Source organism: Conger conger, chromosome 8 (assembly GCF_963514075.1).
Source record: "Conger conger chromosome 8, fConCon1.1, whole genome shotgun sequence".
In the NCBI taxonomy this organism is placed as follows: domain Eukaryota; kingdom Metazoa; phylum Chordata; class Actinopteri; order Anguilliformes; family Congridae; genus Conger; species Conger conger.
Window position 1 is genome coordinate 50,319,247 of NC_083767.1, and position 288,358 is coordinate 50,607,604.

The 288,358-nt window shown below is 42.1% G+C and overlaps 9 protein-coding genes across 16 annotated transcripts; 6 read left to right on the forward strand and 3 right to left on the reverse strand.

Moving 5' to 3' along the window:
• Positions 1–3,216: 3,216 nt before the first annotated feature.
• On the forward strand, positions 3,217–43,395 carry kif21a (kinesin family member 21A). Of its 6 annotated transcripts, XM_061251072.1 has the most exons (36): positions 3,217–3,584; positions 19,519–19,741; positions 21,130–21,312; positions 22,247–22,396; positions 23,694–23,825; positions 23,992–24,159; positions 24,674–24,789; positions 24,887–25,082; positions 25,491–25,680; positions 25,838–25,901; positions 26,205–26,411; positions 27,633–27,680; positions 28,777–28,861; positions 29,129–29,252; positions 29,363–29,551; positions 30,243–30,442; positions 30,946–31,053; positions 31,200–31,268; positions 31,885–32,027; positions 32,147–32,288; positions 32,598–32,792; positions 33,044–33,145; positions 33,228–33,393; positions 34,095–34,115; positions 34,872–34,929; positions 35,097–35,151; positions 35,604–35,815; positions 36,731–36,856; positions 37,745–37,873; positions 39,668–39,804; positions 40,073–40,247; positions 40,473–40,637; positions 40,780–40,897; positions 41,137–41,307; positions 41,530–41,729; positions 42,065–43,395. In XM_061251072.1, exons 1-36 carry the CDS (start codon positions 3,541–3,543, stop codon positions 42,153–42,155), a joined length of 4,902 nt encoding a protein of 1,633 aa, XP_061107056.1. In that variant the 5' UTR covers positions 3,217–3,540; the 3' UTR covers positions 42,156–43,395. The 6 variants fall into 6 exon arrangements, with proteins under 6 accessions (XP_061107056.1, XP_061107058.1, XP_061107057.1 ...); XM_061251074.1 differs by lacking the exon at positions 37,745–37,873; XM_061251073.1 differs by lacking the exon at positions 27,633–27,680.
• A 7,649-nt stretch (positions 43,396–51,044) lies between these two features.
• Positions 51,045–138,993, forward strand: LOC133135469 (copine-8). The gene is made up of 20 exons (XM_061252495.1): positions 51,045–51,177; positions 74,032–74,072; positions 80,255–80,301; positions 80,599–80,702; positions 83,760–83,799; positions 89,222–89,298; positions 98,803–98,866; positions 100,770–100,873; positions 103,320–103,424; positions 107,216–107,257; positions 108,255–108,330; positions 110,381–110,434; positions 111,371–111,432; positions 118,159–118,205; positions 118,548–118,729; positions 120,297–120,424; positions 123,669–123,771; positions 125,291–125,348; positions 132,656–132,729; positions 134,663–138,993. The coding sequence occupies exons 1-20, from the start codon at positions 51,083–51,085 to the stop codon at positions 134,849–134,851; spliced, it is 1,692 nt and encodes a 563-aa protein (XP_061108479.1). The 5' UTR covers positions 51,045–51,082; the 3' UTR covers positions 134,852–138,993.
• A 16,965-nt stretch (positions 138,994–155,958) lies between these two features.
• alg10 (ALG10 alpha-1,2-mannosyltransferase) lies at positions 155,959–159,259 on the reverse strand. The gene is made up of 3 exons (XM_061252408.1): positions 158,947–159,259; positions 158,352–158,549; positions 155,959–158,011 (listed from the first exon to the last, which is right to left on the reverse strand). The coding sequence occupies exons 1-3, from the start codon at positions 159,109–159,111 to the stop codon at positions 156,953–156,955; spliced, it is 1,422 nt and encodes a 473-aa protein (XP_061108392.1). The 5' UTR covers positions 159,112–159,259; the 3' UTR covers positions 155,959–156,952.
• A 206-nt stretch (positions 159,260–159,465) lies between these two features.
• tprkb (Tp53rk binding protein) lies at positions 159,466–161,352 on the forward strand. Of its 2 annotated transcripts, none has more exons than XM_061252995.1 (4): positions 159,466–159,800; positions 160,001–160,123; positions 160,312–160,434; positions 161,146–161,352. In XM_061252995.1, the coding sequence occupies exons 1-4, from the start codon at positions 159,660–159,662 to the stop codon at positions 161,230–161,232; spliced, it is 474 nt and encodes a 157-aa protein (XP_061108979.1). In that variant the 5' UTR covers positions 159,466–159,659; the 3' UTR covers positions 161,233–161,352. The 2 variants fall into 2 exon arrangements, with proteins under 2 accessions (XP_061108979.1, XP_061108978.1); XM_061252994.1 differs by having other exon boundaries at positions 159,470–159,800; positions 160,258–160,434.
• A 1,303-nt stretch (positions 161,353–162,655) lies between these two features.
• On the reverse strand, positions 162,656–175,004 carry slc6a15 (solute carrier family 6 member 15). The gene is made up of 12 exons (XM_061251356.1): positions 174,877–175,004; positions 172,159–172,630; positions 170,281–170,438; positions 169,482–169,608; positions 168,807–168,988; positions 166,909–167,019; positions 166,061–166,302; positions 165,247–165,436; positions 164,849–165,041; positions 164,247–164,406; positions 163,863–164,025; positions 162,656–163,685 (listed from the first exon to the last, which is right to left on the reverse strand). Exons 2-12 carry the CDS (start codon positions 172,448–172,450, stop codon positions 163,314–163,316), a joined length of 2,190 nt encoding a protein of 729 aa, XP_061107340.1. The 5' UTR covers positions 172,451–172,630; positions 174,877–175,004; the 3' UTR covers positions 162,656–163,313.
• An 8,814-nt stretch (positions 175,005–183,818) lies between these two features.
• On the forward strand, positions 183,819–214,596 carry lrriq1 (leucine-rich repeats and IQ motif containing 1). Of its 2 annotated transcripts, none has more exons than XM_061252537.1 (27): positions 183,819–183,953; positions 184,283–184,385; positions 184,509–184,615; positions 184,743–184,836; positions 185,165–185,376; positions 185,518–185,595; positions 185,701–186,996; positions 187,380–188,270; positions 188,815–188,967; positions 189,262–189,412; positions 189,793–189,986; positions 191,227–191,354; positions 191,433–191,506; positions 191,910–192,003; positions 196,323–196,499; positions 199,526–199,927; positions 200,210–200,390; positions 201,063–201,182; positions 202,000–202,065; positions 202,731–202,876; positions 203,355–203,423; positions 203,787–203,875; positions 204,533–204,634; positions 208,743–208,869; positions 209,750–209,810; positions 210,464–210,614; positions 213,682–214,596. In XM_061252537.1, the coding sequence occupies exons 1-27, from the start codon at positions 183,849–183,851 to the stop codon at positions 213,813–213,815; spliced, it is 5,505 nt and encodes a 1,834-aa protein (XP_061108521.1). In that variant the 5' UTR covers positions 183,819–183,848; the 3' UTR covers positions 213,816–214,596. The 2 variants fall into 2 exon arrangements, with proteins under 2 accessions (XP_061108521.1, XP_061108523.1); XM_061252539.1 differs by having other exon boundaries at positions 210,494–210,614.
• A 4,764-nt stretch (positions 214,597–219,360) lies between these two features.
• Positions 219,361–225,744, forward strand: alx1 (ALX homeobox 1). The gene is made up of 4 exons (XM_061253002.1): positions 219,361–219,694; positions 220,330–220,634; positions 221,545–221,673; positions 224,582–225,744. The coding sequence occupies exons 1-4, from the start codon at positions 219,469–219,471 to the stop codon at positions 224,900–224,902; spliced, it is 981 nt and encodes a 326-aa protein (XP_061108986.1). The 5' UTR covers positions 219,361–219,468; the 3' UTR covers positions 224,903–225,744.
• A 41,785-nt stretch (positions 225,745–267,529) lies between these two features.
• On the reverse strand, positions 267,530–277,786 carry rassf9 (Ras association domain family member 9). Its single transcript, XM_061252680.1, has 2 exons — positions 277,611–277,786; positions 267,530–270,998 (listed from the first exon to the last, which is right to left on the reverse strand). The coding sequence occupies exons 1-2, from the start codon at positions 277,655–277,657 to the stop codon at positions 269,792–269,794; spliced, it is 1,254 nt and encodes a 417-aa protein (XP_061108664.1). The 5' UTR covers positions 277,658–277,786; the 3' UTR covers positions 267,530–269,791.
• A 1,535-nt stretch (positions 277,787–279,321) lies between these two features.
• nts (neurotensin) lies at positions 279,322–286,463 on the forward strand. Its single transcript, XM_061250603.1, has 4 exons — positions 279,322–279,473; positions 281,661–281,722; positions 285,080–285,268; positions 286,096–286,463. Exons 1-4 carry the CDS (start codon positions 279,386–279,388, stop codon positions 286,237–286,239), a joined length of 483 nt encoding a protein of 160 aa, XP_061106587.1. The 5' UTR covers positions 279,322–279,385; the 3' UTR covers positions 286,240–286,463.
• The last annotated feature ends 1,895 nt before the right edge of the window (positions 286,464–288,358 follow it).

Consider the following 288,358-nt stretch of genomic DNA (forward strand, 5'->3'; position numbering starts at 1 on the left):
AATTTGATTGTGCCATGTATTGAAATCACATTTATAGAAATCACGCTTTAATACACTTTGCGTATATCTGTCTGTATTGCTTGTCTCTTTCGTACAGGAAATACAGAAGGTTTAACAACAGGATAATGTAATGATTTCAGATGTGAACCTGGCGCAGGAACGGACTGGAGTGCTTGGCCACTTTTATTCTCAAACTCAAACTCAATTCAAACATTTGAATGTTAAAGGTAGAATAATGGCAGTGAAATGAAGTATAAGTTGAGTTGTTGTAAATGTAATTTGACAGTGTTTGTTGACTTGGGGGTAATATTAGGTTAGCCCGATTGTGTAGAATTTCACAGTATGACCTAATGGTTGTAGGTACGGTACCTTAAATACTGCCCTACAAAGTTCTCACTTGTGTGCTACAATCTTTGAGTGACCCTAACAAGTCAGCTGTATGGAGGATTTGCTGTACTCTCCAAGCCATATTCACAGGCCAGAAACTGATTGGGAAGAATATTGTGTTAGTTACATTGGACTCTGGGCCTGGGGTCATGGGATGTCTTCCAGAATGAGACTGGACCAGCAACAATTTACTGGGTTACGATGGAAAATCTTGATGATGAAAGCTGGATGAAAGCATCTGAAAAATGAACAACTGTAATAACAGCAGCAATAACTTAGAAACATCATCAGCAAGCTGAAATCACTTTAAATGTGCTCGGTTGTCAAATTAAGTTAAGTTAAAGAACTTATCTCTTGGAAAAAATAATCCATATACACCATAAAATGGCAGACAGCAGAGGAAAAACATGGATGCATAATTCACAGTGTTCTGCTTTTGTGTCAGCAATTGTTGCTTGTGCAATCAAAATAAAAAGGGATATTTAAGCTGACATCCACTGTTTCTTATGGAAGGACTGCTATATAGTTAAATAGCCTGCCACTTAGCAAACACATGGGTAAACTACCACAAATTGTTTTTGAGCTACACATTTGCATAATTTCAAAATGTTCAACCCCTAAAGCCTTTTTTGTAAGCCAGTGTTCCTAGGTGTTTGCAGTGTGTTAATAATAATAATGCTTACTGTTAAGCTATATGTGGTGATATGGATTAATCCATAAGTGTTGTCCAGTTCTCATCTTTTGCTTTAATCAGGCTTGCTAAAATGTATGTGGAAATCCTCATACATATCTTTTTAGACTAAGTCAAAACAAGGGGCAAGAAAGAAGAGATTTTATGTGCTGTTAACTCTCCAGTTAATTGTTTAACACTTAAACTGAAGGAGGTAGCAAATTTGCCATGTAGGCTACTGCATCAAAGCAAGTGAGCCTTGATTAGCTGATGGTTGGCTATTGTTCTTGTGCTAGTTTACTCTACTGTGGGGCCTATGTCTAGAGAAACTGAAGTAAGGATCTGGTATATCTGAACACATTTTAACAGAAAAATTAGCTAGTGCTGAGCAGAATTAATTTGAATGTGCTTTGCAAGCACAGGGCTGTGTTCACATATGACCACAAGGTGGAGATGGTTCTCTTTCTTCACACTTTGTCATATTTGGGGAAGATCTCACCCACTCGTTTTTCCCATTTTATGTTAATTTATTAAATTGTCCCACTAAGACTAAGGCTATGGTGAAATTATGGGTGCAGTGGGGTTTCTCATTTTATGGGTGTACTGACTGATTAAGTTGTGGCAAGTGCCGTACATCATGTGTTCATGTCCGAGAAAGGGAGATAGCATGTACCTGCATACAGGGTTTGACTACTATCCTTTTCTTATTCCCAGACTCTTTTCGGATTTATAACATTCACCGTTCATCCATCATAGTTGTTCTCCTTTAACTGGTATTTACAATGAACTGGCAATCAATCAAGTACCTTTTATGCCACATTTCCCTATGGACGAAGTACAAAAACCAGCAGTCCAGTAAAGAAAGTCTGCACAGTGCTTCAGGAAATGCTATCAGATGAGATTAAAAATGGGGACCTGATTTATTATGGCTACTATCCATCCCACAATTATATTGTTCCATTTTCGGTACTGTAATATGCCTAGCTCTGATTTAGGATCATAAATGCTTTTGAAAAAAGCATGTATGTTAAATCCAAGTAGAAAATGACACAAACCCGAGCAGTGACGCCTTGTTTCAAAGAGCATTGAATCAGACTATTATTCTTTAATATTAATATTCTATTGCACGCGAATCCTCTTGTGCCGGAAGAGGTAAGTGTCGTTTTTTTGTTGTTCTTTTTAAATATAATAGACTACAGGTGAATGTTTGAATAGTATAATTGAAGAAAGTTGTCACTAGTGGAACAAAACCATATAATCCATGTTTTCTATGTTATTTTAGCAATATCAATTTTAAAATAGCGTGCAGACGTTAAAGTAGCTCAGCTCACGTTCAGCTAGCTAGATATGGCTAGCTAGCTAATAATGTTACTCCACCTATTTCGCCAAGGGTTCTCTTGTGATGCCGTGGACCAACGGTCAAATAACTTACAGTACGAATATTATGCTTATTCCCTCCTTTACAAGAGAACGAACTGGGTAATTTACGTTAGGCTAAGTGGCATCCAGCAAACGCAAATTGGCATCGTATATTTTATTTACCCATGTATTTTACCCATGTTTATCTCACTTCAGTGTTGCTTATGCTAAATTAAGTTCCCCGATTTAACGGTACATTTACACATTATTTTCAGAACTTAAGTGTCCTGCCAGTGCTGCACGACCTATGATTAGCATACTCGCTATAAGATGGGCAACTGGTTACTGTCATATGTAGCTTTTTGGTGGTGAAAGGCAGTTGTATGTCAAGCCGACTACAAACTAGCTACAGATATTGTAACTTAATTTAATAGCAAACTGTTAGTTAATTCTAATACTGCAACGTCACTCTACCTGGCTAGCTACCTGGTCAGCTGGATTGTAAAAGCAGAGGGTGGGAGTTAAGTATTGAACTCAGCTTTCCTTATTTACAGTTAATATTTCATTTGCAGTTAATATTTACAGTTAATATTTCATGTTTGAAATGGGTTGGGCCTTTCCACGTCCTTATTTCCATATGTATAACACTACAACACGATTTGCAACTTAGTTCTATGTAGCTAACGTTGCGTGAAACTCGCCACTTTCAGTGCGTTCAGCTTAGAGGGCGTGGTTTGGTGACGCATTGCGGCTCGGGAACCGAGGCGCAGGAGCGCGCGTGTCCCTGCTGTCCCCGGTTGCTGTACAGACAAGCAAGACTCGGCAGCTACGGCGGATCGGAGCGTTCATTGAAAGAACGCTGTTGAATTCGGCCTTAACGAAGATGTCGTTTATGCAACAGGAAAATAGCTGAACCAATAAACTTTTTGTTATATCATAGTCCATTTTGTATTATGCTTAATATGACTGAGAGACGGACCTGAGCCAGTGCTATCGCTCTTGCAGTCTGGAGCTGCGTACTCGCTCTCGCCGGCCCATAAAAATAGAAAAACAACCCCACAGATAGATCTGATCCTACTTCTCGTTTGTCTTTCTACAATCAATAAATCTCTGACTGCAGAATCATGTCGGGCGGACAGGATGAAAGCTCGGTCCGCGTGGCTTTGAGGTAAGTCACTGACATTTTATTCCTTTTGCACAGTGATGCTGTGCTTTCTGATTGCTCATTCAGATGTACCTGCTAGCTTCTTGCAAGCATGCATCTCAGTCGGAGGCAAATGGCTGGTTTTCAGTGTCAGGGCCCGGTGCTTTTAAGTGATTGAGCCAGATGTACAGTTACAGTGTTCATCAGAGGACTTTTGATTAAATTCAGAGTAACGTTAACGCATTTGTGTATTGATGTATTGTCTTATATTAGCAAACGTATGCACTCAGTTGGTCTGCGTATTATTTTTTGATGACTAGCAATACCAGTCAGTTCGATAGCTGTCTGAAAATAAGTACAGCAGTTTTGGTAGCTTTGTAGCAAGCCAGCTAGTTGGCTAGCTGTTATGCCAGTATGCAGTATTATTCAACGCCAATAATACGTGAAATATCAAGATATTCAGGTTACTGAATACAATATGGGAAATGTACGATGAGATTCAGCTTCGCATCCATGAACTGGACAGCAAGGTGAACATATGGGCGGTGCTTTCGCTGGTTGTCTCTCAAGAGGGTGCCAAATGAGTGACGACATTACTGTTTAGTTACGGGTGAATCGTTGGAAAATCACGACCATGGTGATCACGACATTCCGCTTTGTTCATTTCTGGTCTTGTGCCCACGATGCCAAGCTCAAAATCGTAGGCCATAGTCCAAACAGGACGGTTGAACGACCCTTAATCGATGAATGAGCAGCTTTACTGACACTCCTACTGACAGGAATCGCCCACCCTGCATGCTTAATGTTGAAATTGTTGCTGAAAACAGGATTCTTTGTTTGCCGCTCCCTGACCGCCCAGGAATTAAATGCTTCATCATGACAATAAAAAGCTTTAGTGCTGCCACTAGCTTATTGCAGGGGTCCTCTTTTTTTTGGGCCTTCAGCCATTTTGACTGCACCTAGGCTATTTCAATGAAGAGCCACCGATAGAGTTCCATCATTTCACGAATAATCAACAGCTCAAAAGTCTTATTTCGCAATTAGCTAAACGTGTTGACATTGTGTTAAAACTGTCATAGGAAGATGATGAATGTAAGTGCCAACCTTGTTTTTACAGGCGAGCTGCCCCCTGCATTCTCAGTCCAGTACAGAGCTGTCAGGGTTAAAATGAAGGCGCATATGCCCCCTGCAGACCTGACACCCTGACTGACATGTGGCAGAGGGCAGGGGGCAAGGGGAATCCCTGCCAGCACACACTACTAAATCATAACGTCAATGTGACAGGACATGTACACTGTAACACTAAGAGGGAGCTTTAGTACACTGCAGGACGCTAATGCTGCTGCCCACTCTCCCCAAAAAATCAGTGTAACACGTCTGCTTCTTTGAATCCCCTCTCAGCTGAGGAGATCTGAGCAGGAGGTTGTGAATGTCAGCACCACTGATGTGGGCTGTCATGTCTTCTCAGCAGTTGACAATCTACCTGCGATAAATGGCAGCAGTCCTATTGCCCACGGAAGGGTTTACTTGGTATCCTGTTGCTTTGCGCCCTGTTGATATGCTCTGTTGGACTAAAATGTCACTGTTTCACTGTCAGTGCAATTATGACAAGCCCTTTGATATGGGAGAATTGTTGCAGATCATGTTTGACCTGTTGTTGGAGGAAAACATGACAGCAGCTCATGTAAGTAATTACGCATTGCAAATGCTTACCGTCTTTATAAAACAGCCATGCAGTAGGAAGTATTGTTTTCCTTGTGGCAGATCCTGTTTGATAGGTTTTTTGCTTTTGTTTTTAAAATGAAAAACTATAGCCTATTTATGCTTGGCATAGATTATACTGTGTGGTTGAAGGACTGTTGACATGCTTCTTGACTCCCATACAACAAGCATTGTTTTATCTCCAGTAATGACCTCTTGGCTAATCCTTGCAAAGCAGTTGTGGGGGTTGTTCACATCAGTGTCAGTGGAGCTGTGGGTGGGGCTCATCAGTCTCCCCTTGTGAAGGCCCATCACTCAGCCTGACCGGGGATCACAGAGGCAGTAATACTCTCATTATGTGTGTGTGTGGGCAAACCTGCTCTCTTTGTAGTGAGTCTGACCCTTCTGTCCACTCCAGTCCTGCAGTGCATCCCCATAACAAGCTGCTGCTACCATACTGTATACTCACACAGTCTGTGTTCTCACTACGGTTCGACCTGGAGGCTCTGTATTGGGTCACTTGGTCCATGATTTTATTGCTGGATTCTGCTGTTGCATTACTGGGACTGTGGGCTTATGTGGTTGTGATATTAGCTGTGTAGCTACCACAAGGCCATGCCCTGACATTGGCTTTCCCTTGTTTTCTCTCATACTGTAGCATTGCTTCAGATAGAGTGCTACCCATGACTGGAGTTTAGACTGTGCACATTTGTTTAGCAGACATACAAGTACATGCATAAAACTGACTCTACTGCATTTTGTTTTGTTTCTCAGTAAATAATGTGGCTTCTGCAAAAGGCTCTGCCAGACATTGCCACTGGATGCTAATGCTAACACCGATGACTGGGATGAGGCTGTGGGGAGTGGGATTGTTAGCATGAATGTACAACAGGCAGTGATGTCACCCCCTTCTAATATTCCACCAGGTGGACCACATGAACCTTTTGTTTGGCAAAGCAATTGTTTCATTTTGGATAGCTGCTAAGGCTCCCTGGCAAGCTAAGTGAATTCCATTTTGGTTAGCTGCAAATGTTGCTCTACAGGCTAATTGTGTTTTGTGCCAAGGTTGCTGGCCACACTAGTTTTATACAATGTGGCTTAGCAGTGAAGGTGGCATGTTCCATCCCTCATTGGATGGCACATCACACCTGTTATGTGTGTATTATTTCAGCAGCAACAGAGTGGAATAAGTGTGCAGATCGTAAAGGAAAGAGTTATAAGCCAGCCAGGCTCAGGCTGTGTGGGGTGAGGGTGGAGGCGAGGACTGAAATGACCTCTTCTTCCTCCCTTTCTCCTGCATCAGCTTCACGCCAATATCTTACACTGATTGTAGGTCCTGCTGCTGCACTCTGTTCAATTTATGATGCTGTAATAAGGCCCAGTTAATTTTGGAATGGTATCGCAAAAACCAGGAAGCATTGATCAGGACAGGTTTGATCTGATTTAGTGCACTTGGAATGTCACAGACCGCACAATATGAGTTATACTGTCTGTAACCTGAAAGGAACTAATGATGCTATGGCAACAAAAAGTAATTGCGTCAATGTGATCACGATGTGCTTGATTTACTGTAAGACAGGGAGGGTGGCCAATAAGAGAGACATTTATGGTGATGTATTTTACGGGACATATTCTTAATTCATAATTTAGAGTTAGCTCTTACTTACATTCATGTCAGAATTGAGAGTTATAATACCTATCCTCCCCCAAACTCACAGGCAGGTAATCCAGAAGGAAGGGTTATTTATATCTCTGGTGATAATTGATAACCATTCTGACTGTATGCGGTGTTGCTGTGCGCTAATCATACTGGGATGGTTTACATTGGTAAGAAAGCAGAGGTTTACAGAAACCTACACTTGATGCAAAAAGCAACTGGTCATTTCTTTCAAACAAAGATTTTCTTTCAGTTGTAAAAAGATATTAGACTTTGCATCATTTCCATTGATAATGGAATTATATAATGGATCATTTCTGCCTGACAATGCTGAACCAAAGGTTAATCTACTGGACCTTTTTGAAAGATTACCTCTTGTACATAGTGCAGTGGTGTGCCATACCGTCTCTATCAAATACTGACTGTGTTCAAGTGTTCAAGCCAATGATGGCCGGTGATGTAGCTACTACACATTTAGTGCATGTCATGTGGCCCAATGAGACCAGTTGATTGGGTGCTGCGATCTCGTGCACTACTGATTGATTGTAGTGGGAAAAGAATAGGTGTCTGACTGTACTCTTCAGAGACATGCTAGAGCTAGCTCAACACAAAATGTCGCAGCAACAGTATGGGCATTGAATCAAGATTTGGCATTAAAAATTCAGAGTAAACTGGAAAACTAGTAAATGGCAAGTTGCTAAGAAAACAACATAGGCTGGTTTGCAACAGGGACTCCTCAGGTAAAGCAAGAAGATATACAGGAAACTTGGTCCCCTTGATAACAAACAGTCTCTGCATTGGAACGACAGCTGGAGCTCTGTGATCTAATAGGCAGAACAAATCCACTGACACCTGTAAGTCTCCAGTATACAGCGATATCGATTGCTTCGTTAGCATTCGGTTTGCTTGAGATGCCATCTGAACAGGAGCTGAGAAGACTGGTGAAGCCACAGCATTGAAAAATGTCCATAAGGCATTAACAAAACTATAATAGATAATAGTTACCTGCAGCAAGAAGAGCAGCTCCTCTTCCCCTTCTGTCTTGTCTTTGTTGTGCAGTACAGGTAATAGGGCAATTAATTATGGCCCTGTCATTGTGTGTGACTCATTACTCATGGGAGCATTGTAATATTTGGCTACGGTATGATTTAACCGCTTATACAATTCAATATACAGCACCTAAAGCATCTGAGCGTAGAAGTGTGCAATGTATGGAGCCATTGTGTGAGCTTTCATTGTTCACTTTGACAATGCGGTGGGTGGGTTTGAGGGGGGCATGTAGCTCTCAGGCCATCGTTGTCATGTGAGACACACCTGTTGAAAACAATGACCCGTCCAGAACAAAGGCTCTCCTGCTCACATTGTTCCTGTCCTCAGGGCTTTCTGAAGGCAGGCTCTGCCCCAGGTGAGTGGTACCGGGTGGTACCCCCCCCCCCCCCCCTCCCCCCCCTTCCACCTACCAGACGAGAAGTGTATCTCTTTACAGTACAGATTCTTTCAAGAGTCCTGTGGTACTGTAATTTATTTCCAGTGTCCATTTGACTGTATTTACGATACCTCTTATGATGTCTTGTTCTTTATAGTGCAGTACCATAGCATAACGGAGCGTTTTCACACCTGTCCATTTAAAAAACTATTTGGTATTAAGTAAACTAAATGATTAAACGAGTGTTCTTCTCAGCATGTATTTCTCAGTGAAATCAAACCCCGATGTCTCGGAGCCACAAGCTACAGTAAATCCTGGCAGCCGTACAGGGCACAGATTATTTTTGTACAAGACATCCCTCAGTATAGCCTACACTTAAATCTCACACGCACGGAAATAACCTCTGACCGCAGAGTGCTCGGTGCACGCGCGAGGTCCAGAGGAGACCGGGCTTTCTCCAGGAACCCCCCGGACCTGGGTTCTGTCGGCCTGCACCATCTGCTCCTGTGTAAAACTGCACCGCTGGGCCGTCTAGCGCACTGCCACATGTGTGCTTGCTTACGAGCTTAAGGCACAGAACGCCAGCAAACACTCCATGAAAAACAAATTGTGGGTAATTATATAGTAAGTTGCCTGTGTTCTCCCCGCCCATATACACTGTACTTCTCTTGTCTCTCACTTGAGTTTTTTTAAATTTTTTTTACTCTTCCTTTGAAACACTGGAAGTGGAAGTGTAATCCTGCAAATCTCTCTGACTGGTGAAAGTAATCAGCGCGTTGACTTTCTTCACCTGGCTTTTCACGTGCATTGTGCTTGTCTCTTGAACTGGAGTGACTGGCTCAAATGTGAAATCCCATTTTTTTTTCTATCACTATTGTGTCTTTGTGTATCACGTTTTAGACTAGCAAAGAGAAACTCACAAAAACATCAGCACGCTGCATTACACACCACACATACTGTAAAACTACACCGCAGTGTCCTGCACAGTAAAACGTGAGCACACAGCTACAGGGCATTGCACTGCACTTGGCCACAGAGTTGCTCATCTGAGCGAGCTGCAGTCAGAACCTCTTTCTGTAGTCCCAAAGACACCCACAACGGCTCGGCCCAAAGGTCAGACAAACGGCCGATCGCTCCCAGGGCTCAAAAAACAGATAGTGCTGTGTGTTTCCTAGGCTTGTTTTCTCTCCGTCAAGACCTTTCGTGTTGAAGGCCTTTTATTTTCAGATCGGTGAGTCAGCAGAATTTTCTCTTCGTGTCTGAGACTTGTTTCTTTGCGGACTCCTGTGATGTTTCCTAGAAAACATAAAGGCAGCTATTAGTGAATAATTTGAAAGAATTGCATCCTTGAGTGTATTCAGACACACACACCTACTTTGCACATTTGTTAATACAAGTCCCTTTTTATTGTTGATAACCTTTTATTGTTTGAAAATACAGAGAGCCACGGCAGCGTTTTAAATGATTCGCTTTTTAAAGTTGTACCAACATACCGTGGAAGTCTGTGAAAGAGAACGATGTATTGATGTATATCTGGCTTTGTGCTGACTTAAAAGGGAAAGGTTTAAAAGTGCATCGCTGCATGGTGCTTGTCTGAACCTGTGCTTCTAATACTGTCTGTTCATGGTAGTCTGTACTCTATTTCTTGATAAAAAGGAGCGGGCTTCCTATAGTACACCGTGATAGTAATAGGGGTGCTGGAGCAGGCAAATCATACGTTTATATGCAAATTCAGTCTCATTAGCATGTGTGTGGGTGAGTTAAACCTGTAATTACTGCAAACCACTGCAAAGCTCAAATGTGTGTGTGTGTATGTGTGTGTGCTAGTTCGTGTGGCAGATTATTTCTGAATATGCTTGGTAGAGACGAAAAGTGAAGAGGAAGAGGTAATTTCAGTACCTTTCCCCCGGTATTGTTTGGGCAATACCGGGGGAAAGGTAGACAAAACATTTGCTACCATACTGCCCAAACCTAGTTGCAGAAAGATGAACCCATTTGTAACAAGCACAGGCATAGCGAATCTTAAATAGGCCCAGATTGTCTCACTTGGGAACATTCCAATCAATCATTTAGTTCCTTGCAAGACATCCCACGTGCACTAACAGTCAGTCCATGCAAATACTGCTTCATACAGATTTTTTGAATGAAATTAATGTTTTAAAGTTCTGTTTTTCTGCAAACTTTTCTGCAAAGCCTCATAGTCTGATGTATCTTTGTTCTATGCCGTTTCACTGTGGAAAGAAACCATTGACACTCTCTCAACCTCCAGGCTAAACTCCCTACCACGAATTTAGGTGTATATGGTTTAAAAGAAAAGCATTTATGTAGTTTCAGAAAATGGCCAGCTAAGCGGTCTCACTTATTATGAGGAAAAATGTGTCCTGTGTTCAGTGTTGACCAGCTGTGCCTTTGTCCAGATGTCTGTGAGATGTTGAGCAGATTTCTGTATTTCGGATATAGGTCTCTGGCTTTAGTCATTGCGTAAATGGGACAGAATATCTCCCACAGATGAGGTCTGTTCCCTCGTTAATAGCTCACTCTGAAGAAGGGAGAAATCACAGACATGATGGAGGCATGCGTACTATTTGTAATTTTGTGGGAAACTAAAGCTAAGGCTGGGGTGGCAGGCTGTGTGGTCCCTGCACATCTCAACTCCCCGTTGTCTGTCTCCAGTAAATTGCTGCGGCAGCAATACATCTGATAAGCAAAATAATTCCTGTGGTGTGATTGCCAGACTAAAAAAAAGGCAGAGAAAATGTTTGTTGTCTCTGCTGAGTTCAGATAAATACATGTACTTCAGTCCCTGGGGTGAGTCCAATAGGTAAGATGGATGGATGCGTGGTGTCTGATGTATAAGGGGAAATGGGGTGGGGAAATTGGCAGCGTTTTCAGGCAGGGTTTTGTAAATGGGTGTGGGATTGCTTGCGCTCGTCACCCTCCTCAGACTGTTCATTGGTTTACTCAGGCTGTCTGGGGGTGAGGGGCGTTAACATCATTCTGGAGCCCTGCCCTCAAGCTGGGCCCTGTCTCCCCCTCCTCTGCTGCTGACCAGACCCCTAATCCCTTAAATCACCCTGATAGCAAAATTCATTGTAAAATCAACTCTGCTAAAGTACATTTAACTGTAATGGAATACGTTTAGTTCCAGTTAGACCCCACTGCTCTGTTGGATTTTACACTGAGAATCTTTCTGATTCTGTTATTCCGCCAGCCTCTGGGGCCCCATTGCCAGCCCACCCCACTATACATCATACCCCCCCCCCCCCAACAGACCACCAGGATGGGGGTGGATTATGCTAAAGAGCCGTGTCCACCTGCTGCTTCCATGGGCAACGATATGCAAATGCTGCTAATCTGCTCATACATATTCATAAGGATGGTACAAAAACCCTGGAGAGAACCAAAACCGTGAAACTGTAAGCAACTCAGATGACACTTCAACTGCCCCATGAAAGGCTGCATTTCCGAGTCACAAGATCCTTAACTTGTTCCTAAATTATTAGGCCTAGGCCTGGATTCAATCAGCATTTGTCCTTAACTTTGGCTCCCACTTGAATGCAATTGTTTGTGTTTTTCTTCGATCACTCACCAAACTTTGCAATGAACAAATTTGAAAGGTTGATTTATATCTAACTGAGAGTCAAAAGTTCAGGACCCATGTTGATTGAATCCCTGCTGTAGTGTTTTTTGAGGCACACACGCCCTCAGGCTCATCTCATCTCTGCCTTTCATGTTTCCCCACCGACCCCAGACAGCGGCCGTCTTGCCCCCAGTCCCATGTTTTGTCATTGTCTGCTGTGGCCTTTGTGGAGGTATCCTAGCCACCGGCCCTCTGTTTGCACAGAGCTGTCAGTCTTCTGTCAACATGTCACGCCTGAGCAACAGTGAATCCTGAGTTTTACAGGGGGGGAGGGGGTGGGCAGGCAGGCGGGCATGGCAGGTGCTGGATTTGGGCCTGAACTCTCTTTCCCAAACCCTGCTGCATTCTGTGGCTGTAGCAGTGGGCCTGTTCATATCACAGCGGGCCTGTGGGCACACCACCGCTGGAGGACTGTCCCTGGGGCTTAGAAATATCCTTCTTTGTTGGACCCTGGTGAATTTAGAAGTGTTTTAAAAGTGGCTGTAGAAGTTTCTGGCTTGTCTGTGGGTAAAAGACATTTCCGGTTGCCAAGGCCTCTTTTGTTGAATTCCCCTTTGTGCTCTAGGGACACTCTTCTTTTTTCCCCTCATCTGAAGTGATGAGTGACTGAAGTACTGTCTTTTCCTGTTAGCCGAATGCAGGGAACTCTGCACAATGCCCTCTTATCTGGGAAGCAGCAGTACGCACACCAGGTAGAGCAGACCTGTATGGACACTCATATGTCCTGCAGGGCACAGAACATAGCAAAGTTAACGGGTTGTTTTTGAAAGGGTGGAGCAAAGTTAACGGGTTGTTTTTGAAAGGGTGGAGCAAAGTTAACGGGTTGTTTCTGAAAGGGTGGAGTATAGAAAATCGTGGACTGCACTGTGTACACAATCTGTTTGGACTGGACACATCAGGCACATACTTTTTCCATAGTCACTGCAATTGTTGGCATAGATGAAGCTCCCAACGCCCAGCAGTACTTCTGCAGCTGAAGTTGGAGTTTTTCTTTCATTTGGGAATTCTTTCACTTGCCCCCCGGCAGAGCCTGTTTTGACCTGTAGTATTGGCTGGCATAATTATGATGCGAATAGTGCATTTCTAAATCGTCAGGTTTAATCTTTACATTACATTTAATGAGTAGGGCCTGGGGGCTAGGAGTGATTTAGCAATCAGAGGACATTTTTTATTTCCCAGAAAAATCATCACCAACTATCCGTCAGCCTCACATGTTGTTTCTTGTTTCATTTTCTTTAGTGCATGTCAATCAGCTTAAAAATCTGAGAACTACATTCTGGGCCACTAGCATCTTTGTTAAAAAAAGATCACATTTATTATCATTAATAAGATTTCAACATTACAATTAGTTTTGTTTTTGTAGACTGGCATTGAAATAAATCCTTCAGTAAGATTTCAGCACATTAGAGACTTTAGCTTGGTATCAACGTTACCCTGGGCAGTGCTGCAGAGAGGTCAGTTTGTTTAAGGGTGCTTAAAGCCAGTGGGGTTACAGTACTCTATTTTTAACATTGCGGTGGTGATGTCATTTCTCTCCTCTGCGGGCTGTGAGGGATTTGGGTGAGCGATTTGATTTGACATTGTGACATGAAGTGGCCGTGCAGTGTTTGTCTTCCAGGGCAAACGTCCCTCTCCCCCTGCATACGTCCATCCGGTAACCCGGCAGAGCTGCAGGGGCCCAGGATAGAGGAACAGGTTGTTCGGTGTTGTATGTCACCTGACGCCTGTTATGTAAAGCAGGTAATTATCCTCAGACTGTCAAGGGTAGCGAGACAGCAGTCGAGTAGTCTCCAGTGGTGGAGAGAGAAAGCCTTCTTGCTTTCTTGCTGTGGGCGTTTTAATGCTGAGATGCACGGAGGCTTGACTGTCATTGAGGCTGGCACAGGGTGTTAATTTATATTGACCGGCACAGTCTGGTACCATGGTCACAGTCACCGTATTTAGTGGCACAGCCCGGTACTGTGGTCACAGTCACTGTATTGGGTGGCACAGCCCGGTACCGTGGCACTGCCTCTGTTAGCTGTGTTTCCTGCCCGTGTCTCTTTTACCAGGCGGGATCAGCTGGTGATGATGTAGGGTGCAGGATAAAGACCCTCTCCTCTGCTTCTCCACACAGCATGAGTGGCTCTGAAAGGCACACCAGGGCATCCGCCCAGCTAAAATACTCACGGAACCCTCCAGAATCTGCAATGTAGTGCCACTGTAGAGCTCTCAGAATCCAATAACAATACCAAAAGAAGCAATCACACATCATTTGATCCATAATGATTCTGAATGCCCTGTCATTGTGTGTAATCTATGTCCTATAATGATTAAAGCTTTGTCTCCAGGCCCTCGGTGGCTTAATGATGGCACTGACATTTCTCTGTCCTGTATGACGTCAGACAGAGAAAGCAGAGACAACGTCTTGTGTCCTGGTTGATGAGCTAAAATCGAATCAACCTCCAGTCTCCGGAAAAGGCTTGACGATAAATTGCTGGTGTTTATGGTAGACCGTAAGGAAATGACTGGCGTATGGTAAACACTGTAATACTGTAATACACTGTAATAACAAAAAAAAATGGCCTGTTTTAAGTTGTTTAAATGTGTGCTGCATAGGGAGAGATATGGAGGCGTTTGTTAGTGAGGTGTGGAAGGAGACAGCCCAGCTTCCCGCTGACTGTAATTGGAGTAATGAGGCTGACAGCTGGGGGTTTGCTGCAGGAGTCACATGGTGCAGCTTGCTGTACATTACTACACACACCACAGAGCTGTAGTACAACTCTGCACACACACTGGGGTCATAATAGAGCTACTATAACTCTGCACACTCTATGACTATGGCTGGGCATTTGTCACGGAAGTCAGGGGTGCCACGGATTCCCCAAATGCTGTATTCTGGAATGCCGTGGGATCCAGATTCCCATCCCTGTCAGTTGTTGTAATCAGAGGTTTGACGGCCCATCAACAGCACTCCTTGCCGATTACAGTAACGTCGTCAGTGACAACAGGTGCTCCACCAGAGACTCAAACCTTGTAATGTACAGTGACCCTGTTTTTATTATTTTAATGATGCAATTTGAGCATACATGTTTCTCACAATATCCTGGTCAATGAAAGACACAGTAACTCTTGCACCAAGGAAATAATGCACCAGCCTAGCGACCCATTATACTCAGATTTGTTCCTCGTGGCAATGTGAGATGTATTAATTTAGCACATCAATGTTTAAAACACTCTGGTACCGCTTTTCTCAGTTTTACTGTGATTTTCAAGAACTTTTCTCAGACTTCTTTGTGACTTTAGCCAATATTGTCCATGACAAATACTGAGCCTTAGTTATGACAGAACTGTACTGTAAGCCCACACACATAGTGAATTTAACACTGTGTACTGTAACTCCACACACTGCAGGCATATCTCTCCATACAGGAGCTAGACTGCACTGTAGGCACTGGCCCATCAGGTTGTCTTTCCTTTCTGTTCTGATATGGACTGCCGGTTAGCTTGCTGTGCTTGTGAAGGCTCAGTTTTCAGAGTGACTGGTTACCTCTGTGGAAGATTGAGCAGGACGCCAGGGGAATAGGTGGGGCCCAGGGCTGGTGGGGCCCAGAGCTGAAGGGGGGGGGGAGGTGTGTGGGAGAGATTAGAGAGGCCAGGGGCGGTGTAGAGAGGGAACACACTCCCAGCACTGTCTCTGAACTGCTCACCCTCGGCTACTTAACACTCATTACTCCACACACCCAATGATTTATTTAGGGCCGCATTATAACAATGTTATGGGTCTGGCCTGCAGGTCTGGGCGCGCTCATAAGCGTGCGAGTATCCTTTCACGCCCGCAGGACACCGCAAGCATTCTGGCTGTGGCAGGCAGGCAGGACCGAACAGCACGCGCGGCACAGAGAAAGCACATTACGAGCCCATTAGACCAGGCCTTGCCCATCTGAATGCAGCTCGGCCTACTGCTCGTGTCTGTGTTTCTATGAGACAACGTGATTCTCTGCCTTTGTTCCTGCCGCTGCTCCGATTTCCTGTAATCAAAGCTGGAGAAACCCGGAAACTAACCGGGCCGAAGATTGGAGCGTGTTCCCTGCCACGGCCCCGTGCGTCTTACCTGTATGCGGCAGAACAGAGTGAGCTCTGGCTCAGAACCCATCCAGAACAGAGTGAGCTCTGGCTCAGAACCCATCCAGAACAGAGTGAGCTCTGGCTCAGAACCCATCCAGAACAGAGTGAGCTCTGGCTCAGAACCCATCCAGAACAGAGTGAGCTCTGGCTCAGAACCCATCCAGAACAGAGTCAGCTCTGCCACGCCTCTGCTCAGAGAAGAGCTTTAATTTACACTAGTCTTTGGGAAAATAACAGACGTGCTGGCGCTAGCTCACAATATCCACTCACTTACCTCATTCACTTTTGTGGGACATTGGAAAAAACCTCTGTTGTCTGTTACCATTCAGTGTGAGAATTTTGTATTGGCTTTCATGCCTTTTAGGACTGTGTAATTGACTTGGATTAGGCTTGCATGTTTTGCAGTACGTAGCCTGTAGCCATCATAACGTTCCCCACACGCTGCGTAGTCGCACTGCTTTTTGTCCTCCCTAGGGAAGTCAAGGTGCTGCTTGTGGTGTGCTGTTACCATTCAGTGTGAGAATTTTGTATTGGCTTTCATGCCTTTTAGGACTGTGTAATTGACTTGGATTAGGCTTGTATGTTTTGCAGTACGTAGCCTGTAGCCATCATAACGTTCCCCACACGCTGCGTAGTCGCACTGCTTTTTGTCCTCCCTAGAGAAGTCAAGGTGCTGCTTGCGGTGTGCAGTTGTTCTGGTGCTGTTCCAGCTGGCACTGTCCGACTGCCGCAGTCTGGAAGAGTAGCTAACCTCCTTAGTGCGGGTATCGTCTCAGAAGAGATCCTATCTGCGTTTATTTCACCGTAACTCCAGTTCTCTTCTGTATGAATGCGCAGTATGCACTAGAGAGCTCAGGCAATGCCGTTTCAGAGGTATGGAAGGCCAGTATTTATCTAGCTTGCTGTAGCTCACATATTTGTCTGGGGGCACACAATCTAATCTGCTAATACAGCAGAGTGCCTGCTGAAACGTCAGCACAGTATCAGTGTGCACAGTATCCAAACCTGCCACCTTTGTGTCTATTCTCAAAACCATTATTGCACCCCCCCCCCCCCCCCTTACAATATTATAAATACACACAATAATGAACGTGTTTGCAGGCACATACACCCACACTCCTCCAGGTCTCATTCCCCACACTGTGTCAGTCTCTCAGCCATCTGGTCCCCCAGAAGTCCTGACCTCAGCGCTTTCCCCACTGCCTTCACTGGCCTGCCTCCACAAATAGAGCCCCCAGCCCCCAGCTCCCAGCCCCCAGCGCTCAGCCCCCTGTGCTCAGCCCCCAGTCCCCAGTCCCCAGCCCCCAGCCCCCAGTGCTCAGTCCCCAGCCCCCAGCCCCTAGTGCTCAGCCCCCAGCCCCCAGCCCCCAGCCTCCAGCCCCCAGCGCTCAGCCCCCAGTGCTCAGTCCCCAGCCCCCGGCCTCCAGCCCCCAGCGCTCAGCCCCCAGCAGCCCCCGCGACTCCCCAGGCCAGCACTGCTATCTGCTCAGGGTGGGGGGAGAGGGAGGGGGGCACGGTCGCTTAGTTTCTATTCCCATTTCCCTCTCTTTATCCCATGCTCTTTGTGTGTCATCTGACATTCAAGCCTATTGAATAAACCCTTTCAAACATGCAGTTCCTGCACTTGAAGCAAGCTGAAACACCCTTTAGTCCAACACAATATAGCGCAATATTGCACGCTTTTTAATGAATATACTGGTGGTGGTATTGAATTTATAATCAACCCTTTCTTGGACACAACCTTTCTACTTTTTGTCTTTTTTGTACAAAATTAGTATCAAGCGTGTTGTTGCTTGTGCACTTTTTGAGAAGCGTCAGTGTAGTAATGTAGGAAAAATAAATAAATAAACCACACGTGCAGATTAAACTTGGATCGGATGTAAATTTTTGGCTGTTTTACGGGGCGCTGGCCTGTGAGATTAATGTGGATTCTCTCCTCAAATCCTGGCCTAATGTAATGGTGCAGCTGAGAATGCACATCCTGCATAAGAGCAGCCCCTGAACTGGACATGGTTTTCATTTTTCTTTTTTTAGATAAATACATGTAATGTCATATGAAATGAAGAGTACTGAATTCAGCACTATTCTAAAAATACTGCCCACTGACTTTGCTCCAAAATTAGATGGGCCTATTGAAATTTGGAGCTAGCTACTTTGGTGTATGCCGGGTGTGTTTGTCCATAGAGAGCGCACACGCATGCGTGCATGCTTTTGCAAACTTGTGCTCACACAAAAACATACATGCACACACACCCTCACTCTCTTTCTCTCTCTCACCCCCACCCTCCTCCCTGCCCACCCTTGCTCCATCCTTCCTTCTTTACTGGTCTCGTTGCCTCCCTCTCTTCATCTCCCTCTCTCTCCCTCCCTCTCTCCCTCTCTCCCTCTCCCTCCCTCTCCCTCTCCCTCTCTCTCTTTCCCTCTCCCTCTCCCTCTCCCTCTCCCTCTCCCTCTCCCTCCCTCTCCCTCTCCCTCTCTCTCTCTCTCTCTCTCTCTCTCTTCCCTGGGCAGGGGTGTTAGGTACAGTAGCAGAGATTTGGTGTCACGCAGACACAATATCAGCTCTGTCGTTCGAGCGGAGATTCGTGTTCTTTGTCCATGTCCACAATGCAGGCCTTATGCGGTGAGTCATGGTCAGGTGACTCCTGGCCGTTTAGTCCGTTAGCCCAGATTTCCCCGGCCGACGGCCTGGACCTGAGCACAGAGGGCAGATTGTAGGGCGCGTGCGGAGAGGGCGTTCGCCTGCTCGTGAGGAAATTGCCCCTGTTTATACCCCATAAAGAAAAATAACTGAGAAAAACACGGAGTGTCAGTGTGTATCTAGCCTTTTTCCAGTGTTTTTTCCCCTGTAGCGCTGAGACAGAGAGTGTTCTGTTTGTATGTGCTGGAGTCGACAGGGAACATTCACACTCACACAAACTCTCCGTCCCTGTCTCTCTAACACGCATTTGCTGTACACTCGTACACCCTCTTGCTTTCTCGCTGTATCACACACACGCATGCAAACGCATAGACACAAGCACACACGTAATGTGTATGCACACATGCAGTATGCCGTCCACACACACATCCTGATGTGACAGTGTGAATCCTGTGGTCCTGAGAACTGTAAGAGCATGAACCCAGAGGAAAGATTAAAACAGAAAAAACCTGCAGGACTTTCACGCATGTGGAATGTCTTCCTTCGCCCTTAATGAAGACCAGCTTGAGCTTTGAGAATAGACTGTAAAAGCCTTCTTTAAGCCTGTTTGCATATTATTTCCTGTTATTTTGGACTCACGTGCCATAATGTCATATGGGATTTAAAGTGAAGTTATGGTGAAGGACTGATCTTTACTGCGTTAATGTGTACATTTCAACCTCATGGCATGTTCCCATAAACCCTCTCCCCCTTGGTTACGTGTTTTCGTGTGGTCCCCGCCTCCAGGATCCGCCCCCAGCTTGCGCGGGAAAAGATCGAGGGATGTCACATCTGCACGTTTGTGACGCCCTGCGAGCCCCAGGTGATTCTGGGAAAGGACAAGGCCTTCACCTACGACTATGTGTTCGACATGGACTCCCAGCAGGACGCCATCTACGCCAACTGCACAGAGAAGCTGATTGAGGGCTGTTTCGAGGGCTACAACGCCACCGTCTTCGCCTATGGCCAGGTGAGCTGCCCCGAGATCTCCGCTGGACTAGGTTAGGTTCCCCCAAAGTCACCTTTAATGGGAAGTGCTTCAATGAAGAATACACAAAATGTCACATAATGTTGTTTAGCTAATTCAACATTCATATCTTTTTATAACAGTGTCAAGATAAATTGGGTTTATTTATTTAAAATGGTTTATTTTATTTTTACTGCTGCGCCTCAGCAATCCTTCTGCTTTAGTGTTAGTTGGGGCACACGGTAGTCATCATCCTCATGACCCTAGCCAGGAATAAGCAGGTTATTGTGCTATATTTTAGATTAATATCATTTAATGCAATTGTGTCAGAAGTGCTGCAGAGATACAGTTTCAGCCTTGCCTTTACAAAGCTGATTTACCCTTACACATGTGCATGCCTCAAATAATCTGTTAATACAGTATCAGATGTGCTTTCTTATGGCGATACTAAGTTCAGTATTCATTTTCTTACTGCTATATTCATGAACATTAAGGCATTCCTCTCTATCCATTATGTTAGCCTTAGCAGTTCTCTTTTTCACAGTGCAGTGCTCTGCCTTTCTCTTAATCCCAGAGCTCGTCCTTTTCTCCCTTGTTCACACATTTTTTCCTCATTTTTCTGCCTGTTGCCATGATAGCAGAGCGGCTCCATTAGCGGTATCGCTGACGTCCAATGGGAATGCTCTGAAAGTCTAGATTTAAATGTGCCTCCTCTCATTGGATCATCTGTTAAACTTGGCCTCTGACCTTCCCTCCCATGGCGGCACACCTGACCTACATCCTGAAAGCGATTCCGTTGGGCCTCCCACTGCTCCCAGCTCCCCACTTCATTTGGCTTGCCTGCGTATTTTTTCCCTGTGTCTCCTCGAGGATAAATACCTGCTTTATTCCAGTCCTGCAGTCTCAACTGCCCTCTGTTTGTGCGCCTCATCCACTCACACCATGAGAACAGTGCCATCGTTGTACAGGTCCTACAGTACACCATCGACACGTAACACCACGGCCCCCAGCCTGCCCTCTTAAAATATATTACTCTGAGTGAGCCTGATGTTCAGTGGGGAGTGAACCTGTGGGATGAGAGTGGAGAGAGAGCTCAGTGAGGTTCTGCACTGGAAAAACCCAAACATAAATAAATACAATTTTAGTCTTGTGTTCAGACTTAAAATCTTATTTTTAAATAAGCTAAATAAGATGAAAAAACTGACTCATTTCAAGATTTGCCAGTGGAATACATTTTTTTTTACTTTTGAAACAAACATTAACTTAAATATTTTCTACTTGATAGAAAAAAAGACAAAAAATTCATATCACAAGACTAAAATGCTAAGACAGTCACCGTTTTGCAGCGGGTGTGGCTGAATGTGTTTAAAACGGGGGTGTGTGTTCTGCAGACGGGCTCAGGGAAGACGTACACCATGGGCACGGGGTTCGATGTGAGCATCACGGATGAGGAGCTGGGCATCATCCCGCGCGCGGTCGGCCACCTCTTCAAGGGCATCGAGGAGCGGCAGCAGGCCGCCGCAGAGCAGGGGCGCCCCGTCCCCGAGTTCAAAATCAACGCCCAGTTCCTGGAGGTAGGCTTCCGGGCCCGGCCCGGAGGGAGGCCTCGCAGCTGAGGCCCAGCTATTTCTGGCCCGGTTTAAACAGAGGAGTCGTGATTTATCCAACCCTCCTAACCCCCACCTTCTTTACCCCACATTTATAAATGTTACGGTAGGCCAGAGCAGCCCACAGCTGTTGACTGCAGAAGCAGGTTGGGGGTTGGGGGTGGGGGGTAGATGGGTGGTGACAAGTCTGTCAGTTTGTGAACATTCTAGTTGTAAGTGGTCTTTTGAGAGGCGACAGATGTGATTGGTGTTGTGCAACACCGTCAATTATTAACGTGCTGGAGTGTGTGTAGGGTACAAACAAACTTCTAAATTGGTCATCTTACAGTCCGTTTTAGAGTTATTTAAGTACTGCAATGCAATGAAAATATTTGCCCCCTTCCTGATTTCCTCTATTATTGCATATCAAATTTAACCATAGGCAAGTGTGGCCCACAGCTGTTGCCTGGAGAAGCGGGTTGGGGTGGGGGATTGGTGGTTGTGGGCAGTTGGCTGTGTGTGCAGCTTGTTCCCATATGCAAGGATCAGCCACTAACTCCACTCAGGAAGTGCAGGAAAGCTGGATTATCACTACAGAATAACAGCTACATAACTTTCTCTCTTCACACCCTGCATTCGATGTCCTCCCTGATCATGATAATATCATGAAGGCACTTTTCCAGTTCTGGTGTACACTGTGCTTTAAACACACATGTCCTGTTTGCTTGCTACTGTGGAAGTGCCAACAAAGTGAATCGTGTTGAAGAACAACTTCACTCTAAAATCATTTTTTCATGGGAAAGGATTTTGTACAGCAGTAAAATTCTTAATAAAACAATTACAATGTGTACCTGATTCTTGAGGATTGTTTAGGATAAAAGGTGAGAATTTTGGAAATTGCTGTGTGTGTTCCCTGTCCTAGCTGTATAATGAGGAGGTCCTGGACCTGTTTGACTCCACGCGGGACATCGAGGTCCGGAAGCAGAAATCTCACATTCGGATCCACGAGGACGCAACTGGGGGAATCTACACTGTGGGAGTGACCACACGCACCGTCACCTCCGAGGAAGAGGTCAGTGCGTGTGTTTGTGCATTCACGTGTGTGTAATGTGTGCAGGTTTAATGTTTATTTCTATGTGTATGAATACAATTTAGGAAAATTAGAAATTTAATTGAATTAAATTTTAATGTTAATGTGTTGATTTGTTGGGCTCTTTTAAAAAATGTATTTTATATGCATCAATATCAACATCCGCCAATCATGCGCATAGCTGCTGATATCAGGGGCATAGTGTTTGTTAGGTAGCAAGCATGCTTAGCATGCTGGTAGCTTGTTTGCAAAATGGATAGTTCGCAAAATGGCTCCAAAAAGAATAGGACTTTCTTCTGTATACTAATTCTAATAAAAAGATTGAGTACCGCTATACATAGTGACACTCGTCAAAAACAACAACAGAAATCATGACATCTGAAACACTCCAGCTCCAGCAGTAAAGAGCAGAGCTTGCAATAGCCTGGTAAACCACGGACCTGACAATGAGAGGAACCAGCCGGCCGGCACCTCGTCTGCAGCGAAGTTACAGCCACCGCTGCCGTTTTCAGCGGCCCTTTGAACATAATTACGAGGTTCCCCGAGAGAAAATTTGGAACTGAGAATGTTAGCCGATCCTTATAATGACAGTCGGCCAGTGTGTGAACCTTTTAGTTGTAAGCGGTCTGTTGAGAGGCAACAGATGTGATTGGTGTTGTACACCATTAAATTCATGTGTAGCAGAGTGTGTAGTGTACAAACAAATGTATTGTGGCAGGATAATTTAAACCGTCTAAATTGGTCTTACAATTTGTTTTAGTTTACTTTGTAAGCACTAGCTATACAGAGCTGACTGGGAGCATACTTTGAAAGCTATCTTTATTGTTCTTTTGTGTCAAGGTATCTATTCAGTTATTCTTTTCTTGCTGTCTGTATATAGCACATTTCTGTATCTTTCAGCCTGTGGTATATGCAAAGGCCTAAATAGTAGAACTTGTTGTTTTAGTGTTGTGAATTCATATGTAAACAAAACATGCTGCGATTCTGTTTTGTTCATTGCTGTGATCCACTCTCTTAACTTGTTTTTGTTCTGCATGATCAGTGCTGAGTTAAATATGCTAAATATGTGTGGGCTTTTATTTTGTATGGTGGAGCTGTGTATATTGTGTATAATGTTGTACAATCAGTGTAAGTATGTGTTGTGTGTAGAGTGTTTGTGTGAATGCTGTTCGTGTGGAGTGTTTGTGTGAATGCTGTTCGTGTGTAGTGTTTGTGTGAATGCTGTTTGTGTGTAATGCTGTTGGCTCAGTATGTATAAGAATGTATGTCTCTCTCTCAGATGCTGCAGTGTCTGAAGCTGGGTGCTCTCTCTCGCACCACGGCCAGCACACAGATGAACGTGCAGAGCTCTCGGTCCCACGCCATTTTCACCATCCACCTGTGCCAAGTGCGCGTCTGTGCCCCCGACAACGTACGTGGCCCCTCCCTCCAGCACTCTGCACGCTGCCTTCACACGCTTTTACACTGTCACAAACGCAGACCCGGCTCTGCTGTTCATTTCCCGCCACGTCCAATGCCGTTGCTCCAACGTTGAGTCTGATCTCCTGCCTTCTCCCCCCGGTTACGCTGTCGAGCAGGAGGGCGAGATGGACAACCGCTTGGCCAACGGCTCCGAGGAGATGAACGAGTTTGAGACCCTGACCGCCAAATTTCATTTTGTGGACCTGGCCGGTTCTGAGAGGCTGAAGAGGACGGGGGCGACTGGGAACCGCGCCAAAGAGGGCATCTCCATCAACTGTGGGCTGGTGAGAGAGACAGGCCCGGGTCGTAAAACTCACAGACACAAACACGCTTCTGTTTTAGCTCTCTGACATGGTCGCCCATTACCACAGCTCTGCTGCGTACAGTCACAATAACAGGCGGCACAGCGGGGTGGCTGTGAGGAAAAACCTTGGCCACTCAAATTGAGAGAAGTATGTTCCCACAATGTTACTGGAATGTTTTGTCAATGTTATAACATTGTCAGTACACGACAGCAACATTGTGAGTATGTTTTGCTTTAATTGGGTAAACACCTGCATGCAGAACCTGAGGAGAACTATCGCCTCATAGGCAGTTTTAGTGGGTTGTTAACACTGCAGAGGACACCAGCAGTAAATAATCCACCTGTCTTCTCAATTGGGGAGATGTGCTAACCAGTGCCACCTAGTGGTTGTGGTGGACAATGCAACTTTCAATATCATCTTTAACTGCATTTAAAGAGCATGTTGACTTTAATGACAAAGCACTGGAAAGTCAGATGTCTTTTCTTGTTCTTAGTTGGCTCTGGGAAACGTCATCAGTGCTCTGGGGGACCGGAGCAAGCGGGCGACGCATGTGCCTTACCGTGACTCCAAACTCACGCGCCTGCTGCAGGACTCGCTAGGTGGAAACAGGTCCGACGTCACCGTCTTTATGCTGCTGAAACCATGAAAACTGCATGTTTTTGCCGTCCACACTTTGTGTGAACGTCGTTCTGTTGACTTTTTTCAGCCAAACGGTGATGATCGCCTGCAGCAGCCCGTCCGATCGGGACTTCATGGAGACCCTGAACACGCTCAAGTACGCCAACCGTGCTCGCAACATAAAGAACCGGGTCATGGTGAACCAGGACAAGGCCAGCCAGCAGATCAGCGCCCTGCGCACAGAGATCGCCCGGCTGCAGATCGAGCTCATGGAGTACAAGACGGTGAGTCAGGCAGACAGACAGACAGGCTGACAGACAGACAGACAGACAGACAGACAGACAGGCTGACAGGCAGGCAGACAGACCGACGGGCGGGCAGACAGACAGACAGATGGACGGGCAGGCAGACAGGCAGGCAGACAGACAGACAGGCTGACAGACAGGCTGACAGACAGGCAGACAGACAGGCTGACAGACAGACAGGCTGACAGACAGGCAGGCAGGCAGGCAGACAGACAGACGGACGGACGGGCAGACAGACAGGCAGACAGACAGACAGACAGACGGACAGAAAACAGGTGGAAAGAGAAATCGGATGTAACAGATGTTACACATCCCCCATTCTTCTTGTCTCATTTCCTCTCTCTTTCATTCCCCCTCTCTGCTGTTCTCTGGCCTCTCTCTGTAAAGGGCAAACGGATGGTTGGAGAGGATGGCATGGAGGGTATCAGTGACATGTTTCATGAGAACTCCATGCTGCAGACGGAGAATAATAACCTGCGTGTGCGTGTGAAAGCCATGCAGGAGACCATCGATGCACAGAGAGCACGGCTCACACAACTGCTCAGCGACCAGGCCAACCAAGTGCTCGCCAGAGCAGGTGAAGTGCGTGTGTGTGTGTGTGTGTGTGTGTGCGTGCATGTGCGTGCATGTGCGTGCGTGTGCGTGCGTGTGTGTGTGTGCGTGTGTGTGTGATGAAGTGTGTGTGAGAGATAAAGTGTGTGTCTCTATTGTATTAATCACCCTCTGTCCTCCAGGCGATGGAAATGAGGAGATTGGGAAAATGATCGAGAACTACATCAAAGAGATTGAAGACCTCAGGTATGGAACCTGTGCCCACTTGCTGTGTGTGTGTGTGTGTGTGTGTGTGTTTGCACGTGTGTGTTATGGTATAGAGCTCATGCCCACTCTGTGTGTATGTGTGTATGTGTGTGTGTGTGTGTGTGTTATGGTACAGAGCCCATGCCCACTCGCTGTGTGTGTGTGTCATGCTATGGAGTTGATGCACACTCACTGTGTGTGTGTTATGGTACGGAGCCCATATCCACTTGCTGCATGCGTGTTGCGGTGTTCCGTAACCATGGAGCTTGTGAGCCGGTCTGATTGGCCGTTGGCTGTCTCCAGGGCGAAGCTGCTGGAGAGCGAGGCGGTGAATGAGAACCTGCGGAAGAGCCTATCCCGTGCCTCCTGCCACTCCTCCTACTACGGAGGCCCCACCCCCTACTCCTCCTCCTCCTTCATCGCCCCCGAGTCCGAGACCTCCGACATCATCGAGATCGCCAAGAGAGACATAGAGAAACTCAAGAAGAAAGAGCGCAAGAAGAAGAAGAGGTAGCCATGCCCCAGTGTGTGTGAGACCATGAGCAAGAGTGTGTGTTTGTTTAGCACGGGTGTGTGCAATGGTTTAAAGTATTGCCGTCCGCAGTAAGCCTGTGTGTTAGTGTCGGTATTTCTGATATCCTGAGTATAAGATAAGCTGTGGGTTCTTGTTTGTGTGATGCTGCAGTAGCGCTGTGTGTGTGACCTATGAGTAATCGTGTGTGCAGATGTATGCCTATGGTCTGTGTGTGTGTGCATGTGCATCTACTGAACATGAATGCGGTGACAGTTCATGTTCTCGATTTGAGGCCGTGGCTACAGGAAGAGCAGATCTGAAGAGATTGCCACAGAAGAATGGGAAAACACAGGCCTGTTTTACATCATCTGTTATAAACAGATACCATCTGTACAGTATTGAAAAACGCACTATGAACACACATGTGCTGTTGGAGCTCTATAGTTCTCTCAACTGAAGTACAGCCTTTGAACAGCTCCATTTTTTTTGTCACTATTAAATCCAGAATTGTGCTGCTCCTCAAAACTGGTCATTCAAAAAGGTTCTACAATCTTATAGGCTGATTTCACAATTTGTGCCTCATCACATACAAAACCCTTTCCATATTCTTTCTGGTCAGTTGAGTTAATAATAACAAAATAATCTAGTGTTTTTGATTATTCTGGAAAGCAATGTTTTCTGTGCTATCAGTTACACTGACCTGTAGCTGTCTGTGTGTCATTTAGGCAGTTCAGAGGCACACACTTTTCCCATTTGGGGGGTTTTGTGGAGAGGACCTGGAATGTGGATGAACCGCAAGTGAAATTGCCTCTGAAATAGGATTTCAGACATTTAAGGAATTTTCAGTTCAAAGTCAAGGCTACGTTTCTTGTCTGTGATTAATGGGAGGACCATTTTATTGTTCTCAGGGACACTGTGCCAGTATTGTGTCAGGGAGGTGGTAATCACGCAGACTTACTGTATGCTTATCTTGTTGTGCTGTCGTTGGAAGATATAGGGCTGTAATATGCAGCTAGGCGAATTGCATTGACGCCTTCGCAGGGTTTTTGGCAGCAAAGTATTTTCAAGTACACAGCTACTCTGTGTCAGCATAATGGGTATGGAGCCACTGCAGGGTACCTTGTTGATAAAGCTTCCAGCCTTGCGGCACTGCGGTTGGGTCTCTGACCTCTCTCCCTCGCTGCTCTCTCTGCTCTCTGGTTTGCCCCCTCTCCAAGGCTCCAGATGCTGGCGGAGAGTCGGCAGGAGGAGGTTGAGGACGACAGGTTTGCTCAGTCGCTCTCGCTCGCTTTTCTAATCCCGCTTTGGTTTCGACAGGTAGTTGCCACACCCAGAGGAAAGCCCACTGTCAGCTGCTCTAAACCCCCTCCAGTTCCCCTCTGACCCTACCCCCAGCTCTACCCCCCTACTCCCAGCCCTACCCTCCTGCCCCCAGTCCTTCCCCCCTACCCCCAACCCAACCCTCCTGCCCCCAGCCCTACCCCCCTGTCCCCACCCCAACCCTCCTGCCTGTCTGTTGAGGGATGCCCACACCTCCGTGCCTTTAAGCCCCTCCTAATGGGGTGTGGGTAAACCAGGCATAAACTTTGACAAAGTGACAAACAAGACTACTAAACAGCCTTTAGACCACAGAAAAACTTTGTTTGGTTATTAAAGTAAGGTTATTTTTACATACATTTTTACACGGAAAAAGCAACCACTAATAAAATACAGAATACTGAATTTTATCGCCCGCAGGAATTTGGATGCATAAAACATAATAATATATACAAAATAATTAGTTTATCTTGCTCTGTGGCCTGCATCTCTGTGTGTGGAGATTTTGACTAGAGCGTGTGGGTTTAAGGAATGTGGTCTGGTAACTACCCCTTCCTTGCTTTTTGCTGTCCTGCTTTTTTCAGTTTGATCACCGGATGATTTGAACTGTTTCCCCTTCATTCACTTTGCAATGTCACCTCAATCGTTCCCTAACATCTCAGATGGATTTTAACAGTCATCTCATCAGATTGTGTTATTTTTGATGATTTATCGGCTGGAATGTACAGAATATGCTTTGCTTCCCTTGTTTTTTTGCTTTTTTAATCAAGGTTGTGTGTGACGTTGTTCTGTTTATAAGCACAGCTATCGCCAGCAAACAGCATGATAAATCACAGTGTGCTTTTGGCATTCAGTTCAATGTCTGAATAAATGTGCTTCATGTATCATTGAGGATGTAGTTTATATCTAGCACCTCTTATAACCAATAAATAATGAACAAATAGTAACTCTAGATGCGTCCCTTCATATTAACATGAGTGAAAGGCAAATTTTAAGTCTGCCAGTTGGGAATGGTTATCTCATCTTGCTTTCTGTCTCTCTCAGTGTGGTCAAGGAAGACGCTGGCAATGAGCTGGAGAAAGCATCGGAGAAAGAGCTGTCTGAACAAATCAATGAAGAAGCTGAGATGGTATAGTGTGCTAATCAGTCTCTTAATCACTGGTTGAGTTACTGGGCTGGGTTGCCAATTATTAATGTTAACTTAAAATGGCTCATGAACAGTCATTTATTCAATAGAGAGATTCATGAAATCATTGGCTGATGATTTTGCTTATATTGCGTTTGTATGCACAATTTTCATGGGTAGTGTCACAAACCTCTGCAAGACTCTGCATTGACTCAATAGGTTTTCTTAATTTCCCATTAGACTAATCTTGTGAGCCTGTGGTTCCTTCAGGATATGCAGGAAGGAAGTGACCACGACGAGGGAGATGATGAAGATGACGAAGAGGACGATGAAGAGATTGAGGCAGAGGCAGAAGACAGCTCAGACGATTCGGACTCTGAGCTGGATGAGAAAGGTACCGTACACCCTCCCGGTACGGTCAGTCCAGACAGAGACAGCAGGGTGGCTAATTCTCCCAGGGGAACACGGGCCCTCATGGAGCTGTGCTGTGTGTCTGTGCTGCAGAGAACTTCCAGGCGGACCTGGCCAACATCACGTGTGAGATCGCAATCAAGCAGAAGCTGATCGACGAGCTGGAGAACAGCCAGCGGCGTCTGCACACGCTCAAGCTGCAGTACGAGCAGAAGCTCATGATGCTGCAGAGCAAGATCCGAGACACGCAGCTGGAGAGGGACCGCGTGCTGCACAGCATGGGTATGACTGCTCCGCATGACCCCTACAGGGCCCTCTCTGACCCCTACAGGGCCCTCTCTGACCTGTACAGGGCCCTCTCTGACCTGTACAGGGCCCTCTCTGACCTGTACAGTCCAGAACCGTCATGCTGAAAGAGCCCATTAAGAACCATAATGACCATTACCAGTGCGTGGGTACGACTGCTCCGCACGAACCGCTCTGACCCCTACAGGGCCCTCTCTGACCTGTATAGTCCAGAACCGTCATTCTGTAGAGCCCATTAAGAACCATAATGACCATTACCAGTGCATGGGTACGACTGCTCCGCATGAATCGCTCTGACCTCTATAGGGCCCTCTTTGACCTGTACAGTCCAAAACAGTCATTCTGTAGAGCCCATTAAGAAGCATAATCCATGTGTTCTCCATGAAAGCTGCATGACAGGGTTCACAAATTGAAGTAGCTTTTCTTTCGTTGTTGTCATATCTACTATCTGAACTAGGCATTGTTATCGATACACCTGGGTTGCTGGCAAGTGCCAGTCCAATATAAGCTTCCACCATAAACATGTAGCTCTCTTTCTGCAACATTGAAGATATTATATTAATCTGTACCATCGTTGTTAAACAGTCTTGTCTAGGACAGCACCTCCAGCTAGCACTTCAGGGGTCTTATAAGCAAACACTCACCCCCCCCCCCCGTTTATCCACAGGCTCGGTGGAGACGTACAGCGAGGACAAAGCCAAGAAGATCAAGGCGGAGTACGAGAAGAAGCTGAGCGTGATGAACAAGGAGATGCACAAGCTGCAGGCGGCACAGAAGGAGCACGCTCGGCTGCTGAAGAACCAGTCCCAGTACGAGAAGCAGCTGAAGAAACTGCAGCTCGATGTGTCCGAGATGAAGAAAACCAAGGTACGGTCCAGGCCTGTACACTGACGTGTCTCTTACAGGGCCCCACCCCGTCCTGTACATCGCCCTGACGCTCACAGGGCCCCACCCCGTCCTGTACATCGCCCTGACGCTCACAGTGCCCAACCGTTTCCACTACATTTCCCTGGCCTGTCTGGTACAGCCTACTTAGTGCAATATACTAGACAGGACTAAGCTCCACCTGCCGGTGAGCTGCAGAATAGACGTCTGGTACACGAGCTTGGTAGAGCACTAGGCATTCGTCAGCCATCTGCTTTGTGAATCATTTTCCCCTGGGAACAGCAGATAATTACAGTAAGGCCAGATACTTATTAGCTTTCAGGAAAAACAATGCTCTTTATAATAATACAACATGTGGATGGTTTGGAGCTGGTGTTCAGAACTAAACAGCAGTTGGTATTTTAGGCATGGTTAGCCTTGACAGTCTAAAAATATCAGTGGTATAATTAGCGATTCCTGTGTTGTCATGGTGATTCTTCTTTCAGGTTCGTCTGATGAAGCAGATGAAAGAGCAGCAGGAGAAGAACCGCATGGCGGAGTCGCGGAGGAACCGTGAGATCGCCACGCTGAAGAAGGACCAGCGCAAGCAGGAGGTGTGCAGGGGGCGCTGTTGAGCTGAGCACGGATGTTCCGTTACACAACCCACAGAAAAACACTGATTCTCTGCTCATTGTGGTGTGACTGTTGATTGCGTATTTGGTTTTGGTTAAATCTGTGCCCTCTGTGGGTCCTGTTATAGCACCAGCTGAAACTGCTGGAGGCCCAGAAGAGACAGCAGGAGCTGATCCTTCGCCGCAAGACCGAGGAGGTGAGATGAGCCGGCCTCAAGCAGGCCTCAGCTGGCTAGCCTCTTTGAGCGGTTCTGACCCAGCTCAGGGCCCAGTTAAAGCAGTGGTGGTGCTTCTCGTGGTCTGACATAAAACCCTGACTATGTTGGTTGGTAGCCCCATATGATGCATAGTGCAGAGTTCCTGCATTGTGGTTGAGGGACAGCTGTCTTCATTTAGTTGGATTATCTCCATCTCAATGCGCCTGCTTCTCCGGCTGTCTGCATCTACTCTGCTTGACGTTTAATCAATGACTGCAGTGAAGGGAAGACGTTTGAGTGAAGGAGCTTTAGTGCTGCACTCTACTCAGCTGACAAGACATTGGTGTAATGGCGTACGAACAGTTGAGAACTCCAAATTTGGGTTAAAGCCTTTCAAACTGACCCAGCTCACTGTAAAAGAGCTTACGCACTGTACCTGGCCTCTGCTGAACTGTAAGAGGGCCCTTTTAGAACTGTACTGACCCAAACCATTCTTCTTCAATACAGCCCTGTTTTAATACTTGTTCAGAGTTCAAACCTCATTTGACTAATTGAAAATGCAGAGAGGAGAATGCTGGAATTGCTGTATCCCCTAAGTGGCGTCTCTCTTGGTCAGGTGACGGCCCTGCGACGGCAGGTGAGGCCTGTTTCAGGGAAGGTGAACCGTAAGGTGAGCCTGCCTGAGCCGATCCAGGACTCATACCGGTCCTCCTCTGGCCGGACATACACCGGACTCAGCGGGCTGTCCAACGGAAAAAGGTGCCATTCATCAGTTCCTCTGCACTCTTCCTGCCATGTGTGTGTATGGTAATACAGCTGACATGAACCTGTGTTTCTGTGTGTTTGCCTGTGTGTGTGGTTGTGTGCGTGTGTCTCAGGTACCAGAGGAGGTTGACGGGCATGTACTCCACCAGAGGGGCCCGGTCCAAGTGGCAGTCTCTGGAGCGGAGGATAAGTGACATCATCATGCAGAAGATGACCCTCTCCAACATGGAGTCTGACATGAACCGCCTGCTTAAGGTACCGTACTGTACGCCCTGGGTGAGGGCAGCAAGACTAGCATTAAGTCCCCTGAAAAACCATGTACAGGTTTACACTCGAAATGTAGTAAATTAGTGTTGGATTAGACGTAGTTACCAATAGTTACCAAATAGGAATTTGGAATGGGCCAAACTAACCATTTACCTATATTTATATGAGCTCAGTTTCTATACAGAGCTTTGCTGAGACATTTCTTTTCTTAATCTCAAATGGAGATATATAGGTGTGTGAAAATATGTCTGCTTCTTCCTTAATTACTTTTTTTGGATTATCTCCGCTGGCTCACAGCAACGTGAAGAGTTGACCAAGCGCAGGGAGAAGTTCTCCAGGAAGAGGGAGAAAATGGCCGCCAAGGGGCCTGACGCTGAAAAGACGATCCTGACCATCAGCGAGGAGATGGAGTCTCTGACGGCCAACATCGACTACATCAACGACAGCATCGCCGAGTGCCAGGCCAACATCATGCAGATGGAGGAGACCAAGGTGAGCATGCTCAGTCTGATTCAGCTCCACCCACTTCCCACTGCTGACCTCATCTTGGTCTCTTCCATCAGATAACCTGCACCCTTAGGCTCCACTATACATGACACAGATTCCCCTCTCTGTTTAATGAGTCAGTGATCCACAGCCCTTTACCACAGGGAACAGTGAGATGGACTGTGTGATAGGGCTCTTATATAATGTGTCGCCAGTGTCTGGTGGCCCCTCAGTGCCTGTGTGTTTGTGCCCCTCAGGAGGAAGGCGACACGGTGGATGCTCTGGCTGTCATCAGCTCCTGCACCTTAACCGAGGCCCGCTTCCTGCTGGATCACTTCATGTCCATGGCCGTCAACAAGGTACCCGTCCCTCTCCTGCGCCCGCCTGTGTGCTCCTCAGCCTGTTCAGCGGCTGTACTCACCCCCCCCGCTCCCACCCCAGGGCCTGCAGGCCGCCCAGAAGGAGTCCCAGATAAAGGTGATGGAGGGCCGCCTGAAGCAGACAGAGATCAACAGCGCCACCCAGAACCAGCTGCTCTTCCACATGCTGAAGGAGAAGGCTGAGTTTAACCCCGAGCTGGACGCTCTGCTGGGCAATGCGCTGCAAGGTACTGACCCGGTCTGGTCCGGTCCGGTCCACTGGGCCTAGAGCATGTGTGTGTGTGTGTGTGTGTGTGTGTGTGTGCTCACACACGGTACCCTGTACTGAACAGATGCTGGATGGAAGGTCACATGACTTCTAAAAGGGACAAAGCAAGCCTCCAAGTCTGGTTGTCACATTGCCTCTGTGTCAGTTATTTTTATACTGGGTCAGTGTCACTCCTTTTCTCGCTGGCTCACTGTGCCGTCTTTTTCTTGGGATTAAATTCTGGTGGAAAAAAGTCTGCAAATGAAGCAGCTTTTGTGAATCCCTGCAGAGCTGAAAAGGTACATTAATGTCGCAGGCCTCCTCAACCAAGGAGAGATCACTCCTCCATCTCAAAATGAATGAACATCAGCTATTCATGAAATTCAGTAGCTCCCTGATATTTTCCCCTCCTGCTGACACACTGCCAATGACAGCCTGTAGGCAGGTTCCCGCCTCCCGTTTTGGATGTGGGCCTGACCTCGTCACCATGTGCCTCCAGCTGCATCTATTCAGCACACGTTTGAAATGACCAGGGTGCCTAAATTAAACAGTTGGCGTACTGTTCTGTTGTGTTCTTTTTGATTTGATTAGATTTTTGTTTTTGAGTTCCTTTGAGTAGGGGAATGTATTTTTGATTTGTGTGTCGCCATTTTTGTTTCCCTGTTGCCTGAATTGAAACAGAGCTAGGTAACATGCCTCTGGGTAAGTAATGGACACAAGAGTCTCCTTTACTGGAATGAGTGCATGAGTCCTCCAGACTAACCAGTGAGCGTAACAGCGTGAGGGCGTGCATGTGATATTGCGCCGCTAAGCTTCCCACCCATCTGTCCCCCTTCCATGCAGACCCCCCTCCGACTGCAGCCACACATTAGGACCCGCTAACTGTCATTAGCAGAAGCCCCCCTGACCCCGCCCCCCCCCACACACACACACATACTTACCAACACACATGCTACCACAGTAGAACTGGACAGCTGGTACTCATTGGTGGATACCCCGCGGGTGTTTCCGTACTAATGTTCTACCTCCCTATCACATAAATCGGCTTCCCGGCCAAACATACTGAACCTGACACATGACATCTGAACTCCTTCCTTTCTAGTTCTGTTTAATTCAGAAAAACATGTGAACTAGTGTTTTGCTGCAACTTCAAATGGCATGACCTTGTCTTCATTTGCTTTCTTTTTTAATGCCAGACTGTAAATAGACATAGGCATTTTATTACCAGCGTGTTACAACTCTAATGAAAGGTGGCTTCAAGTCTGATCCATCTGCGAGACTAGGATAGGATTAATGGACAAATACACTGTAATATACTGTGACCATGACAACCTGGCATTGGAAAGATCAGTATATATGTTTCATCATTATTGAACCATTAAACATGCGACACAGAGAAAGGCCTCTTGGTGTGTGGCTGTGAGATGTGAAGGGGTGTGTTTTCTTGTGATTGCGCAGACAACGGAGACTCCAGCAGCAGCGACGAATCAGCACAGAGCCCTGCCGTGGATGGGAGGTAAACATCACCGCTTCCCGCCTCTGTCGCTCCGGGCAATGTCCATCACAGGCCCAGTCCTGCAGGGTCAATTCTTCTTCCTGCCAATCACAGCGCTGAAGCTGGGCTGTTTTGTGTAAATATATCGCTATGAATCTCATCACAGCGTGTATGTTTTTCTCTTCCAGCTCTTTGGCCTCTGACCTCATGAAACTCTGTGGAGAGACCAGGCAGAGGAGTAAGGTATGATGACCGATAGTGCCACGGTGTTGTGACTGAGTGCCGAGTTCTGTTGAAGGCAGACTGGGAGGTCACCTTTAAACTCTTCAGATGCATGAAAAGATTAGTTGTAAAGAAATTGAAAATAATAATCAGAAAAGTAAAAAAATAATAAAAAAAAGATAACAATGTTTCAACACAAAAATCTTACCTATTGTACCTTTAAATAGGATTTCGTTTTTTTTCACAAGTAATACTGCCTGGATCATGACCTGAATGAGGGTCCAATTTCAGGCAGTCAATGAAAATCACCACATTTTTTCAGTGTTATTTTTTGAAATGGAGAATGCCCATGTAGGCACTTGATACCCATAGTAAAATATAGATTTTGTAAACATTCTTGAAACTCCTTTTTAGTATTCTTGGGAAGTTTACATCAAGGTTGTAGGACCTGACTGTCTCTCTTCCTCACGCAGGCCCGTCGAAGGACCACCACACAAATGGAGCTTCTGTACGCCCACAGCAACGACCCCAGCCCTAGCACATCCACCGGGGAATTCTCCGCCCCTCTCCTCTCATTGGTGGAAGCTCAAGAAGGGAACGGGGAGCTGGAGCATTTTGGGTCCTCATTCAGGGACAGAGATGTCTTGACCTCTCCCTCAGGCTTGCCCTCTAAGCTGGGCAGCATGTAAGTTTGTGCCAGAGAATGCTATCGTGCTATCGTGCTAATGTCGCCTGCGCCCCTGCATGATATGGCTGCTGCTTCTTATTTTTAATTGATTTAGTTTTTGTGTTTGGAAAGTTGCCCCAACCCCCCTCATCCCCACTTACCGCCCATGTATTCTCCCCAAAACAAAATTCTTGTACCTCTTATGCCTAAGAATGTGGCATGTGATTTTTTTTTTTCTGTCAAGTTTTTATTTGAATCTTGATTCCTTCACAAGGTTCTTGAGAATTAATAATGGTCTTTATTTTATAGTAACTCTTGACACTTGACATGGATCTCTTAAGCTCTGCCCCTTTGGATATATTAAGCTGGTTGCCTATGCAGAGAATTGTAGCTGTGTTCAAAGGGTTTGTTGCTCTTGGCTGAGTCCTGCCAATGTTGAATATGCCTCATGTATGGCTTGCCTTATCGTTTGACCAGGTGCCATTTTGCACTCCAGCTTGACTCTTGTGCTTTACCTGGGCAAACTCCTACTTGGCTGTTTAGTGTTCACTAATGCTACAGGGCTTGTACAGTCCATTAGCAGCTCCCAAAGTGATTTGTTAAATTCCAGTGCACTGGCTGAGCTTAGTGTCCTCTTGCTGCTTGGGTCAAAGACAGCACTGGGGACAGGTTTCAGTGTGACACACAGTGTATCCTTGAGTCTGTAACGAGCCACCAGAATCTCCAGTCTGGTGAAGAAGGACCCTGAGTTGGATCAAGGTATCAGGTAACGTTGATGGTTTGTGCTCACAACCCCCATTCTGCATGTTTACCACCTCTGAAAATTGATGTGTGTTTATTGTTTTTGTTACTTTGAGTTCTACCTCCCCACCTCCCCCCCAGCCCGACTGTTATCACGATTTTTAATCAAACAAAAAAACTCCCAACTGTCAGCTCCGGGTCCAGGCCTTCCCTAGCGGTTGAGAAGAAACCGTCAGAGGGCTCGCCCGTCACCCGGAGGAAGATATATGAGAAAACACAATTGACAGTCGACAAGGTCAAGGGAAAGGAGATCAAACAGTAAGAGCTAGCGCCGCCCTGCAGGCTGGAGGCTGAAATGATCGCTTCTACTGATCGCTTCTAATGAGCACTAATGAGTTAGCTTTCTGAAAGAATTACCCACGTGCTATAGGGAAAGCATGTCTCTTACCAACCTCGCAAGCAACTATCTTCTTTGCCTGGTTGGATTACGTCTCCCCAGTCACACACTGAACGTGTTTATTACCAGACAAAAACATTTCTGCTGTGTACTGTGTATACCTAGATTTGTGTACACAGGGTATATATGTGCAAGAGTGTAACTCTTGCCAGATATACTCTTGAGTTGAAAAATCTGGAAAATAATTATTGCTGGTATAGCAGAGCATTCAGTGTTTGGCTTGCTTCATCTTTTTAGCCTTTTGATCTGATTACATTGCAATAACATTGCAAGTAATATATTCCTATTTTGCTGACGTATTAACCCACTGATTCTCTTGTAAAGCCCATCCAACACATTCCTGTAAAGAGAATGGCGGGGGTAAGGGAAACATGGGTGAGAAAATGCAGCTGTATGCTTGCAATAAGCTCTCTTTCTAATGACTCGCTATGGCCCTGCGTGATACAGGGGAAAGAAGGATCCAGTGCCATACAGGTTAGGCACATACTGTACTTCCAGTACCATAGATTTCCGTCACATTCAGTCGTACCACAGAGTTAAGTCAGTTTGCAGAGTAGGATAGGATGAATATCCCGATTCCATGCATAGCTATACTGCTCTCTGAACGCTGTGGGTATCCTCTACTGTGTGAGGAGATGACTGGTGAACAGTTTGAAGTGTGTCTGTGTGTGCAAATGGCTACGGTTAAGTGTGTGTGAGTGTGAGTGAGAGAGAATCCATCCAGAAACTCTACATGTCTGCTGTTTCAGCTCCGATTCAGGGACCCCCAAGGCCAGTTCATCACCCCCTTCCTCCCCCATCATCCGGTCCCGTAGTCATCAGAACGTTTTTAACCGTCTCTCAATTTCTCTCGAGAGCGTGGCTGGTCAACAGGATAAGTAAGAGAAGAGACTTGCTTTCACACATCACACAGATATGCAGCAATAAATGGACAGTAAAGCAGTAACTTACTTCTTTTTTTTTTTTTTGACACATGACACATGTACAGACATCTGTAATGCAGGTGTTATTGCCTTTAATGCAAAATGTAGTGAAACAGGGACTACTGTAATGTAACCACATCTCATGAAGTGCTACACTGTGCTTTAAGTGAAAATGGACAGTGCTGTACACCACATTATCATTGTTTAGTAGTATAGCATAACCAGTGATGTTAATGACCTCATAAGCTGTTGACGGGAGAATATAAAACGTTCTGATCTGTGTTCCCTTTCCTATTTCCTGTGTGAGTCTCCTCTTCTAATTGTTCAGTGTTAGGGAGGTTAACCCCTTTCATCAGTTTAGACGTGTACACAGTAAGGACTTCATCAATGTTTTCTCCCAAACCACTCGAAATTAGAATGACGATTTAAATTATAACCTGCAAATCGCACAGAATCACACAGTGTACGCCCATATTTTTGCAGTCATTTCTAGGGAGCTGTTCAGCTCCAAAACAAAGCCAGCCAAGTATCTTATTTTACATGAATGAAAATTATTTTGTAATTTTTATAATTAGTAACTTTTTTAGCTAAACAAAATATTGAGCTTTTTTCGCGCTGTGAAATATCGAGATGAATGGAGTGTGTTTTACTCAGGTGTGGCATAAAATTCATAAATTGGCAAGGAAAGCTAAATGAAAAATTCTGAATTAAGTTTTGCTCGTTCAATTGGGCTTATATTATACTAAAATGACTGTGTACATGTCTAAATGGTTTAGAAAATCACCATTACGATTTTTAACATCCCTACATTTACTAAGCCACTACCCTCCCGCACTCTCTCTCTCTCCCTGTGGATGACTCCTCTTGTGATAGCAGCTGTCTGTCTCGCGTTGTGTCATCAGACATGACATCATGTCCCTGTCTCTGTCCCGTGCCTGTGCCAGGGTTTGGGACAGAGCACTCATCGCTCCCCTGTGCCAGTCATGTGGCGTATTCTAGTGCTCTGAACAAGACTTTTAATCTCTCCTTCCGCTTGTTTGGTTCTGTCCACAATAGAGCTTTTCAGTACAGGGTGTCATGTGATGCTTGAAAAGATCAAATTGTCCTCTGTGGGTCTCAATGGCACCTGTAGCTGGAAAGACTATTGTTACTTGTTGTTACTTAAGCTATTCAGGATAAGTATCTTGGCCAAGGGTACTTCAGCAGTGCCTCACTAAGGGTTTTAATCTTTGAATTTAATCAGTCTTCTGATCATGAGTTCAGTGTGCTAGCAGGGTTGAACCACGGTCGAACCACGGTCACCATGGCTGGCACGCTGCTGGCTCTGTGAGTCTGTCACTCTCCCTGTCTCTCAGTGGCTGTACTGCTGTTGTCACTGTAGGTGGGATGAGAGTGAGTCTTCTGTACTGCAGGCACACAGGTAGCCTCTCCTGTTGGGGCTTCTTCACTTCCTTTTCTCCTCTCTTCTGCTGTGAGCTCACTGATTGGTCTGTGATTCTCAGTGGGGAGGGCTGGGCGTTTGTTTAATTTGCTGCATGCGGCGGTGAGCGTGTGGGTTTGTGTGTCCGTGCATGTTGGCGTTTATGCCTGAACGCGTTCCGTCCGCTGTTTGTTTGGTGCTCAGCTGTGTGTGACTTGCATGTTAGTCAGCCTGTTTCGTGTTTAGTCAAGTTTTTAGTCAAGTGACACCGTGATGAAACATTTGATGACATTCTGCCTTTGTGACGTTTGGTGTGTCGCCTCCCTCAGAGGCGTGATAAACCCCGTCCCGTCCTCGAAGAGCACCAGGGGGGCTACTCTGCAGTGTGTCCATGTGGCCGAGGGCCACTCCAAGGCCGTGCTGTGTGTGGACTCCACTGACGACCTGCTGTTCACTGGCTCCAAGGGTACTGGTCACTCACATTAACTACCATTTACCACCATTCATCACCATTCACCATCATTCGCTACCATTTACCACCATTCACCACCAAGAATACTTTTTACTTCAAATACAAATTCATTAAGTATGTAGCAAGAATAAGAAATCCCACTCTACTGTTACCATACCTTTGGAGGCCACTGTAGGTGGCTCTTAATACATTACTCATGATTCTGGTATTGAAGTTGAATGTTATGGAATGTATGAATCTATGTCTGACCTCTGTTCCTCAGACCGTACCTGTAAGGTGTGGAACTTGGTGACAGGGCAAGAGATCATGTCCCTGGGGGGGCACCCCAATAACGTGGTGTCAGTGAGATACTGCTCCAGCCTGGTCTTCACCGTCTCCACCTCCTACATCAAGGTGTGGGACATCCGAGACTCGGCCAAGTGCATCCACACCCTAACGTGAGTGTCCCAGCCACTCCCAGTGCTCTCCCCCTGCTTTCCACATTACCTACTGTACCTCTGAGTGTCCCAGATATTCCAGAATGTTCATTTTCCATAAAGAAAGGTCTTAATAATGACTTTGATGACTCTGGTGTGTTTGTGTTACTCCTGTTTGACCGTGTGTGTGTGTGTGTGTGTGTGTGTGGGTGCGCGTGTGTGTGTGTGTGCCCTCACGTGTTGCAGATCCTCTGGGCTGGTGACTACAGGTGACGCCTGTGCTGCCAGCACCAACCGGACCGTCACCATACCGGCCGGAGAGAACCAGATCAACCAGATCGCCCTGAATCCCCCGGGGACCTTCCTGTATGCAGCTGCTGGGAACTGTGTCCGCATGTGGGACCTGAAGAGGTGCAGCATAGAGACCTTGCTTTGGTGTTTCTGAGATGACTCAAAGCTCTCAGTCATATTCCCTCACTCTCTGTCACTCCCTCTCCTACCCTCTCACACCTACTTTCACCTTGTTCTCTCTGTCTCTCTCTCTCTCTCTCAGGTTTTGCTCTACAGGGAAGCTGATAGGACACTTGAGTCCAGTCATGTGCCTGACGGTGGATCAGACAGGAAATGGTCAAGATCTCGTCATCACTGGATCCAAAGATCATTACATTAAGGTTAGCACATGTGTGTGTGTGCGTGTATTTTTGTGTATGTATATGTGTGTGCGTGTGTGTGTGAGGGAGAGAGAAACCTCTTGCTGTCACAGAGCGCTGATCTGTATCTCATTGCTTTCATATACTGCTCGCTGCAGACATCGTCTGTTATGTGTGTGTGTTTGTCTTAATGCGCTGGCTTCCCCCGTGTTTGGTTAGGTATCATTGAATCGTTATTTGACATTTGGATGCCGTTCCAGATGTTCGATGTGACGGAAGGGGTCCAGGGGAGCTTCAGCCCCACGCACAACTTCGAGCCCCCGCACTATGACGGCATCGAATCCCTAACGGTGCAGGGAGACGCGTTCTTCAGCGGCTCCAGGGACAACGGCATCAAGAAGTGGGACCTGTCCCGCAAAGATATGCTGCAGGTGAGAGAGACGCGGGGGGACCATACCATCGCGCACTCTGTTTCTGCCAAATGGCTGAAGCTAAGCAGATGTGGGCTTGGTTGGTATGGAAGATGGGGGCGCATTGCAAAGCACTTTGAGTATGAGAAAAGCGCTATGTAAATATTATTATTATTATTATTGTTATTATCTGAGACTGTTAGGTGGGGTGTTGAGGGCTCGTGATTGGCTTCTCTCCCCCAGCAAGTGCCGAACGCGCACCGTGACTGGGTGTGTGCGCTGGGCGTGGTGCCCGGCCTCCCGGCCCTGCTGAGCGGGTGTAGGGGGGGCATGCTGAAGCTGTGGAACACCGACACCCTGGCCCCCCTGGGGGAGCTGCGCGGCCACGACAGCCCCATCAACGGCATCGCCACCAACAACAGCAACGTCTTCACTGCGTCCGAGTGAGCGCGCGCTAACATATATACACACGTGCATATTCTCCCCACTCACACATGTAAATACCCTCATATTAAAGGTGATAGTCTACACTTTAGCCTCATATTCATCATTTCATAAAGTACTGAGCCAAAACAGAAATTGTGTTACTGTCCATGTACTTATGGACTGCACTGTACAGGCATGCTCTTTTTCCCACACTTGCATTCTCTACACACACGCACATATACACACACTATGACAAAGACAAAATGTCTGGTGACACATCTTATAACTATTCTGTTTTTCTGGAAAGATTTTTTGTGGTGAGATGATGGTTTCATGCCCTTTTCATTGACAGCGACCGGACGGTGAAGATATGGCGGGCGAAGGGGGCGCCGGACGGCATGTTTGACGCGGCAGACAACATGGACGACAGCAGCTGTAACTGAACGGAGCGTGCAGGCTGCTGGCATCCTGACCCCTGACCCGGGGCTGTGGGTGGGGTTCCAGTGGTGTGGTCCTGTGGCACTGTGCACTTTCAAAGGGGGAGGGAGGGGGGAAGCAGGGGTGGAGTCCCAGAGAGGAAGGGGAGGAGTCTTAGCTGAAGCCAATCATAGCCCGAAGGTGAGGGTGTCCTCCCGGTCTCACTGCGATCTATATATCAACTAAAACAACAAGCGCATTTAAACCGAGGGCTCCTGCTACTCTCATTCAAAGGCTGCATCTCCAAACGCGCAGTGTGTGACTCCTAAACCTGCATTCCCGCGACGCCCCCGCTTATAAGGCTTGAGTCTGTTTCTGCCACGGCGGCCAATGGCGGCCCTGCTGGAGAAACCCCCACAGACGCTTAGCCACTCAGCCGTCTGCCTACAGAACCACTCGTGACGCCCCTGAGGACGGCGTGGGTGGGACCTCGGAGCTGGTCTCCAGGTTCGGGCCACGCCCATCCCAGTGCGCCACTTCCCAGCTAAATGGAGTGGTCCGCTTTGTCGAGGGTAACCATGGCGATCTGCCTAACATCTGTGTGAGTGGCTGCCCCTCAACTTAAACCACAAAATGCTCTTAAGCTGTTCCATGTTTGCTTTAATGTCCGTAAGTAACTGGAAGTAATAGGTGACCAAAAGTGTGGAACTTTTTCCTAGTTTTAAGTCAAGACCTCACTTACAATAGCAGTATTCTAGTTGGCACTAATTGTCGACCATTTATCTCACTATGTGTGTATCCCTATAAAGAGCCGTCATTTTCCCCTGTTATGGTCAATCTTTTCTCTGTTCAGTTCTAGACATGATGCTGTTAAACCTTTCCTAGAGGCTCTGAACTAATGTATCTGCTGCTATGTATTCTGCACACCTTTAATCTGTAGAGCTTGATCCCAGAGCCCAGGCAAGCTGTGGCTGACATAGGCACACGCTGTAGATAGGCATATTTGTAAAGAGAGGAGTTTTTCCCTGTGCCTGTAACCCTAATACGGTAGACTGTATGGTAATGGTATGTACTGATGTTGGTTGAACACTACTTCCCTGTGTAGGTTTAAGTTTCGTTGTCCGATTTGTATTATGCTCAAAGCTTTATGTATATAAAATACCTTTTTTGTTTTGTTTCTCATGATTTTTAGTTGCGGAAAAATGGCTGACCCTAGTGATTCTAATGTCAGATGCAGAGTGAAATAAATGCCATCTGTCAAAAGCAGTGGGGTCACTGGTGTCATTCACTTGTTGGGAAAAGGCAACAGAACATTGACATTTAGAATAAAGCAGCAATGCACGAGCGAACATATCAGGGGCTAACTGGAGTGTGCTCTTTCTTTCATCCTGAAACCTGACTCGTTTAATAATGAGGCACAAAAAGCATTGGGAGACTAGATTCAAGACAAAAACATTTATTTTCTAACAAAACACAAAAAAACACTAACCCCTTAGCGCAAGCCCCCTAGTGGCCGGCACCATGAGACATTCACTCAGCTAGGACATTCAGTGCTCCTGCAAACAAACTATGAGAGGAATCGAAGTATTTTGCCCACATCCATTACTAAGCGGAAAGTAAATCAAACACGGTTTCTAAGTGCCACCGCTGTCCCCTACTTTGGCCAGCAAGTGGACTGTGGTGGCACTTAGAAACAAGCACCCCCTGCCCAGTCTCATCTGCAACTAGTGTAACAGTGGACAATAGCATTTATCTGGGATGAACTCAAGGATACGAACATTTCACCAACAAAAAAATGATATTCCGTCAACAAGATAAAGCCAAAAGTAGCCCTTAAGTATTCCAATACAGCGCTGCTCACTGAAGAGCAAGCCGCAATTGTTTTCTCCGGCTGCGGGAAGATACTACCATTATTCTGCCATTGCATCCGAATGGCGAAAGCAGATTCGACCCATGCTGACATGGGTTTGGGGGTCTGAAGAAGATGAAGTATGAAGTCTTGGATATGAACATGGAGTAGATGATTTCTGCTTCATTGCATCATATTTTTGAGAATGTTTTATTTGCATACGACGATTTGTTTGTAAAAAATAGTTTGTATCGGGGACTATGTAGCTGTTGGTAGCCTGCAGGAGCAGTGCGTTAGCATACCCAGGGCAGCTAGAGAGCGTCCTGGCTCAGAGTAGCATGCTTTGTTGGAATTCATTCCAAATTGAGTGTTGAAATCCCCTCGCAACAAAATATTACAGGCTATACTTTAGAGCAAGAGACAGAAAAAGCAAGAGCAAAAAAAGAAGTAATAACGTGCATTCTAAATGTTAGAGCTAGTGGGTAATTGAAGAGACTGCTGCGTGAAATCGCTTATGCCTAGAGCCAAACTATACCCTCTGTTGGATAGACTGCACACTTGTTTATGGCAGTCCTGTCTGACAGACACCTAACTGAAGAAGTTATTTGTTGCACATTCAGTTAAGTGGAACAGACTCCATGGAAGAACGTCACCATGAACATGTGTTCTTCGTCCATAGTGTAGGGTTAGAGTGATCATAGAGTGGCTGGCTGTTCACACTTTCTGTAACATAAATGTAAACATAAATCAGTTAGCCGCAGTTCAAATGCAGCATGTTTACAGTTACGGCCAAGACTCGTTATCTGACCGCAACACAAAAGGTTTGGCGACAAGTGGAGTTCAAACGGGTGAACGTTTTCATTTCTAGGTGCACAGTGTTATTTTTTATTTTATTTTATTTTTTGCTAGATGTTAAAACGGAGAGCTATCGGGAGTGAGAATTCCGTTAATTGGGTCCGACCAGTTGCCGCTCATCACCGCAATCAGCACCGGAGAAGACAATCAAGAGAGCAGGGAGAGATTGGCCATTTGGGCCCATTAACGCAATACGCCATACCCGCAGAAACTGAGCTGTGTAACATTTACTGTACAAATATTATAGCATACCAATGCTCAGTCATATCAATGATGCACTGGCAATCTCTTTCTTTGCGCACACTTGCACAATCCGTGGATTTATTTTTAGAAGAATGGGCTGCCCAGCCCTGTTCCTGGAGATAAACAGTCCTGAGAGCTTTGAGCTGCTAATTACTCGATGTGCCAAATTAGACTTTATAGCCTATGTGACCAGCTCTATTACGGTGTTGAACATTTTTTCCCGTATATTTGAGCATAAAATAGCTTATCACTTAAGCTATTCATTCATGCGATCATTCATACGGCCTATTCCTACTTCAGTGGTGCCAGTAATTCGCGACCTGCATGTTTTTGTGTACTGGGTAATGTCTTGTGTGCAGGAGAACTACCATTCTGATCATACAAAATCAAATATCCATTGTTTCATGTCAAATCCATTGTGCTGGAGTACAGCACAAAACAAAAATGGTGTCACTGTCCAAATGCAAACTACACTGGATTGGCCCTGAATACTTATTACCACTAGATGGCAGCATTCAGTCATACTTATCAGGGCAATACCTCTGGCTTCAATGCTCTCGCACACAGGAATTTCTAGACTCATGTTGAGATTCATAATGAAATATAAGTTAGCACATGTTAGTATATCATTTGTAAACTGCTTGGAAAATCTATATACTATACTATTTGTATATTGATGCATTACTGTGTATGCAGTACATTTCCTTGTATTTGTGTATCCAGGGTGCCATTGCAGTAGCAGACACATGAATACACATGCAATCTGTATTGTCCCTTTAAATCATTGAAAGGACCGTCATCTTCTATGAGGTAATGAATGTCTCCATAGTGATGTGTTAATGAAAATGGAAGTGTGTGCTGTAAAACGTTTTAACCTTTCAATAAAAATCAGTCAACACGTTGGTCAGAATCACAGTGGTGGATAAACACTAGCCAGTGGGTTTTGACCTTATGCAATACTTCCACAAAACATACAAATCAATATTTGATAATGTAGCATGTTTTAAGATGTGTTTAGTGCTAATGGACTTTCTGAGCCATGCTCAAACCCTCTTGGGTGTTTTGCTGGGGAGTGAGGACACTGCTCGTCACTTAGAGCCTGAGCAGTTTGTGGTTGAAAAAAGGCAGATGTTAAAGTACACAACACTAATTGACAGATAGGCAAGCTGAATTCACTAGGGATGCCGATCCTAACAGCTGTGAAATAAGTGCCGTAGAACTTTCAGAATATCACAAGAAATGAAACCTTTGTGTTTGTGCTGGTAGGCTCTGTTTTCCACACAATGCTGGCAGCGCATACCAGTGTTTTTTTTCTCTTAAATGTATGAATATGAACCATTTTTGCAACAGTTCTGCAGTACAGTTTAGTCCATATTGGTAAAAACCTGTGGTAAGTCAGAAGTTCCCTCAAACCATAAGGACCCATTAAAGACCAATGGGGTCATCAGTTCTAGTTTCACAAAGAATCAGATCGAAGTCTAGCCGTTTCAGCTGACTGGTTCGTTGACTGTAATCTTTAACCTTATCTGTGAACAAAGCACATCTCCTCACATGAAGAATAATCCTATTGATTTGATTATAACAACATTAATTACTAATTAGACCTCAGTCCCATAGTAATGACTCCTATGGAGTAGACACAGCATGTGCTACTTTTCTTGGTTTTGTTTTCTGACGTTCACACAATGTGAGTTTTTAAAGCATCTATGAGAACAGTGAAATTGCATTAATTAATTAAATAATTAGCGAGTTAGCATCAGAAACTTGGCTGTGGAGAAATGTGTAGAGACGCGGATAATGTGCAAATGTCCTTTTGAATCGGCGGAAACGGTCTGCTCTGTGAAGTGCAATCTTTTTACTTGTTTGCCTCATCTTCCTGCCTTTCTTCATGCTGACCTTGTTTTTCATAAGAGGCACACGGAGGAGGAAAAGAAAGCACAGGAGATAATTACACAGAGGATCGCTTGGCATCACCTTGAAAAGGTTGTCATTGTACACCAGAAAGAAAGACCGAGAAAATGGTGAATTCTAAATTTAGGGGAATTATTGGGCAGGTCTACTGGAGCTGAATGCTGAAAGCTGTGCTGAGAAGGAGAATCAGGGCTGTATTGTGCACGCGTCTGTATTTCTGTCAAGCTCAGACAGGAGAGAGGGGGGATCAGAACTTGAAGGGACATGACTAAAGGTGGTTATGTGAGAGTTAGGGCTAGGGCGGGGACATTACATTACATTACATTAATGGCATTTGGCAGACGCTCTTATCCAGAGCGATGTACAGTTGATTAGACTAAGCAGGAGACAATCCTCCCCTGGAGCAATGCCGGGTTAAGGGCCTTGCTCAAGGGCCCAAGGCTGTGCGGATTTTATTGTGGCTACACCGGGGATCGAACCGCCAACCTTGCGGGTCCCAGTCATTTACTTAACGACTACGCTACAGGCCGGGGGACAAGTTCCTCAGAGTTGTAGCCCTTAAACCATTTGAAGATGATGCCAGTCTTCTCTGAAATTACTTGGTTGTAGTTGGTTACAAAGCTTCCGTGCTAGGAACCGTTATTACTTCATATGACTTTATATCTGAAAGCCCTCCGCCAGCTGATTGAGATACTGATTGAGCTAGCTGAGGTACAATGATGTGCACTTTACACAGCTTTTAATTTTGAAGCAATACCCATCTCAGTCCCCAAAACACCCAACACGCATGTGTAATTTTTACAGTTGAATTTCCGTTTAATGCCATGAAGTGGCATTTAAAGCTGATGTTATTGGTTAAAACCTGTGAATTACAATGATACAATTTGCTCGAATTGTTACACCTACAGACAACATTCCAGGAAGTCCTGCAGGGCTCCAGTTTGATCTCTGCCTTTCCGATTGGATGAGACTGCATGCTGGGGTGCCATATGTTTGCATCTGGCTTCTACAATGGCAACGGAACATTGAAATGGAGCTATATTTGGAAGGCACTCCAGGGGACACACGCACAGAATATAAAAGCTGGATCAGGTGTGAAGCATTCCAATGGCCTGTTAACAGACAGATCTTCAGCGCTAAATGAAAAATGTACTTCAGTTTACATTTATAAAGATGTAAATGAAAAATGTACTTCAGTTGCAACACAGCAGGTACTTTACATCCAAGAAATCTTCTCCAAAGTAGAGACAGAGCTTCCCTCAATCCACAAAACTGTAGGCATACAAATTATAATAGAATTAAAAAAAAAATTAATACTCAATATACTTTATATATATAGTATTGTTTTTTTGGAAATTGCTACATATCAGTTAAATATATCAGATATAATTCTAATAATAAAACTCCAGTTCAAAGATGGATCTTTATAACGGAAAGACTCCTTCATTCCTGTAGAGTTCTCTTTCCCAGCCTCTTTGTCTGGAGCAGACAATTAAGACCATTTATATTGCTATTATCAGAAGTAGGTGGAAATGTTCTTGTTCAGATGCTATTCAATTTTTATAAATGCACAAAATTATAAAATCATAAAATGATTAGTTAATCCAGGTCATTTCCATTCTCTTAAGCAAAAAAGAATAAACTAAGCAATTTGCATTAGCTTTAAAAAAAAAAAATCTACAATCTACAAATCAATGTATTTTTTGGTTTCCAATGATCAAGTCAAATTACTGATAATTAAATGTATTTCATTAAATTACCACATGATTTTTATTTTAGTTAATTATAAGTTATAAGTTGAACATACCCCATGTACATTCACAAAGCTACAATGGCCGCAAATTATCACTCCTTAAAAAAGGAAATTTTCTGCTTCATCTTCTTCTGCTACAGTACATTTTCAGTTTTTCATTAATTTCCTTGAAAAGTGCAGATTCTTAGCTTGACTCAGCAATGACTGCTTCAAATCTGTGACCCATAGACATCACCAGGTGCTGAATATCCTCTCTGCTGATGATCTGCCTGGCCCATACTGCAGTCATCTTCAGCTCCTGCTTGTTTTGGGGGCTAGTTGCCTCTTCAGTGTATGAAACATATGTTCAATTGGATTCAGGCGAATGACTTGGTAAGTCACATACAACACTTTCTAGTTTTTAACTATGAAAAACTTCTGTGTTTCTTTAGGAGTATGTTTGGTGTAGGATGAAGCACCATCCAATGAGTTTAGAAGCACTTAGTTTGAGTTTAGAGAGAAGTTTGAGTTTAGATAGAAGATAAGATGCTTCTGTACACATCAGAATTCATCTGCTGCTGCTATCAGAAGTTACATCATCGATAAAGATAAGCAAGCCCGTGCCTGCCACCATGTTGCACAGATTGGGGGGGTGCTTTGGCCACTCACACACCTGAGCTAATTTCGCCCCCAATCTTGGGCAGTTCCTTTTGGCCTCCACGCTTTGCTCTTGCCATTGCTCTGATACCAGGGAATCTTGGTCTTACCTGTCCAACTGTCCCTTTCCAGAACTCTGCAGGCTGTTTTAGGTATTCTTAGTAAGCTGTTATCTGGCCATCCTGTTTTTGCATCAAAGTACTGGTTTGCAGCTCACAGTGCAGCCTCTGTAGTTCCTTGTGAAGTCTTCTCCAGCCCGTGGGCTCTGATACGTCCATGCCTTCATGAAGGGTGTTTCTGATCTGTCTGACAAACGTTTGGGGAGTTTTCTTCTGATCTGTCTGACAAACGTTTGGGGAGTTTTCTTCTTCATGGTGATAATTCTTCTGTCATCAACTGTAGGAGTTTTCAGTAGCCTACCAGGCCCATTGCAATTACTGAGCTCACCAGTGCTCTCTTTCTTCCTAATGATGTTCCAAACAGTCATATTTCCTTTGGCATTTCTTTGGTCTCTGACTGTTTTTCTTTTCTTACTCATAATGGCTTCCTTGAATGGCTTTCTTTGGCACAACTCTGGTCCTCATGTTGACAAACGCCAGTAACAGACTCCAATGGCAAATCAAGCCTCAACTCAAAACCAGATACTGAAAGCTGTCTCATACCTGTGCAAAAGAACGGCGGTGAAACCAAAGTCTATAATAATACCCTTAAATAAAAGATGAGAATTTGCTCTTTAACTACATGTGAATTGTTTGATAACAAATGGAGCCAAATCAACAAAATACACACATTTTATGGAGTCTGCTGTATTTTATGTGCTATATGAAAACATAAGGTTCAAATAGCCAAATATATTGTTATGACAAGGGCCAATGTAGATGTAGTGTTAACAGGAAAAAGCAAATAGGCAAAACATCATATCACATCAACATGCATATGCTTCACAGATTGTTCTAATTTTCAGGCATACAATAAGAAAATAATACAAATGATTTGCACTTAGATTCAGGGATTATTATTATTCTTATAGTGCGGCATGGATGGTGCAGTGGTTAGCACAGCAAGGAGGTCCTGGGTTTGAATCCCCGTCGGCTGGGGCCTCTCTGTGTGGAGTTTGCAGGTTCTCCCCGTGTTTGCGTGGGTTTCCTCCGGGTACTCCGCTTTCCTCCCACAGTCCAAAGACATGCAAGTTAGGCTGATTGGAGAGTCTAAATTGCCCATAGGTATGAATGTGTGAGTGAATGGTGTGTGTGCCCTGCGATGGGCTGGCAACCTGTCCAGGGTGTATTCCTGCCTGCCCTGTTCAGGATAAGCAGGTTAGGATAATTAATTAATTCATGTATTATTCTTATTATTATAGTAGTTGCCTTAATAAAACATATTATTTTAATAATAATAATAATAATAATAATAATAATAATACATATTCGGCACACTTAGTGTTAAACATCTTAGCAGTCCCCTTGGCTTCTATCTCCTGCTCCGAAATCTCCAATGAATGTCTCTAAAAGAATTTTCCCTGTCTTGCCATTCCTTCGTCCAAGCAGCGCGCCACGGTGACGCGAGGTTTTGTTATGATGTGACATCATTCTACTGTTCCATCCAGCCCGGGAGCTTATCCTCGCTCGCTCACATGCATCAGTACTTCAACGCCGTGTAGTTTCTAAAATCTTCGTCTTAGGGGATTGGACAAAAATATTTCAGCAATGAACAGCTTCATGAATATGGCCACCATAGGAGATTTCGACCCGCTGAACGCGAATATCCCTGCCACCAAAGTTGAAATCACAGTGTCGTGCAGGTAAGGGAAATGACTTTATTCGTCCTATTTTGGGCTTCCGCTATCAGAAAATTCCTCCGTGCGAGCGCGTTCCAGCAGCATTTCTGTTGTATGTATATTCACTATTCAGCAGTGGCAAGTTATCCAGAAACTGTTCGAAAACTTGCTAGTAGCCTACATGTTTGGAAAATTTAATGACATAGGCAAAGTGAAAGTATAAATAAATACACAAAAGGTCGAACAAATTCTATTCTTGGTGCTCATTTCTCCGAATTGTGTTCGGGCTTAATTTGAGACCGTTATTACGAGCGCTTTTTGTCTGTATTATTCTTAAGTTGACCGACCATTTCTAAACTTTTAAGCAGTGTTATTGGTGATGCAGACGAACATTTTTGTATATGGTTCATATCTGTCTTTAAATTCGCTACATTGCCCAGTCATTTAAAATGACAGAACATTTAAAGCGAGATCATTACTGTTTTGCAGTGTGGACACATGCATGCTATTTTTTCGGCTAAATGAATGCAGTTATGAATTATTATGCGCGACTACAAGGCAGTTACTAGGCTACTATAAAGGTAATTTTCACATGCAAATTCAATTGAGCTCCTGAGCTCCTTCAATTGAGCAACCAATATTATACTTGACAGTGGAAAATAATTATAATTAATTTATTAAATGCAGGTTGCTGTTCTCCAAGTGCTTATTCTTCTATCTATCTGTTTACTTTGGGGGTTTTGAATAGCGACGTTTCAAATGTGTGTGGATTGGCTTCATGAGGACTGACTCTCTTAATTTGAATGCGTTTCCCCTCAGTGACAGAGCCATGGAGCACACGTAATTGGTTGCTTTATGTGTTCTGACAGTAAACTGGAAGAAATGCGAAGGTTGGAATGATTCATGCGTGTTTTAACCCCATCTCCCTGAGGAGATGTGGCTCCCGGTCCGAGGCGGCTCGCGAGCAGGCAGCTGTCTTCGGGTTGCATAACCGCCTATCCCCCCTCCCCAAAGCCCCGTCTCCGATACTCTCGGACCTCCTTATGACCAGTGCGGGGTGATGGCCCACTGGTTGGCTCTTGACGCAAAAGTTATTTACAATGTTCATAATGAAAACAATTTGAAAAAGGAGTTCCATTATTCGAGTTCTACTCATGCATAAAGGTAAATACAGATACATTACATTTGATAATGTAAAACATTTGAAAAATCCAAAATCTAGGCTGTAATGCTGTGGGAATTTGGTGCAAGGATAAGGTGCCTTTTGATACTTATCCTACTCCTTGGTGAAGCAATGTACTAATTGTAGCCTATGGAGTTTAGATGAAGCCAAATAGTTGGATTTTAAGACCCTCTGTGAAGACTGTGAGACTGTCAGCTTGCACATTCTTCGACAGTGGTTTAGGGCAGCACACAGGAGAGGTACAGATGAGCAGAGTACCTGTGGCAGTATTCATGGGTTTACCTGTGGCAAAGAAAAATGATCATCATAGTTACCAAGAGTTTTGTCCCACAGAGGGTTAAGGTACCCATGGTAACAGTCAGTGGACTCCAAGAGACAGAAGGGTATGTGGTCACCATGGTTACAGTCAGGCGTGTCTTACCAATGAGTACAGTCTGATTGTGGCTTACGTATTTGCTGAGAAAGTATTTGCGATTGTTACGAATTATGTTGATAGTCGTTGTCGTTTCTCCTTTGGGCTTCCCAATTTGGAATGCTCTAAAGCATGTCGTCCATTGCCTCTTATCACACTGCTCTTCACAAGCCCGGCTCCCACAGAAACGAGTCAGAGTAAATCCACCTGTGCAGCTTCACACCAACAACCCCTACGCCAGGACAAGTTCCCCCTCAACAAACATATCTGCAACTGAACTGTCCTTCTGATGTCCCTACGAACTACAGCTTGGCTATTTGAGGAGTTGGTGGTGAGGTCACTGCATTACTTTTGGCTCAAAGAGATGACGCATTATGATAAAACTATGTGTACAATAACTTTCAATGTGGCGGTCTGTACACCCAGTAACCATGCTCATTCTGTATCTGTGTCATATTCGTTTCCTGTATTGCTCAATTGGTATACCCGTGTGATTATTGTGCTGCTGTATGGCCATTGTGCTGTTGCGTCTTGTCTTGTGGCCAATTGCTGTGTCTGGAAATTGCTCCTTTCATAAGGAAATTGCCCAAAAAGGAACAATTTCTGAATCAGGATGTGGAAAAAGTGGAGAGCAGATCATGTGACCTCTTAGGTGCTAATTTGTGCAGCTGCAGGAGGCTTGTTATGCCTTGCTTTCCCCTATTCCCAGCCAAGGTATCCTGTATCTCCTCCTTAATGGTGAAATCTCAAAGGCTGCCTGTTCAGAAGGCTGGTGGGTCAGTCTCAATATTTTGTGCTCCCACTGACTTTTCCTAGATGCTTTCATAGCAAGTGTTGATAATCGGCAGGCCAAAGGTGTTGAATGTTTTATCCAGACTGCTTTATAGGGTTTACCGCCGATGATAAAAACATCTTAAAGACTCATGGGCTTCTGTGAGGGCTGCGTTATTGAAGACACTTTGACATGATTGATTTGGCACCATGGCTGTCATCCCCAATCAATAAACCAGGCACCATGGCAACAGCGGGATGCCAACACTGAGAGGAGAATAAGGTACTGGAGAATGTCAGCTGCATATAATCACATAATCCCTGACACATTCACAATCGTTCTGTCTTCAAATTTCCATACTCATTTCTCAGGCCATGAATTCCAGTTAAAGATTATTGTGCTCTTACTGTAAATGTGTTTTGTAAAGGAAGAGTGAAATAAAACTGTGATCACAGAAATAGCTGAAATGGATACGGGCGGTAAGTGTATTGGCTGCTGAGGAATGCAGCAGAATGTAGCCGATAGCTGTTCACAGCTCACTGAGTCACATTTGGCTAAAATGCATTGACCGGACTACCCTGACATAAATAATTCACAGGCAGTTTTGAAAGGGAAAGTATTAAACATGTATTTATTTGTTTTCTCACTTTGTGGTTTTTAGACAGTAGATTAAAAATTAATCAGGTCGTGTTAGCACATTGCTCTCACTTGCCCCTGTGAATAACATTTATGGCCGTATAGGAGGACATGTTTGCCAGAACACAATTTGAGAAACCATTCAGCTTCCTCCTGTAAAAAAGCCATCACTATCCGTCTGGCAGTTTGCCCTTTCAGAAAACCCTGTAGCCCAGAGAAGGGGGAAGAACTGCCATTACTGATAATGTAATTGTCTTATTCACTCACTGTTTTCACTTCAACACACTGGAAAGAACCCTCTTATTGGCTGTTGTCAGTGGTGGAAAGCACCCAGTCCAGATTTTTAATCATTATAGACAGGCTGCCAAGTCTCGCAGGAAGTGAGGCACTGTTTTTCTCCAGCCTACAGAAGAGCGTGCTATGCCTCAGTGATGTCATTTTTAGGATTCCGAAGGTTCTCGTCAGTGCGTTGAAAAGATGGGTAAATTTAGTCCAGCTCGGAGGCATGGGTGGGCACATTACTGTCTGCTACAGAAGCCAACGTCATCCCCAGTGCCTAGGGAAAGAGTTATGCTCCTTCCTGTCTTTGTTCTTTGGGAGGTGGTAGTATCTCCACGGGCTCTGTAACAGTTCAACACCTGCAGCAGACCTCACCCCGTTATATGCACGGGAGACACCAGTCCCCTTTTTTAGGAAAAATGTGATCAGGTAACTTCTGGTATCCTGCTTTCAAGGGGCTTCAACAACACAAAAATGTCCACTACTTGCACACATTGAAACACAGTTGTAGCCTTAATTATTTAACATTTCCTCTCCCATGGAAAATGACAATAAAGGTTTTAATTTATTAATGTTATTTCAGAGTTAATTCAGGGTTGACAAAAAAAAAATTGGAAGTCCCCCTTCTATGTTCCAATTTTGAATTCTTATTTTAGGGCTGTGAGCGAGGTTTGGTTTAAAATAGGAATAGAATGGAAATTGTGGGTGGGGGTTAAGGATATTGGGCGGGTGGTGTGATAAGCACTGTGGTTTTGTAAAGGGCCTGGGGTTCATTTCGCACTGTAATAGACAGCTCCATTAACCAGTGCCCTCCAACGCTGACACCCCACTCCAAGGGGCCGGAAAGAGGGGTATTTACAGCTGCACAGCTCGGAAAGGAAAGGCAGAAGAACTGCGATAACACTGATAATCATCTTAACACTGAGGATTGTGGGCATACAGCGGAACGTAGTCTCTTTTCAGGATAGCTCAATTCTATTATCTTTGAAAATAAACAAAGTGGATTGCCCTTAATGACAGAAACGATAGAGTTTATCTTTGCTTGCCATTAGGGGAGGGAGGGAAGAGTTTCTGCCTTTTTCTTCCTAGCGTATGAGGTTTGTTGTCCTTTCCAGAGCAATTCTCTTAAATGGCACTTTGCAAAACTATATATAACATTAGGCGGCTCCATTAAGATGCCTTTATGTCTCACATAAAGCAGCTTGTTCGCATTCCCCCGTCACTTCCATCAGTATAGGCTTTTGTTTTGCTGTTGCCAGAATGACACTGCTCCTCTATTAAAATGACAGAATAACCTGCCATAAATCACTCCATTTATATGAAGGGAAATTTGTGAAATGCCCTGTGTCTTATCCTTTGTAAACAGCATATCGGGTTCATGCTTTATTGGTTGATTAATTGATTGGTTGATTGGTGATGTGGGAGGTGTGCCCTTGATGTTGTACAGTACCTTATTGGGACAGTGTTCCAAGACTGATGTGGAAGGATTGGGTGTGAGGCTGTTTCACAGTCCCTGCCCTGCCCCAATGCAGAGAGCTTGCAGTACCAGTATTATACAGCACCAATCAAACCTGACCTCCTGCTTCCTGTCACAGTTGTTTATAAGGGATGATTGAATAAGTCATCAGCCAGGTGCCTGTGTGCGACAGGTCTCATTTATTCAGCGATGGAGACCCAGGGGGTGTGGAGCTGGGGGGGCTACATGGCTGGTCTTACCCCAGCTGGGTCCCACGGTCTCCTGGGGCAACACTGAACCCTGCACACGACTCAAATAGAGCGCTTTACAGAGGAATTTATTCAGGGAAGCACGAAGGACAGAGTCTGCATAGCATTAGCTTTGCCCTCAGATGAGTGCTTCAGTTCTGGTTTGACTGCGCCAGCCTTAATGTGTGCTTTGGGAGAGCTCTGCGTTGACTAAAGTCTGGTTTGGTGGTTTCACAACGACCGCTTTGTCCTTAAGGGAATGAACTGCTCTCCAGAATAAGGAACACTTGTCTTTTCAAAAATCTAGGAAAGTGTTTATTTTTATGTCAATATTTTTTATGTCTATTTTCATAGATTCAACACTTTGGCTGACTTGATATTTTTAATTTTTTTTTGCCTTTTACTTTTCCAAGCTGTTCACCCTCAAGGCTACAGGAAAGATGTTCCTTTCCTTGACAACGCAATAAATTAGACTTTAAAAGAAGAAGAAAAAATAACCTTTCTACATGCCATATGATTATAGGTAATTGATGTTACAATTTAGTACTTGCTTTTTATGATTTTGCATGGCATGATTCTCTGCTTCTGGAAGGTTCCTGTGAAATGGAAAGCAGCTCCTCTCAGGATGAGCTTTTTAAAGAACACAATCATTTTCTAAATGTATTATTTAATTTAATTGTTCCATTATTTAAAATGGAAGACTTGAATAGTGATTTACTATGAGTAGGACAAGTTGTTTCTTTGTGCCAATCCTGTGAGATTGAAGTAATGGTTACCTATATAGTTGACCTTAAGGCCCACAAAAATATGAAATAGTTGTCTGGACATATTGAACCCCAACACATACCTGCTGAGTACCAGGTCAATACACTTGAACAGAAATCACAAAGAACACCCACAGCAGAAAGGAGAGAATAAAAGATGACAAACGTCAATCTGCGCAAAAATCATTTGTATGAGATGCACATGCAGAGAGATTTGAAAGGCAAGGTGTGACATCACAGCAGTTGCCTGCTGGTTTATTGGTGCCAAAGGTTGGGTAACCCATGACAACGCTCTGCGTTTTGTGCTGCGTTGAGGCTTTTTCAGAAAGGGGGGTGAAGTGTGAGTCGTCGTCAGTAACAAGCTTCTATCCGCTGTCAAAATCGTAACTGGAGGATTCTGTTCTTGTACTGTGGTTTTGTATCTGTATATGTCAGGGTATTGTGTTTGCCACCGTCCAATACAACATTAAAATGGACATAATAAATTACATTTTGGGATGAAAATTTATTTTCAGAGAATGATTATGGTTTTGTATATCAGTGAATTTCAGGTAGCTAGCTTGCTACATTTCCTTTCCATAGTCAGACACTGATCTGATTGGTAGCTAGCTTCTGAACACCTGTGCACTTCACAATCAGCTTGACAGATGTATTCATAACTAACTAGAATTCTGGTTTGTTGCTGTATATACATGTAGGTAATCGTGTGGACAGCCCATTAAGCTTAGCTACTGCTTCAAATTGATTTATAAAGTGACATGATGTTGCCATGGCTTCATGCTTTCTTCTCAGATATGCTCGTTTACGCAGGAAACTGCTTTATACATTGCTTTGCTGATACCTCCAGCATTTACTTAGTTTGTTGACATCTTTTAAAGAGAAGAAACAAATATGTCTACAAGTAGGCTACATCAATATGCAGAATGATGTGAATACAAGGGTGAATACAAAACATGTTTTATTTCATTAATTAGTCATTGGCTTTATGTTCGTTGGTCAGTAAGATACTAGTTGATACAATCCATAAGGTAGCCTGTGTTCCTAATTATTGAAGTCACAGTCCCGCATTTATTCTGGGTTCTCCGTTATTTTTATTTTACCTGTTGGGAACGCAACATAATAGGAGTTTTTCAGGCAAGTGGTCTGACAGAAGACGATGAAAATAAGTCAGTTTTTCTGACTGTTACGTGGGGGTAAACCCACAAAGTTCTCCTGGACTTGTGCAGTTGATGAGCCCAGTGGAAAAACGTATAAAGAAATAAGGGATGTGCAAAAGCTTGTTTTATATTCCGAAAAACTATTTCATTATCGCGGAACAATGCAAATTTCACACTGGACACCAAGTTCATCAGTGCTACCACCGCCTAGGCCCGAGGAATGCTGCTTCAAGGAGCTGCAGTGCCAGGGATGAAGTGCCAAGGAGCTGCAGTGCCAGGGATGTGCAAAAAGAGAACACAAAAAGAGGAGCCAGCCACACCAGTGTCGGGGGATCAACAAGGAAGAAGCCTAGACTGGTCATGCTGGTTTAAGCTGTGTTTTTAAAGCTTTTAGCAGGTAGACCAGCTGCTCACCAGCTGACTATACTATGTGGTCAGCTAGTCTAGGCCAGTTTGGCCTCCAGCTTACTTTACCATCCTAACCATCCATCCATCCATTATCTGAACCCGCTTATCCTGAACAGGGTCGCAGGGGGGCTGGAGCCTATCCCAGCATACATTGGGCGAAAGGCAGGAATACACCCTGGACAGGTCGCCAGTCCATCGCAGGGCACACACACCATTCACTCACACACTCATACCTACGGGCAATTTAGACTCTCCAATCAGCCTAACCTGCATGTCTTTGGACTGTGGGAGGAAACCGGAGTACCCGGAGGAAACCCACGCAGACACGGGGAGAACATGCAAACTCCGCACAGAGAGGCCCCGGCCGACGGGGATTCGAACCCAGGACCTCCTTGCTGTGAGGCGGCAGTGCTACCCACTGCACCATCCGTGCCGCCACCATCCTAACCAGTTTTGGTAAATTTTGTCCAGCTAGAGACCAGCTTTGATCAGCCACAGACCAGCTATTACCAGAAATAACATACCTTAAACCATCTTAAACCAGCTTAGATTCCCAGCTTGTCTGGACTGGAATGTGACACAGTTCCGAATTTCTGGAAGCCGTGGTCGTACCTTATGCTTTTAGTGAAGCCATTGAAAAGTAATTGGGGAAGCTGCAGCTTGATACCATTACCTCTCTAGTGCCATACAGTGAATGGGCAGTGCCTGTAGTAGCCTCTGTGTCATCCGGCGTCAAATGCACTGGCTGAGAGGTCAGTCTTGACTTAAAAACATATTGGTCACAAACAAGAGCTGAGGTGGCAAGACTTCCCAACACTGTATTGTGAAATTCTTGTCTAGAAGACAGGTGGTGCATGAAGTATGAACTGGCTTCTTGTGCCGTTAAACAGCTCCCGTAGGAATCCTTGGATTGGAGTTCTCATACATATGTCTCAAGGTATCCCTCTGTCTGTGTCCCTCATCCCTGTCTAAATAAAGTTAAAAAATACAAAAAGAGGTGATGACAAGGCTACTTTCTGGGCATGACACATTTACTTAATTTACAGCATCAGCAGTTCATCAAATGTGCTACTTCTCTGGATCATCTATTTTTGGTCATGTCAGCCCATCATTTCACCCATAATCATGCCATCTGTCCGAGGCTGATAAGTGAGCCGTCAGCTATTATCGGTGGACACCAAGATGACACTGATATTACTGCATCCATACAAAGTGGTTATTTTAAGGTTATATGATGCCTTTGTTAGGCCGTGAGCAGATTGACCTGTTCTCGTCAGTATGTACGTACAGTACTGTTATATTTTTTACATTAATTACATTAATATAATGTACACATATAAAGGGACACATACTATGCTATTCAAAATGCAGTGAAATAACATATTTTTGGCATACATATTCTTCTGAGCAGTTTTAAAATGGATGTCATGTGGTTGCAGTGATTAGCCTGTATGAATTGTCGTAATAATAATGTCTTTATGATTGTGTACTAGCTATGCACTAGTGTCTAGGATTTTCTGTTTGCACATGGGTATTATTAGGTTTTACCCAGGATTTCTTTACAGGATATTACTGTATGGATACGATACTGGATACGATTTTGTATAGTATGTTACTATTACATTGTAATGACATTTTGTTCTCTCGTAGGGAATCAGTCCTGTAGCCTTATAGCTACTTCACCACTGTCCTGTATGATCCGAGTCATTGTTTCTGAAGCCTCTCTCCAAATCCAGTTTCCCTGATTCTCTTCAAAGTCCATTGTGGCCTTTACTTGACAAAGACATATAGTTGTTTAATGGCATAGTTCAGGACCATGCAAGCGGGTACTGCAGAATCAAACGGTGGCTCGTTAAGGATAATGGTGAATGTATTCTCCTCTTATTTATGGATGAATGTGTAGCTTTATTGCAGTCACATATAGAGGGCAGACCTTTTTTAATGAAACCTCTGGCAGTTAACAGAGGATAGCCCGTGAATGTATCAGTAATGTCGACGAGCACATTGATGCCCCTGTATCTGCAGCACTGTCAGAGGTGAGCATTGACCCACAGACTGACTGACTGACTGCATCTGCCTCTGTGCCTGCCTCAGGCATTGATCTCTGTCCTTTAACTGTAACAGTTGGATGCTATGACTAATCCTCAAATTTACATTTTCATCTCCTGTCAATATCGTTCATATCTTCCATCAATATTTTCTTACTGCATTCTTTTTATGGAAGCCAAAATAATTCAAGTGCCGTGACATTTAATTCTTGCTTTTATTTAGCTTGCTTATTTGGTATTCATTTGGAAGACGCTGCTATTTTTGCATGGTTCAGTGTGTAGTTTAATGTGCTTTCTGCTCGGTGGTCATGTTCCAGTGGATGTTTACAAACAGACGAGTAATGGAATGGACAGGTATGGTTGTGACTGATAGGAAAACGTGATGATTAGGCTAATCCTCGGTCAGTGTAATGAGTGCAGTTTATATATAGGATGTGAGGAGAATTAGGTCGTGTTTGATGTGGAGATTCTGACAGACTGCTGCAGAAGCAAATATCCACGTCTGTTTATCTCCCACGAACACCCGCTGCTAATGCGTGTGCGTGTTGGAGTGTGCGCTTGTGCGATCTTGTGCATGTGTGTGCATTTATACATATTTGCATATATATATCTGTGAGCTTTCATGGATGTTCCCAGTCCTTACTGAGTGTATGTTAATATTAACAGCAGTCAATATTCAGGTGGGTAGGCCAGCAGAAATGGACTTCCCCGTGTTCCTTTTTCTTAAGCCTCTGGGGCGTCTTGGATAAGCACACATGCTGTTTTACGGGCAATTTAATGACTGGCAGATAGTGTTCTGCTGTGCAGTTTATAAGAACAGTTGAAAGTATATGAAGTTTTATCTTACTTTGATATCACTAAGATTTCAAATCTCCGAGTGAGACCTAGTCAATACAGAGTGAGTGCAGTAGAACGGAGGAGTGAGAATCTCATGATCAAACATAATCGCATACAGTTCATAAAACCTCAGGAGGCCTCATTACCATAATGGGACAGCTTGGGGACCCTCCTATTATTGTTATTGCAAGCTTTGTTCATAATTAGAAGCAGGTGACATGCTTCAATGCGAAACAATATCACCAGAAGATTTTTGTTTTTGTGCGAGTGCGTAAGTATGATATGTCTGTGTGAATGTGTGTTTGTGTGTGTGTGCATGTGTGTTTGTGGATATGTTTTCGTGTGTGTGTTTGTTTATGTGTGTGTACGTCATGCGTGCTTGTATGGGTATGTGTGTGTGTTGTGTTTGCGTGCATTTCTGTGTGTGTGTGTATAATAGTGTATGCCTGCGTGCTAGTGTATGTGTGCATACGCTATTGAGTGTATGTGTGTGTGTGTGTGTGTGTGTATCCATGCATGTATGAAGGACTATGCTGCCATTTATGAGCCTGTCTGCCTGGATTACACTTCATTTGTCGTTAGATTGATGTGAGCATTTTATCAGCATACATAATGGCAACACGGTGTATGTGTGATATTGTGTTAGTGCTGCAGTAATCCTCTCCATGTTTGAAAAGCCAGGAGTGAGCGCAGGCTTGTTCTGATGAAGTGTAGAGGAAGGCCTTCATGCAGTTTTGTGATTAATACGATTAAAAATTCAGACGGCCATCAGAAGGAAATGTGATTTAATTAATAGCATGTTTAGATATTGTGAGAGGAATGAGACTTCATACCCTGACCCAGTGGCTTTATGCCTAGTTTGTCTGGAAGGAGGTGGGTTTAACCTTCAGTGGAATCACACCAACGGATTTAGAAACAGTGGTGTCCCTGTTTGGTACAAAGCTCCCAGTGTGTGTGCTACTGTTATGAAACCCGGTCATGTTACTCAGAAAGGTGGAAAGGATTCTTTCTTGTAGCAAGTTTTTTACATTGAACTTACTAAATAAATAAATGAACTAATATATGCTCTGTATGAACCATTTAGAATCAGATGTTTTCAAAGCCGTGCCTAGCCCTACTTGTGACATTCATCCATTTAGTGCAGTAGAGTGGTTGCCCAGGGAAAATGATGAAATACCTTGAGTCCTGGATGATAGTTTTTGTTATATCTGAAGGGACACTTTTCAAGGTTCACAAGAAATCGTGTTGAACAGTGACTTTCATCTGTCATTCCATGTGCAGTGCTCACCCTTCAGTCTTCCCCACAACGTTTAGTGTGCCCAGAAAAAAATTATCATTCAGTCTGTTCCAAAACCATATTTCCCAAACAAACGTGATGGTCTGTTTACCACTGATGTGATTGTGTCATTGTGACATATGTAAATGGACACCCACATACATACACACTTACACACAGAACTGCCTTGAGGGCTACTATTGTATCGATTGGCTGGAGACAGACCAGGAGGATGTGCAATGGTAGTCATGCAGAAACAGAGACTTTGTACAGTGGAGACAGCTATCTGACCCCGGACAAGCTTTACAAACGAGGGGTTGACCAAGAGCACTCTACATATACAACTCCATTAACGGTTAGGATCTTGGGTAAATGCAAAGCATCATGGGCAACAATGCACAACCAAAAATATGGAGCTGCCCAGAACGTTAGCAAGTGAGTGGCTAATTAGCTAGCTACAATTGCTCTATTGATTCACCTCAGACCCCTCTCCGTCCTTGAGACTGCCGTGCGCACACACATACATACACACACACATAAATGCACATGCATACACATGTGCACACATGCATGCATACACGCTAACAGGAAATCAGTTTTCAGTGTGGAACTCTAGTCCCTTCCTGTGGGCCCTCTGTCCCCCCAGATGGTCCTCCATCTAGGCCCCTGTGCCGCGTGTGCAGCTGACATGCCCAGGACGCCAGCGGAGTCCTGCGGAGGGCCCCGGGGCCACGGCACAGAGTGTGCAAGCTTCTGCTGGCTTTCACACCACACCAGATCACAGAAACAGCAGGCCGCTGGGCTTTTGTGACAGGGGCTTGTACCACTATGCCTGGCTGCTAACAGGCAGGGATGTGTGTACATCACTCCTGGGACAGCTTGTGAGAAAGCGGTGGGCTGTTCCCTGCGTATTCTCTGTATATACAGTACAGTGTACTGTATACAGTTCCCTCCATAAGTATTGGAACAGCAAGACCAATTCCTTTGTTTTTGCTATAAACTGATGTCATTCTGATGTCATTTCTTTGCTGATGTCAATGGTCTTAGGCTTGATGCAGTTATTGCAAGCAAGGGATATGCTACCAAATATTAAGTGTTATTTATTTTCATTTACTTAAATGCTCTCTGTTCCGATACTTTTGTTCACCTAAAATAGGGTGGTCTAACAGCAAAGATGCTATGTTCTAAGTAATTTAACACATCTAGGTGTAAATACCAGGAAATAAAAGCTGAAATTCTGAACTCTTGTCTCTTGTCTTTTTATCTCAAACCCAATTGTATTCAGTTTATAGCAAAAACAAAGGGATTGGCCTTGTTGTTCCAATACTTTTGGAGGAGACTGTAAGTGTGTATGTGTGTGTGCATGTGCGCACATGCATTTTATAAAACGTGTGCATGTGTGGGTGTTTGATAGTGCGAGTATTTGTACACGCATATATAGAGGAAATGCATGTGTGTTTGCATTTGCATGCTGCAGCAAATGCATCACTGCCCTGTTGTCAGGAAAAATTAGGACAGTCTTCAGTGTGGAACTACCAGGGCAGCTGATTCTCCACCGGGGATTGTGTCTATGAGAGTGTGTGTGTGTGTGTATGTGCATGTGTGTGGTAGGGATTGGCATGCATTTACACATTTAAATGACAGTTTTAGGAAGGGGGGCCTGGGGGTGAACCACTTGAACCACTGCACTACCCAGGCTCTAGCTTTTAAATACAAGTTCAAAATCAGTCACAGAGTGGACTTCAAAAGCATAATTCAGAATTCATGTGTGCCTTTTCTAATTTCATGAATGTACATTTGAAATACACCATCAAGGTATCAGCACAGATCTTTGACAACATGCTATAGCCCTGTATGTCCAGTTTGTGCAGAACAAGACTCTAATTTATACCCAATTATATGTATCGAATTCACATGGCAGCATATTATTATTTTGATAAATTCAACAGATTTTATTGGAATTGCACCATCGAGGTATCAGCACAGTTCTTTTACTACATGCTATAGCCCTGTAGCTTATATTCAGTGCAGAACAAGACTCTAATTTATATCCAATTATATGCATCGAATTAACATGGCAGCATATTATTATTTTGATAAATGTAACTGATTTAATTGTATATATTACATACAACATTCTAACTTATTCCTACTGTGAGGATCAAAGTTGTTTGTGGGTGAGACATTGAGTGACTGTGATTGCACATGACTGTTTAATTGGTTAATTACTTTTGGACAGATATTAATAATTATGTTTAGGCCCTTATACGTACGTACTCTAGGCTGTACATCTGCTTCTACGCTTTTATCCAGAATTACATACTGTTGGCATGAATGAGATCATAACAATATACACTATAATATACACTTTAATGCTGGATCTATCAATGAATCATGCTAGTTTAAAAATTGTATGCTACATACTAACACAGTCTTGTGTCCCTCCTCTGGAGGATAAAAGCTGTGTGTCTGCTGCCGCCCGCTCTCTCTCATTCAGCCCTCCCAACTTTGAGTGTGTGTGTGTGTGTATAGAGACCCAGAAACCAGTACATAATCATTCTCCTACTTGTGTGTGGTTGTCTGTTTGTAGTCCAGGCCCTGGGGCAGGTATGACAGAGGCCTCTATACACCAGTGCTATACATCGGGGGAACTTAGTGTATAGACACATTAGGTAAGGGGTGGCTGCCAACTGTGTATTTTCAGTCATAGTCTGATAGGCAGTCTTTTGTTCGGTTGAATATTTAGTCAGTTAGTCAGCCTATCTTTTGTTCTAGCTCTGTTTGGTTTTGTTTATTTAATTTCTTCAACATCTGTGTCCCTTGGCCTTGTGACCTCGTTGTGTCTTTGTTTTTGTGTAAATACTTGCAGCTAAATATGTAAATGGAACTTAATTGCACCTTTTTGAATAATATAACACCTTGATTACACCTTCAATCTTGTCTGGTCTTCATTATTCACACCCAATGGGCTCCACACCTTTTCACCCGCTCACTTTATTTAACTATATTTATGTTACGTCCTCCCTCCTGCTCCTAGACGCCTGAGGGTCATAACAGGCAAGCTCTGTTGAAAGAGTGATACAAGATACTATGTGGGCATAAATAGGACACAGGGACATGTTGGAAATCAGGCATGTTTTAGAGAAGGCATATTGCAAAATCTCTCTATTGTTTAATATGCAAAATTGCCACTACACTTGCGCTACTACAGTGCATGACGTACAGTAGACATTATACTTGGCTGTAGCTGTTGTCAGAGATCTGTGCTGATACCTTGATGGAGAGCAGGCTGATGTTAGCGTTAATGCTGATCAATTTAATTTCCTGTCTTTTGAGACTTTCAGCAATTGCAAATATTTCACTTCAAACATAGTTGTTTTGTGATTAACATATATACACCAACAACCTCTTTATTAGGTAGACCTGTACACCAGCTTAAATATCTAATTAGCCCGTCATGTGCCAGCAATCCAATCCATAAAAGCATGCAGTCATGGTAAAGAGGTTCAGTAGTATGTGCACAGCCCAACGACAATGTTATCACTAAAGCTGATCAAGGAACATTTTTCCCATGTCATTATTGTAGCCTTACTCAATTGCCAACATGACATGACATCAGCGTTAATACCTTTAAACATTACAGTCACAGTGAGAATAGGAGACTGTAAAAGGAAATGTTTTTTAATGGTTACACATTATTTTAATAATGTTGGCACTTGAAAAATGTGTTTAATTGTTTAGTTGTTAACTTTTAGTAGTTAATTGTTTAGAAGTCACACCTGACATGCGTGTGTGTATTTGTGTGTATGTATTTGACAAAGCTTAATAGGTGGTAAAGTTTAATTTATGAGTTCCAAAAATACATTGTTGTAATAGACCTTCTGTGCTGGGCTTTCCCACAAAGTCTTGCACACTGTGTGTAAGGTGTCTGTGGAGTGCAGTCTGTACAGTTGTACTGTAGCCTACATATTTCAGTCCTATATTTTATATTAGGGAGGCCAATTTCTGTGCCACCCTCACTGTGCACTTAGAGATGGAGTGCAGGCATCCTGCTTCTGCAGGCCCAGAATGTGGTTCAGTGAGGTAGCCGTGTCTCTGAGGGGACATTATCCAGGTCATGCTACAGGAAAAACCACATACTGAAAGGACCTTCTGGGATCTCACAGAATCTGGCAACAGCCTAACCCCCCCCCCCCCCCCCCCCCGTGTGGGGAGAGTGGTGGATGGGAAGGTCTGCGCGTCCCCTTCCCTACCTGCACCCTCCCCCCTCCTCTCTGGACCCTCCCACCCGAACCCCACCCCGCCCTGTCCACACTCATCCTCACTCTGCACCTCGCTCCCTCCTCCCTCTGTCCCTAACCCCTCCTCTCTCTCTGCAGCCTTCCCCGACTCTCAGGTCCGCAACTCCGGGACATAAATAACCAAGGATAATTCTGCTGCATAGCTTTGAATACCTAATTAGTGAATGCCTTCTCCCTGTCTGTGGTGCTCCAGTCTGTGCCCCCCTCAGACAAAAACTCATTTATTCCACGCTGCGATGAAGGACGGCTAGTTTAGCCACTCCCTGAGGACCGTGGCGCAGTGAAGTATGTCTAGATAACCTGCTCCGTAAGCTCTGTTACTTATTGTTATCTTATTTACCTGGAACCATGGATGGAGCGACGTTTAAACGACCACTTCAGCAAGAATAATAAAATAGGCCTGGCTAGTTGACGCGAAATGCTAATGAGGGGGTACCGTGGACTTGTGAATGAGGTTTCATTTTAATGGCATTCCAGTGTATTCGGTCAGGTGAAAGACCAAGCGTCCGTCAAGTCGCCTGCTTCCACCTAGCCCCATTGGCTGGTGGTTGTCACGGCAACTGTTGCTGTAATGGTTGGGCCCTGCTGGGGCCGATGACTGGAGGCACTTTGAGTGGCAGGCACGTCGCTGCCCCCGGAGGCACATTGCAACGTTGCACATGAATTAAGTTTTATAAGCCATTAACACTAATTAGATACTGCCAGTTCGTAACAGTACTAGGAGAGCTGGAGATCAAGGTACTTCTCAACCATCTGTCTTTTCTCGTCCCTCCACCCTAGCTTTTATGTTTCGAAGATTCCTCTTCAGGTGGACATCATCTTAAGCTTTTTATTCTGCTCCTCTTGTTCTGTCTCATTGTCTATAGTCCCTCATGTCTGTGTAATTCTGTGAATGGACTGTCCTACCTTGGCTTTGATCTGTCAATTAGCTGTGGGTTGTTATTCATCCTCTTCCATGGCAAGCACGTCCCTTTGAGAGATTAAGAGATTTCCACAGGAATATTTCCACCAGGTATTTTTGCCTGCCAGCAACACATATTGCACTGTGAATGTTATCGGGGTTCCATTTGTAGCTGGTAAACATGCGTCCAGCAGATGGATAAATATCATGCTCCTTACTGAATTGCTGTTCTGTCCTTCAGCAAACTGTCTGGACCTTTTCTGCGTTATTTGTTGTGGGGAAAGGTCACATCAGGCATGCTGCCCCGCATGTCTCTGTCAGTGTGATTGGCATGTGTCTTGCAGGCGGGCCACTAAAAGCACAGTGTAATTAAAAGCCTCCGCTTCTTCATTTTCCTGATCTCCAGCAGTGTTTCCTGCGTTTGTGCCCTGCAGCGAGCCCGACGAATCAATCCCCCTCCCGGGCCATGGGATCGACCCACAGCGTTAAAGGCACAATACCCTTCCCCATTGACTGCGCCATAATGCTGTGACATTGTGTTAACAGCGCGCGACGTGTGAGCATGACGTCTCCACCGGCGACCGCTCGCTGAGTCCGGGGCCAGAGCACAGCTTTCCTCCCCATTCTCCTCCACCTTTTTAATTCCCCATTCAGGTTGTGTCTATGGAGCGGGATGAATGCGTAATCATAATTTGCAATCCGGTATGGCCGAAAGAAGCAACAGAATGAAAGGAAGGGACATCAGACGCATTGAAAGGGAGGGAAAACGGTAGAAAACCGTGAGGCTTTCTGCAATGTCGAGAGAGCCGCATCAGATATCACACATTGAGATTGAGATGAGTATTATACAGTTTATACTCTACCTTTCAAATATTTGGAAGCATTGAGACATTTTTATGTACTTGAAAGAAATACACTTTTATTCATCATGGTGGCATTAAATTGATCAACAATACTGGCAAGACATTAATGTTAGATAATGTTACAAATTGCTATTACTGTGATGCTAGCGTGTAATAAAATACTGTAACTACTATTACTTGGTATAACTGTTTTTAATTTTTAATTGAATCTGATTGTATGATTGCACATGATTGTGAAGCCCCATTTTCAATGGCCATTACTCCAGTGTACTAACACGCTGTGTTATCTCATCCTTAAGTAATCATGCTACTGTGCTAATTTGGTACTAGACAAACAACTCCCATTATAGTAAGTGCAGCTGAAAACAATTGTGCCATTTAATGGAGCTATAAATATCTTTCAGTTGCTGTACTATCTAGTACACTGGCATTTCTAAAGCTCAATTTTGGCTGTTTGGTTTCTATAGAAACTTGTTAGTCAATTCTTATTTTTCGAGATGAAGACTCTTCCATGCATGAGATTGCCAAGAATATTTCATTCAATGGTGTGGACTACTGTCTTGAAAGAGGAGAGCACACTGGATCTAACCAGTAAAGGAAAATAAGTAGAAGGAAGTGGAAGAGGAACTGCACAAGAGGACAGGATCAGTCTGTAGTTTGAGAAACAGACATTTCACAGGTCTGGCAGCTTCATTGAAAAGTAACCACCAAACATCAGTTTTATATGACTCCAGGATGTTGGCCTTATCGGCCTTATTGGTCCTACACCTACAGTGTTCGTTTTCCCCATCTTAACCTTTTCTTCTTGTTTGCCATTTTCAGAAGTGTCTTTTCTTTGAAATTCTGCCGATAAGGCTAGCATCCTGGAGGCGTCACGCCAGAGACTGTTGTGGGGGAAAAACATTTTTGCCGTCTGTTTTTGTGCCCTACTCCTCCACACTTCTCCTCTGGTGGAAGACCTCCACATTCAGGCTGACCACCTTCAGAGTGTACATTTAACATTTACATTTACATTTACATTTTATTCATTTGGCAGACGCTTTTAATCCAAAGCGACTTACAAGTGCATAGGTTCTACCACAAGTCAAAGCATCACATCCAGAACTAGAAAAATACACCTGGACTGCTGTTCTAAACATATAGTCGTCATATAAGTGCAATATTATTATTATTATTATTTTTTTTTTTTTTTTGGGGGGGGGGGGGGGGTTAGACAGGGATAGGGGTATCAGAAGGGGGGGGCGGGGTAAATCAGGAGGGGGGACTAAGGTAACATAATGTTTTCTCATGAGGGACTCTGTGCCTTCCCTAGCCTGAAGTCCCTGCTTTTCCTTTAAACTGCGGATGAGAAAAGTTTTGAGCAGAGTAGTTTGTTACAACATGCTCACAGCGGCACACTAACAAAACCATAAAATGGCTGTTGGTGAAAGCCAGGGCAATCCCTGGGATTTGGGTGATAAGAGCGATATCTATGAACCTGTTCCTGTAGACACTGCAACTTATGAAATATTGGATTGGTGGGATCGGTGTTCTCAAAGCCCGGAGATTTAAACAGCTGCTCACAGTTGGCAGGTCAGGAAAGTCATTGGCCAAAAGAATCATAATGTCAGCCCCATAAGAGCTTTAACAGACCACACTAGGGGATGGGGCCTTACCGTGCAGTCTGCAGAGAGAGTGAATGGGCACCGGAGCTGAGTAGCACTGAATGATCTGTGAGTGTGGGGTTTGGTTTACTGGTTGAAAGGCCAGTCTTGTATCAATACAAGTTACATTCAGAAGTTAGCCTGAATGTCTTCAGTAAACCATAGCCACTGCTATGATTGTATAATAAGAAACATGTAAGCCCGAACAAAAAAATGAAATGACCGGCCGTCGTGAGTAAATACTACCGCGTATCTTAAAGCGACGTTAAAGAACTTGTCATGCGAAACAGCAGACTTCGCATTCCTCGTTCATGCATTGCATTCCATTTCACTCGGTTCGTAAAATAATTCTGTTCTTGTGTCTTCTGAATAAATCATGTGTCACGGCACGTATTTTTGGGAAGGAACATTGCCAACTGCTCAAAAAAGGATCATAAATGGTTTATTAGGTAAATGTAAAATCATGATTTTGGCAAGGTGAAGGAGAAGAGTTTGCCAATTGTATATCTGTCTTTCTTTTTATCCATCTGTTTGCTGGCTATACATCTTAGAAGCACAATCTTGCACTTTGGACTCTCAGGATGAGAGATTAGCCTTAGCAGGATAGGGAATTGCTTTCGGCACAGTGCTTGGTTCTCTACCAATGGCTGATACAATTATAGTGTCAGATTATTTTTTCTAAATCACTAGAAAGGGTTTGAGATGATGTATTGTGATTTTTATTATCTTTTATTATAATCCCAAAAATATATTGTATATAGTCTGTGGTATATCATCCCAGATTTGGACTGCAGTTATGTTTAAAAACGGTATGGGCTGTATTTGAAAATAGAATGGGGCTATAGGTAGAATGGGTACTTCACGCACAATATTCCAGTGAAACCTGTTCATACCAAGCTAACAGATATGTTCTCTGATATCTGATGTGACCTCGGTGGACAGTAAACTGGATTTTGGATTTGCTGTTTAAAAAAAAAAACATTATCGCCCTGGCTGCGCCAGTCTGTGCTTTGCAATCACTTCAGTAGATTCCCATGGACTTTTTGTTGAGCCTTGCTGCTTGAGCTACTTTACTACACACAATTTAAAAGGCTCTGAGCAGCACAGCGAGGGGCCTCTTTGTGACTGAGATTCACCTCTTAGCTCAAAGGTAAATTAACTTGCTCAAGCTTTTGCCCCTTCGGTATTTTCTACACGGTAAATTCGCAGCAGGGTTGTTTTTGAGGAAGTTCCCACAGAGGGCCCTTCTCTTCTTGGTTGGGTGGGGCATCTTTCCACTGGCTGCAGAAGCATGGGTGTGTTAGGCACAAAGTAGACCTGACGTCAACTCTCAAAGCAACCGGCCTACAATGCTCCCATTGAAAACGCTGTGTAACACCCACACCTCCCCGCCCATGGTCTGCTCTAAACAGTTTGACGCTTTTCACGGAATTTGCTTCCTTGTGTTGGGGATGATTTATATGATATAATGTTGGAGAATTAAGCTCTATTGGCCTCATTTGCATACATCTCATTTTGTCATTTGTCCCTGTATTAGCCTGTGAGAAGTTCTAATGGCAAACTGTTTACTTGCTCTCGAGTTTTTTAGCAGTTCAGCCATTACTCAGTGCTACTGTTCCCAGCTGTGATTTGTAGCACCAGTATCTTGTCTGCTGTGTATGGTATTACATTGAGGATTTCCTCATTCATATATAGGTATCCTATATGCAGATGTGATACATAATGCAGCTCATTACCAACTTATGCATCAGTTTTTGGCCATCTTTATCAATAGGGTCAGGAATAATTTGTGGAGGACAGGTACTTACTGGCAGCTTGACAGACCACACCTGGATGCTTACTGTCTGCCAGGCTCACCACACAGGGTGGGCTGCTTTCAATCCCGCGAACATTCATGACCATAATGTCTCATTCACTCCTCTCCTAGAGCTGAATAATTTACATTCAGACTGAATGTTTCATGGAATTGCACTGAGTGCTTTAAGAGCAGAAGAAAGCTAAAATTCCCTCCTGCTCTGTATGAGATAACACTTATGTCAGATGTCAGGGCTGGGAATTCCTACTGAAGAAGCAGGAACTCTGCCTCTCTCCTCTCCTCAGTTGTGCTCTAGGATGAGGGGGTCACAGACCTCGCCCAAATCCCTCATACTTTCCCAGGGCTCCTCCTCTCTCAGACAGGGACTTCTTTGAGCAGCCATGTCATGTTCTTTGAAAAGAAAAGCCTCATTTGCAGAGAATTTCATGCTCCAGTGGACGGTTGTTGTGTTAATGAATTAATGAAGCTCGCAGATCTGGATGATGGACTGGAGAAAATTGCCTGACGAAACTGCCATGTTTTAGGTGTGTGTGTGTGTGTGTGTGTGTGTGTGCGTGAGTGTGTGTGCGCACGTGTGCGTGCGTGCGTGTGCGTGTGTGTGTGCCACGCACGTCTCGCTGTCAGATGGAATTACATGCTCTCTAAACAAGACGTGTCTCTGACCGCCAGGAAAGGGAGTGCGCTAACAGATTGGTTGTAAAAACGTACTTCCAGTCTTCCTCATTTGCAAACGCATTTGTCACACAGTCACGGTGTAAAACAGATGTTCATTTTCTGATGTTAAATATGTTTCTCACCTGTATTTCTGTGGCGGTGTACTATCAGTGACATTGCAAAACAGATCACACTTCAACAGACCTTTATAATGCCTTCATTAGCATAGCGTTGTCGTTTAATAGAACAACTAAAATAAAATGGTACATTTCACGACAGCTGGCCTATAGAGTAATATACATCTTGTTGTCATAGCTGTTGCATTTCTTCTGGGACCTTCACCATATCACAATAATACAAGACGAGTGATGATGGATCAGTTTACCCAAGGACCACATACACCAACCTGGGCTGCTCAAGAGATCTCAGAACATATCACCATGTAACTTAAGATAGTTTTATAAGAAATGGTCAGTTGATGCTGCTCTGCAAGCCAGCTATATTTCACTTAATGTCACAGATTGGTCAATAACTCAAAACAATTTGCAAAAGAGCACTTACGGTATGTGCTCCAGTCATGGCTTTTGTATGAATGACAAAGATTTTTGAACATTCAAATGAGCTAGGTATCATTTGCTTACGCACTGTAGCTGCTTTGCTAAGTTTTTGATAATCTTTCTCTCTTTGCCAAACATATTAAAATTCCAGTGCGTGACGCGAGCCATTAAGATTAGCTTGACGGTACAGCTGGTGCTGCTGTAGTTCCATCACTTTTATCACGGTCAGAATTATGGAGTTGACAAAACATTGATTAGTTGTCCTGATTGGATATTCCTCAGTAATCAGCACATATTTCCTGACAAAATGATTAATGGTATATAAATGGTAATGAAGGTAATGTGCATTGAATTCTGTAATTTGAACATTGTTGAATAATCAGCACACATTTTACATTCATGAATTCTAGAGTACGCCGGTAGTATCTGTGTGCGTTTGTCACAATAATATTGCAGTCTTTTGATAGTGAGCTCAGTATCACAATCAGTACCATGTCATGATTTGATATCTCGTGTCATCTCTAATAGCGCAATATAATGTGGTTGTCAATTTCTGAATGCTTCTTGTCATGCTTATGAAGATGGATTATTTACAAAGACTGTGTGACTGTGGTATGAATATAAGGACAAACGTGTATTTAACATGTTCTTTCTTTTTGTTTTACAGAAATCTGCTGGACAGGGATACCTTTTCTAAATCTGATCCAAGTAAGACATTTCATCTTTAATTAAAATGTGCTAACGTATATATGTTTTTTGGTATGTTTTGGGTGAATTTTTGAATCAGACGACACATTGGCTTTCCCCATTTATAAGGTTTCTCTCTCTGAATTCATTGGTTTCATTCTGCTACTGTCATTGGCCCCTCCCCCAAACAACCTATCATCTCTCTCCTTCTACCCTCTGCACGTCCACCTATCCTGTTCTCACCTGCTAGCGTTCCCTTTAGCCCTCCTTGGTTCAGATCTTTGGAGAAGCCACCGATCTGGCCACTAACTGTGCTCCAATCAGGTATCGGTGCCTCGGGGGAGGAAAGGAAATGAGCACGAAAGGTTATGGATGACATTTCCATTTTGGGAATCCTATCACAAGACACGTGGTCTCAACAGCATCTTCATAGATTCACACGTTTATTTTTCTCAGTGACATTCGCACACATAGGCAGCCATAAAAATGATTAAGGTATTTCCAAAAATAGACAGCCGAAGGCAGCAGAGGAGTAAAAAAGCTGAAACAGCGCCTGATGCTTCTTCTGTACAGTATATCCCTCTTTTCATCTGGGTTACAATGTTATCATTACCCACAGTGCAGTTCTGCGAAGAAGAGTGGGGTAATATTCTCTAATTATACAAAGTGTTTGGCTGAAGTTATTGCTGCTAAAGGTGGTGCAAACTGTTATTAGGTTCAAGGGGGCAGTTACTTTTTCACAGGGGTGATGTTTGATAACTTTTTTCATTAAATAAATTAAATAATAATTATGTTTCACTCAGGTTCCCTTTGTCTAATTTTGTCTGAAGATCTGAAACCATTCAGTGTGATAATATGCAATAATATAGGAAATCAGGAAGGGGCAAATACTTTTTCACAGAACTGTATTCTACAAGTACAATACTGTGTAAATGTATCTCTCACTCAAGTCTCTCATTTTAGGAGTGTTTGCTGTAAAGCCTGCTCGCTTGTAGCTTGTAGACCTGTAGCTTTCCTCCCCCAGGGAGTATGTGCCTGCAGAAGTGGGGACTGGGTTCATTATTGGTGAATTAATTATGTCAGACTGCATCCAGGTGCAGGTCTCTCGAGATAAAACTTCAGAGGTACAGGGCTTTTCTCAGTTATGAAATTAGCATTGAAAAACTGGGGGGAATGCCCGCTAAAACGCCATACCTCCCCGCTGCTCAGATTTACAGGGTCAGACCTCACCTGTATTTTATACTGTATATACTTGGCCTGCATATGCTTGGCCTGTGTACCAACTTAACCTTCAGTCATAAAATGAACTTTTCAGGCATTCATTATATTCTTAGCAGGGGTCTACAAACAAGGTCTATGATGTCCTCGCCTGAACTACTCCTGAACACCATAATTAAGGCAGGAATTGACACCTGCACATATTTACATTGCATACTGCATTGCATATCAGTCGTGGTAACTGTTCCCTGTGTCTATTTTTACTCAGGGCTATTTTGAAGTTATTTTGCAACAGAATATGACTAATAGTCATTTATGTGCGGCCAGGATTCAGGTATAGAAAGATGCAGTAGGTGGTGTTTTTTTTAATGACCAACTGGAAGATTGAGAAATGAAAGTTAAATGCCGGTTCTGCAGTGTGTTTCTGTGATCAAATGATATAATAAGTATCCCCAATTTTAACACCCCCCCTCACAGTGCTTATAATGTCAAGTGATGGTGGAAAAAGGGGATGTTGTAGGGAGTGACCTCACTACTCGTTTTCCGGTTATGAACTTGGTCCTACCTAAAGAAGAAACAAGGAAATCATATATTTGATTTTAACTCACGCTACATTTAAGAAACATCTTTCTTTCGTCTTCAATTCCTTTATTTTCTGTGGCAGTACTGCCACCTTTCCCTCTCCCTGATGCGGGGGAAGAGGGAGAGTGTGGGGCTTTTCTGGGTTTTCTGTGGGGTGCTGTGCCCTTCCTCCACTGGGGTCTGTTAATAGCACATCTCATTTCTCGCTTGTTGACACCCGTCTGCAGCCATGTGACATACTGTATGAGGGTTGGCCGCTTCACTGAATGACAGCAGGATCTGGAAACCAGAACTGGCAGGGGCCTGAGCCTTTGATGCTAATCGCCTCGTGCTCCCAACCACTGGGAGTAACCCCCCCCCCCCCCCTCGCACCGCTGTGCTACTCCTCCACAGACCGTGCACGTGTGTGCGCTTGTGTGCTTGCGTGTTAGCGTGCATGTGTGCACCTGTATAAGTCTGTGTGCATGTATGCCCATATCTGTGTGTGTGTGGTTGTGTAGGTCTGTGTCTTCGCCCATAAGGAAAATAAATACACTTCAAATTCATTTTAATATGTATTTCTGATGCATATCAAAATATGTTAAAATTGGCTGTTTCATATATTCAGAAATGTATTTTCAATGCATTTTATCAAACACATTTCTCAATAGTATTCCAAATGTATTTCAACATGCAATGCAAATGCATCTACAATGTTTTGGGAAATACACTTGGAATACGATTTCAAAATGTGTTTCATAAATTCATTGAAAATACATTGATCATACATGCATAATAAAATGTTTTTATTTCCTGTATAGGTGTGCCTGTGTGTGTATGTATGTATGTATGTATGTGTGTGTGTAGTTATTTGTGAGTCTGCGTATGTGTCTGCATGCTTATATGAGCGAAGGAGTGAAAGAGATGGAGAAAGAGTAAGAGATAGAGTGTTGAGGAATGAGAGCGAGGTAGAGAGCAAGTGAAAGAGAGAGAAAGCCTGGATTATGTGACAGGAGTAAATAGCCTGTCTTGGCCTGGGTTTGAGAGCCGGAACCCTGCCCTGTCACCTGGGTCAGCTGACAGTCAGTTTCATTAAAACCATGGAGGAGGTTGCTTCTCCCCTCTGACTGACATTGGCTCACCTCTTACACTGGTATTTCCCCATGAGGAATGTGTAAACCCTATTTTGGTCCTACTCTTTCTCTTTCGTGTGTGATTCCCATTTTCACCCATCCCTCACTTGTTACAGCTCAATGTTCTTACCCTGCATGTATTTAAGCCGACTAGATTCACTTTCCTTACCACCAAATTCCAAGGAGATATTCGGTATAGTCTCACAGCGTGATCAGTATTCAGTTGCTGATTAATCACTTGTCATTGTGAAATCAGTAACTGCACATTTGCTTTGTTGGTCTTTTATGAAGGGTTCGGTCGTGTTTTTCTGCCAGTGGAATGCCTGTTTCATTTCTTTTTTTCTTCTTTCAGGCCTGATTTTGTCTGCTTGTCTGCATCTCGTGCTATTCTCGTCTTCCAGTAGGCTTGCATGACTATCTGTAAGTGTTCTGTTTCATTTATGTCTTTTTTTATTTCGCATACGTACTCTTCACTGTCGTGCACTCTTTCCCACTTTCGATGTATGTGCCCTATGTCGTGTGTTGTCAGTGGTAGCCTGTGTGCTGGGATGGGAATGGACCAGCGACCAGCGACACACGCCCCTCTATCGGGTCATTAGCCCACCGTTTGACTTCAGTCGTATGTCAGGGATCAGTATCTCAAGGCCGATTCCTGCGTCGCCATGACCCCCATCTCTGCAGCTGATTGGCATTAACATGAAGAAAATGGAGATGTCTCTCCCTGATTAAAGCTGCTGTGGTTATGATAGCCTTCCGTGATTAAGTACTGAGAGGGAATTGTGGGTAATGAGACTACTTTCACACCCCGGAGAAAGTAATGGAGAGAGAGAGAGAAAGAGAGAGAGACAGAGAGAGAGAGAGAGAGAGAGAGAGAGAGAGAGAGAGAGAATAAACACTTGATGTAATAGGAATGCTATTTTGAGCCTTTTCATTTCTTTCATTGTATTTTCAGCTCTTATTTTTTTCAATTTTCTTTTTTCATTTTCTTTTCTAAAAAAGGGCGTATTTCTGAGAGCTGCTCTGAGATTCTGCGCTTCTGTAAGCCCCTCTGGATAAGCTCTGGGTGATTGTAATGTAATGTTGTAATGGGCTTTGGCTAGTTTGAAGCCTTAAATTCTTGCATCTTTTAAACCTTGAAAAGGAAAAGGAGAGTGAGCAAGAAATTGAGAGAGAAAGTGAAAGAAAGGGACAGAGAGTTCAAAGAAAAGACTGCTTATTACCCACCTGAGTGAAGAGCGAGAGAGAAGGCCATAGCTGATTTATATCTCCTTGTATAAACCTGGACCCCTGGCACAGTGGTATTTAAGAGACCTCAGCACTTTGTAGAATGATTACTGGGGGCAAGAGGCACTTATGCTGAGTCCAGGCCTTGATAATGCTGACGCTACCTCTCAAGTCTCTTGACATTGACTTGCTTCAATAGGCACTGAGACACGCTCCATAATAGCATATCACTGCCATTAACCTGCTGCAGTTCATTTTAGAAGTTACCGTTTTTCTGTGATGATGGTAATGACGCTCAAGTGCTTTGACCAATGATATCAAAGCCCATGGAGTCCGAAAATACACATTATGTATTGTCTGTGTGTGTGCACACGCTGTATGTGTGTGAGGGTTTGTTTATGTTCATTTGGGTTGTTTCTGCATTTGCCTGGTTATGTGTGTGTGCAAGCGTGTGCATGCACATGCGCACCACTCCATCACAGTCACACACCTCACTATCACATGTATCTTGCATATTTCATCATCACTTATGTAACATGTAACACACATCAAACAATTACTTCTATTACACTCATCGCCATTTCACCATCACCATTTCGGTCACACATCACACCATGACGTCTATCACACAAACTTCACACCATGACGTCTATCACACACACAAATCACACCGTGATGTCTATCACACAACCACACCATGACGTCTATCACACACACCACACCATGACGTCTATCACACACACACCACACCATGACGTCTATCACACACACCACATCATGACGTCTGTCACACACATCACACCATGATGTCTATCACCCACATCACACCATGCTGTCTATCACACACACTTCACACCGTGACGTCTATCACACACACAAATCACACCATGATGTCTATCACCCACAAATCATACCATGACGTTTATCACACACAAATCACACCGTGATGTCTATCACACAACCACATCATGATGTCTATCACACACATCACACCATGACGTCTATCACCCACATCACACCATGCTGTCTATCACACACACTTCACACCATGACGTCTATCACACACACAAATCACACCATGACGTTTATCACACACAAATCACACCGTGATGTCTATCACACAACCACATCATGATGTCTATCACACACATCACATCATGACGTCTATCACCCACATCACACCATGCTGTCTATCACACACACTTCACACCATGACGTCTATCACACACACAAATCACACCATGACGTTTATCACACACAAATCACACCGTGATGTCTATCACACAACCACATCATGATGTCTATCACACACATCACACCATGACGTCTATCACCCACATCACACCATGCTGTCTATCACACACACTTCACACCATGACGTCTATCACACATCACACCAGACATTACACCACACCATGACATCTATCACACTTCACATCATTACAGTTGCACATCACTATATCAATACCTCTCACACAGACCATCACTCCAGTCACACAATCATTTGTGCCACACATGAGCGCACTATAATTTCATCACATTTGTCATGCATAATCATATCAATATAATTTCTGCCGCAGCATCACTATTGTCAGGCATACACAAGTTATCGCTCTTGTTTACAGGTCGGCTCGGATACGAAATTCGCCTAAAGTGTCCTTAATGCGTCTTACATTCTGCTCCTCTGATTTTTGGTGATTAATATTCATGTGGAATGTGATGACAGGGGCTTTAATGCAGTGCAAATGTTTGCTCTGACATGTTCCTGCTCATCCCTGAGGCTGTGCTTTCAGCAGTAATGGAGCATTGATGATCAGCCTTATTTTATCTTATGTGTGGAATAATTGCTTCTGAAGGTGTGCCTGTGGATTACTGTGAAGAAAATCAAATTCAGGGGTCTGTCTGTCTCACCACAAAGTGAGGAGGAGGAGATTATTTTTTATAATAACTGGGAAGTAGTTTGATTGAAATTCAAACTTCAGAGTTCTGTGCTAGTCTTCATGAATGCAATGTTTATTTGATGAATGAGCTTAGAGATGCGACTTGTGTGTCTTGTGTTTTCCACAGTATGCGTGCTGTACACACAGGGCATCGGAAACAAAGAATGGAGAGAGGTAAGTGCAATGTATAGTTGAGTTATTCAAAAATAGTACAATTAACTTCCTAACATGTCCAACAAACATCTATTACATCTTTTTATACAATACCCCAGTCAAATATTGTGAACCTTCTGCTATCCCCATTTTACTGAATTTCCTTCCCTGGTAAATAGAAAAAATATGAGCTATTTCTTTGCATACATCCTTGCATTTTGTCCCACTACATTTCGAAAAATTGTAACCATCTATCTGACATTTAATGTTTTTTTGGGGGGTATATATTTAGTCTATCTCCATCCTCCTTTCTCTTAGTTTGGGAGAACAGAAGTCATTGACAACACCCTAAACCCAGAATTTGTGCGCAAATTCATCCTGGACTATTTCTTTGAAGAAAGACAAAACCTTCGTTTTGATCTGTAAGTATGTGTGTGCGTGTGTATGTGTGTGTGTGTGCGTGTATGTGCATGTGTGTGATTATGTACACTATAGAGTATGAGGTATGCAAGTGAGTGTATGGTTGCATTGTAGTTCTGCATGCATGCGTGCTTGTATGCGTGTGCTTGAGTGTGTGCATGTCTAACGGTCTGTGTATATGTCCGTGGTTTTCTAGGCCAGTGGGACACTGTCAGATATGAGAAGGGTCACAAGGTGAAATGTCTACAACTCTCCAAGTCCCATCTCTTGAGAGGCATGGAGTCAATGGACAAATCTCTGAATTTAAAAATGTTTAGAAGAAATATGTTTTCCTGTTAATTAGACTTGAGATCTCAGGCCACTTCACTCGACCAAGTGCCACTGGGACTTGCTTCTGATTCAATATAGCCTTCTGAAATAGGGTTCCAAAATCTTTTAGAATTTGAAAAATGGAATATTGAGTAAGCATGTGAGCTATGATAATTTATTGTTTTGTTTTTTTTGTTTATTTGCACCCTATTTTTTCTCTGGCCCTTTTATTTTGTTTGTCATCAATGCACTATACTTTTTCATAGAAATATAAGCACACATTTAAAACATTGTTTAAAGGCTCTTTAAACCTTTCATTGTCCCTTCATTGTTCTCTAACGTTTTTGGTATACGTGTTGTGCTTTATGAATTATGAATCAATTCTTGGGCATGACATTCTGTGTGGCTCTGAGAAGCAATGTTCATTATACTTTCAAAAACACCTGTAACACCCTTTGCGTTAATTAACTTGTCAGCATTTATTACATTAAATCATTAATTAACTATACAAACTAAAAAACCTCATTCTTCAAAGTGTATGCTTTTCACAAATATGGAAAGCTTGTTATTATTATTTCTTAATTTCATAGACCTCATATTTAGAGCAATAGCAGAGGATTGTTACCACTTGTATAGAAGCGAGTAAAGTCGACTGCATATTAAATATTGAAAAAATAATAAACAAAATGTTAAAATGTAAATCCATTTTCAAGTCTGCAGCTTTAGAAGAGGCTGCTGAATCACATTACTACATTTCAAAAGGTTTTTTTAATGACTGAAACAGTCAATTTAATGCCTGCATTGAAGAAAAATGTGATACTGTAGGTTCAAAAAACATGAGTTATGATTAGATTAAAAGATGATTCCATTTCCATTTCAAAGGGACACATTTTTTCTATGCTTTCTTACTGTGGATTTTTTAGGCAAAACCACCATTAGATTTTTTCCTTTGTATTCATGCGAGGTAACGGCATGATCGAGCCAAGTGTTTTTCATGGTTGAATAGAAATAATACAGTATATTTATCTCAGAAAAGCATGGCATGTGCTCTTTCTGCAGACACGCTGTCCTTTATTTATCTTTCATATTTTTATTGCCGGCAAAGGATGACAGCTACTCCATTATGAGCTATAAATAGTGGCGGAGGCCTTAATGTCGGCTACTGAGTACAGTAGGTGTGAGTGGCTTTGGCTGGCTAACTGACATCTGACTGACCAGGTCTGTGCGTGGGCAAGCATCATGGCCTAAGATGTCAAAGCTCTACTCTCAACACTGGCTGAGATTACCCCCCCCCCCCTAGAATATATGGAGGAGTTGCCAAAATTTCACACGCAGATATGTAGGCCAGGGGTAGGCGGTCCTGATCCAGAAGTACTGTTCCTAGTATCAGAGATTCCTGTATTGAGAGTCTGAAGTGAAATGGTTCTGCACAGGGGCACCTTCATTAATTGAACCTAATAATTCTTATGATTAAGTAGTTATAAGATTTGATGGAGCAGAAACCACAAACATCTCTGGCACTCCAGGAATTACCCCTGATGTAGTGATAAACAGATAGGGAAACAATAGGTACTTGCTACCTGTGTTAATGAAGCATTTGAGAAATGTATAAGATACGTAAATAGGTTACTTTTTTTCTGAGCTAACTCCATTTTACAGAACGATGTGGAGAGTGGGTGTGATTTGATTTTGTGCGTTTTACTGTTTGTGAGTGTGTGAGTCCCTGTGCGGTTTCCATTTGTGCCTTTGCTGCTGGTATAAAGAGCCATTTGATTTTATTCCGGCCTGTTTGCAAAGGGAGACATTATTAGACATCAACTGGAATATCCCATAAGCATCATTCTCCTGACTGTAATGGAGTAAAAAACATGATATATGTGTGAGTGTGTGTGCACATGTGTGAGCATGCATTTGAGTATGTGTGGATTTTAACGTTTGCAAAGTATTTTTTTCTTGGTTGGACTTGTCCAATGTGGTATCATCATTCACGGGTGGCCTGTAGCGTAGTGGTTACGGTACATGACTGGGACCCGCAAGGTCGGTGGTTCGGTAACCAGTGTAGCCATAATAAAATCTGCACAGCCGTTTGGCCCTTGAGTAAGGCCCTTGCATTGCTCCAGGGAAGGATTGTCTCCTGCTTAGTCTAATCAACTGTAAGTCGCTCTGGATAAGAGTGTTTGCCAAATGCCATTAATGTAATTAATGTAAAATATACATTCACTGAGAGCTTTATTAGCTAGACCTGTACACTAGGTTGTTAATGAAAATATTTAATCAGGCAGCAACTAAATGCATAAAAGCTTGCTGACATGGTCAAGAGGTTCAGGTTTTCAGATCTATGTGATCTAAGTGACCGTGGAAATATTGTTGGTGCCAGAGAGGGTGGTTTGAATATCTCAGAAACTGCTGATCTCCTGGGATTTTCACACACAACAGTCTCTAGTTTGCAGGGAATTAAATAAAATTAGCAGTTGTCTGTTAGTTGCAGTGTTGCATGCATTTGCTGGTAATGTTCTGTGGTCTTATTGCTTCATGTGTCAATGCATCCCTGATTTTGGGCTGGTGTCGAGCCACAGAATCAGTCTGTTGCAATTTGCAGGAGTGAGTGCAGGTTCTTTCCAGTCAATCAAAATGTCCGCAAGGTGACAGGGTTATAAACACGCAGTATGTATGTTGTAAGCTTTTCTGTGAGCATGTAGCCCAGTGCTCTGGATTTCAGTCCAGCTGACTGCTTTTTCTTTCTTCTCCAGATATGACGTTGACTCAAAGAGTGCCAACCTATCAAAACATGTAAGTTCCTTCTCAACGCAAGAAAATGATAACAGACACTTCTGGAACAAATCTCAAACCTGCTTCATAATAAATGTGCACCACGCAGGGTCATAGACAGCTATTCTTATTTTAGATGACATTTCAATGCCTATTACAACTTCTATTATTCCAGAAAATATGTTTAGTTTGTGAAGAAAATAGCCTATTTATGACAATGTTAGAAAAAATCCCATTGATTCCCATTCAGTCCAGAATACTACTTCCTCTGCATAATGTTGTGGTATGCACAGACAGGAAATCTACTGTCTTGCCTCTCTCAATTGCCTCTTTAGCTCTGTCACTACCAATTTCCAATTCCTTTCCTGCCATAATTAGCTAGATAATGGAAAGCCTACAAATGACTGTGATTGAAAGTGCATTATGTTTTAAGTCAATGCTGTGAGCACGCTCCTCCTCAAAGGTCATCTTTGGCTTTCCTTTCTGCTTAATCACCACCTGTCTGAATGCCTCAGATGTTTCCAGATCAGAAAAGATTCGTTCAGAAGACGTAGATGCATATCGAGCAGGGAGCACTGGAATGGTATCTCCAACTCAGCACTGAGTCTGAAAGCAGGAAAGGGAGGGAAAAAACTGTCAAGTACCACACATGATCTGCTCATTTTGGTGCTCAATGGCATTGTGCGTATTCCACAATTACAGGGCTTTTCCACGTCAGCTTCTGTTTTGCATTTGAATCCTGAAATATGGACTGAATGTGATGTGTATGTGGCAGAGTTCCACAGCATCAGAATCAATGGCGGTTAGTGAGTGCTTCACACGCGAGACATCCAGGGTGGCTTATCGCTGCTCTATTTATACCCCATTAGTTAGAGGCTTGAGCATTTCATGCTGTGTCCCGTGGCTATTGTGCTTGTTCTGAGGTACCCCTGTCACAGCAAATTGTCCTTAAGTGGGTAAACCAAGTCTGTCAACATAGAGTCCAAATCATTTGTTTTGTCTGGCTTCGTCTGATGTGTGATAATTGCTTGTTGCGTTGAGCTTTGAGGTACTATGGCTTATTGAAAATTAAAAATGAACAAAGGCTGATGACGTTTCTGTTCTTTTGTGGCTAACAGATGTGTGGCTTTTAATCTACTTTCATTCACTATGTTTTCCATGTAGTCATTCTGTAGAGCAATGTGTGCAAAACCCCCTTTTATTTTTTATGTGATGGGAATTTTTCTTAAGCCCTACACACAGACTGTAGGATTTTAGCCATCGTATGCCTGAAATTTGCTGTCCCTGACAAAAGTATTTTTGTGAAGGATTTTCGGATGTCTTGCCATTGCTAGCGTAACAGTTGATGCGTCATAGGCTCTAACAAAGTTCTGGCAGAAAGCAAGCAATTCATACAACAGTGGAGTTTGCTGTAAAAGAATATCAGCTTCTCAGTTTAAATTACTTTGTGGTATTTTAATTCGAACACCACAAGTACTATACAATGCTTCTCTTGATGGAAAGTTGAAGGTTTTTTCCAGTAGCACACAAGTACCTTGGTTCCCGAGTTCCCGAGTTTCTGAGGCACATTTGAAAGCAAAGTGAAGGTACTGGAAAGATTACCTCAAGCTCTCTTTAAAGGATAGACAGCCCATAATGTCCTCTCCTTTCCAGCCTGAACAGGTTCATATTTTTTTCTTCTCCTTTTCTTTGTGTTCTCCAGACAAAACACCGCCAATCTGACAGCCACAGCTTGTTGTACTTTCAACCCCATGCTTGATACACCCATCGACTAACATAGCCTCACAGGTGTCCAGAGAACTGATGCAAATCACACAATCTGGCCAAGTTGACATCAATATTTTAATTTGGTAAATTTGCACAGTGTGACATGTAATTATCGTAAAAGACTGAATCTGTCATACAGTGTGGGAACGCCTTTATTCAGTGAATTTATCAGGTTGGTTGGGTGGTTTAGTTGTGTTATTTGTTCTCTGACATGGCTGCCATCGATGCAGAAATGCAGGCTATTAAACGGTATTCTTACTGTATGCCAGCACAACCCTCTTCGTTATAGAATATACACATACACACACTATTTGCATGTTTGATGTGCGATTGAAGTTACATTTGTGCTGGCTATATTCATGCATCTTTTCTTTGTAAAATAATATACATGTTATTTTGCTTGTGTGTGAGGAGTTGATATCTCTTTGTTGTATGTACAAAGCAGATAATCATTCAGTCTTTATTAAGAAGAGATATTGTTTCATTTCTGCTCAAAAGAGAGTGCCTTTGCAATGGAAATGTGCATCTGGTATGCTTTGCTTGCCTCTTAAAAGGAGAGCATATTGTAGGCCTATCTTTGTCTGTTAAAAGGAGATCTCGTCATTTTGTTAATTTTCCCTCAGAGTATGACAGAAGGGACATAGTGACAGTATAAAAACAGCACAGATTCTCTGAGCAGCTTTCTTCCCTCACCAATACTGTAGCTGTGCTGCCAACCATGTCATCAACCCAACAGGCTTGATACAGTAATGTGCTCAGAACACATTAATGTGAAAACTTATCTGGCAAAATGCTGCTTTGAAAGCACACATTACATTAATGCTGCTGTTATTATATATAGCATGATAAAATGCGAGTTGCACATTCACCTAGTCACACAGGACCACCCTCCCTGGGCTGGTTCCCCTAGACCGTGTGTTTCAAAATAATGTACGGGCAAGTAGGAGACGCATTAGCTGTGTTCCTCCTTTTGAGCTAAAAAAAGAAAGTCTGGGACTGAATCCATATTCCGCTTTACTGAGTGTGACACTATCCGGCCGTGGCAGAGGTCTTTTACAGTATGTAATTCCAGGAGAAAACAGGATGGGAGCTCTGTTTGTGTGAATGTGTGAATGTGGATAATGGAATTGGCCATCGAGCGGACATGAACAGGCTATGCCTGAAGCTGTTTTTACCTCTGCCATTTGCATCATATTGTGGTTCCGTTCCTTTGCAATCACGGTGCGCACATGCGTCTTTTGTTTTCCCAACTCGGGTTTGCAACATTAATGTTTTCGCGGTCTAGACACTAATAATAATCACAAGCCTTTGTCACCCTCCTACTCATGAAATTGGATTAATGTCACTGTCATGTAGGCGTACACAAACAGCGCTTCGCTCTCTGCAGCAGGGCCGTAGGAGGTGTGTGTCCAGCGTGTGTCCCTCTGTCTGTCTGTTGGTCTGCTGCTGAAGTACCAGAGGGTCATAGAGAAACGCGGTGGATAGCACCCAGTACCACACGACCCTCCGCTAGCATTCACATTCAAATGCATCTGATTGTTAAGTATTAAATTGTTCCCAAGATGAAATATGCAAAAGCCCAGTCGTGACTGTCTTTCTTTTACCAGCTCTGTATGAAAGTGCAGCTCCTTCTGAGCAGATTAGTGACTCATTGAACAGATATGTTCATCCACTCAGGCAGGAAAATGATATTAGCGAATTATCTGTCATTTGCTGCATGGTTCTCGAAGGTGGCACACCTCTGAATACCGATGAATAGAATGAAACTCAGTATCACTAACCGTTTAAGAACTGTAAATTGATAAAGTATTGAATAAGTGATCTCAGATATGCCTACGGCATGCCGTGCCCAGTGCTAGCTCTTTGTGCAGTGAAGCACCCCACAGTTCAGTATTTAACACTGAGGCATAGTTAGCTACAGTGTGGTCCAGGGAGGGAGGGTACACTTAATTCTGATTATCACCATGACACAATAGTGCCTCCTCTGGTCAGTCAGCACCTGCGCTTGCCTGTGCCAGCTGCGTTTGCAGTGTTGGCCTCCAACATAATGGCTGTGACTGCACAGCTTAACTGGGGGACTGCTAGTCTCCTCATTCTGGTGGATGCTCCTGTACCTGTGTTGGGCTTGTTGCTTGTTTCTTGTGGGGGACAATTTTTCATGATAGCTCCAGTGCTGCCACATTGAGTAAACCCAAGATTTCTGAAATGAGAAAAACAGCTTGACTTGCAACAATTGGGGGGAAATATCTAGCTATGCTAATATAAAGAGAATGCAAAATCACTGTCCAGGCACTCAAATATTTTATTAGATCAATTTGACTACAGAATACTTACTAAGAAGAGAGATGCAGCTTTGACTTTTCACCTACAGTGCTTCTACGTCACGATGAGGGCTGGGATCCAGGGGAAGCCCATCTTAACATGTTCACCTTTAGGTGGCAGTGCTTGGCAGTGCATTTCTTCTTTTAAACTAGAAGTCTTATGTGATTTATCAAATGGAGACGGGATACTCGGCTTTACAACTCCAAACATGTGATTTAGTGTTCATTACCCCTTTTCAATGCATCATGCGCTTTTATTGTGAATGTTTCCCATCATTTTGCATGTTTCTTATTGTTTTTTGGTTAACCAATAAAAACATCGCTGCCCTTGAGTTTGGCTTAGACCTGCAGCAATTTGATGTCATTTGGATGGAATTGTATCTGTTGAACATGAATATGTAAATCAGAAATGCCAACAGTTATTTTAATGCCAATGAATTTTGACAGGCAGCCTTCACTAGCAAATAAATTAAAACAGGAAAGGAGTTCAGATCATTATAACACACTTGGTGATTTGTAAAAGATTACTGTAGTGGAATACTCACTGAGCCAAACAATAGCCCTCTTCCACTGTGATACAATAACCACTGCCCACCTAAATACCAATCACCCCCCATTATCTTTATACCCTGCCCACTGTGCCATGATATTATTCACTTTCTTTCCCATTTAAGAATGATTCAGTAACCAAGACTTGAGGCAGCTCATGCACATAGTAGTTTAACATAGTGTTAAGAATTTAAAAAGAGAGATTTGGGAGTCACAGGTGAGGATTACAGCTAAAGCATTTGGTACAATGACACACTCCGTGGTCTGTAATCAGATCCTGGTATTGCTAGTGCCAGCTGTTGCTGAGAGAGTCATGGGGCTAGGCATGGTTGCCCAAGCAGCAGCCAGCAAAGAAGGCTTGCCTTCAGCTCTGTGGCTGAACAGTTGGCTACGGAGTAAAATGGAGGGGCCTTTGGCAGAGGATGTTTTGATGGCTAGACCAGCTTTGAAAGTATTATTGGGTATTCAAAAAAAGATAAAAGAGAAATGTCGAATAAGGGACAGAAGATTTTTTTTTAAAGAATGCTACGTTTTCACAAAGAAAACAGTCAAACGAAGCCTTTAGAACTTACTTTCTTAAACATCCTGGGAACAATGTGTCCAAGTAAATTGCAGTAATAATAGCCTTGTGGTGGCTTCCGTCAGGGGCAGCCACAGGTAGGCCACACTGGATGAGCTGGGAGGAGGGGTGGGGCTAGCACACAGCGGGGGAGAGGCCGTTTCCGATCGGTGTGGCTGCTAACAGGGAGGCTGAATTGGGAGGGGTTTCCTTGACTGCTTTGTGAGTGATGCCTTCTGCCCCTCAGGACTTCCTCGGCCAGGCCTTCTGCACCCTGGGAGAGGTGGTGGGATCCTTGGGGAGTCGGCTGGAGAAACCTCTGGTGTGAGTAACCTCCTCTCTTTTTACTAACCGTGCCGTTCTCATCCCAGGCACTGCGAAAGCTTGTCTGACATTCATTTCACCGCAGGTGCGAGGTAGGGAAATCATTAGAGCTAATAACATTACCTGTTAGCAGATGTAAATGTGCCACTAATTGAAAAGTATTACTGAGACCTGCAGGGCCTCCTGACAGATGGCTGACAGTATAAGAGCCTCCCCACCCCCTTAACGGGGGCTGTGTAATGTGTAACAGAGGAGATCTTCACGACAGAGGTGTGAACAGGCCATCTGATGGAGGTGCAGAAGCCGTGCCCCGGAGCAGATATGATTGGGAGTCTCCCTGCAGCCGCTGCTTTCTGCTGCTCTGATCAGCCGTTTGCATCTCGCTGCTCATTATTGCACGCACGCCAAAGAAGCCACCATTTCCTCCACATACAGGGCTGAGGCAGCGTTCCACAAACTTATCTGGAACGTTTTAAGAAAATAGTCGTGAAAATTTTATAAACTCGACTGGATGGGAATGCATTTTTCCATCCTGAGGTACAGGTTACACAATACGTAGCACAAACATTTAGGACAACACAGCAGCAAAGAAACATAAATATCTGCTCAATTTCTACATATTAATGTTACATTGTCCTGTTGAGCATGTGCAGTGTTGCTTTTTTTCATGAAGAAAACTTCTGGAAATCAGTACAACACTGAGAGTGCCCTGACTTTTCCCCTTTAATGAGCTTTTATTAAACAGCTATTCTGAAATGCACTTTGTTTTCTGCATTGAGCACAGTATGACAGGCAGTTTATATATTTTGCCACTTCATCAATGAGGCGATCAATATACAATGTTATTGTGATTTTTCTACCCTTGGATTGTTGCAATGAGCTGGATGATAGTTTTTCTTAAGATGGAGCAATCAAGATGTGCAGTATGTGTTTAGATTTGTTCTTAAAGATTGATATATATCTGGTGACAGTTGTGCGCTTGACTGAGAAAAGTATGCACAGACTGATAGTCTGGGGAAGAGTGCTGCTTTTTGCACTCTTTTGTTTTACATTATGGGAAATGCCAACTGCTCTCTTACTGAGTGAATCACCTGCTGTTTGATAGGCCGGTCTTGGTGAATACATTGTTTCAGTTTACAGCAAGGATGACATGGGCAGTGCTGTAGATGGGTTTGCATGTATGTTCACTTTTGCTTCATAAGATTCATGGTGACCTCATAAAGGCTCTGAATACTGATTGGATATTAAGCTCTGGACCAATTTATAACTATAATGTGTTCCTATAAAGTAGTGATACCTATACCTTAAGCTGTAACCAAAACTCAAAGCCACCGGTGTCCAGTCTTTTCTTAAAAAGGCTGGTCTGGATGCAGGGTTTTGTTTTAGCCCAGTGCTAATACACCTGATTCTACTTATTAATGTCTTGATTAAAACAGATTAGTTAATTGTTTGAAACAGGTGTCATAGTGCTATGGGCTAAAGTGAAGACCGGCACCCATATCAACCCCTTTGGGATAAGATTGGACACCCTTGCTCTGCGCTGTAATGAGAGTGACCCATCATTTCACCTTCTGGATCTTTTCATCTCTCGTGACCTCTTCATCATCAAAGAGCGCTGAATCTGACATTATTAGAACTTTAACACCTAACCCTCTGAATAAATTACCCTGAAAGGGAATGTCAGAGATCATTTGCTGCTTATCGCTGTGTTCTTACCAGCCATGCTGATTTGAATGTGAATGAGTTGTATACTTTTAATGTTATGACTTTTGTTATTATCATTACTATTCTCAATGAGAGCAGGCTTAGCTGTGTACCTTTCAGTTGCAGTGTTTATCTCTGCTCATTATTTTTGAGTGAAGAACCTCTGTGCTTGTTTGAAAAGATGCCGTGTGAATTTCAGCAGCTACCCCCACACTCTACGCTTTTCTAGTTATTTTTACAACCTGGGGTTTTTGCTGCTGAAACAAAACCATCAGGAGAATTATGTTTTTTATGCTATGGCATGCTATGGCAAGTGATGAGGACTGAGGACGGCACTCTTCTTGGGAAAATGAATTAAATCAAGGGGGAAAAAACTGACACGTTTTCTTGGGAAAATGTATTGAATCAAGTTATTTTCCCACTTGATTTAATAGATTTTCCTAAGAAGAGTGCTATCCTTAAGCCCCATCACCACACCTACATACTCATTTCCATGGACTAGGCACCTTCTCTCTATATATTTTTATCTTTGATTTCTTGAAAGAATAACCGACACTACCTCATTTTGCATGAAAATATGCCTTTTAAAGAACAGTTGCAATTTCTGGAGTTTTTTGACTAACCCAGGACAATTTTTTGTGTGTTGAAAGATATTTTAGATGAGGCGTCGGATTTACAGTACAGAGGCTGGTGTTGGAGAAAAAAGAGCCACTTTCTGAAAAAAGGTTCAACGGTTCAAGTCAATTGACCAGGGCAATTATTGAATGATTATTAAACGGAAATAAAAAATCTCGTAGCACAGCTGCCATTATGGGGCCATTTTCTGCTGTTGGATCCTGAGTGCAAACCCCACCCCCCATCCCTCAGTGTTTCATCTGTCTCATCCAATCACCACTCTTCTGGTCGCCCTATTACATCCTGGCTTCGGGTAATTGCGTGCACGAAACAGGTTTGAAATGAAATCACTGATGTATATTTCTCTCTCACACACATGCACACACACTTTCACACCCAGATTGTGATTTTCTGTGACTGTGATTAGCGTTAATTACAGCCAATCACACAATTCCGTTTCTGGCCCAAGTGGTGTTTAGGAGTCCTTATGGATGAAATTACCTCTGTTTATCCCTCTTTTTTGAATAGCAAGCTCAGTGGCTTTTCAAGCTGTCTGTGCAAACAATGATCATCTGGGGTTTTCAATTGGAGCTGATAGAAACCTGCATGAACTCATTTGATCTCGGTGCTTCAGAATATGATATGCCTGTGGCCCGTTGAATTGATTCACTGACAGTATATGTTGTGAAAATAGGTTGAGTGACCAGTTTAGTCAGTATAGAGGATGCATGACATACATGACACATGATGGCTATAATGGTCATATGTCTAGTGTTTTTTAGTTTAGCCTATACTTTCTTTAGTGTGCTCTCTCTTTCCCTCCCTCTCTCCCTTTCCCTGTATGTGTTTGTGTGTGTGTGTGTGTGCATGCATTTGTGTGTTCTATCTCTCCATCCCTCCCCTTCTACAAACTCCCACTGCACTACCACATCAATTTCCCAGAGGGCCTCGCTGCGAGAAAATAGCTCACCTTCTCCCCAGCAGGATTAAAGGCCTTGCTTTAATTACTCATTGATTTCTCTAAATAGTTTGTTCTGTAAGGTGTGTTGCATTAAAACAGTCCGCTTGTTAAAAACTCTCCCTAAAAGTAATCACTGAGAAAGACCTTGCATTGCTTCTCACGTATTCAAGGTAAAGCGTAGAGTCAGCAGGAATTATTCACAAGATTTTTGCTGTTTGCTAATATTTACAGGAGCTTTTCTCAAGCCTCCTGGTGCTTGCAGAACTTTCTGCAGTAAAACTGATGACAGTTCCTTATTTACTCATTTGCTTGGCAGACCCTCTTATTGAGTTTGATTTTAATGGCTCACATTTGACGAAATGTATGAAGCTTTAAGCTGAAGCATACAATCTAAGTTACCCACCTGGGAACTTGAACCAGAAACCCTCTAGCCCGTGAAATCATTGCTCATCCTCCTTGCTATTTTTTATTATTTAAATGTTTTGCTTGTCTGATGGGGTGAACCATATAGACTTTTTGGGAATGTACTATGTAGCTGTGGTTACTGTGCTGTTAAAATACCCTGTTCAATGCACATGCACACATGCATATAAAGCATCACTGTGTTTGTGAAGTATAAGGTCAGCTGTGACTTTGCTTTCAGGACGGAGATAAAGGCGTTTTTACTCAGATATGGAATGTGTTTTTAATGGTAATTGTCATCTCGTTCAAGTTTCCTCCTTGCCTGTGTGACAGTAATTATGCATGATTCGCAGGCAGGCACTTGCACTTAATTACCTTGCCAACTCCAGACTGTGATTGCAAATCAATGGGACTTGATTAGACTTTTTTTGTGCAAAGGCACTTCCGTGAGTCAGGAGAGTGCATACAGCGCACAAGGGCACAGTTTATCCTTTATTTTTAATTTCGTTATTTTTGAAAATGTTCTGCTTGGATTACATGGTAACTAACGTCATTCTTTCACAGCAGATAATGTGAGGCATCACGAACAGTGCGTATATGCAGCGTAATTCACAGCTAATTACTATTTATCTGCTAATGTTTGTTCAGGTGGATTTTTGGCACTGCTTTGTGATGCTGCAAAAATGTGTATTTACTTTGGCAGCCCTATTTTGAGGCAGCACACCTAGTTGTTAAATGCAAGTGTACTGAGCAGCCTTCCACAACATAGGGCGGCCTGTAGTGTAGTGGTTAAGGTACATGACTGGGACACACAAGGTCGGTGGTTCGGTCCCCGGTGTAGCCACAATAAGATTTGCACAGCTGTTGGGCCCTTGAGCAAGGCCCTTAACCCTGCGTTGCTCCAGGGGAGGATTGTCTCCTGCTTAGTCTAATCAATTGCACATCGCTCTGGATAAGAGCGTCTGCCAAATGCCATTAATGTAATGTAATGTAACTGTCATGTATGACTGTCCAATATGCGGGTAGCATGGCATTCTTATGCCTACTAATGAATAGTTCATTAGAAATGGAGGTTGCTCACTGGGTGAAAAATGTGGTATAATTACATTCAGTGCCATAAATTAATTGTCTTGTTCTGTTGCAAAGATTTACCTCACATTTTTTATGTCCTTTTTAAAATTATGGAAAAAAATATGAGAAAGTATTTTAAGCCACGCTTGGAGTTTGCTAGAAGCCAAGTAAAAGAACCTGAGACTTCTGGAAGAAGATTTGTGTTCTGATGAGACAAAAGTTAAGTTTGGCAAAAACCAAATATCTTCCCTGCCAACATGCATGATGATTGCAGCTGGTTATGAGCTGCTTTCTAGCAGGAGGGACTCAAGGGCAAGATGGATGGAGACAAATCCTTGGGGCGATTCTGCAAGAGTTTCAGTCTGCAAAAGTTCTACATTCCCAATTCACCACTGACCCCCGATGGTTCAAAGTTCTCTGTTGTTTCAGAAGGTATTGTGTTTATCCACAAAACACTGTACATTGCGATTGTCTCTCAGGAGCTGAATGCCTAGATACAGGCCCTCTTTGTGGAGAGGCCAAAGTTAGCCAGGAATTAGGAGAAGACCGGAGGATATTTGGCAAACATGCTGCATTATGCATTGTATCACACTTGCACTTAGGACTGTCCCCAAGTATGATCAATTTCAACATCCACCTTCCTTGCTGTTCACACGCTGTAAAAAGCTGTAGTGAGTGAACCTCTGTCATTCGTGCTCAGACAGGTAAGGAAAACAAGTTTAATGGATTTTCCTGCTGCAAGCGCCAGATGCAACACATCTCTGAGCCCACGGCACTCGTGATTATACAGTCTATATAATACAGATTATAGATTCTCCCTTACACTGAAATATGATGATGCTGAGATCATGAGTTTATCCATAGATCCTGGCCCAGTCGTGTCACCGGTGACATCTTTGGTTTATTGCCACGACTGTGTGCTCTCTGAAACTGCCAAACGAGTGAAAAGGGCTTGCGATGAAAACAAAATAGTTTGAACTGGCTAAATCAAACCTTGGCCGCTGGTTCGATCCCCGGTGCAGCTATGATAAGATCCGCACAGCTGTTGGGTCCTTGAGCAAGGCCCTTAACCCCACACTGCTCCAGGGGGATTGTCTCCTGCTTAGTCTAATGAACTGTAATTAGTTTGGATAAAAGCACTAGCCAAATGACATGTAGTGTAATATTGCTCTTTGTATACCTTGGTTGAATATTATAACTACAGGCTGATTACACTGGAATGAATCTTACCACATCTTACCACCTTTTTCATGTACTTTTGAAATCATACTTTTACCAATAAGTTTATCTTTGCAAATGTTAACATTTAAATACTGTATAACAAATGTAATTTATCTATGATTAGAATGTATTATTTCTATACTTTTTGTGGATGCCTCCACATAAATCTGTTTAATATTTTTATTGACGCCTACTGAAGGCTCTTGTATTATGACACATGTTCACAGAAGACCATCTGTATAGTCCAAAGCCAGACTGAATAAGATCAAAATCCATAAATAAGTTAATAAAAAAACATGTTTTTCTCTTATGTGTCTTTATGAGCTCAGTAGGTTTCTGACATTACTCATCATTGCAGCAACAATTTGTCTAAATCTGATCTGAAATAATTATTTGTTTACAAAAATGCAGGGAACTGGTGTTGTTCACAGATCCTGATTGTCATGTCTTGCTATTTTATTTCTAGCAGTGCATTCTGTTGTAATTTTATGATTCGTTTAATACAAGACTGTGGTGCTCTGATATTTTTATGTCTAAACACTGGTGCTCATCTTAAGTGTTGAAGGTGGCCTTGTTCATTTGATCAGTGTATCTGTAAAGAATCAATATGGAGAGGTGGTTTATTTTGTTGACAAACTTGTACTCCAACTGTGATCTCAAAAATTCACTATGAATTAGGCCTGTGGCATTTTTCTCCTTTTAACGAACAGAGAAGTGCTCCAAATGTCTGTCACGGGTTTGGTCTGCTCTGGCCCATTGTGGGTTGTCATGGAAACACAGGTTGCTGGTTTTCCTTTCCTGTTTTCTGGGTCAGCATCTTACACAGGAATGTTTCTTTGTTCCTGGTGGCTGTATATTTGTCTGCACATTAACCTATACAGCTCTGTGCATTTCAGTGACAGAGATTGTTTACCTGCTGAGTGTATTGCTTTTGCGGGTGACTCGCATCTGTGTTAATTTATCAGTGTTAATTTTAAATGACCCTATTTTTCAAAGTCATGCCACATGTGTTAGTGTAGAGTTTGTCTGAAAGAAAATGTGCGGACTGTGAAAGATGGTTGGTTGGTTGTGGCCATAGCATGGCACCCAGAATTGTGCAGAATGTTCTGGATGTGAAGTTTTGACACCCACCTGCCTGGTGTGCCTAGCCAGTCTGTGCTTTCACCAGCCTGCCTGCATCACTGGTCTCACTGCTGGTCTGGACTCACTGATACTGGAAATGCCACTGAACTTGTTTGCGTGTCAGATTTAGAGCATGAGTGGCTTTCATGCAAACATTTCAGAAACCCGTCACGACCTGGCACACCACTGATTTCTCGTCCAAATGGGCCCGAATGTGCGCAAAATGGCTCCCCAAGTCAATAAACTGCACCATCCTGAACTATGTTTGGATGAAGTGTTAATCTGTGAGCTGAAAGTGGGTATTCAGTGCTCTGTTCCTGAACTTGAGTGAAGAGTGCTTTTACCCTTGTTCCTGCTCATGTATCTGCCGGGTGTGGTCAAGATGGAGGGATGGAAAGTCAGAGATGGAGGGTGGGATGGAGAAGGAGTTGCAGGGTTGGGAGTGTTGAGTCAAAATACTGTGCTACGAGGTGAGCCAGCATAAATCTCTATAAGGTTTCAGCATCATAGGACTTCACATTGAAGAATAAAAACTCCTGCTGGACAACACATTCTCACCACTTTCACAATATCATATACGCACAGGCAAAGAATCGTCCTTTAGCCCGTTCTGAATATATACATGCATTTCATATGTAGCACAGTCTGGACAAGACTTCCCAAGCACTATGTGGATATTAAGCAGACCGCTTCTGTTAATTCAATGCATATGACAGTGGGAGCAGCTGAAGTCTCCATTGATCTCTGTCATTAGACTGTTGCGGAGATGGTATTAGACAGGAATTATCCAGAAGGGAAAGCGAAGGGTATTTCCTGAGTGGAGCTGTCCCTGGAACAAATGAGATTCCGTAAAATGGCTGTAATAGTTTTGGCATACAATCTTACCAGCCTGCTGTCAAGGCTTTCGAACTGAAATTGGGCAGAAATAGCTTTCTTCAGGCTGTGCTATATTAATGGAATAGGGCTACATGTGGATAAAGTGATTCCAGCTGCAATTAGAAGTATTGGAATAATATGTCATAAAAGCCCGGAATAAGTTTTTAAGTTTAATTGACGGCGCTATGCTTGGAGTGGCGAATCCTCAATCATTCTGCTACACTGAAAAAATGAAGACTGGCAGCCAGGTAATAGTCATTTTTTGTATTCGGGCGGGCAATTGTGGAAATTGATGAAGTAATTTTTCCCGGGCCCAGGAAAGGCCATCCTCATTCTCTGTCTCCAATTTCACAGCTTCCTGTGTGAAGTATTGGTGTCAGGGTTAAAAACGGACCCCTCCGCTCATCATTAGCGCAGACAGTGAAATGTGCAAGTGGGTAGCATACAGAGAAGCTACAACCCTGCATTACATTTCATCCGCATTGGCGGCTGTCACAGGAGGGCAAACACTCCCGGGGGGGACAGAATAGCGGGATACAGAGGGATATGGTTGTAGCCAAATGTTTATCTTTTTCTGACCGAACCTGAGGCAGGTAAAAGCAATCTACAAAAACCTTCCCTTTTCCCCCTGGCTCAGCAGAATAAGTTAATACAACAAACGGGAAAGCACTATGGCAAACAAATCAAACAAATACATGGTAACCATTTAACCATTGGAACCACACTGTATATAAAAGCAAAATAAGAATACTCATACTTCAAACAAAGAACTAATACAAAAGTTGGGGAAAATACAATGAAAATCATAGTGCCAAATGGGAAGCGGTGCAATTGTTGTGGTTAGAAAGCTATCCTCAGTGCTATACACCAAAGACCATGTGTCAAGCACATACTGTAGGGTAGCAAGCAAAGGAGGAATTGGCTTGCCTGTTACGCTGTTCACCTGCATATTTCGGGTCTTGCATTTTTATATCCATTTATTCTGTCAATATCTATCCACTTATTTTGAAACTTACAAAGGGTTGCATTGGCCTCTGTTATAGGCAATACTCCTTAGCCACACTATGCATACACATCTGATCCTTGAGCTCAGAGAGAGAGATTTGCTGGCATATTATTGGTGTCGGTTTCAAGCACTGTACTACTTAATCATGTCATGTATGTGCATAATTCAGTGTGTGTGGCATAGTGGCTGTGATAAATTCTGATTCTCTGTTATCAGTGGGACATATGGGTAGATTGCAGTGTGAGAGTTGGAGATGGTGCTTAGTTTGTGTCCTGCTAGTGTTTTAGTGTGTTGTTTGTGTGTTTCTGGGTACAGTATGTACAATACCTGCCTCTCACTCCTCCCCCAGATATGGTCGAGGGAAGCTGGAGAAATAGCTATGCACATGATTTCAAAAATTCCCACTAATTCCCATTAATTCAGCTCTTAAGCAGCTATTAATGTGAAATTGAAAGGGAGAAAATGGTTAGTTGATTCAAAACTGGCCATGAACACTTGATGTGAACCTCTGCCTTTTCTCTTCCAGTGGCATCCCAGGGAAGAAGTGTGGGACCATTGTTGTGAAGGCAGAGGAGCTGAACAACTGTAGGGTGAGTGAGTTCTGTTAGGCCTCCTTCTGACCTGTCACACACTGTAAGGCAAAGGCAGGACCAAGGGCATAGACCAATAGCTTGCTCCAACTGAAATATGCTAGAAACTTGACCACTCCTGAATTAATACAGTATTTAGTCATTCTGCAAGGTACATAATGCACTTCTAATGCATACGCTCTCTCTCTCTCTCTCTCTCTCTCTCTCTCTCTCTCTCATACACACACACACACACACACACAAACAGATGGAAACAGGCTTGGAACACTGGCTCGTGTGTGTGTTTGTGAGTGTATATGTGTGGGGAGGGATTGTGGCTTGGGCAGGCGTATACATTGGCACTACTCCAGCTTTTTCTTCTTCCCTACTTTACTAATCTCTGTCTTTGTCTGTGCTAAAAGAAAATGTATTTTTGGGAAGCACACCTGTGTAAATGTACTCATATAATCCACTCATTTTACTGCCTGGCACCCAGGCCAGCATACAGTACACACACACACGCACACACGCATGCATGCCTATACATAATTGTGTGCCCTACAGCGAGGCACTGCACCACCAATTTGAAGTCTAATTTCAGCCTTTGTCACTTATAAATGGGAGTCGGTACTGGTAATTTAGCAAACAAATGGAAATGCAAACTGACACAGATGTGGATTACTGTAACTCTGGAACCTATGATTGCCAGACTCTCCCACTGCTATTGCAGATAAGCTTCATTAATACTGTCACTGTCTACATATATAATAACACCTTCCATGAATATCCCTTCATAAAAGATACACCCAGCGCTACTTTATTAGGTATTTGATTTATTTTTTCTTCTGCTGCTGTAGCCCATCCAATTCATGGTTCAATGTGCTGTGTGTTCAGAGATGCTGTTCTGCGTACTACTGTTGTAACACATGGTTATTTGAGTTACTGTCGCCTTCCTGTCAGCTTGGACCAGTCTGGCCCTTCTCGTCAGACCTCTCTCATTAACAAGGCATTTTAGCCCACAGAACTGCCACTCACTGGATGTTTTTTGTGAACATTCTCTGTAAACCTTAGAGACTGTTGTGCATGGAAATCCAGGAGATCAGCAGTTTCTGAGATACTCAAAGGAGCCCATCTGGAACAAACAGTCATTCTACAGTCAAAGTCACTTAAATAACTGTCACACACCTTCCTGGATCACACTGTAGAGAGAGCACCCACCCCAACTCAAAACCTGGGAAAAAATAACAAACTAACACAAGAAACTAAAACAGCAAAGACAAATAAAAAAGCAAAACCAAGTGACGTCTCTTCATATCGCCGCTCGGAGCTGGCCAGCTTTTCATCTGACCAGCTCCTACGCCTTTCAGCAGCGTTGTTTTTCTGTGTATGCTGAATAACAAAGAACAAACACTGCCCCAACAAAGTTTACGCTCTTGGTGAGTGCTCCTGGTCTCTGCCCTGTACTATGGAGACCAGCACACCTTTAAGCACCTGTGCTGATTGGTTAACACAACCCGGGTTAATTTGCTCTCTCCTCCAGCATGGCAATACGTTCTGATTCACTGGACCGAATATCACAATCACATTTCTTCCCGATTCTGATATTTGGTCTGAACAACAACTGAAACTTGTCGTCATGCTTTTATGTTGCAGCTACATGATTGACTGATAAGGTATTTGCATTAACAAGCTGGTGTACAGGTCTACCTAATAAAGTGGTCACTGAGTGTATACCTCTTATAGACATTGCCAAAATATGAAAAAATGCTTTTGTTAATAACTGCAAATAGGTAGATATAGGCGTATTTATGAGTGTTTATTTAGTGCTTATACTTTATACTGCTTATGAATAGGTTAGAAATTGTGAATAAATATACTCTGTTCTTATACTTATTTCTGCTTCATGCATTTTGCCATGTGCCAGGAGTCTGTGATGATGCAGTTTTGTGGGAACAAACTGGATAAGAAAGACTTTTTTGGCAAGTCCGACCCCTTCCTGGTTTTCTACCGCAGCAATGAGGATGGAACGTGAGTACCCCTCTATGACCTGACTTTTACTTACACAAACACTGGCTCCATGCATCTTTTTAAACCAGGGAAAATCACTTCATTAGCTCCTTCAGATAAATAAGCTTGTTTATGCCCATGTGGTCTTTTTTCTCATCAACCTTCCAGTGGACTTTTGTTTAGTGCATCTAGAAGTGTGAAATGACTTCACCCGTAGCACTACACAGAATGTAGAAACACTGTCCAGAGTTCTGCGGGCAGAAGTGCCTTGTTAATGAGAGAGGTAAGAGGAGAAGGGCCAGAGGAAGGTGAGAGTAACACAAATAAGCACACATTACATCAGTGGTTTGCCAAAAAGCATTTCTGTGCACACAACTCCAAACCTCCAAGTGGATAGGCTACAGCAGCAGAAAACTTATTAAGTCTAAAACATAAGTCGAATAGATACCTAATAATATAAAGTGTTTGCTGAGTGTATATACCACAAAGAACTATATACCATGGAGAAACAGTCTTCACTCCAGCTGTGAACGTGTACCACAGTGAAGCCCTGTTCACTGCAGCACAATATACCATGGAACTATTCACTGGAAGACATGCTTTGAGAAGTGCCAGATTTCTTTCATGCTTTGACAAAAATCAGCTACTTAAATTCCCGTCAGATTCCTGTGAGATTCCTGTGAGATTCCTGTGAGATTCCTGTGAGACTACATAAAATTTTGGTTCAGCACCTGGGCATCTCTTTTTTTTTTCTCTCTCGCGTTTTGTATTCTAAGATGGACAATATGTGTGCGCAGATTGTGTCACATGCTACATCACCTCTGGTCACCTCATGATGAATTCTTAATGGAGGTCTTGCACCCTTTTAAAAAGTCTGATATGCAGAGAATACATATTTTTCATGAGAATAACTGCGTAAGCAGCATTGTTGAGTAAGGAGTCATAAATAATTCAACAACAGAAATGTGCTTTTCTAACTCCCCCTCTCAAACATTTTGGCTCAAGTACAGTACAATGTAGTAAAATGCAAATTTTGAATTATTATAATTTATAAATGCAAGATATTTTAATGTAGTGGTACAGAACAAGCACAAAGTATAGAAGAACAACAAGCAAAAAATGGGAAAAACCTAGACATGTAAACATTTTCAGGTTTTAATCCTGGGTATTGTAGTGCTACTGTAATCTTAATCGAAATTTCTTCTGTAAATAAAAAATATGCAACTGTGGACAATGTGCTGAGTAGAAGTGTTTGAAGCTACAATAATAATACAGTAATAATAAAAGGAAAAAACTAAAATTATCCAAACAGGAGTGACAGACTGAACAAATGCAAATGAAAAAGCATAATTGAGATGAAAACATGGTCCGCAGGCTAAACTGATTAAACCAAAAAAAGTGGCTACCATTAATATGACAAATTTTCTGTGAAGTAGATAGGAACACAGCTGAACACAGAATGTGTAGATTGTTTTCTGATCGTCTTACCCTGAAAAATGTGTTTGTTTTATCTTAACTGCCTGTGTGTGACAGCCTTGGGTGTCATTTCTTGCTCTGGAGGCCAATATTGGAGCATTAGAAAGCTCAAAATAACACAGACAAGAGTTAGAACACTTCCACAATCAACTAAAGGAAAGCAAATGCGTGTTCTGTCTGAAGCCATACGGCACATTTGTCATGTTCCAGTGCATCGTTTTTGAAAGCTGTGCTCATCTCCGGCCTTCCCTCTCTCTTGGGCGTGAGTGGGGGAGGTAATGACTTTTTTTATTGCTTCTTTGTTTTTCCCAAAGTGCTTCTTCAGACTGCTCTATTTGTGAATTGCTTCTCTTGGTGAGCGATATAGAACTCCTGAACTCATGAGGTAACTTCAGAAAGCTACGATTCTCCAGAGATTGAAGTGGTCAGTAACCAGTATGATACCAGTGAAACGAATAACCCATATGCCTGAAAGGATAGTATCAAACAGCACAGAGAAATTCTGCTCATTTACTGAGAGATATTACTCACACCCACCGCATGGCACAGCACAGAGATACACTGTTTGAGGGCGACTGTTCGGAGGGTTGAGGTTTGATCCTCCATCCGCGGTGTGTCAAAGTGTCCCTGAAAAAGAGCTACAGGTATATATACACTCAATGAGCACTTTATTAGGTGTTCATTAGACTTATTGGTCCTTTGCTGCTGTAGCCTATCGACTTGGCTTGGAAGTTTGACGCATTGTGTTCAGAGATGCTCTTCTGCATGCCACTACATTTTCTTTTGCGTGGTTATTTGAGTTACTGTCACCTTCCTGTCAGCTTCGACCAGTCTGGCCCTTCTCCTCTGACCTCTCTCTTCAACAACACATTTTTTTCCATGTCTGCTCATGTGTGTGCCACACCCACGGCTTCTGCAGTGAATACATACCTATTAAGCTCAGTAAGCTTCAGTATTGCCTGATAGATATTTTTCTCCTTATTTGTGACAGGTTCACGATTTGCCACAAAACGGAAGTGGTGAAAAACACACTGAACCCAGTGTGGCAGGCCTTCAAGATTCCAGTGAGAGCCCTCTGCAATGGAGACTATGACAGGTGATGTAGTGGCATTTACCAGGTACAGAAAGGGGCAGAGGAGCAGGAGGACTTGAATGATTATAGCAGGGCACTGAGTACGGTGAACCTTTCGAGAGCTGAGCTGAGTGATTTGACAGTTTGAAGAGATTGGTGTAAACCGATGTACTCGAGAGGTGGTGGGTATTGATTGGCGGAAGGGGACTTAATGAATTGCACTTTGAGATGGAGGAAAATGGCTGTTTATTTGACAGGTGAATGGAGGTGCGTCAGAGACCGTTTTTGTCATGGTTCAAAATGTCCTTTTGTTGTGCTTTTGGTGCTATTTTCTTTCATTGTGTTAGGGGTGGATGCCAGGGTACTAATTAATGTGTGGAAATGCTTTTTTTAGCCAAGTGCAAGGAAGCAAGAAGAAAATGAATTATTCTTCTACATAGTGTGTAGGCTGGATTCAATCAACACACGTAGAGCCTCCAGATTCATCCAGTGCTGTACCTCAATAAAGTCTAAAATGTGCAGAAATTTGGACACCCCTTGTCAAAAAGCCTTTCACAATTAATATCTAAGTGAACAGAAGCGAACCTGGTACAATGGTACAATGTTAAACATGACAAATGTACAGTTTTAAAATAATTTTAAGAAGTAAAAAGGCCCTGTGCAAACGTTTGGGAACCCTGTCAGTTAGTACTTTGTAACTCCTCCTCGGGCAACTATAACAGCTTGTAAACGCTTTCTGTAGCCAGCTAAGAGTTTTTGAATTCTCGCTTTTGGAATTGTTCCCCATTATTCCTGGCAGAACAGCTCTAGCTTGCATGTGCAACATGTTTGACATCTCTCAACACATTTTCAATAATATTCAAGTCTGAAGACTATGGTGGCCATTCCAAAACCTCCATTTGTCTTTCCTGGAGATATTTCATGGTTGATTTTGAGGCATGCTCATTGTCTTGCTGGAATACCCAACCTCTCTTCAACTTCAGTGTCTGGACTGACCTTTGAACATTAGCCTCTAGAATTTGTTGATTTTTGGTGGAATCCATTCTGCTTTCTACTCGCACAATATTTCCAGTGCCCCCAGCTGCCACACAACCCCAAAGCATAATGGATGCACCTCCATGCTTAACAGTTGGCAAGGTGTTCTTCTCTACAAAGTCTTCACCCTTTTTTCCTCCAAAAGATACCTTTTTTGGTGGTGGCCAAAAAGTTCAATTCATCAGTCCAAAGCACATCAGAGATTTAATCAAAGGCTTCAGGCTTCTCAATGTTTTCTTTTGCATACTTCAGATGCTTAATTTTCTGTTGAGGTCATAGGAAAGGCCTCTTTCTGGCCGTATCGGTTTTAGTTGTTTAAAGTATGTTGTATTGTTGTCCTGTGAACAGCTAGACCTGTTTTTGTTACTCTTTTTGAGCAGTCTGATTATTGCTCACCAGGTCTCAGGCCATTTTATCTGAAATCTTTATTGTTCATCCTGACTTTGCTGTGATTTTAACTGTTCCATTTATCTTCCATGTTGTAATAATGAAAATAGGTAGTTTGAAACATTGAGAGAGGTTTTTGTAGCCTTCTCCTTCTTGGTAAAATCCTTAGAAAAATGTTAAGAGGAACCCATGGTTGTTAAAACAGCCACAGTTGGATACTTTAGAAGGAGTTACTTCAGAATAAAAAGTTCACTCCTGGAATTATACCTGACTCATTGAACAAGTAAATCACCTGGGTCTGGGCCTTAGTAATAGCAATGTAAGTCTGGTTACATTGAATTGCATACGCCCTTAAACTGGCTCAGTGTATGTAGTAATTGAATCTAGCCCTGTGTAAATATAATCCTCACTGAGAATATTCCAACTGTGTGTGTGTGTGTGTGTGTGTGTGCGTGTGGAAGTGTCTGTCATGACTGTAAGCCAGCTTGTTTTCCAGAGATAAAGGACAAAAGCCTAATTGTTCTCTAGTAGCCCTTTGATTTGTGTTTGAACATATTCTCAGTGGCAATTAGCACCTTATGTGGGATTAGTGGGGGCTGTGGGCGCACACAGCGGCGTGTTGTGATGTCTGTGGGGGTTTGGGATGTGAGATAAGGACGGGGCGTGTACAGACAGGAGCAGCGGGGACATGGGAGAGTCCACACGGAGGGGAAGAGGGCCTGCTTCTGAGGTGATAGGAACACAAGGCGGGGATTCGCTCATCCTAAAGGAATGCTCTGGTGGATCAGAGGGATAAAAAACCCCACCGTGACTCTGGCTTTTCCTTTGGACCTTGCCCTGCTGACATTGCTTTTCAGTGTGAGGTATGGATTGGACACATACCACAGGGCAGCAGCCTTTCCCCACGGTCTCTACCTGAATGTCATCTGCAGCCTCTTTCTCTCGCAAGGAGGTACTGTGTCAAACCGAATTACCAGAACAGTAGGGAAGAGACTACAATGCTGAGACCAGAAACGGGATTGCAAAAATGATGGGGAGGGCCTACCTTATGCTACCATAAGGGAAAGATCATTGATCTCTTCTTGGGAATAGCGTAGGGTATTGCTGGCCAGAGAAAGTCTTAGTCATCTGCACCGATGTTTCACTGAGTTTCCAATAAATATGTTTTCCCATTTCCTTGTCTCACATTCACAATACAGTATTTTTATAAGTCCATGTAAAATATTGCACAACAGAACCAGGTGTACAGAAATGGCAAAAATACATTGGACTGACCTGCTGTCCTTTTGTGGTTCAATTTTCAATGCAGGTTGGTCACTGTATTGACCAACCTGAGCACAGTATATTGGCTAGCCTGCGAGCCGTAGATCGATGAATCTGCATGAAAGCGGGCGCCCTGCTCTAAAGAAAGGAATTCTCCCACACAATGTGACAGGGGAGCACGGCAGGTGACGTCGCCACTTAAATTACACATCTGAAATATGCAGAAAGCTATTTCCCAGCAATACGCTCAAACACACAGCAATCTGATCTTAATAATGATCTCTTGATTAAAAGCGAAGGCTTTTCTCTCCTGGCCTTGGCTTTGTCTCGCATCGGCTCCGTTCCCACTCTTTTTTGCTGTTGGTGAAATTGCTCGCGGGCTGGATTGTATTGAGCCTGTAAATTATCCTGGAGCGGTGGGAGCTCTTTGATGTGCACCCACGGTGCGGGGCACAGGCACACACCCGGGCGCTGCTGAGGCTCAGAGCTGCCCTCTCCTCCCACTCTTCAGGAAGCAGACACTTGTCGGGGCTGAATGGTGCTTCTGCTGAAGAGCCGCACTCCTGAGCCGCTGCAGTGAGATTGGAGGCGCTACGTGAGGCTGTCTGCGGGCGGGCTGGCAGCACAGGGGCTGCTCCTTGCCTGGGCGTGAGGCATGAGGCCCAGTGATGGCTGGACCCAGGCTGGCCAGGAGGCTGGTATATCACGAAGCAGGGTTACTGAGTTAGCTGGATGAGTTCACCGAGTAAAACCCGGAATAGCTGTTATTACTTCAGTCCATGTTGGTTAACTGCACAGCTCTTTTCACTTCAGTCCATGTTCCAGATCTGGCAGTGTTCTGGGTTTTACTAGGTGCAGATATCCAGCCAACTCAGTAATCCTGCTTTGTGGAACAGGCCCCAGCTTTGTGATATACCCCCCCCGGACTACCACTGATAAAAGGAGTGGAAGCCTGCTGTGGAGTTGGCAGTAAACAGCCTGATAAATCTATCCAGCGCTTCCCTAATCACAGAGGCTGACCGAGCTCAGGCTCATAGTGTCCCACAGAGCTGAACAGTATGGGATGGACCTTTGTGTCCATAGGATGTCACTGAAGCTCTCCCTCACTGACCTCTCCCTATCCTACGCAGGGCGATCAAGATTGAGGTGTACGACTGGGATCGAGATGGCAGGTAAGCAGCCACCCACCCCAACTCACTTTACCAATGAGAGTGTCTTTAATTCAACTTTAATGGTGCCCTGCCCTGACACCTTGGTGAAGAATTTAAGCTTTCTTTGTACAATACGGTTAACTGAATTATTATGAAAACGAACTATATTATCAATATCTCTGGATTTCCTAAATTGAATCTTGTCATTGAAATTGCCCTTATTTCATCTTTTGATGATTTATTTTAGTAACACTTTATGTAAATGCCAGGTTCATAAATTCCTGTGGCTTTTTCCTGGGACCCAAATAGGCCGCCTCACTATACACACGACAGATATATTAATATGTATCATAACCGCAGATGGTATCTTTATTAATATGCAGTCATATGGCTGAAGATATCTTTAGTTACATTCAGCATAAGCAGTGAAGATAACTTGTAGTGTTTATCTTAAACTGTGAAGACATTTACAGTGTGACACCTGGCCTGAGAATTTAGAAAATTGGAAAGTGAGCAGCCATGAACAAGCTGCATAGCCCCACACACCCAACCATCATCTTATACTTTCAGTAAACTCACACGCTGGTGTGTCTCACTGTGAAAACGGGTGATGGGATTACAGCTGTTGAGATGCGTATGAGAAAACATGAGAAAACAACCAAGCTCTGTAATGTGGGACACTATATCCATTCCTGATATTGTGTGTGTTGTGTAAATATACATAATTCCATTCTGAATGTATATGTGACATTCATAATTGTAATACAGTAGTTATACAGTAAATACAAAAAAATAATACAAAACTGCTTTACACCTATACACATTTTATTCTACCATACATATTTCTTTGCACGTTGTGTTGAGTTACCATGTTTTTTTACCATTCGTTTTATAAAATAAGGCATTATTACAGAATTTTTATTTTGTAAAATGAATAATAAAATGAGTTAAAATGCAGTATTGGGTTATGATGTGTCAGGGTGATTCAAAGAGAATTTGTGTTATGTTCTTCCTATAGCCATGACTTCATTGGCGAGTTCACCACCACCTACAGAGAGCTGTCCCGGGGCCAATCACAGTTTAACGTGTACGAGGTGAGAAAGAGCCAATCAGAGCCCATCATCCCGCTGTCACTCATCGCTATGACATTGACTGCACACACAAAAACATGCTTTCGAACATCCAAATACACACAACCATACGCCCACATATAAGCATATGTTCGTATTTATGCTATTTGCCAGTAACTCAACATGAGAGATCATGATAGATTTTCAAGTCCAAGCAACACTTTACTGACAGCCAACAATTTCTATCTCTCATTAAGCAAACACAATCTGCTGTAAGTAACTCACCACTTATGTTATTTCAGCTTGGAACATTGTGTTACAATTAAGAACAATTTGGTGGCTTTTCTTTGGAGAGGCCTTATCCTCTTCTCAAGACATGAGTACCAATGAGTGATTGTATGTGTTTGTGACACCATGCGGCTTGAGTGTGCATTCCTCTGTGTGTGTGTGTGTGTGTGTGTGTTTGTGTGTGTGCATGTGTGTGTGAGAGAGAGAGCATACTGCTTGTGTGTATATTTGTGTGTGTGTGTGTGTGAGAGAGAGCTTTCAGCTTGAGTGTACATTATTGTGTGTGTGTGTGTGTGTGTAAGAGAGAGAGAGAGAGAGAGAGAGAGAGAGAGAGAGCATTCAGCACGAGTGTACATTCCTCTGTATGTGTGTGATAGAGAGAGCATGCTGCTTGAGTATATATTTGTGTGTGTGTGTGTGTGTGTGTGTGAGAGAGAGAGCTTTCAGCTTGAGTGTACATTCCTGTGTGTGTGTGTGTGTGTGTGTGTTTGTGAGAGAGAGCGCATGCTGCTTGAGTATACATTTGTGTGTGTGTGTGTGTGTGTGTGTGAGAGAGAGAGCATGCTGCTTGAGTATACATTTGTGTGTGTGTGTGTGTGAGAGGGAGCTTTCAGCTTGAGTGTACATTCCTGTGTGTGTGTGTGTGTGTGTGTGAGAGAGAGAGCATGCTGCTTGAGTGTACATTCCTGTGTGTGTGTGTGTGTGTGAGAGAGAGAGAGAGAGAGAGCACATTCAGCACGAGTGTACGTTCCTCTGTTTGTGAGTAAATGCTGTTGTGCATACTCACTCATCTCGCAGGCTTTCAGAGTGTTGCCGTATGCTGAATTTGACTGGACTTTCAGATCAGTTCTGCCTGGTGCAAACATGACCTGCAGTCCTATGATGAAGCTGTCCCCCGCACCCCCACCCCCGCCCCCGCCTGCACGTGTCTCCATTCAGCACACACTCTGTGTCCCTGGGGGGGTGTGAATGATCTGTGAGCTGCTCCAGCTGACCCCTGGGGGCCTTTTACTGCCCTTTAAAATCCTCCTTATGGCCTGCATCTCTGCATGCCATTCATCCTGCACAATGAGAGCCAAGGATGACAGTTTTAATAGGAGAGGACAGGCAGGGGACACACGCAAGGGCACTCCTGGCTCCTATACACGCTAAACAGATCGCCTTCCAATAAATAGGTTTCACTTTCTGATTTATAATCCATCCTGACACTACAGCAGCACAAAACACATCTGCATCTGTGCTGGTGCTGTTTCCCCTGCCATGGAGTGTTGTTTTTCAGTGTTAAACAGACACAACCCATGGTGTAATTTTCCTGACATTGTAAGACTACTGTTAAACCAAATTTGCACATGGATTTATTTATATGGAATTTTAACAGACAGTGAACATGATTTAATATCATCAGTGTTAGACTTATGGTTAGCATATGATGTTATTTCATCAGTGGTGGACAAAAGCAACATACAGCATTGTTTGTCAGTGTTAAACAGACACAACACACACTCAATAGTTCCAAAAGGAATCCTGTGATTTCATAGAAGAACCCTTTCTAGTAAAGGGCTTTCTAGTTCTTTGTCAGGCAAAATGGTTCATTGTTTGGGAGGTTTCACACCTCACACCTATGATAGTGGTTTCCATCGAACTGAAAAGGGTTGCCCTGCAGAGACAAGCCAGAGAACCATTTTTTCTGTGCACAGTGTTGTTTTATCAGCATGGAGAACAGTGTGCACAGTGTTGTTTTATCAGCGTGGTGAACAGTGTGATGAAGCTGGTGTTTTTCTTCCAGGTGTTCAATCCCAAGAAGAGAGGCAAGAAAAAAAAGTACCAGAACTCTGGAACGGTGAGTCCACCCTTCTATTCCTCCGCCTACCTGCTGCTGCTCAGCAAGTGTGTGTGTGTTTGTGCATGTGTTTGAATATGCATGTGTGTGTGTATGGGAAATATGTGTGTAGGAAAATTACATCTGCTGTACTGTTGACTGATGACAGTTGGCTGTCATGTCTTTTCATTGTGCTGGTAGCTCTGCAGAATAATTACCCATAGTGATAATTGTTTGGTCAGGTTTTCGCAAAACAAATGACAGATGTATAATTTGTGTCCCCTCTGCTGTACCAGTCATCAATGTGGTGTGCTATTTTGGGCTGACTATTTAATTAGTGAGATGTACTGTAAGCCTTTGCCCCTGAGAGCCATTAAAAGCATTTGTGTACATGCTTGTTCATATGTGTATGTCTGTGCAAACGTGTGGGTGGGATTATTATAGGAGCTAAAATTGGTCACGCTCGCTAAGCCCCAAGAATCCTTGACAGAGCTGAGAGCAAGTTGGTTTTAATTAAGATAGGTTGTTGGTTGAATTCCAGCAGAACCTACTCCTTAATTAGGAAATAATATAGCAACGCCATCTAACTTTTAACCTTCAGGGTAATATCACCGCTATATAACTGCTGGAGAGTTAGAGTACTGCTGTGTAACTCATTAAAATATAATTTACTCATAAATATCAAGAGCTTCCACACTGATTTTAAATTGCTCCGTGTCACGAGTTTGGATTTGATTTTGGAGTTGAGGGTGCCTTCTTGATTGCTGTTAGAATAGCTTTCATTTATTTCACAATGTTTTAGCTTATGTTGTGAAACAAGGAACAAAGACATTTATAGAGTGTTGTTGCCTAGCTGTTCTCCCTGTGGAGTGTGAGGTGGTCTGCGGAGGACAGGTGTGGTGACAGGTGAAGTTTAGTTTTTGGAGAGTCGTGCTCAATGGCTCGTTTCCTCCTCAGGTGACACTGCTGTCCTTTCTGGTGGACGTTGAGGTCACCTTCCTGGACTACATCAAAGGCGGGTGAGTGAGAAACACACAGCAGCTCTTTGAAAGGTCTTCCAGAGCTCTGGCCAGTTATATGTAAAAGTATAAGCATGCCCTTCTCTTGCTCATGTTGAGACTTTGAATCCTTGAAAAATATTTTCCTCCTTGAAAATCATCCTACTAAACCTTCAGTTGACCACTACTAACTGCCAGCTACCCCACCGGCAACCACTACTAACTGCCACCACCCCACTGGCAACCACTACCAACTGGCAATGGTGACTGACTGCTTATCACTAAGAGCATCCAAAAGTGCATGTCCAGACAGAAAATATTTTATAATAGCCTAATTTGGCTGTCGAAGAATCCCCCTCTGCCATTTCCATTTTAAGAAGCCCGGTTTCACCGGAACGGAGATTTCACCACCAGAGTCATAAATACAAACACTGAAAACTTGCCCTTAACAAGTCTTTGAAAATATAAATCTGATGTGGGTGGGAGCTCATCTCAGGAGGGTCTGGCCTAGGCTCAGTTCTATATTGGGAAAGCCCTGGTGTTACAGCTGATAATTACTGCTCTGAATGAATATCTCTGTTTGGAGGTGGACTTCCATCCTGGGGCCTCGGGGGTCCTCATGCTGGGCCCAGCCATGCATGGCGGACCACTCGCCCACGCTCTGACGGCTTCTCATAAAAACCAGAAAAATCTGACGCTGGGGCTTTATTAAAAATCACGGCGGTTCAAAATTCCTTTCGAAAGGAGGGAGCAAAAAACAATCCCTTGAGAAATCCAGGACCTGCAAATAGCCTTTGTCGGAGCTGATGAGGATGGCTCATGGTCGATACTTGTACCGCCTTGTCAGTCTCATCAAATATACATGGAGGAAGCTGAGCCTCTACCAATCTCTGGAACACACTCCCAATCGTCTCTTGGGAAATGGTTACTCTCCCCTCCCTCTCCACGAGCAGAAGATTAGATCACAGCCCCAGCAAATTGTTAAGGGACTGCACTGGCGAATACATCCAATTTGACCAAGTGACTTTAGCTGATGTTGGTACGCCTTTCAGTCGTTCAGGTTCAGCCCATTGGGGATGGATTTTAAGTGTTCATCTCTCTCAGAAAAAGGGTTCTTTGACTTGTGTCCATAAAGGAACCATTTTCAGATTTTCATGGAACCCTCTATCATGGGTGTGAGATGTGAAAGCTCCCAGACAAATAATCATTTTGCCTGACTAAGAACCGTTGAACTGGATAGGGTTCTTCTATGGAATCACAGGGTTCCTTCAGGAACCATTTTGTCTGAGCCTGTATCATGGATATATGGATGCTCCTCGCTGGGACTGCCCTGTAATACATCTCAGGAGGAGCCGAGCAGCAGGCCGCAGGGTAGCAGGCACCACCTGAAGGCTCACTGGCAGAACTGCACCCTCCGCCGTGTCTCCACATCTCACCGCGCTCGATGCTGTTTTGATTGGCACGTTGATGGGTAGTGGAGCGATCGTCTCGGAGAGGGGCGCGTCAGTCGCCATGTGTGGCACTCTGTGTGAACACTGCTCTTTGTCATTTAATGCTAATTAATGAGCTTTGCAGATGGCAGTCACAGGATGATTCATGTGAAAAAATACAGCTTTGTGAGAGCAGTGTCTAAACCAATATGGCTGTTTCTACAGTTTCACACACTAAATATTTCCATGTTTTGGTGAGTGGATCTAACCAACTCGGAGAATTATATCCATATTCAGTTATTTTGTTGTCCTTATTGTGTCCCCTATTATTGCTATCCAACACTGTGTACATACTGTATGTACAATATACACATTCTTGGACAGAATTATTCAAGCTACAACAAACACATTTTCAGTCACGTAACACAATTCCAACCATGACGTGAAGGTCTGTGGTAATGATCAGAGAGAATAATATTGTGTGGAGTGGCAACAAGGGGACAGTGTGGAAAATGGCAACAACAATAATGGAATGGCTTTGCTTTTAAAACCCAGGAGAAGGCTGAAATGCAATGTAAAGTCTGCCCTCGGCATGGAAGGCATGTGAAATACAGCGGCAGAGGAGCAGGAAGCTCAATTTTCCGTGATGCAGATGAGAAATGAATTCCACATTCTTATCACTGTAGAGCACAAGCCAAGACACGACACTTTCCGGAGCACGTTTAGATAGGCATCACCTGGGGCTGATAGGATTGCAGAATATCAGGCATTAATAAACATGGAAAGGCTCTTGTTTAATTTGGTACAGCCCTCACGTCAGTGGGTCAACTGGCAATCTAGTGGGTCAAGTGGTTGTTATCTACCCGGCTCCACAGGTTTGCTACCCAGGGCTGAGTGCTCCACCCACCCCCGAGCAGCAGAGCCAGGTGACGCAGGAGGGGAAATACTCGCATGATAACTTCAGTTACACTTGGCACGGACAGGGGAAATGGCAGATTCTGCGGGGCACAGCTGTTTTGAGCGTGTGCTTCTATCATTCCCGCTCATTTGGGTGTCACACACGTCTCTACAGAGATAACACCGGGGGCCACTGTAATATCAGTTGGAAACTATCTTCTCATAAAGTACCATTTGGCCAGGCTTTTACTTCCATTTTTGGTGGAAATAGATGAGGCATTGTGTTTTACCGGAGTTTGCGTGGCTCCCTTCCAGGCAGCCTTGGTCTTTTTACTTAGTTTTTCATCCTCTCCTGAATTGGCCATCAGTCGCCACATGTAGCAGCGTTTCCTATCTCTCCTCTGTGCTGAGAATAATCGGATGGATAAATGAAGTTGAGGGAGGTGTGACATTGTGCCATGGGTCAAGTTGTCTGTGATGGAACATGAGATGAGGTGGAATGTGTGTTGTTATGTGTGTGTGTGTGTGTGTGTGCACGCACATTTTGCATTGTAGAGACATAGGCAGGAAGCTACTGTAGGGTTCTGCCATTCTGGAGAAGCTTTCAGGAAAATGCCCCACAGGATGCTGAACTTGCCAGCAGATGAAAATCACGATTGTGTCTGATAAAGAAGTTGTAGCTATTGAAGGTTCAGAGAAGAGTAACTCTTTATCATGCACTTGTCTGTGATTGGCTCAGTTGAGTCACATGGGGTGTCACATATTCTGTATTTCCCCTTCAATTGCTGCAGCTGTGCTTCAGATGAAAAATGTAAATTTTTTTATTCAAACCTTTTACTACTTTTTGGACTACCCCCAGTTTATTTCATGAGCAAGGCTGAGGGAATTTCGACACAAGAACAATTTCTAAAAATAACTTAAATAGAGTGCATACAATATCACTACCACCATTAACATGTACTCATTTCTTCCATGTCTAACATAATTCCAGGAAATGCAGCCTCATTATAGACAGGGAGTGTATTTGTTTGTGTGTGGATCAGTATATCATTCTGAGTGTGTTTGCTGTAAATGTGACCGTAAATCTTGGATATGTGTTGTTCGCAAGGGCAGTTTTGGGTGAAATTTGCATATTTTACCCCAACAAATGAGAGTGCATGACCCCAGGACCGGCGCAGTGCCCCCTGACATCCACCAATTTGGTCACCTCACTACTCTCTGTCATCTTTCTCCCAAGCAGCAGTGCTTGGGTGCTGCTGTGGAGAACAGTCCGGAAGCTCTCTCCTGCGTAACGTGACCGCAGCTCCTGCTCCCTCTTGTGCTCGGGGACATGTGTAGTCTTTCAGCATGTGTGAGAACACAGGCCTAATTCGACAGTCCCATTGGTGTCGGCTGCGTCTTGGCAACAGAGCCTGGAACGAGAAACGTCTCAGCACTCTCTACTGCCATCGCCTCTACGAAATGTCCCCCGGTCCCCTTCCTCAGAACATGAAACGCTCTTCTACCACTGACTACAGATTTACAAATGTACATTTGAAACATTAAGCGGTATCCTCTTTATGAATTATACAGTAAAATCTCTCACAATGAAAATAACTCGACATGTAGCGAGGAAACTAAAACTGAAAGCCCTGTCCTCCTACCCGTGTTGGGTTCTAGCATTGATTTCAGAAACTCATTTCAGAGCTGGAAATATCTCTCAGGCCATGTGTGGGTTGCTTTATGAAAGAATGTGACGCGCAAGCTCAAATCTGCTAGATGTGGTCATGCTCTCCCTCTTCTTAAAGCCTTTCATGGATAAGTGGCAATTTCATTTCGCAGAATTTTGTTCCATCTTAAAGTCTGTGGATGGAGCCTTTGGCTGCTCAGTTGGTATTTTCTGTCCGTGTCTTGTGTTGTTCTGTGGGGAACGAGAGTGGGCATACTTGCGAACATATGAGCAATCAATACTGGCTCCAGCCGGCGAGCGTAGCCAATTTTATTCTATAAACAAATAATCCTAATAATGAAAATCCTTATATAAAAATATATTAATTCTTTATATGGCACAAGGGTGGATATAATAATTGGAATGAATAAAAACAATATTCTGATCACAGAAGCTAGGGTACCTAAGTGGAAAATTTTTATGTGCTAAATGAAAAAAATAACTCAATCTAATCCCTGTAGTCAGAATTTCGAATGGAGAAGCACTTGCTAATGGATAACCCTGCAACCTTTATTACTGAGCCTTAATTCACTGAACAATGTGCGCACTAAAGAGCAACACTGATTAATGCTGAACCGCAAAGCCACAAGTCATATAATTACTCTTTTTGGAATCATAATACAACCTCTGGGACAGAAAGGAGGAAATGCTGGGCTGTCGAGGGCCTCATCCTAAAGTTTTTAAGGTTCTGTGTTTATTCCAGTCTCAATTGTGGCAACAACAGTCTTATTGGGTGCAACACAACAGATGGATGCATATCTGAGGGAGGGAATGAAGGGACTGGTTCAGTTGACAGGACTTTTCTGACCACTTCACACCTGAGTAGCTCCTCTATTCGACTGCAGGCCTCCTGTGTCAGCTACACATGGAGTGTTCTTCTCCTCTGTCATGGCTGCCCAGCTCAGCTGGTGAACTGCAGAGTGAAAATAACAGCGTGGCTGTGTGGCACAGTGCCTGGCCAAGCCTCCACGCAGGGTGGTGATTGGAGAAGAAACACCCAGAACGCGTGTGAGGCACATCGGGGCCCGTGGTGCATGGACAGGACAGCATGGGGCCCATGGCACAGGGAGGCAATGGAGGGACTGCAGTTACGGACACCTTTCAGGCCCCTCAGGGTTGTGCTGCGTGGTGCTGGAGACCCACGGAGCAGGGGCTGGGGGTGGTTGGGAAGAGCTGGAGACCTGGGAACTGTAGGCGGGCTGTGGCTGGCTTGCAGGTGCAGATGTACATAGCCTGGCCTGAGAGCCTTCATTTTGGCCATCTGAGCTTTGAGAATCTGTGCTCTACTTAAGAGAAAGGTCTACAAATATGATTATGAATAAGGAGGGGGGAAAATGAATAAGAATGGCAAAATGGAGGGGATGTCATCACAAGGAAAGAGATAGAGAGAGAAGGAGAGCGCATGCTATCTGTTTCTTTTTTACCAAAAAGAACTAGCAAGCTAATAAAAAGGTGGATAATCCTGATCTAGATTTTAGCTATGAATAGCTGCTTGAATAGAAAATCTCAACAATGAGCCTTACTGTATCTGCTTTGAGAGCTAGCTTTGCTACCAATTCATTTAGTCTTTTATCGTGGCTTGGTTTGTGTGCAAAGTGCAGGCTTCTGTGGATAATGAACTACAGTAACTGACCTTTTCAACAATTTGTTAATGGTTGGCTGATTACCAGAGCCACCTGCTTCCATAGCCCCTATTCATTTCGCCTACAAGGGTAGCTGCTATAGCAGCACAGTTAAATAAAGTATATTTGAAAAAAATACCATCTTTCCAGGCAGGACCAGATTGGACAATTATTTTTTTCCAAGGTGCAACCCATTTGTGTGATTATGGAATGGGGTATCTGACAGTAATATACTGTACTGTGATAATTTCAAGACTTCTGTCTCCAGGCACTCACTGCAAACAAAGAAAAGAGCAGGGGCAGTGGCTAGGGGTGCTGAGTTTGCCAAGTTTTAATTAGATTATGTGGCTGAATATTACATTAATCTTGGAAGCATAAAAGAAGCTGCACATGTAGCAGTAATTCCATAACTGGGCGTATCTGACTGCAAAAATATTGCCAGGCAATCGCAGCTCCATTTCTCATTCTGTCCAAACAGCATAAGGGCAAAACATCCTATTATAATTTTTTAGCAACTCCATCATTTCAAATTTTCTCTGGTATGTAGCTTGCATTTTGCGTTCAAATTTTAAATTGAGTGTGGAGAGAACTGGGAAACTAATTTTGCAAAGTACGCAGGACAAATACGCTATTCCAATTTCTGCTTACCTCTTATACCATCATAAATCAACAGCATCCAGTTCTGTAATGTTATGTTGATAAATATAGATTGATGAAGGATTCTGAAATGAAAAAAAAGAAATGTCATTAAGCATTACTGCTGGTACTGCCCCACCAAAGTGCAAATGAAAACAGGGCAAAATAGCTGGAAGAAACAATTACAGGGTCCAAGAAAAAGCAACAGGAGCTGTGTCTATCTCAGTGGGACTCACCAGAATAAATACATTGTGTATAAAAAAGGATACAGACCATTGGAAACACAGTTACAGTCGCTCTGTTGTACGTCCCCACTAATATTATCTACACAACTGGATATATCCAGTATTTCTGTGTGATTTTATGTGTGTAATTTATTTATTGAATTATTTTTTACAGGGAAGTTTTTGGAGCTGTAATGGAAGTGAATGTATCATTTGCTTATTTTTTCCAGAACGCAGATCAATTTCACAGTGGCGATTGATTTCACAGCCTCAAATGGTGAGTGCTTTGGTTACTATCATGATGAATACCCAAGGAGAGTTAAATGAATGCCCTGCCATGTCATCATGCAGTGCAATTATAAACCCATTTATTGGGATATTGAGTAATGAGATTGTATTCCGTCTATTGAAATCGAGGAAAAAACTAGTATGTATATTTAGAGACTACTTTTAGTTTCATGATCTTAATGTCATAAAAGGTCATGTACAGTAAGAGCTTGTGACACCATATGACTGCAGTGAAAAGCAGGGTCCAGTCGACACACATTTAGCAGACTTCAGATTGAAACATTCACCGTGGGCGCAGGTTCTGAAGTCCAGTTCTGTCTGCCGTACGCAGGTAACCCAGCCCAGCCCACCTCGCTGCACTACATGAGCCCATATCAGCTCAACACCTATGCCATGGCGCTGAAGGCTGTGGGGGACATCATCCAGGACTACGACAGCGACAAGATGTTCCCCGCGCTGGGCTTTGGTGCCAAGCTACCACCTGACGGCAGGGTCTCCCATGAGTTCGCATTGGTGAGCCTCTGGGCTAGCTGCTACACCGACCAACCACCACTCCAGATGTTGGGCCTCAGGCACAGGGTCTAACATCTGCTCAGGTTCTCCTGAGGGAGGCGTGGAGATGTTCATGTGAAAGCTGTGAAGAGATCACAGACCGCTTTCTCTGAAGTTCAAACTTCAGAGAAAACTATGTTGAACTATGTTTGAAACTAGCATACACAACAATGAATTATAAGTTATTATTATTTGATGGCAGAAGGGAATATGGAGGCTTGAGGGGCACATGGAGATGAATGTTTTGATTTTTAATTTGGGCGATATAAACAGTTACCTCCTCATTTGGCACAGCGTCACTTGCTGTATCTGGTCCCTGTTGACGTAAAAGCACTCAGATCTGGCATTTACAGTCTGTAATCTTGGGATTCATGCATGTGTCATCTTCAGAGACTGTGCTGATTTTACACTTGACATAATTCTTAGCTCATCCCATATTCTGCTACAAGCACAGGGGTATACAGTGTTTGTCTCTAAAAACATACAGTGGTACCTTATGAACAACAAGAGGGAGACTTTCCCACAGTGGCGACCTGTGGTGTGTTGTAAATAAAATTGTGCAACAGAATCAATAAGAATCCAAGGACCAGACTGAAGCAAATAAAGCAAGTATAGCCTTGACTTTTTTATCCACTTTTAAAAGCCGGCCCTCCTGTCTTTCAGCAAAAATAAGTTAAAACTCGTCGGCTGAGAATGAGAAGATTCCAGAGTTGATGGGCTCCAAGTAGACTTTTAAATGTAGAATTTTTTCATATTTCTAAACAGTATTTTTGTATAAAACTTTACATGTATTTAGTGCCCTATAAACAACATATTTATGACACTAACTCATAAAAAAAAAATGTTTGAACCATATAATTCTCAGGTCACAAACTAAGGCTCCTCTTCATCTTTTAAAAGTTTTACCCACTGCAAAAAACTTAGCTTTTTGTCTCTGTGCATTTACTCCTCCGTGTGGCACTGTGTTTATGGGCCGTGTCTTACTGCCTGGAGATGGTTACAAATGGCGTGCAGTGGCTTGCTGCGTTCTTAATTGACGACAGAGCCCACTCCATCTGCATCTCAGAGCACACGCGGTGGCCAGGGCTTCAGCTGAGCTCTTGCTCGTGGCTTTTGATTGTGATGCAGATGATTAATGGCAGGATTATTGACCAGTGCTGGAGGGGTTTTGTGAAGCAGAAAATGGGATCTTGATAGCGTGACGGATCTGACGCCAGCACTGAAGGCTCCTGTACACCACCCTTCTCAGCAGGGGGAGTATGCCTCGCTGTCCTATAGAGGCCATTGATTAAGGAAGTGCCTCGTGTGCAAATAGCTCATGTTGAGTCCCTGAAATACTATTATTATATTTATATTTAGCAGCTGTGTGGTGTTTTCCTTAAGAACCTGTTCTCATAAACCAAAGGCTGCATGTTTAACTCACACATGGTGGTACTGGTGTGGATGAGTATTATGGTAAGTACTTCACCTGAACTGCTTGAGAGAATAAATAAAGACATGAATCCTTCCCTCTTTTATGATATGGCAGAACGGAAACCCACAGAACCCTTACTGCCCTGGGATAGATGGGGTGATGGAAGCGTACTACCAGAGCCTAAAGTCTGTGCACCTCTACGGACCTACAAACTTCTCACCTGTCATTAACCACGTTGCCAGGTAAGTTTGTCCCACCAGGAACACAATTGTTAAGGTGATGTAGATAGCCGTAAGTCACTGTGTTTCTCTGGCAATAACATTCTATTACATCTCTCAAAATAGACTGATAGCTGAAAGATGTAAAAGTAGAGATTTTAAAAGATGTAAACATTTGGGAGTGTTTGAAATCAGAATGAAACCCCTATCCATCGCTCTCACTACTTACCTTCATTAGATCTTTCTCGGTTCCACGATGTGCTACTCTATCAGGGTGTAAATCTCTCCAGTTGGTGGTAAGGCATTAGTGGGGGTCTTAAAAGCAAGTCAGTATGAAGCAGAGAAAAATTTGAGATCGCTTGGTAAATTATTATTCTGAAAATTGACACAGTTGATCCAGTTATTACCATTTAAAAGAAATACATGAAAATACTCAGTCTGTATAGACAATGTCTGCTGTGCATGCTACTGTATGTGCAGCTGATGTGTTGTTATCAGAAATATCTTCTTGATACATTTGGCGTGAATAGAAATGATTATTCAGAATGTTCCTTTGCTGAAAAAAAACTGATTAAAAAAACACATATAAACTACAGTCTAAAGCTTAAAGAAGCTGACATTGTAGTAAGTGTTTTGTTCAAACAAGATGGTATGAATCACTGAGTCATTAGGGCCTGAACTGTTTGTATGCAGGGTAAATAAAAAATAAAACATAATGTGAGCTGCAGCTTAAAGAAGACCTCACATGCCTTCTACACCAATACATGACTCATGGGTAACTCCAGAGGTACAGTCTTACATTCCAACTTGGCAAGATAAAGGAAAATGGGGTTTGAATAGATGCATAATCATGTGCATGTACAGACCCTGCTGAAAAAAACAGCTCAAACTAGGTTTTGAAACAGCTGGTAGCTGGTAATTTCATGCTGGTCACCACTGCATTTTACACGAGGGCAGACATGAACACACATATGACTGCATTTATGCATGCACACGAGGTTAAAATATTGCGAAAGCACAAAACTGTTTAAATTACAGTGCATTGCTGTGTGATTCAAATGGATGTCTGACTTACAGACTCGGGAGAATCCAAGGAGTCCATAATTATTGTTTGGAGACTGTAATTCTGTTAGTAGTTTGCCAAATCAATACTAAATGTTTTAATGTCTGTGTCTGAGCTTGCTCTTGAACATAAGGTAGTGAGACGTTTTGCGTAAAATGAGTGCTTCAGTCCTTGTAGATCAATCCCCAAGACTGCCGTTAACCAGAAATTGAATTTGTCAAAAAACAATGGAACAAACAACAACATTACAGGCGGCACGGATGGTGCAGTGGGTAGTACTGCCACCTCACAGCAAGGAGGTGCTGGGTTCGAATCCCCGTCGGCTGGGGTCTCTCTGTGCGGAGTTTGCATGTTCTCCCCGTGTTGGTTGTGTGGGTTTCCTCCGGGTACTCCGGTTTCCTCCCACAGTCCAAAGACATGCAGTTAGGCTGATTGGAGAGTCTAAATTGCCCATAGGTATGAGTGTGTGAGTGAATGGTGTGTGTGCCCTGCGATGGACTGGCGACTTATCCAGGGTATATTCCTGCCTTTCGCCCAATGAATGTTGGGATAGGCTCCAGCCCCCCTGCGACCCTGTTCAGGATAAGCAGGTTAGGATAATGAATGAATGAATGAATGAACTACATTACATTGAGACCTAATGATAGATTGGGGCAAGACTGTATGCATTCTTGTAATAGCAAAATGCATAAGAGAGGAATAGTCAGGCCAGGGCGGCCTGTAGTGTAGAGGTTAAGGTACATGACTGGGGCACGCAAGATCGGTGGTTCGATCCCCGGTGTAGCCTCGATAAGTTCCGCACAGCCATTGGGCCCTTGAGCAAGGCCCTTAACCCTGAATTGCTCCAGGGGAGGATAGTCTCCTGCTTAGTCTAATCAACTATAAGAGCGTCTGCCAAATGCCATTAATGTAATGCAATGTAATGTAATGTAATGCCTGTTCTGTTGTCCGGCAACATTTATGAGTAATTGCAGCATTAGCAACAAAGGAGCAGTCTGACATTCGCACAAGGTTTTAGCAAACATCATTTGGTCACCCCCATGAGAACTTAATATCTGAGAGTAACACAGTTCCAGTGTTTCTAAGTCCACTTTCCATACAAGTTTCAGTTTTTAATGAGAGAGGTCAAAGGGCATGTACAGAAGAAGAAGGTGTGGGGCTGAAGTGTGTGTGTGTGGGTTTTTAATGTTGGACCTCTTCCCTGGCACTGCATTCATTAGTGCTGCTGCTGCGTGGTCATTCTGAGTTCATGTAGACCTCTGATTCCAGAGGCTCCCGCTCTCAACTCATTGTCACACCCACGTTCTAATGAAGAAACTTCTGACATTCATTGCTTTGTTGCTCTCTCTCTCTAGTGGTTTGATGGCTTGCTTGCCAGCACACACACTGTCCTTCTCTCTCTTTCTTTCTCTCAAGAGAATAGAACGTAGTTTATTGTACTGATGCGTTACACAGACCTATTTGGTTCAATGATGGTGCAGTGCATTTCAGTCAATACTCCTAATTTACTCTGAATCTTTTATATGCACAAATCTATACTCTGCTTTTATATGCACAAATTGACTGGGAATGTAATTATCATATTATTAAAAATCTGTTTAGAATCCCTCTTATAACCATATATAACCCGAGTCAGTCAGTCAGTGAGGGACATTACTGTTTCACACCTGTTTTCTGTATGGACATAATGAACCCAATATTTGTTTCTCATTGTTTTTAGTTTTATAACAAGCTTGGCTCAGAAGCAAGGAGGGGTGTACTATATCTGTTCCTGAATTTCTGCTGACTTGCGATCTTAATTGTTTCATTAGACCAGACATTTATGTGGTCAGACATTTTAAACAAATTTTGTGATTAGCTCATGTATGACAGCCAAGGGCTTTCCCTGTGTCCCTACATTAATAATGTTTTACTGTCTAATCTAGTATGAATGAACCAGAGCTATGAGCAGGTTATTCGCTAACCCAGCCAGGCTAACAGCTTTTAACAAAGACTTTCATATACAACAGCCCTCCAGGAGTTCCTCAGCCTGTACAGCCTTTTTCATATCAGCTGCATGTTGCCAAAAATAGTATGATTAAATGTAGCATAGTTTGATGAGCAGTGTCTCTTTAATGAGGTCAGAGAAGTCAGACCCGATGACAGGCCGCAGTGTATAATGTGGCTCGGTGTTATACTACGTCTCCTCTCTCCACCTGCACCCAGGTATGCTGCTTCGGTGAAGGATGGCTCTCAGTACTTCGTCCTCCTCATCATCACTGACGGGGTCATCTCAGACATGGCACAAACCAAGGAATCCATTGTCAACGTAAGAACGCCAGTAGAGTTAGGGCAAGGAAGTATGGAGCTGGACTGGTGTGGTTTGGTATGATTGACAGATGCAGGCAGCTGGGCTGCTTTATGCATCTTATCAGTGGCTTAAGTTAAATATCTAGGTGTGTAATGGCGCAGAAAATAAATATGTGTCCTTGGTATCCACATCTGATGATCTGATAATATAACCCATATAGATACTTATGTAATTAGCCACTTGATGGAATGCTTAGCGATTGTCAAATCCAAACAGCCGCACCATTACACACCCAAACCAAACTACGCACTTAGACTGTATATGACCACATTCATATGTGTATCATTATCCTGGGTGCATTACAAGTTTCCTCTGTTTGTTAATACTTCAGGCTAACACAACCATCATTCAAATTCAAAAACACTTTTAACAATGCACTTTGCAGGACTTCACTACCCCCCCCACACGACAAGGTGGGGAGTATGGGCACTCGGTTCCAGACAGAGCAAAACCCCTCACTAGCATCTTTACAACAGCAGCTCACTGTTTTTAATGTCCAATTCACCTCCTTTATCCTCTTTATAGCACGGAAGACTTACTGTTCAGACTGATTAAGTCTTTAAATTAAAATGGAATATTAATTTAGCATGAATATCTGCTTCTGACATACTGTGGCATTAAGTGGGTAAATCATCCCTCATTTGCCATTAAGAGTGTCTAATTATAAACAATTAACTGCTCATTATACTACACTGCTCAGTACAACTGTGATTGTAACAAAAATGAACATACAGGACATGGATTCTATTTAGCAAAATTGCAGCAACGGCATGTTGAGTGCTCTTCTCCTCTTGGCAACAGGCCATAGCAACGTAATTACAGTTCCTGATTGAGAAGTGTAAGAGTACAGTGCTCTGTTTCCTCCAGGCTCTATAAATAAAGGCGATTTGTAACTGTCAGGACTGCAGCGTTTTGGACAAATTCATTTATCCCTGCCTGCTGGAGTGTTTACATGATTGTAACACTGTCAATCTGTGCTTTGCCATGGAGCATTGTGCAGCAGCAAACCCTGCGCATCATTTCTCTCTCTCTACACTTTCTCTATCACACTGAAAACTCTGCTCTCTGAAAACTGATGGGAACGCAGATGTTAGCTTTTTGTATTTGGCTGTGTTGGTAGTTGGCATCTCATTAATGTGCTGCATAAAATTCATAGACCGTTTGGGGGGGAAAATATAATCATGTCTCAGTGGTTTTACCATTAAAAGGTAACACATTGGGATGATATGTTAGGGATTACAGATTTTCAACCTATTTCACAATCTCTACCAATATGAATAGGAAAGGAAATATGTTCAAATATTTTTTGTTCTGTTTACGGTGATACAGTACAAGATTGTTGCACCTTTCAGGCAGTTAAACTAGATTCTCTATTCGTGCCTGATTTCAAATATTCTGTTACCGTCTGTGCAATTTTCAGCGTGTGTCTAAACGCTATCTGCTTTGTGCTGAAGCTTTTTTTTCCATCCTCCAAAAGGCTTCCTGTCTTCCCATGTCCATCATAATTGTGGGTGTCGGGCCAGCAGAATTTGATGGTAAGAGAACAATTCATTATTTATTCCTGGCCCGCTGATATAATCTGTGTAATAGTGTTCAGTACATCTACAAAATGTACGGGATATAAACACTTGTTGTGGAATCTGTGTATATCTGGACTTGCATGTGTGCATTTGTATGCATGTGCGTGTTGTGGTGCCTGGGGGTAAATCCTGAGGCCGTGGGTGGGCCCAGCTGAAATCCAAGACACAGGAGTCAGTAATCCAGAAAAAATTAGACTTTTTATTTTTTCTGTTTTCTTTTTTTTTCCCGTTGGGGTATTGCTGATAGCGCCCCCCCTCAGGGCAAGGGTAGTAAAACGGGAGAAAATAAAAGGGCCGTTGAGGCAAAACTAAATTAGGTTCTTCCCAGACCGGGGTATTTTTCAGGGCCTCCTTCCTTCTTCACTCCGGGGCCGCGTCAGGGCTGGGGGAAGCACACAGAGATAGGGTTAGGTAAGGGGGCTCAATTATCCTCACGTGTCCGTTGGTAATGGTGGGGCCTCCTTTTAGGTTGAATCCTCCAGGTCAGTACGGTAGAAGCTCTTTCCTCTGCTCTCCCTTCCTCAGCATAGGCGCCGACCGACCCCGTTTGCAGCCTCGACCGCGCCTTAAATATCTTCCCCTGCTCATTAGGGAAAAGAGCTGCAGCTGAGTCAGTAGTTTTCCACCGTGTTCACTTACGTGCGCTGTCCGGGGTCCTGGACCTGCAGGTAGAGGGTTCTCTCTCCATGGTGCTGATCTCCCCATCACTTCCCTAGGAAAATAGACCCCTTCGCATACCTCTCCCAATGCATAACGGTTGCAGGGTTGCGTTGTGCGGGCCCTTCTGGGGTTCTCTACCCACGTGGCGCAACATGCAGGAGCAGGGGCGCCACATATTCCCCCCCTCAGCTCCAAGCCCCGGGCGGGAGCGTCTGCCCCTAGGCCATCCTCTCTCCTGGATAGCGCATCAGCATTCTGGTGCAGCTTCCCAGCACGATGCTCCACCTTGAACCTGTAGGGTTGCAGCTCTAAAAACCAGCGGGTCACTCGGGCATTGCTGTCCCGGTTAAGGTACATCCATTTTAAGGGGGCATGATCAGTCACCAACAAGAACTCACGGTCGAGTAGGTAGTAGCGTAATTTACCTACTGCCCATTTGATGGCGAGGCATTCCTTCTCGACCGTGGCGTAATTCTTCTCATGGCTGAGGAGTTTCCGGCTGATGTACGTCACTGGGTGCTCCACTCCGTCCTGGATCTGCGAGAGTACAGCCCCAAGTCCCACTTCCGATGCGTCGGTCTGCAGCACAAAGGTTTTCTTAAAATCAGGGGTGATCAGTACCGGTTCCTCCCCCAGGGCTGCCCGTAAGTCCAGGAAGGCTGCAGTGGCGAGGGGGTTCCACTGGACCCGGTTGGGCTGCTCCTTTTTGGTGAGGTCGTGGAGCGGGGCTGCTCGTGCTGCAAACTCTGGAACAAACTGTCGGTAGTACCCCACCAGACCCAGGAACATTCTCACCTGCTTCTTGGTGGCCGGTTGGGGCCAGGTGACGATGCTGTCGACCTTGTTCGACTGGGGCTTCACCCGTCCCCTCCCGACAGTGTGGCCAAGATAGGCCGCTTCCTCCAGTCCGAGCCGGCACTTCGCAGGGTTAGCTGTCAGCCTGGCCTCCCTCAGTGACGTCAGCACAGCTTCGATCCTGCCGACGTGACTGTCCCAGTCGGTGCTGTGTATGATTATGTCATCCAAGTAGGCTGCGCAATACATCTGGTGGGGCCGTAACACCTGGTCCATCAGTCGCTGGAACGTGGCTGGGGCTCCATGTACGCCGAAGGGGAGGACTGTGTATTGGTAGAGGCCCGTGGGGGTCGCAAAGGCCGTCTTCTCCCTGGCACGGAGGGTTAGGGGAACTTGCCAATATCCCCGCGTCAGGTCCAGGGTGCTTATGAATCGGGCCGGTCCCAGCCGCTCGATGAGTTCGTCCACTCTCGGCATGGGGTACGCGTCACACAGGGAGATGTCGTTCAGCCGGCGGAAGTCATTGCAGAACCGCCAGCTCCCATCCGGCTTGGGGACCAGCACCACGGGACTGGACCAGGCACTGCGGCTTTCCTCAATGACCCCGAGGTCAAGCATTTTCCTCACCTCCTCCTGTATGGCGTGTCTGCGAGCTTCCGGGATTCGGTAGGGTCGTAGCTTCACCGTCTTCCCTGGTTCGGTGCTGATGTCGTGGGTGATCAGGTGGGTGCGGCCAGGCATAGTCGAGAAGACGTCCCGGTTCCGGTCGACCAGCTCACGTAGCGCTTGCTTCTGCCGGCAGCTCAACTGCTCTCCCATCCTCACATCAGGGGTCGGTGGTGGGACACACTGGGCGGAGAGGGCTGGGGTCGGAGCTGGGGGTGGCTCACACCATCTCTTCATCAGATTAACATGGTAGATCTGGAGGTGGCGTCGTCGCCCCGGCTGCCTCACCCGGTAGTTCACTGGTCCCGTGCGCTCCACGACCTCATACGGCCCATGCCATTGGGCCAGAAATTTACACTCACTGGTGGGGACTAGGATCATCACCTTGTCTCCTGGGACAAATTCTCTCACCTGCGCTCCCCGGTTATACAGCCTGGCTTGCTCTTGTTGGACCTGTTCCATGTGGGCCCTCATCATGGGCCAGATCTGGGCCATCCGCCGGTCCATTTGTTCCACGTGTTCGATCAGGCTGCGGGTTTTGGACGGTTGCTGTTCCCAGGCCTCCTTTGCCAGGTCTAGTAGTCCCCGAGGTCGTCGGCCATATAATAGTTCAAATGGAGCGAAGCCGGTCGTGCTCTGGGGTACCTCTCTGACTGAAAAGAGGAGATAGGGTAAGAGCTGGTCCCAGTCCTTACCGTCAGTCTCGATTGTCTTCCTCAGCATGGACTTGAGGGTTTTGTTGAACCTCTCCACTAGCCCATCGGTTTGGGGGTGGTAGACGGAGGTCCGCAGTTGGGTCACGTGTAGCAGCCGGCACATCTCTTTTAGGACCCCTGACATGAAGCACGTCCCTTGGTCTGTCAGGAGTTCCTCCGCTATCCCGACCCGGCTAAAGAGCATGAACAACTCCTTGGCCACTGCCTTTCCTGTCGCAGTCCTGAGCGGGATAGCTTCTGGGTAGCGAGTCGCATAGTCCAAGATCACCAGGATGTACCGATGTCCCCGGCTGGACTTCGGCAAGGGCCCCAGGATGTCCATCGCGATCCTCCTGAAGGGTACATCGATAACAGGAAGGGGGATTAGTGGGTTTCTCAGGGTTACCTTAGGGCTATGGAGTTGGCACACAGCGCAGTGGCGGCAGTAGTCCTCCACAGCCTTTTTCACCCCGGGCCAATAGAACCTCGCCAGGATCCTCTCGTAGGTCTTCTCCCTTCCCAGATGGGCTCCCAGTAGGTGAGTGTGGCCTAAATAGAGGACTCGGGACACAAACGGTTGGGGTACGAGCAGCTGCTCGACTTCCTCCCCCTGTGGGTTACAGACCCGATAGAGCAGGTCACGTTTTACCCTGAAGAAGGGATAAGCTGGTGTACTCACCGCCCCTTGGGGTACCCCGTTAATGTCTCGGGCGTCTCTCCAGGCTTGAGCGAACTTGGGCTCGTTTAGTTGGGCAGTGCCGAAGCGGGTGGGCGCTTCGGCCTCCTCGCTCGTCTCTCGGGGCCCATCCGAGAAGGCCAGACGGACGTCTTTCTCCGGGGGCAGGGCCTCCCCAAGCTCTTTTTCGGTCGCGGTGACGGTTCCACTGGTGGCCGGGGGGTTTGGTTGGCGTTCCCACTCTGGTAGCGGGGCCTCTACTTCACTGTCCCCAGATGTCACTGCCCAGACTGGATGGGGGGTGCGGCGGGCCGCCCGTCGGGGCCGTCGTGGCCTCATCTCGTTCGGAGACCGGGGCCCCTCCTCCCAATAGGTCCGGAACAAAGGGCAGTCTCTTCCCATTAACACAGGTACGGGTAGATTTGGTACCACTCCTGCTCTCACCGAGTGGGTTCCCCGTGGGGTGATTAGGTCCACCCACACCGTGGGGTATTTCCTGGTGTCCCCATGGATGCATGCCACAGCCACCTCTTCACCCCTCTCTTCTCCCGCAAATTCTGGTCGCAGCAGGGTGATGGCGCTGCCCGAGTCGAGCACTGCTTCAGTGTCCCGGTCCCCCACTCGTACCGGGAATCTGGGGGCCTCCGTACTCTGATGTGCCCAGCAGGTGGTCAGGTACAGGCAGGGGTGCACGGGGCTGCTCGCACCACTGGCGGTGGGCCTGGACACCTCCTTCCCAGGGCAGTTCCTGACTAGATGCCCCTCCTCTCCGCAGTTGTAGCATCTCCACTCAGGCCGTGGTCTCCCTGTATTGGGTCTGCCCCGGCGATTTGGGTTAGGGAGGGGCGGTGGGTGCTTCACAGGTTGTGGGCCCTGGGTTGGTTGGCTCTGGGTTTCGGTGCGTTCTGGTTGGAGCATCTGCTGGGTTACCTGATGGTTTTCAAGGAGGGCCACTAGGAGGTCTACCGAGGCGGGTCCCACCTGGGCTACGTATTGTTTGGCCTCCTTCGGTAGGGCGCGGGTGCATCGGTCCAACACGACCCTCTCCAACAGGGGTGGCCCCTCTCCCTCGGCCAGCCAGCTCTTAGTCAAGCGGGTCAGGGCGGCGATTTGGGACCGGGTAGGCTGGGAGGCATCATATGACCATTCGTGGTAGCGCTGGGCTCGTGCGGGGAGGCTGAGCCCATATCGGGCCAGGATGGCTTTCTTCAACTTGAGGTAGTCGGTGGCATCAGCCACGGCCATATCCCGGTAGGCCTGTTGGGCCTCCCCCATTAAGAAAGGGGCTAGTATGGCCGCCCAGTCTGCCGGCGGCCATTCTTCACGTTGAGCTGCTTGCTCGAACACGTGGAGGTACGCCTCGACGTCATCGTCGCCCGTCATCTTCATCAATACATCTCGTGGGGTCCATCTCGACCCGTCGCGTGGAGATAGGCGACAGAGTTCAACCACCGCTTCTTGCAGGGCCCGCTGGGACTTTGCCAGCTCGGTGATGACCGCTTCCAACATCATCCCTCGGGACTCCTCCTCTGCTTCTGCCTCTTGCATCTCGGCCAGGGTAGGTGCAGCCAGCCGTGTCCTTCGTCTCCCTTCACTGGGGGGTGTGGCCTCCATTCGCGGTGACCTCAGTCGCGTTGATTCTTCCGTCCAGACCAACTTTCCCAGCGTGGCATCAGTGTGCCCGCATTCTCCACCATATGTGGTGCCTGGGGGTAAATCCTGAGGCCGTGGGTGGGCCCAGCTGAAATCCAAGACACAGGAGTCAGTAATCCAGAAAAAATTAGACTTTTTATTTTTTCTGTTTTCTTTTTTTTTCCCGTTGGGGTATTGCTGATAGCGCCCCCCCTCAGGGCAAGGGTAGTAAAACGGGAGAAAATAAAAGGGCCGTTGAGGCAAAACTAAATTAGGTTCTTCCCAGACCGGGGTATTTTTCAGGGCCTCCTTCCTTCTTCACTCCGGGGCCGCGTCAGGGCTGGGGGAAGCACACAGAGATAGGGTTAGGTAAGGGGGCTCAATTATCCTCACGTGTCCGTTGGTAATGGTGGGGCCTCCTTTTAGGTTGAATCCTCCAGGTCAGTACGGTAGAAGCTCTTTCCTCTGCTCTCCCTTCCTCAGCATAGGCGCCGACCGACCCCGTTTGCAGCCTCGACCGCGCCTTAAATATCTTCCCCTGCTCATTAGGGAAAAGAGCTGCAGCTGAGTCAGTAGTTTTCCACCGTGTTCACTTACGTGCGCTGTCCGGGGTCCTGGACCTGCAGGTAGAGGGTTCTCTCTCCATGGTGCTGATCTCCCCATCACTTCCCTAGGAAAATAGACCCCTTCGCATACCTCTCCCAATGCATAACGGTTGCAGGGTTGCGTTGTGCGGGCCCTTCTGGGGTTCTCTACCCACGTGGCGCAACATGCAGGAGCAGGGGCGCCACAGTGTGATTATCATTCACTATCAGTAGGGAAGTCGTGTTCAGTGACAGATGTTCGGTGTGGGGAATGGGAAAGTTTGGTAGAGTCTGATGGATCTTTCCATCCTTTCAGCCTCACCCTCCTTTTGTTCTTTAATTACCACGGCTCTTTGTTGATTTTTCCTTAATAACATCGCAAAGACCTGATTGCACACTGCGTCTTTGTGTTCATGAAAGGACACACTAATTGTGCCTTTATGTCCTTCAAAGGGCATGCTGTGCACACATCAATATGGGCTCTCATCTGATTTTCTCACACTAAGAAGCCACTGAAAATCACTCAGCTGAGACAGCCATTCTCTGTACCACAACAGAACTTCTAGGTTTGATCTTGTTTTTGGCTTGTTTTAGGGATTATTTTATTTCAAAATAAAATTCAGTCCTGAATCAGTGTATTGTATATGTAGTATATATATATATAATGAGGGCAGGGCCATTGAGGTTCTGACTGGGGATGGTCACAGAGCAGAAATCAGGGCTAGCTGTGTATGTCTTTGTGCGTATATTCTATTTTTGTGTGTGTATTCTCTATATTGTGTCCCTGCAGTGCATGCAATTGTCTACATGTACACATTTTTGCGTGTATATAGTATTTACAGTGAGTGCTGTATGTGTACTATGTGCAGTGAGTGAAGCATGTTCTTTAGTGTGTGTGAGATGTGTGTGTTTGTGGAAAGAGAATGATGAAAGAGAATGAGTGTGAGAAACAACAGATTTCATCTTGACTGAGTGTCATGGCATGGATTTGAAGATGTGGCACAGAGTTGGGTGGTGAGGGATTAGTGCCCAAAGAAAGTGTGGGCATGTGTGTGTGCCCATGTTGCACCTTTTAGAGATCCGTATGTGCATACGATGTCTACATTCCTCAGGTACTACAAGCACTATTGGCACACCAATAAAAGTGAAAAACAAACTCTTATCCCTCATTCGTTTCTACCACTCTCATTTTCTGCATTCAGTGTGGTGTGCCAACTTAGCAGCACTGGGTCAGATGCTGTACTGCTCTTTTTCACAAATTTATTTAATTTGTGAAAAAGAGCAAGATAGCCTTGTGAATTTCCCTCTCAGTCTCTGCGCTGTGGTAGAAAAGAGCCTCTCATTAAGTTCAGCTCAACACTTTAATGAGCTGGGAGCTGAGAAAAGGTCCACCCCACCATAGGCACTGAGCAGTATCTGTGGTGGCAGTATGTAAATATCGCTCTGTGCAGATTCATGTCTAAATGTGCCTGGGCGTCTGTACTAATGGGCTGCAGAGGGAGACTTGTCCCATTCACCAGCTGCCCCACTGAGCAGCTCTGTGTGTCCCTTCAGCCATGATCGAGCTGGACGGGGATGAGGTCAGGATTTCGTCGAGAGGAAGATTTGCGGAGCGAGACATCGTTCAGGTACGCTGTGTTCAGTCTCTTCTGCTGGACAATCCCACCATGTTCTTGGTGAAAAAGGACACGGGCTCAAACCAAGTCCCCTCTCTGACTACCGGCACAGAAATCCACTGCTCTTTTAATGTCTGCTGTTTGAGTCTGATGCTTATACTTTGAGTCATTTCCCATGAGCTTTTTGTGATTTGATCCTGCCAGGTGTTCAATCCCAGGTGTTCAATCCCAACAACATGAACCGTGTCCTGAAGTTAAATCCCAGGAGATTCTGGTTTATCCGTATCTCATGTTGATGAAATTTAGCATTAGAGTATTAATTATTTTCCCTCCCTTGATAGTGACCACCAAGATCTTTCTGTTTTGTATACGCTGTGGAAGAAAGGATCACTGATTTTCCTAAGCAAAATAAGAGGAATCAAACTTTGTTAAGATGGAAGTAAGGCCTGTGTGCACATTTCTTGACGGAATGAGGACCATAAATGTGAATGTGATTCTCATCTAATGAGACAATTTCACCACTGTTATAAATATCCTTGCTCTAAGTAGACCTGACAAGATGAGGTCTTCATCAAGGACTAAACCAAAAAGGGATGTACTGTAATTGGTCCATCCTACCAGAACATACAGTATAAGCGATATAAATCAGGATAGGTGTGATCGCCTTTGTACATAGACATTCCAGGATTAACCATAAAGTGTGAACTCTCCCCTCCTGCTTTTCTACAATGTGTTTACCAGGCCTATTACTCTATGTAGCCATGGTCTATGGGATTACAGATGTAGTCAGTGTAATCCTAGCACTTATTCATTTTAAAGGTGTGTTCACATAAGCAACTTGTAGTATTTTCAATGGGTGGCATGCACAGGGGACATTCATATCGGCTCCTCACTGAACCACACAGACTATTGCACATGAACACAATAATGGCATTTACCCCATTTGACACCACAGTAGGTGGGCACAGTTACAACTTGGAAAAAAATCCTGCCCAGAGGGAGGGTGTTCAAATTCAAAATCTAACTGTCTCTTTCCTCATTCTGCTAAGCAGAACAGCATCTATGGAAAAAACATGTGAACAAACTAACAATTTTTTAAATTTTATTTATAATGTCATGCTCCAAAATGCTATCTCCCACAGTTGCTGTACTGTTCAGTATGATGAGGCTTTGGAGATTTAAGGCATTTGCGTATTCGTGTTTACTCTTACTCTTATAGTGATATACGATGAAGCGTCTCCACAGACAGGTGAATCGGTAACCCTGTTCCAATGTTTACTGGGTGAGACAGAAAGGGAACACACTGGCAGCCTCCATTCCCACCAGGCTCCCACAGACAGACACCAGAACACACCTGTGGGCTCATTAGAACACATGGAACTAGTTCAGCCATCCTCATATTTTGTCATCCAGAGAGATTCTCATTCACTTCCCCCCCAACCCCCTACTGTCTATTGCAGAGAAGGGTCATTATCCAGTCAGCCTGGGCTAGAGCCAGATCATTATCCAATCAGCTTCCCCCTCATTAGGAGCCGGCCCTGTTAACAGGAGAAGAACATTGTGGCTGTGTGTCAAGGATTTGTACTGTGGTCCCTGCAATGTTCCACTCTACCCAGGCATGCCTACAGGCAAAACGATATACCATGGGGCTTTTTAGGCACTTTCCATCCAGCTTGCCATCAATAAATCATCTCTGAATACTGGCAAAGTTTGTATTTACTGAGATTTTAGAAGATTCTTGAAAATGGAAGAAAATTAATTTGGCATCAGCTTCAGTTCAAAAAGTCCCCAAAGTGGTGCAGAATTGATCATTGACTTCACGCAGTGAGTGAATCTCATCTCCATTAGAACAGCTGTTTTGGATTTTAGATGTTATTTAACTGCCGGTGAATTTCTTTCTGGAAGAGGGGTTGATCAGCAGCTTTAACTCCATTTCCACTTTCAGTTTGTCCCGTTCCGAGACTACATCGACCGGACGGGGAACCACATTCTCAGCATGGCCCGGCTGGCCAAGGATGTCCTGGCTGAGATCCCGGACCAGTTCCTGTCCTACATGAGGACCCGAGGCATCAAGCCGTCGCCCGCGCCCCCTCCCTACACCCCCCCGGGACAGCCCCTTCAGACGCAGATCTGACGGACACCCCCCTCATACCTCTTGGAGTGGCTGAGTGTTGTTGGGGGGTCTATCTCTCTCTCTGTCGTTGCACTATGGAGACAGGAAAAGCTCTCAGAATAGGCAGAAGGCATGTTTACTTTCATTTGAGCGTTCTTCTGACAGGACTCTGGTTTCTCTGGAAGGCCTTTGTAAGCCAAGGCAGCCGGTGATCTCAGCTGGCCTGCATGGTGAAGGACATTTCAGAGCTGCTCTTCCAGTGCGGGTCTGTTTAGGAGCACTGGGACACAAAGGCCCCGCCTCTGCCCACCGCGGGAGCCAGAAGCCCTCGTCTTCTGTAAATAACTTTGGAACCGTGCTTCTTCCTTCCTTCCATCTCCTGTTCTCCGTCCCTCAGACTCTCTCCCTCGCTTTCTCTGATTCTTGCATTCTCGCCTCTCCTAGTCTCTCGCACCCTCTCTATCACCCTCTCCCACTCTCTCCTGCTCTCCCTCTAACTCACTCTCAATGTTTACATGTCAATGATGATTTTTACAGTTGGATACTTTTATAAGCCTTGTTTAAATATGAATTTTGGAATATTGACTCTCCTAGTGTGTTGTTTTTGCAGCAGGTAAAAAGTGGTAGCTGTGATTCTGGCAGTGAATGGTACAGTGGTGTTAAACAGAGCATGTGCTGTTGTTCTGCACTCACAGACTGTTGTGTATTCAGCCTTGCAGTGTGTTGTTTTACCACGTTAAAAACTCCTTTACTGTCTTACTGCCTTGACCTGAAGGTCACTTAGTATCACAGCATTCTTCCACCACTACAAACAACAGTAATTCAACCGGCCTTAAGATCCATTGTATTTCAAAACAGCAGCTGCTGCTTTCTGAAGCAAGGGGCCCAACTTTCAAAAACATAAAAGCTCCGATTAATTTATTCATGTATGTGTTTTTGATGCCATTGCAAACTGTAATATAGTACATTAGTTCACAAAGGTGATGAGATATATTGATTAATATTGCAAATATGAAGGCTTGAGTGTCTCAAAGTTGCCAAAAAGTTTTTGTTCAGTTCTTTAGCATGTGTCTGGTGGCATGCTTTGTTGAACAGTGACTTAGCAGATGTGGCTGTCCCCCACATAACTATGCACAAACAGAATAATATGATAACATCCCTGTGATCAAAGTTTCCCTTATCAGCATTGACAGTGGGCAAGAATTCCAGGGAAGAAAATATGGTTGCGAAGTACAATTCCAGACCATGTTTTCAGAAGAACGTGCTCATTCATTACACATGAGCACACGATTTTATCATTGAAATTAGTTTCAGTGGCTCTCCATAAATCACCACTGGAAGAAAAGAACACTCCTAACACATGTAAAACGTTTGGAGGTTGGTACAGACAATTGGCAGATCAGTGCTGTAGATTTTGTCATGTGGGTATTATGTTCCATTTAATATTCCACAGGTTCCAGAGGTTTTCTGTTGTGTCTTCTGTTAGACAGGTAACTGAGCCCGTAAACAACAAGGATTCACAACACTGCCTCCAGCACAGATAGAATGAACTGTACAGTCTGCTTCCAATGTTAGTGTTCAGTCTCACATGCACCAGTGTACGTTGGCCTCCAGCATTACCATCCGTTCTTACTTCTGGCAGTTGGCACATTCGGATCCACGCCCACCTACTGAAATTGCATTAGAACATACTGTACTTAGTTGCTCTCGCAGAATGATGCTGGACGAAATTCCCTGATGTTTTTGTCGCCAAATTTTTGTATGTTTGCATAATGAGAAAGGAAAGTGAGCAGGAAACCAGGGGCTCTTTTCAATCACTTATTTTTCACCTCCATCTTCCTTTCCTTGCTCCTTTTCTTGCTCCTAGCTTCAACCATGAGGGGAGGTAAGAAAGAAGCCAGAAAAGGAGGTAAAGGTGGGGGGATTGACAAAATGTGAATTAGGCGAAAGGAATGTCCTCGCTCCTGAAGTTACATCACAGGTGTGGCATATGCGTGGCAGATAGGGAGAGGTGGATCCACAGGTGTATTCACATAAGAAACTTGTAAGTATTTTCAATGGGTGGCATGCACACTGGACTGCCATAGCAAATCCTCACTGAAGCAGACAGGCAATTGCACATGGATGCAGTAATGGAATTTACCCCATTTTGACACCACAGTAGGTGGGCACAGTTACAACTTGGAAACAAATCCTGCCCAGAGGGAGGCTGCAATAGGGTGTAAATCATCAGAGATATCAGAGAACAGGAGGAACACCAGGAAATTCCCTATCAAAATTCAAATTCATTAATTCATGGAAAAACAAACCTCTCTGTACTGTTTCAATCAAATTAATACGCTCATGTTTTCTTGCGCAAAAACAATTTAGGAGTCACCTAACTTTGGCTTCAAGTTCTTAGTTAGGAACATTTAATGTGTTGGAATTTCCTTAAAGATGGTGGATCTCTATCAATTTCCGGGTCAGGCAAAGAACAAGGAGATATGACGCGAAGACTAAGCAACTGGAAAGAGCCCGGGAAAGGGTTCCTCTAAGGAGGCAGCACTCACACACTCAGGGCGAGTTTCATGGAGTTTCTCTGTACCAATTACAGCAGTGCAGGGAAAGTCTCCATGATCAAGAACTTGACAGCGTTGCCCCGTTGAGTTCTTTCTATTCCATTTGTGTGTCAATGGAATACTTATGTAGCTGCATTGAGTTTAAGACATGAAAAAACCCACAGACAGACAGTCACATGTATACACACACACACACACACACACACACATATAACATGAATATATACTCATATTACAATCGTATGTGAAACACGTGAAGCAATATGGAAAAAAAGTTATTCCTCATAACATAAACAGTACAGTACATTAGTTCAGCCACTTCATTAATCAACTAACTTATCACTTTAGGTCTCCTTCACCATCAGTCTTAATCACATCAGTACAATCTTTGTAGTGTAATAAATAGGCACATTTACATGGCACATCTGCAAACTGACGGAAAATGGGGTTTGTTCTTCTGTGCCAAATGGACAAATTCTATACCCTTGGGCTACACGCAAGCCTTCGGTTTTGTTTCGACCATAATGTGAAAATGCGAGGTTGAAGAGAGAAAAGTAACATGTCCATTTAAATACACTGAAAGGTTCCTGTGGAGGACACATTCTTACTGGTTTTACTGCTTCCTTGGTGCCACAGAGCTTGCTACATAGCCAGTCCCTGTGATCTGTGAGCAAACATCAGGCAATCAGGGGATTCTGACAGCCCATGTGACCTTGCACACATGAACGTTGTTTACTGAAAATATCCAAATAATCTATTGTATGCTTGTCATATCTTATAACGTGCACTATGTTTGCATGTATAGTTTTACAAGAGATGCACCATTTTTGTGAGTAGCTTGTTTGAATAATACAAGGAGAAAAAAAGTACAAAATGGCCTTAAATTTTCACTGATTTCTTAGATTTGTGGAATGCCTTCAGTTGTTTAATCAATTGTTCAATATTTTGTGTCGGTGTTCAGTTGCTTTGTAAAGTATACTTTCTTTGCATTAACCAGATATATGGAAATAAATCTGTTGTACTTATGGAGATGGTGATTAATCAGAGAAAGCAGAACTGGACTTGGAAGAAAAATGTCTCATGCAAAGTATATTCTCCTAAAGCCCTCATGAAGCATATGTAATGCATTCATTATTGTGTGTATATATTCTTTATGATGGATGACATTGCATGTATAATGTAAAATCTTCTCAAATATGTAATCTCCAAATTTAGTGACTGATCTTGAATGATCTCTCTGGATGGTGCAATGCATTCACCAATCTCATTAAACGCTGTTGAAGACTCAGTGTTGCTATCCTGGTGAAAAAAAAAGATTTAGTTTATTTTATTCATTTTGTAAATTTTTATTATTTTTATGATTTCAGAGGTAGCTGTATTGCATGATGTTACTTGACTAAAGGTTAAAATTTAGTCCCAAATTATTCTAAATGACTATTAATGTAAAGAAGCCACATGCTTCATGAAAGTTTTGGGGATCTATACTTTGTATATTGTGTGACCACAAATGCCTGATTGTCCAGTATTGCATTTTAAAAATGACTATTTATGTAGCAAAATATCAATTTTTAAATAAACATTCTTAATAAATGAATATTTACCTCAGACTGGTGTATTCTATGTGTATTCACAGAAAGTAAATGTAAAACCTGAGCATTTCAGGTGTTAAAAGAAAGTGTTGCATATGTGAATATGTGAATATAATTCAGTCAATTTCATTTTAAGACCATTAGAAATAATGAGCGCTTTGCATTGCCGTGTGACATGGTAATTACAGAATGGGTGCAGTGCTTGCCCGAGAAGATCCCATTAATCACGGCTGGAAGATTCTAGAGCTGCAGTGGAGGGCATAGGGATGCCTCTAGATCAGGCAAAGGTCAGAAAGGTAAGCAATTTTATTTCGCTATCTTATGATAAAATGGTGCACTTCCATCATTTGTACAGCATGCAGGAGAACATCTCCAAAATGACTAGCAGTTAAAAAATGAGACCCAGAGAGAGTGGTTTTGTTTTTGGGATCATCTTTGGGGGTATGATATACTGAGTCCCTTGATACATGATACATACCTTGTATTTCAGTCAGCAATTGTTATGAAAGATACCATCTGTGCCATGAGATGGAGGACTGAAATGTGTGAATGATCGGTCTTGTGCTGCTGTTGATGACATCTCAAATATGGAGCACAAAGAGGACTGTGCAGTCTTTGCAGCAGTTGTTGACGTGGTGCTAATTGATGCTATGACAATTGTTTCCTAATGACCCTTACTGCCTTTCTCCGTTTAAGGCTCTGTTCCACTGAAATGCAGTGCCAACACAGATATGCAATGAGTCGACCGTCAGTTTACCAATTAGCAAGAGTATTGACAGGCCTTTCTGTTTTTCGAAATGTGTTGTTTTACATAGATATATGACAATGACATATTTATCTTAATGCAGAGTCCAGAGTGCTGTTCTGTCTAACTTTGGGCACATTCCTGCAATATTTAATTTTTCTTGCAGAAAATATGGCTTCTCCACTTCATACATTCTATAGAAATAACCTACTTTGTAATAGTGCACTTTCACACAGAGAAAGCGGTATTAAGGGAGTGTCCTCATGAAAATACTTATTTTCAACAAATTCATTGGATTAACTTGGCTGTAATTGGCCACCTACTTTGAGGATAATGGAACGGAATGCAGAATGCACCGATTTGGATCGATCTTTGGGAGAAGAAAGGGAAGTGTTATAAAGACGTTTGACAGGAGTGTAATGAAATAATTTGCTGCAGCATGGCTCTGTTGTCCACACAGCATAGGAGATAGGATCAGCACACTGAGCTCATGACCAAAGTCCCCAGCCAAGGGAACCGACCACGCTATTTTTAGCTCTGAACTGGTAATGTCACCTTCCATTGCAAATGCACACGTGTGCTTGCATTTGAACTCAATTACGTGAACTGAAATGACTGAGAATTGGATTGAGGTGGCTGTCTGGTATATGAAAGGGCTTTGAATTCGCAGAAGGGAATGGAAGCAGATGTCTCTTATGTGCTCCTTTGAAGAGCAGCACAGCTGGCTCCTGGGGTTCGATACATTCCTGGCATTTCTGCTCAACGGGGTTCATATGGCTTCATGGCATTGGCTGAGCACTGTGAGAGTTGACTCGTAAGGATACATGTTGAAAAACAACAGTGAGCACAGGTGGAGGGAGAGGTCATGTGATCTTATTTTCTTCTGTGACAGCAGAAGGGATTGGTGTGTGTAGAAGCACTTAAATGACATTTTCCATGTTTGTGTCTTTCCACGTGGCCATTGGTTAGAGTACGAGGCACGGAGCACTCTACCAGTGCCACTGGCCTCTCCTGCATCTAAGTAGGTTTTTTTAATTAGCCACAAAACTGGGAAAGCTATGAGTCACACTGCATTCTCTGTACACAGAAATAGGCCAGCTCTTTCAGTGAACTGGAAGGGAAGCTATTGTAATTGTTGAAATGGAGGTGGCATGATATGACCCTGCCGTGCTGGACCTTGTGACCCCCTGCTTGGCCACATCTCATGCTGAAGTTAAATTAGTGAAAAACCTTTAGCCACCACAAAAGTTCAGCTCTAGATTATTGATTAAATTCAACCGCTTTTTATAGTTAAAGCATGTACATGCATAAAAATTAAGTATTTTCAACAAGTAATTTCATTTCATGTTCATAACAGAATACATTAATTCCACATTCATATCACTGCACATTTTGCCATCATGCTCCTCTCGGCAATATACAGAAGTATAATAAAATTTTCAGGCTGTTTCAAATATGCAATTGACCCAGGCCTGGTCACAGATGGCATCGCTGAATGGCACCACTGACACAGTAAAGGTACATGATGTGACACTGGCAGGTAATGTGGAATGTGCCTGTGAGGATGATATATTACCTATCCCTGCAATGACACTGGTGATTAATCCTGCCACTGATTACCCCTCCTGCATATGCAACTGCCACTCATATATTGAGGTGCAGAGTTGCCTTTATTGACCTAGAGCCCAGAGTACACAAAATGCATGTTTTTGGTGTAAATATTAGGGCGTGACATACTGTAGCAGGTAATATCATAAAGCTCATCACTCGTCTTTCAGAGATAAATTAATATTCTGGAGCATTCCATTCAACTCTGTGACAGACATTTTGAAGCCTAAGTAATGTAATTTTATAAAATATCCTGTCAGCAGTAGCGGCTTATGGGGCCTCTTATGATGACCTCTTTTCTCTCGCATATGTTTATTTGTATTTGTTTTATTAATTTGCTTGATTAATGCTTGATTCTCATAAGATTTTTTTAAATATATTTTTTATTTTGAGGAAGTAGTGCCTCCTTTGCTGAGCTGGATGAGCCTCCACTGTCTTGCAGTGATATCTAAGGCCTCTTGTGAATCAACACCCTTGCCCTCGGACATGTAACACGAAGCAATGATATTACACTGTGATCCACTCTGCCTCTTCCAGATAAGAGGATGATTGCTCTTCCTCAGATCAAGATGGAGGTCAGAGGATAATCTGCATTCACTTCGGGCTTTAGATGCGTGTCACTGACCTGGCAGTCCAACAAACCAGGGAGTCCAGAAGGGCAGGAACCTGCTAGACATCAGGCATAGCTCCACATCCTGAGGAAGAATGAACGGACACAAGACTTTATGTGGGGAATCACACATTTAATTCAAATCACATTATCTTGAGGGAATATAATGTTTGAAATGTGTTGGTTTCTGACCAAAGCCAATTGTAAACACCCTTCAACCCTTAATCCTTAATCCGTGCTGCTAAAGGTAAACATGGGATGCCAGTCTGTCCACAGCTGTGTTCATTTCATTTCTGTCAGGCATGTTTTAGTAACAGCCATACCACAGCAAATTGGTCATTTCTAACTTTTTATATTACTCAGGTTCTCAGGTTCTGTATTTCTTTGAGATGGAAGTACAATTCCAGTGAGTCATACAACTTTATAAAGCATCTTTTTGTCCTGGGTTATCCTTGTCCAGAACATGGTATGGAAACTCAAATAATCTCAGGACCCCGAGGAAAAACACATGCACACAAACCCCACCCACACACACACACACACACACACACTGAATTCACGTTTCTTTTTTTGTGAACCAATTTATCATGTACCCCCCCCTCTATTTGCTATGCTCAGTTGTGTTTGTAAGCTCATTCCATCACTGTAACATCCCCTGTTACCTTTGGAGAGCACCGACTGGCATGCATGTCCTCCAAAATGTCTTAGTTTCTACTGTGCTGTCCACCAGCAGGGCTGCACAGTAACTGTGTTGGAGGACTACACTTCAGGTGCAGATGGTAAATGGTTGCCATTTATATAGCGCCTTTGTCCAAGGCCCTGTACAATTGATGCTTCTCATTCACCCATTCATACACACACTCACACACCAACGGCAATTGACTGCCATGCAAGGTGCCGACCAGCTCGTCAGGAGCATTTTTGGGGGTTAGGCGTCTTGCTCAGGGACACTTCGACACAGCCCGGGCGGGGGATCGAACCGGCTACCCTCCGACTGCCAGATGCCTGAGCCATGTCGCCCCTATGGATGGCACAGGCAGACTGCAGGCACCCAGGTTACCACAGGGGTACCCTTGCACAACGAATCCTAAGAACTCTTTCAGTCAATGCCATTGACAATTTCATTGGTGCTGCTGACCACAGCCAACACTGGAAGGATTCCGGCAGGATACTTAGGGGTTGGTCTAATATCACTTTGCTAATATGCAGCCTCTGTTTTTTTCACGTCGTGTGCTCGGAGCTCAACAACACTGCATTTTGACTGAAGCATACTTTGAACTGCAGAAGTTTCAGTACTGCAACACCAGCAACACATTTCTCGGGCCTTTTGTTTGGAACCTGATGTAAAAAAATATGTGTTACATCTTAATGTGTGAAATGTGAGGAACAAACACTTTTAATTACAGCTGCAGATGAGATCTTCAGACGCATCAGGACGTGAGCACACACTGCGTGTAGCAAGCAGAGCGGCAGCGTCATTAATTGGATCATCTGTTATGATAATTGGTGCCCAGCTGAGATTAGTTAACACATTTACTGTTAATGAATGCTGGTTTCTTTCTAATTATTTTTTTCCCCATCATAGTCTGTCTACATGGAAATGTGAGTACTGTGTTGATGTGCAACGGAGACAAATATACTGTAGTTTGCAAAGGTGCATTTAATTCCCTTGCTAAGTATCTGTGGTATAAGGGGGATAAACCACTCAGACAAGTGTAATCTATAAAAATAAATTGCACTCCAGAAGTCTAACAGCATCACTTGCCGTTGTGTAATTCATTTTCATAGATTACCCAGGCCAACTTGGTTCCATTGTGTAGTTTATTTTCATAGATTACCCAGGCCAACATGGTTCCGTTGTGTAGTTTATTTTCATAGATTACTCATAAAAAGCCAGCAGACATTCCAGGGTTTGAATTTGTGCTCCCTGCATTGAATTGAGATGCCTAGCACGTATTCAGATCAGCCCCATGGTGGTTTGTGCAGCTGGGAATTTATCCCTCTGAGCGTGTGTGGCTGCTGCACCTCTTCCACACGTGTCACCAGAGTTGGTGTGTTACCCTGCCATGGGCCCATACGCTCATGTGCATCACCATGAGGTGAATTCTGCCCTTCTGACCGCTGGGCTCAGCCTTCCCTGCTGCACACTGCTCCCTGAGCTGAGGATTTTACTCCTGCTACAGCCAGCTGGACAGAAAATCAACTCTGACCAGGCAGAATTCTGATCCACAAGATCGTATGACAAGCATGGTATGTAATGTGTAGTACTGACAATGAGTGTTTGTATGTGTACATGTGTGTGCATGTGTGTGTGTGTGTTGTTGTGAACATGTGTGATTGTGCTCTCCTGGGGCAGTGAGAAAGACAGATGAGAAGCGAAACTGCCTTTACTGTTTGATGAAACGTTCCCAGTCTGTCTCTTTCAGCTGTGCAGATCGGTCTGCCTCCCCAAGGCTTCCAACACATGACAAACAGTATAGTCTGTAAGTATTTGGACCGTGACACAATTATGTTATATTTATTTGACAATCCCTGCTGAAAACACAGCTCAAGCTAGGACACTAAGAATAGCAGGGCTATAATTCGGACATGGTCAATCCCATATGGATATCCTCAAATTAAAGGAGACAGTCTGCACTATAACCTCATATTCATCGCTTCATTTCAAATCCAATGGGCTGGAATACAGAGCCAAAATTATGTAGTCTGTGCATGCAACCTGGTTTTGTTTCCGGAAGAAAACCTAAACTCCACCGAGGAGTAAATAAGGACATTCCTGTACCATGGCAATGACAACCCCCCCCCCCCAAAAAAAACAATGATGTTCAAAATATTATAAAATAAAAAAAATTCAATTTTGGAGCCAGGGTCTCATGAGAGCAGTATGATTCATATCTCATTGATTTTATTTTCCAGTTATTAAAATCAAGATCAAAAGGATCCGAAAAGGCTTGTAGATCCATCAAAGTTTAATAATTCTGTAGCTCCAGTTTCTCTGCAACATATAAAGGCAATTATATGAATATGAAATACATTTACGCTTGGGGTATTACAAAATTTTAAAAAAAGAGTTCTTTATCCTGCACAGAGTCATTGTTTATTCAGCAGGACTCACTCAAATATCTCTGACATTTCCTCATTATGACATGCATCTGAACTACCAAGCACAGCATCACAACAACCGCTGATTTCCCCAAAGGCATTTTGTCTATCAGTATACAAGTAATGCATTTTGTGAGCTGGGAAAGGAAACAAGCTGTTGCATTTATTAATTATTAATTATTCTGATCACTTGCTCTGCCACAATGAGGAGAAAGGTCAGTGGTTTCAATTCTGTTTATTCAAAAGATGAATAGATCAAAATTATAACATGGGGCTCATTCTCATTCAATTCCCACCCCAATCTGGAATGCCCTGTCATCTGCAAACACAGCTGCATTCAGGACACGGTTCTCCTCCGAAAAACTCCGTGCTGCTAGCTAGATCTTTACACACCGCAGGCTACAGTTAAACTCACCTAGTGTGGAGTCAGAGGAAGACCTTTCATGTGCGGTTGACTGCATTCTACGGGCACCCCATCGACCAGCTAGGGGTGTTAGATTGTGATGAAAGTGCAACAATATCCCACTGTACCCTTCCATTTCCTGGACGATGAAATTGCTAATTGCGCATCGCTGTATGGAGCTACCTGCCACAGTTGGCACTGGCACGATCCAGATTTCATCTGACACCATGAGCTTCATCCAGACACCTCCAGCCATCCAGCAGCCCCATACATAGAATTTTTTAACAATTTCGGCTGTTATAATGTTCAAAATGGTTGCTAGTACTATCGTTCTTATGTAATGCAACTGATGATACACTTTTGGTCCATCGCACATTTTGCATTGCAGGAACAGATGAATAAGTTAATTATTAAAAGGTTGCATGCCACATCCCATATTTTATGACAAGTACAGCATTTGGGGTCCCCCCCCCCCCGATAGGCCCATCCAGCATAACACATCTCCCCCTCCAGCTAGAGAGGAGCCAGTGTATGCATGTTAAATCAACCATCCTGAACATCTGATCACCCAGATCCTACATCACACTGCCAACCTCATTTCCTCACGTGTTTGAAATAGCCCCAAGAAATAATAAAAAAGCAGTAAGTGGCTCAAAACTTGCACATTCACCTTGCTGAATTCATGGAGGACAGAGCAGTGATAAGCTGGCCTTTAGAAAACTTTTGGCAATTCCAAACTGGAGTAGAAATAAATAAATGTGGAATATAAGGGCAAATGACTGGGACATTGTTCCTGTGCGTTCATGTGACTCTCCTCTGGACCTCCTCAGTGAGAGATGAGGTGTGCTGTAGAGGCTGTACCCTTAAGCCCAGAGCTTTCACACGGCTGCCCTGCAGGTCTTCACCCTGCAGCCAGCAGGCCATGGTGAAAACCCGCACGGGACATGTCTGACCGGCCAGGCATGAGGAGGCAGGCAGCATGAGGAGAGAGGAGAGCGGGCAGCATGAGGAAAGAGGAGAGCGGGCAGCATGAGGAAAGAGGAGAGAGGAGAGCGGGCAGCATGAGGAGAGAGGAGAGCGGGCAGCATGAGGAGAGAGGAGAGCAGGCAGCATGAGGAGAGAGGAGAGAGGAGAGCGGGCAGCATGAGGAGAGAGGAGAGAGGAGAGCGGGCAGCATGAGGAGAGAGGGGAGGCATGCAGAGTGAGGAGGCAGGAGAGCGGAGAGGCATGCAGAAGCAGCATGCAGAGTCAGGAGGCAGGAGAGAGGAGAGGCATGAGGAGGCAGCATGAGGAGAGCAGGCAGCATGCAGAGGCAGCATGAGGAGAGCAGGCAGCATGCAGAGTGAGGAGGCAGGAGAGCGGAGAGGCATGAGGAGGCAGCATGAGGAGGGCGGGCAGCATGCAGAGGCAGCATGCAGAGGCAGGAGAGAGGAGAGGCATGAGGAGGCAGGATGAGGAGAGCGGGCAGCATGCAGAGGCAGGAGAGAGGAGAGGCATGAGGAGAGCGGGCAGCATGCAGAGGCAGGAGAGAGGAGAGGCATGAGGAGGCAGCACAAGGAGAGCGGGCAGCATGCAGAGGCAGTCAGCCCCGGGCAGGCCGTCGTGCAGTAGCCATCGCTCTCAGTCAGGCTATTTGTGGAAGTCTCGCCGTCCTCCTTAAAGGCACAGCGCACGCGTGTGTTCTGTGACTATCAGCTGGAAACACCTTTCCTGCAGACTCACCTCCAAGGACAGGCTCCTACACACAAACACTCAGCCCGTGTGAGCTACATCTGTGCCTGGAGAAGCCATCTGTGGCAGCTTTTACACCAGAGCATGAGCACACGGCATCACTCAGACAGAATAAATGTTAGATTATGTCCTCATTTAAGCTTTTAGAAAACATATTACGAATGACCAATGAAAAATAAACGGACAAGTAATACAGTATTTATTGGTTTTGGCTAATGTGGAAATGAAAAGCTCACTAATGAAATGACTGTGTGTAATTTGATTTTCTGACATGACCATTTACTAAAAACATATTCCGCTGTAACTGTAATAGAAACAGAGAGGTTTTCAGTAATTGACACAGAAAGCCTGCCTCATTCATTTAGTTTTTAAGAGAAAATGAGCACAAATATGTCCAAGCTGGTAAGCTCACTCTTGCATATGAAACCACTTTTTCATGTCATTAAATTTTTAGCAAATTCATGGTATGCGCAATAAATAATTCATATATCAATAAAACTAAAACCCATGTTAGCTTTTTCAAAAAAGAACACCCTCAGCTCGCAAAAATAGCACCGTTTGATGCTGTTTTTCACAAAGAAAGTTGCTAAGAAGAAGTGACATCACTGGCACATATTCCTCATTATGCAATGCGCTGTGAAAAACCCCATGAGATTTGTATCTCAGAACAGCAGTTCCCAACTTTCACAAAAATATTATAAAACAACAATTTACCAGAATTTTAATTTGTGTGGCTGTGCATTTGGTTGCGTGTGTGTGTTTGTGTGTGTGTGTGTGTGTGTACCATGTATGGGAGGGTCTCCTGGATGGTGTACTCAGCTAAAGTGGCCAGCCAGAATCCTTGATACAGTTATGCTCCACATTGGCTTGTGGCTTCATTTTTCTAACTAATTTACTGAAGGATATGGAAAGACTAGCTCATGTGTATTCTGTGGGATTTCTTCTCTTAGTAAAATGCTCCAACCATTCCTGACAAATCCACCAGCAAACTGTCACTGGCTGCTGTTTATGTACAGTATATGCATATTGAACATGAGACTAAACACTAACACACTAAATGACAGCCAAGCATTTATAAACCAGAATCATGTCCAACAGAATCATCAGAATCTTTAACTTATTACCTATTTAAAGAATAGACAGTAGCTGAAAGTGTCATAATACATTTTATTTTCAATGCTGATTTCCAGTTCATTTTCACCTGGATTTATCTGAATAAAAATGTGGGTTTTTTTGTATGCTATTCTTCCCTCTTGTGGGAGGCCATTTAGATTGGGAAATGAGATATAAAAATAAAATGGAGATGAAGTTAACCTTTTTTTCTTAATTTTTTTGGTTGAATCATGTTGTGGACATGAGAGGAGGTGGGAATTGTGACCCTGCCTAGAATAGCCATCTCTGTATATTACCTTGCGCTGATGCAGTACCGGTGTGTGCTCGTCTGATTGAGAAGCTCGGCACACCTTACACACTGCATGTCTGCAGTGAGACATTTCAGCAGATAAGCGCTGAGATGAAAGAGCAGCTGTGGCCATGTGTGAAGATGGAGGGGGTGGAGGGAGCTGGAGCGGGTGATGGATTCACTCTGACAGCCTCTTAAGGCATGGGGGCTGGGGGAGGGGGGGGGGTCAGGCAGCCTCTGCCATGTTCTTCAGATGTCACAGCCTGCACCGAGTCCTGAACGGAGCTTCCCTCTTTCAGACAGCTCAACCAGCAGAGCCTGGACCCGGCGTGTCCGGAACCTTCTCTGCGACACTCGAATGCGCGCGTCACCTGCTCCGCCGGTCCGCACACCCGACGCAGAACTGAGCGGCCCTCTTTCTGACCCGGCCGCGCGCCTCCTGACTGCGCGGGAGCGGCGTGGGCTTGGGCCTCGGCAGCGCCTGCAGGGAGCACGCGTGCAGCACGCCCTGTCAGACGGTCCTGAAGCCGCATTCACACGCAAACCGCACAGGAAACCCCATCTATTTACAGTTTCAACAAATGTGCCTATGGCAACGTGGCAGAGCGGAGTACCGTTCAGCGCGTTAATCACTGACATTTATAGAGAATGCCAGAAGCACAGCCCTCAGCAGATTGGACAGTCACACTAGAAATGCACATGTCCCTCTTGTGCTGGGTTTCATCCTGCAGTGTTAGAACAGCTGGCCTAAAAGACATGGGTCAATATATTATCTGTCATAGGGCTGCTGGGTGAAATTCCTGGATACAGGATTTTAGGGCGGACACATCACTCAAGTTCTGACATCATGGAGTCCTTGTATTCATCAGTGTTACAATGTGTGGATATGGTGTGTGTGTGTGTGTGTGTGTGTGTGTGTGCACATTTGACAAACAAACTCATTCACCTGCAGGTGGATTATAATTTGTGATATGATTCATGGGATGGGATTCAGCGGTTAAACTTTTGAAAAAGTAAGGAAAAAGCGCAAAACTGCTACTTTACAGAGTCACCACTTTATTGGCAGGTGTGCTATTGGGGATTCAGCGGTAAAATAATGATAAAGTTGATTCGTAATCCTGTTTTTATGTGTGCTTTTTTAATGGGAGAGGTGACTCACAGCATGTGCTGGATTCTCCCATTATAGGGATTTATGATGTCTCATTGTACAATCATTAGTATACTATTCCTAAACTCTATATCAATGTACCATGTCCAATAAAATATGATACTGAGTAAGCATTTGGTATACAATCAATGCGCACTTTATTAGGTAGACCTGTACACCAGCTTCTTAATGCAAATGTATAATCAGCCAATCATGTGGCAGCAACTAAATGTATAAAAACATGCAGACACTGTTCAGCTGTTTATATAAGTATCCGTGTACATTTTTTTCAGACCAAATGTCAAAATGGGGTAGAAATGTGATCTAAGTGACTGTGACTGAGGAATGATTGTTGCTGCTAGACAGGGTGATTTGAGTATCTCAGAAACTGTTGGGATTTTCATGCCCAAGGATCTCAAGAGTGGTGCAGAGAATGGTGTGAAAAACAAAAAAACATCCAGTGAGCAGCAGTTCTGCGGGCAAAAACACATTGTTAATGAGCAAGGTCAGAGGAGAAGGGCCAGACTGGTCAAAGCAGGCAGGAAGGTGACAGTAACACAAATAACCACACATTACAGTGGACAGGCTACAGCATCCATCCATCCATCCATTATCTGAACCCGCTTATCCTGATCAGGGTCGCAGGGGGGCTGGAGCCTATCCCAGCATACATTGGGCGAAAGGCAGGAATACACCCTGGACAGGTCGCCAGTCCATCGCAGGGCACACACACACCATTCACTCACACACTCATACCTACGGGCAATTTAGACTCTCCAATCAGCCTAACGTGCATGTCTTTGGACTGTGGGAGGAAACCGGAGTACCCAGAGGAAACCCACGCAGACACGGGGAGAACATGCAAACTCCGCACAGAGAGGCCCCGGCCGACGGGGATTCAAACCCAGGACCTCCTTGCTGTGAGGCGGCAGTGCTACCCACTGCACCATCCGTGCCGCCACAGGCTACAGCAGCAGAAGAAAAATAATAAAGCCTATATACCTAATAAAGTGCTCACTGAGTGTATGTTTAATTGCATCTTACCTCAAAAAGGCACTAGTTAGACTAGGATCATGTTCAAATTTCACAAGGCTGTATAATTTCACTTCTCAGATTAGCTATGCATGGGGGACATAATGGTTTGCTCACCATTTTGGTTGATATAATTAAAAATGTAATAAACTACGTACCAGAGGTACAAAAAAGCAATATATTTATATTACAAAATAATAAAACATGATGGGTCTGATTTACTAAGACCTTTAGGATATGCAAAGCCTTTTTGCACGGCGCAGAACTAATCACACAACCATGCCCATGTTATTGGTTTTGTGGTTTTGCATATGCTCAATGGGCCCTCGTATGAACAGATTTGTTTTTTTCTTAGGTAGGAACAACATTTATGAGCAGTCCCCACTGGGTGTACGATGTACCTTGATGGAGAGCAGGCTGATGTTAGCCTTAGGGCTGATCAATTTCATTTCCTGTCTTTTGAGGCCTTCTGCAAATGCAGACATTTCACTTGAAACAGATTTTTGTGATTAATCTACATTTAGGACAGTCTTAGGGTAGGTGTGTTTTTTAAATCTGACATAGCACACTTGCTTGAGGCCTTCATTATAAAAAGTTTGAAAAATTCATAATAGAATTACATGTTCTTGCATGAGGCCCAATGTCTTTGGAAATCTCACCCAATGGCTGATAATAATCTGGTATTTAACTTTCTTTTTTAACTGTTCAAAAGAAGTGAAATATCCAATAGTAATCGAATGTCCAATAACAATCAGATGGGTCATTTCTTTGTCGCTATATGTGGTGTTTATTAACCTAGCCTGTCTGTGCCATAACTGAAAGAGAAAGAGAAGTGTAAGACACTTCACACCTCTGTTGTGTGGTCCCCTCCTAAATCTGAAAGTCTCTTTCCTCGACTGGTGGATCTACAGTATGCATGTGCCTACCTGTGGGCATGTTTTGTATATGCAAATACAAATATCTGTGCAATCACTGTTGTACATGCCCATTAGATTTAATATGATGTGAAATTATTCTCGTTCCTTTTTTCATCTACTATGGGGGTTTTGAAGATTATTTTGAAGATTGCATTATGCAACTGTTTCTTTTAGTGGATTGCTTATTTGCAGAATAGAAGCAGTCCCTTGTCTTGAGTGATTAGGTATCCCTGTGGCATTTAACAGTGTTTCAGTGGATAATGCATTGCTCATTCCTTTCATTATTCATTGACATCCTGCCTATCATATACCCATGGGTTATGCTTGTAAGCCTTTCAAAACCGAACGGTACTTTACAGTATTTTAATAACTGAAGAAGGCTCAGACTGAAGTTTTATCAACTAGGTCAACATGTGAGGCACACAAGTGTGCTAGCCTACATTTGGATACATCTTACAATATTTCTTTTTTAACGCGATTTTAAGCTCCAGTTTTTTTCCTTGACCTAGCTAACAATTCCTCAAGGTTTTGCAGCATCCAGTTTCAGTGCATCTGACAAATTATGAACTTGAATTTTCAAAGTCAGTCACATTGTAACCTGCTGAGACAGAGCATTCATAATGAGAAACAAGTTGCTTTAACAGGCCTTTTGTTCCCACCACCATAATCAGCTAATACAGTTCTGCTTTCACAGCAACAACCGCCCAGCTTGAACGAGAAATGAAAACGTGGTTTCTCATTATTTAATACAGCTAACATCCCAGAAGCGCTTCTCACTGTTTTTCCTTCTTTCCCAACCTTCATTTTCCTTTCTTCTTTTGGATTAGGGTTTGGAATTTTTGGTATCTTCTCATCTCTCTTATTTTACATTAAATCAGAAACATAAAAGGTGGTCAATCATTAGGCAGCTGAGCCTTTGTCTTAAATTAACTTAGATTAAGGTTATTAAACTAAGTATTTCAGATACTTACATAATCTCCTTTGACAGATAGGACTAAACAAGTTTAGGATCTAACATTTACCATTAACCCTGCCACCTAAACCTCTTTTAAGATTTTAATGAATTTATAATCCGTAACTCCATTCACTATCCCATAAATCCACTATCCACTATTTCTAACCCTAACCCCTAAAGCTGTATGTGCTAAGAGGAAACTCATACTGTAGGTACTGTTTGTTCCAACTTAGATCAAAAAAGATCTAAAATTGTCTTGCTTTTTTACATATTATTCCAACTGGCACTAAATTTAACTTGTAGGCTACTGCAAACCCACCCCTAAATATATCACATCTCAATAAAACACTATTGAAAACCTACTGTAATGTGTACAGTATTTGAGTTGACAGTAACTGAACTGGAACAGGTCATTTTTCATACTGTAGCCTATTTAATACTACTATGTGAGTGGCTGCACTGAAAAATGAGTCGATGTGAGTCGTAGTTCTTTTTTCAGTAGCATTATTCACTTTTGATCCCAGCCAACTGTAACACAAACAGAAATGAACATCTGGTGCTGGAACACTGCTGATCCTCAAAATTAATTACATGGATAAACAGTTTTTCTTATTCTTATACTAAAGGCAATTCAAGTCCTTACCTGACTGCGTTTTATACAAACACTTTTAACTGTGAGTCCATGCCACTTTACAATCATTTTTCAAGCCCTTTTCTCATTAGCAAAAGCAATGCAGCATAACTAATTAGATTATTTTCCAGTGTTATCTAGCAAAGCACTTGTGATACATCATTCTTTTCTGAAGAGAAACAAAATACTCAAAATAATATGTGACAGCCTATTGTCTGCAGTATTATATGCAGATACTCTACCAGGTACATATGACAGTTAATGGCCTCCAGCAACACAACAGCACATCAATCTGTAGCTATGTAACTGGGAAGTAGTTTATTACTAATGTATAAAAGGTTTCAGTGGCTATATTTAGGTTGTGTATAGCTATTGATTAGGGTTAGAGTAGGTGTAAGGTTAATGCTAAGAGTATGTAGAATGAGGGATCGAGCTATGTTTGGCTTTAGGGTCAGAATTGTGGTGGGTGGGAAGTGTTGACCACACAAATTTCTTACTATGGGGTTGAAATGACATTTCATTAATTGCATTTGGCAGACACTTTTATCCAGAGTGACGTACAGGAGACAATCCTCCTCTGGAGCAATGCATGGTTAAGGGCCGTGTGGATCTTATTGTGGCTACACCAGGGATCGAACCACTGACCTTGGGCTCTCAGTCATGTACCTTAACCACTACAGGCCGCCTTGTAATGTAATGTAACAGTATTGTTACACATTAGTTTGTAATGCAAGCACAATGTTGTTGTACTGTTACACAAGGAAATTAATACAAGGAACTACAGTATTTTCCGTGCTTGGGCCATCATGGTCCTAACAGTAGTTTTATGTCCCCATTTTCCAACTACATCTTTACACCCAGAATAAAGCTGAAATGTGTGCCCTCCTCCAATAAGCTATAAGCTAGTCACACTCTAACCCTCACAGTGTAGGCTATGAGTGATTGATTGTCATAGTTGGCTAATAAGTAATGTCTGACTTAACCACTCAAGAGGGCCTGGCAGGGCATTTGCATTACATTAGCATTTTCTTTATTTCTCATGTAGTTAGATGTTCCATCATAAATTAACTAAATTCCTAGACGCATGCTACGACTTCTCCCCAACTGAAATTCGTTTTCATGGATGCGTTTAATTAGGCTCATACATTCACACCCATGCATTTCACAAAACAAATGGGTATGACTGTAACACATACATTAAATATTAAACTGTACTGTTTAATTACTTGGGAAAATGTGATATTGGGTGAGAGAGTGGGCTAAGCCATTAAGAGCATGTTTGGAGCCAAATCTCTCTAGGAGCTCACTCTGACAGCCCTAATATAGAGCTGCCAGCTGGCATGTACTGCAGCCATGTTGTCAGAATGACTGATCAGCATTTATGACTCAGGTCTTTGATGAAATTGAGTAAAACCATGAAATAATAGCCAAGCAGAGTTCTTCAAGTGTGATCACCACCGCCCATAAACCTGAAGAGCTGCTATCAACTTACCCTGTCTATTTTTGAGACTCGTGCAAGAAAGGTTAGTGCAGGTCTGTGTATCGGGAAATAACCATGATGGATTTCAGGGGCTTCCTAAGAGCAGAGCCTGTTCTCTGAGCACTGTGTGTGGACTGCTGGGCATTCCCATTGTGCTATAGTGGCTTTTCCGCTTACCTGTGCCAGCTACATTAGTGGTGCATTCCTCCAGAATGAGGACTCTGCTGCTCAGCGTGTGTACTGCAGAGTGAAAAGAAACAATGTTTTGGGTGATGCACAAGCTCGTGTTGGCTCTCCAGGATGGGCAGAGGCATGGACCCTGGATTAGACTCTGGAGTGTGGAAAGCAGTAATAATGAATACAGGCAGGGCCTGGGTTGGCTTGTGGTGTTGCTAAATTAGTTCCTCCTAACAATGCTTCAGGAGTGCACAAAATGTTGTTTTCAGTATGAATTATTTGCTACGTTTGCATTGTTCTAAGTCACTCCCCCAGAAGCCCCCATTCCACCCTTTCTTTCATTGAGGGGACAAGCTTGCTGTATCTCTGCATGCAGCAAATAACTTGATAACAATTTTTGTAAGGAAACTAGAATACACAGCCTACACAATCATGGCTCAAAGAGTAACAAAGACGGCTTGTCCTACCTAGCTAGGTCATTGGCGTTTAGAAAATATTTATCTTGCTCAAACTAAATTTTTAGTAGGTTGATACTACTACCATTTTACTGATTGTGCACATTATCATTACAATTTTAAGCTTTCAAAAGTAGCTGGAGACAAGCCCACAAAAGTTTGTAATTCAAAAATTCTATTAAAACGTAACAAAGCTATAAACCTATAAAATGTATCAGCTTCAGATGATCTTAGATGCCCATGAGTGCTAGATTCTTAACCCGCTTTGCCGCAAATATTCATCCGCATCTCACAGCACATATTTGCATATAATAGCCAATTCATACCAATTGTGAAGCTCTTTAGCATTCATCATGACAATGCCTACCTCATCTGTGGTTCACATTCTCAAATCCATTACTGGTAAAGGCAATGCCATCCTCCTGACAGCAACACAATGTTTCTCCAAGCAGTTCAAAGCAAACCAAGCTGTTAATACAGTGGAGCACAGTGCAGGACTGCCACCTATTGGACAATCACAAGATCTGTAGCAGACACCGAAAAATAACTTAGGATGTCCACAGGAAAACAATTATATGCGAAACAGTCCACCTGAAGCAGTATCCTTTTTATTCTGTTTATTATAACTGCACATAATGGTAAACAGATTTGCAACATTTTATTTCATTGGCTTGAATGTAACACAAGCTGTAAAGTGAAATACACAATTATTACTGATGGTATTCTGGGAGCACATCAATAATTTTAATGCAAAAAACACTTTGCTTTTACCATAAAACACAGTAGTACTGGAATGAATCATACAGGCAACTGTACAACAAATTACACTACGACGAGACAAAAATCACAAAAATATTTAACTTAAAATAAAAAGCACAATCAGTTTACCAGCACAATTAATATTCCTGTAACTATTCCATACTGAACATAATCTATACACCCGTACTGAGTGACATTCATTTAACTTTTTTTCATTCCATTCATATCCAACTACTGTTCATGCATCCACAATGCTGAAGGAGAGTGATGTGTCCTAAATCAGGGCTTGAAAAAAAAAAAAAAGGAAATAAAACGGTATAAAAACAAAGCCAGCACAAAACAGCAAAGGACAAATCAATCATGATACAATCAGTGTGTTTCCACTCAACATATTTATAGATTGTCTATTTTACCATTGGAGTATCGAATTAAACCCCTTTTCTTGATCTGAATAAGAAGAAATCTGACATAAACATGGATTTTCCTCAGTGATAAGAGGACAGTGCAATTTTTTTATCCAAAATATCCACAGTAACACCCTTGTCTTACGTTATCACAACATAAAAAGATGGCATAGATATGTATCAGAAATACGGTTATGGCCATTAGGTTCAACCATATAAAATTTTATTTTTCTTGCTTATCATATGGCTTTGCCTCATTTTGGTTTTTATAAATTATTAACCAGTATAAGAAAATAGATTGGTAGCTCTCATTCCTGTAATCATTGGAAATAACTCCCCAGCCAAACTGAAAATACAACCAGTAGAAAATTAGGTAGGTAGCCTACACCCCATTTTTACCCATCATTGAGTTCCAAGTCACCACATAAACCTCTGCACATCAGTGCTGTCGGGCCAATGAAATGTTTTGGTGATGAAAATGTAGAGTGTAGCAGCGTTGACCACGGTGTACAGGCTCAACTCCACCAGCAGCCGAGGCGTGGAGGGCAGAGGGATGTGGACGCGGTACAGCAGGTAGGGCAGGATGAAGTAGCGGAATTCCAGAAGCTTCTGTGGAACTGTGGCGGCAGTGAGACACACCAAAAATGCCAGGTTCCAAAACAGAGACTTGGACTTTAAGGATTCCATGAAGTTCCACATGGCAAAGACGTAACCCGGCACCAAGAGGAAGGGAACCAGCTGGTGCTTCTGGAACACCTTCCTCCACACATAGAAAGGGTAGTGCCTGTTGTCTGCGAGCAGGTACTTGTGAACGAAGGTGAACTTCCACACCAGGGCCAGGGAGACGACGGTAAGCAGAAGGTACAGCAGCGGCTGCTTTCTCAGGGAATGTAAAAAGCTCATGGCCCTGCGGTAGGAGAACCACGCAGGGAGTGAGAACAGCAGTGTAAAGGAGAAGAAGTAAAAGAGCTGAGGAAAGTTCAGACAGGCCTCGTGGCTGGTCCAATCGCCCACTACAACCCCGCCATTCAGCACGATGAATACTACAAAGCCTGTGGCCACAACAACGTAAGGCCAGGCCACCAGGAGCACGGACTTAATGCTGCTTGGCGTTGTGGCAAATTCGAGCAGGAATCGCATCACCTTCCCCACCCCGGCTAAGGAGAATGGGATTTGGGAGGGCCATTTTTCCTCTTTTTTCTTAGACTGCTCAGTCTTCCAGCTGTCGTCCAGCTTCTGGGCAACCACAGTGCCAGCACAGAATGCCACCCAGATGATGTTGGTCTGGCGGAAGAGGATGGCACAGCATCCAAGGAGGCCAGCCACTTTGTGGCTCCCATACAGGGACATCAGGTAGGCGAAGAGGGCAAAAAAGGTGGAACCAGCATCCGTGTAGTACAGAAATGTGAAGAAGTAGAGCACAGGGAAAGTGGACAGACACAATGCAGACAGCACTCTACGTGTTGCAGCTCGAGTCTGGAACAAAATAAGAAGTCCACTATAGTTAAAAATGCATACTATATTTCAATACATTTAAAGTTAAAACAATAACAATTTGTAGATACTAGAGCACTTTGCTGGACTGTCTACTACAATTAATACGATCAAATACATGTGCCATGGATGTGAAAAACACAGTGAGGTCCTAATCTAGGACATTAACAAAAACTGAAAATCAGCCCTATATGACAATATGGTATTGGATCACAGTACGATAATTTATTTCAGTCAAAATTAGCCTACTTACACTAGTAGTCTAGTCAAGTGATTATAACAACAAGCCTTGCATAGTCATCAGGAATAAATTGAAACTCACCTTATCTTTGAGATGGAGTTTATGTATGATAAGATACAGCAGATAAAGGTTTCCACAGTTGAAGAGTAAATTTATGAAACGCAACATTCCGGTGGAGCATACGACCTTCCCCGTCCACCCAGCCAACCACATTAAAGGTTTGATGACCCCAACGGACACCAAGTATAGACCAGGCAGTGTGGTGATCATAGGGTCCCACTGGATAAACAGGCGAAACATACAAAACAGACAACTTAGTTAAGTGTTAAATCAACAAACACTTAATGCTTTGTAAGCAAGTTAAGTTTAAACGCATTTGTAGCTAGCAGCTACATATAATTCGACCTCGCTTCATCCAAATAAATTAGTAACTAAGCAACAATTTTATCCAACGTTTCAGGCAGGTGTTGCTAAATACACATCCGCTACTAGCCAGGTTCTGTTACTGGAAGAGAAAGCTAACCAACCTGAACATCAGATAAGTAATGACCAGCCTATAATATTATTCAGCTAAGAAACAGGGTTTGTTTTGTTGATTAATGGAAACAAATAAAAACACATTATTAGTAAAACGGCCCATAAAACAATAAAAACAGCTAAACAGTTGTCCACATACCTCGCTGAATTTCCCATCACAGTATTTCTGGGCTTGTGGTACGTGGAAAATTTCGTCCATGTATGGTTCCCTTTGCTCTCGTGTAATTTTTGAGAACAGAAGACAGGAAATTAGAAAGTTTGTGCTACAGAGAGCAGTAAAGGCATAACCCTCGAACCTCTCCATCACTAATTAATTTAAGCAGCACTACAGACAAGCTATGGTGACTTTAACATCATGGATAGTGAACGGTAAGCACTTATAGTAGACACCAGACGGGTAATCCGCTAAAGCACAACATCACTACTGAGGCATTTTTTTTGCCAAACATGAAATTATGTGTCCAGCCAACTCATATCTTCCGTGTAGCAACAGTGCGAATGTACAAACAGTTCCTAGAATTAGACATAGAGCGACATCATGAGATATCAATTGAAAACCCATGTTAACAAAATAATATGCTGTTCATGTCCTATATTTAAATAAAACCCATCCTTGTTAAGCGTAACAATACTTAGAGTGTTGCTTCCCATAGGAGGAACTTTTCCTGCGGTGTGTCTGTGTCACTTAGTTATTCTTCCCCCATAAACATATGTCAATGCCCAGTACAAGGAACGAAGTATTATTTCGAAGCTAGCACATGCAGAACACTGCAAAGGCATTACAATAGCGTGAGCCACAAACGACTAAATTTATCTGGATTACTAGTTGCTGTGTATAAGCAGATTTCGAAAATGCACCTGACTCAGCAGCTTGAGCTGTTTCCTGAATACACAGTGACACAGTTATTGTTCAAAGATGTCAAAAACGCGGCAGACTTGAGGAAGAAAGCAATTTCTGGAGAGATAATTGGAGCCTTAATAAACCCTTCAATGGTGAGTGAGTGAGTGAGTGTGTGTGTGTACGTGCGTGCGTGCGTACGAGAGAGAGAGAGAGGGGTCCATTCATTTCATGCAATCAGGCAAATGAAAGACCCTGAATCTGATTTTATTTATTAAAGTACTGTGCTCCTTTGGCGTAATGCCTGTAATAGGTTTTTGTTGCTCCTCATACAAATACATATTTGTTTTAACAGGTTGTTGACCCCTTCCAAGTCCTGCTGGCCACAAACAAAGCACTTCACTTGCAGAAAGCTGGAAAAATGAAAACGCGGAGTCTTTTCTCTGAAATCATATTCAATCTTTCACCCACAAATAATGTGAGTTAGATACTATTATCTATTTTCTGGAAATTATATTGTGTTTGCATTTTTTGTGTAGAATGAAATAAAAATCCATTCAATGGGCACCGAGAGCTATGAGGAATAAAGCAGATTTCTTTTCTTGTTTTAAGATATCTGAGGCTTTCAAAAATTTTGGAATCTCTGACAGTGACCGCGCCGTTCAGGTTGTTCTGGTTCACGCTGATGGAGAAAGAAACAATATGGATGATATTCAGTCCAAGGTGGACGGCCAGCAGATCCCAGTCCACCGCGTCTCAAGTTTGAGTAACATTGCTAAGATCAAAAAGGTATCTATGTATCTTACTGTGTTTTCCAGCCTCTTGTCACAAAGTGTCCATTGGCAGCTGCTTTTTGATATACCCCGATTGTAATAAAAATCAGAATAGGAATTAAAACATATATTCAGGTATTTAATGAAAATGGAAATTCATCATTAGTAATGGACATTCCTTTGATATGTGTTATTGTTGGGATGCATTGCATGAATGTGATTCAAGCATTTTACATTGTAACACGAGTAAGTACGGGCAGTGGACAAAAATATGTTAACACTAATGTAAAGTCAGTTAATTGGGTATTGTTAGGCCACTGTGTGAGATGTATGGCCTCTACTGTTTGTCATCTGCAATTGAACTCAGGTGAAATATTCTACCATTACATGAAAAGAAATCAATCAACTTGCACTTAGTAGTAGAACATGCTGTTCTAGTAATTGATTCAAAAAGTATTGTGGAAGTATTGTGAGTATTGTCATCTTGGAAGAAGTATCTTGCGGAAGTATTGTCATCTTGGAAGAACCCCTGCATGGGCTAAAGCAGGTAATTTTAGTAGCAATAAGTAACCCTTAACATTGGCCCCTGAGGATACGAGTGCGTTCAAACCATGTCAGGAAAATATATTTTGTCCATTATCTGTAAAAAATACTTTAACTTCTCTCCCTTCATTGTTTATTTACTGTAACCATAACTTCTGAATTGTATTTCTTTATTGTGTTGCAGCTGTACAAGGTCACACCACAGGAGGAGCTTTGTGGAAGTCTGCTGGATGCTGTAGTCTGCAGAATGGCTACCAAAGATGTCTTATAAACAAAAAATATTCCATTATTGTCCTTTGGAAAGGTTGAGGTGGTTGAGTATATATTGTAAATTCATTGTAAATTTGATTCAGTACTTATATTTTGAATAAATATCCTCTATTCATTGGGATCTTGTTCATTTGTTTGATTAATCTCTTTTATCTGTCAGATGTCATGATTTACACATTGAGTTTGCATGCCACATTGTGAGAAAACCTTTTGTTCTTTTCATGCAAATGCACACCATGTGTGCTGTCCCGCACATACACACACCAGCACACATACACAGTAATGCATATTAATGCACACTGAGAGTGGGCAATGCATACTAATGAATAAGAATTGCTTCACCCTGTATTACCCTTCGTACTCATTTTGCCCATGGATTCATGCACACAAGGAGCCACTATAGGCTGCACTTTTATACCTGCATTAAGGAAGCAATTGAACAAACCTGACTAATCACAAACGGTTGTGAAGCCATTTGTCCCAAATGTTATGGCACCCTGAAACTGTATAGAAAGAGCTGTAACTCCTATAAGGATCACCCAGTATGGATGTAAATACTCAACGGCGCCAGTCTGCAATTTAACCTCATATTCATTGGTCTGGTTTTCATTAGACACAGATTAAGATTAGTCCTAGATTATATTGAGTTTTCTATGGAGAATCTCCATTCAAAATTATTTTTTCACTAGGCTTAATCTGTGACTGCGAAACTGAGACTGTGAAACTATTTCAAATCCAATATGCTGGAGTGCAGAGCTAAAACAACAGAAATTGTACCACTGACAAAATACTTAAGGACTGGACTATATTACAGTGGAAAATCAACCAGAGGGTTCATTATTTCACAACAAGCCAAGATAACTCCGCAAACACCAGCTCTCCATCTCGGGGCCATGCTATAGCCAATTATGCATCAGCCTGTGGGACTTTATATTGTATTTTCAGACTAGAAGCCAACCATGTGATTTGGAGCACAATAGTCATGTTATAGTTCTGGCTGCATTCCAGAATCATGTCTCTTTTATAGAACAGTATTTTCTCTTGTGCAAAAAGGGGTATGCCCATGACCCTGCAAAGGTCCTGTCAGCTTTTCCACAACTCATCGTTAGTTTTGTTTGAGCTCTCATGTCATTACCGTCTGCATTTGTAAAGAACCATCCACTACGAAAAAATTAATGTGTTATTTGTATGTTGCCGTTGGTAAAAAAAAGGAAATGCTTTTAATCTGTGTATTCCCTGAGACCTTAAAACTAACAAAAGAGGAGTAGAGAACATCCAGTAAGCAGCTGTACAGGAAACACAGAGAGCGACCTGATAGATTTTACATCAGGATAGTGCCTTTCATGGATGTAGCTTCAAGGACTGAATTAACTATGATGTACATGTGATAACTCCATTCCTATAACATAGACCACAGATTACAGTTTGGACCATACAGTATGACCTTTAATCACACTTGAAAAAAGACGGCACTAATATTTAAAAGCTAATTTCACAGAGAAAATTATTTACAGGATTTGGAAGCATCAGAGATCTTTACAGTGAGAGCACATCAGTACACAAAAAGAACAGCTGTTAAAGATGCTCAACATTTTTGATGAAAAGTAAATTATCTGAATTATCTGAAACGGTTTTGATAAATATACATGTATTTTATATACTGTACACAGAATGCCATATAAATATACAAAGTCCACATAGATTTCTATTAACAAATATATAAGAAGATATTAGGCACACATTTTTGTGAACAATCATTTAAAATGGAAATGCCATCCTTTTACTGATGCGCAATACATTTTGACACCCAAATCATGTTGATGTGCTTGCTTTGTGTCTACGTTTGCTGCTGTGCGTTCTTAAGTGAATAGAGCGGCTAACCTTAATTTTACCTGTGTGGCGGGTACATGGTGTAATTCTTGGCAGGATAAATATATACAGCTATTCTACAACATTTTTTACTTCTGCACTTACAGTATAAGGAGGGTAGTATACACACATGACATGAGCTATGTTATCTACAGCTATACAAGTTAATATATGAAGATGATTATACAGGGGAAAATGCATAGTCAACCAGGGTTACAAGTCTGACTCGGGCATGTCAGGCATGTTGGCCATGAGGTACCCGATGCCGTAGCGGCCGTTGGGGGTGATGTCGGCGTCCAGGCCGGCGCTCTGCTTGCGGTAGATGCTGCCGGGCACGGGGGAGGGCGCCTCGCTGCAGGGGGACTTGCCGTGGATCAGGCTGGCGTTGTCGTCGTCGGGCGCGGCCGTGTCCTTGATGATCCGGCCCTTCCTGTAGGACACGGAGGAGAACCCCCCCGCGCTCTCGTCCAGCAGGTTAAAGTAGCGCAGGGCGAGGACCACGGGCACGGGGAGGATGGCCATGACCACCAGGGACACGCACACGGCCAAGCCCCAGGCGGGATAGCTCCGGGACCGTTCCTGGGCCTGCGATGGATGCCGTTGACACAGGAGATCTTTTAACAACAGTTTACTGCAATCTAATCTATCTAATCACCAGTTCTCCTGTCAGGAGAAACCGGGGTCCCTGTTCTCACAGATGTGCTAAAAACTACCTTTGTTTCTTTCATGGTCACAAGTTTCCATGCACAATACCATGCTCACCAGTTCCTCAATCCAGGCGCTGTAACTGGGCGGAGTCATTCCTAGCTGAATCATGCTGGCCATCAGAAGAACCAACAGCACCGTAGGAGTGATGTATTTCCACATGTAGTAATAGAACCGAAATGGCGAGAACCCGAGCATGTCTTTCAGGTCTTCAAAAAACCTGAAACAAAACAATTGAGAATCCTGAAGACTTGTAACTTTACTTTAGAATTGCCAGTCTGAAAATACTGCACATAGTTGCACAAAACCCACATTTTATAGCTAAATGTACACAAATGAAATCTTCTCTCTTCAGAATGCATTATCAACAATTTATTATGACATTTCACATGACGTGAAGAAATTCATACACGTGGAATTGAGGGATTTGGTAGATCTTACTTGTCCATGCCGTACACCCAGGCCACAGCCACATTCTCCAGAACAACAATCACGAGTAACGGGAGTGTGGCAGAGTAGTCGTCAAACATGGCCACAAAGTAGTTCCCAGAGCGCTGGATAAAGAGCAGGCCGATGCAGAAGGCCGAGACACAGCACACCACTGTCACCAGGAGAGGCAAGAGCAGGGGAACAGCGTATTAATATCATAGAGACAACAACAAATTCGCTGCTCCAACCATGGACACCACACTGAGCTAAGCTTCATCATGTATCTACAGTATGTGCATAATGACATGGACAGAAGCTGATTCCAGTAGAGTTTAGTAAATAAAATATACATTGCAACACATTACACAGTTACACAGTTCTGAGCATTTGTGAACAGAAGAGGTCAAATCAATCACAGGTTAACTATAATTCCAGAAAGCCTTGAGAAAAAAAAATTGGTTGGGTCTGTAATTATGTATATGACTGACACCGACAGCTTTTAGCATGTAAGTGGTGAAATGGTCCCTATGAAAGTTTAGGGACTTGCCAGGACCAATGATGCGCTAAGCTGCCATGCTCTTGTGCTGATGTCACAGTCCTGTGGTCACACCCACCTGTGAGGATCTCCTTGCGCACTCTGAAGGTGTCGACGAGGGGCGTAATGATGCCTTCGATGGTGCCGAACATGCTGCCCAGGCCCAGGTTCACCAGCATGAGGAAGAACATGACCGACCAGAAGGGTGAGGCTGGGAAGTGGGTCATGGCTTCGGTGAAGGCTATGAATGCTAAGCCAGTGCCTTGAACAGCCTATAAAATGGCAATACCAATAACAAAAATGTGATAAATAACACTACCATTCGCAACATTAACATCTATATTGTTATATCTACAGAGACCAAGGGAGAATGTCACACCTCCAAAGTAATGACAGTACCTTCTTTTTACCAACAGATGGCCCTCTATTGTTTTTGCCTTTCAGAGATGGGAGATTTCTGCTCTGGTTGATTCTCACCTTGTTCAGTTCATCCTCAATGCTGCATGAATCCAGACCGAGAAGTGAGTAGTCGCTCTCCTTCACCCCTCTGATGATCTCTATCATCTGTGTGTAGTCCTCTGGACTCACATTGGAGAGGTCAATATGTGGGGGGATCAGCTCTGGACTAATCGCATTACCCAGAAGTCCAACAATCTTCTTTGTGTTTCTGGATGATCACAAAAACATTTATTTCATTTAATTTTAATACCAAAATTAAAATAAAATTTTAGTTTAGTAGTTTATTTTTATATACTATTATACTGGGTGTATAAATCATGCTGATTTAGAGAAATTAACACATTTTTGAGAGTAATACTTTTTTATTTACTTTTTCCCCCTAGTTGTTGTCTTTCGCCATTCCTTTTTTTTGTTTTGTAATTCCTGTGCTGTATTTCACTATAATTTTCGTATTTATTTATTGCTAACCATGTGTATGCATTCCCAACTGCTACAGAAAATAAAACTTCAACCAATGGTATGAATCTTAACAACAAAACAATTTAACTGAGACCTGAGTAATTCAGTCATAAATGCCATCAATGTTTTACCAGCTGTTCATGAACAACAAATAGCAGACACAAAACAGCATTAATGTTCATGCGTCACTGTGACCAGGCTCGCTGCTGAGTTCCTCAGAAAGTTATTTTCTCAGTACAGTAAACATGGAAAATGGAAATTAACTGGCCACTCTGCAGGGGTCTGGGAGACTGCTGAGAGTGCTTCACTGTGGGATGGATGGCGTGGGGCTGGTTGTGGAATTTTGTGTTTCCTGTTTTGAAGCCAAACTTACAGCGTGATGCACTTGGTATTCATGACATTGGCCTTGAAGCCAAGCACTGCGAATACCACCAGTGTGGCCAACACAGAGGTGAAGAAGTTGATGAAGGACACCAGCACGGCGTCAAAGTGGCAGTTGTTGTCGCGCTTGTTGTAGCTGGAAAAGGCGATGACCCCACCAAAGCCAAGCCCCAGGGCGAAGAACACTTGGGTGGCAGCCTCCCGCCATACTTTAGCCTCCAGCATTATTTCCAGCTGCAGGGAGAAAGCAGTAAACAGAGGCCTTACTTGACATGTCAAACAACCACACAGTCAGACTGAGCACGCATTAGCACGGCTGTGCTTGAACTGACAAGGTTACCATACCATTTCTGATTATTTTCCAGTACACCTTCACTAAAACAAGTGCTTTGACAGGACACAGCAGGTGACAGCTCCTTGATAAATCTCAATATGTATGAATAGCACTGTTCACTGGGTTCGAATCCCAGTCGAGGTATTTCTGTGTGGAGTTTGCATGTTCTCCCCGTGTTCCTCTGGGTTTCCTCCAGGTACTATGTTTTCGTCCTGCAGTCCAAAGAAATGTAGTAGGCTAATTGAGACTCATTTGCCCACAGGCGGGAATGCGTGAGTGAATGGTGTGTGTGCCCTGCGATGGATTGGCGACCTGTGAAGGGTGGATAGACTCCTGCACACCTGGTGACCCTGACCAGGAATAAGCGGGTTAGATAATGGATGCAGAGACACTATATTCATTCCACCCTGCCTAAATGCTTCAGATGATTCAGGTAATAACATATTAATGGAGGGTTGACTGGTGGGCATAATTTGTCTGACCTGTGTTCTTCAAATGCTGCTTACCTTGGGGGTGAACATATGGCGAATCCCATCAACAGACCCAGTCAGGAGAAGGGACCTCACCAAGAAACAGATCAGAACCACGTAGGGGAACAGAGAGCTGAAGTACATAACCTGCAGGAACCCCAAAATTCACACAATATAATCAGGAACATGTATACACGTGTGCTGCATGTTCATCCGAACAAGAAACACTGCAGTATTATTCACTGCAAACACCAAACACGGAATTGAATTTGGGCTTTTGTAGCAATGATGAATGGCTCCTGGGATAAGGTTCTCGATACTCTGACCCCCTTAACAAAACCTAGCTTCAATTTTCCCTCTTGGACTGGCTCTGTTATTAAGGCCAAATGCGTAATCAGTGCTTTGTGGATGGCAGGCTGGCTGAAGCTTTAACAGCATTGACCCAATCTGCAGCCACTCCGTCTCACTCCCTGTGCAGATACTGTGAGATAGCATTCATCACACTCCCCTCCTTGCCCTCATTCTGAAACCACTGATAAAACAAAGAGAATGTGCTATGAAATAGTTATTTAAGAGAGGCAGATACAGACTGGTGGATTTTGCGTGCCGGGTTCATTTGAATGGGACATGTGCATAATAGTTCATAACGACAACCAACCAGGCAGAAAGGCAGTTTCCATTATAGTTATATATAAAAGACTAAAGGTACAACCGCCTGCAGTATCATAGCACCGTTGGACATAATTACACTAATGGAAGATATCATCACTTCATTACCATTGCAGTTACAGACGTACCCCTACTTTGTGTCTACATGTGATGGGCATGAGCCTGTGTCATGAGAAATCATCCTGTTCCTTCCAAAACTCTAAAGGGAAGGAGTGCTGCACAATTATTATTATTTGTATTCAGTCTCATTAATTTAGTTTATTCACCAACGGCAAATACATTTTGTGTAGTAAATGAAAAGTTTTGGGCAAGGGATGGCACAAGATGTTGAATCACGGAAAATAAGGTCATGGCAAATTAGTTTTTAATAGGCTAGATTGCTACCAGTTTTATACATTCATCTCCAACTGTACAATGCCAATGCCTATCTTCTTAAAGTTCAGGCTGTGCTTTTACCCTGACATGATATCTGCTATTAACTGTAAAATGTGTTTCCAAAGATAACTGGAACAAATGTTAGACAGGAGTGTAGATAAATTCAGGGACAGGGCAACAAGCACCTTTCAGAGGCATCCGTTATCTGGACAGAATGAATAGAGGAGGCTCTTAAGCCTCTCACAGGAAACTGTCTGTCAGGGTTATCAGCTTGACTATTTGTAGCAAAACAAGAAAGACCTGCACCCAGCTGTCCTAATTCACCCCCCCCCACACACACACACACACACACAAGAACAGACTGCAAAATGCACACATAAAAGACATGCCCTCATGGACACAAGGGACCTTGAAGCACACGTGTCAATCATCATAATTCAAATGACATTGGGATACAAAGAGCGTATTTTAAAATCCAATGCTTACTTTGTAATAGTGGAACAAAATGAGCATGATAACAAGGATTTGACCAATCAACAGGCCTTGGCAAAGCCCTAGTGAAGGCCAGTTAGCACTGGTCACATGATGCACTGAGGACCTTAAGCTACTGCTGATAATCCCTAACTACATTTAAAAAGACATATTATCATGAAGTATAATCCATCTGGGCATTAATGGGAATCTTTATTAATGGCCTCTTTTCTCTCAAAGTTATATCAAGCACAAAATCACATTAAATATTCCAGCGCATGACTCCATAAGCTGTCCTGTAGTCATGTTTGGATTTAAATTCTGGAATATCTTTACCATTCATATTTTCAAACACTCACAAACCTGGCTGTGTGTGAACTGCCACACCTATCTGACAGAAATGAGTGAGTTCTCTTCACCTTCCCTGAGGACTGGATGCCTTTGATCATGGCCAGGCACACCATGGTCCAGGCAGCCAGCAGGCAGATGCTCATCCTCCAGTTCAGCCCGCCGCTGTCAGAGATGGAGTTGGAGATGTCCAGGGTCATGCGGTACCAGTAATAAGTGGTGGCTGAGCTTTTCTCACACTCTGGCTCTACGTCTGCAGAACCAAAGACATCAGTCAAATAGTCACAAACCACCTGCACACTTTCTCAATGTCTGAAAAGCTTTATCATAGTATTGTCACTGTCCGCTCAATCAGGTGCTGTCTTACACGTGTGTGTTCAGGTCAGGTGCTGTCTTACACGTGTGTGTTCAGGTCAGATGCTGTCTTACACGTGTGTGTTCAGGTCAGGTGCTGTCTTACATGTGTGTGTTCAGGACAGGTGCTGTCTTATATGTGTGTGTTCAGGACAGGTGCTGTCTTACACGTGTGTGTTCAGGTCAGGTGCTCTCTTACACGTGTGTGTTCAGGACAGGTGCTGTCTTACACGTGTGTGTTCAGATCAGGTGCTGTCTTACACGTGTGTGTTCAGATCAGGTGCTGTCTTACACGTGTGTGTTCAGATCAGGTGCTGTCTTAAATGTGTGTTCAGATCTGACAATGTTGTACTGTACATGTGTGTGTCCAGGTCAGGCACTGTCTTACATACATGTGTTTGTTTTGTTCTTGACCAGCGGACATTCGTGCCATGGGAGGGGCTGCTGGAAGGACTGGGAGAAGTAGAACAGGCTCCAGGCAATGATGACATTGTAGTACAGGGCAACGAAGAAGCACACCTAGGGAAACAGACTCACAAGCTATAATACAATACTGTAACCTTAGTGTTTGCAGGCCACTACACCACTCAATTCTATTACAGTTGGAATGGTTAAACATATTATTACCGCAAGTATACCTATGTTGAAGAAACCCCATGATTTCACAAACAGAAACATACAAGACCGAAGTTACTGTAGGCGACACTGTCAAACGATGTTTGAAATCCATGTCATCTGGAAATGTAGTTTGGTGAATGAACAAAAATGTACTTTGTTGGAAAATACATTACTTAAATATGGTATATAGAAATATTAAGCCCAAGATGATCGTATTATGCAGACTACAGATCTACTGATTCTTTCAGACTGTTCATAAATTGGTTTATTCAGTTATTTCTTCTTTGGAATGCGCTATCTAGATCTACATCACTCTCTACAACTCTTGAAAAACAAAAGCCCATTGAGCCTCACAGATCACATTGTAGCCATGTTTCTGTAGTTCCAGAGAGGATTCTCAAAGGCTTGAGATTACTGATAAGCTACATATTTGTTTAAAAACCTAAAGACTGTGCCCACAAGCCTGTACTAGATTTACAATTGCGTAACTTCCAATGTTTTGGGCCATGGAGGTGGGCTTCATCCCCAGAGCAACTGCGTAACAGATGACGAGCGCTAAGGCCCCTCTCTCACCATACAACTGGCGAATCCGATCCCTCCCAGGTGGGGGCTGATGTAGTTCCACACCCCGATGCTGCCCCGCCGAATGCGCTGTCCTACGGCCAGCTCCAGGAAGAACAGGGGGATCCCGATCAGGATCAGCAGGATTAGGTAGGGTACGAGGTATGCTCCTGCAAGGGGGAGAGATCACACCATGCATCACCCAAGTTTCACTGTCTGCTCACCCAGATTTCGCTCTTCATTTTTTGTGTAAATGTCTAGCTTAGCATAGAAAGATGACAATGATTCAAAATTGCTGCAGTGCGCATAGTTCTTTAATCAACACATTTAAGCAAGGCTTCATATGTTATGCCAGTTGCCCCATTTATTTTTCATATTTTTAAGTATCGAATGCCAATTGACGTTCAGTGCGTCATTGCAGTGGCCCAGATAAGCCGTTCGTTCAAAGGCTTTTGTGTGAATCTATTCAAGCAAAAAATTGATTACTTCGGGGTAGCAGTTGTATAACTGGCTGTCACATCTTAATTAAATCAAACCTAACCTCATGACCCATATAAATATCATTAACTGCTGATGGTATTATATCAAGTGGTTCATGTTGCTAGGCTACATCATCAAATGAAGACTTCCAAAATCAAATTAATGAGAACACCTTATATACCCTATCACAATTTGCCGCAAATGTGGAAAATTTGGTTTCTGAACATTAGAAACTGTTAAAAAAAGATTTTTGAACAAAAATTTCAGTTCAAGAAATAGTACCACCTTATTTAAAAAGTGCCTACAGCTGAACTAAAAGACACTTTCAGAAGCAATAGATAAGATATGCATCCACACTACATTAGCCTTTAAAACACCATCACAAGAAGAAACGTCACGCACCATATCATAACTGATCTGACCACCTATAAAATGTACAAATCACACATGCTTATGCATCTACTTTGATAACATGACAGTGAACACCACATGGCAAAATTGAAGAAAATGCATACATCCAAAAGATTGATGCAGGCCAGGTAGTGTGTGAAATTGAATTGAATTGAAGTTCATATTGCTAATCTGGGGAAAGGGACAGTTGTTTTGGATATGTACACCTGTGAGAACTCTGAAAACAGGTCAGGAAATCTGAGACTTGGCCTTAATTTAATTTCAGTCAGTAGGCAGATGATGCCAGTTAGACCTGCCTGTAAAATGACCAGGAGAGGTATGAATGTATCGTCACCAGACCTGTGTTTCATAAACAAACACATGGTAGGCTACAGAGCATATGTGCTTTGTCTTAAGACTGAGATACAGTTTTCATAAAACAGAATGGGGAAAGGATCTATATGGCGCAATATTTAACATTGTGAAATCAAAGTTTATATTATTGCAACAGGGATAAAATGTTATTTACTTTAAGAGAAACATTTAATCTATCAAGGTTGATTTCACACTGAATATTTACTCTGTACATTCTAGTATGATGCACACCTGCTACTCAACACTAAAGGAACTGAAGCGCCTTCAATAAGAGAATATACTGGATATATGGGAGATATGTCCTGCATAAAATAATCTCCCATCTATCAACTTGTTCCATTTTAGTATTTTTATTTTAAAAATGGGATGAACATCCCTCCTTTGATCTCCCAAATGAGTTCGGACATCAATTAATTTACCAAACCTGGTGCTGCCAAACTTCTGTCTTTGCAAAGGGAGCCTTTAGCAATTAATCAAGCTACATGATATCCCAAGCTTTAAACATTACACAAGGAATAGCAAAGAACTTTAGTATTTATCCTAAGTTTAATGCAATGCAATCAAAAACATGGCTCGGTTACCGGTGAAATGAACACACAGTTTGTGACTGGATTTTAGCATTTAAATGAGACCAGGAAGACTTACCTCCCCCATTCTTCTGACAGAGGTAGGGAAACCTCCACACGTTGCCGAGGCCCACAGAGAAGCCCACCTGGGCCAGGATGTACTGGAGCTTGCTGTTCCATGCCGGCCTCTCCTCATCTGAGAGGGAGCCCTCCTCCATGTCCCTGTCCTTTTTTTCCGGGACATTGCTGACAATCAGCGAGCTCTTCTTGAATGCATCATCGCATGTATCCTCGTTGGAAAGCAGATCTTTGACGGACTCTGTGACGTCATCGTCAAGGTCTCTCTTGACGACCTTGCTATTTTTTGGCATTTGAATAGTAATCAGTAGAGAGGGGTGAAAAGGTCTTTCAGGTGGATGAACGGAGAGACACTCTCGGTAAAGCCCAGATCACCTTTATGACAATACCGCTATCAGACTGTTCAAAAGAAGTTCAGTTTTTGAATAGGGGAGCTTTGATCAAGTTTTTATTTCTTCATTATCATAAGATATCTGTAAAAAAGGAATATTAATAAGACCCCATAGTGGTGTAATTGTTTTTTTTTATCATCATAGACCTGCAGACAAGTTCAAACAATTTCAGTGATTATAGCAACATGTTGCAAAACAATGGCACAGTTAGTGTACATTTGTATTTACAGTAGCACATGTATTTCACATGGTATTGCTTTAAACTTTGCCTTCTGAAGCACAAGTTGTAAATAGAATGAATGAATGCAATGTTAAACTATTGCTGAGGAGAACAAAGTTAGTCTATCAATGAACAGATCACAGCATAATGTAAGCCAAGCATGCTCTGTGGAATGTGCACCTCTTCATAAAAAACATTTAACCACAACATCAACTAAATAAATAAAGTATACTGCACAAAGGCCCTGCTCCACATATCTGAGGCACAAGGAATTTGTGACAATACTCATGAATAATATAACCTTTTAAGGTGTCAGGGTCAGTAAAATATTTGGAACATATATTTTCTTAGCAGTCACACTTATCTAAGATTACTACAATATCTTACATTTAGCACACAAGCCTTTTATTCATCTGGAAACACTGTGACCTCAAATAAATTCGTTTGTTGAAGCCTTTAATCCCATTGGGGATCTGAACCTCAAAATACATATTAAGTTACCAAAATAACAATAAGGAGACTCCTTACACTTGGATATAAACATTGCAGACAAATTCACTCACATATTTATTGATTTTGAGTTTGGTTGTTTAGTACAATCGGCAGGCAAAATTCGTTAAAGCCACAGATGTCCCTCGGTAACTGCACATATGCCTGTTCAGAAATCATTCCAAATCAAAGATTATCCAGCCTCGAACACCATTCCCGACGTGAGAGTACTGGGAAAACAAATAGTATAAAACCACATTCCCTGACTATGGAGAATACGATATCTCAGTTTCCCCAGAGTATTGTAGTTAAATTAAGGGATTGTCTAACTGTACTCTCCTGCTCTTCTGGACGTGTGCAAACTTGTATACTGTAGGTCCGTCATTGTCCTCGTTAGGGAAAATTTCTTGACAGCACCTGTTCATGAACAGCTCCAAAGTAGCCACGGCTCACGTGCCACGAAAGGAAGCTGGCTGTGCTGTCGGCTTGTAGCATACATGATCATGCATAAAAGTTCTATAATCATCAAGATGCTTGGACATTTCTTTATCAAAATGTCCTCATTCCGATAGCAATTAAAATTATGGTGTATTTAGCATAGCCGTTATACACCTATCTCATGATTTTGAATTGTGGAGCAGTCTTCATTATTAGGCTATGAGCGCAAAGCATCAAATCCAGAAAGCATGATGACCTGACATAAACCGTACAACAATACATCACAAAATTACGCGCAACATTTTCAGAGGTGTAAGAATCAATCTGGACACCGACCATTTTCTGGATATATTGAACTTTGATTTGAATGTTTTGTGCAATTCGTTGTGATGTTACAAAGACCTGTACTGTAAAACGTGTGGCAGTGCTCCATGTTACGGTGTTTGAATAAATTATTGAACACTGAACCGCGAGCCTTTCGAGTCTCATCTCATTTGCATACGAGCCCAAACATGCTGTTCCATTACTGCTGTCATTGCTCTGGAAGAGGTTAAGATCAAGCAGACCAGCCGCGGAATCACTGTTGTCATTAATTGCAATGGCACCAGCCTCGTCTGATGATCGAAAATATATTCTTGCATAATTTATTTCAGATGTAAATCTGATATTGTTGTAGGGTTACATAAGATACATTTCTCACCTACCTAGCGACCAGAAGTAAGCTTTACTAGCCTATAGCAGCTTTGCCTACGTTACATCTAGATGGCAGTATTACATGTGGGAATTTAAACTTTCACATGGATCTAATGCCCCAAATGATTCATAAATATCAAAGATCACATATACACGACAAAGCTTGGCCACATGCTGCAGCCATTTCAGGACAGACTAGTTATATCACTGGCATTCAAGGAGCCTAATTTCATGTACACGGGCAAGATCACTACTGTTGCTCTTAAATGATTAAAAATCGTTAGTGTAGTATCTTGGATATGCTTGCGTCCATACATGCAATATATTGTAACACATGATTAAGATTAGGGCTTTAACATTTTTTAAAAATCCCCACCCATTTTCTCTAGCATCCATGTGACGAATTTCATTATATAGTACCGCACAATAAGCCTGATCACCACATTAATAAAAATAATAATGTTTAAACGAAATGGTTTTTTTTTACCTGGAGAGATGATGTAGATGAATGTTGGGATCTTTATGAAACTATAGGTGTTCTCCTTTTCAAATCGATGTATTGTTAAGGCATCAAATGACGATAGAAGCACATGTACACATAGGGCATCATCATTTGGACCAATGAATTAGTTTAGCCCGTGTTGTGCTAAGGAGGCAGTCACACCGCCTTGTCTCGGGGTATGGCGACACACGGAATTGTGTGCCAGATAGTAGGGGTACCCACTTGTAAATATTTTGCGCGCCAAAATGAATACAAACAGCTAATTTATTAATATATGGCAATTACACTGTTATCCAAAATAAAATAAAAAATAGGAGAAAAGATGTGTTTGAACGATACCTGTTTAAAAATAACTTTATATTTACTGCCTCGGCAACACCCCTATAAGTAGTTTGGTTTAACCTACTATAACAAACGCAAGTTTGTCTAGACTCACATAGACATGTGTGTTTGCCGACGTTCTTCTCTGTTATTCTTGAAGTAAATGAACAATTCCGCCATTTTATTGATTGATATGGGTCAATAAGCCTATTTTTGAGAAATGTTCTCCTAGCTATATTATTTATTTATAATTATTAAAAATATATAAATATATATTATTATGGTTAGGCTATTTACAGAATCAAGAATATAAGTACTAGCATACACACGTGAATATAAAATTTGCTCATCGTCCGTTGTTCTGCTCCTCTCCAAAATCCTTCAGTAGAGTACAGATTAAGTAGAGTAAGTGCGCTTTCCTTTCTTTTTTTAGCTGCAGTTTATCGTAATCACGAAAATACTTCATGGATCAATGTATTCTTCGCAAATCATCGCATTTGGTCCTACTCCCGCAAGGCTTTACCAATTATCTTGGCCCATTATTACACTGTGTTCAGTGACAATGGATTGATTCATTGACATTGCAAACCAGAAATCATTCATGATAAAATAGTGGTCCTTATATATATTTATTGTTTTAAAGATGATATTTTGCTGCAAATTGCTGATGTGATTTCAATAGCTAGAATTACTCACTTTATTGTTGCCTAAGGCAATGGTGATGAGTAATGGGAAGATTTGTGGATGGAACATGGGAAAATAGCTCACATGATAGCCTAGTGTAGCCTAGTAATGCCACTGTATAAGGTATTGCTACTGCTAAACTAATTGCATCACTGCTGCTTTTGTCACATGACAAATGCTCAACTTAAAACCAAAACTCACATACAATTAAACTTATGTGTGTGTTTTCATCTTTTACATTGTGAAAGATCTTTACCCTGGGCAATCTGCAGAAAGAATAGTGTGTGTGCAAGGGAGACTGGGTATCTACCAGGTTGCTCACAGTGGGATTATTCTGTGGCTTCTGAAGATCACCTTCCATGAATTAAACAGTTCAGATGGGGAAGTACATTAACTTAAGTATGTATTGGGCTGCACTAATCTGGCACTTGTGAATCACTCATATCTGAGGAGCTCATTATGTGCTTTGATCAGCTTGAGGGAAGGCCAGGCCAACTAGTCATTTGAGATCCTGTTAAGCTTTGAAGTGCCGGAGTAAATTAGCAACAAAATAACTTTAGAGATCTGGATAATTTATAGCTTAATTTAACCAAGCTGAAGTTCTTAAAGACTACCCAGGAGTTTCTACCACATACCAGAAAGGTTAAAATTTCTCTAATGAGAATTCAAACAACCAGAGGTCAGGTAAACATGTGATAATAGAGAAAGAGTTGCAGGCCCCAGGGGTTCCTTTTCAGTCCCCATGCCACTATCTAAATCATGTTAAAAATAGATAATCTAAGGCAGAGGTGGCCAAGACAGGTTCTGGAGAGCCACTGGATTTGCTGGTGTTTGTTTGCACTTAAATGATCAATGAAAGCAGTCGATTACACAGTTAATTCACCTCGTCTGGTCCTTTGGGTCTAAAGTGGTTGTTGTATTTAAGATGAAAACAAAAAGGAGCAGACCCTGCTGCTCCACTGGACCAGTTTTGTCTAAGGCATCTGTACTAATCTCAATGTATCAAAATATCCCAGAATTTGGCATTTACATTCATACGGAATATAATGCATCTCTAAAAAGTGAATTCCACATATAGTACAAGGGTGTCCTTTAGATGTGGACATCAGCTGTATGAAGCCAGGGCACTCATGCTTATGGTCTCATGAGAACAGAAAACCAGGGTGTAGAAAATGGTCATAGCCTTAAGGCAGATACAGGCAAGCTTAACTCCGTGTCATGTCTTGAATGGAGCGCTCAGCTGACGTCAGGGAAAAAGCTCATGCCTCATGCGGGAGAGACACAGTGTCCTGGCGGGCCGACCTACTGACAGAACCCAAGGCTAGTCCTATCTTCAAAGTGTGATGTTGCCATGGAGCAGCTCTGCATGGTGCCTCATGTGATGGCTGCACAATATCAGGTGGCTTGAGGACCGAGAGGGTCTCATGGGCCCTTATGCCTTCTTCTGTCAGCACGTGTCAACGTCTCCATTTTTGGGCGCATGTGGTTCATTCAGCTTTGTGACACTGCCATTTGACTGCATCAATCACTGTTTCTAGCTTTCTGACCTTTACACCATATTTATGGTGTGAGTCACTTGAGTCTCCTTGATAATGCATTCTCATCTTATACATATAATTGAGAATAACATAGCATGTTGTCAATATGTAAAGGTTCTTCCATTGAAAAAGTGTGCAGCACAGCGCAATAGCTGCAGAACATTCTTTAGGGCATAGTTTTAGCACACAGTACAGTATATCAAATTTGTTCAATTTCATCATCTCGTTTTGCTATAGAAAACAATGTTGCTACTGATACCAAATGAGAGCAAAATCAGCTTACAGAATAGCTTTTTTATTAGATCATCACAGATATCTTGGCCAGCCTGCTGAATAGCTGTTGTGCTACTTTAGGAAGTGGGTGCCAATGGAATTGTACTCCAAAGTAATTGCAATAAAAAAGTATTAGTAATTTCTTGTGGGTATTTGTGTGCAATTAATTATTATAATCAAAGGAACATTCTGAATAATTCTGTATTCTGAATTCTGTATCTTCATATACTGTATGTTCCTACAGTATACACAACTATCTTTAGTTGTGTACAGATTTCAGCCTTGAATCAGCCTTGATGAGAAATCAGTGATGTCATTCACAGAAATATAGGGCTTAATTCCCAAGAAGATGGTGAAGTCTGCCTCCACTGTGAGACCAGTGCAGTGAACGTGGATGTCCTGGATCACCGCAACACATCCCATTTGTTATGGTCCATGGTGACAGATGTAGAAATCATCAGTGGTTGGGATAGCTATTGTGTCCATATTGTGAGAAAGTTACCAAAGCCATGGCTATCCAGCTATTTAAATGCTGCCCTGCATAAAGACTACTAAGCACAACAATAATCAATCAAAGGCTGTATTTCTGAGCTTTTTAAGCTGTTGGAGTCTCAATCCATCTGTGTTTTTCTATGAGAAACAGTTCTCTGCTGAAATCCATGTTTACAACATGACACACATATGCTTTAAATTCAGACAGCATAGAGTAATATGGAATATACAGTGCTGCTACGGTGCCATTTTGAGCCTTGAGCTGTCTTGGGTTATCCTTGCACAGGTAACTTCAAAAGACGCACAGGACTATCATCAGTACAAATTATGAAATCAAAATAATCATTTTGTAAAACAACATAAAATTAAAATCTGTTGCGTTTGTGTGTGTGCGTGTACTGTAAATGCATGCATATGTAGACAAATAAAATGTGTGTTATTGCATCAGAGAAAGCTAGATAAACAATTATCAAACTAGGACCTTAGCAAACTATCATATGTATTTATTTTGACTAAGGTTGGGAATGTTTAGAGAGACAGACCATACAAACCTGCCTGCGAACTCAATCAATGATCAGGATCATCTTAATTGAAACATGACTAGTTATCAAGATTGTTTCAATTAAAATGTTGACAAGTGATCAGAAAGGTTTTTAAAAGATTTTAATAAAAAGCTTTGACAATGATCAAGAAAGCTTAACCTTTGGTCACTTTGATGTATAGAGAAAAAAGCTACATGCTTAATATATAATAAGTGTACTGTTCTGTTCTGTAATCTTCACATAATCTCATTTGTCAGTAAAATTCTCTTATAGAAGTCAGCTTGTCTTTAAATTATTACATTTAATGACTTTTAATTCGCCAACTATGGCATTTCTCCCATTTTGACAGTTGAGAAGCAGTACTTGCCAGTAGAATGGAAGTTAAGGGTTAACCTGGACTCTTCCTGAAGCTGGCTTGCATTGTCTGACAAGAAGAGGATTATGCCCAGTATGGCCTCAAACCGTTTTCCCTGGAAATGGTAAGTGTCACGAGGCCCCAGTGAATCATGTGGCCGGGAGAGGACAGGACTGAGTGGCTCTTTGAAGGATTTTGGTTCATTAGCTCCCTGAAGTCATCACACACCCACACATTTTCCTTCCTGGAGAAAGAGTGAGAAGGAAATGCTCATGGCGAGCACACGGAGAGAGTGCTTCAAAGTGCATCACTGTGGCAGGCGCATGCAGAAATGACAGCTTTTGAATGTTATTATTACTTTCCCTAATAAATTCCCTGGTACACGGTGACAAACATAGCTTACATTTTCATAAATTATCTATAACTACCACCAAAGTTGTACTGAAACACTTTAGGTGACTCAACATTTTGCAGCAATGAGATCACTGAAAAATAAATTAGCCACAGCTGACGTATAAATTTGTGCATTTATGTCTGTGCTTCTGTAAGGACTCTCCCCGCATTCCCTTTGATCTCAATTTCTAACTCAAGAAAGCAACCTCCCCAAACGCTATAGCTTTACCTGCCACACACACTGCAAGTGGCAAACTTCCTTTTTAGACCCTGTGAAGAATCTCACCCAGAAAGGTTGCCTATTCAAAGGTTCAATTGGTTCAAAGGCATCATTAAGTTCATAAGCTTGTACTGTACCTTCCACATATTCACACATTTAATATCTCTATACCAAGACATCCACAACCCCATCAATTCAAACATCATCACAGGTACTGTACAGCGACAGTGGAAACATAATGACTGACTATATTTTCATTAGCCAGAGTAGAAATCACATGAGAGCATTTATCTTATACCCCCCACCAAGTGTATGTTCATCTCCTGGAACCTTTCATTAAAAAACCCTTCTATGAATTAAATTTGCTTATTAGCTATTAGAATGATCTATTAGCTATTGTTGTTTCCCTGAATTAGATTTAGAACACTGAATTATTAAACATTATTGTTTTTCAAAAGACGTCGGTACACTTGAGAGAAAATGCTATATTAAATGACACTTAATACTTTGCTGTGCAAAAATATGTTCACTATCATTCATGAGTTGTTTATAATAGGTTAGGTAGTGTCTACTTGAGTACTGGAGGCCAGTCATTTCATGGAAATATTATTAATTTGTACGTTATATATTTTGTTAATGAAACGCTTGAGCCTGTTAATGGCTACAGTGCGGTTACAGAAAACCCTTGACTGTATAAACACAGGCGTTATCCAAACTTGGACAGTGCTGGGAGCAGAGACACCATTGTTGCTGTAATCTTTGCATAAATCTGCAGCCCCTGTCTGTCTGGTCTCTGTCTGTGTTCAGCCAACACAGAACAAAGGACCTGGACACCTTGCTCACTGACAAAGGACGAAGCCAGTTTGCTGCTAATAGGAGCAGACAAGCCTTGCTGATGGGGGCTTTTTAAAGCAATTGAACTTGGTAATGCTTCTTATCAACTTGAGTGAATGGGGCTGTCCCCATCTGACTTCAAAAACATCCCCAAAGAAAAGACAAAAGTCCCCCTGGTTGGAGACTGATGCTGAGCACTGACACAGAATGACCTGTGGTTAATACATGTTGGTTTTGATATTATTATTATTATTGTTATTATTGTTAATGTTATATTGCTATTTTTTGTTGTTGTTGTTGTTGTTGCACATTTGTACCATGTTTTAAAAACAGATCTGGTAACACATAGGTCTTATTGGATAGTTGGTTTGCTAAATGTTTTTTTCCCACTTTTTTTTCTTTTGACAAAGCAAGTATTGAATACATTCCCAGAACAGCACACTTTTACTGCAGTCTGAGCCAACATTTCATAACAATACATTTGCATTGATTAACAATAGGGACAATGATTGAGAAAAAGTCAGAAGGTTGTTTTGGCTCTTTATAAAGAAATAAAATGCACAATTTGTGTTTTCTGGTTATGGGAAACAAGCCCTCTTATTGTAATAATATCGCAGCACATGGGCTGATGGAAATTTTCACAGCAGCACTGTATTGTCTCCCTTGAATTCCACAATTGTCTCAGTTTCATGGGTCCTTTGTAAACTATAAAGTCAGCCAGTCAGAATACAGAACACAAACTTAGAGCAAAGTCTTTCTGATTGTGGGAAAACCGATTAATTCAATTAGCATATGAAAAGACAGCAATGTGATGAAATATCATGTAACACGAGCAAAGATTAATTTAAGATTGACTGGCTCTTTGTTTTCATGCAGACATTTTCCATTCGATTATATTATTTATTGGCTCATTGGTAGGAGATACGGCCAACTGCATCAATTTGTCTATTTTACACAGTATTGACTCATCATGATTGAGATATATTTATTGTTAGTATTAAAAAATGTACTGTTAAGACACCATTAACTCAAAACCTAACTTTCTGGCTGCAGGAGTTGTACTTTACACTTGCAATCTTTTTATACCCGATTTCCACATGTTCACCCTGGTTTAGAACCTCAAAAAAAACCTTCAACTTCATGAAGTGATTACCCATCACCTCCACAAGAGGGTACTGTTACGGTAAATGTAACTACAGACACAGTGCCCTCAATAATGTTTGGGACAAAGACCAATCATTTATTTATTTGCCTCTGTACTCCACAATTTGAATTTTTAAACAAACCTATCATGTCATCAAATAACTCACATATGGTTAAAGTTCACATTCTAAGAAAAGCTGAGAATGTTCACTTTAACCGTATGTGAGTAATTTGATTTACCTTAAGGTTATTGTTGCATGTTTTGGTTTAACCACGTAGAAAACACATTACTTTTTATACATAGCCCCAGGGCACTATAATGTTGGGCCTATTTTGTCACATATCTTTTGCATGCAATGACTGCTTGATGTCTGTGACTGATTGACATTACATGGTGACGAGTCTGCCAGGTCTGTATTGCAGCCATCTTCAGCTCCTGCATGTTCCACTGGATTCAGATCGGGTGTTTGACTTGGCCAGTCAGGAATTCTTTAGTTTTTGGCTTTGAAAAACTCCTTTGTATGTTTGAGATCATGGCCTGTAGGATGAAGTGCTGTGCAATGAATGTGGAGGCAATTGGTTGAACTTAGATGCTTCTGTACACTTCGGAATGAATTCTGCTGCTGCTATCAGCAGATACATCATCAATAAAGACAAGTGAGCCAGTACCTGTGGCAACCATACATGCCCAAACCATAACACATCGATCACAGATGAGGAGGCTGCTTTGGATCTTGGCTAGCTGCTTTTGGCCTCCAAACTTTGCACTTGCCATCACACTGATACAAGTCAATCCTGGTCTCATCTGTCCATAAGGCTTTTTACACAGAAGTCTGCACGCTCTTTTACTTCTTAGCAAACTGTAACCTGGCCATCCTGTTTTTGTGCTTAACTAGTGGTTTGCATCTTGCATTGTAGCCTCTGTAGTCATGTTTGTGAAGTCTATTCAGACAGTAGTCACTGATCAATTCCCGCCTGTCTCCTGACGAGTGTATTTCAAATATAGAACATACAAATTAAAGTGCAGTAATTTCTAAATGATGATAACAAAATGTATAAAAAATAACATTGAATAAAAACTGAGGATCTGCACTTCAACCACTTGACGTTCATTTTCATTCATTTGTTTTTGGTAATATTCTGTACAACTGGGTGGAGAAAAAACCCTCCCATTAAAAGGTCTCACAAGTATCTTATTTGTGTATTTTGCATTACTTTTTTACCCCAAATGACTGGAAATCCTATTGAACATCACCGTATTAGCCTATATAACGCAGTGGTTAACTCAGGGGTCGGCAACCCTGGTCCTGGAGAGCCGCAGGGTGTGCTGGCTTTCGTTGTTGCTTGGCATTAATTGATCAATGAAAGCCGTTGATTACACAGTTAACTCACCTCACCTGGTTTCTTGGGTCTGAGTCGCTTGCTTATTTTAAGGTGGAGACGAAAGCCAGCACACCCTGCGGCTCTCCAGGACCAGGGTTGCCGACCCCTGGGTTAACTGATCAACAGCTCAGTTAATGCTTCACGTAAAATGCTTACCACCAGAAAACTGGAACTAATTATGTCCGACGTTTTGTAAAAGTGATTATTTTCAATAAAACTTAAATAAATAATGTTTCACTGAAATAGGATTTTCCCGATTTTATATTCGCTTCTGCATGCTGTCAGATTTGGTCGTACCTGCAATCCGTAGTTTACAGTACGTGACATGCTGCTTCTGTTTCTATAGCAACTCGGGCGCTATGGAGTGGACAGAAAGTAGGCTACAAGTTTCCCATATACCACTAGCTAGCTAAGTTAACATTAATGTTAACGTTCATAATTCAAGTTCGATTATTTTACATTTCCCATTACTTGCTTATTAGCATTCTTAACGTAACTCAAGGAGTTTTCCTGCATCCGTCTCACGGCAGAATTCACAATGTTCAATTTGATAGGTTGTTTTGCGGCTTCCTAGCGAACTTAGCTAGTTACATTGTTGCCAGCCACCGCTTGTCAAAATAGCAAGAGCTAGCTGGTGAACCAGCTCTTTTGTATTTCTACTTTTTATTTATTCCTGTTGTAAATCTTTTAAGATATCTTTCACTTCGTTCTTTTCCTTTTTCATTTATTGTTGTGCACACCTGTGAAGCGTTCACTAGTTTTAGCCACAACTAAAAAGAATGGATGACGATAAGTTAATCGAAGAAGCCGCTTCTCAAGAGATGAGCAAACCTAATGAAAATATCGTGGACCCTGCAGCCGAAGACATTTCTGAGGATGATCAGGTAGCCCCAGTATTTGGACGTAAGCAGTTAGCTAGTGTTATTTAGTATAACGTAACCAGCTTTCGCCGTAATGTAAGAACGATTAATAATCTTATTATTATTATTATTATTATTATTATTATTATTATTATTATTATTATTATTTGCTGCAAGATTATACTAGCATGGTCTTAGTCATCCTCATACTGGCAAGTACCCTTCGTTCTATGTGTTGGTAACGTTGCATTTTAGCGTATTATTTCTGTTTGTTTAGAAAACAAGTCAAAAATAACTTGAATGACGGTGTTATTTTTATCTAGTAATACATGAAATCCGGCACCATTTTTTAGGTTATTTATGAGATACCCCAGTCAGTGCTTTCATGTTCTCAACTGGGGAGAGACAGATTCAATTCCATTGAACGCCTGCTTATGGAACATCCTGAGGACAAAAGTGAGTAGCAGATTCAGTAACTGTTTTTTTTTTTTAATGCATTTGTTTCGTAAAGACAGGAACGCACAGGCCCTCAATTGTATTTGATTTCACTGAGTTCATAAAACTCTTTAAAACTTTCAGGTAGCGCAAAAGATGACATACGTGGAGTGACTCCAAATAATTGTGACGACTTTTTAAAGGAGCTGGCTTCTGAGTGTGGGGAAGATCTCATCACATTAAAAAAACGAGTAAGCCAATCACCAATCACCTTCCATTAAACTGATATTCTCTGACATAAGAAAGGTTTCTCTGACTTAGTGCTCAATAGCCATGTATTGCCATTAATTAGAGCTAGTGTCAATAACTTTCACTTAGATCATATCTGAAATTGAAGAAGAGGAATCTTCAGAAGTCACATGGACTGCATCCAATGAAATTACAACTGAGCTCATACCACACAATGATGAAGGTACTGTACATATTTGCCCTCTATTCGGCACATACTGTCAGTAAAATTGAGTTGGTATTTGGTTAACTGTTCATTAAATCTGGGCTATAGTTTTTATCCTTTCACTGTGACCTCATATACATAGGAATCACGATAGGTGATATTTTTGACCTGAACAATTTGTGGATGGGCTCAAAATCTGACCACTAGATACCACTGCTGTCAAACTTTACAAATTATACATATTGATGTTCATGAACCCCAGAATGGATACGATCATGATGTGCTTTTAGTGTCTGAATTTTCCCATCCCCAAATACATCATCATTTGTTGTTCTGCTACATTCAGATTCTGATGAGTACTTAGAAACTGAGCGGCAGTTCAGGGCTGAACTGATGAATTTGGAGAGAAGGTTGAAAGCAGAGGAGGAAAAGAGGATGGCCAAGGGCAAAGTGATGAAAGAGCGTTTTCTGAAAGCACGCAAAGAAGAGGAGGAGAGGAGGCTGCGTAGACAACAGTTTTTTGAAGAAGAGCTTAAAAGAATAGAATATGATAACCTGGTGAGATGGCTGTCTTACAGTTATGGATTCTACATTATGCCTTTTAAAAGTTCTTGCTTACTTTTGTTCCAAGATGTGGTGTCTCACCTTAATGAATGGGAAGTTGATGTAAATATGAAGTAAAAAAATTTTTTTTTGCAGGTTCATCAGCACCTTGAACTGGATTCCGAAGACAGTAAAATAAATGGCAGAATATCCAAGGAATTATCAAAACAGCAGGTGCAGTAGCACATTATTTTTGGTCTGTGTGACAAGAATACAAGAGCGTTTGCTGGTCTTTTTCCCAACAGCACACGTGTTAATGCTGGTTGTTTTGCTGAGCAGGAGCTGATTACAGGCCTGCAGATGCACATGGTGGAGGAGAGGCACGCCTTCGAACAGGTGCAGGCCGAACAGAGGAGCACGGCCGAGGAGAAGCAGTGCAGAGCCGCCACCAAAATCCAGGCCAGCATCCGAGCATTCCTGGTGCGCACCAAAAACGCTGTGCTGCTGAACGAGAGGAGGGAAGAGCGGAGGCAGAAGAAAGAGTCTCAGTTGCGACTGGAGAGGGAGAGGAAAGAGAAGGAGAACAGAATCAGGGAAAAACTAGAGGAGCTGAGGATCACACGGGAGGAAGAACAGAGGAGAAAGGAAGAGAAGAAAAGAAAAGAGGAAGAGAGGATCAGATGGATGGAAGAAAAGAAAAGGCAAGATGAAGAGAGGATCAGACAGGAGGAAGAAAAGAAAAGGCAAGATGAAGAGAGGATCAGGCAGGAGGAAGAAAAGAGAAGAGAGGAGGAAGAGAGGAGAAAAAAAGAGGAAGAGGATCGGCATGAGCGGGAGAGGGTTAAGGAGGCAGAGGCTCGCCTGGAGAGGGAGCGCAAACAGAAACAGGAGGAGGAAGAGGCCAGGAAGAGGAAGGAAGAAGAAGTTAGGAAGCAGGAAGAACTGGAGAGGCAACGGAGGATTGAGGAGGAAGAGCGTCAGCAAAGAGAGATGGAGGAGAGAAAAGCAGAGGAGCTTAGAAAACTAGAGGAGGAAGAGCGAGTAAGGCATCAGCAGAAAGAAATGAGCAGTATGGAGGACAGTGCAGAAGAAGCGCTTATCCCCAGAGAGAAAGAAAATCCACACTGTTCATCAAAAGAGATGGTTCTCGCTTCAAACTCAATATCATCCTCTACAGAAATGGAACAAGGCAAAAAACGCCCAATGAGCAATGACACGGTTTCCGAAGGTGACCAATCAGAAGAGGAGCAGTACAATTGGCGCCTGAAATGCTTCTATCGAACCAGCCAGTCCTCGGTCAGCTCCAGCCCTGATGAAATCCACGCCTCCGTCAACAGCAGAGAAGGCGTGGAGGCAGGCCAGTGGCAGCGAGAGGCTCGGCCCTTCCTCTGCTCAGACAAAGCTGTCGCTGATGACCCCGATAGGCCCATCTCCTCCCCATCTGCTTCTCCGTCCGACAGTGCGGACCTGGTGCGGATGGAATGGGTGAAGGACTGCACTCCCTGGGCCAAACCCTCCCCGCAGAATAACAGGAGGCCAGTGCTGAAGACCACGATTGTGAGGTGGGGCTTTGCAAAGTCATCTCCAGCCTCAGACTCCATTATACAGCCTGCTTCCTGGAACTCACACAATGAGGTACTACTAATTATCACCAAGCTCATCAGATACTGTGTCACACTCTGTATGGCTATAAGTAATAAGAAAGTGAAAGTGATGAGGGTATGTTTGGAGGCTCAAAAAAGTGAGTTTGGGGCTGTTGGCTGGTGTTTGCAGCTAGAACTCTACCTCTTTATACAGTTTCTGTATATGCCTGATGTTAAAGTCAAACCCCTACCATGTCAATTTTGTCCACCTTACCAGGTGGTAGGTACTGTACTTGTTTATTGGTAGGGCATTTGTACTTTGTGGCACACAGGAAAAAATGTAAAAAGCACTACTGAAATTATTAGTTGACATTTGAGCTGTATATTTTATAATTGACATCAAATTGATTTTTTAACGCTGGCTGATTTACTCAGGAGCTGATGGCCAGGCAGCCGGGGCAGTCAGCCGAGGACTCAGGACAGGCTGAACAGAGAGGGCTGGCTGACCTCATAGAGACCAGAGCCAGCCATCGAGCCTTTCTGTTGTGCAAGAAGAGCACGGCCCTGCAGGACGACAGGAAAGACGAGTGGAGGAAGAAAAAGGAGCAGCATCTTCAGATGGAAAAAGAGAGGGAGGAGAAAGAGGAGAGGGCCAGGATGAAAGCGTTGGAACAGAGGAGGGTGGAAGAGGAGAGGGCCAGGATGACTGCGTTGGAAGAGAGGAGGAGGAAAGAGGAAGAGGAGAGGGCCAGGATGAAAATGTTGGAACAGAGAAGGAGGAAAGAGGAAGAGGAGAGGGCCAGGATGAAAGTGTTGGAACAGAGGAGGAGAAAAGAAGAAGAGGAGAGGCAGCTGAGGGAGACAGAGGAGAGGGAAGCGAAGGAACTCAGAGAAGAAGAAGAAGAGAGGAGGAGAGAGGAGAGTCACAAGGAGAAGGCAGAAGCGGTCCCTGAGGCTCAACCAACTCCACTGTGCTTAGAGGTGAAAGGTGAAGAAGAGGCAGCTCCGGAGTCAGACCGACCGGCCAGCTCTGCAGACCCGACACAAGCTCAGGGCAGCCAAGCGGCCATCACAGAGGCAGTCACAGAGCCTTCTGAGGCTGAGGGTCACACGCCCTGTTCCAGCCTGATGTGTCTGCCCGACAGCATCGAGCAGAAGAGGCTGGCCTGGATGAAGGACTGCGTCCCCTGGAGCAAACTCTCCCTGCAGAATAAGAGGAAGCAGGTGGTGCAGGCCAAGAGCATGAGGAGGGGCTCGGTGAAGGCTCTTCCTCCACTGAGTGCGGACATTGTTCTGCAGAGTGCTGCCTGGAACTCTCTCAAACAGGTACAAACTGAAGAAACACCCAGCACTTATGACACGTCTGCTCGTAACAGCAGTCTGATGTTGTAGTAATTTAACCAGACTCGAGGAGTTTAGAAGGTTTCTGGTTTGATTTCCAGATGGTGTGCCTGTTGTACCGCGAAGGACAATATAAATTTCACTTAAGCAAGATATTTATCGTGAACTGGTTTATTGAAAATTATGATGTTCATTATCTTCAATTACATTCTGTAGGAGTTCAGTGATGCATTTTTATATAAGTAGTATAATCAATTACTGTATTTGTTGTTAATGCTTTTTCTTTTTTTTGGGCCAAATTCAATATTTAGATTTTGTCCATTACAGTTAGTTTGCTTTGCTGCTCTGTTATAAAAATAATTATATTTTTAATGTTTGGATATACACAGATTTATCTCCGTACCTTTTCCTCCATTTTACATCGTGTTATGCCCAGAAAACAAATACTGTTACTGGTACACTGAATCTAAGATATGGTAAGGTTTGACTCAGTGATGTTGCTATTGAATATGATATTGTTTTTTCACAGGTCACCACGGTCACACTTGAGGACCTACCCGGCTGTAGCCTGTCTACACTGTCTGAGTGCACAAAACTGCAGGCCTTAACCATGCGACGGTGTGGGCTGGTGGCCTTGGAGGGTCTCAGTGGGTGCAGGGGTCTCAAATACATCGACCTTCAGGTGAAAACACAATACAGACCTCCAGAACAGCAGCTTTAAATGGACTCTGCATATTTAAATGGTCTTGCTTACTGTTAGCTGATTTGTTACATCACTTTTGAGTGGCTGTGTAGCTTATTGGTGCAGGAACTTCTGCCTGTGACCCAACGGTTGCAAGTTCACTTCCTAACTGCTGTTTTGCCCACGTAGAAGGGACTGAATACATTAGTAAATATGTTTCCTTATAAGTGGTTGTGTAATTATGTTAGTTATGTTGGATGAGGGTGTCTGCTAAGCTTGCTTTCTCTTTTTAAGGAAAACGAGATCAAGTTTGTGAACTGCAAGGATCTGACCAAGCTTCGGGTCCTTCTTCTGAGTCAGAACCAGCTGACGTCCATCCACGGCCTGGAAGATGCCGTGAACCTGGACGTTCTGGAGCTGTCCCATAACCGCATCTCCCGGCTCAGTGAGCGCTCCACACACTCCACCCAAACACAGACCAGCCTCTGTTTACAGACAGTTACTCAGCATGGCCACATGGTGGCGGTGTTTGAGCGAAATACAGACGCCGGCCAGGCATGTGAAAAATGCTCTGCTTGTGAAGTGATGAATAAATATTCCATAAAGCTGGGGTTATATGCACTTAAACAGCACTTAACCTTCAGTGTGGATATGAAATCTACAGAAAATATCTAAGGCATCATTGCTTCCCACAAGTGGTCTGAAATTAAATGGTGAAAGAGTACATTAAAGTGCAATTGTTTCCCCCATGACCCTTCTGTCATATTGTCTTCCCGCTTGTAATGTGGTTATATTTTGATTTATTGTTTTCATTTCTCATTTTAGGTGGGTTAGGGTCTCAGAAGAGACTTCAGAGATTATTGATCGACCACAACCAGCTGATCAGTACCAGAGGACTGAGCGAGTTGTACACTGTCTTGTACCTGGATTGTGGGTATAACCACCTCAATAGCATGGGCGACATCGAAAACTGTGCTCTCCTCAGCACCCTGAGACTACAAGGCAACAATCTCACAGAGGTAATACACTGGCATTGCTCAATGTTTTCATATTGTCCAAAATGATCTCCTCTTCCACATTTGCTGCAACTTAAGAAAAAACTGTCTTTAAAGGCTTAATTTTTGTCAAGCCACAATGAATGTATTTGTTTAATACTTTTTACACAGTTTAATTCAGTATTTCAATACTGTACAAGCCTCAGAGGTACTGTATGGCCAGCCTGGTCAACCAAAATGGGTTTTAACAAAGAAGTGGCATGATGCTACAATAACCTTTTCACGTTCATTGTTATAGAATTGTGATATTCTCTTCATTCATATCATTCAGAAATGGAAATAAGTCTCACTTTCCATTGATAAAAACATATCTCTGCCTGTGGTGTGGAGTTGGGAGCAAGTTTCTGAGGGAGTAGCATAATGAAACAAAATAAATTGTACGTTCTTGTGTTGAATAACACGCATTTTAATATGTTTCTTAACACAATGACAGACACATTTATTGATGAATACTGCGGGAAGCCGTTTGAGTTGGATAGTCAGAAGCCACCTGTACATCCACAGACCATTGCTCTGTATTCCCTGACTAATACTGTGTATTTTATCAAAGCACAATAACCATCCCTAGCTGACTCTGAACTCACAGTTCACCCCAGGTTCTACTGCAGTATGTGAATGTTCATAAATCCACTGGAGTAGGTCATTTAATGTAAAGGAGCTCAGGTTATAAATCACAAATAGTTTCCCTTTCCCTGGATGACAGATGTCTGTCGCTAGTTATTCTTTCCTGTGTGTGACTTCACCTGGAATGAGCACATTCAAGCTTTTCTTCCTTACAAGAGGAACTCAATATAGCATCGCGCAGAGAACCTTTTAGTCACGAGTCAGCCAGGAGTCACAACCATGATACGGTTTGGATGATATGGTGAAGTATCATGGTGTATGTGTACACTTATGTGGTCATGAAGTACGCATACACCAAGATAATGCAGTATTGCTTAAATATCACTGATAATAATCAGTCATATTGGAGAATACAGTGAAATAGTTTTACAGTGTGATAACTGAATACACCATGTGAAAACAGATTCCTGTGTATGGTATAATAAGATATCTACACTATGTGGTAATGGTGTGTACTGTTTTATAATGGAATAAACTCTATGGTGGTTGTGTTCACTGTGATAATGGAGTACTAAAGGTACACACTGTGCGCTAATGCTAGCCCAAGTGATGTGTTTACTGTATGCGGCATTTCTTGTAGCCACCGAGTTTGAAGAACCACGTCCTGATGAAGGAGTTGTATCTGGATGACAACACTGTCTCGTCTCTGGATGGCCTTTCAGCCTGCTGGCTCCCTCTTCTGCAGCTCATCTCTGCATCGAAGAACAGGTAGATTATCAGTGATGTAATCGCAGCTGTAAGCTTGGGCCATACTGTCAGCTTGACAGTTTTTATTGTGTTTTTCAGCATTACCCATCTGCCTCCTCTCTCCCACTGTGTGTCTCTGCAAAAGCTGGATTTTAGCCACAACTGCCTCTCAGGTAATATCTGTACTGGACTGTATTTTACTGTACAGCTCAGCTGTAGTGTTGCTTTATCAGGTTAAGCCTTCAAAAGTATTACTATATTACTATTGTAGATTTGTCTGTCTTCATTCTAATTTCTCTAAAATTAAATTAGCTTTCTTTTCTTTGAATTTTCCAAAGAATAGTTGAAGCATGAATCTTTGTGACAATCCGATTATGAAAGCCTCACGTTTTTTGGGATGATACAGTATGAAGATGATACAGAGTATTTATTATAATATGCCAAACATATGGAGTTTATTAATTGCTTCAGTGAAATAGCCACATGTTAAAATTGTGTCACAATAATTACATTTGCGTTTTACCGAATGAATCAGCGTTATCAGTCAGGAGAAATAACTGAGCTTCTGTGTTGTAGAACTGGCTAATGTTCGTCACAGCCTTGAGGGATGTTCACAGCTCCAAGAGATGAGCCTTTCTGGAAACCCCTTTCAACAGGAGAACAACTGGAGGTAAAGAATACTACTTATCCTTCAAGCAGTGTGCAGAAATACAGCTCCACTCCTCATGTTCTCCACTTATTCACAATATAGAGACATCAAACATAAGATTATAACACTACAAATAAATTCCGAGATATTCTTCGGCACAATGTCAAATAAAGAAAGTGATCACTATTCTGGTATATAATGATACATGTTTAATTAATTTAAGGTTTATTTATGAATTCTCCTGGTCAGAAATCACCTAAAGAAAGTAGCAAAGAATAGTTCTGCTGTTTTATTCTTGTCACAGAGTATAATGGTCCCAGCCAGTGGGTGGGTTGCTGGAGGTGAATTAGGCGTGGAAGGCAGAATAAACATTCCTTTTTAATACAGAGTTTCCTGCCCACATCTGTAGACCGGTGGGTGTGTCTTTCTAAAGTTCCCGGACCAGATTACCACTTTCGCCATATGAAATCCTGCGGGATCAAGGGCTCATGATTCTGAAAATACATTTTCAATATAAAAATGTCATTTTTTAATTTCTCACATTAATCTCACACTTAAACTGCCACGTGTGGTTAATGTTCATCTAATTACCTAAAAACATTGTTACATTTCACAGTGGAACCACATGGGGGCACACAAAACACTTGAATTGTTATCCTCATCTGTCAGAAAAGTGTCAGTCAGAAATACATAAACACAAATATATTAATACTATATTATATTTAATATTATAGGTTAAATATTCATATCATTCATATCATCAAAATCATATTGAGTGCACTTTCAGGCCAGGTTCAGTTGGTTCTCCCCTGTAATCAGTGTTGTCTGATAGGCCTTATTCTGTGTATACAGTACTGTTTTTCATATTCCATTACTGAGGACTTCTTGTCTGTTTCTGTTTCTTGTTAAAATTATAGTGAGACAGTGTAGCTAGAACTGTGTTTTTTTTCACATTGAGTTGTGAAGCATCCGTGTCCCACTCCTGTACAGTTAAGTTAATATGCAAATGACACTGTCTTTGACATTATGTCATGTTGGCCAATGTGAAAATTACATTGATAATTTGAGTATATGATAGGAATTAGATATGAGTGATGAGAAGAATATCTGTTTTCTTTATATTGCCATCTTGTTACTAATTAGTGACAGTACATATAACAGTAGGATACAGGAACAGTAGGATATTTCCCATCATGCCCTCAACAGTGTGTTAGTGCTGTGGGCTCAAAATTACTTTGGTATGCAGAAAAAGGAAATTGTGCAACCTAGAAATTACATTTGTGAGCATTTTTGTGAACACAAATAATTGTCATGATGTGAATTTGTAGTTTTAGCAATGAAAACCACCATTTCTGTAGCTGGGTGCCTGTACTACATCATTTTTACAGTTGTGATGTGTATGTCTGACTCCAGTGACTGCATAGTGGCAGCAGTCAGTGATGTATGTACTTTTCTTAATAATTGCTTTTTTTTCCCTCTGCACATAAATTTGTTCTGGTGCTTGGGAGCATGAAAAAAGGTCATTTTGAGCCCTAAGATGACTATTTTCTACATGTATGTGCAATTTTAATATTGTAATGCTAATTATTTCCAGAGATTCTCAACAATGTATCTATCTGCTGAGGAGTGAAATGGCAATTTTCTACTTGTACGCACATTTTAATATTATGTTAATTATTTTCATAATATATAGGCAGAAAACAGTGCATGTCTGTTTTAATATTTGTAATTATTGCAATAGTTCATGGTTATGATTTATATTTGTATTATATTTGGGAAATCAGTTAAGATGGTTGAGATGGCTCCATACTACCTAAGTCATTCTGTGCAAAAATTTAAACTGCATACTTTTTATTTACTTTTTATTTATATCTTATATTGCAATTTAGTTTTCTGTTCATGCAGATGCCTTGGATAAAAGTGGTCTCAAATAAAAGCAGTTAATATTACTACTACTACTACTAATAATAATAACAATAATAATATGATAATAATTTTGTTATTATTATTATGATTATTATTGAGAGATATCATTATGTATTGTGAGGTAGGCCTAGTAGATGCTGGCACGAGTCTGTCTTTAATTACTCATAGGCTAACTTCTTTTGAGTCGAGTGCTAAGTCCTGAAAACACACCCAGATATGTGTTACTTTAACGGAGGGATTTGTGCGGTTCCACCATTGACTCAAACGGAGACCAAATGTTCCATTGAACTTTGCCTAACCCTCAATGCCAACAATGGAATTAGCCCCTGCATTTCCCCATTCTGCCAGCGCTTTCATCCGCCGCCAGTGATAACACCGCCTAAATTAAAGCACTAAAGAACACTGCAAAGAATTACACCCTAAGAGCAGTCTGAGCCCGCCGAGAAGAATGCCTTTCGCTTGCGGATGATTAATTGCGCCTCTTTAAGACAAAATGTTTTCAGGGAAGTTTTCACTAAATGAAATATGAACTGGGTTCTTCTGAAGGAGAAACACAGCTGGGAATGTTGTGGCTCTTAACTTTTATCTGATGATAATCACCTCTCCCACCACATTTCTCTTTCTTCGATTTTTATCATTAATTGCCCTGTGACTGTGCTGTGCTGCTGGCTGCATAAATAGCTCTATGGCTGATATACAGTATAATGCATTACGCTGTGGCTTATGTGCAGCATAAATCATTTCTGCACAGAATAAAGCATGCGTTAGGTGGGGTTTTAACTCTGTCCACTTAATTGCATGTTCAGTCAGCTAAAGCTCGTTTTGCGAGTGTCTTGGAAAAGTAACATTCCCTAGCTGCTGCTAGTAGTTCACTAGTAGTGAACTAAAATACTAAATAATAAACTTAAACGAGTGCTTCCCATGTCCCTGAAATCAACTCATCTGTAACACATGGGACGTAATTGATTGGATAATAATTTTATTTTGGGATATGTAAAGCAGAATGCTGATCAGATTTAAACTGTGTTTAATACAGATTTACAGCACTGTAGCAATTGCTGGTTGTTATGGTTCTACTTAATGAATGTTTTATTGAAGTTTTTACAGCTTTAGGTCTTGAAATAGTATCAAAGGGATTAGCGAGTGCTATATATTTTCAAACGCAAAATGCCGCCAGGAAAAGCGCATGCAGACGCTACACCGCATTCCAGACAGGCTAGAAAGGAGAGGAATGCTTTCTCACCGTGTTTTCAGAAAAAGTTAAATCCTAAAATCAGAATAGATTTATTTTACCGGCCGTAACAATTTGTCATACCCTATTTAGTTTAATGAGCAGTAAACACAGACTACCGAGGCCTTTCGAAACGGGAAATGAACTGGGGCACCAGTTTCTCTCTCTTCCATTTTTCCTGAAATAGACTGTTGTAGGGATATTTGGGATTCCTCAGAAGGCACATCCGTAGCCCGGGGTGCTGGTCACCTCTGCTGGTATCTCTGAACCGGGGGCTTACGCTGGGGCCAGATACGGCTGCTCCGATTTAATCTGCGCAGTCTGAAGTAGTACCACTGAGAGGAGCGGCGTTTGACTGACACCTGGGGGTCCAGGTTCGGGACTGAAGCCCAGATACCCTCTGAGCCTTTAATCTGGGCCCTGTGTCATCACATACTTCTTCCATGAGAACAGCAGGCTCCAGCGAAACCTTTTGTTCTGCGTAGAGAGAGATTTTTGTTGACTCTCTTGGGACCTGAATGTCAAACTCAGTATATGTTTTATCCACATTCCTAAGTGGTTTCATCTGCTCAGAGTAAACATTTTCCTCAAAAGGCCTTTTGGAGAGGCTGGAGGAGTGGTTGATCTTGCGGGGACCAGTGACGGTTGTGATCGCTTTGGACATTTAAATTGCTCACACGCACACACACATACACTCACACACACAGACTTACAAACACACATGCACACACACACACACATACACACACAGGCATAACTAGCACATGCTACATTGTATATATGACTGGTACGTGCTACGTTTTAAAAATAACTGAGCTGAGTTTTTCATGGCCATGTGATGATGTACAGAAAGCGCAGCATTTTTATGATGTGGTTAATTACTGTGTACTTATTTTCTGAGAAGGCGAATATACTGACATCTCAAATTCGACGGAAAAATAAAAAATTAACATTCATTAAGAAAGGGTTTACAATGGATTTTTACACAATGTTATGCATAGAATATAAATAGTTACTCATTCTGTAGAATAGTACGCGCACCAAATGTCATGCAGAGACTGAACATGAGAGCAAATGGCTTCCTCGATATGAGGACAGCATACAGACCCAGAGGCATCTAGATGTGAGTGATATGGGTGCAGGGAAATGACCATGTGAGAAGATAACAGGTCATCTGTTGCAGGTCCTCTTTGCTTCAGACGGTGCCAGGCTTGCGGAGGATTAATGGGGAGTGGATCCGCTCTATAGCGCCTCCCTCAGGCAGGGCAGGCAGTCCGCCCCCGGGGAGCTTCCTGGGCTTCTGCCGTGCCCAGCTCCAGCAGCTGGAGAGGGTGCAGAGGAGGCACGAGGCCCAGCTGAGGTGAGTGCTTCTCCCCAGCTATGGCTATCTGGAGGGTATCTCACAAAGCATGATTACTGATTTAGCTTGGTAACTGCACTGATCCAGTACTGGGTAAAACCCAGAACAGCTCTTTTTACTGAAGTCCATGTTTCAGATTGAGGGTTTACTCAGTGCAGTTATCCCGCTATCTCTGTAATCCTGCATGATGTAACAGGGCCTTGAGTATCTTTCATAGCCCACCTTTCTTTCCTGATGTATTTCTGAACTAATGAAACTGGGGTGATACACTGCTCTCAAGGATACTGCTGTTGGCCTTCATGTGATCTCCTGGGTACTGTCAGCTCTGTTTCTTAGTCACCGTTGCACAAAATGGCCTGTTTTGAAATAACCCAGAAGAAGGATCGTTCAGAGTGTTGTGGTAAGAGCCAGGATCTGCTCATGTGAAATTGCTGTGTTTGGGAAGCACATAACTGCTGGTTTGATTTCCGCCTGGAACTCGGCCCTGTCCCCTTAACCTGAATTGCTTCAGTAAATATTCAGCTGTGTGAATGAATTGTACAAGAACCTAATTTGTATACATCACTCTGTATAGCAGCATCTACTAAATTCTGAAGTGAAATATAATATGTTCAAACCTGTCCATTCTAGCCCAAGCAATATGTTCAAAACAGGGCTTTCACATCGACAAATTGCTACTTCTTCAAATTGGTAAATGGTTTGTCTATACTTAGGACTTAGAATGTATTAGACCGGGGTAGATTTATCGGACAAAGGTGTGATAAAACAGAACGAAGAGAGAGAAGAAATGTACCAATACCTAGGTTATCAAATCTGCAGTAGCTTTCAACACAGAACTGAAAGGACTGTACTGTTTGCAGGATAACATGATGCACATGTTGGTAACAGTTCATCAAGTTAATCAAATAAAGCCTTTTCATGTACGTACAGTATACAAGTCTATAAGTACTGCATGCACATATGTATGTATGTACTGTATGTATCAAGGCAGTATTTACTGATTTCTGCTAAATTAGTGCAATCCGAACTTGCATTTCCCAAAGTTGCAATTCCTTCCAGTTTGCCCTCGGATTATTGACATAAAAGCTAGTGGTCTTTGTCGAGTGTTTACACATTCTAGCGTAATCGTAGAAACCTTGTGGAATTATATATGTTCACACCGGGCTCTCGCATGGCTGGAGGACCACGTTTCTGTTTCCCCCCCTTGTGCTGTGGACAATGGCGCTTTTGGGACTGGACAGAGACCACCAGCATCATTTAACTTGTGACCTGACCTGGTGTCAGCCGGGGTTTGCAGAGGGAGAAGGTCTGTCTGAAGACCCGGAGCTGCACTGGTGCAGAACCAGACCGGGGGGCTGCGTGAGCGTTTGAAAACATCGGCGTCTCTGGAGGGAATGTTCTGTCTGGCACTTTTAAACCCGCTGTACAGTTTCACTTCCACCGCAGGATTTCAACCCATTTTTTAAAGCTGTATTTTAAAAACCTTTGGACATTTTTTGCACCCATATGTTTGATAATTGGCAAAATGACTAAGAAGCTAATGTGGTTGTGTAAGCGGTGACAAAAAATGTACGAAAGTTACTTTTGCACATGTTCTTTATCGGAGCGTTTGAGACGAAGGCCATTATTGTTTTTTTGTGGAGATTGACTGAAGACTGTTTGTAGACTTTATGAAACATTTTTAAAGGAACGATATGTTTGCTTTGATTGCAAATATGTCATTTTAGCATTTAACTTGATGACCTGTCTCAGGTCTCGGGCGAGTGTGCAGATATTTGCCTTGGCACACTCTGCCCTTTTCATTTACTGCTTGTGATTCCTGAAGATACTTAGCCTGCCAAGACAAGTTGGATTGAATTTTTTAACAAAATAAATCAATTATTTGTTTAATTATCTGGTGCACCTTAAGCAGTCAGAATTTGATTGAATTAACAAAAGAAATCAATTATTTGTTTCATTATCTGGCACACTTTAAACAGTCTAAATTTCACTGAATTGTACATGTTCCATGGACGCAGATGTCTTTCTGAGACTTTAGTAATGGTTGGCTTGCCTCAGTAGTGAAGGGCAGGTACTAGGGCATGAGATACACTGTCTCTGTGTCTGGCTGGATCCCCTGGAGGAGCTGAAGAGCAGGGGCATTGTTCTGTAGCCATACCCTGTGGCCCACACTACCTGGGGCAACAGCAGAGACGGCCGGGGTCACGGACCAGGGGAGGCGGAACTGGCCATTGCTAATGGAATAAGATGCAGATGAACTGGCTTTGTGCCGGTCTAATCCTCCTCATGAAAAGGCACATTATAAGATCGGCTGCACTGTTACACACTGCACCTTCAGATAAGTTCTCTAAGCCTATTGGGGATTATTTAAAGCGTATTAATGTTCATTAGCGTATTTGGTGAATAAATCAACTACTCTATAAGAAGTGATTATAATTTAAGGTGTATGGCAATTAGTGCTAGACACACAGCTAGAAGGCAATAGAAATTAATTTCTGAAGATGTTATATGAACTGATATAAACTTTGATTTTGTGATTTATTCATTGATCCTGCAATTTGCTGATGCAGCAGGTATCAATTCATCTTTCTCCATGCACTCTGGTCTACCCCAGTGATAAATACAGTGACGTTAGAAATGTTAAATTATCCGAGGACAGCAGGTTAGCATGGTGGATAGGGAACTGGGCTTATAATTCCCATTCCTCAGCCGTGCTGCTGGTTTGGCTCCCAGGTGTGGCACTGCTGTAGTGCTCTTGAGAAAGGCACTTGACCTGAGGTGCTTCAGTAAGCATGCAGCTGTGATAATGGATTGTGTGTAAAAGAATGCAGGCTATGTAAGGACCTCTGCCTGAGAGCAGCTGAATGCCTAACATATGCCTTCCTTTCTTTCCCACTTCCTTTCTTTCCCACTTCCTTTTTTCCCACTTCCTTTCTCGATATGGACAAATATTTCTCTGTGTGAAGTTTCTGAAGTGCTGTTGATTGACCCATAGAGATAATGATTTTGATATCTGTGCGCAACAGCGCCCCCTGCCCCTCGGATGTCTCGACGGTCATCAGCCAGCACTGTGAGGAGCTGCTGGGGTTGGCGGAGGAGCAGCGGTACGCTCACGAGTTTGGGGAGCTGACGGTGGCGGACAGAACCGCGCCGGTCCCGTCCAGTCGCTCTCCGGCCCAGGACGGGCATCCTGCTCACGCTGTGGAGGAGAGCAGCCAGGACACTGCCAGTGGCGCCCCCTGCAGCCAGGAGGCTGAAGGGAACGGCCAGACTTCCAGCTCGGGTCCGGAAACTTCCGCCAGCACCAGTGGGGAGGATGCTGGAAGTCAAAGTGCTGTTGTGACCAGAGATCGCTCTACCAACCTGCTACAAAACCACCCCAAAAATAAACCAAGCAAGAAACCCTCTCAAAAGTTTGACCTTAAAAAGTAATTCCTCAGTTTTACCTTTTAAACCCAAATGCATTTTTTAATTTGGTGAAATTATAATTCCTTTTTCACATTTACTCACCTTTTCTGTAATTTACAGCAAATTATTGTAAATATAATAAATGTAGAATCTCTCAGATCGACGCAAAGAAAGGATTTAGCATGTGAATTGAGACTGCTATATTCTCTCGATGACTGAGTGTGATTGTGCTGAGATTGTAGACGCTGCTGTCTGTGCATTCTGACGGACTGTAACTCCTGTAACGCCTGTGTTGGGAGCAGCATGGCAGCTGCGGTCATTCAGAGCTTCTGGAGAGGTCACCGAAATCGCAGGGTTGCTCTCCCGCGCGGCGTTCGGCGGGTTGCCGTGGGAGACGGCGTCGCCGGGGGAAACAGCGTCGCTGTGGAGCGTGTTTCGAGGGCGGCGCATCTGGATCAGTGCCGGGCGGCCACTGTCATTCAGGTGGGAACATTTCCACAGTGAGAAACATACAGTACAGCTGACTCCTTCTCCTTTTACACAATACAAATGGATGCAGGAAGGGGGAACATTGTGTTTCATCTCAAGTGAATGCTCGTGCCTCGGTCATGTTGCAGATTCCACAGGCAAATCGTGTTACTCTCTACATTTGTTTTACTTAGTTCTACTTTCCTGCCCATGAAAGTATGGTATTTCACTGGAGGGGTGCATCTTATTCGTATTTTACTAGTGCCAGAAGAAGAACTTTAATGTAATATCAAGTTCAACTTAAAAGACTTATACATGCAATTCTGTGCTCCCAATGCGATGTGGTGCTTGACATTTAACTTGTCCTAAAATATTTTTCTCTCCTCGCTGTGTTTTAACTGGTCCTGGAGGACTTGTAAAATGATTAATCAGATCACAGAAGATTTGCGGTAGTGGGAGCTCCAGGATTCCAGTCTTCTGGCTTGTGAAGTCTTTCCGTGGGGAATTCGAAGATTTAGAAGCATTCTGGCGTTCCATTTGTCTTATAGCAGCACGTGTCACCTAAAGTTCAGATAACAGATCACTCAGCAATTAAACTGAGGCTAACGTGTTTTATCTTCCTAATGGGATAACGTACAATATTTACATTTGCATTTGATCTATAACCCCTTGCTTTTTTACCTCTAGGCTGTGTGGAAGGGCTACGCTCTGCGGAGCAGGCTGGCTTCCGCGCTGGCGGCGGTTCGAGTGGGTGAGACGGATGAGGAATTCGCCGAAGTGGACGTGGATGAATTTGCATTTGACGAGGCGAGTGGCTGATAAATCCACCTGACGTATCCCCGGAACGCCTGCCCTCATTACGTTAACTCCCACGCGGTGATGGACCCTCTCCGAGCGTCTCTCCTGTTACCTCGGGTTACCACCGCAGACTGCTGTCCCTAATTGTGGGAGGAAGAGGAGAATCAGTCACTGCCTGTCTTTTCACAGTTCCTTTGGCTGAACAAAGGGCTTTCTGGAAATACTGACGTTTCTGGTGCTATGCAATAGAAATTACGGGTGGTATGCAATCATGAATTTCATTGAGGAAATACTATTGTTAGGGGTGTAGTTTGAAACTTAACTGAGATAATATTACTGTTTAGGTGCTATTATAAACTGAATTGTGACATTGAAGTGCTTTTATTGCTAGGTGCAATACTACATTTAACTAGGGTAGTACTACTGCTGGGAGTGACACTCTTAATTAAGTGGCACTCAGTTGTGGAAATGCCATTGTTATACATCCGTCAAAACCCAGTTTTTCCCAGCACGTATTTTGTACATTCTTGTGTTAATAGTTCCAGTGGTTTTCAGAAAATGCATTAATGCTGTTTGAATTATTTTTGCAATTTATTAAAATCCCCAGCCTCAGGATAATCTGAACAAATATAACAAAAATATGAGAAAAACCTGAACATTTGGCAACTGTTTTATTATGCAGGGTATTCCCCAGTATGGTTTCATCTCCAGTTCGGAATGGACCTGCACAAAACTGGTTTTGAAGTGTACTGTAGATTGCTGTATACTGTTAAAATACATGCATATATTATTGGATTTGAAATTGTATTTATGTTTTTGCATACAGGCTGCGTTGGACAAGGACTGGATAACCCTGGATTCCGGGCCCCAGCCTTCCACAATACGGCCAAAGGTAACAGCATGCACACATCTCCTGCAGGATGTATGGCCCTGCCGTGATTAATGCCTGAATTTATTACCTCCAAAAACACAATTACTTTAAGGAGCTTTGAGCTTCCTCCGCGTCTGTCTGAGCGCTCTTCTGCGTTGTGCGTTCCACTCGCTCTTTATCTTGGACGCGGCTCGGGCCTGTACATCACGGTAGCAGGGTGCTGAGGCTTGGCAGCTGGGAGAGCAGACTTTGTTTAACATTAATAAAGAGAAAAAACAATTAACCTCCGCTAATCCACAAATAGAGACGGTCTCCAGTCGCACAGCAGGCCAGGGGCCCCGAAAGAAATAGCAGCAGCGGAAAGATTTGTTTCTGAATCTGAACCGATTCCGTTTGAGTAAACACAGCCGTTCTCTTTCGGCACCAGGTAATGTGATGAATTTAAGGCAGGTAAGACGAAGGCGATGTAAATCGTAAGATTACGCAGTCAGCCAAATGAAATAAATGCCAGCATGGCACAGTGCTAACATGACATATATTCAGTGTGCATTCTTTTCTGACTGGGGGCCACTCAATCAAACTGTTAGTTGCCAAATTTAATGAAGTGGTGAATAAATAGTCTAATTATCCAGCAGTCCTGCGTTTTATGTAATCTGTGAGAGAAGCCTCCTCCTGGTGTGTTCTAGCCCCCAGCACACCCGTCTACACTGCGGACCGGTCCCTCTGCGCTGGCCTGGCAGCCCAGACAGGCGTGGCTGGGAGGGGAGAGCGAGAGAGCTGCTCTCTCTGGACGCCGCAGCACCTCACCGGAAATACTGGAACTCACGCACAGGTAATGACAGACACTGCCAAAATGCCATAACACAGAAACATGCACGCACATTAGTTGGATATTCATTGAAAGATTGAATCTACTAGATTATACATTATTATTATTATTATTATTATTGTCTTTATTATTGTTATGATGTAGTCTCTAGAAGAGGTTCAAGACCTAAAAAACTGAATATACCAAAGGCATTGTGTTTATTTATTACGCTGTACAGCCAGGGTTTTTCTACCTCTTTTGATCCCAGGACCCCACTTAAAGGCATTTTAAGCATAGGATTAAAAGGTTTCTAAAAACGGTTTTATATTTAGAAATATTGCCCCAAATAAATATATGTCATTGCATATGGACTCTGGCCAGGGACTCCCTGCAGTACCTTCAAGGCCCGGGGTCTGTGGACCCCCTGTTGAAAACCCAGGCTGTACAGTATTACTGTGCCAATGGCTAGGTGTTTAGTAGATATTGTTATTATTTTTTACAGAACAAAGTCACCATTGGCATGTGTGCTTGGACCACCAAAAGAGAAATCTGAGAAAATAATGAAGGAGTGGTAAGTTTTACCTTCACAGGGGACCAAGGGACAGGTACACAGCCCAGCTCATGTTGAAAAGAGCACAGCAAATCAGCTGTGTTACCTGTGTCATTATCTTCACAGGGGGCTAAGGGACAGGTATACAGCCCAGCTCATGTTGAAAAGAGCACAGAGAATCAGCTGTGTTACCTGTGTCATTATCTTCACAGGGGACTAAGGGACAGGTACACAGCCCAGCTCATGTTGAAAAGAGCACAGAAAATCAGCTGTGTTACCTGTGTCATTATCTTCACAGGGGACTAAGGGACAGGTACACAGCCCAGCTCATGTTGAAAAGAGCACAGAGAATCAGCTGTGTTACCTGTGTCATTATCTTCACAGGGGACTAAGGGACAGGTACACAGCCCAGCTCATGTTGAAAAGAGCACAGAAAATGAGACCTAAGAAGAGGAAGGAGAAGAGGCCAGGGGGTAAGTTGTTCCACTCCAGTCTGCTCAGTACGACCAGTGAGTTTGCTTCGAAAAACCTGTCTTCCCTATTTCATAAACCGAGGGCATTTTCTACCCAGGTTTTTATAGGCCCTCCATGACCATACATCGCCTCTCATTTTCAATAAAATGCAAGCGACAGTAACAGCAAGCAGCTCCCTTTGTTTTTGAACATAACGTGACTCCTTGTTGTCACAGCGTATTTTCGAGTCGGAGAGCAGTTGCAGGAAATAAGCTATTTTTACTCCAGCTTCAACTTCAATCAGCCTCTACACTACCCAGAGAAGTTTTCATTCTGATGAAGCACTGCGAGGCGGCCCTGACGTCAACGGCCTTTGATTCCCGTTTCATGTAGAACGAATCCGCGGACAGTAGTGATAGAGAAACGCATGCCTCTGATTGTCTACGAGAGCGTGACCCTAATTCCAGAAATCCAATCATTTCTGACTGTCACGCAGGTCTGTGCAGGGCTCCAGGGCTGATCGCGTAATACAACGGGGGGAGTTTTTGTGGGGCTTGTGGTGCGTTGCTAATTGCGGGTGTTTAGTTATGGCCGGTCAGATGTCAGTGGCACCGGGTTCTGGTGCCGAGGGTTCGGGCGGAGTGTCCTGACTGCGGGTTCGCTCTGTGTCTCCGCAGATCCAGTTGCGTATCTGGATTTATTCAGGAGCGGCGAAAATAAACAGGCCCCCGTCAAGGCACCCAAGAGGAACCAACCTGAGAAAACTCTGCCCTTCAAAGGTGGGTTTTAGCTGCTGACCCATTAAGCTGTATGTTTGAGGATGTGCCCATATACCACCGAGACAGGTCCAATTCAGAAGAGAAAAACAATAACATTTATTTTGAGGGGAATTTATTTCACCTTGCACTAACTTTGCAAGAACAATATGTGCTGCATCAATACGCAAGCAGAATGCTAGGGTCCTTGTGAGATGTGACAGGTTTGGAGTTAAATTCCTGCTGGCATGTGTAAATAAACCTGCGTGTTGCTTTGAGATGTATGGGATTCATCACAGACTGTATGAGGCTGGCAGTGTAATGTATTCACTGTGAGGGTCCTTTCCATTGCACTGTATGAGGCTGGCAGTGTAATGTATTCTCTGTGAGGGTCCTTTCCATTGCACTGTATGAAGCTGGCAGTGTAATGTATTCACTGTGAGGGTCCTTTCCATTGCACTGTATGAAGCTGGCAGTGTAATGAATTCAATGTGAAGGTTTGTTCTGTTGCTTTGCCCTAGGTGGAAACGGTGTGAAGCAGCGGATGCACTCTGCTCTTAATAAAACGGCACATACGGATTACGTGATTGAGTCAACCATGCAGAAATAGTTGTTAGTAGTGGGAGATGAAATTGTTTAGGATGACATAGGATAAACACGCTGATAATGTTTCAAGGGGACTTATGCACACTGCATATGTGTGAAATTGAGTTAAGTACAGGGAGGTAGACCACTGAAGCGTTTCAGGCTGCAGAAGACCTCTGTCTCCACTTTAACATGGGGGCGTGGAGAAGGGTGGCGGTGGGGGGTATAATTATTTTCTTTTTAGGGTGGGGAGGTTGCGGGTACACATTTCAACCCCTTCCACATTTGCTGGCTTGGGCCTGTGGGCCTCTCCTTAACAATGGACATCAACGAGAGGAAATATTTTCTCCTTTCACAAAAAAAGAAAAAAAACCTTCATGGCTCCTTACCTGGTCCCCTGCGCGTGTAAGCCGATAGCCATTTCGAGCCGGTTACTCATGTCCAGTACATCCACCAAAGAGCTGGGATAAAATAAACACGGCGAGTCGGATATCTGGGGAAAGAATCTGTCACGGGTTTGGGTTAATTGGCTGCAGAAGAGGCTGGACGGCGGCTGAAACGTTAGCCCGGGCCGGGGGAAGGTGGGCCGGCCCCGGGCGCTGTGGATCTGAGGGGTCCCTGTGCGGGTCAGAGCCGGGCCGCGGGCCGGGGGCACGCTGGGTTCAGAGCGCCACGGCGGGGAGAGGGCGAGGGGGCCGCCCTCGCGTGTGCGCCAGCCCCGGGTTTGGGTTACCGTGCCGACCCCCTCCCCCCCCCCCCCCCCCCCCCGCTCTGCACAGAGCCCGTTAGACACGGCCCGACTCTCCTGTCCGTCAGCTGCTCCGTCCGATCGGCTGTGAGGTTCACGGAAAATAAGCGCTCCTTTACGTTTTCCCGTGGTGAATTTGAAGGGAGAAATTAGAGCTTAACTGGCTGTCTGAAAAGGCTGGAAGGCTGCTTCATTAGCCGTTATATAAGTCATTATCAATAACAAAGATTATAGGCCTAATTAGCCATAATATACCTGGAGCCAGTCACGTGTCAGTGCAGCTGAAATATGATCAGTCATTTAATTATGCTTAAATTGATATGTTTTTTGAACAGAACAGAAATGTTGATCTGGAGTTCGACATCATTATTTTCTTAAATAATGTGTACCCTCTGTTTCAGGGCAAACAGTTAATGGCTAAATACAAAAAATAATACTCAACTGATAAAAATTGTGAGTATAAAATAATGCCCCTAAATTAAGTTGTTTAGTACAACAAAGCTACATTTATCTCACCTAAACCCACAATCAAATAAATCTATGAAGTTCTATTAATTACCACAATATAGTTATGCGCTTCTAATCATTTACCAGACATGTTATAAGCATAGGACCTACAATACCTGTATTGTGAAGCATGTTAGAACAGTCTGGAAAGAGTTGTATGAAATGTAACTTTCACTGGAAACACGCTCTGCGGTCTGACCGCTGGATGACCAAGACAAGGTTGACTGTCCTGAGGAGAGGTCCTGACCCGCGTCACAGAGGCCAGGAGTCTGACCCTCACGATAAAAGCGAGCCCCCCGCTTTAAGTCTGCCGGTGGAACTCACAACAGTGCGTACCCCCGGGACCGTCTTAACAGCGGGGTTAGAAAGCCAGGTCAGCTGCCTGCGTCTGAACAGGAAAGTGTTTCATTCAACATGTTAGAGCTACATTGTGCGGCGTGTCCTGATGTCAGTTACATTGTGTGATATTGATCCTGAAACAAACGCTCAAACTTTGGTTTCTGATGCAGAAAATGTAGGCGATATTAGTTGTGTTGAGCCTGTCTTTTCATTAAGCAAACTAGACTTTGAGTTTTAAAGAGGCAAGGACAAACCTGCTTTAGGTCTATGTTTTGGAGCATATCAAAACTGTATTCTATCCTTGCCGCACTGATATTAAAGCTATTGAGGAAATTACATATTTCATTAAACTATGATAAGAAGAAAATTACGAGGAAAATGTATACACATACATGCTGGAGGTAAATATTTCATTTTCTTTTTTATTAATAAACAGTACTGTAAAAAGTGAGTAGCCAGTGAATGATGATCCCAGTTTTATTGCACCTTTTTCTGTGATAGCATGGTAAATATTCCATGAATTATGCGGCCCTCATACATGTCCCTTGTAAAAAATATATACGGGTACATAAATACATACATGTCAAAAAGCCAGTCTATTTGTCTAATAATTCTCAAGCAGTCTTCAGATTTTAGGATTTGAATATGAAATATCGTGAGGTTTTTCATTGTGTGCATTGTAGGATTTAACTGAGCCTGACCTTGGTTGTGTTTACTCAGGGGAGCGTCTCTAAAGTGCCCGCCGTGTGGTGCTCTCAGGGGTTGCTCTCTAAAGTGCCCGCGGTGGGTTCGCTGCAGGGCCTGACCTCCTGGACTGTCTCTGGCTGACCCCCTTCAATGGCTTCATTCTCTGATGATATGACACGGCTCCTGTTGCCTCGATAGCGGCGGGAGATTGAATAATCCCCCTCAGAGTCTCCTTTAACAGGCGTGACTCCTGAGGTCCTGGAGGGGGTGCGGGCCCTCGTAGCGCTACTGAGACTGTAACAGGGTAGACGCTGTCAGTCAATCTCCCCGTCAATGGCCTGAACTGTACAATGCAGTTTGGCGGACATTTTACAACTTATAGCCGGAACTTCGAAATGCGTGTGGTTTGTTATGTCATGTCATAGTCAGTCCCAAAAGGTCCCAAAAGGTCCTGTTGTTAGACGTTGTGACATTTTTGGCAGTAATTAATTCAAACAGTAACCCATTGAAACTCATTTTAACAGCACTTGGTCTGGTAACATTTTTACAGGGTCTGCTGAGATTACGCCACTTGACTCAAGTGTTCGTTTTCACACCAGCAAGTGCGATTTTCGCTTTCCTTTGTTTCGGCCTCAGGGGAGGCATTAATCAATTGACATTTTTAGTGGATTTTCAATTAACCTAACACAGCTATAAACTATAAACATTTTTTCCCCTTTTACAGCTTGGCACACCATGAAAATGGGCTAAATAAATGGTGCATTAGTTCCAGCATTAGGCTGTCACAAGTTATTATCGCCGCACACTTAGGGCGCATTACCGTCTGTCACACAGAATCATTTACTTTGAATTATGCGATTCGTATGATATCTCGATGTAGTTCAGAAATAATTGATTTAAACCTAGTCCTCCTATTGATCCATTACATCTGAACATTTCACATCGAACCTCAAAACCCATGTAAACAAACTTCTCGGCTTGCGTTATTCGCAGTCTCAAAGTCTGTTATCGTAATGCCTTCCGAGCCGTCCAAAACAAACAGGTCTTAAGCCTAAACATAAAGACAGCCGGCTCTGTGCAGCTGCCCCTTATGGACCACTAAATCAAGCAGGGTTTGATTGCAGTGAAACTACTGGAAAATATATATTTGTTTTCTTTTCTTATTGCCTGCACATATGGGGCATTGGCCATTGGGTCTTTTTCATGTGTTGAAAGACGAATACTTTAAAAAACTTAAGCCGTAAGTTGTGTGTGTTTGTGCGTAAGATTGTCTTGCAGCTGGCGAGGAGGATTTTGATGAGCGGAGGAGGATCAGCAGCGAATGGACCGACTTCTGGCTGCAGACACATGCCAATAACCTCGATACTGACAGGACCTCCCCAACCATGGAGAGGTGAGTTTATCTCACACAATCACACGAGTGAGAAAAACCGTTTGTTTACGGCGTGCTGTGCCCTGCCAGCTACAGCGTAAACTGCGCAGCTCCTGGTCCTGCTGCTCCAATGACAGCCCTGCCCTGGCTGATGGGTAATGAGGGTTTTATAGGCTACCGCTCTTAATGGCTGGCCCAATGGGGGGAAAGCACTTCCGACTGTAACCTCTTTATTGGGAACAGGACAAGTATGCGTTTGTAATAAAAGTTTCACTTATTGGATATTTGGTAATTCCCCAGTGCCCAGTTTAAAGTATTATTTTTGTGTTTCTCCTACTTAAGAGCGCATGAATCACGGCGGAGAGCGTCGCTCGCTCCCACGCCTGGCGGTGCAGTCTGCCTGCGTGACCTGTAACGACACATAGACGCGCGGTCACAGCGGAACGGCAAATAGTCAGGCACTTAAAACCAGATGGCGCGCCGTGCCCTGCGCTTCGCTCCCGCGCGCTGCCTTTCAGAAGATAGAGGCCAGACCCCCCCGAGTCACCTGACCAGTCAAAAGCAAACCACGCAAAATGACCTCTTCTTTCTAGACTTTTCAATTACAGAGTGCCATATATTTGATAGGAAAATGTATAATTCAATTTTGCAGATTGTAAATCAAATATAAAAACAATTTCCGTTGTAATATTTTACTTTGGTGAAATTTAAATAATATGTCTGGATAAAATATTAAGTGATGAAATTTCGGATAAGCAAATGAGTTATTACGAGTTGAAAATGCAGGATTATAGTAATATCGCATTAAAGTTTATCGTCTGGGCCTGAAAGCAACAGTGTTGAGTTTGTGCATGGAAACAGTGTATGATGGTTACACTAATAACTCTTATGGGCCTTTTAGTGAACATTTCCTGCCGGAGATTGACGTTGACATTCTGAATGGACGGAGAGTTCAGCTCGTGGTAAGGACAGTTCACTCCATTTTCTTTTTGTATTCCTTATCCAACACTGCTTTAGATTATTATTAAATATTGTCTTTTTGTATAATATTAAATAATATTTTTTCCTAATCTTCTGGTTTTGTATCCTCTTCATTTCCACACACATTTGCATTCTTATACCTTTGGAAGTTTACATACTGTAAGGATATAAAGGTGTGTTCCCTACTTAAGTGGCGCCCTATGTATGGATATAGAGGCATTTCCCCTTGGTAATTTAATGTCCTAAAGTTCTTAAATACATTTTTTGATATATGATTAGATACACCCAATGAAAATTCCTCAAGTATTTGTTATTTCTGGACCTCACTTACGCACTTAAAATATAGGGCTCTCCAGTGGAACGTATTTTGAACGAATAGCTATTTTCATGCTTTGGAACACAACACACACATCTGTTAATCTTCCATATGCAGATGACTTTTTTAAGCAGCAGCAATAACATTGGCCCGCGGTTCCTGGAAGCATATATTCTTGCGAACGCATCGTAAAGCTTTCCACGGACGCGTGAGCAGCCGTGGGTCTCCTGCCCGGCGCTCATACTTCATGAATGCGCTGTTTGTTTATCCAGGGCCGTAGCGTGAGCCTCTGGGAGAAATGTCATCTTTTATTTGCAGAGTGTGTCTGCTCTCCCCCGCTGCTGCCAGGCCGGCCAGGGCCAGCGAGACGGGCCCGATCAAGAGAGCGAGTCCCGGGCCAGCGTCGCTGCTTTGTCTCCGCCCCGCAAAGAACACAATCAACCGCGGGCCGACACAGTGGGACACGCAAGTGAGCGGGAGACACAGTCTGCCTCATTCTTTCCAGCCTCGCGTGTCTGCGTGTGCGTGTGCGTGTGCGTGCGTGTCAGTGGGTGTGTGCGCGTGCGTGTGGGAGGCTTGTCGTGTCAACGATACACGCGACGCGTTGTGTTTCTGCGTGTGTTGTGTGCGACTTGTTTTGTGTTGCGTATTCAATGAAAATGTCAATGACAATAGACTGGAAAATAAATATTTCAGATGAATATTCATGTAAGGATAGCTTTCCTTTTACAGTTTTTTTCTATACTTTCTATACTTTAGCTGCCTATCTATCATAGAATGCATCATTTATCCTTAATAATAGTCAATGCGCGAAATCAAGTCTAGGTATCCACTCAGTGAGCACTTTATTAGGTAGACCTGTACACGAGCTTGTACATTTTTATGCATTAAAGCATGCAGACGTGGTCAAGAGGTTCAGCTGTTTTTCTGACTAAATGTCAGAATGGGGAAGAAATGTGATCTAAGTGACTTTGACTGTGGAATGATTGTTGGTGCCAGACAGGGTGGTGTGAGTATCTCAGAAACTGCTGATCTCCTGGGATTTTCACGCACAACAGTCTAAAGTTTGCTGAGAATGGTGAAAAAACCCCCAAAAATATCCAGCAGTTCTGCAGGCAGAAATGCATTGTTAATGAGAGAGGTCAGATCAGAATGGCCAAAAGCTGGTCGAAGCTGACAGGGAGTAATGCAAATAACCATGCATTACTACAGTGGTATGCAGAAGAGTGTCTCTGAACACACAACCTGTCAAATCTCTAAGTGGATAGACTACAGCAGCAGGAGATAAATAAGTCTAAAAAATAAGTCTAATAAATACTTAATAAAGTGCTCACTGAGTGTAGGTGAAGGGCTATGTGCTGTCTGACAAATGTCAGTCAATTTAAAATAGCTAAATCTCTACAACTCCAAATAATAATTGTTTGTAAAATAGTATTTAAAATAGCAATAACCTTAAATGATCTGCTGTGTTTTATGTAATTCACAATACAGTACCAGCCCCATACCGCATACTTAAAATATATATCTTTTATTATTACTGGGCGTAAGTTATATTATTGTAATATCTACCCTGCCATTGATACCTATTACCTGTGGTTAACACTCTAAAAGAAGAAAAATGCTTTAAAATGTTCAACACTTCACACATCGCTCTCAGTTTGAATCATTTCGGTCAAGTGGCAAGGCAAACACTGAGGGTGATTTTCATTATCTACTGTAAAGTGAAAGCCACATATTTTGGATAACGGAGCGTGATTGCAGATTACGGCATTAGACGTTATCTAATACTAATAATCACGTGAAAGAATGGGAAATTGCGGTGGCACACACACTTTGAGCAGAAAATTTTATGAAATCAAAGTAAACTGTTTTAATATTGGCGCTGTGTTGTGAGAGGTGGTGCTACAGGAGGTAAAGGTTGGGCTATGGGAATAATGGATTTGGAGTAGTTCTTTGTGCTTGTGGGGAGGGAAGCCATCGGGTCACAGAAAGGACACAGTGAGGAGGATTTTCTCCAGCAGGAAATGGCGAAAGGCCTTTGAGAAAGAAAGACTACCCCTCTGTCAAAGGTTTAACTCTGGAGTTTGACTGACAAAGATGCTACACATGAAGCTGTCCGGGACACTGGAGCAACCAGATTAAACAAGTTTAGTGAAAAGCATATCGAAATAAAGGAAAACACTGTCCGTCTTAACAAAGACAAATTAGATTTTAATGCCGGCTGAAATGAAATCCACGAGGAACGCAACCAGTGTGCGAAAGAAGCAGTTTGTCATCACAGCATAGGAAAAATGGCCTCATTTATTCTCAGGATCAAACGGCAGTTATCTAAGCAGTCAGGATTAAATTAAATTATGGTCTGTATATGTGTGCGAGGCAAGTCAAAAAGCCATTTAAGCGTCATGTCCAAGAGCAAATATATTTAATGTATTGGTAAATTGTTTTTGAGTACTGCCATATCAGAGTGATGGTTTTGATGTCTGAAGTAAAATATCATCACCATGATGCCTGAGGTTTTTTTTCGTCCAATTTTCTAAATGATTTTACAGCAATTTTTGGTGAATATGTTCCAAATAAATCTATTCATACGCTAGTTGACCAATATGTGCTTGCCCTATGCTTGGAGTATTTGTATTCCCCCTTATTTTATTTTTAGGGAAATAAAATGGATCGTCTTCTGAAGCAGAATGTATTAAATCAGGGTCTAGCATTGGATATGGCCACTTAGAAAGTGTGCTGGAGTTGTCATGCTATAAATTATGAAAATACTCTATAACCAACTGTAGCTTTTGCAACGTGATACCCGTTCCTCTCTCGGTGGTTCCATAAAATAAATTTTCTAAGCCATATATATATATATATTTTTGGTAATGTGGAGGCAGTCATAGATCTGCACTCTGTTCTATAAAGGCCCAAAACTAAGCCATAGTTTGAGTCACTGGTGAAATAAATGTCTAATTATTTTGCAATCGCTTCCTTTCTTACATTCCAACAACCACAACAACATATGACAATTGTACACACAGTAGATATGGAGTAAAAATAACAATAGCGGTTACCATAAAAACTTGCACACGGATGATTGTTGTGGCAGCAGAGTATTTTATACCACTTAAAAGAATGTCTTTTGCAACTGAAATTGTCACGGTGCTGACTAATTTGGCAAATTAAGAACATGTAACCAGAGCTTGTGTGGGTATTTATAGCCGCAAACATTAACTGTAATAAACCTCCCTGTCCTGCCCCCTACGAGCTAATTCCCGCTGTTAGACTCGCTGTGTGGGATAGCAGCATCAGGCCCGCGGTAAGCTCCACACGTGGAACACATTGAGCAGTGAAAAGGTTATGCTTTGTTCCCTGTTTGTGAGGGTTTGTGTTCAGCCTCTGGGTGAAGGTGAACTGGCTCTTCAGCAGTGGGGGAGTGAGCCCGTGGCCCAACACTACCATGGCATAAGTGCAGCTAAGTGCTGCTAAGTGCAGTCGGGAGTTGCAAATATGTTTTTGGTTTTAACGTGTAATTAATTCTGTCTCTGCAGAGAGAGAGGCACCTGCTCCAGTGCCAGCCAGCTCTGGTCCGTCCAAAAAAGAGCGCATGTCCTTCCGTGACAACCCCGTACAGCTCAGCCTGGGGTGGGGAGGAGGGAAGAAGAGGTCCCAACTGAGAAAGTAATGTTTATCAGAGAGCAGAGACTTTCATTGTGTGTGTGTATACATATGATATTAGTGCCATTTTGTGTGTGAAATGTACATTGTTTTCAAAAAGATTAAATTAATTCAACTTTTTTAAAGTTCAAACGTTTGATGAAACTTTTTCATATTTAATTTAAGAAAAATGCTTAACATTTTAATCAAAAATTCAAAAAGTCAATTTGAGTAGTATACTGTCTTACAATGAAAATTTGTCCGTTTGGAAATTATTTAATTTTATTTATGTTGTGGCTTGGGATGAAATCTGTGAATGCATAATAACAAATAGTAGTGGGTTAAATCATAATAATTTAATTACCAGAATATCTAACATATACCGCCAAACACAGAGATTCATGGATTGATTTTTCTTTACCATGACCAAAGTGCTACAGTTAATATGGACAACATGACTCTTCTATGCTTCAGTATCATTAGTCTATTATTGCTACTTGTATACCTATAATACCAGTGTATTCATTCCAATATTACTCAATATTGTCTATGTAGTGTTGAGTGAACTCAAACTAAACTGAGAAAACTGATCAAGCACATTCAATTTTGTACACTTTTAATATATATACTTTGTTAGAGTTTAACTAATTTTGTTGGAGTGGATTTAATAGGGTACATTTTGCTGTGTATATACTAAACAATAGAAAGGGATGGCTGTGTAAATACTATACAATAGAAAGGGATGGTTCTGACCAATGTTTCTGAACCAGATGAATCACTTATAGGGCTCAGAATACAAGAATAGAGGAAAAAGCTTCAAAATATATTCTGAATGTTGTAATTTATTTACAATCTCTTCTCTAAATGGGTACAATTAGGATAAATAAATAATGAATATGCACTTAGAAGTTTGGCTTGTGATTTATTTTTGACGAATGGGACAAGATTTGTGATTAAATGAAATCTCAAATGCATATTGGTGATGGAACTGGTGAAAAGCATGTGAAAATGATTCATGAAACAGATTATGAATTGAATTTATGACTTATCTTCTGAAGGGACTGAATCCAAAGATAAAAGATTAGACAGGAATTGCGGTATGCTGCCAAAAAGCAGAGAGAACAATGCATACGAATTTCACTATACAAATTCCACTAGTAAATCTATAAGAACCGTAGTCATATTTCCTAATTGGTTGCATGCTATATTTTATCTTTAAGAACAACAGTGGACCCGTAGAGCAGGACCATCACTGCGATATTGGAGCAGTTGGTTTTTTGTCTGAGGTATTTGCTGATCTGTTGCCTGGAAATAGTAATGTAATGAATTTAAAAACAAACACATGACGCTGAGAGTGGCTCCCTGCCAGGGGCTCTGTGTAGTCTGTTTATTTTCCTCCCCCCGACTTTAACTTTTTCTTTAGTGTTTTGGCTGTATGAACACACCGAGAGTTTTGACTGGGGCTCAAAATTGTTTGCCCATGATGGCGGAGTTCAGATGATTAAAAGCTGTGTTATCCTATGAAACCTTAGTACTCTGTCGTCTCTTCACGACGAGGCTGAACTTTTTTCCCCATGAGAGAGCGTCCATCTTTACTACAATTATAGTAACATTCATTTTCAATATTTGCCTCCACTCATCTGAAAGTAGAAATATGACTGCATCACATTATTTCAGTAGTGCATTACATCATATTTCCTTTGACATCTTTACATCTTCTGAAAAGCCATCAATAATTGCAATTCAAGATATTTGGCAAGATATTACTTTTTAAATTAGAGTTCTGCGGCTGTTTCAATCATGGCTACCTAACAGTGTATTGAAGATGGCAGAACTGCAGACAGTATGAATGTTTGTTGTTGACTGTGCAACCACAAAATATCATTCTTGCAGGTTTTTTCCATGATTCTGACTACCTTATGAAAAAGTTATTTTTAAGTGATACTGTGCAGCATGTAGCTGATTGTGGATGAAGACACAAAACCCATGTCTCAGTCTGTGTATCTTATAGCTTGCTGTGCTTGTCTTTCATGGCCACCATGACTTTGACTACATGTCAGTATTTTGTATTTGAAGAAGGTTCCTGCCCATACTTCTTTGAGATGTGCTTCGTGCCTGTAAATATGTGAAAGCCAGTCAGCACTGGCTGTGTGCTACAATACTGCTGATCATTCATTTATCCAACCACCATACAAGTAAATGAAAAATAAAAACATTGAAATATCACCATATATCTGCACAAGCTCAAAACATGAATTACTTTAAGAGGTATTAAACTTCTACGCAATAGTCGCATTATGATTTTTTTCTAAAACACAAATTATTTTAACCCTTTTGGGAGAAATTTGGCTTTTCTTTAGTCGTAGAAAGTATCATGGTTAGTTAATAAACTGAAGGTTTTTTCAGAGCATTTTCACTGGAGTAGGGTGTGCCCTGCTCCGTTAGTGCAGCTGGAGGAATCGTGTGCCTTTTGAACAGAAGTTTATTATTGCTTTAATTATTGCAGTACTGATAGGGCACGTGCACACAAACTGTGGCTGACATTTCACTGGCTGACTTAAAAAAACTCTGCTTGCCTTATGAAGCAGAAAAACATGAATCAGCGCTTCTGTCTTTTTAAATGTACATGTTTTAAGAGTACGTATATTTTTTCACTGCTTTCCTATTGAGAAATATAATGCATTTGGCAGTGAAATCTGTGAAACTAGGATTATTCTGGAAGATTACGGTCACCCACACTGGTATTTTCTGAAGAAAAAATATTTTAAAATATTTTGAGAAATTGCTTGAACCATATGGAGAAAGTGGCTTACCACATATTTAGCTCTTATAGAAGTCACAAATATGCTGAAACCTCAACTTGGTTCTCATATGTACTACGGTTAAAATAGAATCACCTCCAGATATAGACAATTTAATTACTTATCAATTAAGGCTTCAAATTATTGTACCTATAACTGTACCTAATGCTGGACCTAATTACCCACAGATTTACAGTAAATTGCTTCTAATGACTTCAAAAATAAAAGGCAAAAGAGCTTTGTGGTTTGTTTGAATTGAAAAGGGGACCATAACAGGCTTGTGTTTTTGGATAGATGTAGGTCGGTCCTGGCTTTTTGGAGCTATTTTCTGTGTATGCCTTTCATAGATGTGGATTTTTTGGAGGACTTTAATGAATTTAAACAGGTATAAAATATTAGTGCTTATTTTACACCATAACCTAAGCCCTGACTGGAAGGAAACTTAATGCTGTTATGAATCCTGAATATTTGATGCTGACAGAATGGCCACTTGTGGCAGATCTGAGGCGAGACCCCTGTGAGCACGCTCAGATGTCCGAGAGAGACACATTTTCTCCTCAGCATGAGGCTAGCCTGGAGCTCGCCCTGCAGCCCCCAATAAAGGACTCCCCCGTTCATATTTATTTAGATTTTCCCCCCTCTCATACCACCCAGTCCAGGTATTATCCCTGACCACCCATATCTAAATATGGCACACTGTCTGGCACAGCAGGAGGGAGAGCATTGCTGGACTAAGGGGTCATGCAATTTCTGGTCACACACAGGCAAACTCAATTCTTATTAACTGAAAGGTTTATCAGAAGATACTGTTCATTTTTGTATGCCTGATAATGACAGAATATGATTATATTTATTTTTTATTACAGGTTTCAGTTGCTAGTAACTAGCAATCTTGGAGTTTGTATTGCCTCTATTACCTTGCCCTAAATTAGGGCTTTTCCTATTTTTGCTCAGTGAAAATATTTTTATCCCACACAGTCAGCAATGAAAGCAAGATTTCAGTATACCTGTCTCTACGTGACCTCGTGTATAGCACACATCTACATTTAAATACATTTACAATTGGCAACACCGAAATGCCGTCTTTTTGTTCCACAACATAATTTAATTAATTATTGGGATAAAATAAAAAGCGACTTGTTGCAAACCTCTGGAACTATACAACATATGTATCCTTTGATATGTCGTTATAAGGCTATAAGAAATAATCTCAATTACTGTGCATTCAAGGGAGTCTGTAGGCATAGTTCTCGTTGCTTAAATTGTAGCCTAATCTATTGTTTTATTATATCTAAAGTACCAGCAATATAGATCTATTAGAACGATTATGTGCTGCTGATTGAGCACATCTGTTTGCCGTTGTATTAGGCGTTCGACCATAATTTGAACAATTCTTTAAATTTATAATAGACCTAATATATTTTGCCAATAATAACTTCGCCAATAATGACTAGTCATGCTCATGTTTTGGCCAAATATTACTCTACCTTCTGACTGTAATTGTCTCCCCTTTTGAATTCAAGCAGAGGCAGTTCGTGTCAGTTCTCAGTTCTCTTAAGCCTTCATTGTGCATAAGCCTAGCGCATCATCTCGTGCCTCCGCACTTCGTGCGAGTTACAACTTTTTTAAGTTCCACAGATTCTTCGTTAAACTTAATTAGCAGCGTTGAACATGTAAACACGAAACATTTTATTTTTTAACTGACCTGATTTAATTGCTGTAAATTGTGCGATCTTTGACATTCACTGAATTGCCCTTATTCTAAAAGACTCCTCTAAATTTATAAAAACGTTCTCCTAACATGTATGCAATTTACTGATATAATAATAATAATAATAATAATAATAATAATAATAATAATAATAATAATATGAAAAACAAGCAGCCTAACTTTAACTTTTTTGTTTAAAATGTCATAGGCCTATTTAGATTTAACGTATAGGTAGGCCAATTTTTGACAATTTTCATTGATTGCATGAATTACCGGCTATAAGGTAATTATTCCTGAAATGGTTTGGGTATTAAAGTAAATATGCACTTATTGTATTTGTATTTAAGAAAATAAATTGCTCTTGAATAAATACAATGCCGCGTCATTATGGGAACGGCTTCGGCTACTCTGTGAATTACAGACAGGCATTCTCTCAAACATTGCCTTTTCATTATTTACCTGCACTATATCTGCTTGTGGGCTATGTAACCATCAAAACGTGACATTTGCTTTCATCACCAAACGACTAAATAGCCTATACGCATGCAGAAGTATAACTTTTGTACAAAATCGCAGTGTGAAGATGTATAAGAAATAAATCACCTGAAAGTGTTGTAAAAAGTTGTAACAAGTAGTTAGGCTTAACATCCAATTTCAATTCACTCAATCCATTATTTTTTTCTCCGTTATGTAGCTATGCCTAGCCTATATGAGATTACATCTTTAGTAGTCTAGCCCATTTCTTCAGAATATACCCTAGTTGTGGTTTCAATAGGCTACTTGTCACATTTCTAAACAAGTAAACTAATTTAACCTGCAAAAGTCACGATGAGCCGTGCACAAGTTTACTAGAGATGTCAAAACAGTTGCTAAAAAGGAAAGTCAATTTAACTGCTATACGTTTTCCCGGCGGTAACAGAAGTTTGCTTGGATTTTCGGTCTGGGAGGAGTTGGCCTACTTCATATTCATACGGTGGGAGGCTACCTTGCGGATCGCGTTTAGCTGCGCCATATAAAAAGCGGCATCGGGTTTCCATAAGACAGAACAAATTAACGGGCTTTGCAAACATACTTTCGGGGTACAGTATCGCTCTTTTCAAACGTCTTAACACCACGAATATTTATGCTCCAACTTGGGGAGCTTTGGGAAATCGACAGGTCTCGGCAGGATGATGGAATACATGACTGAGAAATTCTCCATGAAGAGCCAAGGGATGAAGGGCAGTGATTACTACATGGGATCGAGCGGAACGCTAGACCAGGTCATGGAGAACTTGGATAGCGTGCAGTACTACAGCAATAAGAACTCACCGAAGTGCGTGCAGGCCTTCGGTATTCAAAGCAGTGACCCTCACGTTAGACTGGATCGAACATCTCCATGTGAGGACCAAAATGGTGAGCGACCGTTTTAATTTGCTAACTTTTTGACACTTATGAAATAATTAACATATCTAGGCTATTCATATTTTAATTTTAACTGCTTTACCATCTATCATAATAAGGCCAACTAGTAGCCTATTTATTTAATATTCCAGTCACGTCTAAACCATTTAAAATATATTAATAAAAACAACTGTGTAAGCATCAGTATTGAAATGAACTTGAATTAACTTAATAAACGTAGGCCTAATGATAAATGATAGCATATAAAACCGGCCTGAGTATGAGAAACAATGGATCGTAGCCTAGTTATGATCTAATAAATGAAGCGCATCTTAATCTGTCAAGAAAGTATCCTTATGAATTATTTATAGGCCAGTTTGGATATAATTCACTGGAAGAAAGAAAATGTACAATGAAAACACTACAGGATGCTATTCAGTAAGCCCCTCGGCGTTTTTGGAGAGACATTGCAACTAAAAACACAATTTCCAAATTAATTTTAAATGTCCATCTAAATACTACTAATACTAGTAGGTTTTCAACATGCCGATTTCTTATTGCCTAATGCATGCCTGTGTGTTTTGGCACAGATATATCAATGTTAACGTGATTGTTAAATAAAAAAAAACAACTTTTTATTTATTTAGCAAACTATGGTATCCCAAAACCCGAGGATGATAGCTTGCACACGGATCTCGGAAGGCCTATGGAGAATTGTTGCAATTTGAGAGCTTCGCCAGTAACGACAGTGCAAGAGAAGACGGACTTGGACGACATTGGTGAGAAGTGTGACAGCAACGTGAGCAGCAGTAAGAAGCGGCGACACAGAACTACCTTCACAAGCACACAACTAGAGGAGTTGGAAAAGGTTTTCCAGAAAACCCACTATCCGGATGTGTACGTCAGAGAACAGCTGGCGATGAGAACAGAACTAACGGAGGCCAGAGTTCAGGTAGGCTACAATTTTTGCTGATATCTGAATGTGTTAAGTGAATATAATTTGAAGTAGGTTGCGTATCGGTCTCATGTTATTTTGTTAACTGATTTAACTACTGTTATGCATGCCCTTTCAAAACAGATGTACATTGTGTCATTTTTTAACACACCTCCATGTGTTACACTTTGTGTTACATTCAACACAGTCTGTGTTAAAACGTCTCACTTTATAATAATTGTATGTTTGTAACAAAACAAGTAGTAACTCTGACACAAAATGTGTTCAAAGTAACACAAATGTAGTAGGATATTAGGCTAACACATCCTTTTTGAGAGTGTGCTATTTGGCAGAAAACTTGTCATTTAGAAAGTAGGCTAATATAAAAGGCCTACGAACCCTGCATTGAAGAAAAAAAAACCATTATCACGGCCAATTTTTTTTAATTAAACGCGACTAATAGTTATGCGCCCTAATGTCGACTTGCCTAGCCTATATAGAAACAAAAATAAAATGGCAAATATCGAATTTTATCCCGTTAAATATTAGCCTGTGTAGATAATGTTCACTCGTAAAATCTTCCTTCATTTTGGCGTAGGCCTACACAGTGAAATTTGGCTCATACAGGTAGCCTAGGCCTTTGTAGTTGAATCAAATGCATAGCTACCTGTATGAGTCAAATATGGCATATCTATCTGTAAAATGCATTTTGCTGTGTATAGGCCTATAGGCTACAATATACCTGGACGCATTGTAGTATTTCACATAAAATCCACTCACTCGAGGGATCATCAAAGGTGAACCGATGACAAATTTCAAATGTGTTTTCCTGAGAACGACCCACCCTTGCTAAAATAATTTCAATAGATAACTTCTTCTGAAAGTAAAGCCTAACACGACTGAAATTATTATCTGGTTGTACATTTAGGTATGGTTTCAAAACAGAAGAGCCAAGTGGAGAAAACGAGAACGTTATGGGCAGATCCAGCAAGCGAAAAGCCACTTTGCGGCCACATATGATATATCAGTGCTCCCCCGCACCGACAGCTATTCACAGGTGAGAGGCATTTGTATTTGTATTTGTGTTTTAGTCGGTCGTTTTGAAATGTGCTATTCCAATAAGAAGTAGCCTAAAGCAATGTGATTTATTGCTTCGGTTGTTTTTGATTTGGAAGGTTCCGTTTACGACAACAATTCTGTTTACGCTGCAATGGGCTGTGTTGCCATGCATTTGTAACAGCGGGAAAATATTTAATTTTTTAAAACTTTCGAAATAGGAGTTAGTCTAGTTTTGACTATTTTTTTCAGAGCTTTTCACAAGATACAATAGATTACTAATCACCATGTCGTAAAATGAATGTTACTTGTGTAGCCTATAGAAATATTTCGATGCGTGCAAAGGCGAGGAAATAATGTAACCAGATTAAGCAGCAGTCATTTCTGGATGTGTACGGAAAAGTTTATTCATGCAAAACTGCATAGGCCTATTCTCCATTAATTATATAATGGAAAATGAATTAATATATAATAATAATAAATTATATTTGGCACATCTTTTATGACCTTTCCCTCTTCATTTATGATGATAAATTAAATCAAGCGAGTTAAGCGCTGTCATTCATTCTAATAAATATTCATTTTATTTAATTAACACAAGGCATCTTGGTGGTTTTAGGGTTACTTTGATTTGTATAATTTTGACTTTCAAGGATAAAATCCCTTGTAATTTTGGCAAATAATTTTAGTGAGGTAAATCTCGACCATGAAAAGTTTATTACTGTGTTGTCAAACTGTCTTGTATGCGCAGGCATAGGTGCAGGCTTCGCAAGAAATACATATTTCAGCTATTTGCCATTAATCTGTCTGTCTGTAGATCTATTTGTGCGTTTATCTACACATATAATATTTATTCTGCTTTTATAAACTGGTATTGTCATTAAAAAGTGCCTAATCCTACAGAAGAAACAGTGAAACTGTGTGTATGTACTCAGCTTTGTGTCATTCAGAAAAGGAAATTGTGGGATTAGAATTAGTGCTTGCACAGTTGTGGGAAATGGTTCATATCAGGTAATAAAACAGCCCCCATGTGGGAATATTATTCTGGAGACACAGTGCAAAAAGCACTGACAGCAGAGCTAGATTGGAGGGTTGAGATTTGGATTTTTTCCTTTCCATTCTCCTGAATTAATGGATCCTAAAAGTAAATGAACTGTCATTAATACATATCTGCAAACACATTTTGTTTGTGTTGTGTGATTTTTGGATGTCACACAACACAATTGTGTAAAATAAGAAACGCTAAGATAAAAAATTAGAATATTGTAAAAATCGGGAAAATTAACCAATTAAGTCCTGGGGCAATAATAATAATAAAAACAAAACACACAGGAATACACAAACAAAATTAGGGACACCCCTAGCCCTAAAGCTTTTGGAAAGGGCGTAGTTTTCTGTAGAAAAGTATTCAGAAGCACAGACAGGACTGTATGTACTGGAGATTTACTGACAGTAACTGACATAATTGTTGAAGGGGATTAGTTCAGATGATATAAATCCAGCCACAGTGGAACTCAATGGCTTGGCTCACATCCAGCCACAAATCCTTTTTAATTCTGTTTTTCATTCCTGCTCATATGCTTTTCATATAAACATCAGTATAAACCCAATTTACCCCAGTTTACATATTACACTGTGCAGATTCACATACTTCAGGGCTATGCTGTATTACATTTCATTTTTACAACCATGATAACTATCAATTTACTTAAACGTGGATTATATTGTATATACACTCAGTGAGCACTTTATTAGGTAGACCTGTACACCAGCTTGTTAATGCAAATTAATCAGCCAGTCATATGGCAGCAACTAAATGCATAAAAGCATGCAGACATGGCCAAGAGGTTCAGTTGGTTTTCAGACCAAATATCAGAATGTGGAAGAAATGTGATCTCAGTGACTTTGACTGTGGAATGATTGTTGGTGCCAAACAGGGTGATTCGAGTATCTGGGATTTCCACACACAGCAGTCTCTAAAGCTTGCAGAGAATGGTGTGAAAAAACAAAAATCATCCAATGAGCAGCAGTTCTGCAGACAAGAAGTACTGCAAATGAGAGAGGTCAGAGGAGAAGGACCAGGTCAAAGCTGACAGGAAGGTGACAGTAATGCAAATAACCATGCATTACAACAGAAGAGAAACAGAAGAGAATCTCTGAACACACAACATGTCAAACCTGTTAAGTGGATAGGCAACAGCAGCATAAGACCAATACGTCAAAATAATAAGTCAAATAAATACCTAATAAAGTACTCACCAAGTGTATATACAGTCTATATATATAAATATATATATAGTATATATATATAAAATATTCTAATGACAATATGTAAGAAAAATAAAATATGGCGTGTGGCTTTATAAATTGCAGATTTGTCGGTTGTTTATTTCCAAGAGTATAATCTGGAGTGATTTAAAAAAAAAAAAACAATGTTGCCATAATAGTCCTTATGTTTATACTTGGCTGAGTTTGTATGTGAAATTTCTGGCTGATGTCATACACTGTGTTTGTCAAAGAATGCATCTGAAAGGAGGTTGTGGTGAACCTATACATTTAGAAACATTTACGCACACAGACATACATATAGGCAACATATATATCCTTGCTTTCTCTACCAAACCAGTGTTTAATGTTAAAATTACTGTCGTGATATTTGTGACTGTCAGCCCTAAAACTCCACCTGTTATGTGTTATACTGGGGGGCATATTTGACCTCATGAACGTGCTTCCAGTCCAGAATTTAAAGGAGTGTTACCCTTTTATAATATTTAAAGTACGCATCATCACCAGTTTTGCCCTCACTGTCACTACTATAAGTTGTAGCACAAGTTTGATTCTGAAATGCATTGGTGCATTCAGACGTCTTCATCTGAGCCTTATCTAAAGCCCTTGCTTCTTCTCTGTAGATTCCTAACAACCTGTGGGCGGGCCCGACCCCCGGCGGCCCGGTGGTTTCTTCCTGCATGATCCCGCGAGCGTCCCCCCCCTGCATGACCTCGTATCCACACTCCCCACGAGGAGAGCACAGCTACGTGGGCTTCCCCAACCAGCAGAATCAGTTTGGCCACGTCTCCCTCAACAACTTCTTCACCGACTCCCTCCTCACCCCGCCGCCCAACGGGCACGCCTTCGAGACCAAGCCTGAGTTCGAGAGGCGCTCGTCCAGCATCGCCGTCCTGAGGATGAAGGCCAAAGAGCACGCGGCCAACATCTCCTGGGCTATGTGAACATTGGAGGTGCGGCAGAAAAACCCCCCACTATATTAATTATTGATTAATTATTGTATTAATAATAACAACAACACCAACAACAACATGGTACAGAGAGTATCTTGTAATAATAATAATAATAATAATAATAATAATAATGATAATAATAATAATGTGCAGAGAAAATGTTACTTTTTAAAGTAAATCAGCTCTGTATGAGGACTTACCACAGTTGGGAAAGCAGATTCCACATGCAGATCACTGTAGAGCAGCTGGCAAAACAAGCGTTGGCTCTGTTCAGTCAAACCTAGATGCACTTTGAACTCAACTCTGAGTAATGAATAAGTGATGCCTGTTTTTTGTCGATTTTGGCACCTGCCAAAATTACTGGGAAAAAGCTATACATTTCAGAAAATGAAAATGTTTTCAGAAATGAAAACAAAACACTTAGATTTCTTGCTCAGAATGAAGGAGAAAACGTATTGTGGTTTCAGTGAATCTTGGCTCTACGGTATAAAACTCACTGTGGTCAGATGAAATGGAGGCCTTAAGATTCCGTTGCACAAACAATGGCATTGATAATGTTTTTAGCAAATCCAGTGTTTACGAGGGAATGAACTTCAGCAAAACATTACTATGCAATTTTCTAAACAACATATAATTAAAAAAACAGTCAACACTCAGTGTCTTAGCCTTTCCTGGCATGTGGAGTCACATAGATTTTGGCAGATACATTTGCAGATACATTGTTTTTATACGAGTTGCATTCTCACTCAGGAATTCATCTCTGAGATAAATTGAATTGACATACTAACATATGTCTGTGTGCTTTGCAGCAAAGCTGTGTATTTCATGAACTGCATCAACTTAGTGTTGCAACACAAACTAGATGCAGTTAGTCTTTTTTGTAATATATGTTTTTTTAACCTATACAATTAAAATACAAAAATAAGGATTCGTCCGTGGTTTCTTTTTATGAACATTTTCCAATTTTATCATCTGAAAATTGTTGTTGAGTATGTGTGTGTGTTTTTATGTGTGTATTGTGTAAGTTACACTCCAGTGTGCAAATGTGGATGTCAGTGTGTTTTTGTGTATGTAGTATGCCCAAGGATGTGTTTGTGTCTGCATACGTGTGTGTGTGTGTGTGTGTGTGTGTGTGCACAGTGTATACTTGTGTATACATTTGTGAAATGATAAAGAACAATGAAATTCACTTATGCACTTTGGTTTCCATTTACTTAATCAGTGTTATTTTTTATATTTTGAATTGGGTCAGATACTGGGTGTTGCAAGTACTTATTAATCATAATCTGTCTGAAACGCAATATCCTCGCAACATATCTTAATACATTTATATCTCCAAGGATTTGCTTGGGAGCCAGGGAGGCAAAATATCTGTTTGAGTTATTGTGTTTTTAAAGACCCACTATACCCTTTACATATTTTATCTTGCTCTGCAAACTCACTCTCCACACCAACCCTCTCCCCCAACACACACAAGCCCACACCCTCCACACACACATGCGCACACACACACACTGGCCCAATCCCTCAGAACACAAGCATGCGCATGCATATATAAACACACACAACTAGCAAATGAAAACAAGCCAATATCTCCTGCATGTATCATCAGACAGCTGCCAAAGCCATGCCCAGTCAGTTAGTGTGTGAGATCACTTCCTTTGCAAGATTGCATCTCCTGGCTTCTCAAGGAAAACTAGTCCATATGAACGATACCGTCGATTGAGTTAGAGCTGAAACTCATGTCAGATGTATAGATAGACATCTCTACATTTACGCTTTTAGGACCATGTCTTTAGAATATGGCAACGTCGTACTTGCTGTTGATCAAAAATATGACATGCACTCAGCATTCAAATGAAAATGATTTTTGCATTTTTAAAACTTTGTTTTTGATGTTTTGTAAACTTCCAGTCATTTGAAATGGAAGCTTGTCTGTGTAAATATGTTCAAATGTCACAGGGAATATCTGGGCTGTGGTGTTAACTCTTTCTAGAGAAAGCTTTGTTTAGTTTTTAGAAATAAAGAGCAGCTGAACAGGTCTGAGCCCACTGCAGGTGACGCTGAGAGAGTGGGAGTGGGGAGCTAAGGTGAGAAGGTGTTTTGTATTAGCGACGGCGGGATGCGTAATCTCTCACAGAGTTCACTCTGTGCAGTATCTGTTTGGCCATCAGTTGCCCTCTGGGGCTCTCTCAGTGCTGATTGGGCGCTCCGCGGTGCGGAGATGGATGTTCCCGAGCGGTGTGCACGCGTCAGCTGAAAACATCCCTGGGCGAGCTCAGCAGACGAGATCCGTCAGCAGCCTGAATGGATTTGACCTTGTGAGGTTAACCGCAGCCATTAATAACGCGGTCCTGTGGGGGAGTGCACCGGCGAAGGGGGAGTAGAGGGGATCGTTCAGAACAGCACCCCAGCTAGGCTGCAAAGACACAGGCCTTTAACTCTCTATGTTCTGAACTGGAGCCACAGTCCAAGTATCTACCACACCACCACCACCAGCATTCAACACTGTACGCAGGGCTAAACATTTTTAAATAGACACATTGCTATCACATTTTACCTTTTTAGGGATGGCAAAGCCACAGAGAGACTGAGGCTATCCCTCAGGCCCCCTCTTCACTGCCACAGTGACCCATGTGCCCAACAAGGGCTGTGATGGTACCAGGATGATGTCCACCTCATGCACAGGACATCCCCCGTCCCGCGGGGTGCTTTTCCACAGCTCTTCTGTGCCAGTTCCAGAACATAGGAGTGGGGGGCAGTACTGTAATGGCATTAGTAACTGTTACTCCATTAACTCTCAGTTAACTCTGAGGGTTCCTCACCCATGAGGAGGCTGAACATGGGGCAGGGTGTGGTGAGGTCTGAGGTGCTGTGGTGCAGTCACATCTCAGCAGTGTGACAAATGGGCTATCCGGCCTGTGCAGGGCTCATGATCCATGCATTTCTCAGGCATTTTTCTCCCCGAGCCAAGATTTGTGACTGACGTTGGCTCACATCCAGAGACTCAAACTGGGAACAGCCAAGACAGCCCTGCAAGATATTGATACAGAGGGTACGTTTGTGACCCCCTTTAATGTAATAAGAGGCAGGAATTGGCAGGCCATGCTCTCCTTATGTGTTTGCATCGTCAATGCGATCATCGGAATGCTTGACTGCAGCCTTTCACAAAAACGTTAAGGGTAATAAGAGGGGGAGGGTTTGTTCCCTTGTGTGATTAGATAAGTAGGTGACTGCTTCTCAGCCTGACTCAGGAACTGATGAGACTGTATTTGTGTTTCTCACTTAGAGGCAGCGTGCGTTTCGGGCACCTTTAGGGAGTTCCTGGTGAATTATGCTAAAAGTGTCAAAGACGCACATTAGTTTCCCTCCTCATTTTGTGCTACAAATATGGAAGGCATAGATCACAGAAGAGGCTGGGTGTCAGCACAAAGCCTCTGTATGTTTTTCCTCCATCGGCGTAACACACAGGAAGTAATGTTTGCATCAGCAGGGTCCCATCACTCAAGCCCAGTCCCAAAATGCAACAGGCCCTTGTGTTTTCTGACTCCTGGAGTGCAAAGGCCAAGCGTCGCTCATTTCATTGCATTTCCAGAGCCGTGTGACGGACCTGCACCGAGTCTGCAGATTTATCGAGGAGACAGAGGAGAAAAAGCTTTTTTAACATACCGGAACTCAAACTCAAGGAACCTGGGTGAATTATGATGTGCGATTTTTTAACTGGTTACATGAGGCCAAGTTGGTGACTGAGAGCAAGAAAGTGTCAAACTTTAGCAAAAGCAATAAAACTGATAGTTAATTAACCATTGGCCCCATGATACTGTTGCAGTATCTCCTCTTAGTAACACATACTGTACAAAAACATAAATTAATGTATATCAAAGTAACAACTAAGGTTACAACTGGTATTGAAGTACAAATTTTAGCAGTTTGTCTTGATTGGGTTAGGTTGTTATCATGATTATCAATACATAATAGAAACTAGTTTTGAGCCTTATGATCAGTTTGTCACTTTTACACCCAGACAGAACACCAGTACATAGCAAGATCCTTCTCAAGATTACATGTTGAATCCGAGGTACAGTATATTCTTGAGTCTTTAGTAGGACATGAACCCAGTACTCCAGCATGAAGCATTGATTTTTCAAAAATTATATCTCTATCTAAAAGGAACGCAATGCATCGAAGCACTGCACACAGCCAGGCACAGAACATTAGGTTCAGAAGATCACTGGCACTTGAGCTACGGCACAGACTACTTCTAAGTTTAATTTAGAAATGTCTCAAGTTTTCCATTAGTGAGTCACAAGCAGTTAACCCAACACATGTTATAGTCACAACATTGCACTGCCAGTCCATTTCTGCAAATTAGTCACAGAAATCCCCAAGCCCATGAATACACAGATGAGACAGCATGCCACTGAGATAATGATGTTTTGTTTATGCGGTGACTGCGGCAATAATAAACATGCAATTCTGCCTGAGGTAAGCCAATGTGCATCCTTGGCACGGGGAATCGAATTGAAAGCATTCATCAAACACACACTTCTCTTGCTTCTCAGGAGAAATTGCAAAGTCATCCATTCAACTTTTACACATGAAGTGATGTGGGATACAGTAAAACAAAAGAAGATTATTTGAATTTTGGACAGTTATGTCAATTACAACCCTGAAGTAATGAATCAGCTGAATAATAAATTAGTCATGGGCAGAAGCGGAAGAAATCTATGTCTACAGTATGTTTAAACCTATAGGTCCAAATGGCCCCGGACAAGTGTTTTGTTGGGGGTTTTTTTGCTGTATTTTTAAAATAAAATATCATTCAGGATTCTTGGACATCCTCAATTTTATTTAATTTTTTTATGATCAAATACCATTCTTTTTATTTTAAAGTTTTTACTTTATAATAAAAAGTGTTTTTGTATGATTACACCTAGAACGCATGACATGGGTCCAAATGGACCAATATCCATTTTTGAGGGTCTCTGTTACCTCTTTTGAATCAATTAATCTACTCATTTGATATGCAAGGTATTCATTAATTGTCTTGTCTTTTGGTGATCTGTGCTTCTAGGGTTAAGAGGAAAAAAACTACTTATTAAAAATATTAGAAAAATCATGTTGAAATATGGAAAAAAGACTTTAAGCAAGGACAGTATAAAAAAACAAGGAACATAAATAGGCAAACTTTGCTGGCACACTTGAGATTAGTTAATACTAATAGATTATTTTTAGATTATATATATAGATTAATTTATTCAGTAGTTTACAAATACAAATATATGTGCTCATCTACATCCCAAAATTTAAAGCCTTAAACATACAATAAATTCATGTTTGATGAAATAGTTATGTAGCAGGTAACAGTTTTTTATGTGTGAGTTAACACCAGCATACCCTTGAAAAGGATATTTAACCGAAATAAATCACAGCACACAAATTCACAAATATGTGAGAAATGTGCACGCAGTAAGTTACAGACCCATTTTTTTAAAAGTGCAGCGTTCTCTTTCAAATGTCCATTGTCCTATGATTTATCATGCCTGGCAATGGCAAAATAAATTCATAGAATGGCTCCTTTGAGGGGAGGTATAAAAATCTTTATCAGGCTAGATGCAAGCTACTGTGAGTAATCTGACCCAGACTCTCCTATCGGCCAAGTGTGTTTACACAGACCAAAAACCTGGCCTCCAGATCGACCACATAGTGCACCCAAGGCTACAATACCTGAAGAAAAGACATTATATACTATGTACACTCACTGGGCACTTTATTAGGAACACCTGTACACCTATTTATTCTTGCAATTCAATCTCATCAGCAAATCGTGTGGCAGCAGTGCAATGCATAAAATCATGCGGATATGGGTCAGGCGCTTCAGTTGATGTTCACATCAACCATCAGAATGGGGAAAAATGTAATCTAAGTGATTTTGATTGTGGCATGACTGTTGGTGCCAGACGGTCTGGTTTAGGTATTTTATTTTAGGTAAGTCAAGAAATATTTCTGTATTTCTGTCAAGTCTCTCGAATTGGCAGAAATGCCTTGTTAACGAGAGATGTCAGAGGAGAATGGCCAGACTGGTCAAAGCTGACAGGAAGGTGACAGAAATACAAATAACCACACATTACAACAGTGGTATGCAGAAGAGCATCTCTTAACACACAAAGCATCATAAACCTCAGTGGATAGGCTTCAGCAGTAGAAGTCAAAAAAATAAGTTGAATAAATTCCTAATAAAGTGCTTGGTGAGTAGTGTATGTGTATGTATCCCATAATTAATTAATTCTCAAATAAATATGATTCAAAGCAACTGACATACACCGCTGGGAAACTTAAAGTTTAAATGACCAAAGTGACCAAATATATTTATATATATAAATATATAAATATATAAATATATATTTAAAGTTCTGTAACTTTCAGGGAAGTTAAAGTTATAACTACATGCCACAGATTCTGCACAAAAGCTATGGGTATTTCAGGTCAAGAAAACAAAATTGAGGTCCATGTTTGTTGAAATGGTTCAGTCTTTAGAACCATAAAACTATTGAATTATTTCTATGGAGTTGAAATATTAATATTTATCTGCCCAGTGTCCACATACAAATGCAGAAGAACACTGCCTCTCCTTTTTCTCACAGCGGTAGATAAAATGTTCTGCTTTAATTACAGATATGTTTACTCTGTGCCCTGCCTTTCATGTGAGCCCTGGCAGATCCCTCAGGCTGTCCCCTGCAGTGCTCCCGCCCCCTCTCTCGATCTATAGCCAATTAAAAGCACCTGAGGTCCTGGGGAGTGGCGGGCGCTCTCCCGCAGAAGCCCTGCCCCCTTGCCTTGTCAAACAGAGATACGGAGCGCACTGCTGGGCCCCCGCTGTTCCGGGGCCCCGGCCCCCGACACATATTTTCACACCTCCTTCTTAATCAGAGTCCTGCTGGGGCCCCACAGCCAGCGGCTTCTCTCTGCACAGCAGAGAGGCTGCTCTGCAGACCACCTCGTCTGCAGCCTCGTTAGCGTAGCACATGACAATATACGGCATTACACTACATCAAATTACATTACAATCACACATCAGATGCTCCTGTCCTGTGGCTAATACACACATTAGCCAAACACACATTAGCCAAACAAACCAATAATTAGTATTATAGCAGATTTAAGTACCACTACACAGCTAACCTGTCCTTACAGGGCTATAACTATAACTTTATTTTCCCTAAAGGAAATAGTCATGTAAAACGCACAGGCCTTTAAAGTAATGTAGCACTGTCTGTCAGTCTGTCTGGCCTATTAGACTACCCTATAACTTCCACTGCCCTCCCTGTCTGCCCTTTAAAGTCTGTCTGCCCTGTGGGCTTGCTGTGTAAATGTAGACTCACTGCCTGCTGTGTCAGTGCAACAGTCAAATGTCACAGGAGAGAACCTGTCATCATACAAGATCGCTAATGGTTTAAAGATTCAGATTCAGAGGATTATTTCTGAGAGAGTTATCTGCTTTTTATCCATTTCAGTTACTCTTCATTGTATGAGTTTTTTTTGCATTGTAATTTTGGCCATGGTCCATTTTAAAAGTGTACTGTGCATATATATCATTGAGGTCTAACACCTTGACATAAAATAACTGTATCTGGCCTACATTTGTTGCCTGTGTTTTTCATTAATCACTATTGAACTCAAGTGCAGAAGTGGAATCTGTGTGTGATCGGGTTTAACAAGTTCCCTGTTGTGCTCTCGTGGATCAGAAGAAAGATATAGATATATATAAAGAAGATATATCAGTATTTACATTCAGCACACAATGAAATGTAATGTGTTTTTACATGTTCTCATTGTATTTACAAAGAGATGCTGGACAGCAAAATATAGCAATTAAATGTGTAATGATAATAATTATGATAATGGTGTGTTTTAAGACATGTTATCACTGGCAGTAACTGAAACCAAAGATGCAGAGAGAAGTGAACGCCCCAGCATCCATTCAGGTTGTCGGATTCATTAAGGCCTCAAATACCTCTCTGTATTCACTTTTGCCAAAAGCACATAACTACTGTCTTACAAAAGGTACAAATCTACAGAAAACAACTATAGAATGTAGTTCAGCCAATTTTACTCCAGTCCTGAATGTTCACTGAGCTCTGGTGTCCAGTTGCTGTAGACATTCAGAATGGTTTAGTTTCCTCACTCAATATCTATGGTTCCAGTGTAGTCAGTCTTTCTCATCACCTCTGTTCACCATAACAGATGGACAAGTCATCAGACATGTAAACCCTCATGCTCTTGCTATTTAGCCCATGATTTAGTTCAATATCAAAACAATGGTTCAGCTGTTAGCTCACAGACTCCCTTACTTCATGAGAAAGACGATGAGTCAGGTTTTGGGTTTGTGGTTTAAATCTGTCGCTGTTAAACCCAGAAAGTCCTCATCCCTGGTGAAAGTCGCTGTATGCCTTTCCGTGGGTGAGGCCTGACCCTGCCTGTATCTGGGGCTGTAGGACCTGGGGCCTTCAGGGTCCGGGGGCCACCTCCCCTTCGCCCCAGAGTGCTGACATGAGGAGAGACAGATCCTGGGATAAGCACTCGAAGGAGTCACAGCCACCTCATTACTCCCCTTCACTCCTCTCAGCACTCCAGATGGGGTCCGCGGTGCCAGGTGCTCTTCAAAGTGCCTTCAGACCACACTCCTTCCCCTGGATCCCAACACAGGCTGACTGGCAAGAGGAGCACTTCCAATTTTGATCATAAATGCCCCACGTCTGCTGTCACAAACACTTTCTTTTTTGGGGCTCCCCAGAGCAGGAAGGGATAATAATATCCTCACTAGATGGTATGAGAGGACAGTCATGGTGATGGAGACTCTTTTCTTGTCCTCATTCCTCATTCTCCTCCACACAAAAAAAGCCTTCTGTTTCTCTGCTCTTTTGTCTGGCCAGTGAACACAGCAGCCCTGTGGAAATAAGTCAGGTGTTCCATCAGGCGGCTTCAAGGGCATGAAAATTGCATGATCACCCTGCATAGTTTTAGGCGAATAGAAGCAAAGATAGTGAGAGACAGAAAGAAGAAATGTGGCAGGAAGAAGCAGGAGAGAGAGAGCAAGAGAGAGAAAGAGAGAGATAGAATAAGAGAGAACAAGAATGAGAGGAAAGAGAGCTGCCAAAATAGTTCAGCAGGAATTGCTGGGGCAGTACTATTAGTCCTCGCAGTAAATAAACAAAATTACCTCTTCTATTATAGCTATTACAATCACAGCAGAGATAAGTGTTGATCATTGATATTTGTTTTGTTACTACTGTGACACCTCCCTAATCATCAGAGCTCTATCAAATAGTCTGATTCATCACTATCACTGTGTAACTACTGTATAGGATGTCTGTGTGTTTGTGTGTGTGTGTGTGTGTGTGTGTGTGTGTGTGTTACAGAGAGAGAGAGATAGTAAGGGAGAGGATTGGTGCATATGTTGGTAGTTTGAGACTACTCCCTCGGCACTGTTTGTTTGTCGGTGGTCCCACTGAAAGTGATCAGGGATTAGCACCCCTTAAAGTGTTCTTATCCCCCAGGACGGAGATTTGGGCTCCAGTGTCACTGACTGACAGGAGCTCTCCAGCATACCACATCTTTTCTCAGGAGACCCCATTGATATAACAGATAGGCACAGAGGGGTAGCCAGCCAGGGGGCCACAATCATGGGGTAACATAAACAGGTCCTGTGGTCTCTTGTGCTACTTCTATCACTAATCAGTGGCACGAGGGCAACATTAATGACCCACAAAGAAGGGCTTAAAAGCTCCTCCCTCTCACTTAAAGCCCCAAGGGAATACCCCCGCTGGATGAGCCGGGAGTGTATTAGACCCCCTCTGGTTTAATCTGCACTAATTGGTTTTGTGGTTACCAGTACAAACTGCCATGCTACTTCATTACCCACAAGCCTCTGTCCACTTGACGACTGTGAGTAGAACAGAAGCGCCGGCCAGTGTTCTCACGGTGATCTCTCAGCTCACGTCTACTGTATGGCACCACAGCCCCGGAGGTTGTTTCCAGTTGGTTTGTTCAGTTATTGATTGCTGATTTCCATTGGGCTGTGGTATGCACACTTCTTGTGAATGTATTTGAACAAACCTGACAGAAATGTAACACTGGAAAGGTATTTGACTGGATTTTTTGTGTGTCCACCCAAGTTTTTTTAAGAATCTCATTTTGATCCCCTTTGTGCAGTATCCAAAATGAATGTCTAAAATGGCAAAGAATAAAATAAACTATATTCATCCACCAGCAGACAAGAAGCAAAGGCAAGCCCCATATATTAAATAGCATAAATATAGCATACATATATCACAAAACCAGAGCAGAGCTATCCTGTGTCTGCTATCTAATATATCTGACAATATATCCTATACTTTAGTCTGTTTTCTTTTCACATTATTCTTTTCCACCAGCAGTGACTGTTCCAGGAGGACTATGGGTGGGGGACCAGTATAACAAAAGGTGAAAAGAAAGGTTTCATTCCCCATTTTTCATCACTTCCACCCATCCAGACATAGATATTAATTTTATTTTCTTCTCAGTCATTTATAGATGTGTCAGATGGCTGTGATTCCTCTATAATGAATTAGAAACATGAAGTCACTCCTGTGTAATGCAAATGCAGCCAGCTTTGCTAACCGACAACAACAAACTAAAAAAACAAAGGCAATTTTGCAGCCTGATTCACATGGATTTTTTGTCTTAAGTCTTCATTTTTTAATGTGACTGTGGAACTGATAGGGAATTAGGACACATGGTTATGAATCAGCACAATTTAGTGCATTTTATGCATGTCCATTTATTTAAAAGATAATGTTCCATTTTATATCCCAGAAAGCATGCTGTAGTCTCTGAAATGTGTAACAGTGACTCTATTTGTCATGGTTTCTACCCATAGGCCTTCAATAAAATGTTAAGATCCACAAGACTACAGACATATGATCCTGATGCAGATACAGGCAATACAATTATTTCAGGACCTCAAACTTATTTCTATGTAATGGCCTGGAAGGACAAAAATTATATTGTCAATTTAGTTCAGCATGATACAAAACGTGTGCCGTATTAATAACTTATTAATAATAATTTATATTAGAGTGATTGAAGACATAGACATTTACATTGTAATGACATCTATCTGTACAACACATCAACTGAACATTCTAACTTTCTGTGTTACTTTCCTTTGTAGTGCTTTTACAATATGATGTTCTGATCATTCCTAAAAAGGAAAAAATAAAAAATAACAGTATGGAATTAAATATATCCCAGAGACTTCTTAATGCTTCTACAAACATTTGGGACAGCACTGCCATCTGCTGGTGAAATATATGTATTGTTCTCCTCTCAGGTACTTGTGTACTTTTGGAAGAGACTGCAGCACCATTTTCCTGGTTCCACATTTTTTTGTGTGGGCACAAGCACACATATTGGGTAAATCCACTGAACTTCATAATGAGATGTAATTGTGATTCTCTGTTTGGTCATGATGTTCAGACGCAGTCACATGCTTGAGGTTTCAAGCCCGAGCCAGGACCTGAGGCTGGTAATGATCCAATTATTCTCCATACTAACCCCTCCAGTGAAGTGCCTCTGCCACTGTAAGTTACCTGTGTGTGCCCTGCCCCTGCACTTCAACAGGCCCTGTCTACTGCATGCACTGACAGCATGAATGAGCTCTGCTGTTCTTACACATACTGCATGATTATTACTGATAATTCTGCCTTTCTCAATCAATGTTGACCAGAAAACTGAGCAGGCCGGTACTTGACAATTCAAAGGCTACTTATATTCCACACCCCCTGCTGCGTACGCCCACCCCAGTGGAATGAATTGGCCAGAAAAACCAAATGGTCAAATAGCCAAATAGAAAATCTGAATTTTGCCTCAAATATGGTCATTTTCATGCCATAACTGATTAATACAGATCCCTAAAATTAACCTTCATATGAACCAGATCTTAATGACTAATGAGGCCCGTTGAGATGAACCTGTGAAGCAGATTATTATGAATAAAATGGAGCAAAACGATTAGTTGGACAATGAATGACGTGTTAAACACACATACACACATACAGACTCACACACACACACACACATGCATGCACACCACATGCATGGACGCATGTACACACACCTCAAAAAACAGAATACAACAAATACAATATATCCCACCACAATTGGATAGCACAAGAAGTCATTGGTAGATATTATTTGGGTTTTGTTTTGACCTTAAGGGATGTAATTGCCACATTAATGTCTTCCATAGCACAGTGAGCCTTTACTGCACTGGAGAGTTGGCTTTCTGCTTGGTCCAGTAGGAAGACTGCCCCACACAGACCCAGCAACACTACTTATACATTACATTACATTAATGGCATTTGGCAGATGCTCTTATCCAGAGCGACGTACAACAAAGTGCATACCCATAACCAGGGATAAGTGTGCTACCTGTACAACAAAGATAAAGACCAGGGCCTAATTTCTTTTTTTACATTTTTTAAACATTTTTATTTAAACAAACAAATAAACAAACAAACAAAGCAAAAGTGACCAAACTTAACTATCCAAATACTGCTTACCTAGCCAACTAAAAATACCAATACACAAAGTAAATCACAAAGACAACAATTAAGGTTCACAGGGAGGTAGGGAGGGACGGGGAAAGGTGCTGCTTGAAGAGGTGTGTCTTCAGTTTGCGCTTGAAGGTGGGGAGAGATTCTACAGTTCTGACCTCAACGAGGAGTTCGTTCCACCACCGTGGAGCCAGAACAGACAGTAGTCGTGAGCGTGAGGTGGAGGTTCAGAGAGGGGGAGGTGCCAAGCGGCATGTGGAGGCTGAACGAAGAGGTCTGGCAGGGGTGTAGGGTCTGTAGGTAAGCTGGGGAAGACCCCTTAACTGCTTGGAAAGCTAGCACCAATGATTTGAATTTGATGCGAGCCATGACAGGCAGCCAGTGGAGGGAAGTAAGCAGGGGGGTGACGTGTGAGTATTTGGGAAGGTTGAAGACCAGACGAGCTGCTGCAGGGAATTGCAGTAGTCCAGGCGGGACAGAACCATCGTTTGGACCAGGAGCTGGGTCGAGTAGGGGGTGAGAAAGGGGCGGATTCTCCGTATGTTGTATAGGAAGAACCTGCATGACCGGGTCACCGCCGCGATGTTCTCAGAAAGGGACAGTTTGCTGTCCATCACCACGCCGAGGTTCCTTGCACTGGGTGATGGCGTGAGTGTGGTATCCCTGAGGGAAATGGAGAGATCCAGATGGGGAGAGGTATTAGCAGGGATGAATATCATTTCAGTCTTACCTGGGTTGAGCTTTAGATGGTGGTTGTCCATCCAGCTCTGGATGTCACTCAGGCAAGCAGAGATATGGGCTGAAAGAGATGAAGAGTTGGGTATCTTCCGCATAGCAGTGGTAGGATAGCCCATGTGCAGTGATCACAGGGCCAAGGAGGTAAAGAGAAAAAAGAAGCGGGCCTAGGACTGAGCCCTGGGGAACTCCGGTGGCAAGGGGCTGAGGTGTCGAAACCGTACCAGCCCAGGCAACCTGGAAGGAGCGACCAGAGAGGTAGGACTCAATCCAGTCCAGGGCTGTGCCACAGATGCCTGTTGCTGACAGGGCGGACAGGAGGATGGAGTGATCCACAGTGTCGAAGGCAGCAGAGAGATCTAGAAGAATGAGGACAGAGGAGAGGGAGGCTGCTCGTGCGGCATGGAGTGATTCACTGACGGAGAGGAGCACGGCCTCTGTCTAGCAGGTTGTTGTTAGAAAAGAAAGAATAAAGTTGAGTAGAAGCGGCTCGTTCTATGGTTTTAGAAAGAAAAGGAAGAAGAGTTCTGTAGTTCTGGATGATGGAGGGATCCGGAGTAGGCTTTTTTAGAGTAGGCTTTTTTTTTATAGTAGCCTAACTTAGCTTTCCAAAAGGTCTTCCATCCAAGAACCAATTAAGCTCTGCCATGGTTATCTTCAGCCAAGATACAAGATGAAGGCTACAGGGTGGCATGATCCCTGAAGAGAAAACAAGATTAGATTTCACATCTGAAACAGGGGGTGGCACTGGTATGTGTTAAGTGGCAGGGTGACTGCTGGAGTTGTGTCAATTACTTGAAACTCAGAGGACTTCAAACTTTCATCATGACACAGGGGTACTGTGTGAGTCAATAACCTACTAAAAAAGAGACATGACATGTCACATGTTTGTAGGGTACAATGACTAGCTTCTCATTCTCAGCCATTCTGAGCCTGCTGAGCTTTCCAGTGCACCTGCTTGTTATAGATGAAAATGCTGTCAGTGGGAGTGATCCCTCCTCCTGTGACATAGTTCTGGTCTGTTTCAATCAGGCTGTCAAAGGCCATGGAACCCCCCACCCCTTTTTCCTGTAAGAAACATAGGATACTATTTTTCAATTCTTACAAATATTGCATATTTCATACTCTTAGGTGAAAGAATCCCCCTTTAAAAAAATTGTAAAATACCAATCGCATTCTAATTTTAATTGCATTGATTTGGCCAGGAATCTAACTAAATTCCCACAAAAAAATAGCAGTCGCACTCTAATTCCCAGCCATCACTGTGAAATAGCCGGCGTGCACTGCGGTCTGACACCGCCATCGATCAAGCGCACGCACACGTAGCGGGTGGATGTAGCTGGTTGCGTATTTTGAAAGAGGAGGGAGACAGAGATAAACAGTTTACTGGAAAGTAAGGTAATTAGCAACTTTATTCCATCTTTTATCACTGGATGCCGGGACGTGTCTCAACTATGAATCTTTGGGACTAAGGTGAAACTCTTGGATAGCAATGTATCAACGAGTGAAAAGTATAAGCACGACAGTCTGCTTAAAACCGTAAGCTTGCGCAACCAACAGCAACCAGAAAACTAGCTCAATCAAGTCAAACGATTTCTTTGATCTACTGATTCCAAGCAATGATAGCGTGCGACAAATAACCCTGAAAACAAGTAAGGCTATGGGTCGTTGTTAATCACGTGACATTTTCAAAACATGTTGGAGGACAAGCAAACGAAAAAACAACTTCTCGCTCCCGATCAACTGGATTTGAACAAGCATAAACTGGGCAGAAATGAATCGTAAGGAATCTGTGTTATCGCTGTATTTATATGCTATGACGTTGACCTGAGATACATGGAGTTCTATGGGGAGCTTGTCCTCCAGTGTAGCGGATGAGTCAAGGTCACATGATTTGTGACGTATTAAGAACGATCGAGTAGGCTAACATGGAACATAGTTGTTTTGAGTCACCACAAAGTCGCTAAATGACAAACAGGCCGAGAGTAAACGCATTTCAGCAATTCTGAATTCAAAATGTATCAATTTTAATTTATTTTTAGTTGACATTAGTAGCATGAACAGGCAGGAAGTTGTGATAGCCAAGGGAGCGAGTAAAAGGGGGACCATTTTTTATGGAACAGTATTACACAAGATTTGTTATTTTTTTATTTCCAGGTCTGAGCCATAGCTCAACTTAATTTGTAACTTATATATGCCATGGAATAAAAAATATATTGTGTTTGAATTGAATAACATAATTCCTCCTAGCTTATATTTCTTGGGATCTCTGACTTCAAACTGAATAGTAGAAGAAGGGAAAAAAAGCATTTTAACAAAACGAGTTAAAATTGTACAGAAAGAGAAAGTCATAATCACTCAACACTAATGCAAACACAACACAATTATTAATGAGTAATGTATGTATGTGAAAGTATTTTAATAATAATTGGACTGGAACACACCCATTCCTCACACAGGAAGTGCAGGGATCTGTCATATGGCTAACTGACATTAACTGCCACATCCATTAAACTGAAAAGGCCCAGAACGATTCTGCACCTGCAAAATTATTGCATGGCACAAGTTCCCGTCAAATTCATACTTTCTCCAACAGATGGCAGTATAACTGCAGCACAAGACCCAAAACTCAATTACATATGAATTGATCTAAATATACTGTATGTATGTACCCCAGTGTAATGAGAGTACATTCTTTCAATGGTGAAAAGGCTCTAATATTCTTCGTCATCAACGTAGTCACTGCTGCTGACCCATAGATTTGATTGAATGTGAATTGTATCTTCTAAATGAAGCTAAAATTAGTTACCTAGATTGAATGCGCTTAATTTGATTAGAATAAAAAATAAACCACTGACTCAATCTCTGTTGTGCCATTCATGTATTTTCATTATCTCATGACTATGGCTAATGACTAACATGCTAAAAACATTTCATGTTCAGTTCATCGCTAATGGAAAAAAGTTCATAAATCATAAGTAAACCACTTAATTCCTATTCTAATAAAGTTTCAAGGTTGGAAAAGTTGATCTGAAAAGAAATAGCTATATATTACAGAATTGCCTGTGATATCTGTAGTACAATGGCTTTGGTGGCCCTGAAACACTGGGCTCAGCTGTAAAATTTTCATTGGGTGTCCATTCCCGCCTCTCCTCTGTTTCACCTTTGAAGTCCAGTCTGGAAGGTTAAATGGAGTATTTTGGAGCCAAACCTCACTCCACATTGGGTTGAAGCAGAGTAGGGTGCACTGCTAACTGCTCTTAGCGCTGACTCAAATGAATTTGTACCACCATGTCAGATCCTTTTCGCACTGTGCATCAAGCCTCTGATGGCCTTTATCAACTATCAAACATGTATACCTTTAACTATAATGGACCCAGGCTGATGAACAAACTGGATCAAACTGGAGCAAAGCTGCAGCTGCACATGCTAATCTGAGAGGAAGTGTCATCAGATCCTTCTCAGCCACTTTCCCAGCTTCCTGCTAAAGCCCATTCAACAAAATAATGCATTTTATATCTCATTTTCAAATCACAGGCCAAGTTATTCTTCATTTTATGATCTGTTTGCAGAATTAACAACAACAACAACAACAACAATAAAAAAAGGATTGATGGAAGAAAATCAATGAAACAGAAAACTGTGCTGTGTTATTTTGTGCAAATGAAGCTGAAATCTCTTTGCCATTTGTGAGACGTGGCTGGCCTTCGAGGATGATCTGAAGATCAGACATCAGCCCCTGGGGAGGGAGGGATTGAGAAACACAAAGAGCTGAGCCTTCATCTGCACTTCAGCACTCCCCTCTCCAGTGTCACACGCCCGTGAAATGGGCCTCTTTAAGATGACATGAATCAAAAACGATCCCGTGGCTTTCTGTTTGATGTCTCAGTATTTGTAGGCCCCTTGTAGAGACACAAAGACACCTGTCACCGGTGCCTACCCTGAACCAGGACTCAGACCTTTCAACTGGCATGGGCAGCCATGTACATATGATAGCATATTTTGTCTAGAACACACAATGCACTGTGACATTCTAACACACACTGAAGTGTGTCATTCTAACGCTCACTCTGTTGTTTAAATCTAAAACCTAAAGTGACATTCAAATGCCCACTTCATGTGCCATTCTAACACACAGGATTGTGCCTTTATAGAACAGGCATTCATTAAATGGCATTTTGAAAACCCAACAAAAACAGATGCTACAGCAAACGATAGCAGAAGGAGGGGGCCTCAACAGCTGTGGAAAAATACTGTGAGTCTCTGCAGTTTCAGAAAACTCTTGAGATCATTGACAAAGGTGAGCATCATTTAGATGGTAAAACAGCCTAGATTGTTGTTTCCTAATGTCTTCTGTAGATCTGACAAGGAGAACAAATACCATCCGAAGATATTAAATACATGGAAATAGGCCAACAGGCTATTGAATGACAAATTGTGCACGACAGGTTAGTTGGCTTCCTGATTTATATTCTCTTATACTCGAAACTGGTTACACTTGTATACAAAAGCCCTGAAATCATTCACCATCTTTGTTATGTTTGAACATGTATTACTGTGCTTGGGGTGGAACCCAAACTATTTATCTTCCATTATGGTTTTTCTAATTGCTGGAAATTAAGCCTGTTTTGTATATGCTGGCGCCCTTCAGCAGAGGGTGGAAACGGGAGTCCCAGGGGCTGCTTATATACGCAGGTCTCCATGCTTCAGCATCAGCTCATCTCTATTCTCTGTCATGCCAATGCCCCGTAACCACTTCATGTGGATTCTGCGGGCGCCTCCCAGGTAGCAACTGACTCAGGCAACTACATGTGAAAATAGGTTTCATACATTCATTAAAAAAGAAGAAAAAAAGAACAGTCTAGCTTCCTTTTCTTTCTCACAGAGCACCATAAAGGGATCTAGTCTTTTATAAATTCACTTGGACTTCCATCGTGCTTCCATCGATCGCGTCATTTCCATAATTTGTCCTGTAGTGCAGATATACTCAGTTACAGCTCATTGTTCTTGCCCTGCTATTCAGAACACAACTCCCACCCCCGAGCCATTTCATTGCAGTCGGTACATTTGTAAGAGCATGAATGACAAAGTGTCTGAAAGACATGAGCCCCGAAACTGATGAGGCACTAATCTGACAGAGTACTGCACCCCCAGCTCCGTAAATAGCCTCTAATTGCTGGTGAATTTTGAGAAGTCACACTTACTGTAATGCTTCAAAATTCAAGACTGGTTATAATGTAACTAACAGTAGGCAGAATTAGAATTTCCTGACAGTAGGCAAAATTTGAGAAATGTATTGACCAGAGTCAATACATTTATAGAAAGTAGTCAACTCATTATTTAATGGTTGTTTTCATCAATAATAGCACTTATAATAAATACATAAATAACCTATACAGAGACCGACATTAAGCTACCTTTACGTATTTGACGAGGTTAATGTTTGTCAATTATATGAAAATAATCAAGCTGTGTACTTTTCATAATAGTGGTAACATTTCACAACTTTCTATTTGCCAGGCAGACATTTTTCATTTCTCTTCTACAGCTGAAATGCGTTTGACATTGTTGGAATGTGTGGGGGAATCATTATGGGTGTGTTTAATGATTCCTCCACAAATTTTTTGAATGGGATTGCCCAGATGGGGCATAGACTCATGTCAAGTGGTCTTAACACAGACAAAACAAAGGATTTCATCAATCATTCAGAGAGAAAAAAAAATGAAATTACCACATTTTCAATAAACTCCCAGTTGCAAAATTTCACAAGATACAGAGTGCAAATATGACTCAGAAGTCATTGGCTGCATCTGTAGTTATGCATCTTTTCATTTTATGACTGGCCAACCAGTCTCACTCCTGTTATAAAAAACATTTGAACATGTAGTCTCTCCAACCAACTGTCTCTCCATCTGCTACAGAGCAATCAGGCTCTCTACTTAGGAAAAGCAAAATATCTGTCATTCTGCTTTTAGCTGTCTGGCTCTGACACCATCAAATACTAGATCGTAGTCTCATTTCTCAGAAGCCACACTCACATTCATATCTAAGTGAGCGTTCTGACCAGGAGGCCAGGCGGGGATCAGTCTCCTCCCCCTTGCCCTCTTAACCAGTGTCCCACAAGGCTTGATGCCTGCTCATCTCAGCTTCTTTCATTTGGGTGAATCACATGGGGCAGTTATCAGCTGCTATTATGTGCAAGCTAAACCAAGCTTCCTTCCAGCTATGGGTTTTCTCAGCTTCAACCACTGCCTATGGCTAAGCAGTGTCTCTAACCTGGCCTGCTAAGAACCTTAATTTAACAGCCAAATAAATGCCGTCCCTTAATGCTGAGTTTGTCTCAGTAAGTGAACATTCCCCAGGTCAGTCAGGCTTGTGGTATGTACCTCACCCTGTCACCCACACGTTTCCTCGGTTGATGATTACTGCAGTCTCTTCATGAGTAAATCATCAATTACTCACCTACTGGCCCTCAGATTTGTTAGAACACAGCCCCACTGCTCAGAGCTTATTGGCAAGCCCTATTTTTGAAAATGAATGGACAAATTTGATGTGGTACATTTCTACACAGAAATCTTTTAGTAACTTGCCTTGGATAAAAGTGGCTGCTAAATAAAATGTAATGTAATCTCTACAGACTTGAGCCCTCAAGAAAGCATCAAAGTGTTTTTTCTGATCAATATTTTATACATTTTAATTTACAATTATGTATTTAAGAGATGGTCTTATCCAGAGTATAATTGAAAAAAAGGCATAATTGAAAGATAATAGTTTAGTGAAATCCAGCAGGCTTTATGTGAATTTGACTTGCTTTCCTTTTGTTTTGTTTTGTTTTTTTGCTTTGCTTTTATATCTGCCATTAACTATTAATTTATATGCTACACTTGCTATTTTACATTAATGTGTCTTGGCAATTTACTGAAAAAGTCTTGACTGAACTTGGTCTCCAGTGATTTTTTTAAACATTTTGTTTATTTTTTTTCTGTTAATGGAACCTGGATGAAATATCAGAAGAGACAATAAATGTGTCTGACCTTTAGTGAGATTCATGACCAAAGTGCTTCTGCAGAACCCAGCAGAGCATTAAGCTTATTGTTTAGGGCATAATCGAGACGACTGACTTCAGGTGCTGTTGGGGATTAAGGGTCTCTCTGGTGCCCCTTGCCTGCGGGGCCTATCCATTTTCTTTATCCAGGAGTAAAGTTCAGGTGTCCCCCACCCATTCCATATCGCATGATGTATCCTTCCCAAAATTTTACAACCCTTGCCAAGATCTAGGGTCCATAATGACATGAGCAAATAATGGATGGCAAATGTGTCAAATGCTGCACGGACTATGATGGACGACAGGACACTGTGTTGCACAAAGACTGTTTTTGAAACTTTAATCTTGAAACAGATGGTGAGAAAAAGGTTTTACATATGGCGTAAGCAGCTACAAGACCAGAAATTGTGTGGTATTAGCTCTAGCTGTGTACCGCTGAATGGAAATCCACGGGATCACAGAATTTATGAAATATGTCATCATTAAATGCAGGCAAAACCCAAGAGTCGGTCAGCAATTACCTGGATCTGCGTTTCTTTTTTAAGTCTGGCAAGCCCTGCAGTCTGATCTTGGCCTTTAAAAAGAATGAGCTGACCCTGGTCATTTTGCATAATCGGGGTATGTATGAAAAAGACTGAACTTAAGGAAGAATTTATGTAAAATTGGTTTGCAGACGAAAGCAAAACAACAAATTCCCATAAATGGCATGGTGAGATTTTCTAAGCAATAAAGATGGTGATTTTTGCTTTAAAAATTTAAAGGTGGGCATGCTTGTTATGGTAAACCTCTTTGTATACACTCTTGCTAGCTACTTTATCAGGTACACCTACTGATTAACCCAAAGGGCCTGTTCATCCATACAGCAAATCATGTGGCTGCAACTGAATATACAGTATAAAGCATTCAGATGTTGAAGATGTTATTTTATTTGACCAAGCATTAGAATGGATGCGTCACCTTGACCGTGGTATGATTCTTGGTGCCGGAAATGGCTGCCCATTCTCTACTCCATTCTCTACAATTTACTGAGAATGGTATTAAAAACCAAAATGTAAAGTGAGCAGCAGTTCTGTGGCCAGAAACAACTTGTTAATGAGAGGTCACAGGAGAATGTGCAGACTGGGTGCTGCAATGTTATTTAGCAATTTTACCCACACTGATTATGGTGTGGCACTGTGTTGTTTGGTAAACCCCTGAGGATAGCTGCAATATCAAAATTCTTGTAAGAAAACAAAAAGTTCTCAGAATTCCGTTTGTGTGGATCATTTTGAAATAACATTATGACATGGGGCCCATCCTACTGGAATACTGATGCAGCCATAGCTACTTTTCCATATTGCATTTCAAAGCAAATTTTCTTTGGAATTCTACATAATATCTCGCTTTACTATAACTCAAAGCAGCAGTATGAACGTCTTTTTGACATTTTATTTCTTAGATCTGATTGCTTGCCAGTTTTAATGCAGCTAGGTTTTACAGAATCTGTTCCGCAAGGCTTCAAGACATCTGACAACAAACCAATAACCTCAATAAACCCCCTACTTGACTATTCATCTTGGTGCAGTTTGTGCTTTAACATAGTATCTCCTGCTTCTGGAAGCACCATCAGTGTAAGATTGCTACTGATTACATGCAGACATGCCAAGGGCTCTTTAGGGTGACAGATTTATGGAGATTTCCGTGGGTGACTAAGAAACCATTTGTGTAGATTTCTGTAAAAAAAGAATGCCGGTATTGTCTCTGGTCTGTTTGAGAGGACTGTTTGACCCTGCTATTGTTGCAGTGTTTCGATAACAGCTCTGGAGGTCAGAAGCAAAGATAGGGAAGCATTTCCCAGGTTCTTTGGCAAGGTTATGCTCCCATTTCCTGCATCAAAACAGAGCAGCTGTGCCGCAAGTGCTACTGCTACCAGAACAACTCTTGGGAAAAAGAAAAAAATATTATTACCACCACTGTGAGCACAGTTATGCAGAATGTAACTTCATCTTAACTGGAAAAAAAAGCAAAAAACACTTGCATTTCGGTGTCACTGTCAACAGACCCTTTTCGTACAAAAGATGAAATTGAAATACCATATGCATAATGGTGCAAAGGTAGTGTGGCTCCTATTCAGATAAGAATAAGATATTGTGTGTCTCCTATTCAGCGAAAAATTAACACACCTTTGAGAAGCACATTACTCCCGAAGACACAATTAGTTTCTATTTTCTATATGGTGCATGATATCCATACTAACCTTCATAACTGTAGCTCCTAGGTCAGGTGACTGCCCTTGAGCACTCATGACTTTGACATTTTTATCACGCTCTTTTGACTTTAAAGTGAGGTGGAATTGGGAGATGTTCAATGAGGTGGTGTGTCTTATGAAAACAAAGTACATGGCTTCATTTCAAACTAAATGTGCTCCCCAATCAGCAGGTCAGTGTGGAATACATACACTCGTATCTAGTATCTACATGTTGTGTTAGCTAAAACAGTGGATCTCAGGGGAAAACAGACACAGACTGTCCAAAGCTTTTTTATTTGCTGTGCCACTCATTTGGTAGTAAAAATGCAGTTCTACTGATGAAAATGCACAGGAATCATGTGATCGAATCTGTTCCTTGTCTGTGTTTATTATAGGTCTGCGAATTTATGCTTTTCTATCACAACATGCAAGGTTATTGTTGCTGGAATTTATTTTGATATTACAGATTTTTGATTAAACTCACAGCGGTTTTTATTAAGGATATGAATATGAGAACTGGAACTGAATAAATGAATACACAAATTTGTTATTTTATTGAAGTATGTTACTGGCTGAAATACTGTAAAGCAGAAACCTACAGTATATTAAATAACAACAATGCAGGCAGGGTACTGTGAGATTAATTTTTATATCATACAGGTGATGTGCTCCGTAGTGTGGGTATTGTAGCCATAGCAGAAATGGGTCACCTATGAAGGCCCAACATGGTTACCAGATTCCTACTGGATATGGATGTACAGTAGTGTGCAAAAATGTGGGCATCCCTGGTCAAAAAGCCTTTTACAATTAATATCTAAGTGAAGAGAAGCAAACCTTCACATAAAGCAATATTATTTTAATTTTATTTTTTTACAGTTAAAAGTGCATTGTTTCAAAAGGCTTCATGCTTCTCAATGTTTTCTTTTGCATACTTCAAACGCTTAATTTTATTTTTAGGTTGCTCTTTCTGTGAACTCTGCCATGTAGGGCTTTGTTGTTTGAAGTATTTTGTATTGTTGTCCTGTGAACAGCTAGACCTGTGTTTGCTACTCATCGCTCTTTTGCAGTGATGTGTGGGTTCTTCTGAGCATTTCTATCGGACCATTATATTGGAAATCTTTTTTTGGCCTTCCAGACCTTGCTTTGACTTCAACGGTTCCATTTATCTTCCATTTTCCAATAATGTTTCTGACAGTGGAAATAGGTACAAGTTTTTGTAGCCTTCTCCTTCTTGGTGGAAATGAAACCATCTTCATTCTGAAATCCTTGAACAACTGTTTAGAGGAACCCATGACACCACCAGACACAACAGCCACTGCAGTTGGATACTTTATAAAGCATAAACAATTCAGCCCTGGTATTATTCTCACCTGACTCATTGAAGCCCTAATGAGTAAATCACCTGGGTCTGGGCCTTAGTTATCATCTTTTTAAAGAGTAACAAAGAATTATCTTTTGCACTGGGCCTCTTTCCTTTAAAAAAAACTAAAAAACTTCTGAACAGTATAACATCTAAATAAAAAGCAATCTTGCTTTAAAATATCTGTTTTGCTTTCAATCACATACAGATTATTTGTAACAGACATTTAAACCAGGGGTGTCCAAATTTTTGCACCCCACTGCAAATACCCTTAAAGCTTTAGCCTTATTGTTTCATTTTAAATCCAATAGGGCAAAGTACAGAGCCAAATTTGTCACAGATATTTCAGGACTGTGTTTCATATGCGTGTGTGCGTGTGGCATTCTTGTGTGTGTATAATTCACTTCAGAGAGTTTGTCTTGCATGATGAGAATACACTCATATTTCTCATATAGTATTCCTACAATGTGGTTTGTATCTGCTGAAAAAAACAACACGCTTCTTTGAATCCAACAGCTGCACCAATTAATGTTTTTTAATCCTTGCACTTGCTGAAAATGACAGTAACTGCAATGTGTGTTGCATTCACCGCCTTCAGTACTCCACAAATAATTATTATATGAATTAGTTCAGCGTTTTTCATAACACACAGCTGGGTGGTATGATTAACCGAATTACTCAAACCGTACACAGCTTAAATGCACTTAACATCCGACTGCAGCTTTCCACTCACAATGGACAATGTCTTGCAAGCAAAAGGCTTCATTTGTCTTAAGTAGCATTTTCCTGCTAATGGTCACATGCGGCCTCTAAAGACACACTGCAAATGGCTCAATGATTGTTTTGTCTTGGCAGAGGACACAGTGAGTCGGCCTTAAGAGAGCCTCATTCTTGTTTTGGCATGGTCTGTGAAGAACAGCTTAGTGTAATTTCAAAGAGGCCTTATCTCCATAGTGCTCCTAAATTGGAACGCCCAATGCACTGCAACTAGTTTCAGAAGTCACAATAAAAATAACAATTAGGTTCACCACAAACATTGTCAAATAACTGCTTTTAAGTACAACCATATAATCTTTCATAAATTAATCATTTATATATTAGTAAATAAATAATTTTGTCAAATCCCAAAATTGAGTTTTGAGCTTGGCTGAATGGACAGCAGTGGATTGACTGACAGCGGACCCCATTGCTTGTCAACCGTGAATAGTCCGGTGATGGGACAAGAGTCCATGTACGTAAGAAACAACCTCTAACATTGTGGAGCCTGAATCAATGTCCATTGTGTATTACAGATTATATGAGTTATGTCTGAGTGTGGAGGACATTTGTGAAACCTAGGTACCTAGGCAAGACCTGCTGCTCAATCTCCCAAAATTAGTAAAATTTACAGTACAGATAATTTGATGATGAATTATTCTCAGTAATATTATTATTGGTTTCTTCTTTGCATTCTTGTGAATTAAGGATTTAAAGACAGAAACACAAAACAAGTTCCAACACAACTCTTTGGCACTTGCTTTGTCCTTCAGGAAAATTGAATGTGAATGTGTTACAGGAAGTGAGGTGCATCTTTTTCCATTACTGAAATTAAAACGTGCATGGCTCTTTGCCTTCTGTTGGTAGTGTGTTCTGAATCAATTAGAATTAGCATCAATATCATCCATCTGTAAAAGGACAATATTGCTGTTGTGGCTGTAGCATCTGTAAATTGATATTGGGTTTCTTGGCCAAGTACCTCTCATTCACATCAAAGAAATAATAAAAATGTGTGTGATTGCTTCGTGCAATCACATTATCACAAAGCACTGGAAAAACATATTTTCATGCAGGAAAAAACAAAACAAAATGAGTGAAAAATGGGGAATTCCCTGAACACCTTATGGAAACAGTGGGACAAAAATTAATAATGGCAGAAGTTTAGAAGAAACAAAAGTTTACCTTGAAAGCACATGGACATTTCTTTCTGTTTCATGACTCACATATCAATATTTGTACAACACTCCGCTCGCCATAAAGGCAAATACCAGCTGTGGGGAATGAAGCCAACACTATTTAGAAATGCTCTGCTTTAATATTTAATATCTACTTTAAAATATATTGCAGCTTACTTCAGTCTTGGGTCAGAAGTATTGACTATGGTCATGTTGTGGTTCTCACTCATAGCTGGCTGCTGGAGGGCAGTTAAAGTGTTTTTGAAGTCTGATCTTGTGTCATGTCTCATAACAATGGGTCAGACTTGCGTAGCAATCTTTTATTTGTACTGTAATTACATTTGTTTATTGGTGGCTCTTTGATACTTATGTAATGAAATGTATGTTGGCCCATATGGAATATGCTCCCCCTAACAACTGACTGGACATTTCCTATATGATTACCATAAAATGATCTGTGAGGGGTTACCTTACAATCAAAATGCAAAGTCACTAAATGTCAGGTCTACCCATTTTCCTAATGTGTATGAACCAATACTCACTGCATTTATATTAGACAAGCATACCAGAAATGCATGTGACTAATTAACCGGAGCTATTTCAAGTCTACTGGCATAAAGATGATTTTTTTGATGGCTTCTACATATTGATGGCAATGGAGGAAATGACTTCAAGCATGACTGGCTGTGACTAAACAGAAATAAAGGGTTCTCTGTGTTAATGGTTTATTTACCCATTTACATTTTGCTAGTTTTTTTCAGCTGACCAGCTTTATTGATTAACCATCATTCAGGAAACTATTGTTGGCAGTCATTCACATTTGAAGCACATCCGCTTGGTTGGTCACATTATATGAATCATAATAAAACCCAGCTGCACAGATAAATCACCTGCCTCACAGGCTAAACTAAGCAATATGAACACCTCTCTCTGCACAATAGCTCCAGTCTGTAGATATGCTCTAGGAGAGAAAAAGGGAAGCTTTTAATAACTCTCAATAAGAATTGCTCAGACAAGAAATAATTACTTGATCATGGGAAATTTCCATCCATTAGATCATACGTGCAACATATAATTGGTTTAATACACTGATGATACTCTTTGGTATGCTTTTGAACATTTTCTGGAGACTTCCAGTTCAGAGCTGGTAGGTTCCCAGCATTCTCTGCTCAGCTTAGGGAGATTTTCACATCCATCCTACGCCTAAATGCATTTCTCAACTGGAATTTCTTCAAGTCGAATGGGTGAAGAATCAAAGCTCCCTTCACAATTATTAAAAATAGAGTTTTTGTTGGGATTTCTCATGTGTTCCTCTGGAAAGCCCAATCTCTGGCCCGAGCTGGAGGTAACAACAGCTTTCCTGCCTTTACGTCCCTGCATTGTCTCCTTTTAGAGCCCCTGCAATGGCATCCATTCACCAACATGCCCCTGCCCCGGTGGAATGCTGTCTCCCAGTGAGTGAAATAATGACATAAACAGCAGAGAGCATCCTGCCAGTTTCACACGTGAGGTTACGCTTTGTGAATGCACAGACTGTATTTTCAGCCATATTGTTCTTTTTCATTTTTGTAGCTCATTCTTGAACAGAGAATTGAATGGGGACAATTAAGTCGATGCCCTTAAAATGAAATATTTCCAAATGAACTTTTATATTTAAATATTGTTTTGCTTTTTACATGCTTTAACAGTATACATGACTTACATGCCTTATGGATTGTGCAACAGTTATTTTCTGAAAAGAGGCGAGGGTATGCTTTTAAAAAACCAAGCCTTTCACAAAGCTGGCTTCCATGTTGTAAAGACTTCTCCAATGGGGCAGATCTGACTGAGTCAACCATCACTCTCAGCACTGAGGAAATGATTTAAAAAAATAAAATAAAATAAAAAATAAAAATAAACATGGTCACTATTCAAATCTTTGCGTGTTCAAGGTGTCCCTGTCTCTGTTGTAATGTAGAAATGACCAGAACAGTGCTTCTGTTTGTGCAAAATTATAATTTATGTCTAGAACATGACTTTGTTTAAAATGGAAATTAACTTTTTAGCTAGAAAGACATTTCATTGAGTACAATAAAATTGATGGCCACAACAAACAATAGAATACAACACAGACAACATACTTGAAAATTCTGTTAACAAGAACTTCTTTTTCGAGAGGATAGACAATTCATTTTACTGGTATATTCAGTGTGCTGTGGATGCAAAGATGTGTTTTACTTTTAGTAATCACATGACTTACAGATCAATCTACCCACAAAAAAGTATGTTGTTTTTTCACTTGCTTACAAAATGGAAGTAATAAGCCCTGCCTCTTCAGTTAGCCTATGCATGAAGCAAAATGTTACAATGTTACATCTCTCTCTCTCTCTCTCTCTCTCTCTCTCTCTCTCTCTCTCTCTCTCTCTCTCTCTCTCTCTCTCTCTCTCTCTCTCTCTCTCTCTCTCTCTCTCTCATGCATACACATGCACACAGAAGTATAATGATAAACAGTAATGCATAATAAATTAGCATTTTTCATATTTGTAAGCAGTATTTCCGAGGTTCCAGTGTTAATAATAATAATAATAATAATTAATAATAATAATAATCGCCCTTAACTGGGAAACATGCCATGAATATTGCTTATACTTGAGTACAATGTGCTAGGCTGGTTGGATTGAATACTCCCCCTTTTGTGTTTGCTGGGTCTGGATGACTTTTACACCCTCAGCCACAGCCTAGAGGTGTCAAACCCTTTTTTCATCTCCTTTCACACCTTCCTACCTCTGATTCAGAAAGATACAGAGAGGCTGCCGATAGCGGCGCTGAGTAGAAGCGTTTTTCCGCAGTGGATATGTGGGTCTGCTGGACCCTGGGGCTAGAACACAATCCCCATCATCAGACACAAACTCACAGGCCACAGTGCTGCCAACGACACGGAGGCATGCCTTATTCCTGCCGGTGGGGGATATGTGGACATGGAGAATGTATCCTTTCAGGAAAACAGCAAGCATAACTCAGCCACTATATTGTCACAATTGGTTCAGTATTAGCGTATATTGATCAATTGTCTTTCCGCACAATGCTTTCCTTATAATTGTGACCTGAACTCAATGCATAAAAACCATGGCACTGCGATATGCACCAATAGACAATGAGAGGACATTTTGGATGCATTTTGGATTCAACTTATTACCTAATACAGGACATTTTTCATGTGTTTTTTCTCACTTTGGCCTTTTAAAGGATACGTCTTAATAGGCAAACACTATTTACTAGTCTACACACATGCTACTAGGTTCATGCTAAATTATAGAAGTCATTTTCTTTTCCCTGTCATATATACCACTCCGTACGTCACATGCTGTCCTGTTGGAAAGTGGTTCTGTAGTATGTCTGATTTAAAGTACATACGAGCAAGTGGGTGGTTATTTTCAAAATGCCCATGTTCAAATAAATGATTTTTCAAAGGGAGTGGGGAGAAACCTGCTTCACGGTAATGGAGGCTCATGAAAGATTTATAATGCTGTGCAGTAGCCTGACTGTCTCCCAGTGGTTGAAAGTACTGGGAGGTGAGGAGAACAAAGTCAGTCTTTGCGCACTGTCAAAACACCGCACCCCCAGGCTACGAAGCCTTCCACTGGATCCTGGAGACTCTCCAGTAAATGAAAGATTAGGAGAAGAAAATGGAATCTATGCTAGACACAACAATGAGATCTTCCTTCTCTCCCTCTGCCTGTCCTGGGGATTCAAACGAGTTCAATATTGTACCGCAACCTTTGAAAGTGATGATATTATTATTTTGTTTTATTTCTCTTTTTTTGCATTGGCAATAAGCAAATCGCTTTGTCAGAGATACTTGATAGTACCCACAGAAAAGAAAATGAAAAAGGTTATCTGTGATGGAATCGCTGGAGCAGGGGTTTATAGGAAAAGGGAGAGAACCCCAGATCACATTTCTACATTGTTTAAAACCTCATATTTGTCTGCAGAAAAGATCGTGAATTGAATGGTACTTACACAAGTTAATACGGCATGTGCCAAAACTTCCATAACATAGTATTTCCTCTTTTATGCACTTACTTCTAAGCATACTATAAGGACATATGAATGCCTTCCCTTTTGAAACGGGAGTATAACATATTACATATGTGTTCATGTGTTCTTTAGCTTAAGATATAAAGAGTTTATATGAATGCTTATTGTGTTCACTATTGCTTTAAAAAACACATGAAAATAAGTGGCCATTTCCCATAGATGAACACTCCTGCATTTCCTGTGAGCTTTTCCTTTGAAATCGTAAGACTTTTCATACATAGTAAAAAGAAAATGTTGGAGGATATATTCAGGATATCAAAGAGAAAAAAAATAAAGCAATGAAACCAATGAATTATTGACGGAGACAATGTTTATATTAAACGATCAGACACCAGTGTCACTGTGTGTGTATTTATTGGTGTAACACGCTCAAACAGAGATGGAGTGATCATCTAATTTCCCATGGAAAGAGAATCAGTCCTGCTGTGTTAGAGAACCTGATATTCATTCTTTAACCACTGGTGAAGATGCTACTACACATTAAACATGTTTGAACAAATTGCATTCAATTCTGTTGCCTTGCATGACAATTTATATCCACAAATTATATTAGCAGCTATCAGAAATAATCATTTGCCAGTGTACCCCAATGTAATTTGTGTTTAGTACAAACAATGCCAAGATCAATCAAATGAAAACAGATTTCTGTTATTATGATTGTTCTCATATGAAAAGAAAAAATAGCATTTAATAAGCAAAGCAGCTAGCTACTCTAAGTGGTGATGATTGGAATGTTGTCATTGGTCTCCATAGAAGTAATAATGTGATAAAAATAAGAATATTGAACTTTATTTACGAGGTATTCTGGACCACAGTTGTCTGTACATACAAGTAATTACATATGCAAAAAAGAAATGACAACAGAAAGAACACACTGTGGACATTTAGCCCTGTACTGTTGTCTGAGTAATTCTATGATATAGTTTTTTTAGCCTGTTGTTCTGTATTTCAGTTTGGTGTAGAAGTCCACAAATGGTACTGTTGTGGAAACAAGAACACACCATAATAAACCTTGCAGTCTATTGAAATTACAGATGACATTACGAGACCCCCAAACTAAAAAATGCAATGCCTACAACTGCCTACAACTGATCACTTCAACTCCTTTGAACTGATCAGTTCAATCAACACTGTTCACCATTCACTGTCTTTGTGGTATTGTGGTGCTAGGAATAATTTCTTATTCTTAATAAATTCTTAAATTGAAGATCCAGAAGAACTGTGGTTTGGGGATGCAGGGCTTATTGCGTGAAGGGACCAGGTTCCCTATTATAATATATAAGAATATAAGATTTGACAGCAGGCTGTATGTCCCTGAGAGATGGGCGGACAATTGTTGACAACATGCTCTCTGAATTTATTTAACTTTATTAGGTGATACGATTGGCAAACAAATGAGGGATTTTTAACATGAGCACTTACTAATGTGAGAGTGGTCTATCATCTATTAGAGGTTTGCCTCTGTGACCATTGGTGCTAGCCTGTAGGCCTGTACTGCAATGTGTGTCTGTAGTGAGGGGAAATAATCCCAGGGGCTAGTGAGCAGGCAAGCTTACATTAATGCAGCTCAGTGGCTTTTTCCTCTCAGGATAGAAAACATACCCACAGACAAGTTTGTGTCCCACAGGATCAGCACCAAGTCATGGGACATGATGCAAATAAAATAAAATAAATACATTATATATATAATAAAATACAAACAGTACAGTTTAGTGTAAACTGTTGGCCATCTTAGAACATTCTTGTTTTATTTAATAATTTATGTGAAAACAAAACATGTGACTTGAAATAGGTTAACTTTTCCTGCTCTCATTGTCTAAGTCAGGTTCACACTCTTCACATGTTGGGTGTTCAGATATAGTTTTTGGACATATGATTGTTTTGTAAGGGCAGAGACAGAGTAATATTAGGGTTCATTGAAGTGAGTTGAATGTGTATTAATTAGAACTATCACTGTTGCTTGTTTTCCCAAAGTCCAGGAAGAGCTGAACGTTGACCTTGATCAATGAGGCGCTGCTATTCTCCCTTGCATTCCTGAAATCTCAGTGGGTGTGGGCCCCTGAATTGGAACAATAGAGGGTCTTTCCTGTTGAAATGAAAGTAACCCTCTCTTTACTTATTGTGATAACTGGCTGTTTATGAGAGGGGTCTTTTACAAGTGCAGAGTTTACCACAGACCGGATCAGGGTATGACCATTCCCTCTGGTTCTGTATGGAGGGACACCGCACAGATGGGGAAGGTGGTTACTTCCTGAACTCAGAGGTCGTGTGCCCAGAACAGAGGTCCTGACTCTGGCCATCCCAGTGCGTAATTCAGCAGGTGTTCCTGATGATGTGTGTGACATCATATCCTGCTATGAAGGTAAAACTCATCTCCTGACAAAGAAAGTAAATAACGATGGAACAAATATATCTTATCTAGGAGTAGCATTTTCTTTGATTTCTTTTCCCTAACCTTAATTACATTTCAGTGAGGTTATATCACGATGTTCTCTTTCTTCAGACAGGATTGGACACATTCATCTAAGCTGAGAATGTATTTTGCAACTGGTTTGAAAGGATGGATTTTACAATAATATCCCAGTCATGGTGATGTCACTATTATAATGATGCATGAATCATTTTTAAAACTTTCTTTGTGGTCTAAAAGAAACATAGGGTGGGGATGTGTGATAGTCTTACATACATCTGAATTGGGAAACTGGAAAAGGTCAAAGGAAGGAGTTAAAGGATATGGTGGCCTCTTGCAAGTCTAAATCTGAAATCTGACTGATCGCATGTTGAGGCTGTGGGAAACGATTTGTGTTATTCTATTTTTGGTATTTGCTTACAGGGATTTATGATAACACCATGTCTGGTCACACACATCAAAAATGGCTTCCGACCTTCATGTACCATAGGAAATGTTTTAAGAGCATATACTTACTTTTGTTTGGGAGACTGAATGTATCTATGTGATCGGATGTGTGTATGAGTGTATCTGTGTGTGTGTGTGTGTGTGTGTGTGTGTGTGTGTGTATTTAGAGGAAAAGGTCTATAACACAAGGTTGTGTATGTGCAGCATCCATTAATCACTACAGTATGTAATACTCACTTCCTGTTTCTCCAGAAATTATGATTATGAATATCTAATTGTTTTAGGACCTCCATATAGCCATGTACCATTTAAACTGTACAAAAGCTTGTCATTGTTTTTCAATTATTAAAAAGGTGATTGGCCTTTATCTCTCAGTCTTTGAAAGGGTCTAATTGTTCTCTCTGACAATAGCAGCTAGAATACAGACTGCATTTATGAATATATAATATTATATAATATATAATCCCATTTGACATACTGCTAAAGCTGAGGACGAGAAATCAATCATAATAGGAAATCATAACAACAAAAAGAGTGGGATGTGAGCCACGTTTCATCTGAGAAATAAAAGAGTTGTAATGGGGGAAATGATTTATGACTAGGCAAGGTGTAATTAAAATATTGTGTGAATAAGGTCTTACAATTCCAGGGAACTATATCCCTGTTTATTTAGCATCCATCTAGGATCTTTCAGTCTAAAATCTCATCTGGTTTCAGAGAAGCAGATATTTTAGCCATTTTAAAAAGCATCATAAGCTAATAATCATTAAATGCATAGAAACTATGGGAGTCCGCACAAAGTGGATAAAAAAATAAATGCAGGGTAAAAATCAAATTGAATCAATGTCTGGGATCATACCTCATGTCTCACGCTGTAAGTCCCTCTGGGATTGTTTTTGGGTCTCTCCTATCTACACAACTGACTTTGATTTACTAGGCTCCTTAGTCGAAGAAAGGATCCTGGACAGACTTCATACAATAGACAGAATTACTAGACTAGAAAGGTTGAATGCTGTGCTAATTTCATAAAACATGCTTATGTGTACAGATATGTAGTAAGGCACCATGTAGCTATTTGCTCTTGAGAGAGTGAAAAAGGCAAAAACTCATACTCATACTATCAATAGTAATACTATACTAAAATAGTAACTAATATAGGAGTCGCAGAATCTTCTCAGTCTCCAATTTCCAACTTGGAATTAAGATTTGTCTATTTTAGTACATTGTGGAATAAACCTAAAAAAAACCCTGAGCTGAAATTGAGTATGTGCCATGACTTTTAGTTGAGTAACATTTAAATGAATGCTGTATTTTCTGTAAATTGTAATTTCCTCTTCTTCCCGTGCTTTGAACCCTAAGTCTGATTTGAATCTTATCTACAGCTATGAAACAAACATTCTCTGGAGCAGTTTGCAAACTGTTTGCAAATACATATCACACAGAATGCTTACCCTCAGAAAAGCTGTTCTGGAGGATAGATCCTATGGGGATTTACCCTCGAGAAATACACACTACATTGGATCCTGGGCTACTGGGTTCCTTGTATCTGCTGAGTGGTTCAAAGTAAAAATGAGTGTTGTGCAGAACTCAGAATAAAAATATGTGTTTTTGGAATATGCATGCTAGATTTTAAAACCTCTGACTGATGGCTATTGGTTCCCTGGACCCTGGGTTATGATCTTGTATCACAACAAAGGGCAGTAACAACCTCTGCTTATGAAACTGTAATAAAACGAAGGCGCATTCCTTCCTTGGGGAAAGCTTGACAGAATGATCAGACCGACAGTCGGGGGGAGGGAAAAAAAGCAGCAACGCTTCCACTTTGCTGTGTTTCACACACTCTAAATGTGTGTCCATATGATAAGGCTGACGCCAATCTGAAATGTCAGAAAGGGTGATCCAGAGCGCTGTACCTCCGAAGCCTCCATTCCTGCACAAACATCCCATTTCCCCCGCTTCCTGTGGCCGAGTGCCTCTGAACTCCGGGGCTCATTATCAGCCAGCAAACCCCTCGTACTTTACAGAGGATCCCTGCAGATTTAAGAGCTTTACTGAATGAAAGCTGCTGCAGAGGTAAATGGGAAAACGCATTGGAAAGACTGTATTGTTTACGTGCAGAAAACTTAAATGAGATGTTCCGTATGCGGTGTCTGTCTAGAGCGAAGCAGTATGCTCTGAAAACACTCATTTGTTTATCTGACAGAAATTGTGGCAGGTAGAGGTTCTATCAATACCCCCTATGTTTTAATGGCAACTGCAAATTGAAGAAACCGACTTTTTTTCATAACAATTACCTGTGTTCCTCCTTCCATTGCTCATTATTTGAGTGTTTGAGTATTTTTTGGCTGAAAAATGCACAGCCTTTTAAATGCTTACCAGAGGAAACCACTCCCTTCAGCTTCTCAGAGATTGTGAAGAAACACCAGAGTTGCTGTGATTGGCTTATCACTATATAAACACACTGACACAAATGGTTTTAACTTGCACATTCATCCAGTTTTCTGGTCCAGTGAGTTGGTCTGTGAGGTGTCACAGACTGGTGTCCCAAATTGGAAAAAATACATTGTACATTGTTTTTATTTACCAGCTTCTGGGTGTCTGTCAGTTCAGTTTTGGATTCCTTCACGGTGGCAGGAAATACAAAAAAAGAAAGAAAATGAAACTGGCAATACGATTAGGTACTGGCCAGCAACAGCCAGACTGTTGTCATATGCTCCGTGGAGACAAATTTTGCCTAACTCTTGATTTTAACCTAATTTTGAACCTCTGGTAACAAATTAAATTAATATTTACCACAGCACCATTATCCAACACTTCAATACCTTTTTGAAACCAATCATACTGAAAAATAAAAGGTAATTCAATATTTTTGAAACATATATTTAAACATTATATATTAAATACATATCAAATATGGCATAGCTGGGCCAAGTATATTGAAAAGATGTTTGGGATGTCATTAACCATGGCATCCAGTAGAGATCACCCCTTACAAAACAGCAACAGTACTGCCCATATGATTTAAAACACATATATCTATAGCATAATAGGGTTTTAATCAGGACTATTAAAATTTAAACAGTCAAGTACTGGACACATAGCGACAGGCAATATTAAAATCTGTCAAAGGTATAATTTTGCTTGGCTGTGGTGCATCTTCAAGTGTTTTGCTGGTGCAGGTGGATATGATAATTTAATCTGCCGTCTGTATGGGCTGATTGCAGGAATGGATAAGCACCTGTTGATTGCAGAGGTGAACACACCCTGTGCCTTCAGAGTCTCCACAGAGCACCACCTCGGCCATTTCAGAGAACTGACTCTAATTTCCTTAGACGGAGCTATTTTCACCCCAGCAGCCTGTGATGCGCTTGACAAAAGACACGCTTTCAAAAACGTTACCTGATCTCATCACTTGAGCCTGTGACGTCCTGTGTGCACTATGATTCATCATTATTTATTTATTCATCTGGCAAGCACTCTTACCCAGAGGGACTTGCAATGCTAACATGCCGTGATGCATTGAATGTCACTGGAGGAACATATAGGCATTTCTGTGGGGACAAAATATCAAGTGATACATACCCACAGATTTCTTTGGCAGGTAAAATGATGTTCCAAATTGAAATTATTATATACTCAGCTGGTCAGGCAATGGGTCATCATGTGCTGGTTAGTCTTATCTTAAACTAACCAGCGCATTAAATAGGGAAACTAGACTGACAAATAGAGCAAAAATATATAATATGTAGTAAATATATGTAGTAATATGTAATAAGTCATCGTGGATAAAAGTGCGAAAGGAATTAATGTAAATGTAATGATTCATTTTTTTGTCTCTCTGTTGACATGCATAATTAAATGGCTGAGATCCACCTGATAAATCCATTCCTGTTTCAGAGGAAAACACTTCCTGTTTCAGCCACACATCCATTTCCTAGAGCATTTTGTGGATAGTGAGCTACTGCATATTAGGAGCTGACTCTTAGCAAGAACAAAATGTGCACATAGTTGTGGCCTCACATCAAGTGTATATATAGATGATATTAAAACTCACATTGGTTGTTCGCGGACGATATGGAGAATATATTTAAAGTATCTTAACCTGGCTCAGCTATATTCTGTTCACTTCTGTTTCAGGAGTGTCTTTCCCTTTTTGCAAGTGTTTCTATTCTGTTATCTTTAAGCAGGGATGTGTTTCTATTGTTATTTTTAAGTAGGGATGTGTTTCTATTATGTTATCTTTAAGCATGGATGTGTTTCTATTCTGTTATCTTTAAGCAGGTATGTGTTTCTATTCTCTTATCTTTTAGCAGGGATGTGTTTATATTCTCTTATCTTTTAGCAGGGATGTGTTTCTATTCTCTTATTTTTAAGCAGGGATGTCGGCAGGTATTTTGGGCCCCACCAGCCCCTGCAAAATCATAGCACAATTATTTTTGGCCCTGACAATCTGTGCCCTTGGACCTTGGTCTTGCTTTTGACATTTTATAATCTAGAAATATGTGTAATTGATGGTTTAATATAAGTTTTTATAAAACTAAATGGCATCCTGAATGTAATTTTGAAATAATTGTTTAATCTTATGGGTAAGATTGAATACCGGAATTTCTGTTGGTTTTAGTTTTATACGAGTGGGAATAAAAAAAAGAATTGTCTGGTTACTTCATGATTGATGATTTGACCATGACACAGAGATTTGGCCAGATATGTTAAGTAAAATGTTAAGTAAATGGCTTCCAAAAAGCAGCATGTATTTTGTTACCTAGGCAACATGCAGAATCAACGAACAGGAAGCCCTCAGGAAATCTGATTAATCTTGCAAAGAGATTCATGTCTTCAAAGACAAAGCTTGTGAAGAACCGCGTTGAGATCTGCTACGAAACCAAGATGCACTTCTCCAGTTGGAAGTTTTGTACTGGATCAAAGGCTGATATCAGTGGCCACTTCAAAACTTCAGTCTGACAGAGAGAAATTCTTTATGCGAAGCACCTCCTTCAAAAAATCTATACACTCACCAAGCTTTTTATTAGTTATTTATTCGACTTCTTTTTTCGACTTCTACTGCTACTAGTACTCAAATCACCACCAACAGTCATTCCACGGTCAAAATCACTTTCCCCATTCTGATGGCTGACGTGACCATTATCTGAAGCTCCTGACCCTTATCTACATGATTGTATGCACTGCACTGCTACCACCCAAAGTGCTTGGTGAGTGTATAAGAAAAGGCTTTCAACTGTAATCCTCTTCCTGGCCACTGTAAACCATAAAGTGACCGTAAAGGTAAATCTGTGAATAGATTCAGACTACATTGTATGGGGTAATTATGGTATGTATTAAGCATCAGCTAAATTAGAGGAATCAAATGCATTGCAATATCAATTTATATCAGTCTAAACATTTCCAGCTATTCCTCCGTGGGGATCAAATTGGAGGAATTCAGTTTATGACCAGACCCTGAGCTATTGGGTCCAGATCATGTATGAGATCAAGAGAGACCTGATCTAATGGTCATGAATGTTTAGTCTCATTGCATATCTCCTCCCATAGTTTCAGGAGATTTGTATGTAGAGATTTTTTATAGAGAGATTTGTTGCATGACCTATGTGGAAGCATGGTAGTGCAGTGGGATAGACTCTCGCCTCACAGCAGGAATAGCCTGGGTTTGAATCCTGACTCCAGCCTTTCTGTGTGGAGCTTGCATTTAGCTTTTTATCAGCTCTTAATCCCTGTACCAACCTTATCCCGCTCCCAGTCACCCTCCTTCTCTAATACAATTTACCTGTGGGTAGTACATTTTGGGAGTTGAGGAGGGAGGTGGGGTGGTGAGGCAGTCCAGAGCACATCCATACAATCCTGACGTTGTTTGACAGAATACAGATGTTGGACTTGAAATGTGTGTTATTATTGTTATTTATATTAGTTTGAATAGATATTTGGTGGTGATGATTTATGGTTATTTTGACTATTTCCAGCCCCTTTAGCTCATAGGACAGCCACTTCAAAACAAAAATGTCTTGACTGTCAAATAAATGTCTGACTTTCAATAATATTTAAATATTTGCTTCCCTCCCTCAGAGTCAAGACATTATTTGGCTTTAATGTTCAATTTTAAAGACATAACTGCAAAAATCACTGTCCAAAACAAATGGCTCCCTTTGAAAGTGCACTGTGAGACATATTGTATCCAATTCTACTCTGTCCAGAAGCCATGACCCTTTCTCCAGTCTGCTGGTCTCTTTCAGTCCCCACACTGTCCTGCCAATATTGATATGAGCAGAACACACAGTCCTGTACAGTACTACAGAGTGATGACACTGCTGATAGCAGTCAGTTGTTCTTTCTGATGTGCCACTGGACCGAAGACCACAGGTTTGAGTCCCAGAGTTGGCACTGCTCTTGTACCCTTGCCGTGATACTTTGCCTGTGTGGCTTCACAAAATATTTAGACAAATCTGTGCGGAAAAAGGAAAATTTGTCATCAGTGAAGAAAAAGTTACTGGACTAAGGCATATGTTTGCTCAATAAAGCTAATGCGAATTATTTGGTCAGCAAAATGCTAAAGACCATTGTAATGCATTCTGTGCTAGACGGATATTATGGCACGGCACAACACGAATCTCATCAGTTTACCTGTGAACGTGCATCCTGAGAGGATGGAAAGGCAGAATAATCATGAATAAATATTGTAATATTGATGTTATGTAATGGGAAGTGTTGTTCGACATTGTTGACGGAAATAATCCACCGCACTTGAGGGGAAATGCCTGAACTCTACACCTGTGTTTGTAGTCTCTGGGTGTTTGTCACATAAAAGATGGTGCTTCATCATTTTTCACGCGTGAGCGAATATCTTATTCTCCCCGGCGCCACAGTCCAAGCCCCCCTGCTCTAATGAAAGGCTTCAGGACCGTTGCAGAGAGAGTCGCTGAACACCTGTGGAAAAGCAAAGACTTCATAAAAATAATATGGGAAAAAAATCGTTTAATGTCTGTGTTAGAAATTAAATGGTATTTTTATTCCTCGGGAGCGGAAATTAAAGGGAGGCCAGTTAATGGGCGGTGGGGATTAAAGCTGCTGTCCGTCTGAAGTCTGAATCTAGATTTTCTATTTTGAAACAGATGCACCATGACTTGCCTGTAAAGTGCATCATCTCAGTGAAAATGCGCTTTTATCCGCTGTCAGTTTATTAATTTTTTAAGAGTTTTGCCAAGGTGTTGTGCTTTTGACAGAGGCGATATTTGATATCACTGTAGTAATGGAAAAGAGAGAGAAAAAATGAATGTGGCAAATCATATAAACCAAGCTGAGATATCACATAAACAAAGTTAAATTCAAACAGCCTGGCTTTTGTGTGACTTGCAAATGTCAGGAAACACGCAAGAAACTGAATTTGATTAATTCATGAGGTATGTTGAAAAATAAACACAATAAATAATTGATTTTAGAAGTACATTTCAAAAATCAACAACTTCCCACTGGCGTTGTCTGAGTTCTATTTTTACCCTGTTCTTCATGTTGTTCTCTCAGTGCATCACCTTGATTGGCTTTTCCATCTTTGGTTTAATTAAAATGTGTCAGCATGTAAATCTTTATAGCTGTGTTGTTTTGTTCGATGCAATTAAACCAGGATGCTTGAACAGACATGCCTTCTGCAAGTATGCATATGATTTGAAGACATGGATTTATATTGCTTTTTTAAAGCTTGGCTAAATAAACAGAAATAATAATTTTTCTGGATAATTTGTTGAAAATACATTTTTGTGAATTTGCATTTGTTTTACCTGCTCTTACAACATCTCACATCAAGGAAGAACGCTTTCATTTGCCATTTCTCTTGTTGCTAAGATATGGAGAGGTTTGTGGAACAGTAACATTAAGCCTGTCTAAACAGCCTGGCCGCATAATAAGTCATTGTGAACTCATCTTAGATGGTTTCAGCTGATGGAACAGGGATTGTGATTGAGCTTGTGATTGCAGTTATCAATACTGCAGTGGAATGGGCGACTTCACTCATATTTCTCTGCTTAGCATTTCCGTATTATCATTTAGACAGAGGCTTTTTGTGGAAACACTTGGTACTTTGCCACAACTTACCAGTTTCACTAAAACACACACACACACACACACACACACACACACACACTTCTCATTCTCAGCTGTCATGTTCCCTGAGGCGATATCCTATTCATTCTTTTATGTTTCCAGCATATGATGCGTTCATCTTCTGGCATGATTCCACAGTGCGTGCTAGTGAAATGACATAATAAATAGACAGTGATTTTATGCTGCTGCTCTACATGTTTATCACACTCATTATATTCATCATGACAGGTTTTGGGTAGGGTTCCTTAGCTGGGTTATTTTGACCTTTTTGAAGAAGGGAAAATTGCCAATGCACTTGTAGTTAGCCAAATGGCCCAAACCCTATTCAAATATACAAATATTGAAAACAAATGCCTCCCCACACACTTTATTATAATCTCATAAACACTAAACCCACTGAATATGTACAATATCTGCTGCAATTGAAATCCCAGAAAGACGTAGGCTTATAAACACTTGAACAGCACTAGTACTTAGTGAAACATTGACACTTTGATATGTTTTTTTATTGTAAAATGGACAATTGATTGACGTTTAAGCAAGAATTTAATTGTGGAATTTCAATCGTGCTGTTCTGTATTTTTTCATATACAGTAACCACTCAAAACCCTAAAACAAGTTATGCTAGTATACACTAACTGATCATTTTTTAGGTAGACCTGTATACCAGCTTGTTAAAGAAAATATTTAATCAGCCAATCATGTGGCAACTAAATGCATAAAAGGATGCAGACATGGTCAAGAGGTTCAGCTGTTTTTCAGAACAAATGTCAGAATGGGGAAGAACTATGATCTAAGTGACTTTGACCATGGAATGATTGTTGGTGCCAGACAGCGTGATTTGAATATCTAAGAAACTGATCTCCTGGGATTTTCATGCACAACAGTCTCTCAAGTTTTCAGAGAATGGTGCGAAAAACAAAAATTCAGTGAGCATCTGAATTATCACTTAAAAATGTATCAAAATCATTGGAATGAGAAGGCACTAATTTCCACAGACTGTGACTGGGGTCTGCCTATTGGGGCTCTGGCTGCGAACACCAGTAGCGTGAGTGGAGGGTACGGTATTCAGTGAGGGTTAGTGAGTATCAGCTGTTCAGTAAGGGTTAATTGGAATTTGTGAAATGTATTATACAACACAAAATAGGTGTTAATTGCCCTGCTTTCATTCCAAACAGGAAGGAGAAAGCAGGAGTCTTTGCACGTGGACACACAATTTAATGTTCCCTGTGGTGAAAGGGAGTGCTTGTTTTTGCATAGTGGTACACATAGTGGTAGAAGTGTAATTATGTACAAATAAATAATTAAAATAAAGCATTTTATGAATATGATCAGACTGTCGCCATAAAATACGCAACTTTTATGTCCATGTTTTATGAAATGCTACCATAAAGGTAATACTACCATAAAGAATAGATATGTTCTTAGTAGTCCTGTGATAACGTGGAGTTTTCAAAAAGTAGTCCTGAGTTTTCAAAATGGTCTTCCTCCTTAAACTGACATAACTGCAGGAGACTGAACTCAACCCCTTACTGTGTTGGAAATGGCCACTCTACAGGGGGTGCGTTTGCTGTTCTACGAAACCATAATCATAGGTACAGGGGACAATCAACAAACGTGTGAGGCCTATAGCCATAGCAGAATTATCACATCCCTCCAAAGACACAACAGCAGGTTAATTAGGTTGATTTAATTGGCTTTATTTTTCGATCCTTTCCCCCACAGCTTCTTCATGTTTTTTTCTCTTGATACACAGAGCCAATAAATACAATAAGCATTCCTCTACTCAAAGTCTACTGGCTGTACTTTCAATGTCACAAGAAAAACTCTTTATTATTATAATTTTTTTCAATTACCCAATGTGGGCTGAACATGTCCCATTCAAACCCAAATTTTGAATATCCAACTATGCAACCATAGCCGCATTCATGCACAAAACCTATCACCAATTCAAGAGCATGTAGACATCTGCCAGTCTGTTTCTTTTCACACCACAGACTGCAGCTAAGATCGCATAGCATGGAGTCAGAGGAGGACCTTTCATGTGCAGCTTTGACACTCCACAGGAATCTGATCATCCAACTGGGGCATACATTGGGGCACATCGGGATGGCAGAGGGTGAAACAGATTTCGCTACCTAAGCTTTTATTTTAAATTCACAAGTGTCAAACATATTGTTTAAAAGGCAAATCAAACCACACTTTAGAAGTTCAGCTGACATAGAAAATACAGGCTACAAATAAATTATAAATGAATAAAAATACTGCCAATGTAATTACACAGTAACCACTATTTAGCTACTATGAAAAACAATGAGCATACAGTGCGAAAGCATTAGTATATAATACAAGTACTGATTTATGTAAGGACACTTTATATAAAACGCCCTTAAAGCACAACCTGGAAAAATCCCTCACACCAGTCCAAATTCTGCCTCTATAACTCACTAGAGCGCCAACTACAAAACTGACATAATTCCAGAAATCGTGTCATGACATGTGACTGTAACGACTAAGGCTCATATCAAGTATGATAACTACTAAATGCATAGTTTCACATCATTTAAGTGCAAGATGCATTTATCTCCTCAAATATGAGAGGCTAATTTGCTAATCTGTTACCCGCTGTCTGTACTTAACGGTGGCTTTTTATCAAACACAAATGACAATAGGCCACGTTTCAATTCAGATGACAATCACATTTATGCTAGTTCCTAATTTTTTCTTACTGTATTTTACTGTTATTTATTTTTATTTTTATATTCTCACTGAAAATATTAGCATATATTTGAACGGGAGTGGGCAGCACGGATGTTGCAGTGGGTAGCACTGCCGCCTCACAGCAAGAAGGTCCTGGGTTTGAATCCCCATCGGTCAGGGTCTCTCTGTGCGGAGTTTGCATGTTCTCCCCGTGTTTGCGTGGGTTTCCTCCGGGTACTCCGGTTTCCTCCCACAGTCCAAAGACATGCAGGTTAGGTTGATTGGAGAGTCTAAATTGCCCGTAGGTATGAGTGTATAAGTGTGTGAGTGAATGGTGTGTGTGCCCTGCGATGGACTGGCGACCTGTCCAGGGTGTATTCCTGCCTTTCGCCCAATGAATGCTGGGATAGGCTCCAGCCCCCCTGCGACCCTGTTCAGGATAAGCGGGTTCAGATAATGGATGGATGGATGGATGAACGGGAGTGTTTATAATAAAGGCTACATTTGTATGCTAAAATACACTGTATATAATATAATATTTTAAATAAAAAAACATTTGAACTAATAATCTGAAAAGAAAAATAGGATGTGTATTAATATACAACAACATGTATGGTCAAGTTACTCTTCGTATTAGAGATATAAATATATTAAACATTTCTCCATGACAGAGAAAGCACATTACTGTGTTTTACATTGTATGGACATTCCACGGGTTGTTTTATGCAGCACTTCTCAGTAGGTATAACAAATACAGGTTATATTACCATATATAAAATAAGTCATTTTCATTCACCTGACAACTTATGAATATGGATTTCTGCAACAAGCTTAGCGTTTCTTGTTGGATTGTGAATAGATATGTACAGCACACTGCAACAGCTGAATGTTTGCAAATTACAGCCTTAAAATATAAAATATTTTTTGAAAATATATACATTTCATATTTTAAAAGAATTTACGAACTATTCAAAAAACATGCTTATTAATTTTTTGGTTTTCCATTGCTGAAAGGACATTTGTTTATGGGACCTTCAAAAGTTATAAATATTAAAAAGGATAAAAAAAATCTAATAAAAATGCTAATGAGCACATCCTGGTGAGATTTACAAATGCAAATAGAACGGAGCAGCAAAAGAAGCACATTGAGAACCGGATTAAGGAAGGTGTTGGAATATTGTCTCTAGCTTTAAGGAATGTTGTAACACTGCATGGATCAATCACAAGTTTCTTTTTGAAGAACTGATTACACGTCTGTGTCCAGAGGTGGAGGGATATCCCCGTAGGGTGACAGGGAGTCCTGGCTGTGGGTGGAGCTTATTCCTGTGTCAGAGTCGGTGTCCGCAGCCTCTGTCTGTGATTGGATCAGACCCAGCTTGCTCTGTGCACTACCGCTCCGAGCCTGACTCCTCAGGCCATCTGACACGGTATATTCAGCGCTCTCCGCCGTGCACAGACAGCTCAGCTGCACTGCCAAGTGCTCACACTCCTGGCTCTTTGAGCTGAGCACTCCCTTGTTCTCATTCAGCTCCTTCTCCAGTTCTGTCACCTGAACTTGTAGGGCCAGACCCTGACGCATGCTACACTCCAAGTCCCGCCTCAGCCTCTCCAGCTCGGCATCATCGTCTGCATCCGAATCCATGCTCGCCGCTGCCCCCTGTGGCTCCTGGATGCCAGTGACACACCTGCTCTTTATTTCTGAATCGATATCACAGGAAAGCTTCTGGATGAGGTCCCTGTGCTTCCTCAGTTGTGTCTCCAGCTGCTCCATGCCGTCGCTGGAGTACAGGTGCTCCTGAAGCTGCCCGTCGGTTTGGTCGGAGAAGCTCGAGAGAGGACTGGCCGACAGCTCCCACTCGATCTGCTCAATCTCCAGGTCCAGCTCTCTCATTCTGTGGATTTGCTGCTGGATTGTGTTATCCTGAGCGATGATGAGCTGGACCAAGCCGGCAACCCCACCCTCATTTCTGTCCCGGGCGGGCGTCTTCTCCTTGCGGATCTTCTCCAGCTTCCGAAAAGCCTTTCTCACCATCCTCTTCTGCCTGGCCACAGGCAGCGATTTGACATACTGGGCCGGGCCTTGTTCTGATCCTTTTGATTTTGACAACGCCCCCTTTGACTCGGAGGACTGCGATGCAGACTCACTGGCCTTCACTAAAACAAACTGCACGAAGGACTTCTCATCTCCCCAGGCTTTCCAAAGCCGGAGGATCCGGGTGAGCGGAGGGAGAGCCCGCTCAAAACCCTTCCACCTCTCCACCAGGCAGTACTCCTTGGGCTCTCCCTGCAGGGACCTCTTGTCCTCCGCAGCGGTCTTGTGGTCTTCCAGCAGGGCCTGAACCACATCTACACAGGTGGTGTGCTTGGAGACCCCGCACACCACCTTCTCCTCCTGGCACACCCACACTTGGATCTCCTCACCGGCTGGCAGGGCTTTGTCTTTGCTTTCAGACCTGAGGTAACACAAACCCAACAGTAACTGAGCCGGCATCAGCAGATGAGTGCATTTACAATGAATCTATATTTACTACATTCATAGTTATGAGTGAGTGGGGCTTTGTCAAACCCGTAATGGATGAAGGTCTATATGCTGACTCATATTAAACCAAAAACAAAAAAGTAACCAAAAACATTTTATAGTTCCATGCATTTCAGGGCGCATGGAACCTCACTCAACTATAACTGAATTACAGTTTCATTTCTAAGATTCCAAAACTTACAAGGCTTACTCTCCAATCAGTGAATGGATAGCCTGCGGTAGGTGACTGCTCATGACAAAAAATACAATCTCTCAGGGAATGAGAAATCTGCTCAGACAGGGGACGACCTGCTTCAAAAGGGATACAGACTGCATAACACTGCAATTGTTTTGTGAACATTGTTTTTATTCTGAAAAAAAAAAAACGGCAATACAAAACACTTTTTTTTATTTCTATGTTCGGATACAACTTCATGACAAGATGCTCAGTCTTTGAATGACAACTACATTCTCATGTATTCTGCTCTCCAGTATCCCTTGCATGCATTTAATATTCACATAATTTCATTCATCAGAGAGTGCTCGTGATTTAAAATCAGACAAATATAGCATTCTATTATGTGCAGTTTACTGCACAATAGTGCATGCGACTTGAAGTCTGACAGCTAATATTGCAAAACTGCTCTTGAAGGTTTATATTTTTATCTCAGAGTGCACATTGATAAAAGTATGGCAGTTAATTATAGGGTTTCACATCTACACTATGCAGACACAGATTCTCAGTCATGCAGAAGTCCAGCAAAAGATAATTTCTGCCTGGGAAGTGGGGACAGCTCACCTTGCAAGAAGGGGTCACACAAAGCAGTTCACTTACACTCAGATACCACCACATAACCAAGGGATGAGTCAACCCCAAGAAGCTCATTGTGTGAGTTTTTCTGAGGTGATGAATTACCTCTGGAATGTTACAATGTCCTCCATAATGTTTGGGACAAAGACCCATTATGTCTTGATTTGCCTCTGATTTGCCACAATTTTAGATTTTGAATCACACAATTAACACATGACTAAAGTGCACATTCTCAGATTTTATTAAAGGCTATTTTTAATACATTTTGCTTTCATCTGCCTCTAAAACCAAATTAGAGGAGACATCTAGCCAGACCACTGCCCCTTGAACATCTATCGCTTCTATACAACAGATAAGTGAAGTAGATTGTCTTAAATCTTACTGCTAAGCCACGTTTCAGAAAGTAGGATGATATTAGGTTTATGCAAATCCACCCTTGCATGAAGCAAATCAATTTTGGGCACAAGACTTCAAGTTCAAAGACATCTACTTCACTGTTCAAACATAGAGTAGAAAATACACAGATCCAAAAATAGCCAGGTTGTGAAGTTTGCAGAGGAAAATATATACTAGTCACAAAAAAGACTAACACAAACACAAAACAGAGAAGCCAAAAACTAGCCCAGCAACCCCAGACAGCTTAGGCCATCTCTGTGAGTAAACTGAATTCAGTGAACACAAACCACTATATATTCAGCTCAACGCTTAGTCCGCACAAGTAATAAAAAAGATGAGAATCTGCCAAACCTTAGGCTTATCAAATTCAACTGTTTGGAGCATAATTAAGAAGAAAGAGAGCACTGGTGAGAGGACTGCAGGCCAAATAAACCTCCACAGCTGATGACAGAAGAATTATGTCCATAATAAATAAAAATCCCCAAACACCTGTCCGACAGATCAGAAACTCTCTTCACGAGTCAGGTATGGATTTGTCAGTGATCACTGTTCCTAGAAGACTTAATGAACAGAATTACACAGGATGCCCTGCAAGATGCAAAGGATCGGCAAGAAAATACTAAACATGACTAGACATTTACATAACATTGCTGTGTCCCAAACATTACGGTTAGCTGAAATGGGGGGTGAAATCAAAAAGTAAACATGCCCTTTATAAAAATCTGACAATGTGCACCTGTGATTTTCTAAATTACAAATCTGTAATCCAATTGTGGAGCACAGAGGCAAATGAATAAATGATAGGTTTTTGTCCTGAACGTTATGGAGGGTGCTGCATATATGCGGCGACATATCTGGCTAGTTAATGGTTAGGGGTTTTGGGTGGATAAAGTCATTAAGACAAATAGGAAAGCTATGTAGAAGGCAAGCAAAATGCAGCACAGCCTGTGCATGAATGCGATGTGCATTACAATACACTCCCACAACTCCCACAAGTGCCACCTACAAGACTATCAAAAATACTATCAAAAAATGTATATACATATGGTAAGGTGTGTGTGTGTCACAATCACACAATCTCTAAACTGCAGTCTTTTTATTCTATGTGCTATTTGTTAATCAATGTTAAAATCTGAGTTTTCCTTCTGTACCTGCAGCAGTACGTGGGTCTCTGTTCAATGGTACATTAATAAGCAGGAGCATACTTTGCTCCATTACGCATCTTCCAAAACAAATTCTGGTAAAGAAACATGCATTGCTACGCATTAAAAAAAATATATCCTGTGAGAAATATTTAAATAGTTCTGATGTGCCCCAAATATGTCACAAACCCAACAAACAGCAAAAAACCTTTGAGTTGGATCTAAGGGTCCCACTCCCTTCATCTGTGGGAGCAAACTGAACGCAGCTGAATCACACACATTCCCACTTGATGTTTGTTTGCCGATGCTTTCAGGTGCTTTCTAGAGTAGAAGCATGCCATATGAAATCTCTGCAGCTGTGAGTTTACTGAGGGAGCAAAAAAGGTGTATTTCCCCGTTTCTAAACAAATTACTTTTTAAATGTCAGTAGCAAGAGCTCATTAACTCATTGTGCCTTTGAGTTTGTTGAGAGCAGGTCAACCCCTTGTCTGCGCTAAAAGTCACAGGATTTTGGAGGGAAGCACCTGTGTTTGTCTTCCACAGAACAGGCGGGCACTGGGCACTGTTCACATCCTGCTGCAACTTAGAGTTATGGATCCACATCTACAAATGGCAGCTGGTGCGCTAGCAAAAGAACAGGGTACACAGCCTATACTCACAGCCTACTCTTTCACTTGCTTGAATCTGTGCTACTCCTTCGGATTCAGCATGACTTCAATTTGACTTAAAAGAAAGGAAAGTTTCAGTTTGCTATCGTTTCATATATATATATATATATATATATATATATATATATATATATATATATAAAGTGTTAGCAGTAATTCTGTAACTATTTGGGCATAATTACTAACACTGTAATTCAGGACATTGTTCTATTTGAGCAATTCATATTAGGCTCTACATTCAGGTGTAAAAAATGTGTTCAGACAGGGTGTGTCCTAGTGTGTGCCCTCCAGAATGGGCAGGTCATTGCAGCAGTGTCATTGCAACTGTATTTTCACAATGGGGAATTCAACATGAAATTTCCATCTCAATGTTTTGTAAAATTATCAATAAATGGTAAAATAAAAAATACATTAAAGTTTATCTAAACAAACCAACCAATTAGTATTGTAAACAAAATAACAGTAACACACAGCAAACATGTCTTTATACAACTACAGCACAGGCCTTTATTTAAAAAAATACAGTATGTTCTGAATTGTACCATTTGAGGGTCACACACTGATATGATGTTCTTGAGTGCAATGTTATAAAATGGATACACAACAGTAAGTTCTGCCAAAGGAATTGATCACTGGCTGTAACTAATCCAAATGTATACTGTTCCTCCAAGCACACTATCAAACACCAAATAAGAAAATTCATGAGATTCCAAGTAAATATCATGTAATTATAACAGCCACACACAAGGAGCACCCAAATAGAAATTTCTTGATTTTCATGCCGCTACAAAGTTAATCCCCAATCAGTTTATTGCAGGCTGTATTGTGTACCATCGACTGTCCAAATACAATAAAAGAGACCCATAATTCTGCAATGTATTTAAAATATAAAAAAGGTTAAATTGAAAAATATAACAAAAGAATAAACATCAGCCGACTATTCTCATATTGTGAAGTCATATCCATTAATATATGCAGGTGTACAGGAATAGAAATAGCAGATGGAGTTTTAAATGCACAATGAGCGCCATATGGCATGCCGTCAATAGTTTAAAAATAAACCAAGTATCCAGGCTCATATTGTGTTAAGGCAGTGACTTCCAGGACAAAAAACAAACTTCCTTTTTTATCAGGATATGTTCATCACTTAGATGATTCACTCTTAGATACGGATCACCAAAAGACAAAACACTTGCTCCCTCTTTGTAGATTTCTTGGATAAACCCACACACTTAACTTCATAGCTCACTCTTTAGTGTCAGAGATCTACCAAGGAACGTGAATCTGTTCCTTTGTTTTCTAAGGAATCTTTTTTTAAACATTACACTTTTTGTCCCAATTTCAGAGAATGTTTTGAAAATCTATAAAGAACGCTGATAACATTGGACTTGCCATGACTATAAGGACTGCAATACAAACATAAACTGTACTGTCTGTCAAGGATGTAGGCCAAGTGCTAGCACTCTGTCCATTCTTTACTCTGCTTAAAGTACTTAATGCATCCAGTTGTGCTGAGTTGTTTGCACATTGGTGCAACAGTACCACCAGTGGGAATCACACATCCTTCCTGTAATTAGCTCAGCCTCAGTTGTAGTACCACTGTACTCTGTAGCACACTTTGTGAAACACCCATGTTCATAGACATAATTTAATCATACACCCACATGTTATATATCAAATTGGACTGCCTAATGCATGAAATGACATTTTTCTCCTTGCTACTGTGGATTAAACATAGGGCTAGTCAAGTAACTATCTGAGTTTGGATTTCATTAATCGCAGTGTGGGTGCCAACGAAGGCAACACACTAGCACACAAGTGGTATCGAGCACTTAATGAAGCCTGGAAGCCTTTTCTCATATTCCTTCGCCTGTTTCTTTGAACGAGAGTGTTTGTTAAAACTTCAGTCCATTTTAAAAGTTTACTTCAACTTTGATATATCACCAGCTGAGATAAGGAGATGCCCGCACGTTTCTCGCGCAGTGGATAGGGGTTGTGGGATATTTCGATCCATTTAACTTGTAAACGATATTCTTTAATCTCAACCACAGCAAAGATTCTGGGAAGGGACGGTAAACAGCAATTCACGTGTCTGTGACTAGACGACGCCAACGGAAAATAAATCAATTGTTCAACACTCTGGCCTTCTGACAAACCTTGATTGCCCCTTTTAGCGATATGGAACATCAAAAAAGTAAACCAAACGCCTAATAATAAATTGCAAACCAATTAAACTAATGCCCCTGGCGAATCAACTAGAAACACTCACACAACCGGAACAATGAACAAGCACGAGCAGGCGGATCACTTTGATAATCCATAACAAAGATCGTAGGCCTATCTGTCATGCGTATAAAAAAAACCTATTCTGACACAACACACATAAGAAAACATTCACAGTAATCATTAGCGAAAGTTTTCAATCTAATAACACGTAGGCCTGTTGTAGGCCTAGCTTTAGCCTAAGATAAACCGGTAGACTACTTGAGGTTTAGAATGTTTGTCCTTCAGTCAAAACCAGGCACTATAAATAGGTAAACCGTTACAATATGCACTTTGCTTAGGAAAGGGGTAATTGCTGGTAAATCAAGAATACATTTATTAAATTGCGGACGTAATAGACTACTTCAGTTTATTTGAAATGAAATGCAAACAATTCAATCTGCTTCATATCTTTAAGCCAATATGTTGCTCAGCAACCGTTTCTGAAATTCTTGAAAGTCGAATTATCGTCGTTTTCATTGCCATCACCACCACCACTGGGACAGTAGGGTAGATTACTACTTAGCTTCATAAACCTGTAAAATAGATCTAAACTATTTTCAGTACTTAATAACCTAATCAAACGCAAATAACATCTTAAAGGACAACGTTTGTGTATAGAGCATTTTCTGTTGGCCTGTTATTGATGGAAGATATTGTATAGACCCACGGCCTCTACAAGTACAATCGGAACAGACAGCTTCAGCTGCGGGCTACTAAAATTGTATGGACTATTATCCCCTCATCATACGCATCAGCAGATGGCTTAAACAGTAGCTATAGATTGCAAAATGTCGAAAACGTAGTGGTCATGCGATACAGAAGGCTACAGTAGTAGCCTTAATTTATGTAAATTAGAAATACAAAGTTAGAATACTCCAAATACTCTATTAATAATATCCATACACTACATCGCAGCGTCAAATACAACATATTAGCTAAATACAGCAAAACAAAGTTACAATTTAAATAAAAAAACAGTGACGATTAACCAAAGCGTCTGGAATGCACATTTGTCCACACAAAAATCGCATAACCTCAAACATAATCACATACAATATAGCCTACATTGTAAATTCCACCATTATACTGCGTCCTATCATATGCCAAGGCAACCTCTTTAAAAGTGCACTCCTATTGCATACATTTGGATCAGATTACCGGACATTTGATCATCAGAATCACAGTACTTATTTCCAAAGACAAAGCAGGAAATGGGTCATGGGGGTAAATCGTTCAAAATATGTCAACATTTAAATTCTAAGTACCTGTTTCTCAATCGTGCTTTAAGAAAGTTTCTTCCGAATGGTGCCATGGCAACACTCAAAACTCTACAAACTGTCCCGGGTCTTCAAGTCAAAAAGCCGACATAGCGAGGACTATAAGGTAACTCGAAATAGCCCAGTACAAAACCGGACAGGAGAAAAAAGTTTGCCAATTCTGAAGTTACACTCTTTACAGTCGCACGTTCCTGAGGAGACCCTCCCCTTTTATCAGAGGGTGGCGCTGCAAAATTGTGATGCCAAAAGAATAGGAGGGGACTCCTTGAATATATTCGTTCAGTTGTTCCCTGTGCTCACTTCGAACTTTTTAATCATGTACGTTTTTAACTATAGGACAGAAAAGAGTAGCTAATCGACAGCCACTATCCAGCAAAATAATCTGCGACTGCATCAATACCTGGAAAAGAATGCTGCATTAACACACACAGTACAGTTCGAGGCATATTTATTTTCACTTTTAATTCGTATCTTACGATACACTTTCTTTAGTTTTAGGTGAATGCAACATTTTGTTTAGGTGAACAGATGGGGCGACACAACAAAGAATACCAACTAATGGAACCAAAATATAACATTTCGTATGTTCCTTTTCCTTCCCTCGTAGACAGCTGTCGCGTTTCCGTCGTTAGCAGGATAAAGGAAATTTCCTTTTTAGCTGCCAGGCAACAGGCGCACCACTGACGTTGCTTCTTCTGAGCAATCGCTGGGACCGGTAAAATAAGGCAGGACGGAGACGTCTAGTGGAGCGTCTTTTTTGCCATGAGCAAGTTGTTTTTATTTTATTTTTTCTAAAGGTTCATTGTTATCATGATTCCAATGTTATGAAATAATTTATATAACTGAATTGATAGGTTTAAGTTTAGAGTCTACTTTAGAGCAGATCAGTTTACATTTAAATACTAATTAAAAATAAGTAAAACCCATGTTTCTGTTGTGCTAAATGTATATTCACTATAGTCTATTAAAATTCACAAATTAAATTCCGCCTGTGATGGGAGAAACGCATTGTAATTGAGACAGAAGATTCTATCTTTACTGAGTACTGGTCTGGCTGGAAACCAGCTGCAATATGAGAATCTACAGCTACTGAAATTACAGATAATATTACTGAGTTTTTATGTCATAGAATACATATTATATTCACATTACCTGTGATGTTTGTGAGTGGATTATATTAAAAACAATGCTTGAAAGCATTATAACATGCCAGTTCTACAAGGAAAGGGTATTTACTATTTTTCATATAACTCCATTTATTTAATATGCTTTGCATAATGGTCAACAAAAGTATGGAAACTACAGATAATAGTCATTCCAGATTAATGACACTTACCTGCATGTCTTTGGTGGTAATCTGTGGCAACATTAAAATAATGTACATATTTATTTTCTGCATAAATTAAAAGTTTAAAAAAACTAAATATTTGTAAGTAGTTGTGTCGTGCAAATCTACATGCCACTCGACAGCTAATGACAGGGTATCCAACCCTGTGACGTAACTTGCCATTTGTGCAACAAAGGTGACGTCTGTTAGTGACACAACGATAGGCTGGAGGATACGAACATGAAGAGGGTGGGGTCTGGGGGGGGGTTATTGGGGGTGGAGGAATCACTCCTGACATCACACTGAAGCCTATATACCTACAGAATGGAGCCCCCAGCTCCTTATTCTGCACCCAGATAGCACAGAGACAAGGCAGAGAAAGAGTCCTGTTTCTCTCCTCCTTAATCCCTACCTTATGGACCTGGCTGCTGCCTAGATGCACAGAGACCGTGGATTTGGCAAGATGAGGGCTCTGACTGTTTGCATGTTTTTGCTCTTTCTAGCTCATGAAGGGATGTGCTCAGGTAAGTATCACAGAACATATTTTTTTCTCCTGAATATGCTGTGCAGAATACAAAGCACATTGTGACTTTGATTGATTGGGGTAAAATGGTGTGAGGGAGTGCATGCACAAGTAAAGTATTCATTTTTAACATTTTTTAAACTCTTTCTGTGTGACACTTTATTTTTCCGGCCAAAAATTATTCACTTGCTTTGAAATTTCTGTAGTTGTCATTCATTACAAATCCAGTTCATTATTCAGTGCTGTAAAATGAATAATGCATATCAAGAAAAAATGTTTTTTCCACAGCCACAAACAAACATAAAGCTCAGACATTTTAATTATCCATAAATACCTAAAATCCACACTTTAGTTTAATGAATACCATTTTGATACTCACAAACACATTCTACTTGTAAGTAAAGTTTCAAAAGAGGTAGTGTGAACATGTGCTTGAATGCAACACAATAAAAGACATGACATGAGAAATTAGTTTTTAAAATGTTGTCTTGAAAGCCATAAGAAAGTATAAAGTTAACAGACAATTATGACCGGATTACTGAGCATCTAGCACAATTGACTGGATAAGTGTTTGTAAGCATCCTTTAGAAGTATATTTATATATTTATCTTACTGTATGATTTGTCCAGGTTAATATATATGACCAATTTCTAGAGTTAAAAAGTCTTCTGAAATAAGTGGGCATTTCACTATAAAAAGAACTCATACACGGTGACCACATCTAAAAACTGTTTATTCCATTATTGACTGGTATAAATCCGTGAATGGCAAAATACATAATCTACTGACATTTTATTCCCGCTATTCCTGGGTTTGCTTGCTCTGCGGATATTCTTAGTGAAATTTGTTGCTCTCTTGGCAAATGTGTGTGTATGTGTGTATGGTATGTGTGTGTGTGTGTGTGTGTCTGCATGCACGGATACCCCTCTTTGAGTCGTGCTGAGGTCAAAGTGGAATCTAAAGTTTATGCAAATAGAAACATCTTGAATTCCTGCTATAATCATTTATGACTGGAATGTCATTGGCATTATTCATTTTCTTTGGAGAGGATCATCCATTGCACCTTACATGACATATTGCTTTTATATGCTCATTTATACAGTTTGAATGCATGGTTAATGAGCTTGCTAAATGCTACAATACATTGCCTTGCTCTTTTACAAGAAATGGTGCTGCATTATGATCTTATAGGGGTCTGCAGGGATACACTGCACTTTGTCAGGTTCACTTTAAGTTTCACATCCTAAAGCCTTTATTAAGCTTATAAAGCATATAACGACATGATAGCACTGTAACTACTCATGAACAACTGCTGTACTTCCTGAAGACTGAAAGAGTGACAGTGTGCTATGCAGGTGGCATGTCACTCTGTCACCTGTCATAAAAAACAAAACCTTTTCAGCTGTTATATAAGAGGCTTATGATGGTTGTCCACTTTCAGTTGTAAACAAAAAAAAAAAAGTTTATGACAGCTATATCGCACAAATCCTTATAGCAATAGAGAAGGGTCTGGTCATTTGGCAGACCACTTAATAATAGCAAGCTCAGAGAGAAAAATGTTGTTGTGGACAATATTAGCGGCGACAATGAGCCATTAATTATTAAAAATTTTGAGCTAAAACCCTGAATGCCATTACACTGCCCGTCTCTTGGTACAAATTTATTTTGAAACCTATAAAGGGTTTTGAACAGAGGTAAAGAGCTGTTCGTCCCTCTTTTTCATCCACAATGAGCTTAAAGCGGGACGTTTTAACACTCTCCCTGGGTGCAGACCATCAGCTGAAAGCAGGGAGGTTAATAGACACATCTCCAAACCACCGCAGGGTATCATGAGGAATAAGCACGGCGTGCAGAGACAGTGTCGTTAGAGAATGCAGCGGACCTGCACATTAAAAACCAGAGCCCAGTGTGTGCTGAAAGGGGACAGCTGTCATGAATCAATTGCGCTCTAATGTCTTATCTTTTCATAATAGATCCTTGTCTTGTCTGCCTTTTGTTTGTTATAATGCTAAATGTTAAACTCATGCTTAAGATGTTTTGTTTTGTGCATACCCCATCCCTAATGAACCCATGCTAATGTATTTCCAAAAGAGAGCAGGTTTGATAATGTAGTGGTGTACTTGCTAGACACTAAATGAACCGTTGAAAAAAACGTTGAACACATTTACTTTGCTTGATCCTGGGACAGATTCTGAGCAGGAACGGAAAGGGACAGAAGAGGAGTTTTTGAACAGTCTCTTCACTTCAAAGGTACGTCCAGTTGGGATCTTTTGATCCAGGTCTGACTGCAGAGAACAAAGCACACCACCCAGCCTACCTTCTGTCTGACATCTCCAGGGCAACACACTCAATCATACAATCTAACTTTTATTGTGGGTGTACACACATTCTAAATACACTGTGTGTATTTGATTCCCCATAGTTGTAACATATTTATTTATTGTTATATTATTATATATGTTTTTACTTTAATGTGGACATCAGTAACATCAGTACAACATGCAATATGTAGCAAGCACCAGATGCATTATGTCAAGTGTTTTCGATCAGCTAAAATCACCAAAGACATGCAGGTTAGTCAAAAGACGTGCAGGTTGGGGGCTACACATGAAAATGAGCTCATTTTCTCTGGCACATTCACATTGATGTGTAAACTAATGATTAATATGCACTGTCCTTCATCAATAAATAAAGATAACCTGGATATCACAGACGAGTGCATATTTCATAGGCTGGCAGAGTGTTCAGACAGCACTGCTCAATAATACTAGAAACAGAAAATGTAGGTTTTGCAGGATAAAAGTCTTTTTTTTTATTATTGACTTAGTGTAATACATTTTTTTGTTAAGCAAATTGAAATAATAACTACAGAATATATAATAATACAGGTCAGGTGTAATACAAGTACAAACCAATTACATGTAAGCATTCCCTGCCTGTATTAGCCATTAAATCACACTTAATGTATTTAGCGATCAAACTATATAGCTCACTCTTGGCACACTTCATAGATACATTTAAGAATGTCTGTGAGGAGATTTCTGCACTTTCATATTGTGCACTGACATTTAACAACTGTAAAGGTCTCTTCATCATGTTACAATAGCATCTGACTTGACCTAAAGAGTGTTTTTTTCTGTGGAGATGATGATGGAAATTGACTTATTGCACTTTTTTAAGGTAATTATTCATAACATGTTTTGCACATGTATCACACATTGTGTTGGATGAAATAAGAGGACATATGGAATAGTATTTATCCTGCAGCACTGGGAGATTGTTGATTGATTGCTTGCTTCATAGCATAGAAAGGGCAAATGAGTCTGACAAAGCTGGATAAAAAGACTAAAAAGATTTATTTCCTATATGCCATATTAATCCCTTAACTGTTGCATTGCTTATGTCTGTATATGCTATCTCTGTGGTATTGTGCAGGAATATTGATCCCATGCAGAGATCGATCAAATGTCATTGCATCTCTGAGTATTATCTGGGGTAATTTCTGCTGCTAAAGAATCATTGCTATTTCTTCTGTTGTGTCTCAAATTTTGTTATATGAAATGGACTGTGAGGCAGTATGTGAATGCTCAGATATATGAAAATACATTTGATTCACAATTTAATGAATAAACTGGGTATAGCCCAGTTGGAGATGGTCTCCTTCTGGTCCCAGATTAGACATCAGTCATTCGTTCACACTTTAGTCCTCTGAGGTCCATTAAAGGAACTCAGTAAGCACTTTGACAGGTTGTGATTCAGCAACATCAATTTTGAAACTATATGATATTCCGCATTATGTGGGGGGAGGTCCCAGGTGCAGCATAAACCTATGGCAAAGAGGTCCCTGCTGCATGCAGTCACATCATTAACATGACTATTGTATCCAGGGCCATTTTACATGTTAACACGTTCACATTTGCACAGCTATATACACTCACTGACACTTTATTAGTTATTTATTCAACTTGTTTTTTAGACTTATTAAGTCTTCTGCTGCTGTAGCCTCTCCACTTAGAGGTTTGACGCATTGTTCAGAGATGTTATACCACATCTGCATACCACTGTTGTAATGCATGGTTATTTGCGTTACTGTCACCTTCCTGTCAGCTTCGACCAGTCTAGCCCTTCTGTGACCCCTCTCACTAAGAATGTATCTGCCTGCAGAACTGCTGCTCGCTGGATGTTTTTAGTTTTTCCGCACCATTCTCTGCAAACTCTGTTGTGCATGAAAATCCCAGGTGATCAGCTGTTCCTGAAATACTGTGACATTACATTACTGTCCATCTGATTGGTTTGCCAGCGTAAGATTGGCCTGATTGATGGATTTAGCAGGTGCCACCCAGTTGCTAATGGACATGGGTAACATTTTTCGACTTCTAAAAGAGCAGACACACTGTCCTCATTTTGTCTTTTTTTATTCATTTAAACAGGGATAACGCAGAAGGAGGTATAGACAGGGAAGGGATTGCAGCTTGGAAGTTGCTATGGCAGGGGATCAAACATCGGCTTGAGATATGGCTTGTATAGGGCTTGAGAATCAGCTGCCTTATGGACTACGCCACACATCTCTGCAGGGATAACATTAATGTACTGTGGAGGGAGACTTTTATTCTGAATTATTATTTCAGTTCAGAAGCTGCTGTACTACATATACATATCTGGATATTAGATCTGCAGATGATCACTATCACAATCCAATTACTGTATGTCTGATTTACACTTTTATGGGATCCATGCTTTTCTAAATGACAATAATTATTAAAGGTTAAAATAGAGGTGGAGTACTGCATCACTAAAACATTAGTAATGGATCATTTACCAATTTATAATTTAAGTGTTTCCTTTGATTATGGCTTACTAAAGTATTCAAATGACCATAATTATCATTAGAAAAGTGCTCTAACTGCTGGACATGGCAATATACTTATACTTAATACTTATGTCTTCCCTTAGGGCCAAGCAGTTTCAGAGAAGCCTAAGGATAAGGAGAATTATCTGATGAATTAGTTTAAGCATACTATTTCTCTCATCATACACACATGGCTGACACTCATTCATTTCAGCCATTGCTTGCCAGTCATATTTTCTGTCTTGTTTAATACTCACATGCATGGGGATAAAATGCTATGTGAACACATCAGCAGTGTGAACATGGTGATAGGACATACTGCCTTCCAGAATAATGGCCAGTTACTGGGAGATATAGTTAGGGTGACCAGATTCCCCTCAGGACCGTGTATAGCAGTGGTTCTCCCTCCTGGTCCAGGAAACCTGTAGGGTGTGCTGGATTTTTTTGTTACTGTGAAAACACAGTTAACTCATATCACCTGGTTTCTTGGCTCTGAATTGGTTGCTGATATTAAGGCAAAAACAAAAACCAGCACACCCTGCTGCTCTCCAGGACCAGGGGTGAGGACCACTGGTGTGTACAATGCAATGAGAACCTACAACAATGGCAAGTAGAATCAGAAAAACCCATTACAATGTGTTCCAACTAAAATACAGGAAAATCTATATTTTCGGGGCTTAAATACGAGGCTGTCCTGGGAGAAATGGGACATCTGGCGACCATGTATAAAGTGAAAGATGTACTGCTTCTGCCTGCAGGTGAGCCGACCACAGTGGAGAGCTCCTCTGCTGGACGTCTGTGGCCTGATCCAGAGCCTGACCGGCCGGGGTCACGAGGCCTGGCTGGATAACGGGGAGGGCGTGGTCACCAGGGAAACGCTCTCCACAGAGCCTCTGGAGGGCCTGTATGACCTAGAGAGCCTCTGTAGAATACTACAGCCCAGAGAGGTAAAGCGCTCAGCATATGCACACACACACACGCACACATACACGCAGCGCACACAGATGCACACACACACATGCATATATGCAGCACATAGATGCATATACACACGCATACACAGCTCGTACATATGCTCTCACACACACATGCATACATGCAGCACACAGATGCACACACACACACACGCATACATGTGGCTCACACAGATGCACACACAAACGCATACATTCGGCTCACACAGACGCACACTAACATTAATGCATTTACACATGAATGCATCTATACATTTTGAAGACTAATGCCATGGATTTTTTTGGGAGATTGTAAATTTGAGTCATTATATGACATTTGTGGTTTGCTCCGGATAAGAGTCTGTTAAATGAATGTAATGTAATTAACTGAATTAAAGTTTAAAGTTGACTTAGAAAGGGTAAATGGATAAAAGGATAAAAAAGGAAATTACATGTTTCAGTTTGATTGCCTCCCTCCAATTTTAGCTTTGATTCTCTCTCTCTCTCTGTCTCTCTCTGTCTCTCTCTATCTTTCTATCTCTCGCACACACACATCCACACACACAGACAATCACTACTCTCAACACAGCAACAAACTCCGGCATCCATTACCCTCCTGCAGCAGAATTTAAGTTGGTTTTGTGCTTCCCTCATGCAGGTGTAAACTCTTAAGTGAGCTAAAAGCCCTTCTGTAATTACAGCCCACTACACTACACACCATTATGCATGATCGCTCCATCCCACAATGACAGACTGGGATGTTCTGCCTGCTAGAACCCATTGGGATGGAGATTGGTTTCTCAACTGGCTTTTCATTTCAGATATTTCATGAGTACCTGGAGTCCGACATCACAAAGAACAGTGCGAACCCACCAAAAAGGAAATCACCATATATACTGAAACGGCAGCTGCAGATGAGCAAAACCAGGAGGCCATATATTCTGAAGCGCAGTACATACTACTGACCTCTGCTCTGCCACGTGGAGTCGTTCTTAACTCTCAATGTGCATCTGTAATAACTGTATACATGGTATTTATCGTTCTGTGTTTCTCATGCGGAGGTTTCTTCATCTTCAGACTCAACATGACTGTGTAAATAAAAAAACACACCAAAACTGTATCATTAAACAACTAAATTATGTTGTTTTCTTCTGCCTTTTCCCCAAAAAACCATTCATGCATCTTGAGGACAAATAAAAATGAAGGATTTCCAGTGTCTAAGACATGACTCTGTCTTTCCTCGAGTTCAACTCTTAGAGGTTTACAGAATCTGAGTATGGCCAGTTGTAACCGGGGCCTGCAATAAGAGAATTGTCACTAATCAGGGAAAAACTATATGGACATGATTAAATTATGTATTAAAACTGACCTAACAACAAACTAGCCACTAGGATAAAACACATTCATGTCTATTTTCTTTAAGAAGTTAATGTCGTTAACTTTAGCATTTTCAGGAAATATGACTATACAAATGTTTGTTTACAAATTTTTTATGTAAGCAAACATAAGGAGAACACATTTTGGATTCCTGTAATCTCATAATAAGATGCAGCACTGTATTGCCTTTGTGCAGGGGTGGAATTAGCTCAGCAGATAAGAGCAGTTCTTCTGGCAGTTGGAGAGTTGGTGGTTTGATCCCCTGCCCTGGTTGTATACATCGCCGTTGGTGTCTGTGTGTGTGTGTGTGTGTGTGTGTGTGTGTGTGTGTGTGTGAATGGGTGAATGATTATTTGTGAAGCACTTTGGATAAATGTGCTATATAAATGCAGACCATTTACCATTTATACTGCCAATAAGAAATGTCTTGCAGTGCCTCCACAGGAAACATACACATGAAAAAAGTATTAAAATGATAATATTTTATCTTTGCTATGATCCTTTATGAGCATATGATTATGATGTCTTGAGAAATAAGGTCTAGCAACCCATGACAAGTCTTGAAGAGCCAAGGTATTATTTCCAACTTTTCTTTTAAGTTCAGAATTTTAGAATGAAAATTTTTTAAAATGAGCAATACATCCACACTCAAGAAACAAGTGCAGTAAGCCAGTCATGTGATAGATTGCTTTTCCTGATGGATAGAGTAATAAGCCTGCTCATCCTAAGGACTAGAATAAACCCCACTGGCCTAAACAGCAGCAGCCTAAATGCATACCAGATTATATAACTGACACCATGATGATGTGTCAATCATATAATGATGTAGTCTTTAAAATGATAATGATGCCTCTTACTAGCTGGCTGTCAGATGAGTAAAGATTCATAATGAATGGCTGAAATAGCTCTTGTTCAGACTTGTGTTTCATTGGCCAGGGGAGCTGAATGAGAAGAGAGTTTAATAATGGTGGGCCCACATTGCAAGTGCATGCATATATTCTCTTGGTGTCACTCAACTAGAACTGTGGTGCTATTGAGCAATATGGAACCTGCATGGTATACAGAGCTAATTATATCATTTTACAGCTAAGGAAGGATTTTAAGGTCAGTGAAATGTTTGTGTACAGTATAAAAATTGTATTTTTTGAATGATTCTCAGAATAAACAATTTATTATATGCGGACAAAAAGGAACAGCATTATTTCCCTCACACTGTAATTTTTTTTCTCAGGATTCATTTACTAGATAAAGTTATAAAAATGATATTTAAAAGTTAAATGCATCAGTATTTTTATAACTATGGTTATGGACTTATACTTAGATCACATTCAAAGCTTGGTATTTATTGGCGCTGTTGACATTCTAAATATGTGGTTTACCCACCATCTAGTGTTCAAATGATGTACTGCTTGTTTTCCAAGTTTCGGCGAGGATAGTTCAAACAGTTAAAATTGATTCTTCAGTTAGCCTCTCTGACCCAGAACAGTGAAAGCTAACATTACAATTACATAATAATTCATCTTAATCTTTACTGCATGTCCATGATATTAATTACAATATGTTTCACACACACGCACACACATGCGCATATGTTTCACACAAACACACACACCCAATACAGTTATTTATTAACATTAAATATTTGCTTATGTGGAACATGTTGACATGTTGAGGATAAGCTGGTTGTCTTTATAATAAGTACATTTA

Bases quoted from the DNA above. Each gene is read 5' to 3' on its own strand.
- slc6a15 (XM_061251356.1), bottom strand. From the start codon at position 172,450: ATGCCAAAAAATAGCAAGGTCGTCAAGAGAGACCTTGACGATGACGTC. The intron at 167,020-168,806 runs GTGAAGAGAACT...GGGTTCCTGCAG, and splicing joins GCATCCAGTCCTCAGGGAAG to GTTATGTACTTCAGCTCTCT. The intron at 163,686-163,862 runs GTGAGCATGGTA...CATCCATCGCAG, and splicing joins GCGCCTGGATTGAGGAACTG to GCCCAGGAACGGTCCCGGAG.
- kif21a (XM_061251072.1), top strand. From the start codon at position 3,541: ATGTCGGGCGGACAGGATGAAAGCTCGGTCCGCGTGGCTTTGAG. The intron at 23,826-23,991 runs GTACGTGGCCCC...GCTGTCGAGCAG, and splicing joins GCGTCTGTGCCCCCGACAAC to GAGGGCGAGATGGACAACCG. The intron at 31,054-31,199 runs GTGTGCAGGGGG...GTCCTGTTATAG, and splicing joins AGGACCAGCGCAAGCAGGAG to CACCAGCTGAAACTGCTGGA.
- nts (XM_061250603.1), top strand. From the start codon at position 279,386: ATGCACAGAGACCGTGGATTTGGCAAGATGAGGGCTCTGACTGTTTGC. The intron at 281,723-285,079 runs GTACGTCCAGTT...TTCTGCCTGCAG, and splicing joins ACAGTCTCTTCACTTCAAAG to GTGAGCCGACCACAGTGGAG. The intron at 285,269-286,095 runs GTAAAGCGCTCA...TTTTCATTTCAG, and splicing joins GAATACTACAGCCCAGAGAG to ATATTTCATGAGTACCTGGA.
- tprkb (XM_061252994.1), top strand. From the start codon at position 159,660: ATGCACCTGACTCAGCAGCTTGAGCTGTTTCCTGAATACACAGTGACA. The intron at 159,801-160,000 runs GTGAGTGAGTGA...TTGTTTTAACAG, and splicing joins CCTTAATAAACCCTTCAATG to GTTGTTGACCCCTTCCAAGT. The intron at 160,124-160,257 runs GTGAGTTAGATA...TCTTGTTTTAAG, and splicing joins ATCTTTCACCCACAAATAAT to ATATCTGAGGCTTTCAAAAA.
- alx1 (XM_061253002.1), top strand. From the start codon at position 219,469: ATGATGGAATACATGACTGAGAAATTCTCCATGAAGAGCCAAGGGATG. The intron at 220,635-221,544 runs GTAGGCTACAAT...TTGTACATTTAG, and splicing joins TAACGGAGGCCAGAGTTCAG to GTATGGTTTCAAAACAGAAG. The intron at 221,674-224,581 runs GTGAGAGGCATT...TCTTCTCTGTAG, and splicing joins GCACCGACAGCTATTCACAG to ATTCCTAACAACCTGTGGGC.
- rassf9 (XM_061252680.1), bottom strand. From the start codon at position 277,657: ATGGCACCATTCGGAAGAAACTTTCTTAAAGCACGATTGAGAAACAG. The intron at 270,999-277,610 runs GTACTTAGAATT...GTGTTACCTCAG, and splicing joins AAAGCACGATTGAGAAACAG to GTCTGAAAGCAAAGACAAAG.
- LOC133135469 (XM_061252495.1), top strand. From the start codon at position 51,083: ATGAACAGCTTCATGAATATGGCCACCATAGGAGATTTCGACCCGCTG. The intron at 80,703-83,759 runs GTAAGTATGTGT...TTTCTTCTCCAG, and splicing joins CAAAACCTTCGTTTTGATCT to ATATGACGTTGACTCAAAGA. The intron at 100,874-103,319 runs GTGAGTACCCCT...TATTTGTGACAG, and splicing joins CGCAGCAATGAGGATGGAAC to GTTCACGATTTGCCACAAAA.
- alg10 (XM_061252408.1), bottom strand. From the start codon at position 159,111: ATGGAGAGGTTCGAGGGTTATGCCTTTACTGCTCTCTGTAGCACAAAC. The intron at 158,550-158,946 runs GTATGTGGACAA...CTGTTTATCCAG, and splicing joins GTGATGGGAAATTCAGCGAG to TGGGACCCTATGATCACCAC. The intron at 158,012-158,351 runs GTGAGTTTCAAT...ATTTTGTTCCAG, and splicing joins AACTCCATCTCAAAGATAAG to ACTCGAGCTGCAACACGTAG.
- lrriq1 (XM_061252537.1), top strand. From the start codon at position 183,849: ATGGATGACGATAAGTTAATCGAAGAAGCCGCTTCTCAAGAGATGAGC. The intron at 184,837-185,164 runs GTACTGTACATA...TGCTACATTCAG, and splicing joins CATACCACACAATGATGAAG to ATTCTGATGAGTACTTAGAA. The intron at 208,870-209,749 runs GTGAGTTTATCT...TGGGCCTTTTAG, and splicing joins ACCTCCCCAACCATGGAGAG to TGAACATTTCCTGCCGGAGA.